Source organism: Phocoena sinus, chromosome 14 (assembly GCF_008692025.1).
Source record: "Phocoena sinus isolate mPhoSin1 chromosome 14, mPhoSin1.pri, whole genome shotgun sequence".
In the NCBI taxonomy this organism is placed as follows: domain Eukaryota; kingdom Metazoa; phylum Chordata; class Mammalia; order Artiodactyla; family Phocoenidae; genus Phocoena; species Phocoena sinus.
In genome coordinates, this window is record NC_045776.1 from 88,494,237 (window position 1) to 88,735,418 (window position 241,182).

Sequence of the window (241,182 nt, forward strand, 5' to 3'; positions counted from 1 at the left end):
TTGGCGGTTCTGATGCTCTGGAGAGGAAGATGGTGGTCCTGCCTGAGTTCCTGGAATCGCGTCTCATAAGCTGTCGATGGTTAAGAGCAATCTCGTTTCAGACCAAATCCTCCACCACCTTCCCTGTCCAGAACCCTCTTCAGGAATCTAAACAGCCACTGCCTCAGGGAGCAGCACACCTCCAGCCCCTCCTGCGGCTTCCTGCCGGCAGTGAGGTGGGGAGGGACTGCCAGTAGCCTGCAGAAAGCCTCAGGGAGTTGGGATGGTTGTGACGTGATCTGAGCCGATTTGGTCATGGACAAGGGTTCGGTTATTTTGATGCGTGACCGCTACTTCCAGGAAGTCTGAGATGATGAGGGTCACGTGCTCTCACACAGCCCTCCTCCCAGGTTATGATGAAGCCAGGCCCAGACCAACCCTGACACGCAGATGGTCGTGTATTACCCACACTTACTCGGGGGCAGACACTGAAGGCCCAGGTCAAGCCCTCTTGAGAGCCCGTGAAAACCCCAGATCTCCTTGCTGGAGACCCAGCCTCCCCTGCAGGCAAGGCCTACCTGACATCCCACAGGCAGGGCCTTTACTTCCTGCTCAGCACCACCCCACAGCATCCTCTGGTCCACAAGATGGACCCAGAACTGCATAGGGACCGTGGGTGCAGACCACCTGTCCTGCTGGTCCCTTTACCTGTACGTGTCAGATTTGGGGGTGGTGTCTCCAAAATATGTTAGCCAGTCCCCTCGTGACCAGTAAGAATGCATTTCTAAGGCCTGGGGTGCTAGTTAATAAGCCAGACTTTTCACCCAAAGAAACCCGCTTCTGGGTTCACTGTGCTGATAAAATCACAGCCACGTCGGGTGCTGACCAGACGTGACGCTGGTAGAAGCTCTTGTAGTAGCTGCCCTGAACTGAGCGATGGGGTAGAAACTCCCCAACCTGGGTGCAAACCCCCGAGGCAGCAGGTGGAGAAAGGCAGCTGGGCGGGGCCCGGCTGAAGGCTTCCCCTGGCCCAGGTCCCCTGGTGACTGCTCAGGCCCCTCACTGTGGCTGACCTTGGACTCCTATGGCCTGGCCCCCGCCCTCGGAGGCTGAGCCACCGTCTGGGGTTGGACGTGCATGAGGACGGCTTCCTGGGGGCAGGAGCTTCAGACGAGATGGACGCAGGGCAGGGGTTGTGCCAGTCCAGGGCGATGGCACAGCAGTTCCGTAAAGGAGACCTCCTCCAGGAAGGACTGTGGTCTCAGGGCGTCCGTCCTTGGCGTTAACCCCGAGCTCTGAGTCCAGGCCCGGGTCCTTCCATCAACTGCTTTCAGCTGCGGGAGGTGGTGCGTTGTCGCGGTGACACGTCCCTGAGCTCTCCCTCCAGGCTGTGCCCTGTCCCAGGGCTGCGTGAGAGCCATCTGCAGTCACTTTCCCACCCGGCCTTTCACAGGGTGACAGAGGCTCCCGTGGGTGACCCCGGGGCGCCCTCCCTTCCGGCCCCTGGGGTCCGGGAGGACCACTCGCCTCGTCACCCAGACGGAGGCTCGGGCTCAGACCCGACTCCAGTCCCCCACCCCCGGTTCAACGCTCCTGGTCAGAGTGCGGGCAGTGGCAGGGGTGGAAGGGGAGTAAGTGAGTGTGGAAGGCCTCGCCCTGCTGTCTCTCTGTGCTGACTTAACCCCCCAGGTCTGCAGGGCCCGGCAGCATCGCCCCCTCCCAGACTCCCCGGCTGAGCTGTTTCCTCTGACTTTGGTCAGTGACGGCGGGGGATCCGAGGCGGCCCTGCCTGGATCCTCCCCTACCACCCACCACAGCGAGGGGTCCAGCAGCAGGGTCCCCGCATCCCATGTCCTCCGGGCTCGCTGGAGCCCTGCTGTCCTTCCAGAGGGGGCGTTACCTCCGCCCCGCCCCACCTGCTCCCAAGGGGTTAACATCCATCACCTGGGACGACAGCCCCTGGGTCCCCTGCAGAGGGGTCAGCGGGGAGATTTCACATTCTGATGGGCTCCCACCTCCAGAGACGGCCGTCTTCCTCACCAGGGGGTCTGGACACTGAGCATGGGGGACCCTCGGTAAACAGTGTATGGACAGATAACAAAAGGCACTCATGTGCCCACCCCTCTGCATTTCACCTCCCCCACCCCTGCAGAGACCCAGGGGCCCGTCCCTCACAGTCTGCAGCCCCAGCCTCGGGGCAGCCGGTACAGTTTCTTCTTTTCACCGTGTGCTTGTGACGGTCTGAACCCCCCAGTGCCTGCGTTAAATGCAATTTTCACGTGTGTGTGTGTTTATGGTTTCATACATGTGTGCATGATATCATATATGTGTGGATTTCATCTTCTTGAGGCTTCCTCTTTGACACGTGGCTTCTTTAGAAATGTGTTGTTCAATTTCCAAATATTCAGGGATTTTCCAGGTATTGATTTCTCGTTTAATTTCATAATGGTTCGAGAATGTCCTTTCACGATTGACAGTCTCTCATTTTCACGGCCCGCATATGGTCTGACTCAGTGAAAGTTCTGTGCGCGCCTGAGAATGACCGTATCCTGCTGTCGCTGTGCCGTGTTCTGGGACGTCCGTTAAGTCGGGTCCCTTGACGACGCTGTTCGGGTCGCCAGTATCCTCACCGCTTTCCTGCCTCCTTGTTTTACGGTGGCTGAGAGTGGAGTGCTGACGTCTCCTACCCTAACTGTGGGTTTGCCACTTTTTCCTTTCAGTTCTATTAGTTTTTACTTCGTGCAATTTGAAGTTGTGTTGTTAGGTACACAGCTGTTTAGGACTGTTACGTCTTCTAGGAGAGCGCACCCTTTTATCATCCTGTAAAATGGCCTGCTCACCCCTGGACGTGTCCTTGTTCTCAAGTCCACTTTGCCTGGAATTGGGATATTCATTCCAGCTTTCTCTTGTTTGCTGTTTGCATGGTATACCTTCCTCCCTCCTTTTACTCCTAACAGATGTTTTTATGTTTAAAGTGGGCTTCTTTTTGATGGTTTATAGTCAGTTCTTGCTTATTTTTATCCAATATGACGACCTCTGGGTGTTAACGGGTGAGTTTTCACCACTCACGTTAAAAATGACGATTGATGGAGTGGGATTCATATCAGCCGTCTTGCTACTTGTTCTCTGTTCCTCTTGTTCTTTCTTTTTTCCCTCTTTTTTTTGCCTTCTCGTTAGTCTAACTGAACATTTGTTATTATCCCATTTTATCTCCTCAATTGACATTATTTATACCTCATTTAAAAATATTTTTCGTGGTTGAACTATGGTTTGTAATTTTTCACTTTTAAATAATCTGAATCCATGTTCAAATAAGAGTATAGGGCTTCCCTTGAAGTGTGAGACGATGTAACATTATACGCCCAGCGCCTCTCCGCCATCCCTGGTGCACTGTTTTTTCGTGCATTTCAACTTTCCCACGCTCAACTCTTAGCAATTTGTTAAACTTTGAGTTTAATCTTCCTACCAGCTTCCTTTGGCACTGTCAATTTCACCAAGTGCTGGCCCCTTTTCTCTCTGCAAGCGTCTGTCTGTCTGTCTCTCTCCATTTCAGGAGAGCTGTCTGCTGTGAAACCTCAGCTCTTTAAGGGAGTCAAGAAAAGCTGTTGATTTGCAATCTGTCCGGCTTTTTTCCATATTGTCTGGGTGGGAGCTACACGCTTGTCTGCTCTCTACCTTTCTGAATGTAAACCATAATTCCGAACACAGTTTTGAAAGCAGCTTTTGATGAGATGAGAAAACAAGACAAAAAAACAAGAATCCTATCTAGTTTAAATAATTGGACAGATAGAAATGCCACGTTTTATCAATGTTCCAGCATCCCAAGGCAGTGGGGTCTTCATCTTCACCTAGAGTTGCAATGCAACCCCTGAATTATTCTTCCAGTGATTTATTCCACATCTGGTATAAGTAGCTTACGGGCAGTTCTAACAGGAAGATGCTGACTTGGTGAAATACCCAAGGTATTCATACAAAAGCCTCACCCGGAGCTTTTCTGATGGGCAGTAGGTCAGGGGGGCACCTCCAGCCAGGATGCCAGGAGCGGGACGCATGAAACAGAGCAGAGCGTCAGGCCGGCTTCTGTTTTGAATTTTCCTAAAACACTAGTTTGGTTTCACTTACAGCCACTGTCCCTCTTAATCACACACTGACGCGGGACTGGAGCCCGGGGGCCGCTGCATCTCCTCTCACAATGTCACAGCTAATGTGATTGTCCCACCACGGTGAGGAGGTATGTGCGCCAGGGGAAACCAGACAGACCCAGGCGAGAGAGGGCGCAACGTAGAGAAATAAAACACGGCAAAATCCCTGGATAGATCGGCATGGTGATGAATTGTAACAGTCGGTAACGCTTAACCATTATTAAAGTGGTTTCTTCTGGGTCTTAGATAGAGAGGCCAGGAAATAACCAAAGACCTGTAAGTCCCTTATTAATCACGGAAGCACACTTTCATGTTTGCAAAATACTTTGCTATAATTTTTCTTTTCAGTGGCTCCATCACAGATGTCTATGTACAGAAATCTGTATAATCCACTGGTTCAACAAGACATCTAGTTCAAGCTGAATGAGAGGTCGGGTAGAGGCAAGTTTTCTGGGCTTCAGGGGCAAAGGCTGTTATGACAAGAACGCTGAGCTCCCCTGCGGAGTTGCCTGTGATGAGGCTTCAGGGGCCACGCAGAGTTATTCGAGTCTGTCTCTCTCCATCTCTCTCTGCCGCTCCCTCTCTCTCCGTCTCTCCCTATGTATATTACACACACACACACACACACACACATATACATTCATAAATATATACACATATATATGTCACGAGTGGCCACCTATTTCCTAGGTCCCAGGCTCCGTGGTTTCTCCATCCCCTTTCCTGAATCACTAGAACTCTCACGGTTAATCTCCTTTCCTCCTGTCCCTGAGGACACTGCTGAGATGTTCACAGGAAACAAGTTAGGTTTTACAAATGACCTCGGATATTTCAGAAACTAAAATTCCCTGAATACAGCACAGCCCCGAATCCAGCTGTGGACCCTGTAGCGGAAGGACATGGCGGGGCCTCACTTCCCTGGCTGTCACCTGCCTGGTCAGGCTCCTGTTCAGGACCCTGGAGAGCTGCCCACGGGAGGGGACACTTTGTGCCAGAGCCTCTGCCAGAGACCCTCACGGCCCCGGCCGGCCCCCAGCCCCCAAAGGGAGCCTCCCAGCCACGAGACCCCCAAGGGGAGCCCCCAGCCCCCAGCCCCCAACAGGAGCCTCCCAGCAGGTTCCCAGCAAGGAGGGACGATTAGGTATAAGATGAAGAGCCCTCTGCTGTGAGAATCCATAGCCTTGGAATGGGCGAGAAAGGAGAAATGGGTACTGCACTAGGCAAAATCATTTTCTTTTTTTTAATCTATTTTTTTATGGAACTATAGTTGATTTACAAAGTTGTGTTAGTTTCAGGTGTACAGCAAAGTGATTCAGTTACACACACACACATATGCACATATATATATATTCTTTTTCAGATTCTGTTCCACTATAGGTTATTACAAGATACTGAGTATAGCTCCCTGTGTTGTACAGTTGGCTCTTGTTGTTTATTTTACATATGAGAGTCTGTATCTGTTAATCCCAACCTCCGAATTTATCCCTCCCCCACTTTCCCCTTTGGTAGCCGTAAGTTTGTTTTCTATGTCTGAGTCTATTTCTGTTTTGTAAATAAGTTCATTTGTATCATTTTTTTTAGAATCCACATATAAACAATATCATATGATATTTGTCTTTCTCTGTCTGGCTTACTTCACTTAGTATGACAATCTCTGTGTCCATCCATGGTCCTGCAAATGGCATTATTTCATTCTTTTTATGGCTGAGTAATATTCCACTGTATATATGTACCACATCTTCTTTATCCATTCATCTGTCGATGGACAGTTAGGTTGTTTCCGTGTCTTGGCTATCCCAAGTAGTGCTGCTAAGAACACTGGGGTGCATGTATCTTTTTGAATTATGGTTTTCTCAGGGTATATGCCCAGTAGAGGGATTGCTGGGTCGTATGGTAGTTCTATTTTTAGTTTTTAAGGAACCTCCATAGTAGCTGCACCAACTTACCCCCCCACCAACAGTGTAGGAGGGTTCCCTTCTCTCCACACCTTCTCCAGCATTTGTCATTTGTAGACTTTTTGATGATGGCCATTCTGACCGGTGTGAGGCGGTACCTCACTGTAGTTTTGATTTGCATTTCTCTGATAATGGGTGCTACTGAGTATCTTCTCATGTTTCTGTTGGCCATTCTTTCTTTCTTTCTTAAAGCCTTTACTTTGAGACATGATGGGAAAACCTTACAAGTGCACATGAAAAAGTGAGACATGATTCCAGCTGAACGTGAAGCCGTGTAACCAAAGAGCTTTAACGCCCGTCAGCGAGCGTGCTGCCCCTGGGGCTGAGTCTGGCAGGCTGCAGGGCCGAAAGGGATGGTGGCCAGGACTCCTGTCCGTCTTCCTCAGCGCTCCTGCACAGAGCCCACGCCGCCTCCTCGGAGCCTTTCCCGTGGGCAGCCGAGTCGTCACCCACGTCCCAGTGAGCAAAGGTCCGCACGGCCGGCGTGAGGTCACACTGGTGGCCCGGGGACCCAGGCCTGCACAGCGGCTGTGGCGTTGCTCAGCACACACGGCTCGCTGCGCTTTGGCCGGGTCTCCAGCAGGTGCCGCCAGGGGAGGCTGGTGATCGACGCCAACTCTGAAGCCAGTAGGGCACCGGCCAACAAACTGGATGCCACACTTGCTCTGGTTGAATATACATATACATATCCCCTTTGCCTGGTGACTCAGGCTGGGCCACATCCCTGAACCAGTCACCGTGGACGGAAGTCACCAGCTAACCTGGACCTGAGTCACAGGGTCCACTCTGGCTCTGAGGGACAGTCAGCACCCCCAAACCACGGTGCCAGAAAGTTGAGGGGGAGCTGGTTCCTCACAGGGAATTTGGGGGCCACTGTGAACATTCAGAGCATCGATGCTGGTGGGCACGACGGGTAAGTGGACGTCACAGCCAGGATGAGGCCTTTCCTTCCAGAACAAGAGGGGGCATGTGGGCAAACCTGCCCTGGAGCCAGGGGACAGAGCACACGGGGGAGCCTCGTCCTGGGGCTGGAGTTGGCGGAGGGGTGGTGACAGGGCGTGACTTCCCAGGACGCTGGCTGCACCGCGTTGAGAGTTTGTCACGAAGGGTCTTTTCCATTTTACAGAACTTAAACTAAAAACATTTTCAATACCGGCACTGGCGCAATTAAATTTACTTTAGTTACGTCGTATCTTTTTGGATCTAAAAGGAAAAACAGTAAACATGTCTGCAGTAAAATCGATAATTATCCTGGAATGAATTCCAAACCCTGGGGAGTAAGGTGACAAGTGGCCTTAGCCCCTCTGGGCTGTTTTCGGCTTCTCAAGACCTTCAAGGGCTGTGGAGGGGCCGGCAGCACACCCACAGGCGCAGCCTTGGGAGAGGAGGCCCGGCATCGGGGAGTCTCTTGCATGTGGACGGCGTCCCCCGCCTGCTTCGTGTTCCTCTCCTGCAGGAACCCCGCTCCTTCTGCCGTTGGCAAGGGACCTGACAGCTCTGGCCCTGTTAACAAGAGTCGTCAGAGGGCTTCGACTAGAGGAATTTTCCCAAAATCTTATCATTCATTGCTTTACTTTGGTTTAAATAAACCATCACTTTAAAAGTTGCACATTTGATATGCATCCCTCAGCGGCTGCTCCTTTCAAATCTGGATTTTCTAGGATCTAAAGACTGAAGCTGAATAATTCATGATATGCTCGTTCCCAGATTCGGGTGTTTTATTTTAAGTGTTAACTTCACGAAAACACTCGGGCTGCAGCTTCCCTGAGAGTTGATGTGTGGGAACAGCCCTCGGGTCTACAGGCACTTGTGTGACCAGCCTCCCCGAGCCTCAGTTTCCTCATCTGCAAACTGTGTCACGGGTTATTGCGAGGCCGAGTATGGTGCACACACCGTGCTTGGTTCCAGCCTCTTTCTCTTGGGGCTCAGACACACGTGCCGTGGGTGCTATTAGCCCAGATGTTCCCCCGTCGTCGGGCTGGGTCCTGTTGGCGCATTTCCATGGTTTCCCGAGCATATCTGCACACGGTTGCTACGTGCCGGGTAGGTGCCCTATATCGTGGTCACTGTACCTAAAACTCACGTCCACCACCATTCGGAGGACACGCGGGCCACAGCACTGAGACCAAGAAGGTTCTGTCAGGACCCGTCCACTTTGGTTTTGCCGAGGACTTGCGTGACATTCTCCTGAAAGCACACCTCTGACTCGGGAACGAGGTCCAATCGTGGCTTTAGAAGCTGGAGAAATCCTTTCGTTCGCCAGGTGGTCACTGAGCGCCTCTATGTGCCAGGGACTGATCCAGCTGTGGGGACAGCAGTAAAGGAAACCAGTGACGATGGCTCTGCCCTCACGGAGCTCCCAGTCCAGCGAAGGGGCTGGAGAAGCCGGAAGAGGAGCCCCACGTGTGACGTGTGAGACAGAGTCGCGGGTCCTGGAGGGAGGGGAGGGATGTGAAGCGTGCGCCTGGGAGGATGAGGGATGTCTGAAGACAATCCAGTTTGCCAGACAAATCCGTCAACTGAGTGCGCAGGAAGTAGCCTCACACCGACATGTGGGGAATGGGTCATGTGATGCTAAATAAAGCTAATGGCAGCTTGGGTCACGTGCTTCAGACAGGTAAGACCCCGAGTCTCGGCCAGCGGAAGGCACAGGGTGGGAGAGGGACGCTGGCCGGGGCGTCTCTGCCCACAGGTTAACCGGGGCCCCGGCTCCCAGGAACGCTTCACGAGCGCCTCAGGCCAGTGAGAGCCCTGCGGGACCTGCTCGTCGGATCTGACCTTTACGAGGAGATCACGGCACTGGGTCCGGTGCCATCTTGGAACGTGCCTCCGCTGGCATCAAAGCCCTTGGTTCTCAGAGTGGGGCCCTGGACCGGCTGTACGAGCATCACCTGGGACCTTGTTAGTGCTCGAAGAAATGTTCACGCATCGACGCGTGGGGAAGTCATTCCGCCTCCTGCACGAGTTAACTTGATTTTATGCTAACAAAACCAGCTCGCTTATGGCCTATCAAACACACGTTGTACATCTGCTTTTTCCACTATTAAAGGAAAGCGCACGCGGGCCAGAAGAATGTCCGTGTTAAAAACAAATGGCTCCCTTCCCGGGATGACAGGACTGGTCCTTCTTCGATGATAAGACTCCCTTCCCAGGTGCCAAGGCCACACTGACGCGCTGTGTATGCGCTGGTCTGTTTTTTTTGAAACCTTGAAGGAATGGACCTTTGACTTGTTTGACGTTCTTATTTTCTGACAAGACGTAAAACTGTGCTGAAACACGTGCTTCTCGGGAGCCATTCCTCAGGATCATCTGAGCAGCTGCTTTTCTGGGCTAGAGTCCTCAGTCTGGCTCAAGTAAAACCCTTCTCTATTCTTATTATAGATCGTCTACTGACTATTTTCATGGACACTGGAGACGTCCTCCGGACCTGCTCGAGCAGAAGCCCTTGCCGTGGGGCCCTGCGACCGGAGTTTCAACAAGCCCCCTCTGGGTGATGGCCGTGCTGACATCTGGGAATCTCTGGAGTAACAACTCCCGGAAGATTTCTTCACATTGAACCGTCCCTATTAGTATCAGTTTATCCTGATGACGTCTTGGCCTCCTCAGAGACAGGGAGCTGAGAGCTCTGAGGTTCTGCTCCGGCCTCTCCTACTGCAGATGGAGCCTCTGGGCTCTCCTCAGAGGGGGCAGCAGGGCAATGGGGTGCCCTTATCTTGGAAACAATTTAGTTCCGATTAAATGGGCCACTAGATGGGCCACTAGAATGAGGTCAGCCTCGTGCTGTAAGTAAATCTCGGCTGTGATACACGGGCTCCACTCTGCTAAAAATGCCTTTATCCTTCGGGTGCACTTCTGAGCCACTTATTTCTTTGATGAGGGATCCCAGCCATCCGCTGACGATCGGGGGAATCTATCCCCCATCCCCCAGCACCAGCAGCCCTATTACCTTCTCCAGCTCGCACAGATGTGGACTCTGTTGACTGAGCGAGGGGCCGTGTAGCGGATCTGACGGCCTGCTTGGTTTGCAAGATCCTGCATCGTGATTCCTTCTTAGCTTAGAAGACCTTGTAGCATCAGAGACTTGCTATGGAGTCTGGGAAGGAGTCGGGTAGAGACGCGGAGATGGAAGTTACTCACCTAGCGCTTGGACCACGGAATCCCAAGGAAGAGTTTATGAAGAGAAGGTGGCTAAAAACAGCCTTGGGGGATGTCTACATGTAGGGGTCACAAGGAGGAGAGACAATGGTGGAGGCAGATAAAGAACCAGGCAGGGAGAAAACTGAGAAGTGCAGTAAAACAATCAGCGACGACTTTTCACAGCGAAGGAACCGGTCAGTCATCTAAAAGGCTTCAGAAAGAATGAAGATGAGACCACGGATGAGCCATGAGTTGGAGGGGCCGCGAGTGGCAACATCGCTGAGGCTGGAGGGCGGGGCTTTGGGACGAAGCCCGCCCGCCCCTGCTCAGGAGGCTGGGGGAGGGCGTGCAGTGGGAGAGGGGCACCACCTTCTGCCCTCCATTCTCCCTGGAAGCCAACGTGTATCTGTTCTCTCCCTCACTGGACAGGTATCCTTCAAGGAGATTTAGTCAAGGAAGACTGGGCCTAATGGAGTCTTTCAAGATAAGTGGCCCCTGTGTGCCGTGTTGCCTGCTCACGTGGTTGGGTCTTCTGCAGACTCTTCTGCTTTGATTAGCTTAACAAGCTGCATTTGTCTCTTAGTTTGCAAATGGCCCTGCCCCTCAGTTCTATTCCTGGTTTTACAGATCTCCTGGGTTTTGAGAGATCTTTTTCCTTCACTGATTGGAGCTAATTTCTTCTGTCCTTGGGTCTACCATTTCGATGGTCTCCACTCTAAATGGCCACCGTGCAGGCTGTTTCCATGTGGCGGTGGAGAGCATAGGGCACAAAGAATGCCCATGCCTGGGCTTACTGGGCCACCCTGCCCTTGGGGCCTCGGGGTGACCCTGTCTCTGCAGGGAAGATCCACTTATAACACATGCGCTACCTTGGAGTTTTAGTGCTGGTTCCGAACACCGTGTCCAGACAGTGAAAAATCACTCTGACTTTCCCAGTGCTCATCCCAAGACATGGGTCCCTTCACAGCTGCCGTGGCTTTGTGTGAATCCGGTCCCCAAGCTTGGAGGAGCTGGAGAGGTTCAGGAGAGTAGAGTCAGATAAGGACAGCGGCCTGCCTGTCTCAGGCAGCTGGAATGTAGATGTGGGGGCTGGAGCTCAAGTAGCCATTTTGGAACATGAGGAAGAATCCAATATCGAGGAGTTCCTAGAAGCAAGAGAGAGGAGCTATCTTCCCTTATGACTGTGAATGATGATGCCAGCCCTGGACCACACTTCTCCACACTTGGGTTTTGTGCGAGAGAGTAGCTTGTCTCACGTGAGCTCCTGTGGACTGAGGTCTGCAGCCGCTCACAGCAGACTTGGCCCACCCGATGCAGCCACAATGGATGCATTTCTGCCCCCTGTGCTGTGCTGGCCGGACAGAGCAGCTGCCCTCTGGCTCCTCGGAGAACAACGTGCTCAGGAGTCCCCTGGGGCTGCTTGCACTGCAGATATGCTGATTCCTGGGCCGGGGCTGGGCCCTGGGATTCTGCATTCCCCACATCTCAGGGGATGCCAGGCTGCAGCTCCCTGACCACGCCTGGGGCCTAGAACTCATCTGCCTCACGGGTCTCGGCCTGGGTGCTCTCACCTGCCCCATGCAGGGCAGCTCCTGTCCAGCTCTGCCCACAACAACAGCTGCTGCAGAAGAGCGGCCAGCAGAGAGGATTTGCATGTGATGGGCCCGGGGGGAGCAGGGCCTCTGCAGTGATGTGGGTTGTAGAGGAAACACGTCACCTCCCCTCCCCTGCAACCTTCCTTCCACAGCAGGAAGCTGGGGCATCGTTGTGATATCAGAGGCCCAGGAAGGGTCCAGAGGACGAGTTAACAGTTTCATGCTTTTCTTAATCCTCGAAGCAGGTTTTCTGAGCCATTTGCTGGGTTTTCAGAGTGGCTCCCCTTCTGTCTTCCGAAGGTTGGTTAGAAATCGGGGGCTGCAGCCCAGGAGCCCCGATGACGTCACTCACACCTGAGGACGCTCATGCCCTTCCCGACCGTGGGTCTGCCTGGACTCACAGGGTCACTCTCCCTCCAGCCCCGCCCGTCCTCCCTGGGATTCCTGCACAGACTCACTGAAAACAATGCTGGGGAAGGTGCGGGTCCTAGACGGGAGGGCAGGGCCGCAGGGACTGTGACCGCAACCTTGCGCTGGGGGCCCACAGCACCCTTTCCTCAGAGGTCCACCACCCTGCAAGGTGGTCAAGAACCTGCGTCCTGCTGTCAGGCGGATTCAAGTTCAAATCCTGGCTCTGCCGTGTATTAGCTACGTGGCCTTAAGAAATGACCATCTCTTCAGCTCCAGGGGGCACTGCAGGTGAGGGGCCGCATGGGGCAGGCACAGTGCTGCAGGAAGAGCCTGTGAGCCTGGGGCAGGGAGTGACAGGAGAATGGCTGAGGGACAGTGAGGTCAGATCGGCAGGGGGCTCTGTATCATGCAGGGCAGAAGGTCACAAGCCCAAGAACCCAACTCAGGTTGCATAGAGGGACAATATGGGAGTACAGGCTCCCCATAGGCTGCAGGTGCAGCTGGATCCAGGGGCTGAGCTGGTTCTGCCTCCCCGCCTCTGGGCTCTGCTGTCCTCTAGGTGCCTCCAGCCTCACGCTCCTGTGTGGCAGCAAGGCAGCTGCCTGCAGCCCAGGTACCCCCTCCTCCCAGCACCCAGATGTTAGTCTCTCACCCCCACAGGTCACTGGGATTCCCTGTGGTTGGGTCGCGGATCAGAGGCACCACCGGGCATGCCTGGGTAAATGCACAGTCCTGGGCCCATGACACCGACACCCACCCTGTGGGCTGAGGGGGTCTGCAGCCTGACTGCTGCCTCAAACCCAGCTTGGTCACTTTCTAGCTGTGGGACCCAGGGCGGGCCACCGCACCTCTTCCTGGGTCTGATGTCCATCTGTAGAATGTGGGCGAGCACAGCACCTGCTCACAGGCTTGAGAGGGGTGCGGTCCGCATCCTAGGAAGAGGCGTCACCCGGGGAGGTAGGCGTCCAGTGAGCGCATTATCCGTCGTTATCAGTCACCTACCGCAGAGCGCAGGTGTGTAAAGTGCCCCTGAGGTACCTGGCTGACACCTCATCAGGTGACCTCTGCTCTTGCAGGTGTTGCGTCTCTAGAACCTCTAACTTACCTGGAAGTCGTGTCGCCAGCAGTGGGTTTCAGGCACCTCCCCGCATCTGGTGATCAGCTGGGCATGGAGATGACCCACCAAACCATTAGAGTTCCTACTGCATACACCCATGAGGTCAGGTCATTATCGAGCACCTACTGTATATACTCACAGTGCCAAGGGCCATTGCCAACGGCTTACTGTGTACATTCACGTTGCTAGGTCATTGCTGAGAACTTACTGGGCACATCTGTCTCAGGCACAGTGCTAATGGACCTGGACCCTCAATGACGCACACCCTGGCTTTGCCTCTCCAGCCACACATAAACCTGCTCAAGGAGAGCCATCTGGTGCTCTCGTTCATCCTGTAGCAGCAGCACGTCTCTGAGAACCGTCCCCCTTCCACCCAAATCTGCGGCTGGTTCAAATTTTGAAAGATGAAAAAAATGAAACATTTTTTGAAACCAGCCTAATCTCTATTTCTTCATCCAAGATGACTGATGGCACAGCATCTGATCTTAGTCAATTCTAAGTAAGCGTGGTCACAGCAAGATCGGACCTGCTCGGTTCGGGATGTGCCTCCCTCCATCCTCTCCTGGGAGGTGTGGGTCTGGATGCACCGGGATCCTGGATCCCTCCTCACAGACGTCTGCAGAGACATCCACCATGAACTGGTCCCTGTGAGTGGGTGGATGATAGAGGTAGCCCTGAACAGCTGTGTACGACGTACTTGGGACTCTCTCCTCTAAGCCCCACTGCAGGGCTGCCGTGGAGGTTGATCCTGTGATTCTCTCTCTCAGTCATTTCCTCTCTGGCCAGCCTTAGAAAGGTGAGGACGCATCTACAGGCTCGCTACCACCAAAAAATTTTTGAGCAAATCAGCACAGCAAAGGGAAAAAGGGACTGTCCGGGTCAGATATTGATTTCTTCCGTTACTCTGAAGAAGCCCCAGGGAGGATGGGGAAAAAAAATCGATAGAAATTTAAGGTGAGTAACGGAACTGACAGTTTTCTTACAAGATAGATTAAATTGAGACGAACTAAAATAGAGTGGGTCCCCAGGTTGTATTTGGGGAATGGAGGCACCACTGGTTCATGCGGGGACTGACTCAGTCTGTGGATCACAGTATCTGCCACAAATAAGAATCACCTGGGGAGATTTAAAAATCCAGATTTCCAAACCGTGCCTCAGACCAATTACACCAGGATCTCTGAAGGTGGCAGTCAGGATCCAGTCTTTCCAAAGCCGCTCCGGTATTTCAGGGGGCGTCTATTTTGGGAACAATTGGCTAGAGCCCCTCCAGCCCTCTTGGGCTCTGGAGGTTTCTGTCCCACCCAAGCCTGGGCGCAGGGTGGAGTGGGGAGTGAGCAGAGCTCGGGGGCATTCTCAAGCTCCCCTGGAGCTGCTGCGTCCTCTAAGCCATCCTCTGTCCTCTCTCCTCATAGCCATGGTCTCTGCTGGCCAGAGATCCCAGAGTACACACCCTCTTCTTTGGCCAAACCCTCCTCCCTGGCCAACATCCTAGATGGGCCTGAAGAATTACACTCATGTGTTGGACATGCAGCCTCTATTTCCCTCTCTCGTAGCCTCCCCTGTGGCCCAGATGTGTCTTTGCTCCTGGTGTCCTGAGGGTGGGTTATTCATCCTGGCTTGAGCCACAGTGATTGGTTCAGGGATGGGCAGGTGACTCAAGCAGGACTCTCTGGCTCAAATAGGGAAGCCCTGAAATTATGGCTGAATAGCCGGGAGGTGGTGGTTGACTTTTCTTGAGACTTCTGTGTCGTGAACTGAGGGGACAGGGGGATGTTAAGGTTGAGCTGTTGAACAAAGGTGCTCTGAGAATAAAGCCAGCACAGAGAAAGTGAGGAGAGAATGAACCCTGGTAATGTCACTTGAGCCCCTGGATCAAGCCAGGCCTGAAACCTATCCTAGTTTCCAGCTAGGTGCACCATAACACCTCTTTTCACTTAAGGTGGTTTGGCGGTGGTTTGCTCTCATTGCTCCCAACGTAGAGGATCCTGACGAACACAGATGGCCCGCGGCTCCCCATTACGTGGTTCTGGTCCTGCTCACCCCCAGTCTCTGGGCACACGACGCTCCATCTCCTCTTGGAGCTCAAGCTACACTGAAAGGTCTTCAAGCAGCTCAGTACAGCGATCCAGACGGCCCAGCTCCAATCCTGGTTCTGCCACTCACGAGCTGTGTAACGTCAGGCAAGTTACGTATCCACGTGTGCTTCGGTATCCTCACCCAAAGTACAGGAATGTTGATGGTACTGTGCTCATTGAGATGTCTGTACTCATAAGGATGGATTCGGGATGCAGTGAGGAGGTGTATTTAAAGCAGAACTGTGTGTGGGCACAGTGAGGCCTGTGTCAGTGTCAGCTCTTGTTATAACAATGGTGTTTGTGTCTGAGGGGCTTCTCATCCTCCCACCTCAGGGCTTTGCACCTGCTGTTCCCTCTGCCTGGAGTGCCATCTACTTTGATCACACCTCCTTCAGATGCCAGCTCCCAGAATGTCCCCGTTTTATGTTCCCAAGGGTCCCTGTAATTTTCTCTCCCAGTATCCATTGAAGTTTGCAATTCTGTGTCTTTAGAGCACTTATTCTTTTTCCGTATCCCTGTCTAGACCGTGAACTTGAAGACATGTGATGAATCCGGTTTGCTACGATCTGTAGCTTCAATACCGAGAACAGAGCCTGGCCCCTCAGAAAATACATTTGGAAGGAAAGAAGGAAGGGACGGAGGGAGGAAAGGAGGGAGGGAGGGAGGAATCGAATGGTCTGGTAACTCAGGGACAGCTTCACAGGGAAAATGTGAGAGACTCGAGGGCTGAGGGCCACCCCGGTGCTCAGGCTTGGAGGAGAAGTCCAAGCCCTCAGAGCTGTGGCAGTGGGGGTTAGAGACACCCTTTGACCCGCTCGAAGCTATAGATGGCCCATATTCTTTTATTACTCTATACAAACTTCGGGTGTACAGCATTATAGCTTATACACTAGATGGTCCACATTCTCGATCACTTGACCAAGAGAGCGCTCATCGCTGGACCCACTCAGCACCTGCAGTGGCAAAGCTCCAGCAAGGTCTGCACTAGGCACGTGGGGTGATTTAAACGCACTGTGAAGAGCGGTAAATGGGCTTCAGAGGGGATCTGTGTCCTTTTTTCCCTCTAAATACATTTCGACATTATTCGCTTTTAATTAAAACTGAGGCAGGTGTCACTCTGCTAAGATCATACCTAAGAAATGAGAGGGTGGAGAGGATGCTAAGAGGGATGGGCGTGGATAATGCAAGGTAATTGCGATGATGTTTCATGAAATGTGTTTTGTTCTTAAAACTGGAATTGGCTTTGATGTCTTTCAAAGCCCCAATTCATTTTTAATCCATGCAGAGATGCTTTTCTTCGTTTTCTAGGCTCTTCCAGGGGCACTGGGGACCAGTGACGTACCGGGAGCTGGACGAAGCATGAGTTTGAACAACAGTCATAATGAGATGGCCCAGTCCCCAAGCCTGTCCCATGATGGGCAGCACTGTGGGCATCTGGAGCCTGGGTGCAGAGGGTGAGGGGTCCCAGTTCTTTCGTGGCTGAGCTGAAAGTCACCCCCACGATGCAGAAGGGTACAGCACCTCCCAAGGAACCCGGGTCCAAGGCTGTGCTGTGTTCATGGGTCACAGTCTCTGCCAGGCATGGGTCAAGGTTCTCTGGGTCCAGGCTACAGACCTGGACTCTGGCCAGCGCCAAGCACCAGAGAACTTGGAGACACTTAGAAATTCAATGGATTTTCATCCTGATCTTAAGAATTTCCTCTTCTTTCCTGCTACCCCGTGCATGCGTACTGCATGAAGGGGGGAGGAGCTTGGCTCAAAGCGGACTTAAAGTGACATCTGTGAAACAGCCCCCTCACCCCACCCTGGGTGGGAGTTCCCCTCAGGACCCGGCAGAAGACACCACCTGCCAGGATTGGCTTCCTCCATCGGCCCCACCTTGGCAAGTTATCCACAGCTTCGTGAATGCCGACCCACAGCAGGGAGAGCGTTCCCGCGTCCCTTTAAAGGTGAAGAATAAAAGTGCTCCCAGGATAGAAAGTCCAAGTGCAGCATCCCTTCGTCAACAACCTCCTCATGAGGGTCCCTGACCTCGTCTTTTCTCTGAGCTGTCAGAGTGGATGCAGTAAACTGAGTGTTCCCCCATCTAACGCTGGCACACCCCGATTCCTGGAGGTGCTCAGGGCCTCCGACGACCTGGGAGCCTGTGAGCAGTCACAAGGTCCTGAAGAAGCCCCACTTCCGATAATGAGAGGGGCTCTTGGGAGAGCCTAGGCGGCAGGACAGAACCAGGGAAGATTTGTGGAGTAAGTCAAGGGTCCTCACAAGTTCTTTGTTATCTAAGAGATAAAGGCCTCTTTGCAAAGTATTCACTGCATCTGTGATGCTGGAAAAGAAATACACACGAGGGTTATTCTACTTAAACATCTTGACGGTTTTCTCTGGGGAAGACTGAAGGCTAATGATTTAGAATCGTGATATATGCTACACAAACAAGTACTCAGACCACCGCTATAGCGCCCCAATCGTTCTCAGAGGCCCGAGCACTACAGCTGCCAGCCCTTCTGAATCCCTTCCCTGGTTTCCAAACATGTTTTGTCTCCAGGCAGATCTGGGTCTCAGGCTACAGGGAAGTATTGGGCCCATGTCTACTCCTTACCGAATCTTCTGACCAAGTATGGGCCTGAGGCAGCTTGTGTACGTGTTGCAGGTGTGCCACCCACGTGGCTAATCTATGGGTGTGCATCTGGGGGTGGTTCTGTTACCTGCAGGGTCTGCCTGAGACTTACCTATCTGGCTCCCACGTCAATCGCCCGAGGGTGTGACTTATGGGCTATAGCGGTGTGTGTCTAACATCTGCGATGCTGTGCGTGTCACGCACGAGCTGTTTTCTTGTGCTCCGTGCGCTTCCTACGTGTGTTCCCAGTGACTGTACCGTCTGCTGCTATCCGATGGCATCCCTGTATGTGTGACCTGTGCTACACTCACGCACCTGTGCTACCTGGATGTGACGGCATCCTGTGCGTGTGCGTGTCACTTGCATGTGTTGGTGCTTATTTGTGTTGCCACGTGAGTCTCCTCCGTATCCTGGTCCGCATCCGCCTCGTGTACAAGCCTCTGCTGTGGGCTTTTACTGTGCACCGCTCCCCGGTGGCCTGTGTACCCTCCTCCCTGTTCCCACGCCCGCTGCTCTGGGTGTTTCGTGCACTCCTATGTGCGCCCTACTCACGTCAGTTGTTTCCGGGCTACTCACCGCAACATTAACCCTCCATCCTCCTTTTACAGACGCGGAGGCCGAGGCCGGAGGGTCCGGGCTCGGACCGCACGACGGCAATCTGCACAATCGCGACCCTAGAATCTGCTCCGTGCCCTCTGCACTAACGAGGCCTCCTCACTGCCGAGTGACGGACCCACCTCACATCTGCTCAAGAAAACAGGGGTGGGGCTGGTGCGCTCCTGACCTGAGGTCTCCGCAGGGCAGGGCCAGCTTCAGGCGCGGCTGGATCCAGGGCCCCAGTGACGTCATCAGAACGCAGTCCTTTCTTCCCTCTCATCCCTTTGCCTTCGTTCAGCCTGGCTTTGTTATCAGGCACCAATCTCTGCCTTCGGGCATCTTCAGGCCCCTCCACGGTGACGAGACGGCAGCGCAGGTCCCGCTCACCTCCTCTCAGAGCCGAGGCTTTCCCGTCAGCCCCGGGCGAGGCCTGGCGCTCACTGTGATTGGATTGCATGAGGTCATGTGACCGTCCCTGACCCAATCACTGCAGCCAGGACACAGCCAGTGGAAAGTGTAAGAGCCTTTCCTGTTGACTTGGGACAAACCCTAAACCTCACTCTGATTGGACATGTTAAGGTGATGTGACCTTCCTGAACCAATCACTGCAGCCAGAACACAGCCCGTGGTAAGAGCCTTTCCTGTCCGCCTGGGGCAAGTCCTGATGCTCACTCTGATTGGACATGCTGGTGTCATGTGACCAGCTCTGGACCAATCACTGCAATCAGGGCAGGCCTTGACTTGACCTGGATCACAGCCCCAACTGGAGCCGAGGGTGCTCTGCCTGGATCACGGGTCTGAGCGGGTGGATTCCCGGATGAAACTTGGGGCGCTCCTAGAAGGAGAGGTGGATGCTGGGAGATGTCCAACATAGAATCTGGGTCAGTGCCCTGGAGGCCCCCAGCTGCCCCCGCATGCCGACCCTGAAGGGAAGAGAGGAGGGTTTCCAGCCTGGTCCTCACTTCTGGTCCTGGACACGAATCTCTGAGACCCGCTGACCTCGGCCAGAGCCTGGGACCCGCTGGGACTATGGCCTCCTGTACGGTTCTGGCCAGAGGTCGGCCACCCCACCCCACGTCCTGCCCTTTCTCTGGCCCTGCAGATTCCCTGCCAGGCTCCCCACAGCCCAGCCATGGGCTAATGCCTCTCTGAGCCCACCTGTAATGTGCTCCTTAGACGGTACTTTCATATTTTGAAGGTTTAGAACCCGAGTGTATCAGTTTGGGGATTTGTGCATTCACCGAATAGGAATTACACTGAGCTCTGGAAGGTCTTGAGGCTCTAATGAAATTTGAAATGTTAACCTGATTCCTGAACTCGGAAGCAGATGACTCATCCACAGGCGTTTCGAGGTGACAGCGAGCTGCCGACTGTGGATGTGTGTGTCGGAGGGCTCGTCCTGGGATTCTCCCCCCCGATTCAGAAACCAGAAATGCCGCCTAATGCGATGCACAGCTCACAAAGCTCTAGAAACAGAACGGGAGATTCTGGCGGGAACGGCTCCCAGAAGTAAGGTCTAAGACGGGGCTACAACAGCCCGTGTGTCCAGATGAGGTGCGCACACTCCCGAGGTGGCGGCCTGTCCTTAGGTGGAGACAGCGCCCAGACGGGCTGCTCTGCGGTCTGCTCTCGGCGCTGCTGGGGAGAATCCACAACCGCAGTTAAAGAACAGGAACCGCCAGAGGCAAAGGCTGAGACCCACACGGCGCTCAGACCCCCACCCGCCTCCAGAAACGTCTGAGGCTCAGCCTTTCACGCCCTCCTCTTCGTGGGCGAGGCTGCCTCTCCTGAGCCCCCTGGGAAGCCCTCCCGGACCCCAGTCTGCCCGTGATGCTCCTTCCTTTGAGCCTCCACAGCACAGGGGTGGAGCCCCATTACAGAGCTCGTCTCACCCACCTGGAGTAATGGGATTGCTGGATGGAGGTCACGCTCACTTCTATCCCAGGGCATCTGACGTCCTTGTGGAGCTCCTCCCCACTCCGACATGGTGACTGACAGCAGCAGCCTGGGTCCTGGGGCAGCTGTGGCGAGCAGAGCACCCCTGTCAGTCCATGATTGGCGTGTGGCACAAGCAAGGAATGGACAGCTGTTTCAAGTCGCTGAGATTTGGGGATTTTCTGTGACTGCTGAAAACTTTTGGGTGTTTTAGTCAAAAGCAGCTCTTGTAATAGAATGGGAGTCTTGGACAGCAGACAGAAGTCCCTACACAACTGCATTTAGCTTCTCTATCGCACAGGCTTAGGTTTCACCCTGGTATCTTGCATTCCAGAACTCAAAGCTGGAACACACATTTCCTGGAACATCCTCTTCTGTAAGGATTAGAGTTTAGTTATTATTTACATCTGATACACCTATTTGTTAGTTCTAATGGGTTTGCTCCTATCATTTCTAATCAGTCTTTCAATTTTTTTATGTATCTGTTTGTGCTTCAGTTTCCTCTCTTGGTTTCAGACACAGACTCTTTACCAGCCACCTCCCCTGTCTAGCCTCATTCACCCCTCTCCTACCAGCATTTCTCAAGCCTTCTCCCAAATACTTGACCTCCAAATAGCTTGACCTTGAATGTTTGCTCCAGATCTGCTTATGGGGAGATGTGAACTGAGATGACATATACTAGAGGTAAACCCTCCAGGACTTAAATTAGTAGTGGGATGTGAGGCAAAGAGAAATCATGGATGAAGCCTGAGTAGTTGACCTGAACATGAAGGCAGCACTGCTATAGAGATGTGGATTATATTAAAAAGAACCATTACATAACTGGGGACATGCCGGTAAAATCTTGGTGGTCACACTATCTGAACTCTTCTTTAGCAGCCACAGGATAAAGGGCTGTGAATATTTCTAGAATTTCAAAAGCCTTAAACTCCTGATGTCCCCAGTGAGTCTTTTCAAGTCTGCCTTAGAACATCAGAGGATTCTTCTTTTTATCATCTATCAGCAATGGATTATTCAAATAGCTTCCAACAAGAACCATTCATTTCTGTGTAAGAAGTTCAGACACTGTCCCAGAAATAATTTCTTTAGCCGTCTCATTTTCAGCCACACATGACTTTATTAAGTTTCCTCTGAGGAATTAAATTTCCATGCTTGGTCTCCACTGGATGGTGACTTCACTGCAGAATTTAGTTAAATTTGTTTCAGTCCTGCGCAAAGTAACAGAATGTGCACTTGTAACTGACAAATGGGTTTTTACGACTTTACGCTTGTGCATACCTGGGAATTGTCCAAAGTATTCTGGTTGGGAACTTTGCCATTTTTTCCCCAAATGTGCAACACCACAAGAAAAAAAAATTAGTAGGTTTGGCGAATCTTCTTCTTTGGGGATCTTGTCCAATAAGCTATTACTCAAAGTACACAGATTATTCATAACATATCCCCCTTGTTCTCAGAGCACTTGCAGGTTAAATAATCGCCTTAAGGCAGCCATTCATCCTATAAGATCTTTGTTTTGTAGACAGAATTTCAAGATATCTTTTTCTTTCGCATGCAAAGGCACAAAACAAGTCTCAACAAATTTAGGAGGATAGAAATTACATTAAACATCCTTTCTGACCACAACAGTATGAAACTAGAAATCAATCGCAGAAAGAAAATTGGGACTAGACACACACATGGATAACAAACAGCATGCTACTAAAAAACCAAATGGTCAATGAAGAAATCTGAGAGGAAATCAGGAAATACCTTGAGGCAAATGAAAATAAAACCACAGCTTTCCAAAATGTATGAGATGCAGCCAAAGCAATTCTAGGAGGGAAGTTTATAGCAATATAGGCCTACCTCAAGAAACAAGAAAAATCTCAAACAGCCTAACCTACCGTCTGAAGAAAGTTAAAAAGAACAAACCAGCCCAAATTCAGCAGAAGGAAGGAAATAACGAAGATCAGAGCAGAAATAAATAAAATACAGTCCAAAAAATAAATAAATAAAAATGATCAATGAAACCAAGAGCTGGTTTTTGAAAAGATAAACAAGATTGATAAGCCTTTAGCCAGGCTCATGAAGAAGAAAAAAAAAAACAGAGGAAGGAACCAAATAAAATAAGAAATGAAAGAGGAGAAATTATAACTGATACCACAGAAATACAATCATAAGAGAATACTATGAATGGTTATATGCCAGGCAATTGGACAACCTAGAAGAAATGGATAAATTCCTAGAAACATACAATCTTCCAAGACTGAATCAGGAAGAAATAGATAATCTAAACAGACCAATTTCTAGCATTGAAATTGAACCAGTGATCAAAAAACTCCCCAAAGGGCTTCCCTGGTGGCACAGTGGTTGAGAGTCCGCCTGCCGACGCAGGGGACATGGGTTCATGCCCCGGTCCGGAAGATCCCACATGCCACGGAGTGGCTAGGCCCGTGAGCCATGGCCGCTGACCCAGTGCGTCCGGAGCCTGTGCTCTGCAACGGGAGAGGCCACAACAGTGAGAGGCCCGTGTACCACAAAAACAAAAACAAATAAAAACAAACCAAAAAAACTCCCCAAAAACAAAAGTCCAGGACTAGATGGCTTCGCAGGAGAATTCTACCATACATATAAAGAAGAGTCAATACCCATCCTTCTCAAACTATTCCCAAAAATCAAAGAGGAAAGAATACTCCCAAACTCATTCTTTGAGGCCACCATTACCCTGATACCAAAACCGGACAAAGATACTACAAAAAAGAAAATTACAGGCCACTATCTCTGATAACTATAAATGCAAAAATCCTCAACAAAATATTAGCAAACTAAATTCAACAATATATGAAAAGGATCAAACATCTTGATCAAGTGGGATTTATTTCAGGATGCAAGGATGGTTCAATACCACAAATCAATCAGTGTGACACAGCACATTACTGAAATGAAGAATAGAAACCACGCAATCACCTCAATATATGCAGAAAAAGCATTTCACAACATTCAGCACACATTCATGATAAAAATTCTCAACAAAGGTGGGTATACAGGGAACATATCTCAACATAATAAAGGATGTTTATGACAAACCCACAGCTAACATCATTCTCAGTGGTGAAAAGCTAAAAGGTTCTCCTCTAAAATCAAGAACAAGACAAGGATGCCCACTCTTGCCACTTCTGTTTAACATAGTATTGGAAGTCCTAGCCACAGCAATCGGACAAGAACAAGAAATAAATTGCATCCAAATTGGAAGGAGGCAGTAAAACTGTCACTATATGCAGATGACTTGATACTATGTATAGAAAACCCTAAAGTCTCCACCAAAAAAAAAAAAAAACTCTTAGAACTAATAAATGAATTCAGTAAAATTGCAGGACACAAGATTAATATACAGAAATCTGTTGCTTTTCTATACACTAATAATGAACCATCGGAAAGAGAAAGCAAGAAAACAATCTCATTTACAATGTTATCAAAATGAATAAAATGCCTAGGAATAAGCATAACCAAGGAGATGAAATACCTATATTCTGAAAACTATAAGACACTGATGAAGGAAACTGAAGATGATACAAAGAAATTGAAAAATATTCCATGTTCATGGATTGGAAGAATTAATATTACTAAAATGTCCATACTACCCAAAGCGCTCTCCAGATTTAGTGCAATTCCTACCAAAATACCCATGACATTTTTCACAGAACTAGAACAAATAATCCTAAAATTTGTATGGAACCAAAAAAAGGAACCTGAATAGCCAAAGCAATATTGAGACAAAATAATAAAGCTGGAGGTAACACATGCCCATGCTTCAGACTATACTACAAAGCTACAGTAATGAAAACAGTATGGTACTGGCAAAAAAAAAAAAAAAAAAAAAAAAACAGACACAAAGATCAATGGAATAGAATAGAGAGCTCAGAAATAAACCCATGCACATAAACTCATCTACAACAAGGAAGGCAAAAATATACAATGGGGGAAAGACATTCCCTTTGATCTCAGGTGGCTGTGGGGTGGCTGCAGCTGTGGCAGCTTGAAGCAGGATCTCAGTTCCCCAACCAGGGATTGAACCGGGGCTGCAGTGCTTCCCTGGCTCTTGTATGCTTTGAAGAAAGAATTTGGCAAAGAGATAAAAAGTAGTGAGGCAAGTAAAGTGTCTATTAGGAGAGAAGATATGTGCAGAGAAAGCATGGGCAGGCTGAGAGAGAGAGAGAGAGAGAGTTGCGTGCTTTGGGGACGGATTAAATCATTTATGTGAGGGCAGTCCAATTGGGTCTTTGTTTTCCTCTGGCAAATCATCTTGCTTCATTTCACACATCTAATCGGACCCAGGGCCCTTCCCAATATGCGCATACATCTTTTAGCCAAGATGGATTTCAGTGTGAGGGTCTCTGGGAGATTGACAGCACCTATTATGGGACACCACCCCCCTCCCTTTTTGACCACTGAGGAGACTTTCTGCACATGTGCAGTCAGGGAGGTCTCCTTGACCTCAAGGATGATAGATGTGGTCATCTTATTTCTTTACTCCAGCAGAGCTCAGCTCCTCACCACTCCTCCATTAACTTTGTCCTTGAACTGTCAGGAGGAGACAAGTTCTAATTTACTCAGCTTGACAAATGCCAGCTACTCAGCCCAAGGGCCCATCTACCTCCTACCTCATCTTCCACAAGTGGTGTTGAGAAAACTGGACAGCTGCATGTAAAATAATGAAATTAGAACATTTTCTAACACCACATACAAAAGTAAACTCAAAATGGATTAAAGACCTAAATGTAAGACTGACCAAAAAGCTCCTAGAAAAAAATATAGGCAGTACAGTCTTTGACATAAGTCTTAGCAATATTTTTGGGGGGTCTGACTTCTCAAGCCAAGGAACCAAAAGCAAAAACAAACAAGTGGGATTTAATCAAACTTAAAAGCTTTTGCACAGAAAAAGAAACAATCAACAAAATTAAATGACAACTTACTGAATGGGAGAAGATATTTGCAATTGATATGTCTGACAAGAGGTTAACAAAGAGCTCATAAAACTCAATATCAGAAAACCCCACAAACAACCCAATTTAAAAATGGACAGAAGACCTGAATAGACAGTTTTCCAAAGAAGATACACAAATAGCCAACCAGCACATGAAAAGATGCTCAACCTCACTAATCAGCAGGGAAATGCAAGTCAAAACCACAATGAACTATCTCCTCACACCAGTGAGAATGGCTATTATCAAAAAGACAAGAAATAACAAATGTTGGCGAGACTGTGAGAAAAGAGAACTCTCATGCACTGTTGATGGGAGTGCAGATTGGTGCAGCCCCTATGGAAAACAGTATGGAATTTCCTCAGAAAATTAAAAATGGAAGTACCATATAATCCAGCAATTCCACTACTGGGTATATATCCAAGGAAAACAAAAATACTAATTCAAAAAGATATATGCACCCCAATGTTCACAGCAGCATTATTTACAATAGCAAAGATATGGGAAACAATCTAAATGTCCATCAACAGATGAGTGGATAAAGAAGGTGTGGAAAAAAAAAAAAAAAAAAAAAAAAAAAGAAGGTGTGGTACGTATATACAGTGGAATACTACTAACCCATAAAAAACAATGAAATATTGCCATTTGCAACAACATGGATGGACCTGGAGGGTATTACACTTAGTGAATTAAGTCAGAGAAAGACAAATATTGTATATTTTCACTTATATGTGGAAACTAAAAAATAAAATGAATGAATATAACAAAACAGACTCACAGATACAGAGAACAAACTAGTGGTTACCAGTGGGGAGAGGGGTGGACACAGAAGCAATACGGGGGAAGGGTATTAAAAGTATGAACTACTAGGTATAACATAAACAAGGTACAAGGATGTAATGTACAGCACAGAGAATATAGCCAATATTTTATAATAACTTTAAGTGGCTTATAATCTATAAAAATCTTTAATCACTATCTTGTAAACCTTAAACTAATATAATGTATATCAACTATACTTCAACTTAAAAAGGTATCCTGGGCTTCCCTGGTAGTGCAGTGGTTAAGAATCCACCCACCAAGGCAGGGGACATGGATTCGACCCCTGGTCCGGGAAGATCCCACATGCCACGGAGCAACTAAGCCCGTGCACCACTACAGAGCCTGCGCTCTAGCACCCACGAGCCACAACTACTGAGCCCACGTGCCACAACTACTGAAGCCTGCGTGCCTAGAGCCCATGCTCCATAATAAGAGAAGCCACCGCAATAAGTCAGCGCACCACAACGAAGGGTAGCCCTTGCTCTCTGCAACTAGAGAAAGCAATGAAGACCCAACACAGCCAAAAATAAATAAAATAAATTTATTTTAAAAACATTTAAAAAATAAAACACTATCCTTTCCTTCACTATCATCTATTCATTCAGTCATCCAAAGTTTACTGAGGAACTATTGTGCATCTGAACTTCTGGAGTGCTACTGATGGAAGGGTAACGACACAGTCACCCCCTTCTTAAATTGCAGCCAGTTGGAAAGACTGATATGTAACCTCTAGTATCCATTCTCCCTCTAATTTTATTTTCATAGTGGAGATCAGAAATTTTATTATATAAGAAATTCTATACAACAGATTGGATCAGTTAGGAAGGTGTTTGGCTGCAAGTAACAGAAAAATTTGACTTATACTGATTTCAATACATGGGATTTTGAGAAATATATATTTTTTAATTGGGGTAAAATTGCTTTATAACGTTGTGTTCGTTTCTGCTCTACAATGAAGTGAATCAGCTATATGTATACATATATCCCCTCCCTCTTGCATCTCCCTCCCACCCACCCCCATCCCACCCATCTAGGTCGTCACAGAGCACCGAGCTGAGCTCCCTGTGCTATACATCAAGTTCCCACTAGCTATCTATTTTACACATGTAGTGTATTTTAACAGAGCCCCTGAATTTAGCTGGATGCATGGCCCCTGAGCTGGAGACTACATTCCCCAGGCCCCCTTGCAGCGAGTTGTGGTCATGTGACTAAATCTTGGCCAATGGGATATCAGCAGGTGTGATGCTCTCACTTCCAGTGACTTCCTTATAAGGAAGATGACTGCCCTCCACTCCCTGTCCCTTTCCCCTCCTGCAGGCTGGGTTGCAGACATGGGGATGGGGGTCCCAGGCTCGGCCTTGTGGACTAGGTGATGCCCCAGGGAAGGCAGAGCAGTGAGCTGGAAGGGCCCCTGGACCCCCTGCCAGCCTCAACTTTCCTACGAGATGGGGCCAACCTCTGATCTTGCTCAGACAAGGCTACGGGGCCCCAGGTGAAGCAGACACACTGACGTGCTAACACAGACCCCTGAACAGACATTGGAATATTGTGATCCTTTCTCTGAGTATGTCAGACGAGAAGTGAGCTCAAGTCAGTGTGCAGTTCAGAAGGTCAGGAACTTGAATCAGCCTACAGACCTTCCCCTCCCTCCACTCCCTTCACTCATGGTCTCTGCACTGTTTCCCACGTGACTGTGCTGGTCCGTTGGGCTAAACACCCTCCACCACTTCCTCTCACTTACTTCCCTCCAGAGCTGGCATCGCCGTCTCTGAGGCTGAGCCTGGTGTGCCCTGCTCATGGCTGTGTCCTCAGGACCGAGAAGGTGGTTGGCATAGTTAGGTGATAGGTAAGCATTTCCTGGTCACTCCACAGGCAGTTACTGTGCACGGTGACACATCTGCTATGGGGAATGCTGGCCCAGATGAGAGTGCTCCAGAATTCCCTGGTGAAGCCAAGGAAGGCTTCCTGGAGGAGGGGCTGCATGAAGGGAGATTCTCCAGGCTGATGAGGAGAGAGGACATCGCAGGTGTGGGAACCACGGGGACCAGGGTTCAGGGTGTGAACACACTGGGTGACTGAGAACTACTCTGCGGAGGGGCTGGGGCAGCAGGTGAGCCTCAGAGGAGGTGGAGAGAGCCTCTGAGGGGTGTGACGTGAATGGCCAACACCAGATCTGATTTTAACAATATTGCCCTGAGGCCTGGGAGGGAGGCTCTGGGCTGACTTGTGAAATAAGAAATTTCCAGAGGGCAGACAGCAGAGGCAAGAAGAACTACAATCCTGCAGCCTGTGGAACAAAAACCACATTCACAGAAAGGGAGACAAGATGAAAAGGCAGAGGGATATGTACCAGATGAAGGAACAAGATAAAACCCCAGAAAAGCAACTAAATGAAGTGGAGATAGGCAACCTTCCAGAAAAAGAATTGAGAATAATGATAGTGAAGATGACCCAGGACCTCGGAAAAAGAATGGAGGCAAAGATCGAGAAGATGCAAGAAATGTTTAACAAAGACCTAGGAGAGTTAAAGAACAAACAAACAGAGATGAACAATACAATAACTGAAATGAAAACTACACTAGAAGGAATCAATAGTAGAATAACTGAGGCAGAAGAATGGATAAGTGACCTGGAAGACAGAATGGTGGAATTCACTGCTGCAGAACAGAATAAAGAAAAAAGAATGAAAAGAAATGAAGACAGCCTAAGAGACCTCTGGGACAACATTAAACGCAACAACATTCGCATTATAGGGGTCCCAGAAGGAGAAGAGAGAGAGAAAGGACTCCAGAAAATATGTGAAGAGATTATAGTTGAAAACTTCCCTAACATGGGAAAGGAAATAGCCACCCAAGTCTAGGAAGCGCAGTGAGTCCCACACAAGATAAACCCAAGGAGAAACATGCCGAGACACACAGTAATCAAACTGGCAACAATTAAAGACAAAGAAAAATTATTAAAAGCAGCAAGGGAAAAACGACAAATAACATACAAGGGAACTCCCACAAGATTAACAGCTGATTTCTCAGCAGAAACTCTACAAGCCAGAAGGGAGTGGCATGATACACTTAAAGTGATGAAAGGGAAGAACCTACAACCAAGATTACTCTACCTGGCAAGGATATCGTTGAGATTCGATGGAGAAATCAAAACCTTTACAGACAAGCAAAAGCAAAGAGAATTCAGCACCACCAAACCAGCTCCACAACAAATGCTAAAGGAACTTCTCTAGGTGGGAAACACAAGAGAAGAAAGGGACCTACAAAAACAAACCCAGAACAATTAAGAAAATGGTCATAGGAACATACATATTAATAATTACCTTAAACGTGAATGGATTAAATTCTCCAACCAAAAGACACAGGCTTGCTGAATGGTTACAAAAACAAGACCCAGGGGCTTCCCTGGTGGCGCAGTGGTTGAGAGTCCGCCTGCCGATGCAGGGGACACCGGTTCGTGCCCCGGTCCGGGAGGATCCCACATGCCGCGGAGCAGCTGGGCCCGTGAGCCATGGCCGCTGAGCCTGCGCGTCCGGAGCCTGTGCTCCGCAGCGGGAGGGGCCACAGCAGTGGGAGGCCCGCATACCGAAAAAAAAAAAAAAACAAGACCCATATATATGCTGTCTACAAGAGAACCACTTCAGACCTAGGAACACATTCAGACTGAAAGTGAGGGGATGGAAAAAGATATTCCATGCAAATGGAAATCAAAAGAAAGCTGGAGTAGCAATACTCATATCAGATAAAATAGACTTTAAAATAAAGAATGTTACAAGAGACAAGGCAGGACACTACATAATGATCAAGGGATCAATGAAAGAAGAAGATATAACAATTATAAACATATATGCCTCCAACATAGGAGCACCTCAATATATAAGGCAACTGCTAACAGCTATAAAAGAGGAAATCCACAGTAAGACAATAATAGTGGGGGACTTTAACACCTCACTTACACCAATGGACAGATCATCCAAAATGAAAATAAATAAGGAAACAGAAACTTTAAATGACACAACAGACCAGATAGATTTAATTGATATTTATAGGACATTCCATCCAAAAACAGCAGATTACACTTTCTTCTCAAGTGCGCACAGAACATTCTCCAGGATAGATCACATCTTTGGTCACAAATCAAGCCTCAGTAAATTTAAGAAAATTGAAATCATATCAAGCATCTTTTCTGAACACAACGCTATGAGATTAGAAATGAATTACAGGGGAAAAAACCATAAAAAACACAAACACATGAAGGCTAAACAATACGTTACTAAATAACCAAGAGATCATTGAAGAAATCAAAGAGGAAGTAAAAAAAATACCTAGAGACAAATGACAGTGAAAACACGACGATCCAAAACCTATGGGATGCAGCAAAAGCAGTTCTAAGAGGGAAGTTTATAGCTATACAAGCCTACCTCAAGAAACAAGAAAAATCTCAAATAAACAATCTAACCTTACACCTAAAGGCACTAGAGAAAGAAGAACAAACAAAACCCAAAGTTAGCAGAAGGAAAGAAATCATAAAGATCAGATCAGAAATAAATGAAATAGAAACAAAGAAAACAATAGCAAAGATCAGTAAAACTAAAAGCTGGTTCTTTGAGAAGATAAACAAAATTGATAAACCATTAGCCAGAGTCATCAAGAAAAAGAGGGAGGGGACTCAAATCAATAAAATTAGAAACGAAAAAGGAGAAGTTACAACAGACACCGCAGAAATACAAAGCACCCTAAGAGACTACTACAAGCAGCTGTATGCCAATAAAATGGACAACCTGGAAGAAATGGACAAATTCCTAGAAAGGTATAACCTTCCAAGACTGAACCAGGAAGAAATAGAAAATATGAACAGACCAATCACAAGTAATGAAATTGAAACTGTGATTAAAAATCTTCCAACAAACCAAAGTCCAGGACCAGATGGCTTCACAGGTGAATTCTATCAAACATTTAGAGAAGAGCTAACACCCATCCATCTCAAACTCTTCTAAAGAACTGCAGAGGAAGGAACACTCCCAAACTCATTCTATGAGGCCACCATCACCCTGATACCAAAACCAGACAAAGATACTACAGAAAAAGAAAATTACAGACCAGTATCACTGATGAATATAGATGCAAAAATCCTCAACAAAATACTAGCAAACAGAATCCAGCAACACATTAAAAGGATTATACACCATGATCAAGTGGGATTTATCCCAGGGATGCAAGGAATCTTCAACATACGCAAATCAATCAATGTGATACACCATATTAACAAATTGAAGGAGAAAAACCATATGATCATCTCAATAGATGCAGAAAAAGCTTTTGACAAAATTCAATGCCCATTTATGATAAAAAAAAAAAAACTCTCCAGAAAGTGGGCATAGAGGGAACCTACCTCAACATAATAAAGGCCATATACGACAAAAAGAAAAGAAAAGAAAAGAAACTTCCCAGAGCAGAGATTGTAAACTGCAGGACACAGGCTGGGCGACCTCCAGGTGTTTGCTTGACCTGGTCAGTGCTGAAACACTCTGAGTTAGGGTCCAACGCTTAAAAATTAAGAAGTTTTGCCTAAAGTGCTCATTTCTGCAAGTTCTTGAGCAGCCAGGGCTCAGGCAGCTCTGAGATCCGTGCCACGTGGCAGCCGTGGCTGGTGCCGAGCGGAGGACACACCCTCGTGGGGCACAGTCTCACCAGCGCCCCAGGCCCTCCTGGTCTGTACTTTCCTGTCACCTCCTGCCCGTGGGTGTCCTGAGGATTCACCTTTGCATCAGTTCATATTCACTGAACGGACCTTTGGAAATCTGAGACCCTTCTTGACCTTGAGAAGGTTTGACCCTCAAGTCAGAGGTCAGGGACAGAGAAGCAGTTCATCAAATCACAGCACAGCATCCCATCAGGGAAACGGAGGGGGAGAGCCTTGATTCAAGTCCGTGATGGCATGGCTGGGAGAATAAAGGCACCAAAGGCGTCCACACCTTGATCCCCAGGACCTGTGACTGTGTTACCTTACCTGGGAGAGGGGGGCTTGCAGATGTGATTAGGGGTCCAGACCTTGAAATACAGAGTGCATTCTGCATTATCCACGCGGGCCCAATCTAATCCATCAGTTGTTAAAATATGACAGCCTTTCACTGGTATTGAGCCCAGAACATCCTCTGTGGCCTGTAATAGGGGACCACTGCCCTCTAAAGACCCACAGCTAGTTCTCAGGATGATGCCGAGCCTGTGTCTGAGGGACGGGCACGACCACAACGTGGACGGTAGACCCCAGACCTTGGCCCCATCCCCAATTTCCCCGACATTCACTCTTTCTGCTGGCATTGCGGACTCTGAATTGTGGGCCAGGTCCTCCCTGGGTGCTGGGGGTGAGTAGCAGTGGAAAGACCAAGTCCTGCAGGTCAGCCCGCGTGTCAGAGATTCCAGGAGAGAGACAGCGAGGGGCAAAGAGGAGGCCCGCACCATGTGGACTCCAGGAGGGCGGTCATCTTGGCTTCACCTCAAACATTATCAGTTGGATTCCCAGAAGACTGGCTGCGTTCTCAATGTCCATGTGACAAACCTCTGCTGTGTCGTGTCGCTGCAGGCCTCATCCTTGGCATCTCCCTGGCTCTGGGAGAGCAGCAGCGCTGTCCTGTGGGCTGGAGGGGGTGGACCTTCCTGAGAGATCTGAGGGCTCAGAGAGCAGGGCGTCCTGGATGGTGGGAGGTGGGAGAGTAAGTGTCAGGTACACCCGGAAACCAGGGAAGGGGAGACGCCCTGCTGTAAGGCTGGAGGAGTCCTAGAGGGACGGCCCACTGCATCTGGGGTCAGCTGAGTGGTCTGCCTTGTATGCGTGACTATGGGAAAGAGAAATGAGAGAAAGAGAGAGACAGGTGACAATGACTGACGGTGATGCCGAGGGAACACTGACAAGGTTGAGGATGTCAGCTCTCCCTCGGGTATAAATTGAAAATCATCTCAAGTGAGTGGACTCAACTCAGGGAGACTCTCGCCTTCCAGATGACAGGTGGGAAATGAAAGGTATGCTCTGACTAAATCTTAATAGCCCACAGGCACGTGTGAAAGGCGAGGTTATAGGGAACCAGAAAATCAATCTTGATCTAAGAGAAAAAAATACAATGGTATTATTTTTACATTATTATTATATCCTGTTCCTGTTGCTCTCCTAAAGTCTAGGCTTAAGCATTAGGACTGAAGGGATAAGAAATATGGGTTGAGGCAGCCAGGCGAGGAAAAAAATACATACGTTAACATGAAAAAATATTTGAGTCCAGGGTCCTAGATATGAGAAAGCATGCGATAAAGGCCTTTGAAATCTAGTACTTCATTCACAAGTGCCCTGAAATATAGCATGACAAATTTCAAAATTATTTCTGCACCGTTTACTGCAAAGTCCATCTTGTGAACGTGAAGTTAATAACCACCACATTTATGCAGTGCCTCCTGGGCGACAGGCCTTGTGCTAAGGGGCTTAGACGGATTATCTCATTCAATCCTCTCCCAGTACGGTAGGTTCTGCTCTCATCCACACTCACCAACGAGGAAGCTGAGGCACAGAGGGGTCACAGAGTTGGCCACACATCCAGGGAGGGGTGGGGCGAGGACCCCACACAAACGTGTTCCCCTCCCAGCTGGTGGGCCCTCAGCGCCCAGGATGGAGCATGGGGTGGGGGGAGCCGCCTAAGACACAGGGGCCACGGAAATAATGACAACATGGGAGAGTCCTACCTTACTCGAGGTTTAGATTTAAATTGAGTTCCCTTAAAAATTACAAGTTAACCGGTATTGGAACAGATCACAGCTGGATTATTTTTTCTCTCTGTTGAACATAAGATGAAATACATACCTGTCTGTAGGCCCATTTTGAATGAAAACATAATTTGAAACACTGGTTCACGTCAGAATGATGAGATACTCACCCCCTGGAGACAGATGAGGGGACAGCAGATGCTCATGCCCCGACTCCTCTGCATTTGGGGTGTGGACTCCTTGACGGGAATGACCCCAACGGTTTACATAGCTCTCCCTCTCCCTCCCCCTCCCCTCTCCCTGTTGTTGAGTGTATATATCTGAATTTAACAGCGAGATGAGTGCGTGCCAGGATCCCGCTGTGTCCACACCACGGCTTTGGAAGAAGGTTCCTTGGTTGACATCCACGCAGTAAGCTCCCCACGTTGACTTCCGGTTCCCTCTGCACACGATGACGGAGGGCTGGGTCAGCCCCTCTGCAGCCCCTGCCACATCTGCTCCTGCTGGGGGAGGTGCTGACTGACCGAGAATCAGTGTGTCTGTCCCCAACCTGCTCACGCCAGTTGCATCTGTTATGGAGTTTAGATACTTTAATAAATCATCGTAAGTGAATAAGATAATAGGGCAAAACAGGGTTGTTCTTTCTATGAAACCTGAACTGAAAGCCTTCGGTTTACCTAATAAAGAGAGATGCTCTAAAAAGTCCTTTCGAATCAAGTTTGGGTGAAGCAACTGTAGAGAACTGGGTAAAAACTTTGAAGGATTTTGTACTGAGATTGTAAGTTTCACCATCTTATTTGAAAAAAAACAAAAGCAAAAGCTATCGTTCTAGGGAGAACTACAGCTCCTAAAAACTATATTATGGCTGTGCCGAGGTAACGGAAAGAAAGCCCAAGTCCAGTTATCAAATCCATACTCAAAATATTAGCAGACAATTGTACCTTCACGTACTTTATGTTAAAAAATATTTTCAAGAAGTATAGATCTTATTTTTATCATGATTCCACATCTTATTCCCCTTTATTCAGATAACCACACGACCATCCCCCGACAGCCCTGCTCTCACCGTCTCTGCCTCCCCCATCGCTGGCTTCCGTCCCCTCCGCTCCCACCCGATTCCAAACTTCCTTTCCCTTCACCTGAGTGAAGCTGTGGCCTCCGCTCACCCCGCCCCCTTCCATCCCCACGACCTGAGATACTGTCCACGTGTTGGCTGAGGGTCGGGCGCTTTAAAAAGGCCATTTAAGTGAAAGTTCAGCGTCGTACCGTCACATGCGATGCTTTTCACGTGCTGGCGTCAAGAACTGCGACCACGCTGTCAGAGAAAGGGCACTTCAGCGAGACCTCGAGAAGAGGCCGCACACGCAGCCCCACACAGCGGCTCACACGCCGTAAGGATATTCAACACGGTGGATCCGTTTTATCCCCGCAGCCGTCCTCCCGGGGGAACCCTGGGTCTGTGTGGAGCGTGGCGAGGTGTGGACGGCGGGGCCTGTGAGTCTCGCGGCCGGGGTCTGGCTGTGGGAGGAGCTGGCGTGGACGTGGTGCAGCCCCTGGCTGGCTGTGAGACCTCCCTTCCCAGGGGACGTTTCCCTCACCAGGAGTCTCACTTCCCAAGGTGGAAACCAGAGGTCCGTTTCCCAGCCTCCCTTGCAGCGGGGCCCAGTCATGTGACCCCGGCCCACCAATCCGAAGCCTCCCGTGAGCCTCTGCTCCGGAAGAGAGAAGGTGGAGCTGGCGGAACCGGTGAAGGCGGTGGCGCTGGCGGGGAGCCAGGCCTCGGTGGGGAGGGCTGGAGAGAAAAGGTCCCCCTCTCGGGGCCAGCGGCCGCGGCGGGGTCTGGCTGAGTGGCCCTGGTGTGGGGCAGGCGTTTGTTCCCCACGAGGGGCCTGAGCGCCTCCTGACATGCGCCCTGGCCGCCCACCTGGCGGCTTCACCTGGGGCGGTTGGAAATGCTCAGGCTCGGACCCCGCCCAGATCTGCGCGCACGTGAACGCTCGGGGGCGGTGAAACGTGCTCCTTTCCCCCTTCACCCAGCTGCAGGGGTTCCTGTCCTTACAGCTACCAACCCTGATGATGCAGCAGCCCTGGGAGGACTTAACCAGGGAGTGAGGGGCTCTGGTTTATCCTTTACATGTCTGTCCTGCTGCTGGGCTCAAGAGGGGCGGAGGGGAGGCCAGGCCAGGGGGCCACGACTTGTCCAGAGAAAACATGTCGTTGTCACAAGGTAGGCAGACATGCACATGCCCTGTGCAAGCACCGAGACACACACCTGCAAACTTAGATGCACACATCACAGATGCTCACACACACAGACTCCCGTGCGCAAATTCAGAAACATCCCTATTTATACCGAGAACACAGACCCACAAAGACACAGGTGAGGGTGCTGGCCCCAGAGCTGCTTTTCTGTCTCGTGCCCCTAGAACCAGAGGAATGAACCAAGCCTGCCTGGCTTTGCTCCCCTCGTGCTGCAGAAAACCTTGCAACTGAATTAAATATCCACGAGCCCCGGGAGCCTGGTTTGGGACATTGGACCTGGTGATGAGAAGTCCCAGCTCCAGGCCAGATGAGATGCCTGTGGTCCTGCCTGTCTCAGGGAGGATCACTGAGCTGAGACCCCATGGCTGCAAATCAATATGGACCAGATGCTAATGGCTTTTTAGCTGGGGGCCAGCATTGAACCGGGGCAGCGTGTGCTGGCAGTGGGTACCTTTGCCTTCCACAGGGCAGAGCGCGTCAGCCACGGGCTGTGACCCCTGGTTGGTGACCAGGTGTGTATCACTTGTGCATCAGCGGGGTGTTCTGACGTTGGGGACATCAGCGTCTGTCCACGATCAGCTGTAAACACTATTCATACCTTGGTGATTCTATCCCACTGATCAATTACAAGGGAAGAAAATCACATTTGAGGGATAGTCAGACATTCTATAGTATATTGCACTTCAAATTATAATTTTATGAAATCTCATTATTTGTGTCTAGACTGAAAGAGATTTAATTCTGATTACTTAACTGCATTTCCTGTTGCTCTTATGAGGAATGCTCTGTTTCTAAAGGTCCTGTGTTTCAGTCCTTGAGAGTGGTTTCTTTCCTGATGTGTCTGGAACTGAGCACCACCATCAGGGGCTTCTAGAAGAGTCTCTGGGAGTCTCAGGGCTTGATTCTGGAAGGACATTATATCCATTCTGGGCCGCTTGCTTTCATCACTGTTACTGTCATCATCACCACCATTATTATCACTGCCATCATTACCGACATCACGGTCGTCATCACCATCATCATCGTCGTCGTCACGATCGCAGCCATCACTGAATGTGGTACAAGTCCTGGCACTGCTCTAAGTGCTTTCAACCTATTACTCCTCTAACGTCATCACACGTCTATAAGATAGTGTCACCATCCCCATTTGAATGATGAAGCAGTTGAGGCACAGAGAGGTTAAGAGACTCACCTAATGTCGAATAGGTAGCTGCAGAGTCTGGCCTCGGACCCACCAGCCTGGTCTGACATCCATGCGCTTACCCACTCTCTGTTTTGCACAACACGCCCTCGATCTCCCTCGACAGTCTTTGCTCTCCATCAATGGGATCGTGTCCTCACCTCAGCTGTCCCCAGAATGTCCCTCCCTACCCCTAAGCTTTTGTCAACGTGCTCTTCCTCCAGACTTCCCTCTGGTCCACCGTCTCATGAAGCCCCTGCTAGCATCTCTCCCCAGCCCCAGACGCTCACACTGCTGCTGCTGTCCCCCCCGGACACGGACCCCCTGCGGCACTGTCCTGAGAACCACAGAGGCAGGTCTCCAGTTGGGTAGACTCTGGTGCCCTAAGCACCTCCCCAGGATGTCCAGGGACAGCCTGTTGTTAGCCCTGGTGATGGCACCGGGTCAGGGAGGAGGTGTTTATCACCTGAAATTCCTGGTCTCTCAATGTCCTCACATCACAGCCCACAGAAACGACATGCCGTGGCATCATTCGGGTTTGACAGGCATCTGCTGCTGCCCCCCTAGCGTGGGGCCCCCGGGTCTGGATGTAAGCGTGTGACGTGGGCAACTGAGAGATACTGAATTTGAATGAAATCAGATTGAAGCAGAGAAGCCTGTCTTCCCCCACAAGGCGACTGTGCTGGCACCTCTTAAACGGAACTCACTCTCCATCTGATCTCCCTGCTGGAGACTCCATTATCTTTTCTTACAGAGAATCTAGCCTCTAAACCTACACAATTTTCCTGCAGTAGCAAGATGCAGACAGGGACTTAGAACAGCATGTGTAATAGACCCAGACTGGGCTTCCCCGCTGACAGCTGACAGGAACAGACCAGCCCCCCTGTGATCACGTCCCCTTCCTGGGCAGCCCAGGAAGGGGTGGCCTCTGCCATTGTCCCCTCTGAGACCCCAGCCCCAGGAAAAGGACCCCCAATCTCCCCTGGCCAATGTGCAGATGAGAAGACCAACGTCAACGATGTTCACTCAGTGCCGGCCATGCTTGAGGAGCTCTGATTACAGGACCAGTTCACTCAGTCCTCACCCTGACGTGGGGGTAGTTTATCCTCAGTTTTCGGATGAGGAAACAGGCACAGAGGGGTCCATTCCGTTGTCCCAGGACACACGCTGGTGAATGACGGGACTAAGCTTGTCGCCACCATTATCGTTATCTTCTCCACGATCATAATCACCCTCATATCAACACCTTCCTCACCGTCGCCATTGTCATCACTGCCCCTCCCTTCTTCCTTTTTACTTAATAAGAGTCTTTCTTTTTCATGTCGTTGATTTCTTTGAGAAAGCAGAGTCGTTTTTGTCCTTTGTGGTTTGGCTTAACTTGTTTCTCTATAAAATAACTTTTTAAAAATTATATACATATTATGCAGATACTTACAAGGTAAATATTCAGACATTATGAAATTAAGACTAAACAATCATTTATAGAATAAGAAGAGAAAAAACTAATAATTCATGCTCACTAGTAATATTTTGATGGTTCTCCTTTGCTTTTATTCGAAGGTGTGCAAAATTTTCTTTCACCAAACATAGGATAATACGGCACGTGGTATTTCATAACCCGCTTCTTCCACCGGACACCGTGTTGTAACATCTCATGCCCACTCTCACCCATCTACCTGCGTCTCGTGATGTGAAGCCCTCACAGGCGACACCAGCCGGCCTCTCCCAGCTGTCCTCCTCGCTGCTCAGTGGGGCGAGCGTCTGCACCCCGGTCCCCCAATTCCCATAGGAACCCCACTTGCTCGTGGTCATCAGTTCCTGACCTGCCTCCTGTGGGAGAGCCCCTCACCCACATGTTCTCTGAGGCCCCCTCCCCACGTGGGTCATAGCTCATAAATCATCCCGCTCGCTGCCTTGTCACATTTCCTGAGAAACTTCTCACTCCAGACCCTAGATGGGTACTGGGGACACAGAGACACCCCCGCTGACCTTTCTTGAGCACTGACAGGCACCAGGCATTTGTCTGGCTTCCATAATCCCATAGCAACCCCATGAGGTACGTTGTGTTATGTCCCCGATTCAGGCATAGAAAAGGGGAGGTAGAGGTTGCACAAGTGAGAAGCCAGGCTTCACTACAGGCCGTCAGAATCCAGAGCTGAGGCCCTAACCGTCCTGCTAGTCCATAGTCCCTGCCTGTGAGGAGGCCACCCTGCAACAGAGGACTCTGCACCTGCCCAGTCCTGTGTCCTGAGAAAGGCCAGGCAGAGCCCTAAGTGCTCTGTGCAGCTAGAAGTTGTTTAGTTGTAAAGGACAGAAAACCCAACTCTAACCGGCTTTAGGCCAAATGGAGGGTGTCAGATTCAAGACCCTCCACAGTCTAGGGCCAGAGCTGGCCTTTCCAAGGCTGGACTCAGACCCAGTGATGCTATCAGGGCTCACTTTCCCTCTCTCCCTCGCACTGTCTGATTTCTTCTTCCGGGTCAGCTTCCTTCTCAGATACACTCTCCCTGACGGATGCAGAATGGCTGCAGCATCTCCGGACCTCACACTCTCTCAGCTTCGAGTCCAGCGGGAGGTCACCTGCCTCTGTCCTGGAATTTGCACCAATGGAATGCGACAGGAGTGACGGGTGTCCCCTCTGATAGAAGCTTTAGGAACCAGTGTGTCACTCGTTTCCCTGCCGCAGTGAACAGCAGCGTTCCAGATAGAAGCTGCCTCAGTAGCCTGGGGCCTGGAGTGACAATGACGCACAGCAGATCCACGGCCAAGACGAGACGGACGTGAAGCACAAGCAAGAATTAGCCTCTGTTCTTGCGAATACTAGACCTGGGGCTGTTCGTTACTGCAGCATACCTAGCACGTCCTGCCTGATCCTCCAGTCCATGAACGCGGTGTGTGTCGGCTGAGGGTCTGTATCTGGCATCTCTGCGTCTTGTTTCCCCCAGAGAGCCGAGTCCACACGAAGACCCAATCGATACCTGGTAGCTGATGGGTGCCAGTCACCTTTCCCGTCGCTCCTGTTTATCTGGGCTGGTTCCCTTTTCCTATAAAGTCTCTCTGGCCACTCGCCCTCCTGGCTTCAGCCGAAAGCTCCCAGCAGGGCTCCAGGCGCCGGTCAGGAGCAGGCGATAAGCTCCGGCTCACCCTCCTGAACCGTGGAAACGAGTCTGGTTTCCGTCAGTTCTCCTTGTGAGGTTGGACACGGTGGGATCTTCCCTGGAGAAGGTAGCCAGGAGCCCACCTTAAACAGTGCATGAAGGAAACAAACGCCCATCACCAGTTTTCAAAGAAATGTTTTTCTGTGCAATTGTGGAAAAACTAGGGCACTGGCTGCCATAACATTCCCTGAAGTCAGAAAGACCCAGGGCTCTAAGTTAGCGTTTGCTCAGCGGCAGACTCCTTGGCGCTCCATCGAGCATAGGCGTCGTCCCTCACAGAACAGCCTGTCCTCACTCCCACAGGACACGGTGCCCACGGAGGAAGGACCGTGTCATCATCAACCACAGCTTCCTACACTCAGCCTGCAGCCTGCCTCCTGATGCAGCCTGGCCCCTTCCCGTCTACCCTCCTCCTCGACGGGGCCTTCGTTTCTGGAAACTAGTTCAGTAAACGTATCAGTGTGTGTGTACGTGCGTACATGTATATGAATAAAACATTCACTGGAGTGTTTACAGACGTTTCAGACCAGCAACCACAGAGGTGTGCGTGGACTGGGGTAGGTTAAATGCCGCGTGTTCATTGTTCACAGGGACCCTGCACGGCTCCTTTTAGACGTGAGGCTCCTCCATGTCTGGCACCCGGGGGTGGGGAGATGCTCCAGGTTTGGGCAATGGGGCGCTTGCTCCAGGACTAGGGGCTCAAGTGAGGGGAGCAGAGCTGGAGCGGTCACGCGGCAGTCAGTGGGGCGCATGGGCAGGGGTGCCTGGGTGTGACCTCTGCAGGACCCCTGCTGCCTGGCCTCCGGAGAAGGGCCTGTTTTTTTCTGGGTCCCCGGCAATTCTGTGAACCCTGAGAGCAGAGCATGATTTCCCTTTGACCTTAAGACAGAGAGGGTGTCTGCTCTGGCACCAAGAACCCTGGACCCCAGAGCCTGCCCGGCATCCTTTACCCTGAAGGGCAAGGTCGCACATGGGTCTCCCTGGCTCTGCACCTGGATCACAGGCTGGCAGACGGCAGGCCCTTCTCACCTGTGCTTGTCCCCGTGTCACCTCCTGCAGGACAGACTGGCTGCAGGGCTGACTGCACGGAATCCCCCATTCACGTTGCTGGTCTCAGGTGGGGTGACAGGGTGGCAGTGACGCAGGGACACACATGGCTGGAGCCCTGGCTGACTCCGGGAGCTGTCAGAGCTGAGCCAGAAGTCACCTCCTGGGAGCACCTGGACCCGCCGCCCCCGTCAGGGAGAAGCTCGGTGACAGCTCTCCCGCTCGACGCCCGTCAAATAAGTCTCCCGATACACTGGGATGAATCTCCCTTCCCCAAGTTCTTCTCCCGAGGGTGGACACTTAGCCAAGATCGCCAGTTTTAACCATAGAATTTGTGACAGATGAGCTGTCCTCGTCCCGCGTCCAGAGACTCAGGCATCAGTGTCCCCCCACCCCGCACTCGGAGTCTCGGCAGAGATCACCCCACTCTGCACGTGCTTCCTAACGGCCACCCGCAAGGGCGGAACTTTCTGTACAGTGAAGACCACCTATGCCGCCTGAGACCAGCACACCCGGGGGGAAGCCAGCGCCGCAGTCTGTCCCCAGACGCTCCCTGGTTTGGCAGTTTCATCCCAAGATCCTCACTTAAAGCCAATGCCCACATTTGACACAGGCTGGGGCGGTTGGCCTTGACTTTTCTGAGGAGTCCCTGAACTTTGCCTTTATTTCCGCTTTTAGCAGCTTCACGGAGTTCCTATTGGCACAAGATGAAAGGCACTTACTGATCATTTTGGACGTGTCTCTCCGTGTGAAGCCATCACCGCAGTCACAGTAATGGGCGTGTCACCACCCCAAATCTCCTCATTCCCTTCTGTCCCCTGCCTCCCGACGGGCACCTAAGCCCTGCCGGCTATCGCTAAAGAATGTCCGCTTTCTCGAATTTTATAGGAATGGAATCCTGCTACTTACACTCATTTTGTCCAGCTTCTTTTATCCAGAACAACTTGAGACGCCGGCGGCGGCACAGAGCTTATCTCGTGCTTCTCACTGCTGCGTCGTTCCCGGTACGCAGGGACCACAAATTGTTCTCCATTCAACTGCTGATGGACATTTGAGTTACATCCGGTAACTCATTACACGTAAAGCTACTGTGAATACTCGTGCACATGTTTTTGCTTAGACACTTGCTTTCATTTCTCGTGGGGAAGAATCTAGGAGCGGATTGACTGGGTCGTACGTATGTGTGTGCTGACTTTTCAAAGAACTGTCATGTTATTTTCTGAAATTCCGCCATTTCACGCTATTGCCAGTCGCGTGTGAGAGCTACGGTTGATTCACATCCTCAACAGCACCCTGTCCCGTCCGTCTTTGAATGTTCGTCCGTTGTAATAAGGTGTGCAGTGGTATTTTAAAATGCCTTTCTGGGGTATGATTTACATGCCAAAACATGGACCTATTTAAATGTACAGCTCAGTGGTTTTCAGTAAACTTAAAGAGTTGCACAGCCATCACCATAGTGAGATTTTAGAACATTCCCATCGCCCCCCAGAGTATTCCACTCAGCTCTCCCCCCAGCTTCTAGCGACCAGGAGTCTACTGTCTGTGTCTGTGGATCTTCTTTCTTGACATTTCACATGAATGGAAGGGCACCTGAGAAGGACTTTCACACCTGCTTCTTTCACTTAGCACCAAGTTTTGGCGATTCACCCAAGTTGTTGCTTGCCTCGGTGCTTTGGTCTTTTATTGCCAATTAGTGTGTCAGTAAACACATATAACACATTGTGTCTCACTACTCACCCTTTGGTTGCCATTTTCATTGTTTTGGGGGTTTGACTATCATGTTATGTCCTGAGCATTTGGGTACAAGTCTGTATGCACGAACGCTTTCGTTCCTCTCGGGTAGACAGACACCTAGGAGTGGAACTGCTGGATCATACTCGAATAAATTTATATTCTTTTTTTTTTAATTGACAGATGGGACTTCCCTGGTGGTGCAGTGGTTAAGAACCTGCATGCCAATGCAGGGGACTCAGGTTCAAGCCCTGGTCTGGGAAGATCCCACATACCACAGAGCAACTAAGCTCGCGTACCACAACTACTGAACCTGTGCTCTAGAGCCCGCGAGCCACAACTACTGAGCCCGCATGCCACAGCTACTGAGACCTCGTGCTGCAACTACTGAAGCCCACGTGCCTAGAGCACGTGCTCCACAACAAAGAGAAGCCACTGCAATGAGAAGCCTGCACACCGCAACGGGGAGTAGCCCTCACTCACTGCGACTAGAGAAAGCCCGCGCGCAGCAGTGAAGACCTAACGCAGCCAAAATTAATTAATTATTAATTAAACTTATTTTTAAAAAATTGACAGACTATGTTGTGGTCTGAATGTGTCCCCCCAAAATTCATATGTTGACACCCTAGTCTCCAAGGTGATGGTACTTTGAGACAAAGCCTGTGGTGGGGGTGATTAGGTCATGAGGGTAGAGCCCTCATGAATGACATTAGTGTCCTTATAAAAGAGGTTCAGAAAAGCTCCCTTCCCCTTCCACCATGCGAGGACACCCTGAGAAGAGGGCTATGAACTAGAACCTGGGCTCTCAACAGACACTGAATCTACCAGCACCTTGATCTTAGACTTCCCAGCCTCCAGAATTGTGATAAATAAATTTCTATTGTTTATAAGCCACCCAGCCAGTCTGTGGTGCTGTTCCAGCAGCCCAAGTGAACCAAGACAGACTACTTTCCAAAGTGGCTGTACCATTTTACATTCCTACTAGCAGTGCATGAGGATTAAAGTTATTTCATGTACTTCTCTCTTTTATTTCCTCCAGTGTTATTGAGATATAGTTGACATATAACTTTGTACTAGTTTCAGGTATACAGCATAATCATTTGATAAATGTATGTCTTGCAAAATGACCACCACAATAAATTTCGTTAACATCCATCACCTCACAAAGTTACAAACTGAGATGTGATAAGAACTTTTAAGATCTACTCTCTTAAAAATTTTTTTTTAAAGATTTACTCTCTTAGGAACTTTCAAACATGCAGTACAGAATTGTTAACTATCACCGCGCTGTGCATTACATCCCCACCACACACTTTCTGAAATTTGTTATTATCTTTTTATTGTCATTCTAGCAGGTGTGGAACTGTATCACACTTGAGCACTTTATTTTTCTGATGATTAATGATATTGGGAATCTTATCCTGAACCTATGTGTGTGTATCATGCATTATATAAGATTTGTACGTACACATATTCGTCAATATTATTGTAGCCTGTTCAAATCTTTTGCCCAAAATTTATTAAATATTTTTAGATTAATTAATTTATTTATTCGTTTTTGGCTGAGTTGGGTCTTCGTTTCTGTGCGAGGGCTTTCTCCAGTTACAGCGAGCGGGGGCCCCTCTTCATCGCGGTGCGCGGGCCTCTCACTGTTGCGGCCTCTCTCGTTGCGGAGCACAGGCTCCAGACGCGCAGGCTCAGTAGTTGTGGCTCACGGGCCTAGTTGCTCCGCGGCATATGGGATCTTCCCAGACCAGGGCTCGAACCCATCCATGTCCCCTGCGTTAGCAGGCAGATTCCCAACCACTGTGCCACCAGGGAAGCCCCAATTTTTTGTTTTTGATGTTGACGTTTGAGAGTTCTTTGAATATTCCGGATACAAATATTTCGTCGCTTGTGTGATTTGTAAATATTTTCTTTCCGTCTGTAGCTTTTCTTTTTATTCCGTTAATTTCATATTTTTCAGCACAAAAGGATTAATTTTGCTGAATTTATCATTATCTTTTAAGGATCATGCTTTTGTTTTTATAGCTAATAATTCTTTGCCTAAGTATGGGCATGAATATTTTCTCCTACATTTTGTTCTAAGAGTTTTATGATTTTCCTTTTTTACAGTTGATCTATGATCAATGCTCGGCTTGTTTCGTATAAGGTACAAGACTTCCTTTGATGATTATTTTATTTTTTATGTTTTGCATATGGATATCGATCTTTCCAACATCATTCGTTGAGAAGACCGTATTTACTCCACTGAATTAGTCTTACAACCTTGTACAAAATAAGTTTCCATATTATTGTGGGTCTATTTCTGGATTGTACATTCTGTTCCCTTGATGTAAGTTTCTACCTTTTCATCAATACTTCACTCTCTTAGTTACTATAACTTCATATGAATTCTTAAAATTGGGGAGGACGTTCCTCCAAATTTTTTCCTTTGTCAAAATTACTCTTACTGTTCTACCTCATTTGCTTTTTCGTATGAATTTTAGAATCACGTTGTCACTGTCTACAAATAAATCCTGCTAGAGTTTTTATTGTATTATGTTATACGTAGAGAATTAATTTGGGGAAGGGTGAGTACCCTAACTCCTGCGTACTCAAAGACATGATCATGGTATGTTTCTCCATTTACTTAGATCCTCTTCTTTGATTTGTTGCCTCAGCATTTCGTCGTGTTGAGATTACAGATTCTGCACATGTTTTACGACCAATTGTAATTATATTTTGTGGTTCAGATTTGCACTTCTTGTACATAAGAACGTGACTCATTTTTGTCAGTTGATCCATATACTATGACCATTCTAGACTCATTTATTAGTTACTCATTTATTAGTTACCTTTTTCTTTTTCTTTTGGTAGATTTATTGAGACATTCTTCATAGAGAATCACGTTGTCTACAAATGGAGACAGTTTTATTTCTTCTCTTAGAATATCCCACCCCCAGGGGCAGGCAGAGCGCCAGAAATCATGGAGAGACCTTATCAGGTGAAATCCCCGTCTCCTCGCCTACGATGGTCTCAGGATCCCCCAGACAGACCCTCACTCACACCTCAGACCCGCAAAGTTCACAATCAGCTACAAACAGCTTCTGCAGAGTGGATTAAATGTCATATTTTAATGACATAATTACCTGTCTTGATTATGTAATTAGTAAAAACACCATAATTATACACTTAGAACCTGAAATCATTTATTTCAGAGGCCCCGTTTTGTCATTGGAACAATAATTTGTCATGGTGAACCTCGTAAAATCCTACACAGTCTGTGGAGAAGGTAGTTTTAAATGGATGGAGATGGATGCCCTCAGCAAACTGGGTACCAACAATTTCTTCAGTCATCAGAAAGAAGTTCAGAGCCCTGGTGAGAGCTGCAAGTTATAAAAGCCAACAAATTAAATAAATAGAAAGTAGCTTTGAAATATAGCTCTACACACTGCTAATTTGTTACTGAGTGTTTCAAAATCACTTAGTCTGTAAGAGAGTGTAAAAGCCTCAGGGTTCTTCAAAGGCAAAAGGGTTGCGACTTTTCTCTAAATATTTAGAAACAGGTGTGAGAGCGTGCACGTGTGTGTATAACTCTTATGGTGAAAGGTACTTTACATGAAGGTCGTGTCCATGACTACATCATTTAATAGTCATCTCTGGGGAGCTTGGGTGTGTATTTGAAAACGTCCCTCTAGAAGGAAGCTCCACATTGGAAACAGGTTTGAAGCCCTTACAGTCCAGCTCCATGAGTTGGGGCGCTGGGGAATCAGAGGTGACGAATAATAAAAGAATGAAAGGTAGATCCCTTGGCTTCCCTGGTGGTGCTGTGGTTAAGAATCCACCTGCCATTGCAGGGGACACCGGTTCGAGCCCTGGTCCAGGAAGATCCCACGTGCCGCGGAGCAACTAAGCCTGTGCGCCGCAACTACTGAGCCTGCACTCTAGAGCCCATGAGCCACAACTGCTGAGCCCACGAGCCACAACTACTGAAGCCCGCAAGCCTAGAGCCCGTGCTCCGCAACAAGAGAAGCCACCGCGATGAGAAGCCCACGCACCACAAAGAAGAGTAGCCCCTGCTTGCCACAACTAGAGAAAGCCCGCGCGCAGCAACAAAGACCCGACGCAGCCAAAAATAAATTAATTAATTATTTAAAAAAGAAAAGAAAGAAAGGTAGATCCCTCTTGTTGAGGAAAGTCTGGAGAGAGGGGGAAGCAGCAGGATGGGGATGGAGTAGGACTCTGCCTGGGAGATCTGATGCCTCTGGGTCAGGGTCTCACAGAACTCGCCATCCTGATCGCACCTTGTTCTGGGGAGGAGGTCTCTCCTCAGCCCCAGCTGGTGGGTCAGTGCCTACTCAGTCCTCCTGCCGACCCCTCCCCACCTAGAGGGTCAACACCTCCCCCACCCTAGACATCTCTATGTGATGGAGGACCTGACTCAAGGCTGTCAAGGGCTCTCCTGCTTGGGGACGCTGGGGACCCCAGCTGCGCTGGGGTGTCACCATGCTCTCACTGTTGCTGTGCATTCCCCAATCTCTGTTTCCAAAAAAGACAGGGACTTCTTGTGCTTGGTGATTGAGATGCCTGCTCCATCCTGTTTTAGAGAAGGTCTGTCTTCATTCCCCAGAGCTGGTTCGCCAGTGGATTCCTGTTCACACACACAGTCACTGTGAAGGAGAGAGAAGATCCTGACTGCAGCACCAGAGTGCCTGGATCCAGCCACACCTGAAGGCAATACCCTGTACTTTTCAGTGAAGTGGGCCAATAACTCCCCCATTTTTTTAAATGTTTTATTTTATTTATTTATTTTTGGCTGTGTTGGGTCTTTGTTGCTGCATGTGGGCTTTCTTCTAGTTGCAGCGAGTGGGGGCTACTCTTCGTTGCGGTGCACAGGCCTCTCATTGTGGTGGCTTTTCTTATTGCAGAGCATGGGCTGTAGGCGCATGGACTTCAGTAGTTGTGGCACACAGGCTTGGTTGCTCCGCGGCATGTGGGATCTTCCCGGACCAAGGACCAAACCCATGTCCCTTGCGCTAGCAGGTAGATTCCCAACCACTGTGCCACCAGGGAAGCCCCTCCCCCCTTTTTAAGCCAATTAGAAATTGGTTCTGTCACTGACAAAGTTATAGTTGATAACCCATCTCTGTCCCTCCCACCCCCACTTCATTCTTCTGAGCCCGAGAGAAATTGGGAGAGAGAAATAAGTGGGCTGTGGAGAGGCAGGCTCTGAGCACCAAAGGCATCATAGCCCTTTCCCACCATATCAATGGACCGATAACTTTGGAAACGCCATTTGCACCAAAACCTTTATAGCATCCTGCTGCCCACTGTGCCCACAACCTGGACACCCTTCTGCAGAACTTCTGCTCCACCCTAAAGAGCCCCCAGCCGTCACCTCACACATCTCTGAGGGCTTTCCTGACTGCACCCTTCCTGAGCTCCCTCCCCAGCCCCCGTCCAGCTACCATCTGTGCTCAGCCCAACTTCACATCTCTCTGATACTGGAACCACCCTCCTCCCCAGCTGCGCTTGGCCCCCTGAGGGAAGGAGCTCCCTTACGTGTTCCTGGTTTCTTGGCTCCTAGCAGAGCCCTGGGGTCCCTGATAAATGCTCATAAGCAATAACCATTCCCCCACTGCCACAAATGCACAAGTAACTGCAGAATTACAGAGGGTGTGTGGGCAAGAGAGAGATTGGGAATCCCTGCTCTCGTCCTTGTGGTTTGGAATGCATTGCTACGGGGTTCTAATTAGGCTTATACTGCAAGCAAAGCCACACTTCAAAAAAAATAATAAGTCTACTACAGGAATAAATAGACAGTTTTTCACGTAAAGTTTCCACCCTGTGCTTTCCAGGCAGGATTCCGAAGGCTTTTAGAGCTTGTTATCCTAACTGGAGAAGCCCCAGAAAGGAGAGCTAGAGGGGAGTGACGGTTTCCTGTATGCCACTCCTGACATTCTGGGTCTCTGAGCATCCCAGCCTGGCTGCAGGGGAAGAGGGCGGGAGGGGACCTGGCTCAGGGAGGCTCCTGGGGGCTGGGGCAGCTGCAGTGACCTGGCGGGAGCAGCGTCGGGCTGGGGAGGGACCTACAGACACTCCTGCCCCCATCCTGAGACACCAGGCAGCAGGACTCCCTCGGGGCAGTGCCACCACCTGCCCTCCCTGCACGGGATGGAAGGCAGACTCGGCCGACCCTGGGCACATGCCAGAACCTTCTAGAATGTTCTGTCCTCAGTGTCTTTAGTCATGACAGTCAGACACACACCAGAAGAAAATCACCAGGGAAAGGCAGCAGCACCAAGGCCCTGTGTGTTCATTTATTCTTTTGATTTGTTTAGCTGCAAACCAGACTTGTTTTTCTGCGGACTGGAATAGAGCTGACAGTATCAATAGTTTATTACATGACCACTAACAGCTGATCATTTATTCCTACTGTGGTTTTTCACTCAGATTTATTTTTACATCTAGCATAAAGCACCTTGTTTATTTTTCTGAGGGACTCTGAGGCTTTACTTAACTGATCACCACAACTGACCTCCGGCCCCCAGATTTGCTAAAAAAAAAAGTGCACACCCTAACTCAGGGCACACAGAGCAACATTTCTTTACCTGAATTTTGATTTTTCATTTTTCTGAACGTTAACAAGTTTTAAGGGGCTTTTGGCCTAAGCTATTCATCTTTTATGACAAATTGTTTGGGAACATAGTATCTGAACTTTAAAGGTTAGCAGGGGGCTTCCCTGGTGGCGCAGTGGTTGAGAGTCCGCCTGCCGACGCAGGGGACACGGGTTCGTGCCCCGATCCGGGAAGATACCACGTGCCGCGGAGCGGCTGGGCCCGTGAGCCATGGCCGCTGAGCCTGTGTGTCCGGAGCCTGTGCTCCGCAGCGGGAGAGGCCACAGCAGTGCGAGGCCCGCGTACCGCAAAAAAAAAAAAAAAATGGTTAGCAGGGATAAAGCTAACGTTCACTTTTCACTTTCACTCACTGGCTGTGTTCCTGGGGCAGGAGCTGAATGTCACGGCATCCTGTCTGTAACAAGACAGCGATAAACCTGCCTCCCGCGGGTCCTGCAGGTCGAGTGGGCCTTGCGTGGAAAGTGCTCAGACGGTGCCCGGCTCACGACAGCCCCAGCGCATGAGGCTTCCCCCGTGGAGCTGCCGGGCCAGGTGACAGCATCACCGGTTCCTGAGCCTGATGTGAGATGTGCACCTGCCGGGCTGTGTCTGCGCTGTGTGAAGTGGAGCCTGTTCTCTGCTGGCCTTTCTGAGATTGAACCACTACCTTCTCACCAAATCCACGTTTAATTCCTAAGAATTCAAATATATGCATTTTGCCAGGAAAAAATAATTCAAATTGAGCTGTAAAATTAAATGTACACATGTACTATTTATGACACGCTGTTCATTTCAGTACGTATTTTGCATTCTGAATACATTTGCATCTATTCTGTACGCGTTTTGCAAAGCTGTTGGGTATTGGGTTTCATGGCTGATCTCAGAGGTTTGTAAAGGCACTTCTGCCCAAGCACGCTCTGTGCCAGGACGCAGCCCACACGGCGCACGAATCCACCACGTAAGGGAGGAGCCATTCGCGTCTCAGTAGGAGCGTATGAGGATACACAGCAAGCCTCCCAGGCAGCCCTCCCTCACCCTCGGGGCAGCGTCCCCACCGGCACCTGCGTCTTGGGTTCTTCCCAAGGGCACGTATCTGAACTCACACAACTTGACGTGGACGTGTGACAGCCTCGACTACACAGCGAGGCCACTGTGGTCGTCCAGGTGGGAAGGGACGGCTGCCTGGACCAGGATGGCAGCAGGGGACCTGGGGAGCGCGGATCAGACCTCCCTAGTGGGATGGGGCTGGAGAGGGGTGAGGGGACGACACCCGTCACTGTTCCCTCCTGTCCAGGGCTGAGGGAGGGTAACCTATGGATGACCCCCTCCATCCTCTGTCCTCTGTGGACCAGACGCTTCCTGCCACCAGCCCCATGCCCCCCACTTCCCTGGCAGCCCCCAGGCACGTTAGGAAGAGCAGGGTCCACTTTCACACTCGTCACGACGGTGCCCACGAGCTACTGGCCGCGGGTGCTGGGCGGGACTCCCCGCAGCAGGAACGCCTCTGCAGTGTTACTCTGGTTCTTGGCTTCCTGAGCAGCGCCGGCCCCTCTGTCTATTCCTTTCCTGTCATAGGCGGCTCTCTGCGTAGCCAGGGCTGGCTCCCCGCAGGGACCACCCAGGGTGGCACCGGGGCTGCTGCAGGTGCCCCAGCCAGACCCAGATCCCTCTCCCAGCTCTAAGACCCCGGTAACCCACTACCCATTCACCCAACAAGTATTTAATGAGCACCTACTGCACGCAAGGCAGCAGGGAAGGGTGGTCCCTGAACACAAGCACTGCGTCTAGAGGGGACAGTATGGACCAGAGGTTACCTTGTCAGCTGTGCTGAGTGGGATGAAGGAGGGGACAGCCCGGGGGACGTGACCTCAGGGACACAGGGCAGGAGCCCTTCCCGGGGGAGGGAGGCTGGAGCAGAGATAGGAGGGCTGGGGAAGGGCCACCAGGACAGCAGGGCAGGCTTGAGGGCAGAGGGGCAGGAGGCCAGGGCCTGAGGGGGAGGGACACGGTGACTGGGGACACACAGGGTCCAGCGAGGCCGGACCACAGCCCATGCTGGGGAGGGGGCGGGGGGCATCCCAGGCCCCTGTCGGCCTCAGTACTTGGAGGTCCTGCTGACACAGCTCCCCAGCCCCCATCCTGCTCTGCTCTGCATCCTGGGCTGGGGGGTCTATGGACGCGCTCCCCTGCGCAGGTCCCTGCCAGCTCCTGACCACAGGGGCTCCGCGGGATCCGAGGTGGGAGGGGCCCCTGAGCAAGGAGGTCTCCCTCCAGCTCCCCCAGCTGCCCTGCAGAGCCCCATCCTCGGGCTCCCATCCCTGCTGGTGCCGTCCGCCGCAGTGCTGGGGTCCCCAGGGGTCCTTCCACGGTGGGCGGTGGTCCCGCGCCCAGGCTGCTCCTGGGCCCCGCCCCCCTGGCCCCCGGCCCCGGGAGCTGCGCGGAGCTGGCCCTGCGGCGGCTCTTCTCTGCCATCACCCACGGTCTCTGCCCCTCCAGCCCGAGCCACCCCCTGCCCTCCCAGCTCTGCCACCGCGGGTGTGACCCAGCCTCCACTTTTCTGCCTAGATCCTGCCTTTACCTCATTTGAGGTTGGCAGCGGAGGGAAACCACTGAAGGGATTTTAAGCGAGGACATGACTTTATTCAGTTCAGTCTTTAAAGATGACTCTGGCCGAGCAGAGAATGGGCTGGGTGTGGGCGGAGGTCAGGACCCTGCAGGTAACCTGACAAAGGTGACAGCGCTTGGGAGGGTAGCAGTGCAGACGGATGAAAGTGGACACATTCCACAGAGCTTAGGACATGACACCCAGAGCCCCGGGAGGTGAACCCTGCCGGACTGGCTGTACAGAAGGAACGCCTGAGGTTCAGAGGCGCCACCACTCCCGCAGCACCGTCCACCCTGGAAACCTGGAGAGGGAGTTGCCTCCAGTCCAGCGCCCACCCCTGCCGACCCCTCGCCTTCTCTCAAGGCCACCTCCGCAGACGGGGCCCCAGTATCCTGACTCTAAACTCTTTGTATGTGAGGCAAAATTGAAACACAATGAGAAATGCAGAAAAACATCGCCGACACCACTGACCTGGCTTCAACCACCATCCGTCATTTTTACAGTCTCCACAGAATGGTCTCTGCACACAGAATGTCGATGTCCTGATGTTTCCCTGCACGAAGGCCTGCGCAGGGCTGGGGGCGTTGGGGAGGGAACTGTGGGACCCCCATCCCTGTAGGCTCCTCCCCAGGAGGGGGACAGGACGACGTTGGTCTTCCCGGGGCTCCCTACAGGTGGACGGGAGGAAGGACAGCGGGGAAGTGGACACAGGGAGCAAATGCCCGGGGTCCTAGAGCTGCACACCCGCCCACCTCCACAGGGTCTGGGTTTGCACCAGTGAAGGGGCCTCGGACCCCCTGTTCAGGCCTGTGCAGACCCAGGGTTGTGAAGGCTCCGGACTGCACCCCGCAAAGGAGAGGCCATCCCACCCATCGCCAGACCATTTGAGCTCATGGCAGGTGTGCTGTGTGCAAGGTGGGGAAGGCCCAGGTGGGGGGATGAGGGCGGGGCCAGGCTGGGGGCGGGGCAGGCCTGAGGGGCGGGGCCAGGGTGGAAGGGCGGGGCAGGCCTGAGGTGGGGGGGCCTCCACTGTTCTCTTGTGCTGATGGGGGATAAAAAGAATGATGTCCACTTTGGAGGGGCCTCCGTTGGTCTCACAGCCCCTCTTTCACTGCTTCCATCTTCACCTTCTTTATCGGACCTCAAGGCAAATGTGGTGAACTAATCCCGCTACACAGATCCCGTGTCATTTTCTGCAGGTGGATTCCGTCTGGTTTGATTGTTTCTTTATTCCCCTTCAATCCATTCCTCTTCTGCTCTTAGGAAATCACAAAATTGTGTTTGCTGGTATTTAGTGTTCATCGAACTTTTATGTTATTGATTTGAGTGTGTTTACTGAGACTCTTTCCTAAGATCTCACTCCTAGGACATCCTTGAACTGTGTTTAATGACTATCTTTTGACTTGAATGTGTTCTTGTAAAACGTCCACTGCTGTTTTGTGGGCATATATTTTCATTCTGTTTATGACACTTTATTTTTACAAATAATTATGTTGTGACCAGATGCTCACGTCACTAAGTGCACAGTGACTGCCTTGTTTTTCGGGCTGCATCCTGCTTGGGGGCAGGCACCCACCATGTTTTCCCTCCACGTTCCCAGGCAGCCTCCGACTCCCGGCCACCACACACACGCTCAGAGAACATCCTCTTACGTGTCGCTCGTGGGCCTGTGTCAGCGTCTCCCCAGACTCATGCTTGGGGGCAGGGGAGGGGGGACCCCTGCTAATAGAGTTTTCCTGTACTTGGTCTGACTAAATAATGCCAGGTTCCTCTCCAGGATGGGTGCTCCCTCTACCCTCCCGCCTGCCGGGCACTGGAGTGCCTGTGTCCCCATCTCCCTGGCAACACTGGCCGTTGCCAGCTTCCTAATTGCTGTCAGTCTGTTAGGTGTAAACGGGTATCACTTTGCAGGGTTCATTTGTATGTCCCTCATGACCAACAATTTGGAGCATCTTGGCATAAGCTTGTGAGTGTTTTGAGGTTTCAGTCGCTGATAAATTATCTGTTAATATCTTCACGTCCATTTGTGGGAATTCTCTCTTTCTCTTGTTGATTTTCACAGTTACATTGTGTATTCTAGTGTTGACTGTTTACCAGTTTCAAGCATTACAAACGTGTTCTCCCACCTGTCAGTGGTCTGTTAATTTCCATGATTTCCTTCATGAACAGACATCCTTACTTAGATGTAAGAAAATTAATCATTTAACGATCTGGCTCATACGTTTTAAATTTGTTTAAAATATACTTGCCAGCTCCACGTTCACCAGCGTCCTATATAACCTGCTGCTTTATTTCCTTTCCTATGTAGGTTTGTAATCCACCTAGATCCCACCTTTGTTAGCGCTGTGGGTGGGGACTTGGTCTTCTTTCTCTGTTTATACAACTGGTTTCCCCCCACCAGTTTCATACCATCCATCCTCTGTACCTGTTTGTGGAGCCAACTTCACCACTGTCTTTACTGCCATCCTGTGAACATGGTATTTAGTTTGTTGGTTTTGCTGCAATATTCTAGCTTTTGTTGACTGTGCCCCCTTAGGGGGAAGCCAACCAGGATCACACAGAACAATGAAAACATCACCATCAATGGCAAAGACGCCTGGCACCCACTCAGCTTCATGCTGGCGGAGGGCATGGCCGTGGGGTCCAGGAGGCCAGCCTGACCTGGACCCCAGAAGCAGATGCTGCGGTGAGGACCCGGGGATGAGCCATGCGGTCAGAGGCTCTCTCGGAGAGCTGGTGAGGGGCCAGGAGCCAGGCTGAGAGGGGACAGAGCCGAGCAAAGTGTGGTGTCCACGTGGCCCTCAGTGCGATGGTACCGGGGCAGGGAGTGTCACCACGTCTCTGAGCGGAAGCTCGGGAGCTGAGTCACACCCCACACCCGACACTGTCGTCGGTTAAAGGCAGAGTCGTGATGCTAAGTGTTTGACAACTGTCCCTGTGGGGTGGGGGAGACGTTCATAGCATTTGTCAGTTTTCTGTGGCACAGATATTTTCCCCCAGGACTCATTTTTAAGCTACCAACTGGCTCATAGAGCTCCTGAAAATTTAAGATGTAAAAATCAGCTCTCACAAGCTGGCATCTGCTGGCCTCAGGCCACTTCACCCCCCTGTGATATGAGCACATCTGGCTCGGCAGCCTGAGGCCGGGCCATGTCCCAAGAGCAGTGCAGGGGCAGCTGGAACAACGGGAGAAGGCAGGGTGCTGGGGATGGAGGGGTCCCAAGGAACTGAGTGGAGCTCCAGCTCTCCCTCTCCCTGGCTGTGTGCCCTCGGCTTTTACCAGGGTGCTGTGACGCTCACACCAGCTGCTTTTTTTAAAAAAAAAAAAAATGCTTTATTGGGTAACACTGGTTTATAACATTCTATAAGTTTCAAACGTACAACACTATACTTCTACTTCTATATACTCTACAGTGTGCTCACCCCCAAAATTTTAGTCTCCATCCCTCACCATACACGTGATCCCCTCTACCCTCCATACCCCCTAACCCCTTTCCCTCTGGTAACCACTACTCTGTTCTCTGTATCTGTGCTTCTGTTTTGGTTTGGTTTGTCTTGTTCATTTATTTTGTTTTGTTTCTTTCTTTGTTTTTTAGATTCCACATATGAGTGAAACCAAGCAGTATTTGTCTTTCTCCATCTGACTTATCTCACTTAGCATGATACCCTGGAGTTCCATCCATGTTAACGCAAATGGCAAGAGTTCATCTTTTTCATGGCTGAATAGTATTTCACTGTGTGTGGTGTATATATATATATATATACCACATTGGTCTTATCTTTTCTGGATGTGTCTGGATCTGTCTCCTTAGGCAAAGGAAACAAAAGCAAAAATAAACAAATGAGTCTACATCAAACTAAAAAGCTTCTGCACAGCAAAGGAAACCATCAACAAAACAAAAAAACAACCTACCAAATGAGAGAAATGTTTGCAAATCATAGATCCAATAAGAGGTTAATATCCAAAATATATAGAGAACTCAACAGCAACAAAATACCCAATCAGAAAACGGGCAAAAAAAAAAAAAAAAAAAAAAGAAAAGAAAACGGGCAGAGATCTGAATGACATGTTTCACGCCAGCCTCTGAGAACAGATTGTTAGCTGTTTGGGGGTTTTGTGAACCAGCTCTTAAACTGCTGAAGTCAGATGTGTTGGGAGTATTTACCCCAGGGAACACAGGAAGCTCTGTGAGTCAGGGTGTTTTACAGGGGAGCTGGTTGCTGTGTATCTCCCAGCACATCACGCTGCCCCCTCTTCCTGAGCCTCAGTTCCCTCTGCTGTGAATGGAGAAGAGGACTGGCCCCTGCCCCAGGGGGACCGAGGGGGTGAATGGGATTGTACAACAAAGCCCCAAGCCCAGTGTCTGAAAGCCGTGTCTAAGACTGTGCACTGCCACGATTGCCCCAACCCATCACGGCAGGAGATGTACCAACCATAGCCCTTTCCTGGGGAGAGGTGGAGGGACAGTCCGTGTTCACAGGGACTGAGCCGGGATCCAACCCAGACCTCTCTGGATTGGAAGCAGCCTTGCAAAACTCCCCAACTTGGGGTCCAGCTGCTGAGACCCAGCTGTGAGATGGGCAGGTGTCCTGCAGTACCTGCACCCCTGCACGGGGGAGGACATCGGGAAGGCAGTTCATGCCCTGTTGAAAGGGCAGCTGCTACTCAGCGCCACCCATGGTGGTGGGTCTGTCTTCACAGAGCTGGCCTCAGGTCACAGGGCTAGGGCAGGAGAGAAGTGAGTGACCGGGTTTTGCCCACACCTTCCAGGGATCGGCCGTGCTCCAGCCCCGAGACCACCTGGTGTCCATGCCCCACCTGCTCTCCCCACAGCCCACAGGGTCCCACACACCTGCCAACCAGAGACCCTGGGCTGGTAGGAGACCCCTGGCTGGGGAGCAATTAAATTTTAATTTCAGATAAATAACAAGTAATTCTACTCTCAGTATGCCCCATGGGGTTTGTTCCTAAACACGGTGGGGGGTGGTCTATTAGGAGGAGGTTGGGAACGTGGATGGGGCACCGCTTGCGATGCTCCCCTGAGCCCCTGGACGCAGCCCACCTGGGCGGGTGGGGTGACCACAGCGACAGGAACACCAGGAGGAGACACACTCTAGATGCTACGTGAAACCCTTCTCCTGCGGCACGCATTTCCCTGGAAGGTCCTCTGTGGGTGGAGAACGAAGTGTAGCCTGTAGCTAAGGGGTGAGTGTGGCAGAGAAATAACGTGTTCAGTGTGGATGGACGTTTCTCAGGCACTGCTGATGAGAAGCCCGTGGAGGGGAGGCAGAGGCCCAGGTCTCTGCAGGGCAGGAGGGACGGGGCGCCAGGGGAGGGTTGGAGCGGCTGGTCCGTGGTCACCTGTGCGAACCTGTCACCTCATCAGACTCACAATGAGCTTTGGGCATTAGACGGAGCCAACAGCCAAACTTCCTAAATTCCCCCAAAAATGAGTGTTTCTGGCTCCCTTTTCTTGGGAATTAGCAAAGCAAACACTGCAGGTTCAGAATGTCTCAAGTCTCCCTTCTTCCAGCTGAGATCAAGACAAGTGAAGGAGGAAGGGCGCCATGGGCTGGAGATGTGACAAGTTTCATCAAAGTCTCAAGTTCAAGCTCAGAGTGATCCATCACCCGAGATCCTGGCTGCCCGGACTTCAAGGAGAAACAGCCCCAAGCCCTGTGGGTCAGAACCATCCTTCAGACGAGAAGGAACCTACACCTGACAGCCTTCACTCACTTGATAGATGCCTTGCCCAAATGCTCCTCTTGGTAACAGAATGGTCTCTATGGAACCTTTTGTGTTCTTGGTGGTGGATTTACCTGGGCTGTTTTCAGTGGTGCTGAAACAACGTGGCAGGTGCATAAACGCCCAAACTGAGCCTATTCCCCCGAGTTCCAAACTGCAGGGGCTTCTCAGCCCCCATGGAGGTTGAGGGGTGCTAGAACCTTGGTGCATCGTGTTCTACAGATGGGCAGGAAGCAGCAGTGAGCGTGCGGAAAACACACAGTTATTTTTGCTGCAGGAACTTGGCAGGAGGGAATGGACGAGGGTCAGACTCCTGAGGTGAGCCACAGGAAGGGTGGGGACCTCAGAGCTCTGCACCCCTCATTCCCGGGCATCAGCCAGGCTGGGTCCCAGCACGACTGCCCACATGCTGCATTCTGCTCTTCCCTGGTTCCTGCCTGCAGAGTCACAAACCTGCCCCCAGGCTGCCGTGAACTCCCATGTTCCCAGGAGTGCAGAGGAGGTGGGCTGAGGCTGGGAGAGGGCTCTGGGGGACGTCTGTTGTTATTTGCTTTCTCTTCATTGGGTATCAACATGGGGTTCTGCTTGGAGCCCACACCTTACTCATTAGATGCATTTTTTTAATTGAAGTATAGTTGATTTACAATGTTGTGTTAGTTCCTGGTGTACAAAAAAATGGTTGCATTATATATATATAGATAGATAGATAGATATATAGATATATATTCTTTTTCAGATTCTTTTCCATTATACGTTATTACAAGCTATTGACTATAGTTCCCTGTGCCATGCAATAGGTCCGTGTTGTTTATTTTATACACAGTAGTTCGTATCTGCTAGTCCCAAACTCCTAATTTATCCCTCCAGCCACCCCTCCCCCTTGGTAACCATAAGTTTGTTTTCTATGTCTGTGAGTCTGTTTCTGTTTTGTAAATAAGTTCATGTGTATCACATTCCAGGTTCCACGTAGAGCTGATATCATATGATACTTGCCTTTCTCTGACTTAGTATGATCATCTCCAGGTCCATCCATGTTGCTGCAAATGGCATTATTTCATTCTTTTCATGGCTCAGTAGTATTCCACTCCGTATATATGTACCACATCTCCTTTATCCATTCATCTGTGATGGACACTTGGGTTGCTTCCATGCCCTGGCTCTTGTAAATAGAGCTGCAGTGAACACTGTGGTCCATGACTCTCTTTGAATCATGGTTTTCTCAGGGTACATGCCCAGTACTGGAGTTGCTGGGTCGTATGGTAGGTCCCCATTTGATATTTTACTGGTTTAAATTTGGGCAAATGTATACCTTGGCTTTGGAGTATTTTCTAAAACACTTGATACTACCCTCCTATTAATCATGTTAATAATATCCCTTCTGTGTTGTATTTTCTCATGTGCCCTCAGTGCTTTTCAGGAGCCATTGACTAATCAAATGATCTCCACGTGAATTGAACAACAAAAACTACATGAGCAAGAATCGTCAGAAGAACCCACTGAGATTCTGGTTCATGATTTTCAGATGCCCACAGGGGAAGTTAAAAAAAAAAAGTGTAGATGTTTTAGAATGTTTTTGAACTTAATTGACTACCAGTTTAAAACAAGTAGGTTTAGGGCAATATATATGACCCACATGGTTACCATAAATCAAAAGCCTACAATAGATATTCAAAAACTAGAGAGAAAGGAACTCAAGCATACAACTACTAAAGAAAATAATCAAATCACAAGGGAAGAAACTAAAAGAAGAAGAATAGGTCATTAAAGCACTACAGAAACAACTAAAACACGAGTAACAAAATTGCAGTAAGTACATACCTAACAGTAATCACTCTAAATGTCAATGGACTAAATATTCCAATCAAAAGACATAGAGTTGCTGATTGGATAAAAATCAAAACCCATCTATAGGCTGCTTACAAGAGGCTCACTTAAGAACTAAAGACACACACAGACTAAAAGTGAGGGGATGGGAAAATTATCTTATTCAAATGGAAACGGCAAGAAAGTGGGGAGAGCAATATTCATATAAGACAGAATAGACTTTAAAACAAAGTCTCTAACAAAACAGAAAGAAGGGCATTATAAAATGATAGAGGGGTCCTTATAAGAAGAGGATATAACACTTATTAACATATTTGCACCTAACATAGGAGCACCTAAACCTAAAGCAAACATTGACAGACATAAAGGGAGAAATTGCCAATAGAACAATAATAGTAGGGGACTTTAACACCCCACTTATGGGACTTCCCTGGTGGCACAGTGGTTAAGAATCCACCTGCCAATGCAGGGGACACAGGTTTGAGCCCTGGTCCAAGAAGATCCCACATGCTGTGGAGCAACAAAGCTGTGCACCACAGCTACTGAGCCTGCGCTCTAGAGCCTGCAAGCCACAACTACTGAGCCCACGTGCCACAACTACTGAAGCCCACATGCCTAGACCCCATGCTCTGCAACAAGAGAAGCCACCTCAATGAGAAGCCCACACACCAACAAATAGTAGCCCCGGCTCGCCACAACTAGAGAAACCCCACGTGCAGCAACGAAGACCCAACACAGACACAAATAAATAAATAAATAATTTTTTTTAAGAAACACCCCACTTACTTCAATGGGCAGATCATCCAGATAGAAAATCGATACAGAAACTGTGGTCTTGAATGACACATTAGACCAATAGGACTTAATAGATATCTACAAATGTTCCACCCAAAGAGAGCAGATACACATTCTTTTCAAGTACATGTGGAATGATCTCCAAGATAGATCACATGCTAGGCCACAAAAGAAGTCTCAACAAATTTAAGAGGATAGAAATTATAACAAGCATTTTTTTCTGACCACAATGGTATGAAACTAGAAATCATTACAGGAAGAAAAATGGGAAAAACACAACATGTGGAGAATAAACAACATCCTACTAAAAAATCAGTGGGTCAATGAAAACAATCAAAGAAATCAGAAAATACCTTGAGACAGTCCCTTCAATAAGCAGTGCAGAGAAAATTGGACAGCTACATGTAAAAGAATGAAATTAGAACATTTTCTACACCATATACAAAAATAAATTCAGAATGGTTGAAGACCTAAATGTAAGATAGAAACCATAAAACTCCTAGAAGAAAACATAGGTGGAACACTCTTTGACATATATCATAGCAATATTTTTGGGTATGTCCCCTAAGGCAAAGGAAACAAAAGTACAAATGGGACCTAATTAAAATTAAAATCTTTTGCACAGGAAAGGAAGCCATTGGCAAAATGAAAGACAGCTTACTGAATGGGAAAAATTATTTGCAAATGATATGACTGATAAGAGGCTAATATCCAAAAATATATAAACAGCTCATACAACTTAATATCAAAACAACAAACAACCCAACTTAAAAATGGGCAGAAGACCTAATAGACATTTTTCCAAAGAAGATATACAGATGGCCAATATTGCTAATCATGAGAGCAAGACACATCAAACCACAGTGGCTACCACCTCACACCCGTCAGAATGGCTGTCATCAAAAAGTCTACAAATCACAAATGCCGGCAAGGATGTGGAGAAAAGGGAAGCCCAGTACACTGTTGGTGTGAATGGAAGTTGGTGCAACCACTATGGAAAACAGTATGTGGGTTTCTCAAAAACTAAAAATAGAACTACCATGTGACCCAGCAATTCCACTCCTGGGTATATATCTGAAGAAAATGAAAACACTAATTTAAAAAGATATATGCACCCCAATGTTCATAGCAGCATTATTTACAATAGCCAAGATATGAAAGCAACCTGAATGTCTATTAACAGATGAATAGATTAAAAAGATGTGATATATATATATATGTCTATGGTATTTATAGTACTTATTATATATATCTAGGGTAGAGTATATATATATATATATATACACGTGTACATAGATGAATAGATAGCATGGAATATTACTCAGCCATAAAAATAGAATGAAATTCTGTCATTTGCAACACGAATGGACCTAGAGGGTATTATGCTTAGTGAAATAAGTCAGAAAGAGAAAGACAAATACTGTATGTTATGACTTATACCTGGAAACTAAAAAATGAACCAAATTAATATAATAAAACAGAAAGAGACTCACAGATACAGAGAACAAGCTAGTGGTTACCAGTGGGGAGAGGGAATGGGGGAGGGGCAAGAGAGGGGTAGGGGATTAAGAGGTACAAACTACTGTGTTAAATAAATAAGCTACAAGGGTATATTGTACAGTGCAGGGAAATATCGCCATTATTTTATAATAACTTTAAATGAACTATAATCTATAAAAATAATGAATCACCACGTTGTACATCGGAAACTAGTACAATATTTAAATCAACTATACTTCCATTTTTAGAAAAGACCCATAGTTATGTAACCAAAATTTAAAACTGTCCTGCTGCCAGAAATTCTGACTCTGATTTTGAACAAAACCCAAGCTTATTCATGTCAGAACGACATTACAGCTTTCAAGCTAATCAGCTACAGTCAAGTAAGCTCATGTAATGAAAAGAGATGTAAGTGTCTGGTAAGCAAAGCACAACAGAAAACAATGAATGTACTTGCAGGTTCGTGCTTTACAAGCTACCTGGAGTTACTGAGAGTCAAGCTTCTTAGCCATTTCAATTTGGATGTTTCCCTGTTTCCAAAAACTTTGCTTCTCTCTCGATAAAATATTCATATAAAGAAAAATTCACTAAATTTACTTTTGACAGTAGACATACCTGGGATTAGAAAGACATCTCAGGTTAGTGTAGACACAGCAGGTGAAAGAGGGAGACACCACAGATCAGGGCAGTTAAACATGCAGAACAAAGGAGACATCCTACAATAAGGTGGACATCCCTGGGGAACCAGGGAGACATCACAGGTGAGAGGTAAGACACAGAGGACATAGAGAGACATCTGAGGTCAAGGTAGACACACCAAGGGAATTAAGGGAACAACTCAGGTCAGAGTAGACATAACTGGGGAATAACGGAGACGTCCCAAGTCAGGGTTGACAAGCTGGGAGAATTAGCAAGACATTAAAGGTAGGGGAGACACACCTGGAAAATTACTGTGACATCCCAGGTCAAGACGGAAACTCATATGGAATAAGGGAGACATCCCACGTCAGTGTAAATGCATCTTGGGAAATAGGGAGATATACCAGTTCAGTGCAGACGTACCTGAGGAATTAGGTGAGACATTATTGATAATACAACTGGGGAATAAAGGAGCCTTCCCAGGCCAGTGGAGACACATCTGGGGATTTAGAGAGACACGTGAGGTTAGAATAGAGGCATACGGGGAAGAAAAAAATGACACATGCCAGGTAAGGGTAGACACACCTGGTGAACTAGAGAGACAATCCAGCTCAGAATAGTTACACTTGGGGAGTTAGGGTGACATCCCTGGTTATGATTGACATTTCAGTGGAACAGAGAAGACATTCCTTGTTGGGGAAGACACACTTGGGGAAAGAAAAAGACATCACAGGTCATAGAAGACAAATCTGTGGAATCAGACATCCTAGATTACTGCTGACACACAAGCATATTTAGGCAGGCATCAAAATTAGGATAGATGCACCTGAAAATTTGGTGAAACATCCCAGTTCTGTGTACACACACCTGAAGAATTAGGGAGCCATTCCAGGCCAGGGTAGAAACACCTGGGGAATTAGAGAGTCTTCCTTGTCGGTGTAGACATATCTAGGGCATTAATGAAACATTCTAGGTCAGACAGATATTAGATATCCCAGGTGAGTATAGACACGCCAGGGTAATTAGAGAGAGGAACCAGAATTGAGGTAAGAGGTAAGTGGGCCCCGGGGCAGAGAAGCTGGTGTCGGTCAAGCAGAGTAAATTGGAGCTTTGTTTCCCCCGGACTCTCCAAGAATAAAGCTAATGGCAGGAGCTGAGCCCTGCTGGAGTAAAGAGATAAGACGACCACATCTACCACTCCTGAGGTCAAGGAAACCTCCCTGACTGTACATGCGTAGGAAGGGTCCTCGGAGGTCAAAAGGAGAGCAAGCGCCATCCCGTAATAGGCGTTGTCAAGCCTCCCACAGGCCTCTATGCTGGGTCCATCTTGGCAAAAATACCCACACGCATATTGGGAGAGCCCTAGGACACGTCAGGTGTGGAAAAGAAACAAGATAACTGGTCAAGGGTACACAAAGACCCAGAAGAAAGAACTGCCCCTGTATGAGTGATTTAGCCACCTCTTTACTGCACTCCTCCTCATTAGGGAGGACGCCCACACCACTTCTCTGCCCTGCTTCTGTCCCAAACAAACTGTTTCTCTGTGTGCTCTCCCACATGTTGTGCTATGTCTCTGATAATAAATTTTGTACCTGTTTTTTTGCAGTTTTTGCCTCTTTGAGAAATGCATTTTTCAAATGGGGCAAGAGCCAGTGCAACTTGGTCTCTAGCCTCTAGTCCCTGGTGGACCAGTGGCTAGGATTCCTGGTTTTAAATCAGGCTATCCAGGTTCAATTCCTGGGCAGGAAACTAAGATCCTGTTTCAAGACCATTCGCTGCTGTCTCTCCCAAAACAGAATCAGGGTTGACACATCTGGGAAAATAGGGAATCATCCCAGGCCAGTGGAGACATACCTGGGGATAAGACATCCCAAGCCAGACTAGACACACCTGTGGTATTAGGGAGATATCCAAGGTTACTACAGAAATACCTGGGTAATCAGGGGTACATCCAAGTTCAAGACAGACACACCTAGTGACTAGAGAAAAATCCCAGGTCAAAGTAGAAACACCTTGTGAATTAGGGAGACAGCCCAAGTCAGTATTCTCAAAACTAGGGTATTGGGGGACACTCCAGGTCAGTGTAGATATACCTGGGGAACTTGAAAGATGTGATACGTTCAAGTAGATGACCCTGGGGGATTAAGGAGAGAGAGAGAGAGAGAGAGAGAGAGAGAGAGAGAGACACACACACACACACACACCCCACCCCACCCCAGGGAATAGGGAGACATGCTCTGTAAGAGTAGACACACCTGGGGAATTAGACATCCCAATTCAGCGTAGACATACCTGGGGGTTGGCAGACATCCAGAATCAGGGTAGACGCACCTGAGGAATTAGAGAAGTATCCAGGGCTAGTACAGATACACCTGAGCAATTATGGAACCATCCCAGGTCAGGAGAGACACACCTGGGGAATTTGGGATATATCCTAAGTCAGGGTAAAGACACTTATTGAATTAGGAGACATCCCAGGTTACAGTAGAGACACATGGTGAATAAGAAAGACATCTCAAATTAGAGTAGGCAAACATGTTAGAAATAGGGAGCTATCAAGATGAGAGTGGAAATTATAGAGACAGTACAGGTCACTGTACACCTTAGAAATTATGGAGACACACCAGGTCAAGGTAGACACTACTGGAAAATTAGATAGTGTACCATGTCATAACAGACACCTGAGAAATTAGGTATACATCCCAGGTCAGTGTAGACACACTAGAGATTTAGGAGGTCATCTAGGGCTCGTGGAGACACACCTGGAAAACTGAGGCACTCCAGATCAATATAGACACACCTGGGTAAGTAAGGAGAGCAACAAATTCAAATAAGTCATACCTGGGGAATACAGAGATCTCCCAGGTAAAAGAAGAAACATTTGGAAAATTAGGGAGACATCACAGTTCAGAGTAGACACACCTAGACAAATAGGGTAAAACCCTAGGTCACAATAGTCACGCCTGGAGAGTTAGGGACACATCTCAAGTCAACTTAGATTCATTAGGGAATTAAGTATATTTATCCCAGGCCAGTAGTTACACAACTGGGGCACTGTTGAGAAGACCAGAGCAGGGAAGACACACCTGGGGGATAAGGGTGTTACCTTAGTTTGAATAGACACACCCAGAGAATTAGAGCAAGATTCCAGCTAAGAGTTGTAAATTAAAACACCTAGAGAGATATCACAGGACAAGTCTGACACACTGGAAAACCAAGGAGACATTCCATTTCAGGGTAGACACATCTTTACAAATAGAGGGGAAAAAACCAGGTTAGAGCAGAAACACCTGGGGACTTATGTAGCCATCCCAGGTCAGAGAGGATACACCAGAGAGACATCCCAGGTCAGCTGTAGACTCACCTGAGGAATTAGGGAACCATCTGAGGTCAGTGTAAACACACCTTTGGATCTATGAAGATACATCATGACACAGTAGACACACCTAGGAAACAAGGGGACATCCCAGGCAGTGTAGCCATATCTCGAAATATGAGATATCCAGATCATAAATGGCACACCTGGAGATTTAAGGGAGATGATAGCCCAGATCAATACAGACACACATCGGGGAGAAGGGTTAACATCCCAGGTTAGGGTAGACACTCTTGGGGAATTAGACATTCTAAATCAGAGTAGACTGGGAGAATTTGAGAAACACCCAGGTCAAAGAAGACACATCTGGGGAAATAGGTAGAATTTCAGACTAGAATGGACATAACTGGGGAGATATGGAGACAAGTCAGTATATACACTCCTGAGGGAATTAAGAGACATTATATGTCACTAGACTCACTGGAGAACTAGGGAGACATCCAAAGTCATAGTTAGATGGGGAATTAGGGTCACAGCAGACATATTTGGGGGAAACGGAGACACCTCATGTCAGCGTAGACACTATTGAGAAATAAGGATACATGCCAGTCAGAGAAGACGCACTTAGTGAATCGGGGAGACAAATAATGTCAGGGTTGACACACCTGGGGAATGAGGAAGACATCTCAAGACAGGGTAAATCGAACCAGGGAACTAGAGAGAGATCCCAGGTCAGGGTAGACACATATGGTTTCTTATGTAGACATACCTGGTCAGGATTGACAACCTAAGATATTAGGCAGACATCAATAAACATCCCAGCTAAATATAGACACTCAAGGAATTCAGGAGTTACCCAAGTTCAGTGTGGGGACAACTGGAGAATTAGGGAAACATCTTTGGTCAGTGTAGATATTACAGAGGTTTTAGGGAGCCATTCCAGGTCAAGTAAACACACTGGGGAACTAGAGACTTACCAGTTCAGAGTAGACACACCTGGGGAATTAAGACGACAGCAAAGGTCAATATAGACACCCTTAAACAATTAAGATACATCCCAGGTCTGGGTAAACACACCTGGGGAATTAGGGAGACATGCAAGGTCAGTGTAGGTAAAACTGGATTATTAGGGAGGCATCCAAGGTCAGAGTAGAAACATCTGGGGAATTAGCAAGACCTCCCAGGTCAGGTAGTCACACTGGGAAGTAAGGAACATCACAGATCTGGGTAAATATGCCTGTAGAATTACACACACATCCCACTTCACTGTAGATGAACCCAGGAAATTAGGGAGACATATCCGGTCAGTGTAGACACAACTAGGAAATTAGAGAAAGAGCCCAGGTTGAAGTAGTCACACCTGGGGAATTATGGAAACACCCTAGGTTGGGTTGACACACCTGGGGAACTAGAGCGGCATCCCAGAAAGAGTAAAGCAGCTGGGGAATTAAGGAGAAATTTCAGGTTAGAGTAGACACTTCTGGGGAAATAGGGAGGCGTCCCAGGTAAGCTTAGACATACTTGGGTGATTTGGGAGAAATCTTATTCAGGGGAGACAAAGGGTGATATTAGGGTGACATCCCAGATCAAAGCAGACACATGTGGGGAATTAGGGCAGAGGCCACAGGTCAGGGTAGACACACATGGGTAATTAGGGAGACATCCCAGGCTAGAGCAGACACCTCAGGAATAAGGGGGAAATCCCAAAGCAGAGTCTTCACACCTAGGAAATAAGGAAGATGTCCCAGGACAGTGTGGACACACTTTTGCTGATTCTTCCTGTGCTGCTCCCTGTGCACATGGGGTTTAAATTCTCCTCAGATAGACTGTCCCTTTTAAGGGTAACATCTGGTCACTCGGGATCTTTGAAACATCTGGAAGTCTGTCATGGCTAGAGAATCTAATCTCAAAACACTGCAGTTGATAAAGCTTCAGGAGACGAACACCATAAGCCGCCTCTTCACCTCCTTTACTCATGAGACCGGCTCATCACAGTACGTGCGGTTGTCATGGTAACAGGCGCCAGACAGGAGGCAAAAATTCCAAAAGGCTTGGAGAAGATAGTTTTAGAAGTCACTCCTGGCTGCCAGTGACTTAAACCTGATTCCTTCTCGCTTAAGCAGCAAACAGGGTTTGGTTTTTTTTTGTTTTTGTTTTTGTTTTGCTCGCATTTTTGAAAAGACTATGTGAGTACCAATTCCAGGCAGAGCTGCAGTCAGGGCTCCGTAGTGTCGTCAGGACCACAGTCTCTAGCACATAGTTCTGCCTTCTTGATTAGAGTCATTGTCAAGCTTCCCATGTCATCACCTGAAAGGTTCAAACTCAGATCGTCATTCATACCAGTAGGCTCAGACTTTAAACAAAAAAATTACCAGTCATTTTATGAAAAATACCACACAAGGTACCGAAACAAGAAATTCAATAACATACTGTTTTCCACAGTGACTGCACCCATTTACATTCCCACCAACAGTGTAGGAGGTTCCCTTTTCCCCACATCCTCACCGTAGTTGGTTAATTTTAATGAACAGGGAGTTAACCCCACAGAGCAATAAAGCCACGACCTCCCCCCCAGACAGAGGCTCCCCTCAGCAGGAACCAGGATTCTCAGCACCTGCCCCAGCCTTGTTGCTGTAAATGAGCTTCGTAAGTGCGCTCGGGCCAAAGAAATGTCATTTTACAATTATGTAATGGAAAGTCGTGATCCTAGTACAAATGTTATATTATTGGAGGATACTGCGGCAGCGTTGGGAGTGACAATAGCAGCCACTTGTATGCGCCTTGCTTCTATAACAGGTAATCCACTGTATGACAGCCTAGGTTCTTCGGGTGTGGGCACCTTATGAGGTGTGGTCTCAGTATTCCTCATCTACACTAACACAGAAGCACTCTTAGGGCGATCCAGCCAGCCAGAACAGGTACAACTTGTTCTTACTTGAACTCCTGGAGAACGACCCATCAGCAAGCGCAATTCATGATGTTAAAGCCACAGATCTAGGATTAGGGAATGTAAGATTTAAGGCAGAAGTAGATTTCGATGGACGAGTTGTTACAAGATCATATTTGGAAAAACAAGATTTTGACTAAATGCTACAAGAAATTCAAGAAGTGAAGACTCCTGAAGAACTAGAGACCTTTACGCTTAAACATGGAGAAAATATTATTGATACTTTAGGAGGTGAAGTAGATAGACTTGAGAAGGAACAGAAAAAAACGAAATCCTGAAGTTCGACGTGTAGATTTGGAGATACTATAGACTTGATGGAATGAATCACCTTGGAGGGAGCCTTGGAAACAAGTTTGTCAAGACTACCTTCCCACACCAAAGGGGTCAATGCCATTCAGAAGCCGTTCTGGTTTGTTTTAAGATAGAGGACATATTTATGTAAAGAGCAATTCAACAGTCCACAGAACTAAAACAACTTCTTACTTCTAAGAGACATATTACAAGTTGAATCAATTTGGAAATCATGTTTTCATGTTTCAACAGGAAATATTTTGGTTACTTATATCGTTCATAATTTCTCGTTTTAGTAATGTAATTAAATTCTCATTTTAATTACATTTAGATTCAATGTAACTTCTAACAAGATTCCAACGGCATTTTTTACAGAAGTAGAAAAAAATCCTAAAATTTATATGGAACCACAAAAGACCCCAAATAGCCAAAGCAATCCTGAAAAAAAGGACAAAGCTGGAGCCAAGAATACTCGATGGAGAAAAGAGAGTCTATTCAATAAATGGTGCTGGGAAATTTGGATATTCACGTGTAAAAGAATGAAACTAGACCCATCTCTTATAATGCTCACAAAAATTAACTCAAAATAAATAACGACTTAATATAAGAACTGAAACCATAAAACTAGAAGAAAACAGGCAAAAACTCCTTGACATGGGTCTTGGCAATGAGCTTTTGAATATGACACCTAAAGCACAAGCAACGTAACCAAAGATAAGTGAGTGGAACTACATCAAACTAAAAAGCTCTGAACAGCGAAACAAGCAGCGAGGTGCAAAGGCAGCCTATGGAATGGGAGAAAACATGTGCAAAACCATCTCCCTGGTTAATCTAACAGTTGGGGTCATAGGGCAAATGTGAGATGAGATACAAGTCTCCTAAGAGCTTAGATGCAACTAAACAGGTAGGTGCCTGCACTCACATGCTTGCGCGCGCGCGCGAGGATAAAGAAGTGAATGATTCCGTGTCAAAATGGATGACCTGGAAAAGCTGTGGTCCTGCAGTGATGGGAAGCAATCTGACAGTCTAGAGCCATGGCTTGTGGGGGAAGGGGGACAGGTGGAGCAGGTGAGGTCACCTGGAACTTGAAGGATGATGGGTATTTGTCAGTGTTGCTGGGTCTGCAGGCACCGTTACAGATCTGCTCCATTGGTCCACTTTCTTTAAGTAACTGAGCCTGTATTTTCCTTGATGAGCCATCATCATTCTTTTTTTTTTTTTTTAAGAAGACTGTATCTCTTTTTATTTTGTTTTGTTTTTCAAAGATTTATTTTTTGTTTATTTTTGGCTGCGTCGGATTTCAGTTGCGGCGCATGGGTGCACCGCTCTTCGATGCGGTGCTCGGGCTTCTCTCTAGCTGCGGCGTGCAGGTTTTCTCTTCTCTAATTGTGGCGCGTGGGTTCCAGGGGTCGTGGGCTCCGTAGTTTGCGGCACGCGGGCTCTCTCATTGAGGCGTGAGAGCTCAGTAGTTGTGGCACGTGGGCTTAGCTGCCCCGCGGCATGTGGGATCTTAGTTCCCTGAGCAGGGATGGAACCCGCGTCCGCATTTTAAGGCGGATTCTTTACCACTGGACCACCAGGGAAGTCCTCAGAGCCATCCTCATTCTATGTGGTCAGGTTATCTGACTCCTGTCATGGGTCTAAGATGGCTATGTTACCCAAACCCAGCTTACTAAATCATTAAATCTCTTGCCAGAGATTGACCCAAAGATGGACGTGTAGCACTGGATGGACCAATGAGACTCAGTCCTGGATTTTTCATTTAAATGATTGAGAAAGAAGCAGCTGAGCTTTCTAAGAAGATGCAAATATTAGTGAGACTCACATCCACGCAGCTATCTTGATACTACATGGGGAGAGCCAAGGCACAAATGGAGGAGTCAGACCTGCAGGATGGAAAAAAGGGAAAAAATCTTGATAATGTCACTTGAGTCCCTAGAGCGGGCGTGCCTGAAGCCATCGCCGTGGTGTTTTTGTTCTATGAGCTACTTTCAGTTGAGTTTCTGCCACTTGACTTTGAATTAAGACAGAATAAATCTGCCTGGTATTTACAATGCCATGTCAGAGTCTGTTTGGGGATTGGGAGTTGGAAGAAAGCTCTCATACCGAGAATAAAGTTTTTAAAACCTACTCTGGATCAGCTGTCAGTCATTCTGCAAAGAAAGGGCCCTATGTTCAAAAACAGCTTTGGGAAACCCGGTCTGACCGTAGGGAACCTTCCTCTTTCTCTTTCTCTTCCAGATGACACTGTGTAGCTTAGAGGCATTTATAAGCTAATGTGTCTATGAACCTCAAACAGGGAGGCGGATACGCAGCATTCCCCACCCCAGTTATCTGGGGAGTTTGCCCTGGAGAGCACACATCGAAAGTAGGACTTTCTCCACTTCCACACACACAGGTGAATTCTGAGGAAATTGACTTGAGAATCGGGCTTTACTTCTGAAAACAACCCACCCTAGTTACTCAGAAAGCAGTGCATCCTCCAAGGTCTATAAATGATGCAGCCACCCTGAGCACAGCAGCCTCTTCCTCTGCTCCCTCTGCCAGTGAAGGGCTCAGGAACCCCCGCCCAGGGTCTAGAGCTGATGCGCACCTGCATTCACGGTCTAGTGTGAAGAGACTGGACCCAGGGGCAGGGCTGGTGCCTGACCAGGTGCAAAGAGCTGAGACCACAGTCTCCTCTGCATGAGGAAGCTGATGTCCCTAAGGCCCTGCTCCTGGGGAACATAACCTAAGGACTCCATCACGTGGATGCTGCTGGATTCCATGGGTGCAGCACAGACCCAGCTACAGGTTCTGGAAATACTGCGACTAACCCCTGAGTGTGCTGAGACCTCCACCCCTGGAGCAAAGCAAAGGAGCCAGGAGGAGCCAGCACCTATTCTTGCTGAGCACTGACGTTGGGCATTCACTGATCCACCTAGTTTGGCTCCTGCAGGGTAGAAACCCTGCGTAGATGAAGCCCAAGGGGTTCCAGGGCATCAGGGCATCGGGACCCGCAGGGGAGCGACAGGACCCCACTCGCACCAACCGCAGCTGCTCTTCGGGCTTCCGCTGGAGCTGCTGGAAACTGAGAACGATTATAGGGCCAGCCTGAGCATCTCACCTGTAGCTTTCTTTTACCTCCACCTGGAATTCAACCCCTCCTGTTCTCTCTGTCTAGAACGCCACCCATCCTTTGCAGTGAGGACAATTTTAGACTCTCACAAGTCTACCTTGATGAAAAATTTGAAATGGCAATGAAAGGGAAACGGAAAACAGAGCTTCCTGGCAAGGTGCCGAATGCCTGGAGCTGATGCCTCACAGACCCTTCTGAGTAACAGCCAGCTTTGTGCCAAGTCCGAGTGTGTCTGCAGCCCAGACACATTTTCCCTAGTTCTGACCACATCCAGATGCAAGACTCTTCCATAGTAGGATTTGATGACCATGAATTTGTCCCACTACCCTCCACTTCTGTGTCTCCAGATACTTGCAAGATAATCTGTGTAAGGATGAGAGGCCAGGTCAGCATGTCGGTGGCCTGTGTGTCTGGGAGGCCATGGGATGGTCCTATCTGATCCCAAATGTGGGACCAGGCTCCCCGGTTGAAACCCAGGTTCTGCTGATCCAGAGCTGGGTGACGTCGGGCAGGTCGGTTTACCTCTCTGAGGCTCAGCTGCCTCATTTGTAAAATGGGGGTGACAACACTCCTTACCACGAAATGCCACTGTAAGAACTAATAAGTCGTTTATCATTCTTGGTAAACAATGAGCGCTCAGTGAATGCTAGCGGGAGGATGATGGAGGGGGAAGAATTATCAGATGTATCGTATTTAAGATATAAGTAAGCCAAGTCTTAAGATCCCTACTGACCATCGGTGAGTTAATGAACTCACTCATTCAACAAGTGATCATGGGGGAAGACTCAATAAGAAAATACACGCAAAGTTCTTAACCCAGCCCAGTACGCACGCAACTAAAGAGCAGTGCCCAACAGATGTTAGCTGTAAACGTGATGACGGTGATGATGAAGGTGATGATGATGGTGATGATGGTGGTGACGTGATGAAGTGACGGATGTGGAGGGTGATGGATGAGAATAAGGAGAAACTAACAGAGCATCTAAAATATGTAACTGCTAATGACACCTGGACCTAGATAAACGTATCAGTGTAATGAATGTTTATCAAGGGCCAAGGACCAGGTATTGTGCTTGAAATTTGTCCTACTTAAGTACAAAGATATTCTCTGCAGCTTTGAGGGTAGCAGCAAAATACTGGCGCAAACGCTCAGTAGAAAGTCGAGACTGGGATGAGTGTTCCTCGAACTCACAGCTGCAGAACAAGCTACAGAGACTAGATGAGCGTGCGTGTGTTACGAAAAAGTTCACAGATGGCAGAATGAGGAACGTGGGAGCAGGATGGAGAAAACAGTGAGTGGGTTTGGAGCCAAGCAACACCTGGCTCCTTTCCCAGCCCCAGACCAGCTGTGCAGCCTTAGGGAACTCATTAAACCCCTCTGAGCCTTCATGTTCTCATTGTGAAAACTGGTAATGAATACCTTCCTCGTTAGGGTACTGTGAGGATCCAATGAGGTGTCTCCATGTGTATGTAAAATAAGTCACTCGAGGCATGAAGCTAATCCCTACAATAATCTACTATTATTAACTACCTCGCGTTCCCATTTCCTTTTTCTCGATTACCAGCTTCTGAACTGTGAGATACCAACAAGACAGTTGATAAAATTTCAGAATCCTGGTCCCATCTTAATGAAATATATTTTGGGGGGTTCAAGCTTTCACCTTTGAAAATAGAAACTTTTCAAAGGGATCAGGCTGTGCTTTCTTCATGGAGATTTTTGCTGTCATAAGTGGAAACTCCTGGGCTTCCCTGGCGGCGCAGCGGTTGAGAGTCCGCCTGCCGATGCAGGGGACGCGGGTTCCTGCCCCGGTCCGGGAGGGTCCCACATGCCGCGGAGCGGCTGGGCCCGTGAGCCATGGCCGCCGAGCCTGCGCTTCCGGAGCCTGTGCTCCACAACGGGAGGGGCCACAACAGTGAGAGGACCGCGTGCCACACACACAAAAAAACAAATAAATAAATAAGTGGAAACTCCTGATTCTCATGAAAGACATGAAGTGTGTGCAAGAAAACAACTGGCTGTTTCAAGCTACTGGGATTTTGTGGGTTATTTGCTACCGCAGAATACAGCCTGGGGCGCGCCTTCGGCTATCTCGGCACTGTGTAAGAAGTCTTCCTGGTAGGATCCAGGATTGGCTGATTCAATTCCACCTTCCAGCTGAACGTGAGCTTCTGAAGGAAATAAGGTAGCATCACAGAAACTACAGCACACACATCTCTTCCGCTCCTGGGTGTGGGGGCTGAGGTTGGCGTACACGATGCTGGTATTGAAACTCTCGTGTGCTCATCACTGCCGTCCTCTCCTGGATTCCTCGTGAACTTTCTAGAAGACAGGGTGTATTTGTCATCCACCTCCACCCACCGCATACTCGCCTGCTCGGGGCCTGGCATCTGCTCGGGGCCTGGCACTCCCGCCAGCTTCAGGTGGTTTGAGGGTCGGGGTAAGAGCAGGGAGGAAATCCGCGGAGAAGCGGCCTCTCCGAGGGGCCCTCCCTGCAGGGTGACCTCCTGGGGCCCTGGGTCGGCCTCCACCTCCTTCCTAATTAATCACTGCAGGTAGAGAGAGGCCAGCCGCCTGCGGATTGTCTGTTCTTAGGCCCAGAGCCAAGTCTAGCCCAATCAGAGCGAAGAACACAGCTCCCAAGCCGCTGATGAAATTCATTAAGGGGAAGCTGGCAGGAAGATGGATGCAGGCTGCTAGAAACCAGCCTAGCGCTCTGTCTGCAGGGAGCTCACATCCAGGCCTGCAGGCTTGGTGTCCTCCAGGGGCTGGGGAGGAGACACGCGCTGTCCGGCTCCAGCCAAATGCCATCAGGAAGGGACAGAGTCCAGGGTGCCAGGTCTTACAACTGCTCAAGTAAAACCAGATGTTAGGCGTCGACATCTAATCCATTTGCTTCTCAAACACCGTGCGGACGAAATCAAACAGGCTGGACTGAGCTGGCAGGTCACTGTCTTGTGACCTTGTCTTACAGGCTGTGAGAAGTGGGTACCCCTCACCGTAGGGACCAGGGCGAGGTGAGCCCCACGAAGGCGCCCAGCTCAGTTTAACTGAGTCTGCTGAGGCTTGTGGTGATTGTGGGGTGAGGGAGGGGATAAGGGAGGAGCACAGATCCCCTGAAAACCCACGTCCCAGAGCGAGGCCTGTGGGGACCACACTGAAGGACCCCTGCAGCGCTGGCCAGCGACTCCCAGATGAGGTGAAAGAGGGAGGAAGTAAACTCAAGTCCGATCCCTTTTATCTCCACGTGTTTCTCTGGGGATCCTAACCCAGATCGAAGCTCTTCATCTTCACAGCCTTCAGCTACTCGCCCTGGGGGTTTCCAGCGTGTCCTGTGATCACCCATTTCCCTCTGAGTTCAGCACCAACACCACGTCGTCCAACGTTCCACCTGCCCAAGCTCCTGAGGCTGCTGCGGCCGCCTCCCCACCAGACCTGTGATAAACGGGCCCGTGGGGATGGCGACGGAGGCGGGGGAGCCGTCGGGAGCCCAAGGAGTGTGGCCACTTTGCTGGAAACGCTGACATTTTCCACAGACCTTGGTTAGAGGGAGAGATTTACAGGGGGGTTTCTGGGGTCTCCACCAAGAAAATAAAATTTTGAATTTATGAAAATAAGAGTTTGTTAGGTCTGTCTTGCCACCTGCGAGTGCTTCAGTTTACGAAACATCTCCTTTTTGCACGTGTATTTGGGTTGTGGAGTTTGCAAACCAGGCTGTCACTGCCCAGAAATGAGGGTGGTCAGCAAACTGCTGGGTCCAGCCCTCTCATCTGCTTTGTGTAGACTCAACAAAGTTTCAGCCTTTTTTTTTTTAATTTGCATGCTCTCAAGCAGGTCTATTCTGCACGCAGCCGTTTCCCTGTCTGGTCTCAGTGGACATGGGGGCTTGCAACCCCTGACTGAGCGTGAGTCGTCAGCTGAACCGACCAGCGGGAGGGTCGTGGAAGGCCCTCGTCTTCATAACTCTGCTCCGTCCTGGCTATCATACAACTGCTAAAAAACACAGTAACCCCTTCCTTGTCAGGAGCACATCTATTGCAAAAGGAAGATTCAAATTTTCAATAAAAGATATAAAAATTCTAAGCAATAAGATAATGCAGAATGAGACAGAGACAGTTTGTCTACCTGCATCCATTCTCCCCTTCTTTCCTCCCAGGAGTTTCCCTCTCTCTCTAGTGGCCCCTCCTCCAGGAACGCCCCCCCCCCCCAACAGTTGCCCTTCAAAGTCCAAATTCTCCCTCTTCTATCCTCACAGGGGAATAATGAAGCTATTCACTCCAGGAAAACCAGTGGGGGTGTGTACGGTCGGATCTTAACAACGGCACCGCGAAACAGAGGAAAGCTTCAAGTGAGATTTTATTAGGGAGCGCTCCCGGGCGAGGTTCATGGTCCGAGAGAAACGGGGCCAGAGAAGTCGCACCCGGGCGAAGGTTGGGCAAGATTTTGTAGGGGAAGAAGGGAAAGGGGTGTGGTGAATCTGGGAGGGCGCAGGGCATTCCTTATTTGGTGGTCTTCTCGGGTATCCTGGGGGACCGTTGGTCCCGCCCCTCGAAAGGCGGGAAGGCTGGGCCGGGTGCAAAGTCCCCAGGTCAGTTCCTGGAACTGGGTGGTCCAGAGAATTTCGGTCTGATGCAACCTGTGAATCTGATTGTGTTCCCCTGCCTCGGGCCCGTTGGCCTTACAGGGTGTGTGTGTATTTTACCTCCAACTCCTCACCAAAGAAATATTTACCAGCTCAAAGCATAAAACAGACCTGTTATCTTCGCATAACGAGGACTGTGAAAATTAAAACTACTTAGAGACAGTAAGAAAGAAATCGCAGGTCTCCAATGGCTGGTACATTCCTTATGGCAAATGCTGGAAGGCCAGGTGTCAATTACATAGCCCAACCCTCCCGCAGGAAACGAGGCCTCAGGGACTCACCAGGACTCCTCGGGATGGACAAGAACAAAGAGAGACAAACAAACCGAGAGGTCTTTGCCATCAATTGTCCAATTGTCCAACTCTCCTTCCTCTCCTGCCCTTCTGGGGGCAGAGAGGTCCGAAGAAGGACCTGAAAATGAAGGTACACCTGCCCTACCCCATCCTATCCCCACCTAACTTGTTCCAGCCCTCCCTACCCCATCCCATCCCACCCTATCCTATCCCATCCCATCCCCACTTACCCCATCCTATCCCATAGTAGTAGCGGTGTTTGCTGTCCTCTGATCCAAAGACCTTGATCACCATGCTGTAGAGATGCAGCCCTTCCACCAGCATCCACGCAAAGACGCTCAGGAAGAGGTAGTGCAGGAGCACGGCCAGCACCTGGCACGGGGCCTAGGATCAAAGCAACGGCAGGGAGTGTAAGCTCTCTCGGGTGTGAGCAGTGGGTGGGTGCTGTTGTCCCAACGTCCCTGCACCCATTTTCTGGGGGACGCCTTCTGGTCAGGTGGCCTCATTTTCTTTCTGGGGAGTCACATGTTGCCTTTCTAGATGGAGTGATGTGGATGGGGCACGTGACTCAGGAAGTTGTCAATCACTGCATGCCCCCCCCTCCCCGACCAAGCACGGTGATTGGTTCAGGAGAGAGCAGGGAATCAGGCCTGGCCAATCAGCATAAACATCCCCATCCCTGAAGCGGGATTGGCTGGGGAGGGTGCACGTGACCCTCCTGGTCCACTGGGGTGGGTTTTGAGGTGGGCAGAGCTGCCAGGGAGCCAGTGAGTGAGGCTGAGGCTTTGGAGACACCTGGGCTGGGCATCCCACCGGCAGAGCCAGAAGCCATCAGTGGGGAAGACACTGCAGGCCCACCAGGACACCAGCCCACAGTAGGTGTGGAGTGCCCCTGTTTGGTTTAGACCTGAGCGAGGGCACTGATGTGAGGAGAGGGGGAGAATGCCCAGGCACCACGCATGTGTCCCCATGGGACCCGGAGAGGGGCGCGGCCTGGGAGAAGAACTGGAGATGGAAGGGGATGGGAAGGTGACGGGAGGGAGGAAGGAGGAGATCTTTTCAAAGGAGAAAAAAATAAAGAAAAGCATTAAAGACAGAAACCTATTACTGTACCAAACTTGGGTCTGCTAGCAAAGCCACTGACACCAGGTTGTGGTGACGGTGGAAAGTACAGCAGTTACTGCAGGGCCAAGCGAGAGACCAGTGGGTCTGCTAATGCTCGAAAGGCTTTCAGGAAGAGTTTTTAAAGGCAAAGTGAGGGAGAGGGTCGCAGGTGTGTGATCAGCTTGTGGACGTCCTTCTGATTGGTTGGTGGTGAGGTAACAGGTGGTATTTTGGGAGTCAACATCATGAACCTTGTGGTTCCAGCTGGTCTGGGGTCTACGTGGTGGTGGTCGGCAGGCATTTAGTTTCTCCACCTGGCGGGGGTTTCAGTATCTGCAAAACAGCTCAAGGACACGGCTCAGCATGGTATCTACAGCCCTGAGGAGGAACAAAAGGTCCTTGACTTTGTTTTATGGCTGAACTATTGTTAACTTGTCTTACCTGACTGTTTTCCTTTGTTTCTGCATTTTCTCACTTCTAGGATTAAATTTGCCCTTTGGAACTTGGGGAAGGCCTAGGAGGCTAAAGTTCTTCTACAAACAAGAGAGAGGGGACACAGGGCAGGGGATCTGTCCCCAGGAAGGCCCCACAGTGTCCTGCTCAGTTTCAAATCCACGGACAGCATGATTTCTGGTGGATACACCAAGTCCTATTCTTACAATATCCAGCAGTCTGCTAATTCTCAGGATAGAAATGTGTACTGATACCTCGGCTTCCTGTTTGGAGTCACAAAACTTCCATCTGGTCACTAAGCACAGATGTCAAATACACACAGTCCTTGTCTCTGAGGTCCCAGCACCGAGTGGCCTTCTAGGACCAGCTGCCCCTTGCCTGTGGCTCAACCCTGCCTCCCTGTTCTCTTTGTTTTCTCCCGCCTCCGTCTGGATTTCCTTTGGGAGGCCTGACCACCCTCTCCCGGACGCAGCCAGGCGGGGTGGGGATAGATGCTGTCATCGTGGTGTCCCCACCCCTCGCCGAGAGGCGGGCATGTGCCCGGGCTGCCACTCGCTCACATGACTCCTCGTGAAATGTTCACTTTTAGCACGGATAGCTTCAATCCATTTTCAGATCAACCTTTCCTGGCAACGAACAGATGTGATTTGCTTCCATGCAGACGCCCACAGACTGTCTAAATCTGGTGTCACCTACATTGAGTGGTGACAGATTTGGAGAAAGAGTTACATTTAATCATAAGTAACTCTGTGCTTTCATTTCTTTAAACTTGTGGATTGAACCACTTTACGTCCTCCCTCTCCCCTACCCTCTCACAAACACGCTTCCTGCTGAACTTTTGCCCCCTTCTGCCCACTCCCACCGCCCAACACACCCACCCACGTCACAGAGGAAGACAGCTTGGTCTTTAGTTCTCAGTGTGTCGTGGATCCAGAGGCAGAAGCTCTGCTCCGAGGTCATCCAGGCTCACGGTCACTGTCACACAAGCACATGACGCCACCTGAGCATAGGAGGTAAATGACATCAGACATGAGGGACCCGGAACATCCTGCAGCCACCAGCACTCCGGGAGCCGGGGGGCAAGAATGTTCTAGAATAATGGCTGCAGAGCCTGAGCTGAGACTCAGTCTGCAGACCCTTTGTCAGTGCTGAGCCCTCACCTGCGCTCAGCGCATCCACCCCGGGCTGGCATTTTAAGATGCTGATGCCCTCATGGGGACATCCACAGAGAGCTTCGGACATTCTTCTTTAGAGCACGGCTCCCCGGGGGTGGGCTTGGTCAGGGCCCGGGTGGGCAGCCCCCCTACGAGACCCTGCCTCAGCCTTCGGGGCCTGTCTCCGCCCATCTGCCCATCAGCCTGGGGAGGCTGTACCGGTCACGGCAACTCATAAACATCTGTCTGGTGGGAGGTTCCACATGAGGCCTGGCCAGCTGCTCCCCTCAGGCTCCCTGGGGAGCTGTGAGCCCGGGAAGGATGTAACCCAGAGGGACAGGTGACCCATGGCTCATCACAGGGACACGGACACAGAGCGTGCATGTGTGGGGAGAGTGAAGCCCAGGGGAAGCCGAGTACCAGACCTGGCCACACACACCCAGGGCCCCATTTCCCTTCTGTGCACTGACCTGCCAGCCAGCGCGGGGGGGAGCCGTGCACAGCCCCAGGGACACCCAGCACGTGTGCGAGACGACACAGTTCTGTGTGACCCCTGACGTGGCCCAGAGCTGTGTCACTGGGTCAGCCTCTCCAAGGCCAGTCGTGGGCAGAGCTTCCTCACAGCACAAGACAGGGTGTCTTCTGAGTATGACTTGGGGGCACATAAATTCCTCCAGTGCCCCTCTGGGGGTCTCCCCCCGTTCCCACCTCTGTGCACAGACAGCAAGACAACGGGAAACAGCAGCTATTAATTTCAGAAACCATGAGTGTGTGTGTGTGTGTGTGTGTGTAACAGGAAGAGTCAGACGTGCACTTCAGAGACAGTTTCCTGCCCCCTCCCATCTCCACCAAGGACCCCCGCCGGCTGGGGGGGGAGGGAGGCGGGGGCACGGAGAGACGATCAGGAGGGGGGCGGGGCGCGGTTTAGACTCTGTGCTCTCACTGCAGGGGCACAGGTTCCATCCCTGCTCAGGGAACTAAGAGTCCGCATGGGAGGTGCAGCCAAAAAAAAAGGGGTGGGGGGCGGGCGGCTTCTTCCACCAAAGTCTACGTGGGGGCTGTGAACGGTGAGGGCTCAGCAGCGTTGAGCCCTGGCACCCTGACAGCGCTCCGGTAGAGAGCGGCCTCCAGCACGACTCCTCCGTGCCCCAACTCACATGTGCCCTTGCACTGAGCACACCCTGGGTGCTCGTCTCAGCCCTCGAGTCCGACGTACCCTGGGTGGACAGTCCCCATTCCAGGACCCAGAACACTCACACCTCACCCAGCGCTGCGTGGGCTCTGGGCATCGGGACAGCAGCCATGGGATGAGAAAGCCCCACACCTCCCCAGCTACATGGAGCAGCGCTTCTCAAAAAGAGGAAGCCAAGATGGAACACACTCACATGAGTAACGATGCTGGGTGGTGGGGAGGTGGACCGTACCCGGGGCACTGGGGACCCTCAGGCGCTGTGCTTGGACCCTCCCGACATCCCTCAGTGTGCGACCAGGTCATCCGAGGACACCCCAAGGCCCTGACCCCTGGCCCGGCACGCGCCCTCCCCTGTCCAAATGCCGCCTGAATCCCCAGCTCCCCCGGCCCTTCCAGGCCCACCAGCGATAGAGGCCCCTTTGGGCTTGAGTCGGTCCGGCCTGTCTGCGGACAGACACGTTGTGACCACACGATGCGCCGACAGCCCGGCAGGTGCTGACGCGCTCGTCATCACCCTCAGCTGGCGGCGGGAACTCAGGCCCTGACCTGCCGATCCCTCCACGTGCAGCTGAGCACGGCCGGGGACGCCGGGAGGGGCTCGTGCGGGACACAGCGGATGGCCACCGGGTCCGGGGCAGAGACGCCCACCGAGGACCCGTCCGGAGCCGGGGAACGCGGGGTCAACACGTGCGGGAAACTCGGGTTTCCCCGCCTTCCCTGTCCCTGCGGGGTGCAGGGCGCAGGGGTGGGTCCGGTGCCAGAAGGGAATTCAATTCTAACTGTGATGGCCCGTGGTTCCCCAGGCCTCTCTCCTCTGTTAAACCCCACGGCTCCAGTTTGAGAGGCTGTTCCTGACAGGCAGATTCCTGACTTGTACGCTCACGGTTTATATTCGGTGTGTAAACCTGCCCGGTGGGTGAGGGAAACACGCAGAGAGGAAATTGCTCCTATGCTTCCACCAAAAAGCAAAGAAAAAACACCTGTGAACTTACATGGGGATCTGGAATTAGAACAGCCGGCCTCAAAACTGAACAGAAAGTGTTTTCAAATCGTCCCCGTGGCCCAGGTAACACGAGTCAGGGAGGTCTCAGTGGAAAATGCGCTGACACGGGCTAGACTGGTCCCCAGGCCCGTTCGTGCGTCTGGCGTTTACAGCTGCAGCGTCTCAGAGCAGGGAGGTGGGTCCCAGGGAAGGCGGAGCGGGGAGCAGAAAACAGAAGCAGAAAGAGGCAGGAATGCGTGAGGACGAGGGCGGCCCTGAGCTCCTGTCAGCCCGCAGGCTGGGGCGGTCGCAGGCTGGGGCAGGACCGCCCCGGGGAGAGCCACATCCCTGGATGTGCCACAGAACCTTTCAGTGTGGCCTCTGCCTGCTCTCCCCTGCCCAGAATAAACTCCCCGACCGTCCGGAGAGGCGAGAGCTGTCATTTCACACACAGGTGGCTGCAGCTGCACTGCCCGTTACACGTCTTGGTGATGCTGACGTCACTGTGATGTGTCCTGAGGACATGAGGAGGTGTCACTGTGATGCAGTGGGGAATATGGGGAGGGGCCACCGTGATGGGGCCAGAGGACACCATGAGGGGACCCGCCAGGAGAGTCCTCAGGAAACTGAGGCCCAGAGAGGTTAAGTGTCCCTCCCGAGGGCACCTGGCGCATGGACAGAGCTGGGATTTGCACACAGGCCAGCTGCTCCAGGGCCCTCACCCTCCCACTCACCATGTGGGAGCTCACAGACTAAGCTGGGCACTCAGAATGGAAGTGGGGGGGACACAGAGCCCAGGGGAGTGTGGGGGATGCTGGGATTCGCAGCAGGAAGGGGGTGGGAAGAAGGCTGGACTGAGCTGCCACTTTGCAGACTATCCGTCCTGTCACCCCGGTGGCTGCACAGCTTCCCTACTTGTGTGTAAGGACATGTCACTCTTCCAGCGTTCCCTGTGAGGATGTGGAAGTAGAACTGCTCCCCCGTTGGTCACGTGGAGACACTGAGGCCCAGAGAGGCACAGTGATGTGTTTGGTGGATAGACGGGTGGGTGGCCAGGAGCAGAGGAAGAGGGAGATGGAGAGGTGGGCAGGGCCTAGATCTTCACTCTACAACATGGAGCACGGGCCACTATGTAAATTTAAATCAGTTACATTACGTAATATGCAAATTGAGTTCCTCAGTCGCACAGCCCCATTTTAATTTCTCAGCAGCACACGTGCCTGTGACTACCATTTTGGACAGCACAGCATAGGTGGAGACCCTGGAGGGTTTGAGCAGAGGGGGACATGGTCTGACATATGGGGGCAAGGGACCCCCAGGCTGCTGCGTGGGGAGCCGACTGCAGGGGTCTCGGTGGAAGCAGAAGCTGGTGGACCTCATGCAGGATCCAGACAAGAGGTGATGGTCCTGTATGAGAATTGCCACGTGGGGCAGGGAGGCGGCTGGGTGGTAAAGCTATTCTAAAGGTAGAACCATGAGGATTTTCTGAAAGATTGCACGCACAGTTCAAGGCTTTGGCTTAACCAGCTGGAAGAGTGGAGATGTCCTTCTCTTGGATGGCAAAGAACGTGGGTGAGCGGACTTCAGATGAAATCACATCGCAACCCATGAGCACCAGGCAGAGCCTTGGCTGTGGATGTCCACAGCTCAGGAGAAGCAGAGCCTATCAGAAGGAAGGGTCGCAGGAGGGGGCTGAGCAGCCAGCTCTCATGGTTTCAGGGTGGACACCCCTGTCCTCGGAAGGGCACAGGAACTTCTGAGCCTCAGGTTATCCATCTGCAAAATGGGCAGAATAATTCCTGACCCTTTTTCTCTAGTTGGAATTTTTTAGGGATATAAGAAGAAATAACACAGAAAGACTTGGAGGCTTAGCCGGGATAAGGCATGAGATAACTCCAAGGTAAGATTATTATTATCTTAATTGGATGTAGTCAAATTTAGATTTTTATTTTAATGATTTAGATTTGAGGATGAAGTATTAATTTATGAATCATCTGTGACAGTAAATAGACCTCCCTGGTGAAGACTTCCCTAATTACCTGTAACCACCTGGGACTGATCAGCCAGCAGCAGGGATGGTAGGGACGTGATGGCAGGAATTATCTAATCACATGTCCCTGTAAATAATTCAGGGACTGGGGCCACTTCTGGGGCTGGAGCAGAGTTACCTTTGCCTCTCGTGGTGCATATTTTCTGTCTCTGCAGGAGCCAGGAGGAGAGGTGCAGGCACCAGGGCTCTGTCTCTGCAGGCTAAGCCATGCCCCTCGGACTGTGGCTGTGGATGTCCACAGCTCAGCAGAAGCAGAGCCTATCAGAAGGAAGGGTCGCAGGAGGGGGCTGAGCAGTCAGCTCTCATGGTTTCAGGGTGGACACCCCTGTCCTCGGAAGGGCACAGGAACTTCTGAGCCTCAGGTTATCCATCTTTCTCCACACCTGGGCCAACAGAGCTGGAAGGCATCCCCTCCGCCTCCTTCTTGCCAAGCTGGGTGGAGGCATTTGAAACATTTCACTGTCTTTGTTATCAAGCAAATCTTGTCAAGCTAATTAGCTACGGGGGATCTTAGGTGGGTTTTTGTTTTCAAAAGTAGTCAAACAAAACAAATGTATATTATGCTTAGCCGGAGGCTAACTTTCTAATTAAAGTAAACTGCAGTTGGATCGCCAAACAAAAGTAAATAAATAATAAATGTGTGTGCACATATGTTCAGAGAGGAAAAGCCGGAGGTAAAATGAGACCCAGCAGAGCAATTGGCAGCCGTGAACTGAGCACAGGGTCCAGGTCCCAGAAGCAATGAGGTTGCAGGAAGGGAAGCTAGGTTCGTATCACTGCCCGAAGCGGGTAATGAAGAGGGGAAATAGGTTCGTTTGTTTGTTTAACAAATTCTTTCTGCCCGGTGTTGGGAGCTAACATTTCTTCTCTGTCCTCTTTCTTTTCCTTCCTGTAATAAGGGTCTGGCGTGCGTCAGAACGCAGACCACACGTCACAATGGCTCAGTCAGTGTACGTTTTGAGTTTAGTGTACGGGACCCTGTAGGGCCTGAGTGTGAGTGAGATGGCCACCAAGGAGCGTAGGTAGTGACAGTGGAGAAAATCTGCCCAAATGTGGATGGATCCCTGACCTCAGGCAAGTTGTCTCCTGGTACTCGAGAACAAGCCATCCAGGGTTGCTCTGACCTGCGTGCTCCTGGTCTCGACAGAGCCGGCAGAGCCGGAGTGTTAGGTTAAGTGTGGGCAGCCGCATGCGCGCCGCCGAACCGATCCGCTGAGCCTGTCGCTGCCGCCGCCCCGCCCCGTGCGCCGGGACCCGCGACCCCAGACCCGGACCTGTTTTCGATCCGCCCGCGCGCCCCAGGCCCGGCCCGCGCGGCGCGGCGGAAGGAGGCGACCTCTCAGCCGCAGCTGGCCAACGGGGCCCTCAAAGTCTCTGTCTGGAGCAAGGTGCTGCGGGGCAACGCGGCCCGGGAGGACACGGATGAAATTTTAGGTGTGATCTACTGGTCCCGACAGATCATTGCTTTGGGCCTAGGTGTCATCCGGGGCGAGTTACCATTGCGAGGTTTCTTGGGACGAGCAGGACTCTGCCTGACCAGCGCCGGTGTCCTGTACCCTCTACTTCAGCAACTACCTACAGATCGATGAGGAAGAGTATGGTAGGGCTTCCCTGGTGGCGCAGCGCTTGAGAGTCCGCCTGCCGATGCAGCGGACGCGGGTTCGTGCCCCGGTCCGGGAAGATCCCACATGCCACGGAGCGGCTGGGCCCGTGAGCCGTGGCCGCTGAGCCTGTGCGTCCGGAGCCTGTGCTCCGCAACGGGAGAGGCCACAACAGTGAGAGGCCCGCGTACCGCAAAAAATACGGCAGCACGTTGGAGCTCACAAAGGAAGGGTTTATGACATCATTCGCCTTGTTCATGGTCATTTGGATCACCTTTTACACTGCCATCCACTATGACTGTTGGTGCACAGTCCCCACCTGCGCCCTGTCCGGTCCAAAGGACCCTCTTAGTTACACCACGGAAGCAGGATTATGAGGGGCACCCAGCCACGTAGAACCTGGAAGGTTTCCTGGACCAAGAATCAGTGTGTTGGGCGTCAGTGTTTTCTGCAAGGGTTGTGACCTGAAACTTTTTAAGGAACCATACACCTTTTGGGGAAGCATTTCTGAATTGTCCATCACCAGTCGATTCTTCTTCGATACGATCATGAAACACCCGTTTGCCGATTGGAGCTGTCCTTTCATTTGTGCACCTCTGGATCCGGATGAAGCATTAAATTGTCTTCCTTCTCCATCAGGTGTACAGTTTTTAAACTATCAATCACTGGCATTTCAAGTCTTCTGAAAACAGTATGGCAGTATGTGCATGGTCCCTAGCACAGTATAAGCAGCATCTAATAGGTTTCATTGTAGAATGTTTTCAGATGCTTGAATAAATCAGATCTTTAATCGAAAAAAAAAAAAAGAACAAGCCATCCAAAGCATGTGTGACACAAGTTTCCCCGGGTGGTGGCCTTTAGACACTCCTCCCCCACAACCCTTTCTGTCCTCCCATCTCTCTCTCATATTCCTGTCCCTCACCTGCCGACTTCATTCCTCTGTTTCCCCCTCACCTCACCAGGTGGAATCTTCCTTAGCAACTCCCTCCAAGACTGAAGAGCTTCCCAAACCAAGTTGGGCATTGGCCCTATCCAAGGTTCTGAAACCTGCTGGGACGCCAGGATGGAGCTGGTGTTTCTGTTCCACGGTGAACACATGTGAGGATTCAGTGGCAGTACTAAATGTTATTTTAATATTTCCTTCATGCCTTAACTCCAACAGGTAACAGCTTAAAAATACATAATTGAAAGATTTTCTGTCTGAAAAGATGCTTCTGGGCTGAAGCCTGGGGAGATGGTGGCTTTATCTTGAATATCCTCAGAAATACAGATTCTGAGACACATATGTCTCTAAATCCATTCAGATGTCTGAAGACTGTAAGACAGATGTCAGTAGAAACAATGCTAAGGGGTTATCAATCAACTCAGCAAATGTTTATCAAACCCCTTCTGATCAACCACTGTGCTGGGCATTTGGGTGCTTATAAAGAGATATAAGGAGTGGTTTTAAATCTGAAGAGTTCTAGATCTATAAGGAGTCAACATTAAATATAATAATATTAAAGATGAGGGACTTCCCTGGTGGTCCAGTGGTTAAGACTCTGTGCTTCCACTGCAGGGGGCATGGGTTCGATCCCCGGTAGGGAAACTAAGATCCCACATGCTGTGTGGCACCGCCAAAAAAAAGAAAAGAATATTAAAGATGAAGTAACATGTATTGTAGAACTGCCACCAACTAGCTGGTACATTTAGGAAATAAATGGTTTGGTCAGAAACCAGCTTTCTGAGAGCTCACTATCATCCCCCTATTGGAGCAGAGTTTGTGATTGAAGAGTGTTAGCAGGAGACCTTCACGTGGGGCATGGTTTCCTATCATGATCCAATATCTCTGTTAAGTTTAATCTAAGATTTACTTTTGTTCCAAGAGTGTACTGGAGCTTTGGGATAGGATCATCCATGAGCAGTATACATCTCAAGGAAATTATAAACCTTTAGCCAGACTCATCAAGAAAAAGAGAGGGGGAAAAAATAGGGGAAATGAAAGAGGAGAAGGTACAACTGACACCACAGAAATACAAAGGATCATAACAGAGTACTATGGACAACTATATGCCAGTAAAATGGACAACCTGGAAGAAATGGACAAATTCCTAGAAATGTATGATCTCCCAAGACTGAATCAGGAAAACAGAAAATACGAACAGACCAATTCTCAGGAATGAAATTGAATCAGTTTGAAAAAAAAAAAAAACTCCCAACAAACAAAAACCTAGGACCACATGGCTTCATGGGTGAATTCTACCAAACACTTAAAGAAGAGTTCACATGCATCCTTCTCAAACTATTCCAAAAAAATATAAGAGGGAGGAATGCTTCTGAACTCCTTCTACCAGGGCAGCATCACCCTGATACCAAAATCAGACAAAGATATCACAAAAAAGGTAAATTAGAGACCAATATCACTGATGAACATAGATGCAAAAATCTTCAACAAAATATTAGCAAACCAAATTCAACAATATAGTAAAAGGCTCATACACCACGATCAAGCTGGATTTATCCTAGGGATGCAAGGGTTGTTCAATATCCACAAATCAATCGATGTGATACAGCACATTAATAGACTGAAAAGTAAACTCATATGATTATCTCAATAGATGCAGGAAGAAAACTTTTGACAAAAGTCAACATCCATTTATGACAAAACTCCTAACAAAGTGGGCGTGGGGGAACATACCTCAACATAATAAAGGTCACATATGACAAACCTACAACCAACATCATACTCAAGGGTGAAAAGCTGAAAACGTTTCCTCTAAGATCAGGAACAAGACAAGGATGCCCACCTTTGCCACTTTTATTCAGCATAGTATTGGAAGCCCTAGCCACGGAAATAAGAAAAGAAAAAGAAATAAAAGGAATCCAAATTTGAAAGAAAGAAGTGAAACTGTCACTGTTTTCAGATGATGATACTATTTAGAGAAAATCCTAAAGATGCCACCAAAAAAAAATCTATTAGAATTAATAAATGAACTCAGTGAAGTTGTAGGATACAAAATCAATATAGAGAAATCTGTTGTGTTTCTATACAGTAATAATGAGCTATCAGAAAGAGAAATTAAGAAAACAACCTCATTTACAATTGCATCAAAAAGAATAAAATACCTAGGAATAAATCTAACCAAAGAGGTAAAAGACCGATACTCAGAAAACTATAAGACATTGATGAAAAAGAATGAAGACAACACAAACAAATGGAAAAATATACCCTGATCGTGGATTGGAAGAATTAATACTGTTAAAATGACTGTACTACTGAAGGCAACCTGCAGATTCAACACAATCATTATCAAAATACCAATAGCATTTTTCACAGAACCACAACAAATAATTCAAAAATTTGAATGGAAACACAAAAGACCCTGAATAGCCAAAACAATCTTGAGAAAGAAGAACAAAGCTGGAGGTATCACGTTCCCTGATTTCAAAGTATACTACAAATGTACAGTAATCAGAACAGTATAGTACTGGCACAAAAGCAGACACATAGATGAATGGAACAGAATAGAAACCCCCCCAGGCACATATGGTCAATTAATCTATGACAAAGGAGGCAAGAATATACAGTAGGGAAAAGACATCCTCTTCAATAAATGGTACTGGGAAAACTGGACAGCTGCATTCAAAAGAATGAAACTGAACTACTTTCTTATACCATATGCAAAAGAGAAAGAAAGCTCTAAATGGATTGAAGATTCAAATATATAACCTGAAACCATAAAACTCCTAGAAGTAAACACACAGTATGCCCTTTGACATTGACCTTAGCAGTAATTTTTTTTTTGGATATGTCTCCTCAGGCAAGAGAAATAAAAGCAAAATAGATGAGACTACATCAAACTAAAAAACGTTTGCAAAGTGAAGGAAACTATCAACAAGACAAAAAGACAGACAACTGAATAGGAGAAGATATTTGCAAATAATACATCAAATAAGGGGTTAATATCCAAAATATACAAAGAACTTGTACAACTCAGCATCATCAAAAAAAAACCCAATTTAAAAATGGGCAAAGGGGCTTCCCTGGTGGCACAGTGGTTGAGAGTCCACCTGCCGATGCAGGGGACGCGGGTTCGGGCCCCGGTCCGGGAAGATCCCACATGCCGTGGAGCGGCTGGGCCCGTGAGCCATGGCCGCTGAGCCTGCGCGTCCGGAGCCAGTAGCAGGAGAGGCCACAACAGTGAGAGGCCCGCGTACCGCAAAAAAAAAAAAAAAAAAAAAAATTGGGCAAAGGACCTGAATAAACATTTTTCCAAATAAGACATATACATGGCCAACAGACCCATGAAAAGATGCTCCACATCAGGCAAATACAAATCAAAACCACAATGAGCTAATATCACCTTTAGGCTTGTCGGAATGGCTATCACCAAAAAGACAACAAATAACAAATGTTGGCAAGGACTTGGAGAAAAGGGAACCCTCATGCACTGTTGGTGGGAATGTAAATTGGTGCTGCCACTATGGAAAACATTATGGAGGTTCCTCAAAAAATTAAAAGTAGAACTGCTATATGATCCACCAATTCCACTTCTGGGTATTTTTTCCAAAGAAACAAAAACTCTAGGTCAAAAGATACATACACCCCAATGTTAATAGCAACACTATTTACAATAGCCAGTATATGGAAGCAACGAAAGTGTCCATCAACTGATGAATGGATAAAGAAGATGTGGTACATATGTGCAGTAGAATATTACTTGGCCATAAAAAAGGAATGAAATCTTGCCATCTGCAACAATATGGGTGGACCTGTAGGGTGTTATGCTAAGTAGATTAAGTCGGACAGAGAAAGAATCATATGATTTTGACTATATGTGAAATCTAAAAAACAAACTAAAAAAAGAACAAATGCAACAAAACAGAAACAGACACACAGACACAGAGAACAAACTTGAGGTTGCCAGAGGGGAGGGTGACGGGGGGATGTGTGAAATAGGTGAGGGAGATTAAGAGGTATAAACTTCCAGTCAGAAAATATCAATAAATGAGTCACAGGGATGTGATGTAGAGCATAGGAATAAAGTCAATAATAATGTAATAACTTGTACGGTGACAGATTATAAATAGAATTTAAAAGGTGAACATTTTGTAGTGTATAAAAGTATCAAATCACTATGTTGTACACCTGAAACTAGTGTAATATTAGAAGTCAATTATACTTCAATAAAAATAAATGAGAAATTAAAAAGAAATCTCAAGAAAATAAGGAAATTGTGTTAGTCAACGCTCAGTTTTACTTTCAAATAGCCACGTCTCTCTCTCTCTCTCTCCATCTTCTGTTTCTGTCTGTGTGCAAACTTTGATCTCCTTGACCTCACACTTTCCCCACAGACCCCACACACTGACTACTACAGAGACTCAATATATAATAGACGAGATCCTTCCCTCCCTGATTATTTGGTCCAGTGGGTGTCAACAGTCCAGCCTTAGACCAGTTACGATGGCTAGGAAAGGGAGTCAATTGAGAAGGTGGAAATTACATGTTTAGTAGAATATAAGTATATTCTACTTATAATTGTCTAAGTAGAAACCCCAAAACGAACAGCACAAATTAAAGGGACAAATTCCAATCAAAAGAAAAACTTTTAATAAAAAACCAAAATTGTCCTAATTATCAGCAATAACTGCTTAGAAGATTCAGTAGAAAAGCAATTTTCCATTTACAACGGCAGCAGGACTTTAACATACGCGAGTGAGCCTGATCGACGTGTGAGATCCGTACAAAGATGACAGTACGACATCCTTGCAAGGCATTGCGACGCCCTGCCAGGGAGCAGAGGTTTGCTACCTTCCTAAACAGGAAGCCTCCGGAGTGCGCGGCTGACTTTCTTCCATTTTACTCTACACGTTCAGTGAGACAACAATCAAAAGCTCAGCATAGATTTTTAGAGATATTGACAAACGGAATCTAAAATTCATCTTGAAGAGAAAGGACAAGACCAGAAAAGATAAGAACGGAAGAAGGAAAGGAGGAAGGGGGGTGGTGATTCTCTCCCCGTGTTGGGCACAAAACACATGGGTATAAAACAGGGGGAGGGCAGCTGACGTGAGCAAATAGATCAATCGAATGTAATGAAAAGTCCAGAAACAGAGACTTTAGCGTATGTGAAATTAATACACAGGAAAGGACGCATTTCGCATCCACAGGGATTGATGGCACTAAACGGTGTTGAGACACTTCTCTACTGTTGTGGAAGAAAAACAGAATTAATCTTTAACCTCAGATCATTTCCCGAAGTCATTTCAGGTGGATTTCAGACATCAGTGTAAAACAGAACTGTAAAAACATTGGACACAAATATAAGAAAATGGAATCTGGAGAGACAGAAGACCTCAAACAAGACACAGGAAATGCAAAAGGCTAAACTAAAGAACACATAGCTTGACTACCTCAAAATTTAAAATTCCTGTACCACTCACAATACAGTTAAGAATTACCCACAGGGCTTCCCAGGTGGCGCAGTGGTTGAGAGTCTGCCTGCCGATGCAGGGGACACGGGTTCGTGCCCCGGTCCAGGAAGATCCCACATGCCGCGGAGCAGCTGGGCCCGTGAGCCATGGCCGCTGAGCCTGCGCATCCGGAGCCTGTGCTCCGCAACGGGAGAGACCACAACGGTGAGAGGCCCGCGTACCGCAAAAAAAAAAAAAAAAAAAAAAGAATTACCCACAGACTTGGAGAAAACATTCACACCATACATAACAAGGGATTCACACATAGAATATGTCATCACCTCCATACAGTAATATGAAAAAGATAAACAACGGTGGAAATTCAGGCAAAGGATATAAACACACGATTCATGGGGGAGAAATTACAAATGCCAGTAAGCGTGGAAATGCTCGATTCGGTAGGAATGAGGGGAAAACTCGTTAAAACAAGACATCGTCTCTCACCTGTTTGATTGGCAAACGCGAGCACGACGGACAATAGCGGGTATCAGCAGAGACGTGCGGAAACAGGATTCCTACGTGCTGTTGGTGAGAATGTACTTTGAAGGGCCTTCTGCGGAGAGGGATCTGGGCGCATCTATTGGCACAAGACCGCACAGGTCCTGGCTTCTCCGCTTCCCAGATCTACCTGGAGAAATGCCCACTCGTGTGCAAAGGAGGCGAGAAAGAGAACATCCACCGCGATGTTCTCTGAAGGCATGAGAGCTCGGAGGGGAAAATGAAACGTTCTGCAATGGAGACTTGGTTCAATGCAGAGGAATCTGGTGCTTCAGTTCTTGGACTTTGGAAGCCTGGGGGAGGGGGTTCCAGGCTGACCCCTCTGCCGTAAAACGGTGCATAGAAGAGTGTGTGGTTGGGAGGAGGGGTGTGCGGCTGCCTCCTCCCCACTGTGATGCAGTGAGGCTGGGTCAAGGGGTCTGTAAGTCCTACAAGGCGGTCACCGCAGGGCGGACGGTGAACCTCAGGGAAGCAGCGCCCATCCTTCCCCGGCTCGGTCAGAGCAGCCCAGTGGGCAGCACTCTGACTTGTCAGGGTTTGCGCCACGCTGATTCCTGTGGAGTTAGGTTTGTGGGACTCTCTCATCTTTCACGGGCATTAGCTGACGCTGGACCTCAGGTATGAGCGAGGCACACGGGCTGGAGGCCTTGGAGACGCGGCTCAGGGTCCCTGATGAGCGTGTGTCCTGCCCACCGGGCGCTGCAGCCCCGCGCACCGTGACCCCTTCCCTCCCACATCTTCTGCACACTGAAGACAAGCCTCCCCGCCCAGGAGGCCGCAGGGGTCCTCTCCCCTTGTCTGGAGTCTCAGGGTCTCCTCACGCCGGTCCAGGGCCGCACATGCCTTCCCCTCTGAAGTTTGAGGCAGCGAGAGACTGGTGAGTATTTTTAGGTTTCCCTCTGTGCACACAGGAGAAATTTTAATGAGCCGTATTGGCGATGCACTGAGTATGTCTGATGTCCACAGGAGAAATTAGCCCTCTGCTAAGCCAGCTCTGTGCTTTCATTACATGCATCGGATCAAGGCTGGGAAAACAAACACAGGCGCCAGGTATCCCGGGGACGCGTTCTGGGGGAGAATCCACCGCAGGAAATGCTGCACTAATTAGCGGAGGAGACCGCGGGGGTCTGTCCTCACGGGTCCATCAGGAGGCACTGCGGGGAGGACCCCGGGGGATGAGGGGTTACAGGGCTGAGTGGGGACCTCTAGGGTCCTGAGCAGGTGCCCCCCACGGGGAAAGACACAGAGGTGTTTGAGCCCCTAAAGCTTTGCTACTCAGACTGGGGTCCCTGGACCTGCAGCAGCAGCATCATTGGATCTCGTTATAAATGCAGATTCCCGGGCTCTTCCCTCCGCATCGGCCCCTCTGGTGCATCAGAACCCCGAGCATCCTCAGGGCACACGGCTGCCCAGGGCACACACTGCATTTCCCGGCCGCCTTTGCAGAATCAGGGATCATCTGACCAGTGGATTTGAGTTCCGCCCAATGCACCGTGAGCAGAGGTGATGGGAGCAGCTTGCGGGGCGTGCCCTGCGGGGATGCAGGGGAGCCCTCCCCTCCCATTTTTCCCATCCACTGGCTGAATGAGGCCCAGTCTGCTTGGGTCAGCTTCTTATCTGGGCCCAGGAGGCCCCAGGGGAAAAGGGGGTCTTGAGAGCTTTGGAGAAATGTAATCTCTTTATCACGTGCCGATCACTGAGCTTCCTGTGGCTGGGCTTCCGCAGCTGCGCAATAGGGATGATGACGGTGATGGCGGTGATGGTGGTGAAGATGGTGCCTTATTTCCAGGGAGAGGAGGAAAGGTGATGCGGCAGTGGCAGGGCTTGGAGCAGGCCCTGTGCCTACTGTTACTAACATCATTATTACTAATACCTCATGTTCTTGGGGAAGTGGACTTTCCCCCTCCTGTCCTGGGCCCCTGGTTAGAAGGCAGGAAGCGAGCTCCCCTTTAGAAAACCTCCTTTCCCAGCTTGTCCTCAGCAGGAGTCCTCTACAGAAGGCATGAATGTCCCGCAGGCAAGCAGGGGACACAGGCCGTCCCCCAACCCTGTACCAAGGGCCCCACTGGGCCTGGTATCCTGGAAGGTGCATTAACATCGCAGACCCTGCTTCCTGCAGTGGCACCGAGATAGCGGCTCCCATTGTGCTTGGCTGAGGGGAATCAGGAATGGACACCAGCGGGCAGGCGCTGGGTCACTTTGTTGACGAGGCTGATGTGCCCACCTCCTGGGGAGTTTCCAGGGGAGGCGTCGGCGCTGCCCCTGCAAAGCGGTGGGGCTGGCGTCCCCGGGCTGGTGTCCGCACTCCAAAGCACGTTAGCCTGGATTGGGAGGGCAGCAACGTCACAGACCTGCTGCATTCAAGGCCTGGTGATTAGTGGGACGGGACATCTTGCCTCGTGGTTTTTTTTGGGGTTTTGGGGTTTTTTTTGCGGTACGCGGGCCTCTCACTGTTGTGGCCTCTCCCGTTGCGTAGCACAGGCTCCGGACGCGCAGGCTCAGCGGCCATGGCTCACGGGCCCAGCCGCTCCGCAGCATGTGGGATCTTCCTGGACCGGGGCACGAACCCGCGTCCCCTGCATCGGCAGGCGGACTCTCAACCACTGCGCCACCAGGGAAGCCCCAGGACTATTTTTTTTTTTTTTTTTTAACATCTTTATTGGGGTATAATTGCTTTACAATAGTGTGTTAGTTTCTGATTTATAACAAAGTGAATCAGCTATACATATACATGTGCTCCCATGTGTCTTCCCTCTTGCGTCTCCCTCCCTCCCACTCTCCCCCTCCAACCCCTCCAGGCTGTCCCAAAGCCCCGAGCTAATATCCCTGTGCCTTGCGGCTGCTTCCCCCTAGCTATCTACCTTACTACGTTTGTTAGTGTGTATATGTCCATGACTCTTTCTCGCCCTGTCAAAACTCACCCTTCCCCCTCCCCATATCCTCAAGTCCGTTCCCAGGACTATTTTTAATGGCTGCTTCGAGAGCTGTGAGAATACTACACAATGGTTTATTTAGTGGATCCCTGTTTTTAAACCTTTTGATTGTCTCCAATTTTTCCACCATTATAAATAGCATTGCTATGAGCATAAATCTTCACACACATCCCTGAATACTTCCTTGGGATGAATTTCTAGAAGGAGCTGCTGGATAAACACATTTTAACCTTGAAGCTGCTTCAAGCCCATTTCCCAAGGCCTGCGTCAGGGCTGCCCCGCCTGGTGGTGCAGGTTGCACACTGCTCAGAGGTCCCAGAAGGGGCAGGAAGGGTCTGAGGAGGAGCCTGTGGTCCACTCCTCAGGTATCCAGGTGCCCCCTGGAGCAGGTAACTTTTTCCAGTCTGCACAGAGGCACAGAAATTGCTAGCAGAGCCCTGGCTGAATTGTCAAAGAGTCTGAGGTCAGAGGAGTCCCCTGACTAAAACCACCCACAAGGGGCCCCAGGCGGTGGGGTCGGGGCCAGTGACTGTCCAGTCTCATCCAGGTGACCCTGAGCATTGCCCAGGGTGAGGTGCAAAGCCCTCTCCCTTTTGCCCACAGCCCCTGGGCCTGTCCGTCAACAGCAGGCACGGATTCCCCCACTGGTCACCAGCTGAGTGATGCCCGTCTGCGTCCTGAGGGTTTGCCTACCCCACAAATCACCCCACGTGGACCAGCCATGCCCCGTGGTCCTGGGAGCCTGTGGATCCCAGAACAGAGGATGGGGCCTGGGCAGCAGCCGGGATGCTGGTGGGGACCGTGAGGAAGTTCCTGCCCCCGACGAGGGGGATCGGATGGACTGAGCTGGGCTCTCCCTCTGAGCCCAGTGCCTGGGGCCCCGGTCACGCCCAGCACAGGGAGGGGTGCTGGCGTCTGGACAGAGAGCTGTGCAAGGGGAGACGTGGCCTGAGGGAGCCGTCCCAGCCGAGGGAGCTCACAGCCCCGTGGGGGCCCTGCGGACAGACGCCGTCCCTGTGAAGACCCCAGTCCCCAGGCTCGGGAGCCAGCTCTGTCCCCAGGGGCCAGCCTGGGGCTGCGCAAAGAGGGTCTCTCCTCCTGGGCCACCCAGCGCCTCTGCTGCGGGGGTGGGTGTCCCAGCTGAAATCTCTCAAGGTTTTCACGATTACACTTTATGGGGAAATCCCGGCAGAGCGCCCGCCTCCGTCCACGCTAGTGGCAGCGGTCACCTCGGAGCGATAGCGCGGATCTCAGTGGGTGAAAACACACTTAGAGGAACCCCTACGGCAACCTTCCAGGCAGAGCTTTGCCCGTCTGAACGGAAACGGCCCCTCGAGGGGACCTGCGATGGGAGAGTCAGGACCATCTTCACTGCAGAGACAGCAGCGGGGGTCTGGGAGCTCCAGCCGCTTTGATTGCGGACTTAATGCACTGACCTTGTGCAACTTCAAGCCCCCGTTTGGGTGCAGTAGTGGCTCTTTTGAGATGATGGGCTTTTAATGATCACCCTTGACCCTGTCAGCTCAGTGACTGAAGCTACAGGAGAGACAGAGACAGGGAGGCAGAGAGATGGAGAGAGAGACAGAGAGAGACAAAGACAGATAGAGAGAGACAGAGAGATGGAGACAGAGACAGGGAGACAAAGAGAGACAGAGACAGACAGAGACAGAGAGACAGAGACAGATAGACAGAGACAGGGAGACAGAGAGATGGAGAGAGAGACAGAGAGAGACAAAGACAGAGATAGAGAGAGACAGAGAGATAGACAGAGACAGGGAGACAAAGAGAGACAGAGACAGACAGACAGCGACAGATAGAGAGACAGCGACAGATAGAGAGACAGACAGGAAATGGCATTAGGAGTGTCTTCTGGGAGGTGCAGGGTGGCCCTGCCGGGACCCTACTCCCCAGTCCTGTGAGGTGGGGTCTGGGCAGGGGGGTGATTTGGGGTTTTCCTCTTTCCTTCCTCTGCAAAGAGATGTGGAACCAGAGCCAGAGGATGGGGGAGAGAGAGGAGGAGAAGCATCACGTGTCTGCTCCAGTGACAGGAAGCACTGACCCCAACGGGCACGTCCGTGGGTCCCCGTGATGGTACTGAGGCAGGAGATGGGCTCCAGGCTAGACATTTAGAACTGGCCTCCTGTTCACACTTCCTGGGGTGAGAAGAAGATGGGCTCCAGGCTGGACATTCATTACCAGCCCCCTGTTTACATTTCCTGAAGCAAGAGACAAACGGGCTCCAGGACTACATATTTATGACCGGACTCCTGTCTATATTTCGAGATCTGCACCTCGATATAAAAACCAGTAAGATAAATAGGGTAAATAATCAGACATTGGACACTTTTGTGGCAGGAACAGAGTGGGACTAAATCCTGTTAAAAGATCAAGAGGTCATACATCTCCCATCCTTGGGGCAAGGGAGACATTGCACATGCGCAGAAAGGCTCCTTGGGGGTCAAAAAGGAGGGGGCAAAAAAAAAAAAAAAGGAGGGGGCACCATCCCATAATAGGTGATGCTAAGGCCATCCCATAGGCCTCTGGGCTGGGATCCATCTTGGAAAGAAGCTGCCCACGTGTGTTAGGGAGGGTCCTAGGGCAGAGCAGATGTGGAGAAAGAAACCAGATAATTGGCCAGAGGTGAACAGAGACCCGGAAGACCTGCCCTATATAAGTGACTTAACTGCCTCTTTACTGGGGTCCTCCTCGTTAGGGGGGACGCCCACACCCTTGCTCTCCGGGTGTGCATATCTGCCCTGCTTCTGTCTTAACTAAACAAGCTGTTTCTCGGTGTGCTCTCCCACTTGTTGTTGTGCTGTGTCCCTAACAATAAACTTTGCACCTGTTTTTACAGTTTTGCCTCGGTGAGAAATGCGTTTTTCACTGGGGGGCAAGAGCCAGGGGGTGTGCTGGCTGGGATTCCTGGTTTTCATCCAGGCTCCCCAGGTTCAACTCCCGGGCAGGGAATAAAGATCTCGCTTCACGCCACCACTCACTGCTGCTCCTCCGAGATCAGTGTTAGACCCACTGAGGGAGCGGCCAGAGCAGCTGGGGAGGCCTGGGACACAGTCAGGACACCACCTCCCCACCGTGTGGCTTTGAGTTCACGGGCCCTAACAATTGTTAGTGTTGAAATATGGGAACGCGTCTCTAACCGTGGTGAACAGGCACTGCCCCAAGCCCCGCAAGCGCCCGGCCCTCTGCCAGCCTCCTCAGGACCTGGTGACTAAGGGGTTAACGCCTGGCAAGGCTGAGTCGGGGAGGGGCAGGGGAGGGACACACTGAGTCCACAGGGACAGCCACTCCCCAGCCCCAGGACAGCATGTACAAGCCAGAATCCCGGAATCTCGGCCCAGAGTTGCAGACATTCCAGTTCTTCAAGAGAAGTTTCCAAATACATAAATATTGCTTCAGATTTTTAAGAAAACCCTCTGTGGACCAAACTTGACCCATTCCAGACAGAATGCAGACCGCAGGCGGCAGGGAGACCTTTCTAGTCCAAAACCCACCTATGTCCACATATCCCAAATTCTGCAAATCTTCAGGTCCCCTAAATCCACCAATTTTCATTTATTTACACGGGGAATTCAGACCTGGAAGCTGAGTGGAGCTGGGGTATTTGGGGGCATTGCCCAGGGAGAGCTCAGCTGGGTTTTGTCCCTGTGAACCCGCCCTCCCCCGGCCCACTCGCTCAGACGACCCTGACTCGGCCTCCCGGGGCCATGGGCAGGGCTGTGAGAGCCCAGACAGGTTTATCTGGCACTTCGACAGTGAATGCGATCCCTGAGATTTAACTCTCTGGGAACAAAACCGTTCCCACCCCACCCCCGCACAGGAAACAGCCTTTGCCACCATCATCATTTCTAGCTGTTCACTCACCAGCCATCGTCTGTATGCTAATCAGCCCGCCCAGCCCAGTAGACTCCCGAGCACCAGTCCCAGCACTGAAGTCGCGCCTCTGGGCCTCCTAAATCCAACCTGCCGGGGTCAGCCCACACCCCGCTGCTCTTTCCCACCTTCAGGTCGGCCAGGCTGGATGCCCTGCCGCACGCCTGGCTGCCAGCCTCGTAGGCAGGAGGTAGGTGGTTCCCACTGACCCCAGGCTCTGGGAAGCAGGAGGCAGAGGCCAGCTCTCTGTGGACTGGGCCCAGGTTGTGGAGGCTGCCCGTGCCTGTGGTGGCCCGTGGCCTTCTCTGCGTGCGTGCCTCCCTACCGGGTTCTCCTAATGACAAAATGACACAGCTCTGGCAGGTGAGCAGAGGAAGGATGGTGCCCACAGTGAGTCTCAGTGGGAGCTAAATTTAGAGAGAGCCGTGCATTCAAATGTGGACACACCCCAGGGGATGCATCACCCAGCGAGCACGGCGGGAGGACATCTCACTTCCCGGAGCCCCTGGCGGAGGCGGGCTCAGTAGCTGGAGCAGTCCCAGTTCCTGAGGAAGTGGATCCCTGTGGGGCATGCCCGAGGGACTGGTTATAGGGCAGACACTTGGGCTTTTCCAGGGGTCTGAGAAGTGCTGACCTCCACAAGGTCCCCCCTCGGAGCCCCTTCGTTAAAGTATGATTTTGCTGGTTCAAATCACATGTAAAATCATGTAGGGATTTCCCTGGAGGTCCAGTGGTTAAGACGCCGTGCTTCCAATGCAGGGGGCGCGGGTTCCACCCCTGGTTGGGGAGTTAAGATCCCACATGCCGCGGGCCGAGGCCAAAAAATAAGTAAATAAATAAAAGCATGTAAAGCAGAGATTGAAAGATGTTTTATTGGGGCCTGCTTCTTCCCACTTTAAAAAGGGGGGAAAGACGTTCACATAAAAACCCAGACTTTCACCTGCACCTCGGTGGCCCTGGGCTGAGGTCCGAGCAGGGCGTGGCCAGTGTCCCTTTCCCCTGGGCTGGGGTGCGCTTCCCTGCTGGGGCGTCCTCATCGGTGTTACATGCCTGAGCCCTTTCACGTTCCCGGTGTAGAGGAAAAGACTATTTGGAGACTCGTAAAGAACCAGGCTGTTTTTTAGAGGGATGTAAGAATTTTGAGGCTTAGAAAAGGGAGATTTAATACAGGGTAAATCAGCAACTCCATAGACCACCTGCTCCTTGTGGAAGGCAATCCACCAAGAATTGGTCTCAGCGGAAAGAAAATGCTTTCCAACTTTGTTTCTGCCGCTGATTTGGAGAAGAGTCTTGGGTGAAGGACAGGGTCGTTCTCAGATGCCCCTGGATGACGGCAGTTTGACGTCACCATTTCTGTTCTTTCTGGGCTCATTTGACAGATGGCAAAGGATGTAACTTGGCAACAGCAGAAAATACTAAATGCTCTCGCACCTGTTTCACATATCACCAGTATACCCGCACACACTTAAATCATACATGCCCCTAAGTTAAATCCCCCAACATGAGGGGCTGGATGCTTTCCGCAGTGGTGCTGGGCTCAGAGTAGGCACTAAATAGACCTTTACTAACTCATCTCTACACCAACCTTGGTCTCTCCCCAGCCCAGTCCTAGTTTCCAATCTCTACACTCACCTGTGCTTCCACAGCTCAGAGATGACAGTGCAGGCCACACTGATCAACAACAGTGTCACCTGGGTGTGGTCCCCACAGAGAAAATGTCCAACGACAAAAGCAACCTGGTCTGGATCTGTACACCCCAGTGGGAAAGCTTGGTGGCATCTTCTCAAGCTGAGTGCTGTAACACATCAATTCCACCCCCAGGTATATACCTGTCGATTTCAGCGCAAAAGTGTGTAACCCTGGGCCCTAAAAGGCACACACAAGCATGGTCATAGCAGCACTGACCCAAACTGAAACTGCTCAAATGCCATAAACAGTAGAATGGATAGATTACTGGTGGCTTTTCACAATGGGAAATTATTCAGCACTAAGAATGAAAAATCTAGAAATCACACACACATGGATGACTTGCAAACATGACGAGTGAGACACTGAATATAGAAGAGCACGTGCAACGCCATCCATTCACCTAAAACGTAAAAATAGGCAAAACTGATCCACCATGATAAAGGTCAGGGAACAGCTACCTTTAAGAAGGAAACAAATCAGTGTATCATGATATATGGAAAAGATCGTGATTTTTTTTAATAAATTTATTTATTTATTTTTGGCTATGTTGGATCTTCGTTGCTGTGCATGGGGTTTCTCTAGTTGTAGTGAGTGAGGGCTACTCTTTATTGCGGTGCACAGGCTTCTCATTGCGGTGGCTTCTCTTGTTGCGGAGCATGGGCTCTAGGCACACGGGCTTCAGTAGTTGTGGCACGCGGGCTCAGTAGTTGTGGCTCACGGGCTCTAGAGCGCAGGCTCAGTAGTTGTGGTGCACTGGCTTAGTTGCTCCGTGGCATGTGGGATCCTCCCGGACCAGGGCTCGAACCCATGTCCCCTGCATTGGCAGGAGTATTCTTAACCACTGCACCACCAGGGAAATCCCAAGACCATGATTTTTGTGGGCAAAAGATTTTAATAGACACGTCACCAGAGAATATATCTGAATGGCTAATAAGCACATGAAAAGACACTCATCATTAGGGAAAAGCAAACTAAAGCCACAGTGAGGTACGCACCCCCCTAGAATGGCTAAGATCAAAGGGATGGACCATGCCAAGTACTGGTGGGAATGGAAAATGGTGCAGCCATCTGGCAAACAGTGTGGCAGTTCCCCAAAAGTTAAATACAGAGTTACCATATGTATGAATTTCCTACTGCTGCTGTAACAAACGGCCACAAATTTAGTGGCTTGAAGCAACACATTTATTTTCTTTCACTCTGGAGGTCAGGAGTCTCAAAGGGGCTAAAACCAAGGTGTCGGCAGGGCTGGTTCCACCTGGAGGCTCCAGGGGAGAGTCTGTTTCTCACCTCTTTCAGCTTCTAGAGGCGCCTGCGTCCCTCCAATGTGCTACTGTATTCAAGGCCGGCTCCCCAAACTCCCACCTCCGTCTTACAAGGATCCTTGTGACCACGTTGAGCCCACGCAGATGATCCGGGATAATCTCCCAACTCCAGACCCTTAACTTAATCCCATCTGCAAAGTCCCTCTGGCCATACGAGGCCATGTCGACAGTGAACGTGTGGGTACTGACACCCAGACACGTCTATACGGAAAGATGAAGCTCCTTGGTGGGCAGGAGTACAGGCCCGGGGGACAGGCAGCCAGGGATCTGTGACCTCGGACAAGTTAACAAACATCTCCAGGTAAGACTGAGATCACAGAGCACCTTCATGAAGGGGCCATTAAAGAAGAAAATTCAACTGAGCAAACCTGAAAGATCTTAGCTTGGGCTTCCCTGGTGGCGCAGTGGTTGAGAGTCCGCCTGCCGATGCAGGGGACACGGGTTCGTGCCCTGGTCCGGGAAGATCCCACATGCCGCGGAGCAGCTGGGCCCGTGAGCTATGGCCGCTGGGCCTGCGTGCCCAGAGCCTGTGCTCTGCAACGGGAGAGGCCACACAGTGAGAGGCCTGTGTACCGCAAAAAAAAAAGATCTTACTGGCTTTATGCAGTGGTTCATGAATCAGGCAGCATCCAATCTAACAGATAGAAAGAAGCACCAAGAACCTGTACAAAATGAAAGACTTTTATAGACAGAAGGGAAGAGGAACAAGGAAGTCATACTAGACCAAAACTGGGCTGGTTATTGCAAGGTTACTTTCCTGCAGGAGGTGACAGGCGTCTAAGAGGCAGGTGACCTAACTGGTGCTGATCTAGTGATTCCTGGTTCACAGGTTTAAGGTCCCATTTCTGGAGAGCCAAAACCGTTATTAAATTAGGTCTTAGTTTGGTGATGTGGGGCTTAGCATAATCAACTCCATTTGGGGACTGTCGTCTTGTTTTTAGCCAGGCCTCGTGAGGACCAATTGGATAATACACGTGCTCAGGAGGGCACCTATCTGCCCTCATGTCCACTATGGTCCTTCTGCCCAGTGTCACGAGGGGCTTGGCCTGCAGGCGGAGCCTCCAGGCTCCCTTGCCCACTGGCGTCACCTCCGTCCAGCAAATGCTGAGTTTGGGTATTGGAGGGTGGGAGGGGAGAAGCCTGTGTAATTCTCTGCTTCTCTGTTTTGAAAGGCATCTCCTGTTCTATCTGTATCTTTTTCCTGATTCCAGGGCTCTGCACAGCACCTCCTTCACAACCCCAGGTCTGACGGGGCCACCTTCCCCCTGCTCAGCCAGCATCCATGATGGTTGGGGTGCCAGCTCTTGTTTGTCTCAGGGTTGCCCCACCTACTCCTGATTCAGCTCTTCCTACACCTTTGTTACCAGTCCAGGGTACTAACTTCCCTCTGTAGAACCACCTTTGTTTTCCTAAGAGAACTCTAATTGAAAAATGCTCGATAATATAAGCTATTATTTTTAAATTAAGCATGCTCAGATTCATAGAAATTGTATGCCCCTTTACAGTATTTATGTGTTTACATGTCTTCCCCCTGCCTTTTATGAGTAGGGATAATGTAAAATGTAACAGACATTGCTTATTTGCCCACCCAATACCCATTCTTCCCTTCTTTGTTAGCAAAGAATCTTTATTCAAGGAGACAATGCATCTCACCTAGGGGCCACGATGTTATCGGCCACTGAATGAAATTTCCAAACGATAGACAAGGCATTGTCATTAATTTTTGTCCAACTGGGGATACAAATACGTTTCCTATCATCCAGGAGTTCACAGTCCTGTGAGGTGCACTCAAGTGCCTGACACATGGTAAGTGCTCAGGTGAGATGGGTTGACTGATATGCTCTTTCATAAATCTGAACGCAAGCTGAGACCCATGACCTGACATAGGACTTATAATCCTGATTTACTGCATTATTCACAGAAACTCTTGCAAATGTATAAAAACTAAATCACATTTGGTTGAAAAGGACAAAATTGCACGAAGATGGACCTAGAAATCTAGACCATATAGACCCATTTTCTATGACTATTTACTTCCAAAAATGTATCACCCCTTCACAGCCTGTGCCTGCCAGTGTGGGGTGATCTTAGGAGAGGCATTTCCTCTATGGCCTCACCCAACTAGGCTGTGACTAGTTACCATTCACGTGGCCAGTTAGCATTCATGGCAGGGACCTGGCTAGGTTCTTAGCCTCATTGGATGGATGAAGTAACTGGAGATCAAAGAGCTCCAGTTTGAGTGGACTGAGCTAACGTCCACAGCAATGGACAGGGCTGGCCATCCTACCCATCACGACTGCCCAAAACCCACCCACACTTTAAGATTCTGGTTGTGTTAAAAAGCAGGCATTCCTGTGTGGGAAGAATGTTAATGGAAGTTATCGGCCATTTCAAATTACAGAATAGGAAGGAATCTTCCAGATAATATAAGCAAACTTTTTTTTTTTTTTTTTGCGGTACGCGGGCCTCTCACTGTTGTGGCCTCTCCCGCTGGGGAGCACAGGCTCCGGACACGCAGCTCAGCGGCCATGGCTGACAGGCCCAGCCGCTCTGTGGCATGTGGGATCTTCCCAGACCGGGGCACGAACCCGTGTCCCCTGCATCGGCAGGCAGACTCTCAACCACTGCGCCACCAGGGAAGCCCTAAGCAAACTTCTTTACTGTGGTCCACAATAAGAACTACATCTTATGACCACATGTGTGTGTGGCTGAAATAAAAATATCAAAAAATAATAACAGCTTACTCCCGAGATGCCCTTTATTCTTATTAAACAAAAATGCACTTGTCAGGACTCCCCTCGTGGCGCAGTGGTTAAGAATCCGCCTGCCAACACAGGGGACACTGGTTCGATCCCTGGTCCAGGAAGATCCCACATGCCGCAGAGCAACTAATCCCGTGTGCCACAACTACTGAGCCTGCATGCCTAGAGCCCGTGCTCCACAACAAGAGAAGCCACCGCAATGAGAAGCCCACGCACAGCAATGAAGAGTAGCCCCTGGTTGCCATAACTAGAGAAAGCCTGTGCACAGCAACAAAGACCCAACGCAGCCAAATATAATAAATAAAATTATTTTTTAAAAATGCACTCCACAGAGTTGTCAACACTCTTGTAACTATCACTCAGCTCAACAAATAGAATGTTTGCAGCATCCCATCAGCCTTTCCTGATCATAACACTCTGCTTCCCCCACGTCCCTCATGTAATCATCTCTTTTAACATTGCTTTACTTTGCTTTAACCTTTTTTTTCTTTTTAAAAGCAACTTCAATTTTATTTATTTATTTTTAAATTTTATTTTTTGGCTGTGTTGGTTCTTCATTGCTGCACGTGGGTTTTCTCTAGTTGCAGCAAGCGAGGGCTACCCTTCGTTGCAGTGCGCGGGCTTCTCATTGTGGTGGCTTCTCTTGTTGCGGAGCACGGGCTCTAGGCATGCAGGCTTCAGTAGTTGTGGCTCGCAGGCTCTAGAGCGCAGGCTCAGTGGTTGTGATGCACGGACTTAGCTGCTCCGCGGCACGTGGGATCTTCCCGGACCGGGGCTCGAACCCGTGTCCCCTGCACTGGCAGGTGAATTCTTAACCACTGTGCCACCAGGGAAGTCCCCTTTGCTTTAATCTTTTACCACCTAAACACTATAGCTTAGTTTTGCCTGTTTGAATTTTAGGATTGAAATCACAAAAGTACTATTTGTACTCATCCGTCTTGCTTCCTTTGCTCAAAATTGTTTCTGATTCATCCAGGCTCTTGCTTGTAACTGCAGCTCATTCGGTTTCATTGTATATTCCACTGTGTATATTACTATACTACAATTTATTTAAGCATTCTGTTGTTGATGGACACTTGGGCTGTTTCCAGTTTGGGGTCATTCAATAATGATGCTATAATAGTGGGAAGCAGCCGCATAGCACAGGGAGATTAGCTCGGTGCTTTGTGACCACCTGGAGGGGTGGGATAGGGAGGGATGGAGGGAGACGCAAGAGGGAGGGGATACGGGGATATATGTATACGTGTAGCGGATTCACTTTGTTATACAGCAGAAACTAACACACCATTGTAAAGCAATTCTACTCCAATAAAGATGTTAAAAAAAGAAACAAAAAGTTGCTATAAACACTTGAGTCCAAGTCTCCTGCAGGTCTTGGGGTATCAGGTAAGACAAGTGGAACTGCTGGGTACTGGTAAGTATGTTGACCTTCACTAGATAGCGACGGTTTTAAAAAGGGGTTGTACCAATAAACTAAATAAATAGAATAAGAAACAAAAAAAAAACAAGCAAAGTCACCCCGCATCCAAGTGACAGGTCTCCGCAAACGGGGTCGCCACCAGCGCCCCCAACCACTTTTCTCCCACATGGGTCCCAGGACCCCCAAGTCCGTCACCGCGAGGGGCTTCCCGGTTTACTAAGCTCTTTGACACCCGCTAAGGAAACCTTCCGTGGTACGCGAGACGAGGTTCGTGACCCCCAGGACCGAAAACAAACCAGGGCACCAGAAGGCCATGCGACCCATCCCAGGGCACAGCCTGTCACCCACCCCCCGGGCCTCAGAGTCCCGGCCCCAGGGCACCCGACCCCACGGCCCCCCACCTCCGGGGCACCCGACCCCACGGCCCCCCACCTCCGAAGCACCCGACCCCACGACCCCCCGGCCCAGACGGCGGCCAACAGGAAACCTCGCCCAGAAAAGGAACATCCGCCCCCACCGAGCCGCGCACTCGGCTCACGAAGCACCCGTCCTCCTTCCGCCCAAAGCCGGGAAGGGTCAGGGTGTGGGTAGCGCGCGATCCAAAGCTGCGCTTTCGCCACTGCCCTGGAAGGCCGCCGGAGAAAAATAAAAACGAAACACACGCTCCCCTCTGATAACTGCAGCCCCTAACGTGGCGGCGCCTCCGAATGCGAAACGCTAAAGCCAAGTCTTTTCTAGCGGCTCAAACTGCCCCGGGAGTAGCGAATCTGCAGAACCTGCTCGCCGGAAGTAGGGCCGCCCCTCGCCGGAAGTTGCGCTTCCTCCATTTTGTTGCCCGCTATGGCGGCGGTGTAGAGGTTGGGGCCGGGATGCGGCGCGTTTGACTGAGGGGGTAGGCCAGGCGGAGACATCGGGGACATCGTCGCGGCGCAGAAGAGAACCAGCCTGGACGCCGGGGACGCTGTCATGTACGGCGCGACCGGAGGCCGCGCCAAAACCGAGAGGAAAAGCGGCGCGAAGGAGGAGGCCGGGCCGGGCGGTGCCGGCGGTGGGGGGAACCGAGTGGAGCTGCTGGTCTTCGGCTATGCCTGCAAGCTGTTCCGAGACGACGAGCGGGCCTTGGCCCAGGAGCAGGGACAGCACCTCATCCCCTGGATGGGGGACCACAAGATCCTCATCGACAGGTCGGTTCCTCCCCCCACCCGCCGGTCCTCCCCTTCCCTCGCCCGCTTGATTTCGTCTGATGTTGACTTGATGGCCAGGACTGGAAAGGGGTTTTCCGGAGCCATCAGGGATCCGGGGGGACACCCACTCCCCTGTCCCCACATCCCCCTGGTTTTCGGGGGGAGGGGGACGGTGAAACCGGCCCTAAGGCCCTGGCTGGAGCTGCGTGTCGCGTCTGTCGCCGGAGGGATCGTCTCTGCCCCCGCAGCCCCCTCGCGATCTCTCACTCTTATCGCTGGGTTGCAGTTGCCACTCCGGGCGGTGGAAGCTGCCCGGGCCCTGGGCCTCTCCTGACCGGCGCTCTGGAGCCCTCCGCGCTCCCGTAGCTCGGTGTGGGTGGGAGGGCAGCCCGAAACGCCGCAAGCTTGATGCCGCAATTAGATACCTCTTGGGTCCCCTGAGTTGGCTTTGAACCTGTCGTACCCGCAGCGCTCTCTGTGGAGCGCGCGTATTTTGCCGGCTTGACATTTGACTCCCCCCGACTCCTCCCCCATCCTGTGTTAATCCCACGAGTTTGACAGATTCAGGCCGAGGGTGAAGTTGCCAAGCAATTGGAGGCCAGTTGACTTCGTGCAGACACTGGCCTTGCTCTTAGACGTAGCGTTCTTAGGGCTGGTTTCACTGTCTCTTAAAACTGAAGGGTGGGGCCGGGATACAGATGTGTTCTTTTCAAATCAAAGGTGCTTTAGGTAATCACCCTGGAGGGTGTTTAGCCACTTTGGGCAGAGGGCTCCCGGGATTGGATTTCTAAAGATGTTTGATTTGAAAAGGATGACCTTACGTGATGTAGGTTGTTTGCTCTCTTCCCCTCCCATGTTTTCAGTCCCTCTTTCCTTCTCCTTGGGATTTTTGTTTGTCGGTTTGGTTTTTGCCAATCTGGCAACTCTGCTTCTGGGGCCCGGACTGAAAAGTAACCGTGACCAACCATTAGACTGTGGAATAGTCTCCGAGTGAAGGAAGCCCATCGTTTGAGACAATTAAAACTGGATTCTGCAGAGCCCTGGAACGTGACTGTAGGGATGACCTCTGAGCTGGCCAGAATGGACACGTTAATGACCAGACGGCTTTTTCCATCCCCGACGTTTCCATTTGGAGTTAGATCTAGACAAGAAAGACTCATGGACGGAGGGTGGCCAGCTCAGGTCTGGACCTGAGGGCCCCCATGCTCTGCTCAAGCATGCTGTGCCTTTAAACCGTGGTTCCTATTGAATCATGCTGCCTGAGCTGTCAGGCAGCTTCCTTCTCCAAAGTGTTACTTGCGGTATTTATTATTAAAGTTTGATAAGCGAGAAAATCTGAGCTTTTTATACAGTTTTCCGTATCATTCTGTATACGATGGGAGTTAGGTCTTCCAAAACCAGTGGGGAGCAAACACCACACATGTACATGTGTAATATTTTAAAATAATGATCTACATTTGTAAGTTAAGGAGGTTTACAGCATAGTAAACATAATTTTGAAATTTAATAAAATGCAATAACTTGGCTACCCTGAAATTTTTGGCCTTTTCTTCTTGTAAATGTCTTTTTTTACCTGTAGTATTTTCTGGTCCTCATTACAAAAGTCAGCATTAAAAACTTAAGCAGACTTTTGTTTGTCTTTCTACATTTGTTTTTGCAACCCTAAATCTGAGCGTTTAAGTGAAATTTACTAATTCACTCATTACCTGAGAGGTGCACATTGACAGCATCTTCACTGAGTCTTCTGTGTTGAAAGCATGGCAGGAAGTGCTCTTCTTCTTAATTTGGCTAAAGTATCTATCGGTCCATGCAAGTACACGTGGATGCGTCTTCACGTATGTTATATTTTGGGGGCATAAAGTCTGGAAGAAAATAATGATCCTGCATCTCCTAATAGTTTTGCTCTGTTTCGAGTGAACCTCCTTAAACTGCACGTATATGTCACTGTTCCTATGTATGTGTGTCTCTCTATCACATAACCCAGCACTTATTTCCTCAGCCAAGTGGCTAGGGGGCGAGCCTAGCCAAGATTTTACCTCCAATGGACGCAAGTTTCTTTGGTGAAGATCTCTCCTGAGAGTTCGGGACTAGCAGAAGGAAGCGAGGAAATTTCGACCGTTTGGTTCTTACGGATAGGTATTTATGTATCCGGTTTGTGTGAATGTAAGCTATGATATTTGACTTTTCAGAAAAAAAAATTTTTTTAATTTTTTTTGCAAATGACATTGAATGGTTAACCAAACCATACATGGTAAGAACTGCCACTGAAGTGGATACCATTTTAAGCTATTAAAGGATTGTTTACCTTTGATTATAAGTTTTATCATATTGCAGAAAGGAGTTTAGACTTTGTTAAGATAACTTGAGCTTAAAAGTAGGTGAGCTATGACTAGCCAAATTAAATATAAATCTGAGAAGAGTTTATATGTTTGTTTTCCTATTTTTATTTCTTTATCTTAATCGGTAAGTATATGTATAAAACATCCCACACAAACCAACCCAGACGTTAATTTCTTTCCGTTGACCAGCATGTTCATATTACAGATATGATGGGCGCGGTCACCTGCATGACCTTTCTGAGTGCGATGCTGAGTATTCCACATGGAACAGAGATTACCAGCTCTCTGAAGAGGAGGCACGAATAGAGGCCCTGTGTGATGAAGAGAGGTATTTAGCCTTGCATACGGACTTGCTTGAGGAAGAGGCAAGGCAAGGTACTGCTCAAGAAAAACTTATTTAAGCAACAAACTCTTTAAAATTTTTTAAGTATTTAAAAATTTACTCCCATTCATTTTTTTATACTCACTCTTTCTGATATTATCTTGACAGTACCCAGTGGATTGGAAAAACAGGAGTCTTTGCGTTCTGAGAGGACCTCAGGATAGTTTATATATAGAGCCACAAAGAATTTTCCCAGCTTTTGAGGGCAGACTGGGATTTGAAAAAACAAAAACCAAACTCTTTAACTGTTCTTCTTTAACAGTATCGTATAAATTAAAATTGATGTTCTTGTCTTTGCCTTAACAATCTTTAATACAGTTCTTAATCCCCAAATTTCTCAGCAGGAAGAAATTTTCCACAAAAGACACGTATTCTGCTGTCTGTGGTAAACATGTACTGGCAAAAGTACATATTGATAGATATGAAGTGTGAATTTTTAGAAACATTTTTGCCTCAAAAAGAGGTTGGAAAAAGTGTGCTGTATGCTTTACTGATAGCTACAACTTTAGAAATATATAAAATTTTTCTCAGTAAATTTCTATTTTTGTTAACATAATTCTTATTTTTATTCAAGAGGAAGAATACAAGCGGTTGAGTGAAGCGCTGGCGGAGGACGGGAGCTATAATGCGGTGGGATTCACTTACGGCAGTGATTACTATGACCCGTCCGAACCAACAGAGGAAGAGGAGCCTTCTAAACAGAGAGGTGGGGGGCTGCCCGGGGTGATGACGTTGGGCAGGTACTACGTGCAGCGGTAGCGTCTCCCAAACACGACACGGGCACTAAGTAATTACAGCATCACTGGGACAGAAAGAGAACATTATTGGTATTAGGGTAAAACACAGCTAAAAACCAGAAGATGGATTGTTAATGGAGATGGAGAGTGAATTCAGACTTTAGTTACTGTCTAGGATCTGGGTGCCTTTCCTTTATTTCTTTTGGATTCAGGGAATAGGAAGTTACTCACCCTGGATTCTTTGTTTCTAGATAGACAGTATATGTGTTGAAATCTGCAGTGACTTGCTCTTGGGCCGTTGACAGGACAGGCGTTAACCACCCTCCTGCTAGCCTGCTCCTTCACATCCCCCCACGACTGAAACAGTGGCCGATGCCCAGTGGAGGGACGCCTGTGGAGTCAGTTATTACCAGACAGAAAACAGCACAGTATGTCCTGCTGAGGCTCAGTAGGCCCTAGGGTATAGGCTTACCATATGGTATTTCAAAATAATGTTTACATAGAATTAAAGATTTTAAATGTATGCCTTTCTGGATTAACTCGGAATATTTATTTTTTAAAAAAATAGTGCTCTTAAAAAATCCAGGTCCATATGCAGTTCAGGAACAGGTGTCCGCAGTCACTTTGGTAAGACCTGCAAGCACCTTTGTTATAGCCCTGCATGCTGATCAGTCGTGAATTGTCAGTGATGATAGTCATTAAGGGTGGATCACTCTAGTCATGGTGTTCTGTTTAAAGAGAAGGAGAACTTCAGAAACCTAGTCAAACGTTCAGAATAATGAACAGGAATCACATCATAGAGGGATTTAACTTTCGAGCTAACCGAACCTGTGATGTGGGACTTGATTGTTTTCTCCTTAAGTCACAAACCTCCTGACAAGTATGAAGTAATTATAGCAGTTTAATATTAACGTGCTGTCTGCCCTGCACGGTGCAGCTGCACTGGGGTTCTCCCGACCCCTCGCCGGGGGCGTGATCCTGGGAGAGCAGTGCAGACACTTGCCTTGTTGCCCTTCCTTTCCTTCTGCTCATTACTTGACGGACATAAGAATGACTGTTGCACAGCTCTGTTCTGCGAACTTCTAAAGAGTTTTTCCAGGTGTAGTTTTAACCATACTGAGTTAAAGCGTGGTTAAGGTATTAAACACCTTTTTCCGTTGACCTTTGGATCTGACCATACCTCAGAAGTTAGGGTGCGGTAGACATGTTCTTGCAGGTTTAAGAAGTATACGCTCGTTCCTTTATCCAAAATAATTCATCCACTTCGGGCTTCTGAATAGTTTCTGTTTTATTGTTGTGTCTGAACCATATACGTTATGTCTGCTTTAAATATCTAGTGTTTGATCAGAAGGAAGGAATGCATACTGTCACCATTTCACAAGTGAAGAATTGAGATTTATAGAGCCCAGATGTCCTTTGCAAGGTCCATCGACTACCTTTGGAAAAATGTATAATAATCATTCCTTAACATTTCAGATTAGGGATCAGCAAACTATGACCGAGGCCCAGCTGGCACGTTTCTGTGAGGTTTTATTGGAACAGCTGTGCTCATTTGTTCACGTTTTATCTGTGTGGCTTTTGCACTCCAATGGCAGAGCTGAGTAGAGGAGACAGAGACCACGTGGCCCGAAGAGCCAGAAATATTTACTGTCTGGCATTTTACAGAAAGCGGTTGCCAGCCCCTGTTCTAGGTGATGGGCACTTGTCTTGGTGTAATTATCGGGCTGGCTGGTGCTGAACTTTGCTATGATTATTGCATTTTAAGAACTTCCATGTGACTTGGTTTCTCTTCCAAGTTTTAGTATGTTTTCTCTTTAACGTAACGTTCTCTGTATTGAAAATGTTGTTTCTTTCTGTAATCACATCCTCAGAACTTTGCTTGGTATGCTGATTAACTTTTTAGTGGAAGTTGGGCCCATGTAAACCTTACAGCTTGACACTTTATGTTTAATTTACACTAATATAAATAAAATGCCACATCTATGAATAACATGTACACATGCACACAAACATATACGCACACAAAGTACCTATACATTCACGCACTTTGTAGATGGAATTCAAACATTGGGTGTTCGGTGCCCAGCACCACTAACAGCCGAACTTTACTGCTGCGTTATCTTAAAATTTGAAAATTTAATTTTTGTTTGTTTTCCTGAGTCACCAACATGTCTAAATATTCCTTGATTTCCAGAATTACTATGTGGTTGACCCTTGAACACCACAGGTGTGAACTGTGCAGGTCTACTCATTCTCAGATTTTTTTTTTTTCCAATCAAACGGTACTGCACTGTTGGTTGAATCCACAGATGTGGAACCGCAGGTACAGAGGGCCAACTGTGGGACTTAAGTATCCACGGATTTTGGTTTCCCCTGCAGATACTGAGGGATGACCGCATTGTCTGGGCATCTTTAGCACCTTAAAACCTTGTGACATTAAACAGAAGCATTTGATGGAACCTTTATTTCTGTGCAGCTTAACTTCTGTCTTCCCTTTTTGCAGCTTACTGTTTTCATCCCAGTTCCATCCTTTAAATTTTCCGTTTTTCATCATTATTACATATCCATTTTTTTAAAAAAGAAAAAGTTATTTAAATTTATCTGAATCTGAGTTAGTATTGCAATGGTTGGGTTTTATTTTGTGCTGCTAAAGCCATTTTTCTGTAAAGAAAGGTATGTATAAGAATAGAGCAAAGCTGTGTAACCCACCTGTTCCAAACAGCTCTTTTGATTCCAGTGGCTTTATTTTTGAGAACAACTTAGCACTAAGGAAAGGCTATTTCCTTAGTTTCCATCACTTTGTCATTTTAGGGAGGTACGGTAAAAGTTGTACTTTTATAGAGACACCTTTGGCTTCATTCCCAAAGGAAATTGAGGATTTGGAGCTGTTACTTGGCATGTCGCAAACCAGTGTTTTCTAATGTCTACCAGTTCAGTGTGTCATTTGGTTACTGAAGCTAAATGGGGGTATTGTTGACTACAGGGAGCTTTCAGGCCACAGTAAGTCTTTAGTCTTTGGGTGAGAGTAAGGCTACATGAACTTGTGGAACAGTATTAAATACTCTTATTTAATAGGAACTTATAATCAATCTGTATCTCATCAGACTACAGTCCCCAGGTCTTTGTGTACTGTGAAGCCTGTTTAAAATGCCCTCTTGGCTTCACAGAGAATTAGGTTTGATAGGAGACTTTTGAAATTGTTCATCTCTTCAAGAGACTCTATTATGTATGATGGAAACGTTTGTTTTGATGAAGATTTAATATTTATTTCATGTCATCTTTTTTGAAAGAAAAACTTAAGTAGATGTTGAGATCCTTAAAACTGTTAGCTTTTACAGGGTTTCTACTATTTTTTGTACATTTCACTATATTCTTTTAAAATTGATCATCTGAGTGATTGAATTGTATATAGGTACCTTAGAATTCAGAAAGCTATAATGTGTAGTGCCTTGTCTAATATACAGTAGACAAATGTTTATTAAATGAACCATTAAGGAAGAAATGGAGGGACTTCCCTGGTGGTCCAGTGGTAAAGAATTGCCTTACAATGCAGGGCGCGGGTTCAACCCCTGGTTGGGGAACTAAGATCCCACATGCCACAGGGCAACTAAGCCCCCATGCCACAACTGCTGAGCCTGTGTGCCACAATGAGAGAGCCCACATGCTGCAAACTACAGAGCCCACACGCTCTGGACCCCGTGCGCCACAGCTACAGAGCCCACACGCCCTGGAACCCGCACACCACAACTAGAGAAGAGAAAACCCGCACACTGCAACTAGAGAGAAGCCCGCTCGCCGCAAAGAAAGATCCCGCATGCCTCAACAAAGATCCTGCGTGCCTCAACTAAGACCCGATGCAGCCCCAATAAATAAATAAGCAAACAAACAGATAAATAAATAATAAATACGTCTTTAAAAAAAAAGAAGAAGAAGAATTGGAAATACATCTGATTATTTGTGAAAAGAGAGGTGGTTTGCTTGGGGGGAGAAGTCTTGGCAGTTACGTGCTGGGGTTTTACGGTTCAGCGGTGAAAGCGGTTGTCTTGGAATTGAGCACCTGTGCCTGACGCCCTGGGGGACCCACAGCGATAGTTTGAAGGGCGGTCCTAGCAGGTCAGAGGGGCTGGGAAGGAGGAGAGCCTAGCGTGTGTCGAGTGCCTGCCGAGTGCGGAGCCTTGTCGGGGAAATGCTCACGTGCCTTGTCTTGCGGCACCCTCCCCACGGCCGGGGAGTCCACGCTGCCGCTGTGTCTGTACCCCCAGCGCCTCGGGGGTTTGGTAAAGTGATTCTGCCCACACGTGGTGGAGCGAGCAGAGAACGGAAGTGCTCCTGGGAGGGATGGTGTGCGACAGAACCGGGAAGGGCCCGTCATGCCCGCGCCCCCCGGCCCCGTAGTGGCTTACAGCTGGTGGGTGTGCCTCCTCTGCAGGTCATGGTTCTGAAGTTCTATGTCTTCTTTTTATACAGAAAAACACGAGGCTGAAAGTTTGGAGGAAAACGAGGAGCCTTTCATTGCCCCTTTAGGATTGAACGTGCCGTCTGATGTGGAGCTGGTAGGTGTCTTTCTCGTTCACAATACTGTTACCCTTTGTTACTACTTATCGGGAAGTACTGGTGAGAGCACCCCGCCATGATCACAGTCGCTTTCTAGTTTGGGTGTGTAATGCTTTAAAATTATTTGTGAGTTAATGGAGAAAAAAATCGCACACCACCTCTTTCCCCCCCTAAAGAAAAAGGGAGAAATTATAGCAGAATCACCAGACCAGAGCATCAGGGGCCTGAGGAGCTGGCTCACTCTCGGAGACCATATGGTTGAATCCCCAGATTTTACCAACATGGAAAAACCCAGTCAGAATTACTGGTGAGACTGTTAGCCACGTTTAGATGCAAAAACCCTCCTTCTCAAGGCACGTGGCTTTCAGTACAGTTGCTGTGTCCTGTCTTTTGCTGGTGTGGTTTTGTGGGCACTCAAGATGGGGACCTTTACTGTAACATTCTCTTGGCACCCTTCCACCCGGTTCTCCTCTCCGTTATGACTAGGGCCCTGTGGCATCTCCAGGCGGCCCCTGCCCTCGGGAGGGACACCTGGGTCGCATCCTCTTGACCTAAGCGCTCTGCAGCTGGGTCTCTAGTTCCCACTGATCTCACTTCGCTGTTTCAGCTACGTTCAGTCAAGGTTACATTGTGACAGGCCCCACTGAGGATTTTCTAAGTATTACTTAATGCTAGTAACCCCGTAAGGTAGCTTCCTGTTCCCCTTTCACAGATGCACAAAAGTGAAGAAGTTGGGTCGTGCATGCCAGGCAGGACCTCTAACCCATGGTCTTAGCTGTTGTGCCATCGTGAGTCGCTGTGCTTTGTGGGATTCTTACATGTTCATTAGGGACGTTTAAATATTTGTGTTGCGTGTACATGCTTGGAAAAGGGATATTCGTGCTCAGAGTAAAGGTTTTTCTCTGGCATCTTCCTAACTGGATTGCAAGCACCACGGACGTGGGTATTCCAGCTCCTTCATTGTGTCCTGCTACAGCATCATTGAATAAACAGTGGATGCTGAAAATTCCCCATAGAAGGAGCCTCTTGTGTTCCCCACACTAGCACGTGATACTTCCCTTATTTAGCGCAGCATGAATCTGGTTCTTGCCCTTCGGTTTTATGTGACGATGGGAGATAACAGAATTTAATTCCTGCCTCCGCCCATTCCTTCCTCCACGTACTCATTTATAAATCCTCTCCTTCTCTTTCTCTTTTCTTGCAAATATGGGTAAAAATTTCTTTGGATTTTGCCAAGTAGAATCACTATTTGTGTTTGATTCCCATTTCTACCGTTGATAGAACGGTACAGTTTGCTCCAGTTAAAACTGAAAATGTTTTCTGAAGATTTGATATCCTGAGACTTGTATTGATATATTTTTATGTATTGTATTTCTCTTTTTTCTGGAATATGCTATTCTACGTGAGAGACGCATTAAAAACAGTTGCTCTCTTACCCACACGTAATGCTAAAAGCTTTTATTTAAGGTTGACTCTCTAGATTCTTAGGAAGTTTTGGTATGAAGATCATTTTTAAGCTTTTATGCGAACATAAACATAGAGGTGTAGTAGATTTTGTTGCCTTAATTCCTACTGAAGTATTTCATGGCTGTATGTTCCCAGAGTCGGCACCACTAGGCTGCGTGGTGGCCTGCCGGGACCCAAAGCGTCTGCTCCCCGTGGAGAGCACAGCAAGCCTGGCATATAGGGGTCTGCTCTCTCCCGATGTTCGTATAAAATGGTCACCCGGGTAGGAAGTCTCGCGATTGTGGAGAAACCGTGTGTGAGTGCTCACCAGGTCGCCTGTGGACAGCTGGCCTTTCCTGTACGGTGGCGTCAGTATGTCATTCTTCAGAATTGCTGTGAATCGGGGCAGTGGTTTGCTGTATACGTCACACACTGTCGTGTCCACGTGAGTGGGGAGACTGCCTAGGAGACAGGTGTCTGCGTCGTACGTTCCCTCTTGGTGACCAGGCATGAGACTCCCGGCTCGTGTCTAGGTGACGCTTGCTGCCTCGGTGGGCAGGGGCTGCTCTGGCAGCGGCGGAGGCGGGGGTGGTAAAGAGGGTGGGTGCTTGAAGGGTTCTCAGGTTTTAAACTAGGCTTTTGCAGTAGAACCCCATGGCTGCAGGGTCTCTGGGCGTCCGTGCGAAGGGTCAGGAGCAGTGAGAGGTCACGGCGTCCTGGAAGCCGCATGCCGGCGCCTGCTCGAGGCTGGCCGCCTGGTCCCACTGGGCCTCTAGACGCCAGCTCCTCAGGTGACCTCACAGCTTTATTTTAGCTTTTCGTAGTGACTCTGTTTGTCCATTTGTATGTTTCTTGGGAAGTAAGGAACTGTTTTCTCCCGGAATATGTAGCCCCGCATCACTTGTCCCGACATTGTGTTTTCAGTTACCTGTCCCTTTCCCAGGGACCTGAAGGCCTGTCTCTGTCACCTCCCGAGTTCTACACGTGCCCAGGTCCGTCTCTGGCTATGTTATGTTGTCTTGCACTGCGGGGAAGGTGGAGGGCGCGTCTCAGCCGAGTCTCTCACCCACCCGAGACGCCACAGATCCGGGTTCTGAGCCCAAGCGAGGTTTCCACAAGCACTGCCCAGAGGCGCGCGAGGTCTCGTGAGCCCCCCGCCTGTTGTGTGACACCTCACGTTCCCCTCGGATCTGCCAAGGGGGTCGGAAGTGCTGCTTGTTCAGCACGCCCGTTTGAGTGTATTTACAAGGGAAATGTGCTTGTTTAACATATTTTATGGACAGAAGGAAAAGAGGGGAGGATACAATGTACAATTCCCGTCCTGGTCCTGCGCGCTGGTACCAGTAGGTTAATAACAACATCAGATAGTGAGCATTCATTGAGCATGTGCTGTGTGCCAGGCGCTGTGTTAGCTCGGATCTTCTGTCCTCACGACACCAGTGCCTCTGACGGGGACACGGGGCAGAGCCGTCGAGAGCAGCCGCCCCAGGTCATCCTGTAAGGGTCAGGCCTGCACTTCCAGCCCAGAGCCCCTGCGGTTACGCTTTACCGAGCGTTGTTCTGATTAGAGCGCCAGTCTCACCGTACCTTCAGGTGCCGTGTTGCCATGGGATGGGGGTGGGGAGACAAAAGAGGCACGATTTACCCCTGTGTTCCTGTGGAGTCCTGCCCTTCCTTGGGGGTTTGTGAGGACTTTTCACGTATGATGAGCGCTAAGCCCTGGTCTGGTAAGTGTCATGCACTCTTGTTCTCCTGGCATTTTGTCTTTTACCTGTTTGTTCCTCTCTCCATGCAGAATTTAAAGGTATTTGTGAAGTCATATATGTCACCATATATGTCACTGTATTCCTTTCTGGCTTCAGGATTTTGAATCTTGTCTTAGAAGACCTTTCCACCCCTGACAATTTTTAAGTATTTTCCTATACTTCCTGCTGTTACTTCCATAGTTTTGTTTTGACAGTTGAGTCCGTGCCTCAGTCTGATATTATTTGGGGCTCTGATCACAGAGGAGGAGAGAGGGCCAGCCCAGCTGCTCGTGGGGCTCTTCGCTTATTCACCCCACCTGCCGCCCAGCCTGGCCCCCAGCCCCACCCTGCTGCAGGGATCAGAGCTCCAGCATTTTCCAAAGCTCTTTGGAAAGCTCTTTGGAAAATGGGTGCAGGTTTTCTGACCTCACATACTGTTGTCCCATTTCCCAATGCCTATTCGAGTTTCTAGAGCCACGTTAATTTTGAAGATGCTGGGAGGTGTTAGTCCCCCTTCCTGGGCTCAGTTGCTTTCTTAAAAGGCTTCCATAAATTAGAAAAGCATTTTCCCCTGGACCAGTCAGTCTTTGTAACACATACGTATTTATGTGTTGGCTACATCCTTAAAATCCCATCTTGTGGTAGGAATAATCGTATTCTCAAATAGAAGAGGGTTTTTCTGAAACCTGCACAGTAAGGAGAGCAGAAGGGACTCTCTCCAGACCAGACGTTTATCTATATCCACTTGCTTCAGGAGCACATCTTGAAGGGTGCTCATAAGCTGCTTTGTTTCTCTGTAATCGTCGTCACCTTGTAAAATGACCCACACACTCTCTGTGACTGCTGTAGCCATAATGTGACATCATAAGAGGGCCTGCTTTTAAGAAGTTTTAGAGCAGCATTTTGGTTTGGTCAATGGAGAACATCTCTACTTGGGCGGCGGGAGGGCTTGTATTTTCCTGTAATGATCATTATTCTGAAGCGATCATTAACAATTGTCATATATACGGAATACACTAATGCAAAAATTAATCTTCCTGTTGAGCCAGAGCCACTGAAAATGTGCATCAGGATCTGCACCTCGGTGCAGCAGTGGGCCTTTAACATGGGCTCCAGTGTATCTGGGGACCGGTAAATAACTTTACTCATAGACATTTCTCCAGTGTAAGTGTGAGGGACATCATTAGTTCAGGAATCACATTTGAGAATTAAGGCGTTCGTATTTTGTGAAGGATTCAGCCCTGAAATTCCAGTAAGCATCTTGAGTTTTGAACCGCCCATTATCAATGGGAAGAATTTCCCACTTTATTTGCATGTAATTTTCTAGTGTTGATCTCTTCGTTAATATTAAAAGTATTTCAGATGTGTGGCTTCCAGCTTCCGGTCCAAGGGGCTCCTTGTGTGGGTAGGAATTGCTCAGCTCATGAGGTGGCGGAGGTAACTTAGCAGCACGTGCAGGAGAGAGGTGGGGTCTGGTTCCAGGTAGTGAACGCACTTCAAGGCAACCAGATGACTCGCCCAGTAAATGTGGGTGAAACCGTCTCTGCTCTGGCCAGACCACAGGTAGCTGGGCCTCAGTTTGGAGCTCTGTACTTTTTTTTTTTTTTTTTTGGCTGCGTTGGGTCTTCGTTCCTGCATGTGGGCTTTCCCTAATTGTGGCGAGCCAGGGCTACTCTTAATTGTGATACACACGCTTCTCATTGCAGTGGCTTCTCTTGTTGTGGAGCACGGGCTCTAGGTCTGCGGACTTCAGTAGTTGTGGCACGCTTGCTCAGTAGTTGTGGCTTGCGGGCTGTAGCGCGCAGGCTCAGTAGTTGTGGCGCACGGGCTCAGTTGCTCCACGGCATGTGGGATCTTCCCCGGACCAGGGATCAAACCTGTGTCCCCTGCACTGGCAGGTGGTTTCTTAACCACTGCGCTACCAAGGAAGTCCCTGGAGCTCTGTACTTTTAAGTGGGAGCGTTGATGAACGGGCGCCACGGGGCAGTCTTACAGGGAGTAAGAAGGAGGAACGGGGTGAGGAGAGGTCAGGTGCAGAAGGAAAGGCTGGGCGTGAGCCTGCGGCTTTCCTTGGATGTACAAAAGTAGTGTTTTCGAAGCTCTAACACTTAGTCCCTGCTGAGAAAAAGGGAAGAGAAATGATTCTTAGATCCTTGAGAAACTTATTGAAACAAGCACCCCTCTCCCTAGAAAATTGCATGTGTATGTGCAAAATTTGCATACAACTCCCCAGAGGATTGATTCACAACCCCCTGAACCCTATCACGGAACCCTGGTTAAGGGCCCCCAATATAGGAAACACATTGATTGGTGCGGAAAAGCTTGCCTCCTGTGGGTTCAGTACAAAGCTAGAATGGCCTGCCTCAGCAGGTGAGTTTTCTTCCCACAAAATACTGCAAAATTCAGAAACTGACTGAGTGTCGTGTAACGGGGCCAGTGCCACAGTCTGTTCAAACTGGACTCTTCCCATTGAAATGTCTCTAGTCAGTAGTAAAACCAGGGTTATTCCTGTGTTTTAAGTCACACGCTCAGTGGAAAAGAGGACGGACTGATAACGTGAATGCATGTGTTCTCTTGTAGCCACCAACAGCCAAAATGCATGCCATCATTGAGCGCACGGCCAACTTCGTGTGCAAACAGGGTGCACAGTTTGAAATAATGCTGAAGGCCAAACAGGCCCGAAACTCTCAATTCGACTTTCTACGCTTTGATCACTACCTCAATCCCTACTACAAATTCATCCAGAAAGCTATGAAAGAAGGACGGTATACGGTACTGGCAGAAAACAAAAGTGAAGAGAAAAAGAGTATGTGAAACTGTTTCTGTCCTGTGTTGGGCTGGGGGAGGGGTTGAGATCTGCACGGTAGGACTTCCTGAACGTTTGTGAAATCCTGCCACTAAGGCATGAGGATTAAACCTGCTGTGCAATAAGTCTGAACATATTATTAGATTCTGTTTTTTTTTTTGTTTTTCTGTTTTTTTGTTTTTTTTTGCAGTACACGGGCCTCTCACTGTTGTGGCCTCTCCTGTTGCGGAGCGCAGGCTCAGTGGCCACGGCTCACGGGCCCAGCCGCTCCGTGGCAGGTGGGATCTTCCCGGACTGGGGCACGAACCCATGTCCCCTGCATCGGCAGGCGGACTCTCAACCACTGCGCCACCAGGGAAGCCCTAGATTCTTTTTTTCTCAGTTTTTTTTTTTTTTTTTGTGGTACGCGGGCCTCTCACTGTTGTGGCCTCTCCCGTTGTGGAGCACAGGCTCCGGACGCGCAGGCTCAGCGGCCATGGCTCACGGGCACAGCCGCTCCGCGGCATGTGGGATCTTCCCGGACCGGGGCACAAACCCGTGTCCCCTGCATCGGCAGGCGGACTCTCAACCACTGCGCCACCAGGGAAGCCCCCTAGATTCTTAATTAACGTTTTCATAGATGGGTGACATAGAATTAAATGTTGATGCCATCAGAGCATAACCATCTAGGTTGGAAACGTTTCCCCTCATTCTGGTTGTTGAACATGTCACAGACAAAACAGCGAGCCTCGTGCTCTGTGGATCGTTCTAGCGTGCACCCCGTGTTAGGGCCTGAGGCTAAATTACGCAAGTCCACAGAATGAAGTGGCTAATCTTACTCTTTTCTTTACTCTGCCTTAAGCTGTTGTTTTTATAAGTGTCTAAATTTGGAATTCTTACTACAAAGACTAATTAAGTATTTTGAATAACATTTTGAGACAGCAGTACATGTGTCCGCCATTGAATTTTTCTTCCAGCTGAAACACGATTTTCAAAATCAGTTGTATGCATCTTGCCCCAGACCTCATCTCCTCCACGGTTGTTCGTTTGCTGTAGTTCAGTAAAAAATCTGTTGCTGTCATTTTACCTTCAAAATCAGTACGATTTTTGCCTTTTTTCCAAAACATTTAAATATTCAGTGGCTCCGGACTAGTAAATGCCAGAGGGAAGGTGCCAGCAGGGCCGAGGTCAGGCTCCTTTCTCGCTGCCTTTGTTTCTTATGATCCCACTTGATAAAGTCACAAGCACACGTCATTCTGCTGAACGACTTGGGTGGCGGCAAGCTAGGGAACATTTTCCGAAGGTGGTTTTTGGACAGATAACCAAGAAATGGCTGCGTATGGTTCTGCCTTTGTGTGCGTCTGAGGTCTTACGGAATTTATTTGTACCTTGACGTCTTGACGTGTGTTTTGCTTTCAGAGTCGGGGGTCAGCTCTGACAACGAAGATGACGATGACGAAGAGGGCGGGAGTTACCTGCACCCGTCCCTGTTCGCTTCCAAGAAGTGCAGCCGCCTGGAGGAGCTCATGAAGGTTCTCATCTCGTTACTGAGCTGTAGCTTTATGCCATAGCAAAACTGCTCATTTAACTTTGGAAAATTGTTAAGCAGGCATTTCTTTGTATAATAGCTTTTTAAAATTTTGTTAGCATTGACGTATATCTCGCCTTTTTTTGGCTTGGTGGCAAAGGATTTGCTCCCTTTATTTCTTATATATCCCATTTTACAAAATCACAAGCAATTTATTTTCATTTTGTTATAGTTTTACTATTTGGGATATTTAGAATAAGTAAAATGTTGGTTAAGACTTGGAAAATTACTTTCTCATGCAGGTTTTATTAAAACAGGATTAGATTTCATAGGTGTCCAGGGTACGTGCCGCTTGGAATAGCCTGTTACCGTCACGGATAACATAATGTACTAGTGAGAAACATAAATTAAAGAAAAATTTTCTTTTCATTCTTATCATAAGGAGTTAATCCACACCATTCATTGTGCCATTTGTGATGTGAAAAAACAGGGGTCCGTCAGACCTAAGCATGTCATTTCAGCAGTCACGCAGTGTGGCCGATTGATTGGGCTTTAAAAGCTGTTGGTGATTAAAAATCAGAAATTGCTTTAAGGATGGACAGAGTTTGAGGTTTTGAGTGAATTTGGAGGCTCACACTTTTCTCAGCAACAATCTGGTCTCGGTCATCCCTCCTTTTCCTTCATGTCATTAGGAAGATTGAGGTGATTTGTTTATTCAATTCCTCTGGAACTCACACCCAGCTAGAGCTCTCGTCGGCCACGGTCAGGGCCTCCCTCTGTGCGCCTGCCCACGTGTGTGGGTGTGGTGTGCATGCGTGTGCTGCGTGCATGCGTGTGCTGAGGTTTTTCTGAAGCGTAGACACCGTCCTAGAGCCTTCTTGCCACAGAAGGGTTCTGCGTGACGCAGAATGCAGGATGTGGTGTGACCCTGCACCCTCTCTCTCTGCAGCCTTTGAAGGTGGTGGACCCAGATCACCCCCTTGCGGCACTGGTCCGTAAAGCCCAGGCCGACAGTCCTGCCCCCACTGCACCCACAGCAGATGGCACGGCCGTGCAGCCCTCCCAGGTGGAGTACACCACTGACTGTGAGTACCTCACTGTGCGCCTCCGGGCAGGGTGTCAGGTGCGGGGGCAGGTATGCAGGTCCGGTAGAGGTGCCGTGAGGAGCGTTCGTGTTAAGCATCCTTAGCATGTGGCCTCATCCTTTTGCCTGTCACTTCACGTTGGCAAGATGGCTGCCCTATCACCAGCATCAGCCCTGCATTCCAGGAAGGATGAAGAGGAAGGGCAAGAGCAGAAAGCAGTTTCTCGTGGTCTTGCCGTCCTGCAGCACAGGCTGGGAAGTGGGCTTTCAGTTGGCTACATCGCTGCCCTAAACAAAAGCAGAGTTCTGTTAAGAAGAACGGGGCAAGTGGGCGTCGGGGGACATGCGTTGTGCCGCTGTTTGCCGGGGTTGCTTTCCTAAAGGACACAGGGGTCTCATGTGCACCTCGGGATTGGTTACAGTTCCTACTTGTTCTTGCTGGTTGCTACTCTTTTCTCTTTTTAATTACTTAAAGGTTATTAATAGAAGGTAAATCTTGAAGTTCTATTCAAGAAATCATTTGAAAGTATTTAACCTTGGTCTCATTATCAGGTCTTTTTAAAATTATTTTATTCAGAGGTTAAATACTGAATGAGAAGAACCTTTAGCAAAGCCACGGGAATTCATCTGTTCAGCCTACTTCACAGGGACACCTGATACAATGAATTTATAAAGCTTGTCACTCTCAGTTAGAGATTGGAGGGTCAGCCTGAGGTTAATTCCCTTTTAAAACGTAAGCTGCTTGTCACTTTAGGAAGAAGCTTTTGTTAAAAATGATAACTGTGTCCTTTTGCAATTCCCGTCTGGCACTGGCATGCAATGTGTAATTTTGATGTGCTAAATTAACATTTTTAGACTTCAAAAATCAATTACTTGAGTGAACTTAATGTATGTGTCTTTAAAAAAATCTCTCAGAGAACTCAGATAATTTCTTTAATGCATAAATCAAGTTAAATACAGTTTCTTTAAATGTTCAAATCAAAGAGCGGATCTGGTGCGGTCTCATCTTACCTGCCTGTTGGTTCCGGGCTGGGGGTGCAGTGGGCGTCAGAGTGGGCGGTAATCCCTGCAACACTTTGTTTTTTTTGTTTTTTTTGCTGTACGCGGGCCTCTCACTGTTGTGGCCTCTCCTGTTGCGGAGCACAGTCTCCAGACGCGCAGGCTCAGCAGCCATGGTTCACGGGCCCAGCCGCTCCGCGGCACGTGGGATCTTCCCGGACCGGGACATGAACCCGTGTCCCCTGCATCGGCAGGCGGACTCTCAAACCACTGCGCCACCAGGGAAGCGCTTTGTAAATCACTCCTCATGCCTCCCGGCGGGGCTCTCAGTACTGACAGCCCGCTCACCCGGGGGAAGCCCGTGAATCGGGAGTTGGACGTGACCGGGAGCTTCTGCCCCCATCTTTACCTCAGTCCAGGGTATAAGCTCACTGAGTGGTACGTCTCTGGCTTCCTTTTTCCTTGCTTTCTCTTTTCAGACCTGTCTTTGAATTTGCACAAGTTGAATGCAGTGTCCCTTCGCCTCCTCTAGATTTCTAGAGCTATTAAACTTCTTGCATCGGAAAGGAATAAAAATTCAGGGTTGAGTGGCCGTTATCCGGTTATTCGCGCTGCTAATCACTAGTGTGCGTGCAGTTAACTACGAGGTCGGTAATGGCTCTGTGTTTCTACACAGCCTGTAGGACTGGGCAGGGGAGCCGAGGGAGGCCACTCCGTGACTCGGGGTTTTACTGCGAGGTCCTACGCTCTGATTGTTGACCACGGCCTGGGCCGAGTCACGGCCGGCCGGAGGATGAGAGGGGTGGGCAGGACCCAGGGAGCCTGGAGCCCCATGACTTCAGTCCCTCCTGCCACTCATCAGGGGCCCCAGAGGCCAGGGTGACCCTTGACAGCCTCTCGCCCGGGGGAAATCCCACCCTTGCTTTATGCAAACCCTGCAGGCCAGTCCATGGGCGGGGTGTCCTGGTCCCCTCCCTGACCCCTGACCCCAGCCGGAGGTGCTCCAGCAGTGGGGCACCCGTTAGTGACCACCTCTTCCCCTCAGTGAAATAGTTGTTTTGACAGTCATCTTCTTCACACATGCAAAAGTGACAGACACGAGTAGGAGAGGCGGTATAGGGGTTATGCCTGGTGATGGACACACACGCTGCGTTGAGGGCCAGCCTCACGTGTGCCCAGGCCAGTGGAGGGGAAGGAGGGAGTCGGTGCTGACAGAGTGTGTTCTGCTGAGACGTGGGTTTCAGCCATGCCAGAGGGCTGGGACCAGGTTCTGGGTTTTCCAGAGAAGCAAGGAACCTAGCGTGTTTAGGTGAAACATCTCAACTTACAAATGTCAGCAGTGAATTCATATTTTGTAAAAATACAAGGCGTATTTTGTAAAAACATAAGGCAAGTCAGATGCTACACATAGGTGCCCGTGTCCAGCCTCTGCTGTGGGTGCAGGAGGGTCCCTGGGCAGCAGGACAGAGGGAGGTGGCAGAGCTTCTCTGTGGAGACCGTGCTCAGCAGTAGTCAGCTCTGCCCAGAAGCTGGGGAGGGGCTGTCAAGGGGCCTTCAGATTTCACACAGATTTAAACGCATCGTGCTGGGAAGTGAGAGCATTTTCGTTAAAATGGGGAGGACAAAAGCCAGACTCCACCCGGGTGGGAAGTGAATGGGTGGTGTAGAAGTGGAGACCTGAGCACGGGCCGCTTTGTGAAGAGGGGAGGGGCAGTGCCTAGTGGAGAAAATGTTCCCTGAGAGCCCTGCCTCCAGGATCGGCCCCTTGGGTTGCCATGACAACAGCCCATCTAGCATCTGGGAGTCATAGGATGGGAGAGGCGGCCTTAGAATTTGGATCTAGATCAGAAAAATGCCTAGAAGAAATGAACACAGACACCTGTACTTGGGTTCTCAAAGATGTTTTTATTTGTAATTGGAGTCCATGGTTATCTTAAAAAGTAGCAAGCAACAATATGAAAAATTTGAAAAAGAGGCAAATAAAGGCAACATGGCTCATCAGATAATAAAATGAGATGTTACAATAGAAGTCCTTGGGAGGCCTAAGTAATTGGTGGTTTACACAAAATGTGTGATTAAAACAGGTCTGAAAATGCTACATACGTACGTGCCTGACACGTGCTGCTGTTGACCCACTTCTGACGTGGGCCACGGCCTTGCCTCTGACGGACGTCCTCAGCACAGCCAGCCTGAGTTCTGTGAGGTGAGGTGCACGCCAGGCGCCCAAGAGCAGAACCGCAAGCTTGCAGTGTCTTACTTCAAGGCTTTCACAGTTCTTTCTCCCTCCTTGGGTTCCACAACAGTTTTTTGTTTTTGTTTTTTAAGCAATTGGTGTTTTTATCTGATCTTTTCAAAGGATTCAGTTTCATTTTCACAGAATCAGTAATTCTCTTTTCTCACTCAGATTTCATCTGTTTGCATAAATTTTAATTTAATACGTAATTACAGTACGTTTAACCAGAAAAAGTTTAAGTGAAAAACGCTGCTGGTAAAAAGCAGAAAGGTTCAGCGTTCTAAAGAGGAGTGCCCTGGCCCGGTGTGTTAGTGCCTCCGGGGCCTCCCCGGCCCCAAACCCAGGAGGCCCTTCAGAGGGGAGGGGTGAGTGAGCCCCCCAGAGACAGGTGCAAACAAGGAAGGACTGGCTTATGAAAAGCATGGTATCGGGGAAAAGCTATTCGGAAAACAGATCCCATTAGAGCCTCACCTTTTATCCAACAGCAAAACTACTTCGAGGTGTAAGTGCCAGATGTGAGAGTTCTCAGGAAAGTAACGACTTTTTTTTTTTTAATTTATTTCATTTACTTAGTCTTGGCCGCGTTGGGTCTTCATTGCTGCACGCGGGCTTTCTGTAGTTGCAGCGAGCAGGGGCTGCTCTTCGTTGCGGTGCACAGGCTTCTCATTGCGGTGGCTTCTCCTGTTGTGGAGCGAGGGCTCTAGGCTCGCGGGCTTCAGTAGTTGTGGCTCGCAGGCTCTAGAGCACAGGCTCAGTAGTTGTGGCGCACGGGCTTCGTTGCTCCGCGGTATGTGGGATCTTCCCGGACCAGGGCTCGAACCCGTGTCCCCTGCATTGGCAGGCGGATCCTTAACCAGTGCGCCACCAGGGAAGCCCGAAAATAACAGAACAAGAATCATCTATTTTAAGCCAACAGACATTATATTCAAGTAATGGAAAAAAACAAAACCGTTGAGAAGGCAGAAAAAAACTAACAGAAACAGCTTTTACAGTCAAATAGGAAACAACTTATAGCCCAGTAGAAAAATGAACTGCAGGGCTTCCCTGGTGGCGCAGTGGTTGAGAGTCCGCCTGCCGATGCAGGGGACACGGGTTCGTGCCCCGGTCCGGGAAGATCCCACGTGCCGCGGAGCGGCTGGGCCCGTGAGGCATGGCCGCTGAGCCTGCGCGTCCGGAGCCTGTGCTCCGCAACGGGAGGGGCCACAGCGGTGAGAGGCCTGCGTACCGCAAAAAAAAAAAAAAAAAAAAAAAAAATGAGCTGCAGCATGAGTAACTCACAAAGGTGAGATGAGCGTAAAGTTTTAAAGGTTCCCTGCTGCTCGCTCAGACGGCGTGTATCTGCTGACCTCAGAACCTAACCTCCGTGGAAACAAAACCCACCATTTCATCTAAATCAGGCGACAGCAAACACATGAAGAGTCTGAGACTTTGTTATGGTGGAAAATACCCATTCGCAGGCACACAAGAACACTTTGAAATTATGTCTTCAGATAAAATCGAGGTTTCTGGGCTGTGGGAAATGTTGTTTCATGGATACCTGTTTGAATTTCTTAGTAATCATAGAGATTAAATAAAAGAGAGACACGCCATTTTTCAGCTGTCACGTAAGCAAAGAAGGAAAAGAGGTCGACATCATGTTGCTGGTGGGAGTGTTAGACTTGTGGAGGGCAAGCTGGCAGTGTAGACCAGAACCTAAAATGCGCGCCTCTGACCCAGGACTGAGCTTATGTGTGTAAAGACTGAGCTTACAAGAATGTTCACTGTAAGAACGATTTTTATTAGCAGCAAAAGACTGAGATGCCCTGTGTGTCCCTCAGGGAGGACGAATGGAGTAGGGTTAGGGCACAGCGGCAGCTGGAGGCTCTGCCTGGGGCTCCTGGTGGGCGAGGGTGGGGCCGAAGGGGGCGTTTGGTGTGAGACTAGAGGGGCAGGTAAGAGACTGGTACCAGCGGTGCGCTTAGAAGAGGGTTCAGGGTGAGGGGGTGACTCCTTCCCTGGCCATTTGTACCACTTTGAACCTTCTCAGAAAAATTGCAGGGGTGTGTGATGCTCACTTGAAACACTCGTATCCTGAGTTAATTCTTTGCCGTTTTGAGATTTTAATGGCAAGACTGCTTTGTCAGCTCTCGCTGTACCCTGTTGAGGCTGAAGCAGTCCTTGTGACAGCTTGTGTCCCGAACAGAGGCGAGGGAGCCCACCGGCTGGGGCCCGTCCAGGCAGCTGAAGTCACTGAGCTTTTCCGTCTTTTTACATTACTTGGTGTTTAATAATCACCTTAGAAGGGACTCAGTCGTCCCTTGTTATTTACTTTCTGCTGATCAGAGGTTTTCCTAGATTTGGCAGTCTAGGAAGATTTTTTTTTTTTTTTTGCGATACGCGGGCCTCTCACCGCTGTGGCCTCTCCCGTTGCGGAGCACAGGCTCCGGACGCGCAGGCTCAGCGGCCATGGCTCACGGGCCCAGCCGCTCCGCGGCCACGGCATGTGGGATCTTCCCGGACCGGGGCACGAACCCGTGTCCCCTGCATCGGCAGGCAGACTCCCAACCACTGTGCCACCAGGGAAGCCCCTATTTTTATTTTAAAAGAATTTTTTTCTAGAAGCTCCTAAAATATAGATATGCGAAACTTAATCTCTTTCATTTATTAGCCTGACAGTGAACTGTCTTTCATGCTGTTTTCTGTTATTATTTAGTTGTCTTCTGCTATTTATCTATAAATCCTTGCAAAAAAGCATAATAAAAATAAATTATGCGGGAAGCAGTAATGCTGAAATACCACCCACTATTACAGCGTGCGGTTTTTTAAATAAAATGCCAGCTTGGTTTTTTTGATGTTTCGGTCTATAAATAGCTTAAGTGAAATTAAACCACATCACGTGGCTGCAGTAGATATTTTCATGCTTCTTCCCAGTTTTTAAAATGTGGTTTTGCTATTGTTTTTAGCATTTTTTTCTGCAAAGTCGTGACCTTGAAATGCTTTACTTACCTTGCAAACTCTTTTTTAGAAATAGCTGTACTATAATCCAAGAGAAGTAAAAGGGAAAAAGTAAAAATATTACCCAAGATGCCACCATCCAGAACTAGCCATTTTTAACATTAAGTGAGCATCATTGACACAGTGAAAAAGACTGAGGTATTGTGGGAAAAGGGGGAAAAAAAGAAAGCTCATATCTTTAGAATACAAAGATAATTTTTATGCAAAGGTAGATTGAAAAGTTAATGTGTAGATAGAAATATTTGTGTTAAAGTAGAAATAAGCTTTATAATTTTAGTTGGATTTAGCTGAAGAGCTGTAATGGAAACGAAGTAATTCCTGAGCTTCAGTTAAAAGTCTCTACCGTACCTCAAGGATTCCGTTCTAAAAGGAGAACGTCAGAGAGCTTGGAATTGTAGGGGTTTTTTCAGGCTGTATGTTTTTTATCTTAGATGTTATTAATCAACTAAGAAAGTAGAGAAAATTCAGCACTATTGAAATGCCTTCCCTTCACCCCTCCCCTAACTGCTGGGGTCTGTTTTAAGAAGTACTGTGTTTAGATTGTGAGCGTTTGAAGTAGTATTTACATTCTGTTCTTTTCCCTGGTTGGTTAGTCTGAGTTCTACGGATTAGTTTTTTTTTTTTGTCAGAGCATCTCTCTTTGCGTTCTTTATCTGATTCGTTTCTTGGTTGTTTGAATTTCATAAACAAGTAAGTTTTTACGAGGGTTCCATTTCATACATTCTTGAAAAGTGCCTGCCATTGACCCTGGTGTAGAAAGGAAAACTTGCCTGGGTATAAAATACTTGGGTTGTATTTTCTTTCTCTGAGCTCTTGTAAACTAGAATCTCACATGGTTCTTCCTATCAGAGAAACCTGGGTTGGCTGACTTTTGCCACCGACGAGTTGAGTGAGTTAGTTGGTTGGTTTTCATTAGTTGCTCCTGGGTGCTGTTCTCTGAGATCTTATGTTTGAAAATGTCTGCTGCCCTTTGACATAAATAGCAACTAGGCAGAGAATAGTACACTTAGTCACACTTGCCTGGAACTTGGGAGCGTTGCTGCATGTTGCTGTGGAAGGGGCGAGGCCAGCTCCATCTTCCCCTCCCTCACCCGTCAAGAGCTTGCTTTTTCTGACTGGATACCTAAAGAATTCTCTTTGCCCTTAAATTTTAATAACTTAATCAGCATAAAGCCCCCCGTTTTCCTGGAATTTATCACATACCCCTTCAGTCAAAGATGCAGTTCTCATCTCAGGGAAATTATTTTCTGTTACACCTCTGAACGTCTTTTAAAAGACACCAGCTTCCTTATTTTGGATCATCTTTTTCTTCAATATCTGTCATTTTCTTTTGTTTTTTTTTTAATCTGTTTCTCTTTGACATTCAGCATGATTACATTCACTTCCTATCCATCTTCTCCTTGGTTGGTGACTTGATTTTTTTCAGCTGTGACTGTTCTGTTCCTTATGGTCGATAATGGTGGTATTTGGGCCTCGGTTTGTTTTCTAAACTCTCCAGCAGGTTTGCAGACATTTTGTGTAAAGGATGTGAGCATTGCCAGTGTGGCAGCCGAGCAGCCTCTGTGGTGGCTGCTGGTGCCGGTGGAGCATGAAAGCCACGCTGACCGTCGGGAGCAAGGACGTGTGGCTGAGCCCTGATAGAGCTTGGTTTATGGGCACCGAACCTTGAATTTCGTAGAATGTTTACATCATGGAATGTTGTTTTGTTGGTTTGTTTTGGGTTTGTTTCTGAACCGTTTGAAAATGTAAGAGCACCCTGAGCTCTCCCGAGCTGGGCTGAAGCAGGCGCAAGGGCCCAGTTCCTGGCCCTGTTCAGCAGGATCCCTTCCATCGCATTACTAGTCTTACTTCCTTTTCTTTGTGCTCAGTTGAATTCCTGTCTCTCCAGATTCATCCGTGGCCCAGAGAACTCAGGTTGCCTGGGTTCTTTCTCCTTCCAGACTCAGTTCTTTGCTGTTTGCACGGCATGTTCCTCCCTGGGCTCCTTTTGCTGGGCCTTGTCCTTCTCGCCTTCCCCCACTCAGGTCAGCAGCTCCATCCAGACCTTTCATCCCAGCACTGGCCACCCCTGCTAGACACCGTTCTCACCTGCCCTTAGATGCTTTGTCGTCCCTCCCAAGTGCAGCTCCTCTGGAGACTCCATTCTCTGCTCTCACGAGATCCCCAAAATGCCCTGGAGCACATGTTCTTCCCCCAGTCGGGGGCCCAGGGGAGACTTCTGACAGCACGGAGCCTGGGCCGCAGGCTCCCACCTCCCATACCCCTGAGGCTCTGCCTCACCCTGAGCTCCTGGTCTCCCGCTTGAGCTGCCTGATGGTTCCACCCGGACTCCCCAGGACGTGTTCTTAGGTAGCTTGCCTCCAAAACTTCCATACGGTATGAAAAATTCAGGGCATTTTGCTTGAGGGTCACTGATGAAGATTTTAAGTAATAGTTGGAGACAAGGCATCTTGAGAAGCAAAAAAAAAAGAGCAATTGCTTTTCAACACTGGCCTTAAAGTTCCTGAGTCACACATTCATGTATCTAAAACGGATCCATTTGGGTGGTTTCCAGTGAGTTTACAAGTGAGAAATTCTCCATGTCACTACAGAAGTCTTCAGATTTTCGTCTTCCAGTTTGGTGACAGCAAAACAAGTCTCCTTTTGTTTGGGGATTCTTTCTCCTTAAACACAGGGCTGTCTGGATGTCACAGTGAAGGAAATTAAGCAGGGTGGCTACTGTGAGCCCACGTTGAGCTTCCATCTTCTCTAGCATCTGGCTTCTGAGCCCTTAACAGCCGTCGGCCACCGTCATTCACTGTGGTGAGGGGAGCCCCAGGGTTTTTAGACACGGTATGTGCTGATCCAGATGGTGAAAGCTTTTAAGTATTTGGGGGATGGGGAGAGTCATAATATATTATTTTTTAAATAAATGTATTTATTTATTTTTGGCCGCGTTGGGTCTTCGTTGCTGCGCGCAGGCTTTCTCTAGTTGCGGCGAGCGGGGGCTACTCCTCGTTGCGGTGCGCGGGCTTCTCATTGCGGTGGCTTCTCTTGTTGTGGAGCATGGGCTCTAGGCGCTCGGCTTCAGTAGTTGTGGCTCGCGGGCTCTAGAGCGCAGCAGGCTCAGTAGTTGTGGCGCACGGGCTTAGTTGCTCCGCGACGTGTGGGATCTTCCCGGACCAGGGCTTGAACCTGTGTCCCCTGCATTGGCAGGCGGATTCTTAACCACTGTGCCACCAGGGAAGTCCCAGGGTCATAATATTTTTTTACTTAAAAACTGTGGATGTAGAATTTGAGGGAGTTTTTGTTTTGACTGTAATTTTCCCTTGCACTTGTGTATGATACACCATTGTATCATCAGTTGTATATGATAGAGAGCTAGTAGATAAGTGCTCTGCCTAGAGCTAACGGTGGCCAGGAGGGGTTTTTAAGGAAGTCCTGAAAATTATCCCAGTCCAGGAGGTGAAGCCAGAAGGTTTGAGAACAGACATCAAGAGACAGTTGCGTGGATAAGAGAGTCTTAAGAAAAGGGATAGAGAGGGAGGTTTCAGCTTTGATTTCTCTCATTCTACTTCTGAAGCACCTTGAACGTTTTTAACATTCCCTGGGATTATTGGGCACTTTCCTCCCCCTTGAAAATGCAGAATTCAGTGATAATGTTGCTTACCATTGAATTGTGTTGTTGATGCTTAATATTTAAACTCCTGTAGTTTAACCTCTCCTCAGGTAAAGGTTTTCAGTGTGAGAAAGCTAACTCTTATCTGTAGGCAGAAAAAGATTCTCCAGTCAAGTAGACTGGTTTTTTGGGGGTTTTTTTAGTAAATTTATTTATTTATTTGTTTTTAGTTTTGGCTGTGTTGGGTCTTCATTGCTATGCACGGGCTTTCTCTAGTTGTGGTGAGCAGGGGCTACTCTTTGTTGTGGTGCATGGGCTTCTTATTGTCGTGGCTTCTCTTGTTGTGGAGCATGGGCTCTAGGCCCACGGGCTTCAGTAGTTGTGGCATGTAGGCTCAGTAGTTGTGGCTCGCGGGCTCTAGAGCACAGGCTCAGTAGTTGTGGTGCACGGGCTTAGTTGCTCCACAGCACATGGGATCTTCCAGGGCCTGTGTCCCGCGTTGGCAGGCGGATTCTTAACCTCTGCGCCACCAGGGAAGTCCGACAGCTTGTTTCTTGAGCTGTTGGCCGCTGGCACCAATCTGGACAGGCCGTGCTCCCAACCTGTAACCCGGGGTGTTCCGCTGACTTCCATTCATTGCTTTCCTGTGTTGTTAGTGCTGTTCTCTCCTTGTTTGTTTGTTTACTCCTGTATTTTGCTAGAGCACGTCCTCCAGTAGTTTGCGAAGAAAGGGTACACAGGAAGACCGTTTTTTTTTGATTCTTGAATGTCTGAAAATGCCCTAATTCTGCTCTCACTCATGGTAGGTCATTTGGATGGGCCCAGAATTGTGGTTTGAATATTGCCCTTCAGAGTTTGGAAGGTTCCAGGCCACCATCTCCTAGAAGCCTTTGCCCTGTGCCATTCCAGTTCCTGTTCTTCCACACGTGACTTGTACATTCCTTGAACAAACTGGCATCGCGGGCAAGCCATGCTGGGAAGAGCAGAATCAGTGACACCCCTGGGGGAGTCCGCAGTGCTGGCGGACGGAACCAGGGAGGCCCTCGAGCCCAGGCTTCCGGGGCCCAGAGGCCTGAGGAAGCCTGGGTGAGGCCCGATTTGGGTAGTGGGGGGGAGGGGCCATGGGACCTGAGGCAGGTGCCTCACAGAAAGGGAACGTGGCTGGGGCCTCGATGGGGAGTGACGCGGCTGGGTGGGCAGTATGGGGGCTCTGGCTGGTCTAGGAAGGGGTCCCTGGAGCCTCTAGGGCAGCGGCCGGAAGGGCTCTGGTTCCCAGGAGGCGGGTATGGGTCCGAGAGAAACCACGGAGCCCGGGCTGACTCAGCGGGAGGAGGCGCGGCCACAGGAAGCAGGAGCGGCAGTTTGTGGGGACGGCTGTGTTCTGGACGCGGTCCCTTTGAGAGGTTTATGAGATGTCCCAGTGCACGTGTTGAGCAGACACTTAACATACCAGTTCAGCTCAGAGCTAGAGATAGCAGTTCTGGAATCAGCAAGTGTAAGTAGGATTTAAAGCCGTTGAAGTTATTAGGGAAGTCCCAAGGATGCAGGTGGATGGAGACTGGTTGGCCATCCAGTGACGGAGGCCAGGGGGCCAGGCGCTGCCGGGGGTGGGCAGGGGCGCTGCGGGCGGGCGGGCGGTCTTGCTGCTGCTGCTGCCCAGGCCCGCTCAGCTCGTAGCACAGCGCTTCTTTTTCACGATCTTGTGTGGATAAAGTAGATCGGTCTTTTAAGAGTATACTTATTTTTCTCCACGGAATTCAGGAAAGCTATTTTCTTTCATTCTTAATACAGACACACGTTTATATTTCTGAACTGACAGCAGGGATTGCTGACCAGCCTGCTGATCTCCAAGAACCCTTCCAAGGCTTACATTCTCTTCTGAGAGTTAGATTTGTACGAGATTAAGATCACATACAAGAATCAGTAAATTGGCTCTGATTTTTGCAAGAAGCCCGTTGGATAGAAGGGCTTTGGAAGGTAATTAGGCAGGTCTGTCTGACCCTGGGTTCCGCAGCTCTGTACGTTTCTAAGCGCACAGAGTGTCAGGGAGGACGTGCTGAAGAATGTGCCGGTGGTTTTAAGCGGCTTGATCTTTCCACACAGCTATGCCTGCCCTTGGGAAGTGGAGGCACCCGTTGACATCTCTGTCTTAGATTTATTTGGAGTAGGCATGTTTTAGTAAACATTATCATGATGTTTATTAAAATCACATCGGCATTTAACTTTGTGTGAAACCCAATCCCCTCTTTAAAAATTCAACAGAGAGCCCTGAGAACAGCAAGAGCCCTAGTAAGGAGTGTTATGCCTTGGAAGCCCGGTGAGAAGTGGGACTGCGGGTGCCCTTTGGAACCCTGCACACCACACCATCCCGTGTCTAGGATGGGACGGTGAGCTCCAGGGAGCCAGACCTCTGTCTGTCCTTAGCTCTGTCTGGTCCAGCGATTCTCAAAACTTAGCATTCATGAGAATTTCTGAGTTGGGAGCTGTACACAAAAACACATGTTCTCTAGTTGGTAGTCATTTTAAAGGATTTCCAATTCAAGGATTTCAGGAGCTGTGAGGCCCCACTGCAGCGACGAGCGCACATCTGCAGTGTCTGCCACGGGGTGGTGCCGGCGGCTGGCTCCTGCTCTCGCGGAATACCTCAGCACGCACCTTGCTGTCAGCGGGCTTTGCTTGTCACACGCTTCTCTAGTGCCTGCTCTAACCTGGGAGCTGTGCAGCCTCCCTCTCACTGCTTTTAAGATGCTTTGCCTTCTGGGACCATAGCCCTGATCGCAGAGAACTGCCCCAGGGATGTGTGTGCAGGAGGGCAGAGCAGGGGCCTCCTGGGGTGGGAGATGGTTCTGGAGGTAAAAACTTCGGTTTAATTGAGGTACAGTTGATGTGCAATATTATGTAAGTTACGGGGGTGCAACGTAGTGAATCACACCTTTAAAGGTTATAGTCCATTTATAGTAATTGTAAAATAATTGCCTGTGTTCCTGTGCTGTACAGTATATCCTTGTAGCTTATTTATTTTATATGTAGTTTATGCCTCTTAATCTCCTACCCCTGTCTTGCCCCTCCCCATTTCCCTTTCCCCACTGGTAACCACCAGTTTGTTTTCTGTATCTGTGAGTCTGCTTCTTTTTTCTTACGTTTACTCATTTTCGTTTTTAGATTCCACATATGTCATGTCATACAGTATTTGTCTTTTTCTGTCTGACTTAATTCACTAAGTGTAATACCCTCCAGGTCCATCCATGTTGTTGCAAATGGCATTAATTCATTCTTTTCTATGGCTCAGCAATATTCCACCGTGTGTGTGTGTGTGTGTGTGTGTGTGTGTGTACACCACATCTGCTTTATCAGCTCATGTGCCGATGGACACTTAGGTTGCTTCCATATCTTGGATATCGTAAATAATGCTGCTTTGAAAGTTAGGGTGCATTGTATCTTTTCAAATTAGTGTTTTCATTTTTTTATATATATATTTATTTGATTTTAAGGGGTTTTTTTGTTTGTTTTTAATATTTATTTACTTGGTTGCGCCAGGTCTTAGTTGCGGCAGGCGGGTTCCTTAGTTGTGGCTCACTGGCTCCATAGTTGAGGCATGTGGCCTTAGTTGTGGCATGCGAACTCTTAGTTGCGGCGTGCATGTGGGATCTAGTTCCCTGATCAGGGATTGAACCCCAGGCCCCCTGCATTGGGAGCGCGGAATCTTAACCACTGCGCCACCAGGGAAGTCCCTGATTTTTAGTTTTTTGAGAAACCTCCGTACTGTTTTCCACAGTAACTGAACCAATTTACATTCCCACCAGCAGCATATGAGGGGTCCCTTTTCTCCACATCCTCGCCAACCTTTGTTATTTGTTGGAGGTAAAAGTTAGGAGGGGCTTCACAGCAGGCAGAAGACACTGTTTGGAGGTGCCCCTGGCACCTGCAAATGAAATGAGGGGCATGATACTGTTCACCATAGATTGGGGGGCAGGCCAGGCCAGACGTGGCTCCGGGCTGAGGTTGGCCTATCACTGTCACGTCAGCCCCGGGCCTCAGTGTCTGTGGGGAAAAGGACAGAAACAACCTTCTCCCTAAAATCTTCATCTATGACATCCTGCACATGAAATGGGAATCTGGGGGAAACAGTGCACAGTTGGCTGCACTGTTGGGCCCTCAGCTGTGGCGTTGCCCCAGCAGGCACCATGCAGCAGCAAAGTCTGCGTTCTCAGCTCGCCAAGCCTCAGGTGTTCCATTGGCATCAGGGTTATGTTTGGATACAGAGGGATTTTCAAATTCCTGTTCACCTTTGCAAGGTGTAATTAGAATTTGTTGGAAAGGACTCACAGAGTGCGTGGGTAAGAAGTGAGAGGGCATCCTGCGTGCATCGTCTTTAGGTTTCTGCTTCTAGTCTGTCCTCCTCTGCAAGATCCCCAGGGCACGTGCCCTGGGCTGGCCTTCTAGTGTGGGAATCCCTGCATCCGGAGTAAGACTTGGCTCAAGGCTTAGGCGATGCCTTCAGGCTTGGAGGCTTTGTTTGATTTTCACACATGGAAACGGAACCTTTTTCTCTTTGTGAGCTCAGCTATGCATTTAAATTTTCCCCTTATATTTTACAAGCGTTTTTAGGTATTTGTAATGGGTGAGTTCCTGAGTTAATCTGCCGTCTTTCTGGCAGGGTTATTTTTAGACTTTGTTTTAATTTAATTTGATGGGTGACTCAGGTACAGACTGATGGTTAATCTGCATGGTCATTCTTTCAAAGGGAGGATCCTTAGTTTTGAAAATAATTTATTCATTTCTGTTACGTAAGGAACACATTAAATTGCAATTGCGTAATATATAGTTGACACTTAACTGTAAACTGTTCTGTTCTAATCCATACGCCTCATTGGTTGTAGCTACGACTTTGAGATGCATTTTGGCCTGTTTTCAGGCCAGAGGCTGGCCACCTGGCATAGGAAGGACATGGAGTGTCTGTCCTGTCCTTGAGATGTGACCCTTTGGGCAGTAGCGGCTCTTGCTGCCCCTCCCAAGACAGGGGGTGCTCTGTGGGCGGGGCTACGCTCTGGTCTTGCCGCTGCTGCCTCACCCCTCCTCCGTGGCGGTGTCTGTGCCCAGGGGTGAGAAGAAGGGCCCCCGTCACTCGACCGAGTGCAGGGTGAGCGGGGAAGTCGTTCCATCGTTTCAAGGAGGATGATACAGCTCACAGAAGCCGCTGTTCATATTTGAATACCTAATCGGGTTAGGAAAAGCTTATATTTGAAGCATCGAATCCATCTGTCCACCCAACAGATTCTGTGTGCTGAGCGCTGGGGTTACAGAGCAAACGTGTCTTTCCTGCCCTCTGCCCCCGCCTTCCTTCAGAGATATGGTTTGAATGTCTCTGTGCTAAAGATCACACACAGAGGATGTTGAGGCCACACATCTTTTTTTGAAAATGTGGAATATTGTGGTGAACGCGAACAGTGGTTGGTGCACAGCATCGAGCCGGCGATTCACAGCTTGGGAGTTCAGACGTGTATAATTCATAGGAAGGAAGTCGCTACCAGCCGCGGATATGCCTGCAGCACGTGCGGGTGATGCAGTCGTTCCAGCCGAGGCGGAAAGGCTGGGGTGTAGCTGTCGAGGACAGGCTGTGAGCTGCCGCACCACGGACACCTTCCCCACGGAGCTTCCAGTGCGGGGAAACTGTAGTCAGTGTAAAAGCTCTCACTATTTGCAGATGTTTTTGTTTTAAAGTAGATTAACTGAAGATCAAAATAAAATTCCTTAATGAGAAAAATCTTTCACCGTGCTCTAATGGTGAATTAAATCTCTGTGTCGTCAGGACCAGTTGCTTACCTACAACAGGATGAGAAATTTAAATTCTTAACTAGTTCATTGGATCTTCTGTGATTTCACTGGTTTTGAATATTTTCCCCCCAAATAAAAAATGAATAAATTTACAGGAATTTTGATTGTTTTAAAAAATGGGCTCTATCTTACAGATACTTGCATGGGTGGGCAAAATATATAGGAAGTGATTGTACTTCACTGTTTATAATAATAAAGCCCCAAATGATCTCAGTGTCCGTCAGGACTTCTTAAATCAATTGCAGTACGACTCTGTGCTGGGGTGAAGGCATGCAGGGGTTACAGAGCAGCACAGCTTTGTAGGCAAGATGACTTCCAAGACAAGTGTTTGTTGCTTATTATTGAAGTATAGTTAATTTACAGTGTTGTGATAGTTTCTGGTATACAGCAAAGTGATTCAGTTACATATATATAAGGAATACGTACCAGATTCATTTATATGAATGTTGTATATAATATATATTCTTTTTCAGGTTCTTTTCCATTATCGTTCGTTACAAAATATTGAATATAGTTCCCTGTGCTATACAGTAGGACCTTGTTGTTTATCTGTTTTGTATATAGTAGTTTGTATCTGCTAACCCCAAACTGCTAATTCATCCCTTCCCTCCCTCTTCCCCCTTTGGTATTGTTCTCTATGACTGTGAGTCTGTTTTTATTTTGTAAATAAGTTCGTTTGTATCGTATTTTAGATTCCACATATTAGTGATATCATATGATATTTGTGTTTCTTTTTGTCTTAGTTCACTTAGTATGATAATCTCAAGTTCCATCCATGTTGCTGCAAGTGGCATTATTTCATTCTTTTTTATGGCTGAGTAATATTCCATAGTATATATATGTGCCACATCTTCTTTATCCATTCCTCTGTGGATGGACATTTAGGTTGCTTCCATGTCCTGGCTATTGTAAATAATGCTGCTATGAACACTGGGGTGCATGTGTCTTTACCAGTTAGAGTTTTCTCAGGGTATATGCCCAGGAGTGGGATTGCTGGATCATACGGTAGTTCTATTTTTAGTTTTTAAAGGAACCTCCATACTCTTTTCCATAGTGGCTGTACCAATTTACATTCCCTCCTACACTGTTGGTGGGTTCCCTTTTCTCCACACTCTCTCCGGCGTTTGTTATTTGTAGACTTTTTAATGGTGGCCATTCTGACTGGTGTGAGGTGGTACTTTGTAGTTTTGATTTGCATTTCCCTAATAATTAGCCATGTCCAGCATCTTTTCATGTGCTTATTGGCCATCTGTATGTCTTCTTTGGAGAAATGTCTATTTGAGTCTTCTGCCTGTTTTTTGATTGGGTTGTTTGTTTTTTTTGTTACTGAGCTACATGAGCTGTTTGTATATTTCTGAAATTAAGCCCTTGTCGTTCACATCATTTGCAGATGTTCTCTCCCATCCTGTGGGTTGCCTTTTCATTTTGTTTGTGGTTTCCTTTGTTGTGTAAATGCTTATTAAGTTTGATTAGGTCCCGTTTGTTTATTTTTGCTTTTGTGTCTTGCCTTGGGAGACTGACCTAAGAAAACATGGCTGTGATTTATGCCCAGACAAATGTTTAAACGAGAAAAGTAAGGAGAGGAGAGAGTGGAGAGCTGGTGTCAAACGGGGAAGCCAGCGAAGGGTGTTTAGTCCTCAGACAGATCACCTCACGGGCCACACAGGAAGGGAGCTAGTGCTGCTGGACAGTGGACTTTGTCCTAATCTGCCCGCTCTGCAGTTAGGGAGGACATCAGTTGTGTAGTAGGAAGGTCCACGTTGGGCTGCCTTGAATGTCCCCGTGCGTGTTCACTTTCCATCGTCCCTGGGTGTGTGTCTGGGCATTGCCTGATTCTTGCAAGCTGTGTGTCACCTGGGCAGCCTTTCTTATATCAGAAAAACAAAACGATGTGGTTGACATTGGACAGAAGTGATATTGCATTTGGAAAAGTGTCCCTTTTTTACTGCATTGTGGACACTTACCGACTAGCCTGTCTTTTGCCACTCTCACGCCCCCAAAATGTGTCTTTCCACAGCAACAGTGGCAGCCATGTACTACAGCTACTACATGCTGCCCGACGGCACCTACTGCCTGGCACCTCCCCCTCCAGGGGTTGACGTAGCCACTTACTACAGCACCCTGCCTGCCGGCGTGGCCGTGTCCGGCTCCGCTGGAGTGACAGCCACGGCCCCGCCCCCTCCAGGGACCACGCCACCGCCCCCCCCAAGCACAGCAGAGACGACTAGTGGGGTGACCTCCACCACCATCACCACAAGGTATGCTCTCACTTCTGCTGGTCACCTGGAGCACCTGTGTTCTTGGTTTGGGCGTCTTTATAGTGTGAGTCACATAGAGGGTCTCCGTTATCTGAGTACTTATTATCCAAATCCCCGAGTTACGGGGTTGATTGGGCAACAGAAACTGTCATAACATAAGCACTTGTAGCAGTGAGGTCTAACCACTGAGAAAATGAACTCCCAGATAGCATTCCACGCCACTCCCCTGAATCCAGCATCTGTTCTTTCCCGTGTGCCACCATCTCGGTGGGGCAGTACCAGGCACAGGCAGTGTGAAGTGAAGCCCAGTTTTTGCCCAAAATGCAGGATTTCATAAAAGCTGCTGCAAGTGAATGGCTCACGAGCTGTTAGGAAATGCGGATCTGCTGTTAGTCCAGCTAACCGTTGACTAACAGAGCCAGCAAGGCAGGGACTGGACCCCGGCGCCTGTCCTGGGGAGCGTGGAGGGGGCTCTGAAGAGCGTCTGTGGGTGAGCGAGCACTTCATAAGAGGCACTGGCATGTCTCAGGCTGACAAGACAGACGCTCAGGAGCCTTGACGGAGCACTTGGATGGTTCCCACTTCCTGATCATGCTAAGACAGTAAACATGAAACGAAGGACGATGAGTCACGCTAGCCAGCATACTTTCATATAAATATACAAAAATTCACACTTGATTTGTTCTTGGTTGTTTCTAAGAATTAGCAATTGGGGGGAAATGTGAGGAGAGAAAAGATGAACGTGTGTTCATGACCCTAAGTGTCACTTTGAGTAAAACCCCTGTTTTCATCATTGGCAATGATATTTTGGTCCCTGTTTCAAATGGATTGACTTTGATTAGTTTTCTGTAGTCCCAGTCATCTCAGATAAGGGCCTCCCTGTCTGTGTGTAACTTACCTGCCGGTGTGAACTGAGACAGTGCAAGTCCCCCAGCAGCCTTGCTGGCCGCCCCCCTGCCGCTGATCTGGAGGAGGGCCTGGCACTGTGTGTGAGACCCAGCTCTCCTCTGCAGTGCACTTGCTTCCGTGGCCGCCATCATCCCCCCGCCCCCCGACATTCAGCCCGTGATTGACAAGCTGGCAGAGTACGTGGCCAGGAACGGCCTTAAGTTTGAGACCAGCGTTCGTGCCAAGAATGATCAAAGGTGAGTGCAGGAGTTTATGTGGTAGATGAATGGTGTTTGGGGTTTAGTGTAGCTTCTTTTTTTAATCTAGCTACATAATTGTTTATATATATATATATATATATATATATATATATATACGCATATATATATATTTTTTCCTTATGTGTTTAGATAAATATATCTTGTTAAATTACTTAGCGTTGGGGTGGTTGTCTTTTTTATTGTTATAATTTTTTTGTTTAACTTGTTTTGCTTTGTTTTTTTAAAAACGTTGAACCTCCCTAAAATAAAAAGCTGGAATTCATGCTTTTCAAGAATCTGCTGTGGAAATTCAGACACACACTGCACTTTGTTTTTTTCATCAAATAATGTTCCGTGCTCGGGTCGTAACATAACAACGGGAGGCTGTGGTCGCAACATGATCTGTGTGATCGCCAGGGTCAGTCACTGCGAAGCCTTAGAGCAGCAGGTGTGGTCCGTCGGAGCCGAGGGGCGTCACAGCGAGCGAGCGTGTCTTGTTGAATGACTCGTCCCCTTCTCTCTTCCTAGGTTTGAGTTCCTGCAGCCGTGGCACCAGTATAATGCCTATTATGAGTTTAAGAAGCAGTTCTTCCTCCAGAAAGAAGGGGCTGAAAGCGCACAGGTATGTGTCTGGGAAGAAGTAATCCTCGGGATGTGCACTAATAGGGTTGGTTGGTTTTACACTCACTTTTAGGTGTAACGTATGCCTTGCATTTGCCGAATTTAACTTTTCCCACTCTCTTGTTTTACATCTGTTGAAATCTTTGACCCGTATTAATAGTTCATTGATGATCATTTGTCCAGAATGTTGTAAACGAAGTAATCCTGTCTCTTCAGGCATTTGGTGTTTTGGTTGGCTGTTGTTTTTAACTACTTTGGATGGAAGCTGTGTATTATACTTCTGTTGTGTTAACATGTACTTAAATGCCTAAGTGTAACCACAGGTGCTGCAGCTGACAGGCTGGAGCCACACAGGTGCCACCCACCCAGTGGCCTCGAGCGCCACCTGCCAGCAGCTCGCCTCACGACTCCCATCCCTGCAGACGTCCCCACACTCGGTTCTCAGGCACCTGTTAGAAGCATTTCCTCCTGTCCTTGTAATCCTTTATTCTGCCTCTCCTCTCCTCTCCTCAGTTACATGGGCACCCTAATGTCTTTCTAAAACCTGTTTTGGTAGAGAGATGACGTAGGCTTTGCGTATCAGTGGATTTCTACAGGCTTTTATCTCTGACTGCTCAAACTGAAGAAAATGGACTCATCTGTAGTGCTGGGCATAATTTGGTGTTCTAAACGTGTTCTCAGTGGTCATTCTCCAAAGAAGAGCTAGTGGGCATTGGTTCCCAAAACAGCATTACAGGGAAAATACCTCCTTCCGCTCCTCTTTTCATTCTGTTGTATCAGAAAGTAGTAAATCTGAGTTAGAAAATGTATTCCGTGGTCTTACTTAGGCAGTAACGTAGCCGTGCTTTTGTCCCATGAAATGTATGTGCTGCATATCTTTTCTGACAAATCCTGTGTCATTTCCAATGGAGCAGTTCAGAGTCATGTTTAACCTCTGCAGGCTGTGTCAGCACTGGAAGAGGCTCCTGCAGAGTCTGCTCCTGAAAAGCCGAGTGACGTTGGGGACGATAGTGTGTCTGAAGATGTGGCCGACGCAGGGGGCAGAGGTGGCTCCTCGGGGAAGAAGGAGGTGTCGTGCAGCAAAGCCGTCCCCGACGGGAAGCTGGTGAAAGGTACGCTGCCCTCACTACCAAGGGTTCTAGTTTTGACCTTGTACCTCACAGGTGTCACTTCAAATTAGCAAGGAAGAACGCTGGACCGCTTAAGGTCAGGTGCCTTTAGCCACAGGACAGGAGGAAATGGCTGCCCCTTTTAAGTTGCTGTTATTAATAAAACTTGCTTATTTCATAGTACTTCCCTGATTTCGGGTTTGGGGTCATTTGGATATAAGCTCATCTTAGGTATGCGTTCTACAGGCTGTTGCTAACAGCCTGTTCCACCAATTTAATGGAAATGTTTAGAATTTTTCAAATGATGTTTTGTACCCCCCTCCTTGGACTTCTGAAACTATATGCAAACTATTGTGCCAATGGAATTCGTTTTCTTTATTTGTTAAGGCAAGTCCCTTGAGGGTCTCTACCAGGCGGTATTCCACTTGCTCCGTTTCAGTTACCTTTTTTTTTTTTTTTTTTTTTTTTTGCGGTACGCGGGCCTCTCACTGTTGTGGCCTCTCCCGTTGCGGAGCACAGGCTCCGGACGCGCAGGCTCAGCAGCCACGGCTTACGGGTCCAGCCGCTCCGCGGCATGTGGGATCTTCCCGGACCGGGGCACGAACCCATGTCCCCTGCATCGGCAGGCGGACTCTCAACCATTGCGCCACCAGGGAAGCCCCTCAGTTACCTTTTATGTTCTTGGGAGGAGTTTTTCATCTACCAGGACAGACATACATGAAAAGAGCAAATATAAATAAATAGAAAGAAAAAAAAGCGGACACAGGCACAGTAGCAGAGAACTCTGTGGTTGGACGTGTGAAGAAGCAGTGAGTTGCACCAGGTGGGAATGAGAAGGGCTGTGCAGAGGGAAGAGGGTTCAGAGCCAGAGGAGCTCCCAGGCGGGACGGCGTGGTCTGAGCCGTGTGGCCTGTTCAGAGACGGGAAGTAGTCTGAGGGAGCCGGGTGTCAAGGGGGGCACACCTGCCCAGGTAACCATGGCCAGCACGTGGGGCTCTGCCTTCCTGGCGGCTCCCGGGGCTTCCAACAGGGACAGCACACCTTGCAGCTTAGATCAGAGGAATCACTTCATGCAGTATGGTGAGTGTGTGAAGATCGAGGCAGAGAAGCCATGTGGGGGCTCAGGGTGGAGCTGGTGGCCTGAAGTGGAGGAGGGGGCGTGGCCGGGCAGTGCAGGAGCCAGTGCCCGGGTTCAAAGGAAAGGCAGAGGAGACACGGGACGGGCAGACGGGCCAGGATTGCAGGAAGGCCTTTTCTGTGCGTACAGATGCCTTTTCTGATACAAAGATGGCGATCAGGAGTAACCCAAATGACCCAGATGGGTAACTGGGAAACTTATGGAAGTGCCTGTGAGCCTCTCAGTCCAGGAGGTCACCTGAGCACACGTGTTTAATCTCTCACCCTTCCCAGCCGCCTTCAGCTCTCATTGGAATAACCAGAGGAATGTATTAGTAAGGAGAGTAAAAACAGTTACTGCTCCAGAAGCAGGGGGAGGTACTGTTCATGTTTAAGAAGGACAGGCCAGGCCACCTGGACTTCAGTTCATAGGAAAGAGCAGGACATTTGGGGACTCAGTGGCAGTGACCCTGGGGGAACCACTGTCAACCAAAGAAGGGGGCGGGCAGAAGGCCAGAAGCGTCCTTCTGCTCCACCAGGAGCGTCCAGGGGACAGCGGGGCCCCAACAGGGTGTGGTCGGGGCGCAGTGGGCCAGCCCCCGCGTGGAGCGCCCTCCCCGCTCCCGGGAGCAAGCGCCTTGGGATTCGGCAGACGAAATGGTGCTCACTCGCCGCTTCCCTCGTCGTACCCTCTGAGCCTGAGGCACCCGAGAGCTGCGGGTGTCCGAAAGCACGCACCCCACCCTCAGCTCCGTCAGGGTGAGGACTAGGAGACAGAGAGTCTCGGCTCCGCAAAGAGGCAGGAGCTCAGGAGAACACGATCCGGGCCTCGGGGCACGTGGGCACCTTGGAAACAGTTACTAAGTGACAGGAAAATTCTTTTAGTCTCCGATGGTATTCTCACAGAATTAAAGGTACTATAGAATTAGTGCAACCGATAATCTGACATCTGGAGAAGATTGTTTAGAAAAAGATTGCCAAATTTTAAAATATAAAAACACTAAAAATCAGACTGGGTGAGAAAACAAGTTCAAAATTTTTCTCAAATTTCCAAGGGAAAGGATAGAGATGTAAGGAAAAGCATCCAGATGGGAAAATAGACAGGTTGTCCTTCACGGGGGAGAAAAAGCAGAGGCTGGCGCGTCGGACGTGTATCTACAGCATTAAATGCCAGGGAGTTCAGATCTATCTGAACTTCTGAATGAAAAGTGTTCTGAATGCTGGAGGACAAAGGTTCTTACAGACATGTCAGCGCCCTGAAATTGATCAGTCAGAGAAGGTGGGGGCAGTGAGCATATTATCCAGACGTATCAGATGCAGTGAAAACTTAAAGAAAACCTACAACCTCATGTGCTTATGTTGGTGAAGAGAAAGTGAAAACAAAGCAAGCATTCAGCTCAAGGACCTAGGAAGAAACTTTCTATAAAATGCACGTAAGAGGGCTTACCTGGTGGCGCAGTGGTTGGGAGTCCGCCTGCCGACGCAGGGGACGTGGGTTCGTGCCCCGGTCTGGGAGGATCCCACGTGCCGCGGGCGGCTGGGCCCGTAAGCCATGGCCGCTGAGCCTGCGCGTCCGGCCGCAACGGGAGAGGCCACAACAGTGAGAGGCCCGCGTACCGCAAAAAAACAAAAACAAACAAAAAAATGCATGTAAGAAAAGAAAAGGAGAATCAATAAAAATCAAAGCAGAAGTGGGTGAGGATATAATAAAAGACCAGTAAAACTTATCATCATCGTACAAGTTTAATACAGAAAAAAGAGCAAATGCACAGCATAATGAGAGAGAAGACACGGTATGTTTTAAGTACACGAGAACAATATATTTAACTAGATTTGAATACATTTGAAAACAACTGAAAAAAATTGTCTAAGAAAATATATTGATCAATTGCTAAAATGTCTCGAGAGAGGCAGTAAGACGACAGATCTGTAGGCCTGAAAGAATTTAGGGAACTGGTCAGCGGGATGCTCTAAAAGCAGCAGGCCGGGACAAAGTTACGGTCACGGCAACTTCCCTCAAGAAAGAGAAAGCCTGTCTGATTAAAGCTACTCCACAGCCCGAAGATGGAAAGTTAGGACGCTCTCCAGCCCTAGCACCTTAACCCCATAAAGCTTAGCAGTCTGCAGGCCAGGACCCCTGGGAAACCCAGATGTTAGCACCGCAGCTGGAAGCAAGCTTGGAACAACAGTGAGAGCAGGTATGAGCAGGTGCGGTTCCTTGCAGCCATCCCAGTGCGGCATCCCGCCAGAAAAACCTCCAAGGACAGCCTTACCTTGCTAACAGATGCTGGAAAAGCACCAACATTTCCTGAGATTTTTTTGATAAAGCTTCCCTAGTATGACAATAACTGACGTTGCAAAAACAGGCTCTCCATTGTGAAAAAAATAAGACTCTCACATTACCTCTGACAATTATAGTGATTCCAGATAGATTTAAGTGTTTAAACATAAAAAATAAAATCATGAAGTAGAAGAAAATAAAGGTAATTTTTTTCTAGTCAGAGTGGAAAGGATTTTCTAAGAATTGAAGCCATGAATGATAGAGAAAGATAGGTCTGATGGGAACTGGGCCTGTATAAAGTTGAAAGACAAATGTCAGGATGCCAGTGATGGCTAATATAACAGAAGAGAAAGGTCAAAGTCCTTGCTATAGAAAGAGCTCTTGTAAATCAGTAAGGAAAGTCACTGCAGTAGGAAAACAAAGGACATGAAAAGGTAGTTCACAAAAGAAGGAAAACAGTTGGTCAGTTAATAAACTTTTTTTTTTTTTTGTCTGCATCAGGTCTTTGTTGCCGCACACGGGCTCTCTCTAGTTGCGGCGAGCGGGGGCTACTCTTCATTGTGGTGCGCAGGCTTCTCATTGTGGTGGCTTTCGTTGCGGAGCACAGGCTTCAGTAGCTGCGGCACACAGGCTCAGTAGCTGTGGCTCGTGGGCTCTAGAGTGCAGGCTCAGTAGTTGTGTCACGTGGGCTTAGTTGCTCTGCAGCATGTGGGATCTTCCTGGACCAGGGCTCTAACCCGTGTCCCCTGCACTGGCAGGCGGATTCTTAACCACTGCACCACCAGGGAAGTCCTAAACTTTTAAAATATATCCTCACTAACAAGATACTGTTCTTTGCCTCCAATTTGGTAAAGTTAGAAAGTAACAGAGAGCGTGCAAGTGGCAGGACCCTCACTCGTGCGTTGTCCTTGGAGTGTTGTCAGTAAGGCCTCTCCAGGGGAGAGCCCAATGATGGGGACCAAACCCTAAATGCGGATGCCCTCCCACTCCTAGAAACGTCTGGCTCACCAGGACGTTTCGACCAGGTGTTCCTCCCAAGGCTCGTGGGCTTTTAAAAATAAAAAATTGGGAACCATCATGGGAGACTGAAATCAGTTGGCATGTCCATACTAAGAAATATTATTGCCATTTATTAAAATGATGTATGTTGACATGGAAAGATGTCTGAACTTTTTGTATGGAAAGGTGTCGCTCACTAAGTGAAAACAGCAGGCTATAAAGCATGGTCCCATTTTTCGTGTGTTTGTACACATGTACACGTACGTGCCTCGGAACCATTGTGTTCAGATCATTTCTTTCCCGTATCTGAATAGCAGTTGGTCTTTCATTTTGTTCACTTGTGTTTTCAAAATTTCCTATAGAGAATGTGTATTACCTTAGAAGTTAAAAGTTAGTAATGAAACTTGATACCTTAAGAAAGGAAGCATATTCGATGTGGAAGGTGGAGGGCCGGGCGCCGTCGGCTCACTCACGCGTGTTTCCTGAGCACAGGCTACTCTGCATCAGTGCACACCGGGGCCACGTTAGTCCTGCGGTCCTGCCCGCTCCAGGCTCCGGGGTAACCAGACCGCACACACAACACAGAACGTCAAGAGTGGCGTGAAGGAGAGAGGCCGGGCAGGGCCTGTCTGAGGAGAGGCTTCATTTGAGATGAGAAGAGCAAGAAAGCCAGGCGTGAGAAAAGGATGAGGGCTCCGGGCAGAAGGCAGGGCGGGGCTGGAGCGCAGTGCGGGAGCGGGGAGTGGGAGAGGGGCCCCTCCACAGCCGCTGCTCATGCCTAACACAACAGGAGACGCTGAAGGCTGCAGGAGGTGCTTTTCACGTGTTGTGAGGCGACTTGCAAATAAGGCTCCAGGTAGAAGCAGTAGTTGTGTAATTGAGTACTTCTCCAAAGAGAATAGTCCCTCATCCCCTGCTTTCTGGCTGACCTTTTGAGCCTCAGTTTCCTTATCTGTAAATGGGGAGGCCCGACAGTATCTGCCTCCTCCGGGGGTTGCAGATGTTAAGTGAGGTGAGGCGTGGAGACTCTGCACACTAGTCAGTTCTTTTATTACGTCACTATTTTTTTTAATATAAATTTATTTATTTTGGGGGCTGCGTTGGGTCTTCGTTGCTGCACGCGGGCTTTCTCTAGTTGTGGCGAGCAGGGGCTACTCCTCATTGCAGTGCGCAGGCTTCTTGTTGTGGAGCATGGGCTTTAGGGCTCACGGGCTTCAGTAGTTGTGGCAGGTGGGCTCAGTGGTTGCAGCTCGCAGGCTGTAGAGCGCAGGCTCAGTAGCTGTGGCGCACGGGCTTAGTTGTTCCGCGGCATGTGGGACCTTCCCAGACCAGGGCTCGAACCCGTGTTCCCCTGCATTGGCAGGCGGATTCTTAACCACTGCACCACCAGGGAAGTCCCTAAATCACTTTAAAGTATGTATCAAACAGTGGTGCTGTTTGGCACTGTATTCGACATGCATTAAACTGTGTTCCAGAAGTTTTCATTTTAATATATTTGTTGATTGCATATTTTTTAATTTGGAGGAAGAGATTGGGAGTAATTGTTTTAAAATTATTTTGTGATATAATACTTTAGCCCAAGTTAACTTGAGTAATTTTGATTAACATTTAACTGAAGTTTTCTTTTCTCTGTTTCTTTGACTCTGTTCTTAAAGAGACCATATTACTAGAGGCTATAAACGGTTAATATTATGAAAGTATTTTCTTACGGAGAATTTCAAACAAGTACAGAAACAGAGCCTGGTGTAATAGTCACACACGCAGTGCTAGCGTCCAGCGCCCGTGGCCGACGCAGGACACATCTTAGAATTCTCAGTCCAGCCCACCCCCAGGATATTCTGAAGCAGATCCCAACGTCATGGCATTTTATCCATCAGTGTGATCGCATTTATCTCCAAAAGATAAGGGCCGTTCTTAACATAACCACGGTAAAATGGTTAATATTGACTCTCCCGGCAAAGTGTGCTTTCCACCCCGTGCTATACTTTGTTTGGGGGTTGTTAGGAAGGTAGACCTCAGCGCACCACGCCCAGGGCAAGTGCATGGCGTTGCGTAATCAACACAGAGACTGATTTTGCCCCCTTTTCATTCTGACTTATAAAATATCACTTTGCTAACATTTAACATCTTGGGGTGTGCTGTGTAGCTTGAGACATTATTGACGAGAGATGATTATATGTCAAAGATCTGGGTTATTTACCAGCTTCAAGTCACACTTGGGTTTGGAACCGTAAAATGCTGAAAGCAGAGAAGCCCAGGGCGGGGGCAGCTGGGTGAGCTCACCTCCACAGTTATAGCCACATCAGAACCTGCCTTCGGTAATCTAGATCCACCTCCCTCTCAGAGTCAGCCCGTTTGCACTGCACTTGACATTGCCCTTCGCTGTGGTTTACTTGAATAGCTTTCATCAGTAATAACACATGGTTTTTAAAAATAAAGTATCTCATTACAACCAGTTAGGTGTTGTTAGGAGCCATCTGCCATAGTCTGAGGACGCAGGGACCCGGTGAGTGCTGAGTAGATGGGGGAAGGGGAAGAAGATTGTTTCCTTTGGGGCCTTTGTATTTCTCTTCAATTAAAATTTCCAGATATTCTAGGAGAGAAAAATTGAACCACCTAAATTTTTGTTACACTAGGTTTAAGATTTTCTTAAAGGTGCAGAGAATAGTCTGACGTGACGCCTAGCACAAAGTAGGCACCCAGTCAAACGTTTGCTGAATAAAGGAACAGTTTCTGCAGCTTGCTTTTGTAAGAAAAGGTTACCTTATATGGTTGGGATTTTTTAGAAGTACCTGTTAATAGTGGAGTCCCATCATATGCTTACTTCTGCAGACTCAGTGATGCGCTGAGCCCAGAAAACAAAGGAAAACACCGACAAAGATTGACCATCTGCCCATAGAGTGACCCAGCTGGCACTCAGTGTGTGCGTCCCGATGTGGCCCGAGATGGAGCCGGTGCTCCGCCCTCCCCTCCATCGGGCTCAGCGCGTGTGATGTCCTCTTAAATGCCCTCTGACGTCACAGGCACTGCCTGCGGCCCCTAGAACCTCCCTCTGCGTAAGATGTGGCTCCACTCAAGACATTGCTGCGCCAGCTGGTGCTCGTGTGGATGGTGGGGCCCGTGTAGATTTCTGCTCTGTGCTTCCAGTTACTTAAAAATGTATTACCATTTTCACCTTTTCTCAATAGCTTCATTTGCTCCAATAAGCTTTGCAATCAAGGCCAAAGAAAATGATCTACTTCCCCTGGAAAAAAATCGTGTTAAGCTAGATGATGACAGTGATGATGATGAAGAAAGCAAAGAAGGCCAAGAAAGTTCTAGTAGTGCTACAATCACTAACCCGGCAGTTGCCCCACCCTGTGTAGTTGTTGAGGAGAAGCGGCCTCAACTTACCCAGGAGGAGCTAGAAGCAAAGCAAGGTTTGTCAATATGTTTTAAACTTCTTAAAAGAAAAGTACATAAATACAAGATTAACCTACTAAGCCAAAACTTCGAGGCTGCCAGCTAGAGTCTCCAGCCTTTGGAAATCAGAACCACTGGGGAGCCGTGGGCTGCTTTGGCTCACCTGAGAAGTTCTCTGTGGAGTGAGGAGCACTGCTGTTCCTTAAGCTCAGATGCGGTGCCCTCGGCGATTTGTTTTCAGAGGATCAGCTGAGGGTGGCCAAGAAGGCTTTAATGGCAGCCTTGGGGCAAATGCTCAGCCTGTGCGCCCAGCTCGGGGTAGTGTTCCGAGCTGGGAGACGCCTCTTTGCGAGGCCATCTCCCTGCAGAACCATCGGACCCTTGAAGGTGCTGGGGCCCAAGCTGGTTTTCAGGCTGTGGCTCGTCTTCAGGGGTCACGGTGTGGCCACCGCTTGCCTCTGACGCATGGCTAGCAGTGTTTGTGGGGAACGTCTTGTCGCGTTCTGCCCCTCCTCCAAAATAAGTTCTGTTCTGCTCTCGCTAAAGTAGTGAATTAACAGTTGCGTTTGCAGTATTTATGTGTTCTAACTGGTTTTGTGAATGAAGTTTTCTTTGTATACACAAACAGATCACACAACCTTGATGGAAGGTAATTCTTTAACCACAGGATGCCCTGCTCTCGGGAACTAGCGCTGTGCTGCTCCCCGCGAGCACACTTGTGCTCATGCATGTGTACCTAAATCTGCATTTATTGCGTGTGGACTGAACCGTGTGTCAGATCATTTGGAATAAAACACTTTTCACGGTGTTCCTTACCTGGTAATTTGGGCGCATGTTTATGAGAACCATTCCGAGGTTTTCATCATTTCAGGTTTCACTGCTGTGGAATCCCAGCCACTCTCTGACTTCGATTTTGAATGCAAAATGTGAGAAGCACCAATAGTAAAAGCATCGTAAACTAATTCTCTGAGAATTGTTTGCCCGATTTGTTGGCCTTCCCTGAAACCTGTATCGTATTCACGTTTTAAAATAACTGCATTATGTTTCATGACCCTTTTACTGCCCGTGGAAATTAAGATAGCAAGAGGTGTATACGGTACTGCTTGCTCTAAACGTCTTGTTTTCTGTTTATTCCTTAAGCAAAGCAAAAGTTGGAGGACCGACTGGCAGCCGCTGCCAGGGAAAAGCTCGCCCAGGCGTCTAAGGAATCGAAGGAGAAGCAGCTTCAAGCGGAACGTAAAAGGAAAGCAGCTTTATTTTTACAAACCTTAAAAAATCCCCTGCCAGAAGCAGAAGTCGGGAAAGTGGAAGAAAATCCTTTCAGCGTCGAGGTGAGTTAAAACAAGAGTCCACGCCTGTGTTCTGGGCAAAGCGTGGTTGGTAAAAGCACCTGAGTGTGGGTTCCTCCGGCCACTCAGCGCTCGAGCCTGCATGAAGGCTGTGAGCAGACCCCGCCCTTCTGCCACGTGGGATCGCGTGCTTTTCCGGGCAGACCTCGGAGATACCGTGGTTTCAGTTCCAGACCATAGCAGCGAAGCAAATCACATGCACTTCTTGGTTTCCCAGTGTGTAAAAGAGTTACGTTTACATTCTCCTGTAGTCTATTAAGTGTGCAATAACATTATGTCTGAAAAATATATACATACCTCAATTTAAAAACCCTTCATTGCTAAAAAATGCCAGCCATCATCTGAGCCTTCAGCGAGTCGTAATCTTTTTGCAATAGTAACGTCACTGATCACAGATCTAATAATGAAAAAGTTTGAAACATTACGAGAATTACCAACATGTGACACAGAGACATGAAATCAGCAAGTGCTCTTGGGAAGGTGGCCCTGATAGACTCGATGGACGCAGAGTTGCCACAAACCTTCGATTTGTAAAAAAACAAACAACAGCAACAAAACAAAGCGCGGTATCTGTGAAGTACAACAAAATGAGGTCTGTCTGTACTGTATCGCTGGGGTCAGTAAGAACCTGATGAAAACTCCCTGGGTGCACATGCACAGCAAGTACTGGGTGCAGTGTCGCAGACACGGACCTTTGGGCCCAGGCTGGGAGCCTGTGCTTCGTGGTGAGCCTCCCAGGAGCTGCAGGACAGCTTCGGCTGTGAGGGCCGCCTCGGGCCTGGACAGACTCACCAGAGCAGTGAGGCTCCTGCCACAGCAGTGGCCCTTGAGCTCACACTGACGGCCAAGAACCTTACTCAGGGGTCTGTGTTAATAGCAGCACTTTAATTAAAAAGAAAAGTAAGATACGGCTACCATCGTCTTCTCTTAAAGGGGTCAGATCCTCACAACTCTTTCCTAAGCTGTAGAACCACAGCTTAGTCCCCGGCCCATTTCCTCCCTTCACATAGCAGTGGGGCGTGGGGCGTCGGACTGCTCAGAACACGGCCTGCTCCGCTTCTCCAGGGGTCCCCAAACGTCTTTCGCAGCTGCCTTTTTCCTATAACGTAGAACGGGCGCTGTGCGTTTTTTACTTTAATTATGTTGACATTTCTGAGCATCTAAGGCCGTTACTAAAAACTGATTTTTGCTGCATGTAGCCACTGGTTTTTGTTTCTCCATGGAAAGCAGCATTCTAAGTTCAGATTTTCAGCATTCTGTTGAAGGTCGAATCAGCTTTCTCACCTCAGGAGTCGGTCTGAAATTCAAATCTGGCAGGAGACCTCAAAAATGGTAGCTGGATCAAGCTGGGGAGCACGAATGCCAGCTTCCGTGAGAGCCTGTGGACTGTGGGCTGCGCCCTGGCGGGCTGGGCGCACTTGCCATCTTCCTGGGCACCGGGCCACCTGCTGGAGCACCGGCCTGGCCGCCTCTGTGCTTCCCTGTGCTGCTTCCGGAGGCGGCCGCCTGGGGAGGCCAAAGGCAGGCGGGCCCAGAAAAGCACCTGCAGTCATGCCCTGGCTTTGGGAGCACCTCTGCGCCAGGGCAGTGATGAAAACATGCAGCTGCTATAACCGCCACAGATAGAAAAGGGGGGAGAGGCAGAGTACAGAACAGCTCTATGTTTATGGCTACAGCTGTAAAAACGCGCATATAGTGGGGGGGGGGGGGGGGGGGCGGGGGGGCGGGCAGGGAACTTAAGGTGAGCGAGCTGCCACATGGGAGGGGCGTGAGTAGACTACTTTAATTTCCTTTATTGTTTTGATGTCATTTGCGCAGGGAATATAGGGCTTAATTAAAAGGTATCTGCATACAATAGATACTGTAACCCATTATGTTACATGGTTGCATCTATATTTTCTAATAAAACTTGGGCTTTTTGTTTGTTTGGGGTTTTTTTAAATATCTATATTGGAGTATAATTGTTTTACAATGCTGTGTTAGTTTCTACTGTATAACAAAGTGAATCAGCTATACATATATCCCCATATCTCCTCCCTCTTGTGTCTCCCTCCCACCCTCCCTATCCCACCCCTCTAGGTGGTCACAAAGCACCGAGCTGATCTCCCTGTGCTATGCAGCTGTTTCCCACTAGCTATCTATTTTACGTTTGGTAGTGTATGTATGTCCATGCCACTCTCTCACTTCATCCTTGCTTATACCCTTCCCCCTCCCCGTGTCCTCAAGTCCATTCTCTACATCTGCGTCTTTATTCCTGTCCTGCCCCTAGGTTCTTCAGAACCCTTTTTTTTTTTTTAGATTCCATATATATGTGTTAGCATATGGTATTTCTTTTTCTCTTTGTGACTTACTTCATTCTGTATGACAGACTAGGTCCATCCACCTCACTACAAATAACAGTTTTGTTTCTTTTTATGGCTGAGTAATATTCCATTGTATATATGTACCACATCTTCTTTATCCGTTTGTCTGTTGGTGGGCATCTAGGTTGTTTCCATATTCTGGCTTTTGTAAATAGAGCTGCAGTGAACATTTTGGTACATGACTCTTTTTGAATTATGGTTTTCTCAGGGTTTATGCCCAGGAGTGGGATTGCTGGGTCGTATGGTAGTTCTATTTTTAGTTTTTTAAGGAACCTCCATACTGTTCTCCATAGTGGCTGTATCAGTTTATATTCCCCCCAAGAGTATAAGCGGGTTCCCTTTTCTCCACACCCTCTCCAGCATTTATTGTCTGTAGATTTTTTGATGATGGCCATTCTGACCAGTGTGAGGTGACACCTCATTGTAGTTTTGATTTGCATTTCTCTGATGATTAGTGATGTTGAGCATCCTTTCATGTGTTTGTTGGCAGTCTGTATGTCTTCTTTGGAGAAATGTCTATGTAGGTCTTCTGCCCATTTTTGGATTGGGTTGTTTGTTTTTTGGATATTGAGCTGCATGAGCTGCTTGTATATTTTGGAGATTAATCCTTTGTCAGTTGCTTCGCTTGCAAATATTTTCTCCCATTCTGAGGGCTGTCTTTTCATCTTTTTTATGGTTTCCTTTGCTGTGCAAAAAGCTTTTAAGTTTCATTAGGTCCCATTTGTTTATTTTTGGTTTTATTTCCGTTACTCTAGGAGGTGGGTCAAAAAGGATCTTACTGTGATGTATGTCATAGAGTGTTCTGCCTATGTTTTCAGTTTTATAGTGTCTGGCATTACATTTAGGTCTTTAATCCATTTTGAGTTTATTTTTGTGTATGGTGTCAGGAAGTGTTCTAATTTCATTCTTTTACATGTAGCTGTCCAGTTTTCCCAGCACCACTTACTGAAGAGGCTGTCTCTTCTCCACTGTATATTCTTGCCTCCTTTATCAAAGATAAGGTGACCATATGTGTGTGGGTTTATGTCTGGGCTTTCTATCCTGTTCCATTGATCTATATTTCTGTGTTTGTGCCAGTACCATACTGTCTTGATTACTGTAGCTTTGTAGTATAGTCTGAAGTCAAGTAGCCTGATTCCTCCAGCTCCATTTTTCTTTCTCAAGATTGCTTTGGCTATTCGGAGTCTTTTGTGTTTCCATACAAATTGTGAGATTTTTTGTTCTAGTTCTGTGAAAAATGCCATTGGTAGTTTGCTAGCGATTGCATTGAATCTGTAAATTGCTTTGGGTAGTAGAGTCATTTTCACAATGTTGATTCTTCCAATCCAAGAACATGGTATATCTCTCCATCTGTTTGTATCATCTTTAATTTCTTTCATCAGTGTCTTATGATTTTCTGCATACAGGTCTTTTGTCTCCTTAGGTAGGTTTATTCCTAGATATTTTATTCGTTTTGCTGCAGTGGTAAATGGGAGTGTTTTCTTGATTTCACTTTCAGGTTTTTCATCATTAGTGTATAGGAATGCCAGAGATTTCTGTGCATTAATTTTGTATCCTGCTACTTTACCAAATTCATTGATTAGCTCTAGTAGTTTTCTGGTAGCATCTTTAGGATTCTCTATGTATAGTATCATGTCATCTGCAAATACTGACAGCTTTACTTCTTCTTTTCCGATTTGGATTCCTTTTATTTCCTTTTCTTCCCTGATTGCTGTGGCTAAAACTTCCAAAACTCTGTTGAATAAGAGTGGTGAGAGTGGGCAACCTTGTCTTGTTCCTGATCTTAGCGGAAATGCTTTCAGTTTTTCACCATTGAGGACGATGTTGGCTGTGGGTTTGTCATATATGGCCTTTATTATATTGAGGAAAGTTCCCTCTCTGCCTACTTTCTGGAGGGTTTTTATCATAAATGGGTGTTGAATTTTGTCGAAAGCTTTCTCTGCATGTATTGCGATGACCAAATGGTTTTTCTCCTTCAGTTTGTTAATATGGTGTATCACATTGATTGATTTGCGTATATTGAAGAATCCTTGCATTCCTGGAATAAACCCCACCTGATCATGGTGTATGATCCTCTTAATGTGCTGTTGGATTCTGTTTGCTAGTATTTTGTTGAGGATTTTTGCATCTGTGTTGTGATATTGGCCTGTAGTTTTCTTTCTCTGTGACATCCTTGTCTGGTTTTGGTATCAGGGTGATGGTGCCTTGTATAATGAGTTTGGGAGTGTTCCTCCCTCTGCTACATTTTGGAAGAGTTTGAGAAGGGTAAGTGTTAGCTCTTCTCTAAATATTTGATAGAATTCTCCTGTGAAGCCATCTGGTCCTGGGCTTATGTTTGTTGGAAGATTTTTAATCACAGTTTCAATTTCAGTGCTTATGATTGGTCTGTTCATATTTTCTATTTCTTCCTGATTCAGTCTTGCCAGGTTGTGCATTGCTAAGAATTTGTCAATTTCTTCCAGGTTGTCCATTTTATTGGCATAGAGTTCCTTGTAGTAATCTCTCATGATCTTTTGTATTTCTGCAGTGTCAGTTATTACTTCTTCTTTTTCATTTCTAATTCTATTGATTTGAGTCTTCTCTCTTTTTTTCTTGATGAGTCTGGCAAATGGTTTATCAATTTTGTTTATCTTCTCAAAGAACCAGCTTTTAGTTTTATTGATCTTTACTATCGTTTCCTTCATTTCTTTTTCATTTATTTCTGATCTGATCTTTATGATTTCTTTCCTTCTGCTAACTTTGGGGTTCTTTGGCTCTTCTTTTGCTAATTGCTTTAGGTGCAAGGTTAGGTTGTTTATTCGAGATGTTTCATGTTTCTTAAGGTAGGATTGTATTGCTATAAACTTCCCTCTTAGAACTGCTTTTGCTGCATCCCATAGGTTTTGGGTCGTCGTGTCTCCATTGTCATTTGTTTCTAGGTATTTTTTTATTTCCTCTTTGATTTCTTCAGGGATCACTTCGTTTTTAAGTAGTGTATTGTTTAGCCTCCATGTGTTTGTATTTTTTACAGATCTTTTCCTGTAATTGATATCTAGTCTCATAGCATTGTGGTTGGAAAGATACTTGATGCAATTTCAATTTTCTTAAATTTACCAAGGCTTGATTTGTGACCCACGATATGATCCATCCTGGAGAATGTTCCATGAGCACTTGAGAAAAATGTGTATTCTGTTGTTTTTGGATGGAGTGTCCTATACATATCAATTAAGTCCATCTTGTTTAATGTGTCATTTAAAGCTTGTGTTTCCTTATTTATTTCCATTTTGGATGATCTGTCCATGGGTGAAAGTAGGGTGTTAAAGTCCCCTACTATGAATGTGTTACTGTTGATTTCCCCTTTTATGGCTGTTAGTATTTGCCTTATGTATTGAGATGCTCCTATGTTGGGTGCATACATATTTACAATTGTTATATCTTCTTCTTGGATTGATCCCTTGATCATTATGTAGTGTCCTTCTTTGTCTCTTGTAATATTCTTTATTTTAAAGTCTATTTTGTCTGATGTGAGAATTGCTACTCCAGCTTTCTTTTGGTTTCCATTTGCATGGAATATCTTTTTCCATCCCCTCGCTTTCAGTCTGTATGTGTCTCTAGGTCTGAAGTGGGTCTCTTGTAGACAGCATATATATGGGTCTTGTTTTTGTATCCATTCAGCCAGTCTGTGTCTTTTGGTGGGAGTATTTAATCCATTTACATTTAAGGTAATTATCAATATGTATGTTCCTATTCCCATTTTCTTAATTGTTTTGGGTTTGTTATTGTAGGTCTTTTCCTTCTCTTGTGTTTCTTGCCTGGAGAAGGTCCTTTAGCATTTGTTGTAAAGCTGATTTGGTGGTGCTGAACTCGCTCAGCTTTTGCTTGTCTGTAAAGGTTTTAATTTCTCCATCAAATCTGAATGAGATCCTTGCTGGGTAGAGTAATCTTGCTTGTAGGTTTTTCTCCTTCATCACTTTACATATGTCCTGCCAGTCCCTTCTGGCTTGCACAGTTTCTGCTGAAAGATCAGCTGTTAACCTTATGGGGATTCCCTTGTGTGTTATTTGTTGTTTTTCCCTTGCTGCTTTTAATATGTTTTCTTTGTATTTAATTTTTGACAGTTTGATTAATATGTGTCTTGGTGTGTTTCTCCTTGGATTTACCCTGTATGGGACTCTCGGTGTTTCCTGACTTGGTTAACTATTTCCTTTCCCATATTAGGGAAGTTTTCAACTGTAATCTCCAAATATTTTCTCTTCTTCTTCTGGGAGCCCTATAATTCGAATGTTGGTGCATTTAATGTTGTCCCAGAGGTCTCTGAGACTGTCCTCAATTCTTCTCATTCTTTTTTCTTTATTCTGCTCTGCAGTAGTTATTTCCACTATTTTATCTTCCAGGTCACTTATCCGTTCTTCTGCCTTAGTTATTCTGCTATTGATCCCTTCTAGAGTATTTTTTTTTTTTTAACATCTTTATTGGGGTATAATTGCTTTACAATGGTGTGTTAGTTTCTGCTTTATAACAAAGTGAATCAGCTATACATATACATATGCTCCCATGTGTCTTCCCTCTTGCGTCTCCCTCCCTCCCACTCCCCCCTCGCACCCCTCCAGGCTGTCCCAAAGCCCCGAGCTAATATCCCTGTGCCTTGCGGCTGCTTCCCCCTAGCTATCTACCTTACTACGTTTGTTAGTGTGTATATGTCCATGACTCTCTCTCTCCCTGTCAAAACTCACCCTTCCCCCTCCCCATATCCTCAAGTCCGTTCTCCAGTAGGTCTGCGCCTCTATTCCTGTCTTATCCCTAGGTTCTTCATGACATTTTTTTCCTTTAAATTCCATATATATGTGTTAGCATACGGTATTTGTCTTTTTCTTTCTGACTTACTTCACTCTGTATGACAGACTCTAGGTCTATCCATCTCATTACAAATAACTCAATTTCATTTCTTTTTAAGGCTGAGTAATATTCCATTGTGTATATGTGCCACATCTTCTTTATCCATTCGTCCGATGATGGGCGCTTAGGTTCTTTCCATCTCCGGGCTATTGTAAATAGAGCTGCAATGAACATTTTGGTACATGACTCTTTTTGAATTTTGGTTTTCTCAGGGTATATGCCCAGTAGTGGGATTGCTGGGTCATATGGTAAATCTATTTGTAGTTTTTTAAGGAACCTCCATACTGTTCTCCATAGTGGCTGAACCAATTCACATTCCCACCAGCAGTGCAAGAGTGTCCCCTTTTCTCCACACCCTCTCCAGCATTTATTGTTTCTAGATTTTTTGATGATGGCCATTCTGACTGGCGTGAGATGATATCTCATTGTAGTTTTGATTTGCATTTCTCTAATGATTAATAATGTTGAGCATTCTTTCATGTGTTTGTTGGCATTCTTTATATCTTCTTTGGAGAAATGTCTGTTTAGGTCTTCTGCCCATTTTTGGATGGGGTTGTTTGTTTTTTTGTTATTGAGCTGCATGAGCTGCTTGTAAATTTTGGAGATTAATCCTTTGTCAGTTGCTTCATTTGCAAATGTTTTCTCCCATTCTGAGGGTTGTCTTTTGGTCTTGATTATGGTTTCCTTTGCTGTGCAAAAGCTTTGAAGTTTCATTAGGTCCCATTTGTTTATTTTTGTTTTTATTTCCATTACTCTAGGAGGTGGGTCAGAAAGGATCTTGCTGTGATTTATATCATAGAGTGTTCTTCCTATGTTTTCCTCTAAGAGTTTGATAGTTTCTGGCCTTACATTTAGGCCTTTAATCCATTTTGAGCTTATTTTTGTGTATGGTGTTAGGGAGTGATCTAATCTCATACTTTTACATGTACCTGTCCAGTTTTCCCAGCACCATTTATTGAAGAGGCTGTCCTTTCTCCACTGTACATTCCTGCCTCCTTTATCAAAGATAAGGTGTCCATATGTGCGTGGGTTTATCTCTGGGCTTTCTATCCTGTTCCACTGATCTATCTTTCTGTTTTTGTGCCAGTACCATACTGTCTTGATTACTGTTGCTTTGTAGTATAGTCTGAAGTCAGGGAGCCTGATTCCTCCAGCTCCTTTTTTCGTTCTCAAGATTGCTTTGGCTATTCGGGGTCTTTTGTGTTTCCATACAAATTGCGAAATTTTTTGTTCTAGTTCTGTGAAAAATGCCAGTGGTAGTTTGATAGGGATTGCATTGAATCTGTAGATTGCTTTGGGTAGTAGAGTCATTTTCACAATGTTGATTCTTCCCATCCAAGAACATGGTATATCTCTCCATCTATTTGTATCATCTTTAATTTCTTTCATCAGTGTCTTATAATTTTCTGCATACAGGTCTTTCGTATCCTTAGGTAGGTTTGTTCCTAGATATTTTATTCTTTTTGTTGCAATGGTAAATGGGAGTGTTTTCTTGATTTCACTTTCAGATTTTTCATCATTAGTATATAGGAATGCCAGAGATTTCTGTGCATTAATTTTGTATCCTGCTACTTTACCAAATTCATTGATTAGCTCTAGTAGTTTTCTGGTAGCATCTTTAGGATTCTCTATGTATAGTATCATGTCATCTGCAAACAGTGACAGCTTTACTTCTTCTTTTCCGATTTGGATTCCTTTTATTTCCTTTTCTTCTCTGATTGCTGTGGCTAAGACTTCCAAAACTATGTTGAATAAGAGTGGTGAGAGTGGGCAACCTTGTCTTGTTCCTGATCTTAGTGGAAATGCTTTCAGTTTTTCACCATTGAGGATGATGTTGGCTGTGGGCTTGTCATATATGGCCTTTATTATGTTGAGGAAAGTTCCCTCTCTGCCTACTTTCTGGAGGGTTTTTATCATAAATGGGTGTTGAATTTTGTCGAAAGCTTTCTCTGCATCTATTGAGATGATCATATGGTTTTTCTCCTTCAATTTGTTAATATGGTTTATCACATTGATAGATTTGCGTATATTGAAGAATCCTTGCATTCCTGGAATAAACCCCACCTGATCATGGTGTATGATCCTTTTAATGTGCTGTTGGATTCTGTTTGCTAGTATTTTGTTGAGGATTTTTGCATCTATGTTCATCAGTGATATTGGCCTGTAGTTTTCTTTCTCTGTGACATCCTTGTCTGGTTTTGGTATCAAGGTGATGGTGGCCTCGTAGAAGGAATTTGGGAGTGTTCCTCCCTCTGCTATATTTTGGAAGAGTTCGAGAAGGATAGGTGTTAGCTCTTCTCTAAACGTTTGATAGAATTCACCTGTGAAGCCATCTGGTCCTGGGCTTTTGTTTGTTGGAAGGTTTTTAATCACAGTTTCAATTTCAGTGCTTGTGATTGGTCTGTTCATATTTTCTATTTCTTCCTGATTCAGTCTTGGCAGGTTGTGCATTTCTAAGAATTTGTCCATTTCTTCCAGATTGTCCATTTTATTGGCATAGAGTTGCTTGTAGTAATCTCTCATGATTTTTTTTATTTCTGCAGTGTCAGTTGTTACTTCTCCTTTTTCATTTCTAATTCTATTGATTTGAGTCTTCTCCTTTTTTTTCTTGATGAGTCTGGCTAGTGGTTTATCTATTTTGTTTATCTTCTCAAAGAACCAGCTTTTAGTTTTATTGATCTTTGCTATCGTTTCCTTCATTTATTTTTCATTTATTTCTGATCTGATTTTTATGATTTCTTTCCTTCTGCTAGCTTTGGGGCTTTTTTGTTCTTCTTTCTCTAATTGCTTGAGGTGCAAGGTTAGGTTGTTTATTCGAGATGTTTCCTGCTTCTTAAGGTGGGCTTGTATTGCTATAAACTTCCCCCTTAGAACTGCTTTTGCTGCATCCCATAGGTTTTGGGTCGTTGTGTCTCCATTGTCATTTGTTTCTAGGTATTTTTTTATTTCCTCTTTGATTTCTTCAGGGATCACTTCATTATTAAGTAGTGTATTGTTTAGCCTCCATGTGTTTGTATATTTTACAGATCTTTTCCTGTAATTGATATCTAGTCTCATGGCATTGTGGTCAGAAAAGATACTTGATACAATTTCAATTTTCTTAAATTTACCAAGGCTTGATTTGTGACCCACGATATGATCTATCCTGGAGAATGTTCCATGAGCACTTGAGAAAAATGTGTATTCTGTTGTTTTTGGATGGAGTGTCCTATAAATATCAATTAAGGCCATCTTGTTTAATGTATCATTTAAAGCTTGTGTTTCCTTATTTATTTTCATTTTGGATGATCTGTCCATGGGTGAAAGTGGGGTGTTAAAGTCCCCTACTATGAATGTGTTACTGTCAGTTTCCCCTTTTATGGCTGTTAGTATTTGCCTTATGTATTGAGGTACTCCTATGTTGGGTGCATAAATATTTACAATTGTTATATCTTCTTCTTGGATCGATCCCTTGATCATTATGTAGTGTCCTTCTTTATCCCTTTTAATAGTCCTTATTTTAAAGTCTATTTTGTCTGATATGAGAATTGCTACTCCAGCTTTCTTTTGGTTTCCATTTGCATGGAATATCTTTTTCCATCCCCTTACTTTCAGTCTGTATGTGTCTCTAGGTCTGAGGTGGGTCTCTTGTAGACAGCATATATAAGGGTCTTGTTTTTGTATCCATTCAGCCAGTCTGTGTCTTTTGGTGGGAGCATTTAGTCCATTTACATTTAAGGTAATTATCGATATGTATGTTCCTATTCCCATTTTCTATATTGTTTTGGGTTCGTTATTATAGGTCGTTTCCTTCTCTTGCATTTCTTATCTAGAGAAGTTCCTTTAGCATTTGTTGTAAAGCTGGTTTGGTGGTGCTGAACTCTCTCAGCTTTTGCTTGTCTGTAAAGGTTTTAATTTCTCCATCAAATCTGAATGAGATCCTTGCTGGGTAGAGTAGTCTTGGTTGCAGGTTTTTCTCCTTCATCACTTTCAGTATGTCCTGCCACTCCCTTCTGGCTTGTAGGGTTTCTGCTGAGAGATCAGCTGTTAACCTTATGGGGATTCCCTTGTGTGTTATTTGTTGTTTTTCCCTTGCTGCTTTTAATATGCTTTCTTTGTATTTAATTTTTGATAGTTTGATTAATATGTGTCTTGGCTATTTCTCCTTGTATTTATCCTGTATGGGACTCTCTGTGCTTCCTGGACTTGATTAACTATTTCCTTTCCCATATTAGGGAAGTTTTCAACTATAATCTCTTCAAATATTTTCTCAGTCCCTTTCTTTTTTTCTTCTTCTTCTGGAACCCCTATAATTCGAATGTTGGTGCGTTTAATGTTGTCCCAGAGGTCTCTGAGACTGTCCTCAGTTCTTTTCATTCTTTTTTCTTTATTCTGCTCTGCAGTAGTTATTTCCACTACTTTATCTTCCAGGTCACTTATCCGTTCTTCTGCCTTAGTTATTCTGCTATTGATCCTATCTAGAGTACTTTTAATTTCATTTATTGCGTTGTTCATCATTGCTTGTTTCATCTTTAGTTCTTCTAGGTCCTTGTTACAGTTTCTTGCATTTTGTCTATTCTATTTCCAAGATTTTGGATCATCTTTACTATCATTATTCTGAATTCCTTTTCAGGTAGACTGCCTATTTCCTCTTCATTTGTTAGGTCTGGTGGGTTTTTATCTTGCTTCTCCATCTGCTGTGTGTTTCTCTTGTCTTCCCATTTTGCTTAACTTACTGTGTTTGGGGTCTCCTTTTTGCAGGCTGCAGGTTCGTAGTTCCCGTTGTTTTTGGTGTCTGTCCCCAGTGGCTAAAGTTGGTTCAGTGGGTTGTGTAGGCTTCCTGGTGGAGGGGACTGGTGCCTGTGTTCTGGTGGATGAGGCTGGATCTTGTCTTTCTGGTGTGCAGCTCCACGTCTGGTGGTGTGTTTTGGGGTGTCTGTGGACTTATTATGATTTTAGGCAGCCTCTCTGCTAATGGGTGGGGTTGTGTTCCTGTCTTGCTAGCTGTTTGGCATACGGCGTCCAGCACTGTAGCTTGCTGGTTGTTGAGTGAAGCTGGGTGCTGGTGTTGAGATGGAGATCTCTGGGAGATTTTCGCCATTTGATATTACGTGGAGCTGGGAGGTCTCTTGTGGACCAGTGTCCTGAAGTTGGCTCTGCCACCTCAGAGGCACAGCACTGACTCCTGGCTGCAGCACCAAGAGCCTTTCATCCACACGGCTCAGAATAAAAGGGAGAAAAAGTAGAAAGAAAGAATTAGTAGAAGTAGAAAGAAAGAAAGGAGGGAGGGAAGGAAGAAAGAAAGGATAAAATAAAATAAAATAAAGTAAGATAAAACAAAGTTATTAAAATAAAAAATATTAAGAAAAAAATTTTTAAGTAAAAAAAACGGACAGATAGAACCCTAGGACAAATGGTGAAATCAAAGCTATACAGACAAAATCTCACACAGAAGCATACACATACACACTCACAAAAAGAGGAAAAGGGGAAAAAATCATAAATCTTGCTCTCAAAGTCCACCTCCTGAATTTGGGATGATTCGTTGTCTATTCAGGTATTCCACAGATGCAGGGTACATCAGGTTGGTTGTGGCACTTTAATCCGCTGCTCCTGAGGCTGCTGGGAGAGATTTCCCTCCCTTTCTCTTCTTTGTTCGCACAGCTGGGGGGCTCAGCTTTGGATTTGGCCCCGCCTCTGTGCGTAGGTCGCAGGAGGGCGTGTGTTCTTCACTCACATAGGACGGGGTTAAAGGAGCCGCTGAGAGTAAGGATATGTACTTGGAATACTGCAATATGCTTTTAAAAAGGAGGACATCGCCTTTAATCCTGACTCATTTTTAAATATAATTATCTTGATGCTTTTACTTTGGTCTGCACATTCATCTATACGTACTTCAGTTGAAAGGTTTAGAGATGTTTTCAGGTGCTAGAAAATAAATGAAAGTTTTATTGTTTATTAATCACTCAAATGGTGGTAGAATTTGCTAGGATATTATTTTAAAATAATATATAAAAAAAAAAAAACGGAGCCGCTGATTTGGGGGCTCCGGCTCACTCAGGCCGGGGGGAGAGGGAGGGGCACGATGCGGGGCGAGCCTGCGGCGGCAGAGGCGGGCGTGACGTTGCACCAGCCTGAGGCGCGCCGTGCGTTCTCCCGGGGGAGTTGTCCCTGGATCCCGGGACCCTGGCGGTGGCGGGCTGCACGGGCTCCCCGGAAGGGTTTGTGGATAGTGACCTGTGCTTGCACACAGGCTTCTTGGTGGCGGCGGCAGCAGCCTTAGCTTCTCCCCCCCCGTCTCTGGGGTCCGCGCTGATAGCCACGGCTCGCGCCCATCTCTGGAGCTCCTTTAAGCAGCGCTCTTAATCCCCTCTCCTCGCGCACCAGGAAACAAAGAGGCAAGAAAAAGTCTCTTGCCTCTTCGGCAGGTCCAGACTTTTCCCCGGACTCCCTCCCGGCCAGCCGTGGTGCACTAACCCCCTGCAGGCTGTGTTCACGCCGCCAACCCCAGTCCTCTCCCTGCACTCCGACCGAAGCCCGAGCCTCAGCTCCCAGCCCCACCAGCCCCGGGGGGTGAGCAGATAAGCCTCTCGGGCTGGTGAGTGCCGGTCGGCACCGACCCTCTGTGCAGGAATCTCCCCGCTTTGCCCTCCGCACCCCTGTTGCTCTCCTCCACGTTTCCGAAGCTTTCCCCCTCCGCCATGCGCAGTCTCCGCCCTGCTCCTCCCTGCACCTCCGTGGTGCCGGTCCTGTCCCTAATCTTTTGTCTCTGTTTATTCTTTTTTCTTTTGCCCTACCCAGGTACGTGGGGAGTTTCTTGCCTTTTGGGAGGTCTGAGGTCTTCTGCCAGCGTTCAGTAGGTGTTCTGTAGGAGTTGTTCCACGTGTAGATGTATTTCTGATGTATCTGTGGGGAGAAAGGTGATCTCCGTGTCTCACTCTTCCGCCATCTTCCCCGCCGTCTCCAAAGTATCCGTTTTTAATTCATTTTTTATTGCGTAAAATATACATGCAGTTTATCATTTTAACGCTTTTTAAGCATATAGTTCAGGGGCATTCATGTTGTCGTGCAGCCATCCCCACCATCCACCTCCAGAACATCTCCATCTTCCCAAACTGAAGCTGTGCGCATTAAACACCAGCTCCCCGCTCCCCTCTCCAAGCCCCTGGCACCCGTCATCCTGTTTATTTAGGAATAGATTTTGAATATTACAATAATAGGACTGTGCCCTGTCCATTATTCTGGTATCTAGATTCTTTTCACTTCTGCTAGCGATCTTTCCGTATCAGTGCCAGAGTAGTGTCTCGTGTGTAATAGACACTTGGTAACTGTTTACAGGATGAGTGACTATCAGTCCTTTCATACATCAGTCCTGAAATCAAGCACCACCTGCATGTGCCGTACTTGGTGCACCCCTCCCTGCTGGTGGAAATGCAAGCCGCTCCTGGGGTTTTACTGTTACAGCAGTGCTGCTTTAAGCCTTCTGTACTCACTGAGGTGAGTATATCCACAGGATAAATCCCTGACCGTGGAATTGAGTTTTAAATTTCAGATTTAAAATTTTTTAAATTTATTTTATTGCTAAATTAGTGCCTAGAACAATTATAGCAGTTTTGGGGGGGGGGGGGTTGTTTTCATTTTGTTTGTCTCTGTGGTGTGTGAATGTAACTGTCTTCACGCCCTGCCGTCACTGGCTGTCATCCACCTTAATTCTGTGAGTCTGATAGATAGGAAAAGATGGTATCTGTTTGGTTTAACCTACATATTTTAATTATAGGTGTTAACTGAGTAACTTTTCACGGGTTTTGTGGCCTTTTATTCCCCTGCTGTGAACCCCTTCCATAACCTTTACTTTTCTCCTGGCTGGCTGGCTTTTCTCTCCTGTTTTGTGTTAGCTCTGTATCACCAGTGTTACCAACAGTTTCCTTTTTGTCTTTTAATCTGCCCCACTGGGAATTTATTTCATTCTGGGGAGCGTATAGCTAGACACAACACAACCCACTAAATCACACATCTTTTTGCACTGGTTCAAGGGCCCTTTTATTATACACTCAGTCCCAGCTGTACATGCTCTGTTAGTGCATGGTTGTCTGTTCGGTTCCATCGATCTCTTAGGAGAGGTGATTTTTACGTACTCAGGTATAACTTTTAATGATGCCTTGGAGTGTGTTTATTGATGTGGACAGATACTAGTATGTTAAATTTTTAAGCAGTATATAAAATATTTAAAACGCTATTCATAAGTAGTACTTAGAAATCTGTGTATATACCATCCCATTTTTGGTGTGTGTTTGTTTGTGCTCTTAATTCAAAACAAAGAGAAATCAGAAGTCTTGAATTGGATCCCTGTTGAATCATGCCGTCATTTACGTGGTGACAACAGACTTCAAGACATTGTTTAGATAACAGCAATTTTTTCAAGTTAATGATCCTGCCAAGTTTACAGGTCCAACAAGAGTTTGAAAAGGAAAGGGGAACAAAAATCAACCCATGTTTGTTGAGCCTCTGTTATATTCAGGGCGCTTTGGGATGTGAATTAGAAGCCTGTCTCTTATTCCATGACCAGTCGCATTCGTGTGGTTGGCATCTGCCCATGGACATTTCCACCAGGTCAGCCCTGCGGGGCACAGAGCAGCTCTGAGCAAGAGGGTGAGGGCCCCGGGCCCCCAGGACAGCAGAGGTGGCACAGGGCAGGGTCCGTAGAGTGCTTGGGGACTGAGCAGGGTCTTGGGGAACCATGGTCATTTGGAGAGGTGACGGGGGCGAGGGCACTCTGGGGCCAAAGACCCACAAGCTGCGGAGACGGGTGAAGCCTGCGCAGGCAGCAGTGATTGGCCCAACCCTGCACTGAATGAAGGGTCTGTGGAGGAAGGGGCAGAACCAGCACGGCGATGGGGACAGGTCTGGGAGAGGCTGAACCGCTGCAGTACGTTTCCACGGAAGAATGTGGATACGGCAGCAACAGCACTCTGAGCGGGCACAGCTGATTGGAGGGCAGGAGAGGGTCATCTGGAAAGAGGCCTCAGCAGTCAGACCTGGGCGATTGCCCTGCCTGCGAGGTCGACTGGGGAGACTCTGGCTTGATGTGCACTGGTAGACATTTGCAAATGCGGTTTTAGAGGATGCGTTTCAAAGTCTGATTTCAAACGTATAATATATCTTGAGTCCTTTATATAATTATCCCATTTAGTGGTTAATGTAGTGTTACTTCAGAAATAAGATTTTATTTTAAAATGTATGTTAGTCTGCTTTTGAGCAGTTTATTTTCCCACAGCAGGAAATAATAGTTGCTAGTTTGTGTGCTGATTTGTTGACAAATACTTTATTGTGGTCAAAGACTGATCAGTATTGTTTCCCACTGTTACCAAAATAAGGGGCACAAGTTTTTAAATACTCTTTTTTTTTTAATTTACTTATTTTATTTATTTTTGGCTGCGTTGGGTCTTCGTTGCTGCGCGCGGGCTTTCTCTAGTTGCGGCGAGCGGGGGCTGCTCTTCATTGTGGTGCGTGGGCTTCTCTTGTTACGGAACACGGGCTCTAGGCACGTGGGATTCAGTAGCTGTGGCTCGTGGGCTCAGTAGTTGTGGCTCAGGGGCTCTAGAGTGCAGGCTCAGTAGTTGTGGCTCAGGGGCTCTAGAGCGCAGGCTCAGTAGTTGTGGCTCAGGGGCTCTAGAGCGCAGGCTCAGTAGTTGTGGCGCACCGGCTTAGTTGCTCCGCAGCACGTGGGATCTTCCCGGACCAGGGCTCAAACCCGTGTCCCCTGCATTGGCAGGAGGATTCCTAACCACTGTGCCACCAGGGAAGCCCTTAAATACTCTTATAAATGACTAATCTTTCTCATGTTCCTTCCTGATTTTGCCAGTCACGACTCAGACCAACCTATGTGTTCTTCTACCCCATGATGATCTGTGCTCTGATCACTTTTGCTGGAGTATTAACACTCCATCCCCAAAGGCCGCTTTGCTTGTTGGACACTGGTTGCCGCACGGCTCTGTTGCTGTGTCCCCCGCGGGCATCACAGGCAGCTCCTCACGGGTCACCCTGTGCAGAGCCTCAGCCAGGCGCCTTCAGAAACTAGACAAGGGAGGTGTGGGGCTGCAGGGAGGGTGTTGACTCAGCAGTGACTTGGTCTTGGGGTTTTCATATAATTTATAGTACAAATTAGCAGGGCCATTGACTCCTTCCGGATGTGCACTGTGCAGTATGGCCACCAGCCACACGTGGCAATTTCAGCTTAACTCAGTTAGAATTCAGGATTCAGGTCCTTGATCACACTGGCCACATCTCAAGCGCTCAGTAGCCGCACATGGCTCGTAGCTAACTGCAGTGGGGGGCAGTGCAGAAAGAGTATGTTTCCATCACTGCAGCCAGGTCTAGATTACAGAGCTAGCTGGGCATTTAAATCTCTTTTCCAGTAGTTTGAAAGCCTGGCTTGCTGCATCAGTCAGGGCCCTGATTACACGTGCTAGAAAAGCACCCGACGGCCCCCAGATGACTTAAGCAAGTCCAGTAACTAGCTGGGTTCACTTTCCGAGTTGTGAGGGTGGCGCAGCATGCTTGGGGCTCACGATGTCTCGAGGGTTCCTCTGCAGGCTCAGCCTCCTGGGTGGGCTGAACTCCGCAGCTCTGCTCCCTCCGGCCCCGGTCTCAGTGCCTCACTCCGCAGCCCCGCCCCGCTCAGTCTGGTCTTGAATCTGTTGACCTGGGCCAGACTCGGGTCACGTGCTTCTCCCTCATCGTAGCACGGTGGCCGGGGAGAGCAGAATGTTCTGATCTGTCTTCTGCTTCAGCTGGAGATCTTCATCCGGAATTCATGCACTGAGAGGGCAGGAAGGGCCAATGTCCACATCAACGGTGTTCTTGCAAGTAGGGGAGAGGGTGCCGGGCTGCAGAGAGAGCAGGGGGCCACCGCGCTTTTCTGAACAGCCCGAGTGATGTTTTCCTGAAATAGTTCTGTGGCTCATGTCGTTAATATCCACGAACCACCCCTCTGTGTTGTTGAGTCCGTGCCCCCTGCGCCAGCTGTGCACCCAGGAACGCCTTGGGTGTAGTTGAAGAGGCCAGAACACACGCCTGTCCTGACGTGTCCCAGGTGCTGGCCGCTCCCTGAACCTGGACGTAACGGAAGCCCTGCCTCTGAGCAGCCCTGGAGGCCCGGGCAGGCCAGGCCCTTCGGCTTGTGTTTGGGTAGAGCTCCTGCATCCAGCCGTCCTGTCTGGCAGTGCGGGCGGCCTGGAAGTCTCTTCAGCCTCACCCTGAATAAGGGCGTGACCCGCGCCTGCTTCCCCCTGGTGCGGTCGGTCACGAGAGCCACCGCCCTGCACGGTGGGACGCGTCATGAGGTTGCTTGGTTTCAGAAGTGGAGCCATGTTGGGGAGAGCGTACATCTCAGGACCCCGAGACGTGCTGGCACAGACAGCCTGCCCCTGGGGTCACCATTGTTGGGGGGCTGCCCCTGGGCGTGTGGGCTTGGTTATCCTTTTTTTTTTTCTTATTCTTAAGTCTAACTGCCGGGTTTTTAAAAAATATCCTCTTAGTACTTTTAGGCGGAAAAAAACAGTGAGGTCGTCACAATGCATCATCTTAATTCAGCCCAGCCAAGGCCCCCACCTCAGTTGCTGATTTTCACTTTAATGGTGAAGGGGGATCAGTCACTTTATTGGAATAAATAGACCCCATGACCTAATTACGAGTTATATTTTGAATATATTGATTCACTTATTCCCTCGCCTCAAAATGAAGTACTAAACTATAACCACAGTGCTGAAATAAGTATTCCTAATGACGGGCGTTAGTTAGGATAAAGGCAAAAGAAGCAGTAATAAAGTTCAGAGGTACAAATTACCAGGTTGGCAATAACGTATAAATAGGAATTCATCTGATAAGCTGCCACTCACCCTCGCCTGGTGTCCTGGACCGGCCGCCTGCAGGGTGCCTCGTCCACCTGGTCCTTATCCTTTGCAGACGTCCATCGTGGGGGCGTGTTTTCCCATCTCTCCCCCGTTTAGTGCAGCACTAATCATCACTAATTAGTACCGTGGTTCTGTCCTCATGTGCAGGAAAGGAGAACCCTGAGGGAGAAAGACAGCCATTCTGTGTCTCGCCTCACTCAACAAGCCACTTAGATAAAGGATGGAAACCATGTCTCAGTTCTTCTAAAATAGACTCTCTCTGCTTCTCCAGGGAAAATCTCCGCAGCAGCCCTGACTGCCCTGTGGCCCCTGGGGCCGTGACCACTAACTCCCCGTTGCTGGAGGCCTCGTGCATCCGGCGTGGAAGTGCTCATTGGCGCCTCTTAGCCCTACTTCCATCTCCTTGTTCGTGCCGTGTATATATTCCTAATTTAGAGTCCACAGTTACTGGGATTTTTTTTTTTTTTTGGCTGTGTTGGGTCTTCGTTTCTATGCGAGGGCTTTCTCTAGTTGCGGCGAGCAGGGCCCACTCTTCATCGCGGTGCGCGGGCCTCTCACTGTCGCGGCCTCTCGTTGCAGAGCACAGGCTCCAGACGTGCAGGCTCAGTAGTTGTGGCTCACGGGCCCAGTTGCCCCGCGGCATGTGTGATCTTCCCGGACCAGGGCTCGGACCCGTGTCCCCTGCATCGGCAGGCGGATTCTTAACCACTGCGCCACCAGGGAAGCCCTGGGATTTTTTAAATGCACTAAAAGCTGGTTCTTGCAGCCGAGCGGCAACAGGGTTCTCTACTAGGCAGCACGGCTGGCGGCACAGCCAGCACTTCCCTTCCGCCAGCCTTTAAAGTTAGAAAGCTCACTACATTTTATTTATTTTAGTCTTAACATATCATTTTGTATATAAGTTTATGGAGTGCCAGAGTGGGAGTTAGGTGTTCTTAGAAGTAAAGGTTCATTTCTACATGGTAGAATTGTTTAACAACAGCCAATTATTTTTAAATGTAACCCCAAAAATATTATTGCACTAAAAGATTTTGAAGTGAGAAAGACCTCTTTGATACGAAGAACTGTCTCACGATGAAATGGGTGCCCTGGAGACAATTTAGGCAGAGCCTTAAAAATGAACTGGGAAAAAAAAAAAAAAAAAACTGGGCAGCGCTGACATGGAGGAGATGAGCGAAGCCCAGCCAGGAACGGCAGGCGGCCCGTGCGCCCCCCGTTCTGCGGTGGCCCCGGCTACAAAGAGCAAACTGCTTTGGGAACAGAGCGTACTGTTCTTGAGCGATTCTCGGCCCTGCTGCCTCTCAGCTCACAAGGAAGGGAAGGTGTGAGAGACGGTGTTGTGAGTGTAAACAGTAGGCAGGCAGAGCACTGCCCTCGGGTCGCAGCCCTGACCCCTAACCCAGGGTGGCATCCTCTTCCGGCCGCAGGAGCACCGCCAGGGCAAAAAGCGCAACTTTAGAAGAACCATTTGCACAAAGTGTTGTTTTCCCTCATCCAGTTGGCCTTATCCAAATGGACCTGCGGAGAATAGAGGGGAGGCCGGTCCTGCTAGAGCCCAGCACCCGGCAGCAGCCAGCACCCACGCGGCCCACGAGACGGCCCCCGGGCTGCAGCCCCTCCCTGGGATTGTTTTCCGTAAACCTTACAGCTGAATCCTCCGAGGCACAAAATGACACATTGCAGACTTCTCGATATATCTCTGCTGGCTGTAGTTAAAATTCGTGTAAATGAATTGAGGAAATGACCTTTCTCAGGACGAGGGGAAGGGCTGCAGGTGGGTGGCCACAGCTGCAAATGTAAAATACCGGTGGTGGGTTTTTGGAGTTCTGGGTTTGTTGGGGTTTTTCACTTATTCATCTTACAACGTGATGTGGACAAATGTTAACGTCAATAAACATAGGATGTCACCACATCGTTCTTTCAAGCTGGTTTGTACTGACTCACTGCTGGGATGGGCCACAGTGAGCCAGGAGTGCACCCTTCTGACGGCCATGCAGGCAGCTTATCGTTCCTGCCATCGGAGAGTGCGATGTGGTCCTCAGGTGTGCGTCTCCAGCACTTTACAGTAAAGTCCCAGCGATGGGCGTGCTCTGGATGCCACAGCGCTGAGGGTGGTGGCTCCTTGATGTGTGTGCTGGTGTCCCACCGTGAGAGTTGAGGAGGCAGCGTCCTGAAGGTCTGTGCACTCCTCTGTGTGTCTGTCGTGCTTGGGTAAAGAGGTTTTTAAGGATGACTGATAACTTACTAAGTGCGGTACCGTGGTGTGGTGCATTCACATGGGTGGAGCACGGCAGACTTGCACTGATGGGATTATCTTGTTTGTGATTCCCATTAGTGGCTTTATTTTTTTCTTTCAGTTTTACTGAGATATAATTGTGTCAACGGACAAAAAGTGCACAACGTGAGAGTTGTGAGTTAAGTTTTATTTGGGGCAACATGAGGATGATAGCCCAGGAGACAGCCTCTCAGGAGCGCCGAGGAACTGCTCCGCAGAGGTTGGGGGCCCGGGGGTCAGTAGATAAGTGACTCTGGTGAGGGGGTGCATGCAGTCGAGCACACATCTTGGCAGAAGGTGGCTGCTCGTCACGAGGAGCAGATGTCACCATTAATGATGTTAGTGCTTTTCTAGGCATGAGGAGATGCAAGAAATTAGGCCCATAAAATCTTCTGAAACTCTATCTGAAGGCCTGTTCTGCCAGGTTTTCCCAGAGCACCGAGGGCCTCCTTCCTGATCTCCACCCAGAGCTCCTTTCAGGGGGTGTCAGAGGTCAGCGACAGCAGTGGCCAGTGTCTTCATCCTTGTAGAGCAGATGGCGAGTGACAGTTTTCTGGTTAGCAGTTGACACACAGCATTGTGTGTTCAAGGTACACAGCATGATCTCACTTACATATAGAACAAAATAACTACCACAGTAAGTTAGTAGGAGTTAGGAGTTAACATCCATCCCCTCACACAGGTACAAAGAAAGAAGGAGAGAAATGTATTTTCCTTGTGACAGAGAGTTTTTTAAAAATCAAAGAGGAACCTCTTCTGGTTCAGGCAGAGCAGAGGTTCATCAAAACGCGATACTAGAGGAATCTCCTTTTCGGTGGAAAGTCACAATTATTTACGAAAGAGCAAGCGGGGCTCTTTTCCTAACACAGTGCCCTTCGTGCCACGTTCCTTTCGTCAAATCCAGCTGCCACAGCGCAGCAGGCTTGGGAGGGAACCCTGCACGGGAAGGCTCGGCCGGGAGAGGTGGGCATTCAGCTCTTGACTTCGAAGGAGCCATCATTCTCCCTAAGATGCCAGGGCAGGAATTTTAGCACCACAGAGGGAGGCATGGTCCGCTCTAAGAGGTGTTGGTTTGTTATTGGTGAGAGGGCCCCAAAGTCGGAAGCTTATAAACACACATTTTTAAATGTCGCATTTTCCCTGTTAACATCCAGACGTTTGCTTCTGTTCCCAGGAAGCCAGTACTGTGTCCTGCCCTCTACTGGCCGGAGGCAGACCTCTGCCCACTTTAGACATTAAGCCTCCGGAAGGGCGCTCAAGCAAAAGCAAAGACCCGCCGAGAGAAGAAGAGAGAGAGAGGAAAAAGAAAAAGCACAAAAAACGGTCTCGAACAAGATCACGCTCTCCCAAGTACCATTCGTCATCCAAGTCCAGGTCTAGATCCCACTCGAAAGCAAAGCATTGTCTTCCCAGTGCCTATCGGACAGCACGGCGCTCGAGGTGGGTGTGCAGGGCGCCCTCGCGGCCGTGCATCTGGTGTGGGTGCAGACCCCCGCACCTGCTCACCAGCAGAGCTGGATGGAGCCTCCCTAGCCCAGCTCCCCGTAAGCACAGACCCACACACCTGCGTGTGTTGATGAGAGATGCGCCCTGCCAACCCAAATAAGATCTTTTCAAAATATTTTTTTAACCTGACTTTCTAAGGTTCATCAGCTACTGCCAGGTTTTTTAAAAAATAGAGGTATTTACATTTTAACAGGGCTTAGAAGCAGGCCTAGCATATCGGCTGAAATGTGTGGAAGATCCACAGGGTTGGGGGTCTTGGCTTGGTGTGAACGAGCAGGCTTTCCCAGCCTAACTCCTTGTGAATGTGCAGGTGGCGAAGCAGGAGGATTTGTGCTTTGGCTGTGTTCAGCTTCCCTGGCACAGCACCTACAAGTGCACATAAAGGAGGGAGCACAGTGGCACACATCTGTTTTCTCGATTAATTTGCTTCTCCAAACCTCTCACCCACAGTCACTGTTCAACCCAAAACCACCTTTACAAGGAGCCAGCTTTTGAGGAAGCAGCTTAACATTTCAGGCAACAGAAGTAATAAACATGAAAACCTGTAAGCATCACAGAATTTGCTGCTTAGTAAAGCAGGTATTTTTCTTTTTTTTAAAGCACCTGGCTTGCAGGAGGGTCAGGAAAGCAAATTTTTAATTTTAAAACTTACCTCATGCCTTCTGATTTATTACTGAACGTTGATTGGACTTCTCTCAGTTTCTCTTTAGCACAGCACTTGTACTGATCTAGTTCTTCTTCTACAGCTGCTGTTAGTTCTTTCCTTTCCGTGGGAAAAATGCAGGTGCCCTATACTTTTTATTTTTTAATGTTTAAAAAAAAGTGTACTTGTATACACATCTGCCTGTCTTAAATATATCCTAGAACAACATGCTTTCTCTATTTTCACCCAGACCAGACCTTAAAGGCTTGACAAGTATTTACACTTGTCTACAATGAAATTAGAATAAATTTGATCTTTGGCTCTCTGCATTTCTTTTTAATAAATTTATTTATTTTTGGCTGCATTGGTCTTTGTTGCTGCACGCGGGCTTTCTCTAGTTGTGGTGAGCGGGGGCTACTCTTGGTTGAGGTGTGCGGGCTTCTCATTGCTGTGGCTTCTCTTGCTGTGGAGCACGGGCTCTAGGTGCACGGGCTTCAGCAGTTGTGGCGTGCAGGCTTCAGTAATTGTGGCTCACAGGCTCTAGAGCACAGGCTCAGTAGTTGTGGCGCACGGGCTTAGTTGCTCCACGGCATGTGGGATCTTCCCGGACCGGGTCTCAAACCCGTGTCCCCTGCATTGGCAGGTGAATTCTTAACCACTGCGCCACCAGGGAAGTCCCGCTCTCTGCGTTTTTGCTAGTTCTTTAGACGTTCCATCACTCCTCCCTCCCTCTCCCTCTCCCTCTCTCTCTCTCCCTCTCTCTCTCTCTCTCTCTCTCTCTCTCTCTCTCTCTCACACACACACACACACACACACACACAGACACACACAGAGCTTGTTGTTTAACTAAATGAACAACTTTGCTGACATATTTTCAATTTTTGAAAGTCCCCAGAAACTTGTATGTATATATCAAAACTTTTTAAAGTTTCTTATTTGAAAAAATTTCTTATAACATTATATAGTGGAAATAAATAAATAGGCCTGTACAAGCCCTCTGAGTAATAACATACCCAGTAAAATTCTTCCTAGTTATCCTTTATTCCAGCGCTCAAAGAGAAGAGAGTATAATGCATTCATAAACCCCCATCTAGGGGGTTGGTAACTCTCAGGATTCCTTAGATTGTTTCCTAGTGTAAGAAATGAGTAGTTTTTCATGGTGAGTGCTCAGCACATATAGTAGGTGCCGTGTCTAGTACTGAAGTGAGCCTGTCTGGTCAGATGTGATGGCCACAGACCTTTCCCCCAGGTTGGTCTGTTCAGAACTGGAGGTGTTCGTGAAACACTTGGAATTTTAACTTTCTGGGATTTGTGTGATATTTATTGACTATCTATATATAATAGTAAGTCATTTTGTATGTTATTTTAATACATTTAAAATATTTTTTATTTTAGAATAGATTTACAGATTTTATATACAAGTATATTTTATATTGTTCTCATATATTCAGTGCTGACAACTGCAGGAAGCAAAATCCTAATCCTTAGTTTGTAATTTTCAGTTAAAAGAAAAAGTTAAGTTCAAAAAATTTTTAGTGTGAGTTCTGTGATGGCAAACCACCAGTTTTACCTTAATTTGACCTATAGTTAAAATGTTTGTAAAAAGAGCTGAGTTTTTTCATAACTCCCAGACATTTTCTTAATCTCAATAGTATCTGTGTGATACTTTTAGTTAATTTGAGTTAAATCAGCTGACTGAAGTTCACTAAATAAGTCAGATGTTTGATTTTGCAGTTTAGATAAAATGTCAAGGCAGAGTGCAACTTTATTATAAAATATTTTTAAAATAATATTATAAAACCAAACCTTCAAAGTATTTGTCCAGGAGTATTTGCCTTGACAGCTTATATGTGGCAGTGACGCTCCTTGAAATCAGACCACCTCTGAGCTCAGGGCCCAGAGGCGTGTTGTAGGTCTCTGATCAGAGGTACGGAGGAGAGACCAGCTGTCTCGTGGTGGGTCTCTGGGCCCTGGGGACATAAGTCAGATAAGTCACCTTCACCAGGTAGAACCCTGCTTCAGCTCTTATTTCTGAGAAGAGTGAGTTTTATTTGATAATACTGCCTTTTTTCTTAAGCTGGTTACAGACCTGCCTTCTTAATCCAGGCTCACACTAATAATTTCTAGGGATCCAACTGGATTTATAAAATGAAAGAGGTTGGTATTCTTGGTGATACGAATTGTTTGAAGTATAAAAAAAAGAAATTTAATTTTTAACCAAAATATTGAAGTTGCTAATGATACTGTCATAATTTTCTCTTTAACTATCTGTCTTTCCAGATAGACTAACCCATGACAGACATAATGTCTGCATAGGATATATAAGACTTGTTTCTTGGGCCTGACACAACTTAATTGTTTTAAAAAGACTACCGCCAGCTCCAAGTAAAATGACTTTTGTTAATACTTCTTTCTACTTGTTGTAGGATATTACAGTTGAAATATATTTTCTCTTGTATATTAACTTACTGAAATCCTGTATAAAATGTAGAAAGTTAAGATTAAAAAGCTTTTATGTCATAAGTAATTTTTATGTTAATATGTTAATGCTCTTATGGTTGAAGTCCCATTTATCAAATTTGTCTAAATTATAGATGACTCTGGCTCTCCAAAGGTGAATTTGTCATAGAAAAATTTTTAGTTTTGGAAATCAGTCTTTTGCTTCTCAGAAAGCACAGTGATTACCGAAAGACAGTATTTGGTGTCTTTTGAATCAACATTGATTAAAGTATAAGACTTCTTTCTCTGTTGTTTTCTACTTTTATATCACATTAGGTTTTATACCTTAATGGGATGAAGATGTACTCATGCAGTTCACTGCCTAAAATTAAAATCCGCTTGTAACAGTGTAGGTATTTTAAACCAAAGCTCCATGAGACCGAAGCTTGAAGTGCAGCGCATTTGTAAGGCTTTTGATGAGATCGCATGCGGCCTCGTGTAGTTGGTTAGTTGGTGGGGGGTTGGTTTCGCTTGTTCGGAGGTTGGGGGGATTCTGGGTGGAACTCTGCAGCCCCGCGGCGTGAGGTGCTCTGTGTGGAGGAGGGCCAGGGGCCCCCCGTGTGGCTTCCAGAGGTCAGGCTCCCTCAGGGCTTTCACTCGGGGAGGGGCCTGGGAGCTGGGGGTTAATGTGGCTTTTGCAAGTGCTCTATTTAATGTTCAAAAAGAACTCAGGCGGGCAAAATTGGGGTCGTATTTTAGTTTGAAATTTGTAATTCCTTACGTTTTCCCCCTGATAAACTGCGTAGCAAACGGGTGAGGGTGGTTGGTTTAATCTCCTGATCCAGGCCCTTAAAGGAGGATGGGGTGCTTGACGTTCCCCCAGACGCCGGCTCACGTGCTGGTGTCCAGGAAGTGGGTCGTAACCCCAGGCAGAGCCGTGGCCGCCGTGTTGGTAACGGCGCTGCGGGGAGACGCTGTCCCCGCAGGAGGGGAGGAAGGGTGTGCGGATGAAGTCGGGTCCACAGTTCAAGCTTGAGAAGAACTAAAACCTGGGAGCCTCTTGCTTGTTCAGCGTGGTTGGTACCAGATCCTTGCTGCCAGGTCCCCAGCCTGGTTGGTGCCAGATCCTTGGTACCAGATCGTTGCTGCTTGTTCAGTTCCGTGAGGACCTGTGAGTAGTAAAGTAACAGGAATGGAGGAAGTGGGTTCCTGAAATGGTTAAACACTGGTGCAGAGAAGCTATTTATAAATATCGCTGTCATTCAGATGAGAAGTCTCCTTATGACTCCTTTTGAAAGCAAACCATTATGATCATTTAAGAAAAAAAACCTGAGTTGCATCATGCTTGAAAATTTTTAAATTCAGACTATTTCATTTTCTTTATGAGGAGGCCTCCGGTCACGTTATACAGATGATTTACTTACAAAATGGACTTTCTGTTTCTTGCACTGTGCCATGGTAGCAATATTCAGACCCTACTTAACAGAATAAAAGCATTGGAGCTTCTTTAATTCAAATAAAACCTAAGAATCATCTGGTGTAGCTCATGGCCCTTCGTTCTGAGATGGGCTTTTTCCCAGGTAACTTGGAATCTACTGGTAACAGGCACTTCACTTCAAAGAAAGCACCAGTGGCCACTGCAGAGTGGTATTGTATGTCAAAGTTAGGGATTTGCAGACAGTAAAAACTAGTTTATTTTCCTGATTATTGAGTTTATTGTAGAAGTCTGTGTTTAAGCGTTCCGTAGGTGCTATGGCTTTGATTGAGCAGAGCTTTTTCCGGGGCTCTAGCACCGCGCAGCCCAGCACATGTCATTCTGAATGTTAAGTGTGTACCACAGACCCACGGCCTCCCAGGGGTGCTGAGCTCGGAGCCTTGTCAGGGCAGCTCGGCAGTGGCGGCAGCACAGCAAGGCATTTATTGGGCAGCCTCAGCCACGAACAGATTTGACTCCTGGAGCTCTTTTGAGGGCAAGCCTGGTAAAGTGTCAAGGTGTCTGACTGACCTCACCTTTGTAATCGTTACTTAAATCTTAGGAAAGCTGTGGAAACAAAAATCACAACCATTGTATAAGCTGAAAAGCAGTTGTGTCAGAGGAGCCCCAGAGCCGAGGCGCGCGCGTTTCTCCCGGAGCAGGTCATTCCGTGGCTGCGGTGTTTTTCAGGAGTGACTCAGCGTTCCCCCTGTGACACAGAGGGTGGAATGTGATTACGAGCTGATCTTTGCAACAACGGTGTGCGTTGTTGGGGGTTTTACTGTGACTTAAAATGATTCAGTGTAGAACTTCTTTAGATGACAAAATCAAAACCTCTTCTGTATGTCGTTTTTTGAGTGGGTTGTCATAGAAACAGTAACGGAAAGAAAATCCCCCCCCCCCCAGATTTCTGCTTATTTCAGGTCTCCCCAAAACAGTAATTTCACTGAATGGACAAAAAACTAAAATAAGAGTCCTAAACGCACTGTTAAAGGGCCGTCCGTTAGGACCGTGGCCCCGTGGGTGAGGGTCTCGAGTTGGAGTTCTGCGTGCTGGTGTCTAGGGCACGGTTGCCGTGTGTGGGTCACGGCACTGCACAAATAGAATAGTCCTCTTCCAGGCACAGGAAAGGGAAGAAAAAATATTAGACATCTCATAAACAAATGATTTAGCCAGAACTTTCATGGGAACGGCATGGTCTGAATTGGATTGAAGGTTCAGGCTTCCTGCCAGTGGGCCTGCAGCCCGTTCCTCATGCTGAGAGGCCATAAGATGAGTGCAAACGAGAGATTTCCAGGGGGTCCTCGAACTTCATCACGTTTCAGTTTCCTCCTCTTGCCAGTGTTCAGAACAAGTGGAAACGGCTCACTTGGACCTTGTTGCCTTTGCTTACCTAATTTTGACAGCAATACCAGTGAGCTGAACGTGTTTTAGGGAGACCAGATGGGCAAAGGCAAGAGAAAGGAAGAGCAGCAGCGGGCCTGCGTCCGCCAGGAACTGCAGGGACCCAGTGGGCGGGAGCTGGCTCCTGCTGAGTGTCCGCACCAGCAGCCCATGGCTCCAGCCTCAGCATGAGTTGTGCCCCACTTAGAAGCTTAGCATTGGTGTCGAGAGCGTTCTGCCTCTGAGCCTGGATCCAGTTCCGGGTCAGCAGAGTAGGGAGGCTGGGGGCGGGCCTTGCAAGGACAGGCAGGGACCCATCACGCCCCATGGGCTCAGGCCAGGGCTGGCCTCCGTCTCAGCAGTGGAGGTGCTCCCCTGCCCACCCCACACAGGACTGAAATGCCTGCTTTCCTCTGCCAGGTCCCGGTCCCGGTCCCCTCGGAGACGAGCGCACTCCCCCGAGAGACGGCGGGAGGACAGGAGTGTCCCCACTGCCTACCGAATGAGTAACAGCCCTGGAGTCAGCAGGAAGCGGACCCGGTCCAGGTAGGCGGCGGAGCTTTCGCAGACACGGGACCTGCGCTGGAAGGTGGGGCTCCCACGTCTCCGGCACAGAGCTGTCCGGAACCGGGGAGCAGCTGCTTTGGCCGATCCCGAGTCATCCTGGCAGCGTTCTCACTGCTCTGGAGCTCAGAAGCAGAGGGCGCTTGCCTGTGCTGGAACACGTCTGTCTTTGCACGTGGTTGGCCCTGCTGGGAGCTCTTGGGGTCACATTTCCCACAAGCCTAGCTGCCCCTAGACCCCCACACGCGGCTCCTTACCCTTCACGTGTTGAGAAGGGGAAGGAGTGGAGGGGCGACTGACAAGGAGAATCCGAAGTTCAGATTTCAGGTGGATCCCTCCTGCCGCCCAGGTGGCCACGCCTCGGCTGCAGCTCCCAGGAGACTGCCACAGGGTCCTCGTGGGGTCTGAGAGCAGGGAGAGGGCCCATCCTCTGGCCCCTTGACCGCTAGGAGAGACCTGTCTAGTTGAGGAGAGTGAGGGAGGCTGGTTCCCATGTCGCCGTCACCCCCAGTCTGGGCCTTGGACGCTCAGCAAGCCAGGGCCCCTGCCCCCGCTCCCAGGAAGAGAGCTCCGGGGCTGACCTCTGCCACCAGAGGCCCTGGCACCACCACTGACTTGAGGAGACACAGGACCCAAGCCAGGAGCATGGCCGGTGGACCAGTGGGCGTTTCCCTCTCGGCTGAGGGGTGCCATCTGGGGATCGTCCCGTCCAGCGTGGGTGATGCCACCTGAATGCTTTTTGTCACTTGGCTTCTGTATTTCCATTCTCCTTGAAAATGAGGGCTTCCCATTTTTTGTGTCCCTGCACTGGAGTTAAGGCAGGCCCCGGCTCTGGTAGGTAGACAAGGAGCATTGCTGGCCCGGTGACCAAGGCACCCAGAAAAGGGCAAGACGCCATTGTTGCCCATCGTAGTCTCAGACTTCATGATGCCATGCTGCTGAGTGTCAGGACACCCGGGGTTCCAGAACCTTCCAGGGTCTTCCAGAGGACAAATCTGCATTTCAGGTGTCCACCGTTCTTGGCCAAATGAACCCAGCCATCACCCAAACCTGCCTCAGAGACGCCCCTCCATCAGCAAACATGCTCAACAGGAGCAGTTGTTTTTTTTTTTTTAACATCTTTATTGGAGTGTAGTTGCTTTACAATGATGTGTTAGTTTCTGCTGTACAGCAGAGTGACTCAGCTACATGTGTACATGCAGGAGCAGCTCTGAAAGGCATTTCTAACTGAAAAATGTTCCTGCAGTCCGGCTAGTTATGCAGTAGTTCCATTAAATGATAAAATGTCATCTCTTTTTCTTAAAACAGAAAAATCAGGAAAGGAGCTGTAAAACTGATATATTTCAGTGAAGGCTTCGTGTACAGACTCACTCCGTCTGTTTATAAATTTCATTTTGTGCCTTGGAACTCCCACGCTAAGCATACGTGACTGTTACAGGATGAAATGATGAAAATTGAGTCCATTTTAAACTTTATTCCTTATGCAAGTAATTGACATTTGAAATTTATCATCACCCTTGGTACATGTAAAGGGCATGGTCTAAAATTAACTCCTTGGAGCCGAAGATCTCTCCTAACAGAAGAGTTCTTGCTTTGCCCTCAAATTAACCTTTGCATTAAAAGAGCTATCACTAGAGAAGATGGTGATTATATTAAGATTCATCAGAGCTTGTGCTATCATCAGAACTTTAATAAGTCAGATAAAAGAAGTTAAGATTCAACTTACTGCAGGGCCTAGCTACCCTGCCCTGATAGATGGGATCAAGCCTGTGACCTGACTCAGAGGTCGTGGACAGTGCTGGACTCAGGGGGAACCCGGTAGAGGTGAACATGTGCATGATTTCCTGGGCTTGATTATAAACCCAGAGTTTCTGTAGGCCAAGAATATGTTCTGTTAGCAGGCGAGTTTTGTTAACCCAGCAGTCAGGCTGTCCCCTCCGTCCTTCTACCCGGAGTAGCTTCGGGGTCTCTGCTTCAGTGCGGCAGCAGGTGACTAATTCGTCCACCAAGTCAGGGTCACTTTAATCCCGTCAGGTCACCCCAACTGAGGGGAAAGTGCCTCCTGCCAGATTTGAAGGATTATTTCTACAAGCTGATCACCGAGTGCTTCTTTCACTGAGTTTTTTTTTCTATTTTATTTTTTTTTAACTTAACATTTTGTTTAAATTAGTTTATTTATTATTTTTGACTGCGTTGGTTCTTCATTGCTGCGCACGGGCTTTCTCTAGTTGCGGCGAGCGGGGGCTGCTCTTCGTTGCGGTGTGTGGGCTTCTCACTGCGGTGGCCTCTCTTTTTGCGGAGCACGGACTCTAGAGTGCAGGCTCAGTAGCTGTGGCTCGCAGGCTCAGTAGTTGGGGCACACAGGCTTAGTTGCTCCACAGCGTGTGGGACCTTCCTGGACCAGGGCTCAAACCCACGTCCGCTGCATTGACAGGCGGATTCTTAACCACTGCGCCACCAGGCAGATCCCTGACTTCTATTTTTGAAAAACTTTTAACTTACTAGGAAGTTTTTAACTTACTACTTAAAAACACCCATCTGCATGTAACTTGTAGCGTGACTCAGTGTTAACGTTTTGCCACATTTGCTTTCCTTTCTCTCTCCTCCTCTTCCTCCCTCCCTCATGCCCTCCTGTGAGTGTCTATTTCATGACTTGGACAAGCCCAGGTCACCTGTATCATTGAAGGTCCCACACTCTGGATTTGTCTTACTGTGTCCTTTTGGCTGTGTTCATGTTAAGTATTTCTAGCAAGACTACTGTATAGTGATGTTGTGTAACTTCCCATTGCATCACACCAGGAGGCACACAAGTGTCCCTTTGTCCCATTGGTTAAGGTTGTGTCTGCTGTGTCATCATACCTTTTCCTCTTTGAACTAACAAGTCATCTGTGGGGTGGCACCGGAACAACGTGAGTGTCCTGTGGCCAGCAGCTTTCTCCTCATTTCTTCTCTAAACACCCCCCTTTGTTTTAGTATCACTGTGGACTTTGGGGATTTGTTTTTTATCTGTTGTGCAACAATCCGTTGCCATTATATTCTATTTGATGGTAACATTGTCTCACATTTGGCCCCATTGTTCTTTGAGTACTTTGTCACTTTTGGCCCAAGATATTCCAGGCTTAGCTTGTGCTTTCCCTGCCCCAGACCTGGGGTCACCTGTTTCTCCTAGGAATCCTGGTTCCTTTTAGTGTTTGGAGATCCAGATCTGGGCAGAGTGAATGTTTTTAAAAGTAAAATTCACGAAAATGTTTAGCCAAATCATATTACAGTACACTCCAACAGGAAGTCCCGGTTGCTTTATGACAGTAAATGGTATGTGACTGGTTAGGGTGGGGGGCAGGGTTTAGCACTGAATCCCTACAGCTCAGCATTCACCGAGCACATCAGCAAACGCCTGTTGAGTGAGTGAATGGGAATATGCTGCTGTTCTATGGTTCTTGCATCATACATGAAGTGTTATTAATTCATTGTAGATTATGACAATTGAAAGATGCGTATCATAATTCTCTAGAGCAACCACTAAAAATAAAAAGGTTAAAAATCCAATAGAGACTGTTAAAGAGAACCATAAAAATGCTTTATTAATGCAAAAGAAAGCAGAAAAGTGGGGAAGAGGAGGAAAAAGAGCAAATGGACAGCCAGAAAACAAGAAGATTGTTAACACCATCCCTACAAATAATTACATTAAATGTAAGCAGACTAAAAACTCTAGTTAAAAGGCAGAGATTTCAGACTGCATTAAAAAGCAAAACTTAATACTAAGCTGCTTATAAGAGATACTTTAAATATACAGATAGGTTAAGATCTAAAAGATACACCGTACAGTGCTAATAAGAAGAAAGGTGGTGTGGCCATATTAGCAGGAGACCATGCAGACTTGAAAAAGTGGTGCTAGAGATAAAGAAGGCAGTTTCATAATGATGAAGGGGCCAGCTCTTCATGAGGACATAATGTTTTAAATGCATGCATTGAATAAAAGAGCTTTAAAGTCCTTGAAACAAAACTGACAGAACTAAAGGGAAAGGCAGGCAGTAGAACACTACAGATGCAGCGAATATGAACAGCACTGTTGACCAGCTAAACACTACCACCTGCAGTGAAGCGTGCACACTCTCGTGACATGCACGTGGGTCAGTCACCAGGCTAAATCGTTCCCTGTAACACTGAATTAGTCCCAGCACATTCCAAAAGACTCAGATGATACAGAGTATGTCTTCTTACCACATAAAAATCTGTAGAAAGGCATCTGGAAAGTCCCCAAATACTTGGAAGTTAACACATTTTAAATTACCCATAGGTCAAAGAAGAAATCACAAGAGAAAGTAGAAAATATTTTGAAATGAATGATAATGAAAATGTATCATACTCCTTCTGCAGCTGTACTCAGAAGGAAGTTAGCAGCTTTAAGTGTTTATATTAGAAAAAAAAAAAGGTCTAAAAACCAATCTTCTGTCTTAAGCTAGAAAAAGAAGAACAAATTAATCTCAAAGTAAATAGAGGCAAGGAAATAATAAAAGTAAGATCAGAAATCAACAAAATAGAAAACAGACTCACAGAGGAAAACAGTAAAACCAAATGATGGTTCTTTGAAAATGATTTTAAAAATGATAAATCTTTTTTTAGATTGATCAAGAATGAAAGACCCTATAGACATTAAAAGGATAATAAGGAAATAAATCTCATTTCCGTTAATTTAACAGCATAGGTGAAATGGACAAATTCCTTGAAAGAAACAAACTACCAAATGGACAGCAGAAGAAATGGAAAATCTAAGTAGCTCCACATCTGCTAAATAAACTGAATTTATAAATTAAAACTTTTCCACAAAACTCCAGGCCCAGATGACTTTTATCAGTAGAGTCTAACAAACATTCAAGAAAAAGAGGATAACCAATTTTATAGACACTTCAAAGGAAATAGAAGAGAGAACGCTTCCCAGTTCACCTCATGAGACCATCCTAAAGCAGGTGGATAGTGTGTGCACATCTGTGTGGTGTGGAGTGTGGTGTGTTTTGTTGGGGGGGGGATGTGTGTGCACACGCATGTGTTTATTCATAAACTAATACTCTCAGGAAAATAAGAAGTGCAAAAATCCTTAACAAAGTGTTAGCTGATTTGAGTCTAGCAATTAACTAAAAGGATAAAATACATCAGGACCAAATGGGGTTTGTCTCAGAAATGCGAGGTTCTTTAACATTCAAAAACCAGTCGTTGTAATTCACACTATTGACAGAGTAAGTGAAGAAAATCCTGTGACATCTCAGTAGATGCAGAAAAAATATTTGACATGATTCATCACCTGTTCATTAAAAAGAGAAAAGGGGGGAAAAAAAAACTTGGCAAAGCAGGAATAGAAGGAAATTTTCTCCATTTGGTAAAGGGCATCTCTATTTTTTTTTCTGGCCACACCCTGTGACTTGTGGGATCTTAGTTCCCCAAGCAGGGATTGAACCCGGGCCCTCAGCAGTGGAAGTGTGGAGTCCTAATCACTGGACCACCAGAGAATTCCCAAAGGACATCTTTGCAAAACCTACAGCTAGCATCACACCTGCTGGTGCCTTCCCCCTGAGATCAGAGACAAGGCCAAGGTGTCTGCTCTGTAATAGAATTCATAACCTCGACAGTAAGGCAAGAAAAAAGAAATAGAAGGCCTAAAGATTGCAAAGGAGAGTGTAAAACTGTGTCTTCTTATTAAGGAACCTCTAAGTTTATTTCTGTATACTAGCCTAGAACAACCGGAAAATGAAGTTAACACTAATTGGAACAGTATCAAAAAAACAAACTACTTATGGATAAATGTAAGGAAGCATGTATAAGATCTCTCTACACTGAAAATCACAAAACATTTCAGAGAAAATGTTTAGGAGAAACCTAAATAAATGGAGAGAAAGTCCATGTTCATGGACTGGAAGGCTCAGTGTTGTTCAGATGGCTCTTCTCCACAGAAGGATCTGTAGGTCCAACGCAGTCCCAGTCAGAACTGCCCTAGGCTTCTTGTAGATGCTGGCGCACGGACTAGCAGTGAGAACAACCTTGAAAACTAAGTTGGAGACTCTTACCACCAATCCAGGACTTTACTAGAGAGCCACAGGAGTCAGACGGCGCGCGCGGCACACCTTAGAAAGGTGGAGAGCCGAAACAGTGCAGGGAGGAAAAGTCGTTTTTCAGCAAAACTTGATGGAACAACTGGACATCAGAATGGAAGAAAAGTGACCTGTACCCCAAATATCAAGCTTAACTCAAGATGGATCACAGACCTAAACATGAAAACTGGAACCATTCTGTTTTTGAAGAAACAAGGAGAGTACATTTATGAGGTGGGGCAGAGATTCCTGAGGATGTAGAAAATGCCACCATAAGAGAAAAAAATTATAAATTTGACTTCATTGAAATTAAACACTTCATTCAAAAGGGACAGTTAAGAAAATGCATCGGCAGGCCCCAGACGGGGAGAGAGATTTGCAATGTGTATCTTCCTATGTCAGTCCCAAAAAGGCAACCCAGTTAGAAAAGGGGCAGAGGGCTTGAAAGACATTTCATAAGAGAATGTATTTCAGGTCCATTTCTCCATCGGCCTGGAAGGCTGTTGTCACTGAGCTGTGAAAGAGAGGAGCTTCGCATCCCGTAAGGAGGCCTCAGCGGGGCGGCCTCCTGGCCAAGCACCTGCACTTTCCTACTGCTGGAGCGTTCGTTGTGTCCCCGGGTGTCGCAGCTGTCTGTAAGCTTGCTGTGGTTGAACCAAGAAAGAAGGCACGTGCAGATGTCTACAGAAGTTACGCTTCCATAAGAGATTTTGAGGAGATGCGGAAGGCCGGTATCTCTTAGAGTGCAAAGTTATTTTGGAATGGAAGGAATTTCTTTGGGTTGAGGTCCACAGGAGTTTGTTACATGCTTGTGTTTCGAAACTATGAACTATGCATATCTGGGCTAAGGAATACTTTTGATAAATAAGCCACAAATACCTTGGTGGAAAAACAGAATATATTTAAATAGCCAGTGAAGGTAGCATATGAAAATGTGCTCAGCTTCCTTAGTCACCTGTCAGGGAAAACGCAGATTAAAACCACAGTGAGGTGCTCTTTACACTGACCAGAATGGCTGGAAACGAGCAGACGGACATTACCAAGTGTTGAAACGCTTGGGAAACAGTTTGGTGGTTTCCTACAGAGTTAAACATGCACTGCTCCATGGCCTGACCGTGCCAGTCAGGATTGCTCACCTACCTTTAATTAATTCATGTAGGCAGCCATAGGAACTTAGCCAGATTTGGGGCTGAAATCATTTGGGACGTATGTCACGTGCTACTAAATATTTATCGTTTTATTTGCTGCTTCCTTTGAAATCCTAGCCATGTGACAACAAGTCACAAAACGTCTGCAGTGTAGGAGGTAGGCCTGTGGTGTGCGCTTCCCGCTTCTGTGTACCCAGCACCGGGAACAGCCTCTTCTTTGTGGACCACTTCCCTTGCTCCTGTCCTGCACGTAGGCCAGCGCACCAGGGACACTTCCCACGGTCAGGGACCCACCCTCTAGTGCTTTGCAGCAAGTCGCAGCCCGGGAGGAAGCAGGGAGCGACAAACTGAGACGGGGGCTGATGAAACCAGCGGTGACCTGCGCCTGCAGAGGCCTTCCAGGAGACGGTCCCAGCAGGAGGGCGGCCTGCAGCCCAGGCGCCCGGCGGGTTCTGAAGGGCGGCAACCGTGCTCTCAGGAGAAGCGGGCAGGGGCCTGCACCGCAGCGCTTCCACCACCTACACATACCCTCTTTCTTGCTGTGTTTCAGGGCCGTGGGGAGGGGGGGGTCACAGGGCAGGGCGTGGAGTGGAGTGAGAGCTGCCTCTGGGCGGGGGGGCGCTGGGCCCAGGCAGAGTGCGGGCTGCGGGGCTGGAGCGGGGAGGGGCTGGGGGTCGTTTCTGACGTGGAGTCACGGGCCTTGGCGACTCAGAGGACGCGGGCAGCGAGGCGCAGTCGCGAGGGCGGTGGGAGAGCGGGTGGCCCCGGGGGCCGTCAGCCTCAGGCCACAAGGACAGGCCGAGCGCTGGGTTTTGATGATTTTCCACTTCTGGTTGGAAATTCCCATTAAGTCAGCGTAAATGAACAAGCAGTACAAACAGCGCTTGGTTACTTATCTTGGGCTATTTTAAACGCCGATAAAGTGCTGATGGTGTTTTAAACCCACAGGCATCTGACTGCAGGACTTCTGGCGAGAAGGTGGTCCACGTTTTACTTCTGCACGACTTTTACTTTGTTATATCCATCGGTTTCAAGTTAATTAAATGTGTATGGTTTTGAAAAGGAGTCAATGTGTATAGAAGGGTGGGTGAAATTGCTGAATTGTCCCATGGAGAGCACCCAGAGCTCCTTCGGACCCCGCGCTGTGCCTTTGTCTAAAACCGCTTTCCTTCCAGAAGCCCCCACGAGAAGAAGAAGAAGCGGCGCTCGCGCTCGCGGACCAAGTCCAAGGCCGGCTCACAGCCCGCCTCCCCGAGCAAGCAGGCCGCGCGCCGGCACTCGGCCAGCATCTCTCCTGTGGAGAGTCGGGGCTCCAGCCAGGAGCGCTCCAGGTAACCCCGCCCTGACCTCTGGGCCACGGGGGCGGGGGGGGGGGGGGAGGGCACCGAGAAGGGGCGGGCAGGCAGACCCCCGGCCCCGGGCCCTGCCCCCCACCCCCTCCGGGTGTCACTCGGGCTCCAGGTGAGCAGAGGGCGCACACGGAGGGGTGGGTCCAGAGGCCGCCCCGGGCCGCCCGCCCCGCGCTCGGGCAGGGGGAACCCTGCGAGTGGGTGTGGGGCGGCCATGTAGTGTGCCAGCGGCCGGTCCCCAAACCAGGGTCTCTCCAGGCTCCCTGCCGGTAGTGCCTTGTGCTCACGTGGGCCGTATGGGGTGGGAGCTGGGGAGCCCGGTGTGACCAAAGGAGGGGGTTGGGCACTGGACTCCACGGTGACAGGGGCCCAGGACCCCCACCCACCCATCGCTCCCTCTCAGCCCGAGCGGGCAGGGGTGAACCCATCACTTCCTGACCGCGCAGGCTGTGGGGATGTCGGCGTCCACGCTGATCGTCCTCCGGTCTCCCCGTGCCAGCACAGGTGACCCCCGTTGCCTGGCTGCCCGTGGTTGTCGGGGGACATTTGCCAGACCTAGTCCTGTTTTGAAAAGCCGCCCGCCCACACCCACCCACCCAGAGCCTGGGCCGGGGTCGGGGGCAGGGGATCAGGTCCTCCATCGCTCCCGTAGACCCCCTGCTTCCACAAGTGTGCGTTACGGCGCTCCGATGCTGGTGGGTGAGTAGCAGAGGCCACAGCTCACTTGAGGTGGGTCAGAATCTAAGGTGCGGCTTCTTCAAAGGTAAAACGTGACTCAGTACAGGCCCCGACCACCACTTGTGTGTCGTGTGCATGGCCCCGAAAGTCCTTACGGTGCACCCGAGGCGCCCACTCGGGTTGTGGTCAGGCTCTGGGAGTGTGGCGCCAGCTTTCTGTGCTTTTGTCCTTTTCTTCATCTCTCTCTTTTTTTTTTTTTTTTTTTTTTTTTTTGCGGTACGCGGGCCTCTCACTGCTGTGGCCTCTCCCGTTGCGGAGCACAGGCTCCGGACGCGCAGGCTCAGCGGCCATGGCTCACGGGCCCAGCCGCTCCGCGGCACGTGGGATCTTCCCGGACCGGGGCACCAACCCGCGTCCCCTGCGTCGGCAGGCAGACTCTCAACCACTGCGCCACCAGGGAAGCCCTATATCTTTGAGTAATGTTGCATTTTATGAAATATTTCAAACGTGTTACATAAAATATAAAAGTGAAATACATATATTTATAATGTTAATTTCTTTTTTAAGGATACTGGAAACAAGTAAACCAAAATGGCTTCTTAAAGTATTTTTTAAGCCTCTGACCTCTCTGTTTACTTGCGTTAGGGGAGTTTCTCAGGAAAAAGACGGTCAGATCTCCTCGGCAATTGTTTCTTCCGTGCAGAGCAAAATCACTCAGGTAAGGCGGGAGGGTCTCTTTCTTCCCATCTTCTTCTAAGGGGGCTGGTTTCCACTCCCTGTCCCCTCATCTTGTGGGTCCTGACGGGGTTCCCGGCTGGTCCCCTGGAGGCGGTGGTGTCGGCGTTGCCCAGGGCAGCTGGTCCCTGAGCCCCCCTTTCCGGTCAGCCCCGTCTCCTTCCCGGCCAGGCCTGAGCGTCTCCTCCTGGGCCCTGAGCCTGCCTGGGTGTGTCCCCAGCCACCCAGCACGTTGCCCCCAGTTTCCTCGGTCTTCACCCGTTAACACGTTCACGAGCTATTTCCCTGTGTGGAGCATCCCCTTCCTAAGACTTAACAGGAGCCCTCAGGGATGCCCTCTGTCTCTCCTCGCACAGGACCTCATGGCCAAAGTAAGAGCGATGCTCGCAGCTTCCAAAAACATGCAGACCAGTGCCTCCTGAGATTCGGCCGTGGGCGACTGGGCCTGGGGCCCCAGGAGCTGGCGGAACAGAGAGCCCCATCCTGCACAGACCATCCCGCTGGGGCTCCTGGACGGTTGGCGGGTTTTGTAAATTAATTTTTGATGACATTTTAGGTTTAAGATTTTTGACCAGCAGTCTCTTACCTGTATATTTGTAAATAGTACCCTGTTTCTGTGAAAATGTATCATCAGATAAAATGGGAGGAAAACACCTTTTCTAGCTAGTCACCATGGGCAGTTCCTTCCTTGTCTGGCTTGTGAGTTCATTACTGTGTGTCATCTGTCACTGGCCTCTAACACTTGCTGCGTGGGTGTCCTGCGGCATGGGGACAGCTGTAGGGGTCGCCTGTCCCGCTCCCCCAGCCCTGCACCGGGGCGCGAGGCCACAGCCATTTCAGCCCCCGCAAAGCAGGAGAGGCAGGTGGCAGGTTAAGAATCTGCCTTACGAGGCAGGGGACGAGGGTTCGATCCCTGGTCGGGGAACTAAGATCCCACATGCCGCGGGGCAGCTAAACCCGTGCGGGACAACTGAGCCCGTGCGCCGCAACGAAGACAGGACGCAGCCAAAAATAAATAAATATTTTTTTAAAAACCACATTCCCACCAGCTTTCAGTGAGGTTTTGCCTGGATGTCCCCGCTCGCCCGGGTGAGACCTGCGTCCAGATCAGCTTGCTGTCCGTGACCCAGATTCCCGGAGAGATGAGAAGACGGGCAGCGGGAGCGAGCCACCCAGAGCGCGCGGGGGGCCAGGCTGCTGCCAGGAGGGGCTGGAAGCTCAATCCGACGGCCGCACCGACAGGCGGCTTTCAGCAGTTTGGGGTTCCATTTGTGTTGAATAAGTGATTCCTCCACCTGGTTAAATATGACTTCCTCATGTGTCCTTCCAAGTTGCTTTTTACAACTACAAAGAAGTGGGAAATTATGGTCTCCTCCGCCCGGCCCACATCTGCATCCGCGTCTCCTACACACAGAAAAGCAAACCCCGTGCCTGCTTCCCCTGCGCTTGCAGTTACTCTACGTCTTGGAGCTACTTCTGTACCTGTACAGAAAGCTCCTTTATCTTCTCTGTAATAAGCTTTAGAACACGTTTAGATTTATTGAAAAAGTATGAAGAGAAAGTTCTCACAGGCCGGCCAGCAGCCTCACCCTGCGCTGTCCGCTGCACCGTCAGGAGGGACATCTGTCGCTCTCCGGGGCCGATGTTGATACATTTCCGTCACCTGCTGCCCACACGCTTCAGATCGTCCTGCCTTTGACCGGCGCCCCTCCCTCCAGCTGCCTTCAGCTCCTCGGGGGACCCTCACCGCCCGTCCCTGACGACGGTCGGGGGTCGGCGGGGGAGCGGCAGAGAGCCTCTCCACTGACCTGGCCGAGGGTGGAGTCGGGCAGGGCAGTAGGAGCGGCCCTTCCACCTCCCAGCAAGGGAGCAGGCAAGCGGCTGCCCCGCTCGGTCTTCCTCCAGCTCTGACCAGGCTCAGCGCCGGCAGGGGCTTCGGTGGGCACGGGATGGCCATAGGTCCCCGGGCGAGAGAGGGACGCAGGCCAAGCCCCAGGGAAATCGGGCGCCGCTGCCCACAGAAGGTGCGAAGGACGCCGGGCCCTCCGAGAGCCAGCCGTCCACCCCGCTCCGTGCCCGCGGGTCAGGGGCTGCCCACCTGGCGTCTGGGGCCGGTGCTGAGTCCCCCTGACAGGCCAGGCCACCCGCCGTCCACGCAGCCAGCTCACGGGGCCTCCCATCTCTCAACTCGGCGCGCAAAACCCACTCCAGGGGCCAGCGCCCTCCAGCCCAGCGTGGGTCCGGGCTCAGCACACAAGCCAGGCGATGACAAAGCCCTGGAGGCGGGAGGCCCGACAACACAGTCTGGTCCACGGCAGCGGTCGGTGGGCCTGGGGGAGAGGGGACGCCGAGCAGAGGGCGTGAATGGGGGCAGGGCCAGGCGTTCCGGGCTCATGGGACGATGAGGGAGACAGAGACAAAGAGAAAGAGAGGAGCCCCAAGTGACTCCCAGGGTCCCAGGTCGGCAAGGGGAGGGGCCGGGTGATCCCTGTGGTGACGGACTAGATGCGAGGACCACAGCGGGAGCGCACGTTTAGCTGAACGTAGCTCCGGAAGGTTGCATGTAGAAGCAACCTGCATATGTGCGCGCGCACAGGTTACTACACGCGCGGGTTACTACACGCACGTACTTCTTTCAGCACCGGCGCTGGGGACGCACGGGTTTGCCTGGCGTGGCTCATCCATGGGACTGTCCAGGGAGGAGGCTGTTGGCCAAAGGTCTCAAACAGGCCAGAGCTCAGGTGGCAGGGGCCTCGTGCCCGCAGCACGTGGCTGGTAACCGGAGCCTCCAGAGTCAGCAGGACGGGCATCAGAGCAGGGAGAGAGCAACCCGGGACCAGTCTCTGGGGAGCCCCGCACCAAAGGGCTGGGCGGGGGGAGCTGAGGGCCCAGGAGACCCGGGGACATCAGGCCTCTGGAGCCCCGGCAGGGTCTGGTCCCCTCAGTCCCTCGCCGCCTTGGCAGTGGGCTGGGGCAGCCTCCCCTCAAAGGTGGAGGATCCCTCCTGAGGCCCTCGTGCTGCTGCTGAGAGCCACTGAGGGCAGGACAGCAAAGCCCCCTGGCCTTGAGGGGGGCCCGGAATGAACAGACGAGAAGGTACCAGACGGCGGGTGGTGGAGACCGCACAGCGGGGAGTGGGGCGAGGGCAGAGGCTGCTTTGCAGAGGCTTCAGCAAGGAGGCATCTCTCAGGAAGAGGCGCGGGCGAGACCTGCAGGAGGTAATGAGGGTTGGGGGAGCTCTGGGGCTGGGGGGCCACGAAGAGCGTGAGCAAAGGCCCTGAGGCAGGAGCAGGCCTGGGGGGGGGCGGGGCGGGCTGGGCCCACGGGCTGGGAGACGAGCTGGGACTTGCCCCCCGAGCACAGCGGAAGCCCCTGACGTTGAGGCAGGTGGCACCATCCCTCCACATGTGGGGAAGGTCGCCCTGGGCCTAGTTTAGGGAACAGCAGGAAGGCAAGGTGGGCACAGAGGACAGCTGGGAGGTGTGTCAGGGTCCTGGGCAGCCGCCCAAACCACCACTAAGCAGGGTTTGAAAACTCAGGAGTTTGTCCGCTCAGTTCTGGGGGCCAGAAGCCCGAGGCCCGGCTGCCGCAGGGCTGGGGCTCTGAGGGCAGATGTGCTGCTGCCCGTCCGCTCCTGGTGCTGCCGGCGTCCTGGGCGCTGCCGTGTCCTCGGCTCGTGGCCACACGGCTTCCGGCTCTGCCGCCACCTGCCCGTGTGTTTCCCCGCTTCTCACCTCCTCTCCAAGGACTCTGTCACTGGGTTCGGGCCCCACCCGGACTATCCAGGATGGGCTCATCTCCAGCCTCAGCTTTGATTCCATCTGCAGCAACCTCTTTCCAAATAAGCTCATATTCTCAAGTTCTGGGTGGACGTGAATTTGCGGAGACAGCACTTGCCCTGATACAGGGCCGTGGAAGGAAACCCCAGCTGCTGTGCAGGAGCAGGCCTGAGCTCCGAGGAGCACATGGCTATAGGCTGAGGGCAGTGGGAGCGTCAGACCCTCTTCGTGCGTTCCCAGCCGGCTAGGCTCCTCCCCGCGCTATTTAAGAAGCAGCATCCCTCCCCCTCCCTTCCTCTCCCCCTCCCTCCCCGCCCCCTCCCTCCGCCCACCCCTCCCCCCCACACGGACAGAGCACAGACCTGACAGCGCCTCCAACACCTCACCAGCCTGCTTAACTTTCCTCGCTCTAATGTGTGTTTAATAGGGATGCACGGTGAAGGGCTGTGTCTTGCTGAGTCTAGAAACCTCTTCCTATAAGTCGGGAACCAACTGCACGTGACAAAGCATCCCGTCACCGTGTGCGTGGCGGCCCTTCCCCTTCTTCGCGCTCTGAGATCACGGTACCGCTGATTCAGTGATGCACAGTAACTTGGCTTCTTCTCAGTTTCACAACCTGCTGACCCCTGCGAGCAGCTGTCCCCTGTGCAGCCGGGGCTGGAAGAGCAGCGGCCACACAGCACAGACGGGGCAGGCGGGTCCGACCTGCCGACCCTTCACCAGCGCGCCTGGAGCAGAGCCCCCAACCCGTCATCCCCGCGTTTCCTTCTCTCCTTTTAAGCAGAGACTCACACACCATGCCATTCACCCCTTTAAAGTGGCTTTTGGTATACTCATAGCACCGCACAAACATCAACCACTATCCAATTCCAGAACATTACCACCTCCCCAAAATAAACCAACCACCTACTCACCACCAGTCGCCCCCTTCCCCTCCGCCAGCCCCTGGCAGCCACCGCTTTGCTTCCCGTGTCTCTGGATTTGCTGGTTCTGGACATTTCCTATAAATGGAATCGTACAGCTCGTGGCCTTGTCTTCCCGTGTCTTTCCACTTACAGTGTTTTCCAGGCTCTTCCACGCTGCAACATGCCTCACAACTGCATAGCTTTTCAGGGCCGAATAATACTCCATTGTGTGGGTACACCACATTTGTGTGTCCCTTCTTCACGGGTCAACAACTGCATAGCTTTTCAGGGCCGAATAACACTCCATTGTGTGGGTACCACATTTGTGTGTCCATTCTTCACGGGTCAATGGCTATTGGGCAGCTTCCATTTTGGGGCCATTATGAGTAATGCTGCAACGGACACTCATGCACAAGTTTGTCTGTGGACATAGGTTTTCAGCTTCAGTTCTTTTTAAATTGGGAGTAGCTACATCGCCTCCAAGTAGGGCAGCCGGAATCCACTGAGTTGGGTCTGTACGTCCTTAGATCAGCTCCCAGAGCACAGCGACCGGACGACAAGCCTGGAAAGGGTGCGGGAACGTGCACTGCCGGCCTCTTTCCTGCCAACACCCCTTTCTGGCACCTGCACCCCAATTTTCCTCCGGAAAGCCGCCCCTCCCCGACTTGGCCCACGTGGTAAGGGTGGGGCTGACAGGCCCTCAGCCCAAGACCCAGGCCAGCCAATCAGAACTCACGTCTGCTTGGCCCAGTGATGGGCTCAGGGAAGAGCACAAGACCCAAGTGAGACACTCCAGGACCTTCCCTGAAACGTCAGGAAGGGCCTCCTCGGGACTTCCCTGGCAGTCCAGTGGTCAAGGCTCCCAGCTGCCAGCACAGGGTGTACAGGTTTGAGCCCTGTTTGGGGAGCCGAGATCCTGCGTGCCGCATGGCGTGGCCCAGAAAAAGGGGGGCCTCCTCTTCTGGGCAGGGTGGGGGTGCGCGTGAGGTCAGCCAAAGGGAGGAAGCAGAGTCTGGGCCCAGAGCCCCTGGAACCAGCCATGCCTGAAACTAACTCTCTAATTTTCCCTCTTAAGCTGGGTTTCTCGGAGGCGCCTGAAATTGTTCCTCCTGCACAGGGACCAATGGGGCCAAGGGGGCAGAGGCTCGTCCTGGATGGAAGACAACAGGGTACGAGACAGCCTGAGTGCCGGAAAGCACGTCCCACAGACAATCCCAGCAGTTAGAGCATCTTCTCTTCAAATACCAAGAGGTGAATACAAGTATTCTGAACCGGAACTGATTTGTCTTGTAACACCCTCTCTGGAGGCCGTGGCATGGGGACCCGCCTCCCTCTCAGGCAGGTGCCCCAGAGAGGGAGGGGCTGGGGTGCTCCCCGGGGGCACGGGCTGGGCAGAGGGTCCGGCTCCAGGACCAAGAGTAGCACTTGGCAGCTGAGTGGGGTGGGGCCCAGGGACACCAGCGACACCCCACCCCAGCCCCCATGGCCACTCGGCCCGCACAACCCCCTGCGCACGCGGTCCCCGCCCTGACAACCTCTCACCTCTGGCTATGACCCCCTCTCCCTCCATCTGGGCGTCTGCTCTGGGCTGAACTGTGTTCCTCCAAAATCTGGGTGTTGCGGTTCTCAAGATGTGACTGTACTTGGTGATGGGGTCTTAAAGGTGATTAAGGTAAAATGAGTCCATAGGGTGAGCCCCGATCCAGCGTGACTGGTGTCCTTATAGGAGGAGGAGATCAGGGCACAGACACACGCAGGGACAGCCACGGGAGGACACGGGAGGACACGGCCAGGAGAGAGGCCTCGGGGGGACCAGCCCTGCGACACCTCCATCTTGGACTTCCCACCTCCAGGACACAGGACCATAAATGTCTGGGTGCTTGTTACGGCGGCCCTAGCAGACTCACACGGCATCTAGATACCAGCAAAAACATCCCAAATGTGGCAGTACTAAACACCTCTCAGCCATCCTGACTATCTCCCACAGCTGCGGCTGTCCGGGCTCGGCCGGGCAGCGCTCCTCAAGGCCTCCCTGCAGCCACCCCCAGACCGTCGGAAGCCACAAGCTGGCCCCTGAGCTGGGAAGACGCAAAGCGCCGGCTAGAGCCGCTGGGGCTTCTGTGCATCCTCTCTCTCTCTCACCCCCTCTCCGCCCCCACTGAGATGGCAAGTGTCTTGCACTGAGTGCCGGGGGGTCCAGGGAAGCCCGTGGCCTTTTCTAAGGCACCTCAGAAGTGAGCCTGCAGGCCCATCTGTCGATGGAGGTGGACACGAAGGCCAAGGGTGTAGCCCCCGCTGGGAAGCATAGCCAAGAGCTCAAGGACAAGTTTTTTGTTGTTGTTTTTGGCCATGTTGGGTTTTTGTTGCTGCACACAGGCTTTCTCTAGTTGTGGCAAGCAGGGGCTTCTCCTGTTGCGGAGCACAGGCTCTAGGCACGCAGGCTTCAGTAGTTGCAGCACGCGGGCTCAGTAGTTGCGGCACGCAGGCGCTAGAGCACGCGGGCTTCAGTAATTGCGGCACATAGGCTCAGTAGTTGCGGCACACGGGCTCTAAAGCACAGGCTCAGTAGTTGCGGCACGCATGCTTAGTTGCTCCGCAGCATGTGGGAACTTCCCGGAGCAGGGCTGGAACCCGTGTCCCCTGCATTGGCAGGCGGATTCTCAACCACTGTGACACCAGGGAAGTCCCAAGGACAAGTTTTAAAACCACCTCCCCCTCTTGGCACTGCAGGCCCATGGCTGAACCTCCAACACACAGAGGCTGCCCCAGGGCCTTTGCACGGGCTGGCCCCCTGGCTGACTGCTCTTCCCTCAGGCCTTTGCGAAGCTGACATCTCATCCTCCTGAGCCCGCCCGTAAGAGGCACAGGAGTTTCCTGTGGCTGCAGTTAACTGTGACCACAAACCTAGTGGTGCAAAGTGAGGCACATTTGTTCTCCCACAGTTCTGGAGTCCGGAGGTCTAGAGACAGTTTTGTTGGGCTGAAAGCAAGGTGTGAGCAGGGCTGGCTCCTTCTGGGGCTCCCGGGGAGGCTCTGCTCCTTGCCTCGTCCAGCTTCTAGAAGCACCTGCATCCCTCGGCTCCCGGCCGCATCACTCCGACCTCTGCTTTCATCCCCACGTGGCCTCCTCCCCTGACTCTGAGCCTCCCCCACCTCCCTCTTTCAAGGGCCCTTGTGAGGACACTGCGACCACCCCCATCTCAAGATCTCTAACTTAATCACATCTGCAAGGCTCCCTTTACCACATAAGGGGACACATCCGTGGATTCCAGGGATGGGACCTGGAACCTCTGGGAGCCACTGTTCCACTTTGCACCCGATTCATCTATGCCCACCCCGCCGGGTGTCAGCCCCACAAGGGCAGGGATTCAGGCATGCGGCCGGTGCCCCATCGCTCTGCTGGACTGAAGGCCTGGGGCCTGGTCTAAGGGCACCACATCCCCTTGGGGCCCCATCTTGGAGCAGGGACCTCCTTGAGCAAGTTGACCTTTCCCATCCAACACACACATGTACCCTCTGCTCTTCCCACTGACCTTGAGTTACACAAGCAAACCAGGAATAGCTGCTCCTGGTAAGAATGTAAAACTGTGCTGAGACCCTGAAGGCCTTGGTCCCTTCACATCCTGGTATCTACCTGTTGGTCCTCATCTGGTCCCCTGAGCAGACCAAGCTCAGAAGAGATGACACGTGTGTTTGTACATGGTACACATGGTAAATGTAACTATGTAGTTGTTTTGTGGGGTTTTTCTGCTCTCTGCCTCTTTTCCCGTAATTTTTTTTCACTCAACAATAGGTCTGAGTAGTGTCGCTGGCACACCTGGATCTAGTTCACCCTTTCTCACCCAATGCAGTGTTCCATCTTTGGGGTACGTCCAGCGCGGTCATCCCAGGGTGGCCACCAGCTTACACAGCACCTGCGGGTCTTAGAAAAGGTGCCCATTTCTGCAGTGGGACGTGACCCCCCCGCAGCAAACACAGGCCGGCAAACGGGCGCAGCGGGACTCTGGCCGTCACCCTCGTCCTTGACCACAGCCAGCACCAGAGCACACAGCTAGGCAGTTTCTGGGTTTTTTGGGGTTTTTTTGGTTAACTATTACATCTCGCATCAGCCGTCTTGTACAAAGATGGGCGTGTTTTTCTAGCGCAGACACCAAGAATGCTGGGCCATAGAAAATGTACATTTCAAATTTTAATAGCTGCTCCTTGATGGCCTCCCAGCGAGGCTGTACCAGCTGGCACCCCCTCCAGGAGCACCAAAGTCCCCACTTCCCTCCTGGGTGAGTGATGATAGATGACTTTCTCAACGTCGCCCATCTGATGGGTGAAAAGTGGCCTCTCGTCAGCACTTGTATTTGGGCCACATTCAAATGCCAGAATTCAGTGGCAGGCTCGAGGAGAAAACAGCAGCCGTGGTGCCACACAGCCCCCACCGTGAAGTGACATGTCACTCGACACCAAGCATCCTTGGTTCCCGCACCGTTCACCAGGCACCATCTGGACCTACCTAGCGAGAACCATGTCTGTCTGTCCGCCGCTTCTTATGCTTGTGGCCCTGCCACTGCCACTGCCATGGCTTTTCACTGCCACTGCCATGGCTCTTCACTGCCTTCAGGGCCTCCTACAGCTCCTCAGCCAGCATCCCCTCTCAAGTGCAGGAGGAACTGTTACACCATGGGGTCGACTGCTCCGGTATCTCTTCCGAGCCCCTTGCGCCAGCCCTGGCTGCCACCCACCCTCCTTCACTCTGACGTCAGCATCTCAAAGTTCCTTTAGAAAACACCTTCCTTCCCATCGTCAGCGCAGCTGGTCCCGCTCGTCCCCCAGCCACATGCTTGGTTAGGGATGGGCACACGGCCCACAGCGTCCAATGAGAGATGGCCCTGGGACTGTGGCCTGAGAGTCGGTCGGCCGGGTTTGCTAATCTGGAAGAATGTCGGGGGCGGCTGCCCGCTCCGTCTTTGCTGCCATTTGGAGAGATCTCGCCTGAGGATGAAGCCAACACAGAGATGGAGAGAGAAACCGTATTCTGATCATGTCCCGGTGCAACTTGATCCAGCCTTGCCTGACGTCAGCCTGCTCTGAGATGGCCTAGTTTAATGAGCCCATAAATTTCTTTTCCCTGACCAGAGCCAGTCTGAGCTAGGCTTTTGCCAGTAGCTCTTGAGCAAAGTTGGGGGATGTGCCTGTGAACGGCCATCGTATGCAGGGTCTTCACTGCAAGGGATCTCAGTGGGTCAATATAACGGTCTTCTGAGCAGGCTTGGAGAGTAACAGCAGGGTAGGATGCGCAAGACCCCAGCCACGGGAGGACAGTGGAGAGGAGGCTCTGCCCGAAAACCCAGCCCTCACCTGGGTGGAGGGGCCACCACTCCCCTCAGACGGGGGGGAAATGTGGGTCAAGCAGAAGCACCTGGGCCTCAGTTTCCCTGTCCGTAGAATGGGACCTCAATCTTTTTTTTTTTTTTTTTTTTTGCGGTACGCGGGCCTCTCACCGCTGTGGCCTCTCCCGTTGCGGAGCACAGGCTCCGGACGCGCAGGCTCGGCGGCCATGGCTCACGGGCCCAGCCGCTCCGCGGCACGTGGGATCTTCCCGGACCGGGGCACGAACCCGCGTCCCCTGCATCGGCAGGCGGACTCCCAACCACTGCGCCACCAGGGAAGCCCAAAGAAATTGCTGTTGCTGGTTTAGGTTTTTTTTTGGACCTCAATCTTGATAGCACCAGCTGTGATGGGGGGGAGGGGAGGCATGAAGGGGTGGGAGAGGGGAGCAGTTGTAGAAACAGAACTAAGGTGTAGGGGTATTTGCATCTAAATGCCCTGCCCAGGATCCTCTGGCTCTGTGACCTCCCACAAGTTATTTAATTTTTCTGGGCCTCAGTTTCCTCATTTGAAAAATGGGAATGATAGTTTCTATCACGAAAGATGTTGTGAGAAGTGAACGATTATACATGGCAGGCTCTGAGCTTGTGCCGGGCACGCACTGACCTCCCAACAGACGTCACCTATTAACATTCTCCTCCCCAAACCCACAGCGACCACAGACCCACGGCCCTCGCTGACTCCCAGCTGCGCCCAGACCCCACCAGAGTCAGGGCCGCCGCCCGCGCCCCTCCTAGTCTTTCACCCCACCCCGTCCCGCAGTCCCTCCCGAGCTCCGACCCCCAGCCCCGCTGCAGCCCGGCTCCTTCCACGCCCCCAGCCCCTGCCTGCTCCCACCCCTACCCCGACCCCTCCCACTCTCCCTCCTCAACCGCCATCCGACCCCACCTCCCTTCTACCACGGTGCAAAGGCTCCCCCAGGCGTCCGCTGGGCGCGCTGCGGCTGCCGCTCCGGGTCCCCAGCCCTGACCGTGAAACAGTGCTTGGCGCGGGGAGCGGGGCGGGGGGGGGGTCCATGTACGCGCGGTCGGGCGGGAGGCGGGGTCCGTTCCCCGGGGGCCGGCACAGAGCCCCGGACTGTGCTCCCCTCTGCATGCCTCCGCCGCCCCGGGGCCGTCTGGGGACACTCAGGAAGTGTCTTCCTTCGGGCCGCCGCAGCCAAGGTCCCCGTGTGGACTCGCCGGGCGGGGCGTGGGTGAGCTCTGAGCAGCCTCCAGGGGGCGCGGGCCCTTTAAGGCGGAGGGAGGGAGCGCCGGCGGCGTTCATTAACATATATTAGCATGCCCCGCCCCGCCGCTGGGAGGCGGCGCAGGGCTCGGTCGGGCAGGCAGCCTGGCGCGGGCTCGGGGCGCGCGGGCGCGGGGCGCACGGGCGCGGGGACTGCCACCGCCGCGCCGTCCGCCCTGTGAGCGCGATGCGGCGCCGCGCCACCTGGGGGCCCGGCCCGCCACCTCCCTGGGCCCGGGTCCCGCCGCTGCCGCTGCTTCTGCTCGCGCTGGCCGCCCGTGGGGGCTGCGCCGCACCCGCGCCCCGAGCCGAGGACCTCAGCCTGGGAGTGGTGAGTGCGCGGCCGGGATGCAGGGCTCCCGCGGGCCGCGGGGACCCCATCGGGGCGCCTCGGTGCCTGCGGGAACTCGGACGCCCTGCACCCATTTCCTGGGCAGGAAGGCTGAGGCTGGGTCACAGTCTGAGTGTCTTACGCGCGCGCACCCGGGTCTAGGAAAGAGGCGGCGGGTCCCTCCCGGGCTCTGTGCGCTCAGAGCCCGCCGCAGTCGCCGGAGCCCGCGGAGGTTGGGGGCTCACTGGCCCCAGCCCCGTTACCGGCTCCGTGTAGCCCCAAAGGGGCCCCTGAGGCGGGTGGGACGGCAGTCGCAGCCACCCAGAGCAGGGCGGTCCCGAGTGCGTTCCCCGTGGGAGTGGCGGGGGGGAGGGGTGCGCGCCCACAACCGAGAAAAGACAGGGCTGCTGAGTGTGGGCGCCCCGGAAAGTCGGCGGTTTCGAGTTTGCTCCGTTGAGGATGTTGAAGACGTTGGGGAGCAAGGGAGCCGGCCTCCCAGCCCCACGCTGGGCATGGATCTTGGCCCAAGTCCCTGTCTGCTTCCACCCCCAGGGTGGCCAGCCCTGCCTTGCCACCCTTGTCCCTGTCCTGAGCCTGCTGGAGTCCCCCTACCATTCCCAGGCTCGGATGTAGCCGTCCCGCCTTCTCCTGCGCCCCTCCCTCAGTATCAGCTGTCCCGCTGGCTTGGAAACCATACTGGGGGACTGCGCAGTGTCTTCTTCCCACAACCCCTCCCCCTTTCAGCCCGACAGGCTTGGAGCCTCCTCTTCGGGACCTGGAAGATTTAGATCAGACTTTATGGGTCTCACCACCCCCAGGCCCCGGGAGGCCAGGCGAGGTCGAGAGCAGGGCGGTGGATTAAGCAGATATCTTCTGAGGCTTCCGCCCCTGCAGCTGCCCTCACTCGCATAGATGAAGGAACAGGGCCGGGGACCTTGCTCCCTGCCTCCGCCCCCGGCCCGCGGCGGTCTCCTAAAGGGGTGCTGATAAGGTTCCTCTCCCAGGCCAGTGGCGTTCTCGAGCTCCGGGTGGCTTTCAGGCCAGTGCAGGCGTTTGGGCGGCATCCGCAGCCCCGTGGTTGGCAGGACTCGGCCACCCCCGCCCAGCTGCCGCAACCCCTGCAGCCGCCTGGGGGGGAACAACCACAGTCCCTGCTGTCTGCATCCAGACGCCAGAGGGTCCCCAGCGCCACTTCCTCCCAGACAAACTGCTCTGAAATCGGGGTGCCTTTGCCCACCTCCTCCGGGCCCTGGGGTGTCTGAGGGCATCAGGTCTCTAGGTCTGGGCTGGGTGGTAGTACAACCCGGCTCCCACCTTCCAGCTGTGAGGGGCGCCACGGGAGGGTTCCTGGGGGTCGAGCCCGCACACTCAGGGCGTGGAGCTCCTGGCCCAGCCAAGTGCGTGTGTCTCGCCCAGGGCTGTTCTGAAGTTTCTCGCCGCCCACCCAGAGGAAGCGGGTCAGGTGCACACTCCGGCTCTGGCTTGCACGGCCATGCCTCCGCCTCTCCCTGCTCCTCTGGGTTCCCCGGCAACGGGGCACTGGGCAGCGGACGTGGCTCCCCAGCCTGGAGCCCCAGAGACAGCAGGGCCCTGGTATCCGACCCGGCGCGTAAAGAGCAGAGGATGCTGCCCCTGCCCTGAGAGACCCCCCAACCCAGGAAAGGCCAGGACGCCTCCAGCCTGAGTGAGAGAAACCTTCCTGCCTCCTGCCCCCGACTTGCGGGCCGAGGGCGGTCTCTGGTGGCCTTCGGGGGAATGACACCTCAGTGCATCAGACCCGGAGGTGCAGGAAGGCTGGGAGACCAGCAGGGATTTGCGGGGAGGAGGGAGGACTCCCCTCCACCCCGCTCTGCACGCTGCCCCCAGGGGCCCACTGACTGGATATTCAGATCTAGGGCTGCCAGTGAGGAGAAGGGCCCCTTTGTAAGTGTGACCCAGCTTCTGCCAGACAGAGCTGTGCCCAGCGGGTCTCTTGTGCGCTGGCTGTCCCCGGGAGGGGGCTCCCCAGCCCAGCCCGCCCGAGCCTCAGAGGAGAACAAAGCACCGGATTGAGGCCTGCCGCGCCGGTCCAACGGTGGGCTTTCAGGCCTCGGCGAGCGGGACAAAAGAGCCCCGTGCCCTCCTGGGGCTGTCGACTGAGCCGCAAGTCCTTCTGGGCCCGTTTTCATTATTTTATTTCTGAGTAGGTAATACCCACAGCAGAATATTCAGGCCATGCAGAAGGGTCTGCAGGGGCCGTTGTCTCCCTCATTTCCTGAGGATCCTTCCAGAGGTTGTCTGGGCATGTAAAAGGGCATGGGGACCTCGGTCCCTTATTTCTGCGGATGACAACCTGCTGCCCACTGCCGCGCGTCCTGCGGTTTTTACTTCCCAGTCTATCCTGGAGAACGGTCCGTGTTGGAACGTCTCGGTCCTCCTGGTTCTTTCTTTCCACCCGTCGCATTTCACTGCATGGATGTCACGTCCGTTAGCCAGACCCCCGCACGGACGGCAGGCTGTTCCTCATAGTTCGCCATAGCCAGGAGCTGCCAGGACGCCCAGTTACTGCGACGTGAGTATGTGAGGGACCCACACTGGGCAGCCCAGGTGGCAGGTGTGCACGTAACATATCATATGTTGGCAGATTTGCCACCGTCCTCTAAAGTTTGTTCTCAGGTTTCTATCCCAGCAACAAAGTCTGTGAGCTCTTGTGCCTTGTACCACGCGTGTTGGCAGGTCTTTTGATCTCTGACACCCAGGCGGTGAGAGTGGCTTGTGGCTGAGAGTATGTGAGGGTGGCAGGGAATAGCGGCCCAGGGGGCTGGGCAGGGGCTGGAGCTCCTGTGAGCACGTATCCCCCTCCAGGGGGTAGGGAGGGGGGTGGCGGGGGTGACCGTCACCCTGGCCTCAGCCAGTCGCCTCTGGGTCCCCGCTGCTCAGTGCCAGCACCCCAGCAAGCCTCTGGCACGTCGGTGCACTCAGGACCCGTATCAGACCTGGCTTGGGGCCGGGAACACCCTCTCGGCTGCAGTCAGGGAACCCAACCGAGGGGACCAGGGACGGTGTCACTGAGCCGCCCAGAGGGGAGCCTCGCCTCCAGGTTCCCCTCCCAGAGCTTAGGACCCAGCTGGGCCCCTCCCCGACCCTGGAGGCACGTTGTCAACAAGTGAGTCGTTTCCCAGACACTCATGGCCTTGGGCGTCTGGATGACTGAGAAGTCTTTGTGGTGCTTTCGTGGGGGCCTGTGGCGTGGGCGGGACCGCACTGGCCGCCTGTGGTCTGAGCCCCGGGACTGTGGATGCTGACTAAACAGGCTGGCGAGCAGCCTGGCAGCTGAGGAAATGTCGTTGCTCTTTCAAGGGGCTCTGGAACCAGCCTCTGGGTGTGGATCCCAGGCTGCTGCTCACAGCCTGCGATCTGAGTGTTGGGCCTCAGTCTCCTCGTCTGTAAAGTGGGGCCATGAGAACGGGGCAGTGGGGACGTTCCCTGGGTGATGCCCCTGAATCTCTCACCACAGCGTCTGCAGGAAGTAAGCTGCCGTCGTGTTCTGAGGAGGGGATGTGGGAACAGGGACAAGGGCTTGAGGGCTCACCAGGGTCCTCCCTGATGCAGTGCCTTCCTGGGGGTTTTCGAGGGTGCTTTGCGTGCATGTGGTTTTTGCCTCTCGGTTAATGGTGGCTCGGAGCTTCCAGTGAGATGCTCTGGGTGCAGGGCCTATGCTGAGCACGGGAGGGGTGACGGGTGTGTCTGTCACACGCTAGCCGACAGCCTGCTGTGTCCCTCCCAGGCACTGTCCAGCTCTCAGGAGGGATGGATAGTGGCCTGGGCAGGATGCGGGACCCACTTCCCCCCTTTCCCTGGCCCGCCTGCCCACTCCTCCAGCCCCTCTTCCCTCTGTACCCCAGTCCTACCAGCTCGTTTCTGCTCCCTGAACTTCCGAGGCTGGTTCCTGCCACAGGGCCTTTGCACGAGCTGTTCCCACTGCCGTGAATTCTCACCTCGGCTCATCGTCTGGCCAGCTCCTTCTCATGCTTCAGGTGCCACCCCCCGAGCACCCATTTAAGGAGCCCCTCCACCCTGTCTCACTTCCCCTCATAGCACAGCAGTCCTGGGAATAGGCCCTGAAGCCAGATAGCCTGTGTTCCCCTCCCAGCTCTGCACTGTCTGGCTGTGTGACCGTGGGCAAGTGTCCTGACCTCTCTGCACCTCAGTTTCCTCGTCTGTAAAATGGTCACAATAATAGCGCCCACCTATAAGATCATTTCAGTAGTTCTCTACTGAGAGCCTACTGTGTGCCAAGCGTGAACTGAACCCCACAGACTCCTGTTCTCACAGCTTTCCCCTGTGGGTGCTGTGAGTAATTGAGCAGCGCTCCATAATCGTTGGCCATTAGGATCACTAATCATTTATCATCTGTGATACTTATCACGTGTTTATCTTTGGCTTTCCGCGCTAGACTGTCTCTCCTGGGTAGACAGCAGGACGGTGTCTCCCCAGACCTTCCCTGTCCCCCCGGCACCTGGCACAGGGATCCCTCGGTGAGGGTGTTGGATGGATGGATGGGTGGACCGTCAGAGGGGGTTCTGGGAGCATCCCCCTGGGGAAGATGCTGGGGCAAGGGGTCATCCCAACCGCCAGCCGCCCCTGGAGGAAGACGCACCCTGCCGGGGGGCCACCAACTCCCTTATCTCTGGGTCTTTAGACACAGACTTGAGCCAGAGCTGCGCCCTGTGACCGCGAGCCATTTCCGCAGCGGCACGTGGAGGTGCTGGTGACACCGCCCCCGTGGGTGCTGAGGAGTGAGTGGGTGAAGGTGCAGAGCCGGTGGCACGCAGTGGGTGCCGAAGGGTCTGTTACTGTTTGGGTGCGGGGGTGGGTGCTCTAAAGCCACCGCCCACCCGCCTCCGCTCCCCCAGTGCTGTGACGGCGTCTGCACTGCCCTGGGCCTCCGTTTCCTCAACTGTGCCGTGGGGCTAATGACACCCGCTCTCCACACCCGCTCCAGACGAGGCTGGCGGAATCCAGTTAGAGACGGAGGGCGAAGGGGGGCGCCGACGGTTCAGCCGCCGTCCCCACCGTCCCGGCCAGACACGGGCCCCTCACGGGGCATCGGCGAGCCGACAGGCGTCCCGGGGTCCCGGTGGCTTCGCTCCGGTCCTGCCCCCACTGCCAGCACGTGCGGCGAGCCCTCATTCCCCACCCCCCCGTAAGTGGGGACAGCAGTGGCCAGGCCTGGGGCTATGGGAAGGACCTGCGGGGGCACCGCACACAGTAAGCACTTCTCGTTTACCGGCGCCGGTGCCGTAAAGCACGTCACAGCGCGGCCTTCCCTCGCGCCCGCTGGTCCGCCCGTCCGTGGAAGGTTGGTTTGCTGCGCCCCCTGGGAGCAGCACGGAGGCCGCAGGTGCCTGCACTTGACGGCTGACCTGCTGGGCCGAGGGCCGCTCAAGACGTGAACGCGGGGCCGCTCCGGGGCGGCGATGGCCCACTTGCCTGTGACTGCCGAGGTCAGGAGGGAGTTCTGTGGTGTGTGCGTTAAACATCGTGAACGCTGTGAAGGACTGCACGTCGTGTCAACCAGCGATAAACGATATAGAGAAAAACAGGACCAGGCGGGGGCTGGGCAGGGGGAATGGGAAAGCCACGGGAGGGACGGTAGGTGACTGCGTTTGCGGGAGGGGCCGGCGCCCCACTTCCTGCCAGTGCCTTGGGCAGGACACCCACCTCTCTGGGCCTCAGTTTCCCCATCTGCAGTAATGGCTCAGCTCACGGGGGTCCTTGCGGGGAGGAGGGTGAGAGCATGTCCTTGGCTGTTAGCGATTCTCCAAGGCGGGGAAGCCCCTGCGGGTTTGGGGCTCCCCTCGCTCCCACCCCTCCCCCCCTCCCCTCAGCCTTCTGGAAAGTTCACCCTCTGCCCACACAGCCTCGTTGCCCTGGAGACACGGTAGCCGTGGTGACAGTGAAGGGAGGACCAGTGGATAAGCACAGGAGGGGGCTGGCCCAGGCGACCCGCAGGCTCTGTAGGGTATTGGGGGGCAAGAGATCTGGGCCCCCACCCCAGGGGCCATCCTGATGCAGGCACCACTGCGGTGGGTGCAGGGATCGGGGCTGTGCGGGCTCCAGGGGCAGCCGAGGCGGGGCTTTTGTCAGCCTTTGCCCCATGCAAGGACCCGGCCCTGAGGACGGGTTCTCAGCCTGGTTCCTCTGTGATGTTCCAGCGTGTACGTACTACCAGGAAAAAAAGTGAAACCCCGGCCCTTCGGGAATTTGCTTGTCTCCCCTGAAGAGGGGAACGAGCTGGCAGGGCGAGAGGGGGAGAGAAAGAGAGAGAGAAAGGGGCTGTCCGAGACGCCCCCTCCCTCCCAGGGCTCTAGGGTGACTGTTCCTTCCCAGCAGGGATGGGGGCTTCTTGTCGGGGACACTTGTGTTTCCACCGAAGGCAGGAGAACAGGATGGCTCAGGCTGGGCTAGGGTCCCCACGGGTTCTTCAGGCCCCCCGATCCATGCATCACCTGAGGGCCGCTGGCTGCCAGGGGCTCGTCCCGTTGTCAGACACCTCCTGAGGATTTCCCCCAGCGAGCTGTCCAGGAATCGACACAGAAGCCCACCGCCACTGGTGGGGCCACGGGGAGGAGGTGGGCCTGGGGTGTGAAGAGAAGGGACGGGCTTTGCGATGGGGGAGGGGGCTGCGCTGGGGGCAGGTGGGATGTCTGATCCCAAGCCTGCGGGGGGGGGGGGGGGGGGCGGGGAGGGGGGAGGGAGCCCCTCCCTCCCGCCAGCCCCTCAGATCTGGTCCCATTCTTGTGCTTTTGCACGCAGCAGGGGCTGCAAGCTGCAGTGCCCGGGGCCCGGGCAGAGCAGAGCTTGTCCCAGGCTGGCACAGGCCCTCAGCTCTGCCCTTGTTCTGCAAGTTGACTCAGACCTGTAGCTCAAACCTCCTGCTTTTCAATGTTAGCAGACGTTTCCAAACCACCTGAGGTGCTCTTGAGGCCTGAAGCCCAAACATGCGCTTGGCCTTGGGGCCAGGCTGCCCAGCACCAGAGGGCGCAGCTCCTCTGTGAGCCCCATGGAGCCCCGCGAGGGCTCGGAGCAGGGGTCTGCTACGATCGGACACCCAGCTGTTATCCCAGCCTAGAAGGGGACAGCCGGGAGACGGGTGGTCCCCCCAGGCTGTCTCAGCCCCTGCCCACCCAAAGCAACTGGCCTGGGTGGGGAAAGGCGCTTGCCTGGGTGGACCATTACCTGGTAAGGGGAGTGGGGACAGCATCCTCACCCCGCATCGTGTACGGTCCGAGGACACTCCAGAGGGCTTCCTCGTGGTGCTGGGCGCCTCCAGGCTCTGTAGCTCCGTCCTGCAAGCTTAACAAAGGGCTGCAGAACGTGCGTGTGTGCCTTCTGACTTTCAGAAAGGAAACGGCAGCCTCAAAACCTTAAAGCATATGTAAAACGTTCCCCCAAGATGTGTAGCCACAAGTACGCATTTTTTAAGAGAATTTTTATTGGAGTATAGGTGACTTACAATGTCGCGTTAGCTTCTGTTAGTACAGCAAAGTGGATACAAATACACATCTGTAACCTGGAATGCTCTCTTGGGCATTTCCAGGGCCCAGACGGTGATTAGCCAGGGGACTCAGTAAATCCTGTTGACGGCTGACAGGATGCATTTAAATGTGTTTGAAGTGATGTGAAAGGTGGTCCTCCCAAAAGAAGGGTGCTCGGAGTGGCAGAGGCCTCAGTAGCACAGAGGGCAGAGCCCGGGTCGGGGTGAGCCTGCCCGGCCCTCGTGCTCCCCTCGTCTGGGCACAGGATGTCACTCGGGTGTCCACCGGGGGCGCCCCTTGGTTGCTGTGCGCTGTGCTGCCTAGGTCTAAGAGGGACCCCCAGACCTGAAGGGGGTCCCCAGGTCCCCCAGTTCTGTGCATTCTGGGGGTTCCTTCAGGAGTGGGGGGGAGGTAAAGGAACAGAGAGAACCCCAGCAAGGACTCAGTGTTTCCTGGAAAGGAGGGAATCCAGCTAGTCTGCTGCAGGTGTATGCAAATTATATGCAAATCATCGAGGACCCTCCTGGTCAGTTGCATTCCCTGGGAATTCCAGGAGGATAGACCCCCTCCCACTGAGCACCCTCTGGGCCCGCTGTGGGGACAGATCCCCGGGGCGGGGAGTCCTCAGGCAAGGGCTGCAAACTCGCAAGCTTCTGGGGCCCTGCAGGTAGCATAAATGAATCGAGGATTTTTTAAATGTCCACCAAAAACAAAAAATAATAGACCTGCAAGTCGGTGCATTTCTTGAAGCCTGGTCTGGGAGGGGGTGGAGCTCAGAGAATCTCCCAAACCCTGCCTTCCACCCACCTGTGGGTCATCTGAAGCTGGCTGACAAGCCCACCCCTGGCATCGCGTCCATATGGCTGAGTGCTTTTTTTTTTTTATCCTTTAGGACACTTATTTATTTATTTTGGCTGCGATGGGTCTTTGTTGCTGCACGCGGGCTTTCTCTAGTTGTAGCGAGGCGGGCTACTCTTCGCTGCAGTGCGCGGGCCTCTCACTGCAGTGGCCTCTCGTTGCAGAGCACGGACGGGCTCTAGGCGTGCGGGCTTCAGTAGTTGTGGCACGTGGGCTCAGTAGTTGTGGCTCGCAGGCTGTAGAGCGCAGGCTCAGTAGTTGTGGCGCACGGGCTTAGTTGCTCCGCGGCATTTGGGATCTTCCCGGACCAGGGCTTGAACCCGTGTCCCCTGCGTCAGCAGGTGGATTCTCAACCACTGCCACCAGGGAAGCCCGGCTTGAATGCTTTTTATGGGATTGTCACACGGCTTGGGAAGTGGGCATGAGCGCCGTATGGCAGCTGAAGAAACAGAAGCCCCCCAGGAGGTCCCCACGGATGGCATTGGTGCCTCCCTGTCCCCCCACAGATGGTAAAGGGGTTCTATGTGTGTCCGTGGTATAAAGGGTTGCCCCCTATTCCTGCTCAGAGGACCCCCACTGGGGCACTTTGCATCAGAGCTGTCCGCTGACCACACACACCTTATATGGAGGGTACCTGTGTCAGGGCTGATGTGAGCATTTCCACGTTCTACCTCTTTATATCCTCACATCCACAGGCGAGGAAACAGCCCAGAGTGGGTGTGACTTGCCGCAGTTGCACAGTGAGGAGGGGGCTGGGTGGGATTTGCACCCAGGCAGCCTCGCTCCAGAGTCTGGGCTCTTAACTACTGTGCACATGCCACTCATAACCAGATGATTCTGAGCCCGTTGCCCTTCTCAGCATGGGTTTCAGACCTTGGGTCCTAAACTAATGCCTCACAAGCGAGCTCCGGGCCTGAATTGGGCGCTCACGATGTTAAATAACCTTTTAAAAATCTCACTTCTTTAAGTGTCCCCTGGGCATTTTGCTGCCTCAGGAGGAGTGAGGTGGGGCAGGCTGCCATGAGCGGTCGCACAGGTTGTGCACTGCTCAAGCCCACCCATCTAAGGGGCATCAAGTTTATTAAGACACTTAGGCAAGGAAGGAGCATGAGACGCCCTGTGGGCTACTGGGCAGGGGCTGGAGTGTGGATCAGGGCTAGGAGAGGCCTGCCCCTCCCCGCAGTGATGGCCCCAGGCAGGTGGCTCTTCTGTGGGGCTGAGCTCCCCCTCCACCCCTCACTGTACTCTCTGCCCGCAGGAGTGGCTGAGCAGGTTCGGCTACCTGCCCCCAGCAGACCCCGACACGGGGCAGCTGCAGACGCCAGAGGAGCTGTCCAAGGCCATCGTGGCCATGCAGCGGTTCGGAGGCCTGGAGGCCACTGGCGTCCTGGGTCAGTTCTCAAGGTGCAGTGGGAGATGGGTGAGCTGAGCCCAGTTCCTCCTAACTGCCCCCTCCAGCCTGCCCTGCTGTCCTGGGATAGAGGGAGGATTCCCACCGCACGGGATCCCTCCGTCATCCCCTCCCCATCCCCCGGCCGTGGGCACAGCAGGGGGTGAGTGTGTACCAGCCGCACCCAGACCCCCTTTCCACACTTTCAATGGGGTCTCAAACTCCATGCCACGGGCCAGGCAGGCCAACTGTCGGAGTGGGGTCTGGCCACCATGCCCCAGTTGAGTCGCCCCATTGGGGTGCTAGGCCTGTGCTGTTGAAACTGCCCGCTTTCCAAGAGAAACCAGAAATCTGGGGGGTTTATGTGAACACCCCACTTTTTACATTTTGGCCACAAATTCCAATTTTGTAAGGACTCTTCGAAGGGCCAGCTGATCAAAACATGTCTGTCCCCAGGCCTCTCGGGAGTAGACACGTGTGTCACACACAGAACCGGTCGGGTGTGTGTCCCGTGAGATGCAGGGACCGTTGGCCGACGGTCCGCGTTGGGGCCGTGCCCCCTCCGACTGCTCAGATCCCTGCCGTACGTCAGTGAATGCTTTGAAAGCCCCCCATCCTGGTCTGTGGACGCACCCCTGGCAGGGGGGCCCGACATAGCTGGAGGCCTGGGCCTCGTCCCCCCAGACCTGGTGCAGAGCGAGGGGCCGGGACTGGAGCTTGGTGCCAGCTCTCGGGGAGCTGCTGGGAATCCCCGGTTGGGGGTGCGCGTGCGCTGGGCCTGGCTCCTGACCCCCGCCCGCCCGTCCGCCCTGCAGATGAGGCCACCCTGGCGCTGATGAGAACCCCGCGCTGTTCCCTCCCTGACCTCCCAGCCGCAGCCCCGGCTCGAAGGAGGCGCCAGGCTCCGGCCCCGACCAAGTGGAGGAAGAGGAACCTGTCATGGAGGTGGGCAGGCGGGGCTCCACCGGGCCTGGCCTTTCTGGGGGTCTGGGTGTCGGCCAAAATGAGCACCCACAGACCGGGGCTTAAGAGACAGGAATTGATCCTCTCAGTTCTGGAGACCAGAAATCCGAGGTCCGGGGGCCACAGGTCCCTTGGAGGCTGTGAGGGAGAATCCGGCCCAGCCCCTGTCCAGGTGGTCGCAGCAGCCCTGGGCCCGTGGCTCTGATCCTTGCTTCCATCTTCACGTGTCCTCCTTCCGTGTCTGTGTCCCCTTCTGTCTGTTGTGAGGACACTCACTGGATTTAGGGGCCACCCTATTCCAGGATGAGCTCATCTCCATCCCCGCTCCAGTTACGTCTGCAAACCCCATTTCCAAATAAGGGCCCCGGTGCCCCCCACGCCCCGGGGCAAGTCGTTCCAGGGAGCACACTCCAGCCTGGGGCGGGGGCACCGGGCCTGTCCCTGTGACCGACCCGGCTCTGACCCCGCCTGCCCCAGGGTCCGCACGTTCCCGCGGGACTCGCCCCTGGGCCGCGACACGGTGCGCGCGCTCATGCACTACGCGCTCAAAGTCTGGAGCGACCTCACGCCCCTGAACTTCCACGAGGTGGCCGGCAGTGCCGCCGACATCCAGATCGACTTCTCCACAGCTGACCACAACGACCGCTACCCCTTCGACGGCCCCGGCGGCGCGGTGGCCCACGCCTTCTTCCCGGGCGACCACCACACCGCAGGGGACACCCACTTTGACGACGACGAGGCCTGGACGTTCCGCTCCTCAGGTGCGTCCGGGTTGGGGTGGCCCCGGGGACCCCGCGTAACCCCCAGCCCCTGACAGAGCCCACGATGGCGTAGGGAGCCACACCAGCCCCCCAGGAAGAGGAAACCGCCACGGGTCCCCTGCCTAAGGCCGTGGGCCCCTGTCCAGCTCAGGAGGACAGCTCTGCATCCAGCCGTCTCTGCACCGGCAACCCGCCTGGCGGACCCGGGCTGGGCTCGCAGGCCTGGGACGTGACTCCGTGAGCCGGGCTTGTCCTCACCCTGGTCCGGCTCCCAAGCGGGAGTGCAAGCTTGTAAGGCCTCTGAGGCCTCGGCACGCCATCACTTCTGCTAAGTCCCATTGGCCAGAGGAGTCGCAGGCCCCTAGCTTCAAGGCGGGACGAGGGGCAGAGCCGCGTGGCACAGGCTGTAGGTACGGGCGGGGGAGACGGGGGCCTCGTGGGGTGAGTCTGTATCCCAGGCTGGGGAGCCCATCCCCGCTGGAGGAGACAGAAGTGGCCCCGTAGAACCTGTGGGTTTTATGCCCTGATGGGAGCCCAGGCCCGTCCTGTGGGGCCTGGAGCATCTATTCAGGGCTGTGGGGTTGAGGGAGCGTACAGTGACCCCTGTCACTTGGGATCCTGACGGCCAGCAAGGCCTGAAATATTTACCACGTGGCCTGTACAGGATAGTTTGCCAACTTTACTGTGAGGGGCACGTGGGAGGTGAGGGGGCCCGAGAGGCCCCTGTGAACTCCACAGGGCCTCCTAGGAAGCAGACAAGCCCTGAGTGACTCCATAGGACCCGTCTGTCAGGGCCGGGGCCTCCTCTGTAACCAGCTTGGCGGACTCATCTCACCTCACCCCACGGGTCCCGTCCCCGTGGCCCAGCAGAAGCTGGCAGTGCCTCCCTGGGCTCACTGGCTCCTGTGTCCCCAGATGCCCACGGCATGGACCTGTTCGCGGTGGCTGTCCACGAGTTTGGCCACGCCATCGGGCTGAGCCACGTGGCGGCCACACGCTCCATCATGCAGCCGTACTACCAGGGCCCAGTGGGTGACCCGCTGCGCTACGGGCTCCCCTATGAGGACAGGGTGCGCGTCTGGCAGCTGTACGGTGAGTCCCCCCCAGACCCGTCACGGGTCGCCCGGGGATGGGGACAGCAATGCTGGGGACCCCCAGAGCACAGAGCCCCACGGAAGAGGGCTGGTTCCGTCTTGTCTGCTGCGTGCTCGGCATCTGGGACCGCCTGGCACACGCTGGCTGCCCCACGGTGTGTGTGGAATGAATAAGCAGGTGAGTTGTGTCGCCAGGGGTCCGTAGGACATGGGGCCCCGCTGCCCTCTCCACGGAGCTCATCTCAGAGCCCCAGGCAAGATCCCACGTCCAATCCCCAGACGGTTTCAGGTTGTGACAGCTGACATCGATGGTGACGAGGGCCCACACAAAGCACTTACATGTATCCGGTCATCCAGTCTTTGCAAACTGTGTAAAGTAGGTACCGCATCCCCACTGAGAGACGGGAGGGCTGAGCCAGGACTGACCCAGGGCCAGCTCCGGGCCCCCTTGTGCTGGGGACACGTCAGGCAAGGGGGCAGACGGAGGTCTGTCCTGGGAGCTGCGAGAGCAAGGTGGGGGTGATGAACCTCCCCCAGTCACCCCGCTTCTCCGTGCTGGTCTCCCTAACCCCACGCCAGCCTGCCCCTACCCACAGCGGCCAGAGCCATCCTCTTAAAGCCTGGGATCGGGGGACTCACCTCGGAGGCCAGCCTCCCCTCATTCCACATCTCAGCCTCTGCCCTCCGCCTGGACCGCCCCCACCCCCGCTTCACTGTTGCCCCAGCGCTCACCACCTTCTGACATCTGTGGACGTCCTTTATTGAAGTACAAGTTACGATTTTTACCTTTTAAAGCAAACTATTCAATGGCATTTGGTACATTCACAGTGTTGTCCAACCGCCGTCCCTCTCCACTTCCAGAACGTTCTCATCCCGCCCCCCGTCCCCCCGCCGTCCCACCTCACCCATTAGCAGTCCCGTCCCATCCACTCCCCAGCCCCCGGCAAACACTCGTCCCTTTTCTGTGTCTGGACTTGCCTCTTCTGGACGTCTCACATAAATGGAACCGTACAACGTGCGGCCTTTTGTGTCCGGCTGCTTTCACGCAGCACGTTTCCCAGGGTCCTCCCCATCGTGGCATGCATCAGTAATTCATTCCTTTTGACAGCCGAATCATTTTATTTATCCGTTCTTCCGTTGGTGGACGTTTGGGTTGTTTCCACCTTTTGGCCATCGTGAATAATGCGGCTGTGTGCCTTCACGCACAGCTTTTTGTTTGAACACCGGTTTGCTGTTATTTGGGGTCTGTGCCCGGGAGTGGAGCTGGGGGGCGGGGGGGGCGGGTGTAAACCCTCCTTTAAGTCAGTGGGGCACCTGCGCCTTCCGCTCACACATCACAGTGCTCCGGCTCCAGGGTCGGAGTCTCCCCCGCCCCGCTCACCGCCGCAGCCCGGCGCTCGGCTCAGTCAAGACGCAGTGCCACCCACCCGATGGCCCCGGCTCCGTCCTGGCGGCTCCAGGAAGGGTGGTGGGGTCTGCAGGGAGGCGGGTGTGCTGGGCCCGATGCAGCCTCCTTGTCTCCACAGGCGTGCGGGAGTCCGTGTCCCCAACGGCACAGCCGGACACCCCAGAGCCCGAGGAGCCGCCCCTCCTGCCGGAGGCCCCTGATCGCTCCAGCACCCCGTAAGCCGTGGGCCCCTTGTCTCCACTCTGCGGCCAGGACGGCCCCCAGCAGCGGCTCCGAGTCCTGAGCTCGTGGCTCTTCTGGGCCAGCTGAGCCCTGAGTGACAGTTAGTTTCTTTTCTTATGGACAGACAGTGGAGGGGACCCCCCGCTCACCCCAGCCCAGAACCGTGCAGAGGCCCTGACTTTCGAATGTGCGATTTCCTCTCACCCTTCATCCCAGTCAGTCATCGACGGCTGCATAACAAGCAGCCCTGCCTCGTGGCATGAAACCACCACTGTATCGTTAGGCTCGTGGGTTCTGTGGGTCAGGAACTTGGACAGGGCACAGTCGGGGGTCAGGGGTCGGCTCCATGGTGTTGGGAACACCTGCTGGGGGCTGGGATCGTCTGGGGGCATCTTGACTCAGGTCTGGTGCCTGGGCTGGGCTGACTCGAAGGCTGGGCTCAGCTGGGCACCATCTGTGTCCCGTGCCGGAGGCTGGATTCCTGGAGTGGCTGTCCCAAGGGAGCATCTGGAGGGCTGGCAGTGCTGGAGGCCGCGGCAGCTGTCCGCCTTTTAAAGCCCAGCTTGGGTTCGTCTAGCCCTGTGGTGAAAGCAGTCAGAGCCTGCCTACTCTCACCCCCGCATCCCCCAGTGGAACAAGAGCCACAGAATCTGCAGGGAAGCATCCCCGTCCACCCCTCCCACCTTTGCCCTCACAGCCTGGCATGCCTCCGTGCCACCTTCACGCTCACACAAAACACTAAACACAAAAATACAAACAGAAATCTATGTATTTAGGCTTCCGTGGTTTGTTTTGTTTCGAGGTTTGGTTTTCCAGACGTGGGATGTTTTCATGCTTTTCTCACTCCGCTGTATGTGGTAAATTTCCACTGAGGTCACAGATGTTGCTGTAACTTGTGTTACTATTGGTCTTCATTGCACTTATTTATTGAATAAGTAACACCCGCCAGCAGTGCGCGATTCCAGGGGCACAAAAAGCAACTCACGGCGAGAAGTCGGTCCTCGCCGCTGACCTACCAGCCCCTCCCTGGGGCAGACATCTGTGCGTGTGCGTGTCCTTCCAGAGAGATTCCACACGTGTGTAGAAAGCCCAGCGTGTAGGTGTACATGCGTGAGCCCAGTGGGATGTCTCCTGTGCTGCTCTGTACCTCAGCTCTGGCCCCAGGGCCCGTGGAGGCCTCCGTGTCTGTGAAGACGCCTGGGTCTCGGGGCCGAGCTGCACTGCGGTACGCGTGTGCCCTGCCCTGTTTCTAAGTCCTGGATCGGTGGGCATTTAAGTTCCTGACCTTTTGTCGTCACACATGATGTAGCTGTGAGTACTGTCCGTGGACAGAGCTCCAGACTCAGAATCGGGGTCCCGGCACGCACGCTCCGCGTTTCTGTAGAAAGTGCCCGGCTGGCTTCTCGATGCTTCGCTGGCAGCGTAGAGAGCGCCTGCTCGTCCAGTGCGTTCGCTCAGCGATCCATCTCGCATCCTGCACGGCGAGCACAGGGCTGTTTCACCTGCTTTTCTCTCTTGACTAAACTGCTGTGGTCGCTGGGCCTGCAGGCGGTGATGCGGGTGTGCAGGGTCCTTCGGGGATGCTTGTCCCCATGGCCTTGCCCAGCCCAGCTCCCCGGGGCGGCTCGGAGTGGGGCTGCCTCCCAGCCCGGCCCTCTCTCTGCCCCCAGGCCCAGGAAGGATGTGCCACACAGATGCAGCGGCCACTTTGACGCGGTGGCCCAGATCCGAGGCGAGGCCTTCTTCTTCAAAGGTAACCCCCTCGGGGTCCAGCGGCCGGCGGACAGAGGAGCAGAGCCCACCCTGGGCCCCAGGCCGGCCACCTGCAGCCCCACCCCCTGTGTCCCCCCAGGCAAGTACTTCTGGCGGCTGACCCGGGACCGGCACCTGGTGTCGCTGCAGCCGGCACAGGTGCACCGCTTCTGGCGGGGCCTGCCGCCGCACCTGGACAGCGTGGATGCCGTGTACGAGCGCACCAGTGACCACAAGATCGTCTTCTTCAAAGGTGGGTGCCCCCCCATCTGGGTGCCTGCCGGGCATCGCTGACGGGGGGCCGCAGCCCGCGCTCCCCAGGACCCCCAGAGCTCGCGTCCACGCAGGAGGCCAGTCCTGTGCTTTGCTCTGTGGGTCCAGAGCTCAGAGCAGAGAGTCTCACGTTCATGTGTGCACTCAACCAATTTGTAGTTATTGAGCACCTGCTGTGTGCTCTGCACTGTGGCAGGCCTTGCAGGCACACAGTGGGCAAGACACGAAAACCCCTGCCCTCATTCTGGGCCGGGGGACACACGATAAGCGCCTGCAGGTAATGAGGGAGTTAACTTCAGGTAGACCTGAGCGACCAGCATGCCAGGCCGAGGGAGCTGCCAGTGCAAAGGCCCAGGGGCAGGAACAGTCTTGCTGATTGAAAGAACCTGGAAGAGGGTGATGAGGCTGGATCGGAGTGAAGGGCGAGGAGGCGGGGGTGGGAAGTGCAGGTCTTCGCCAGGGGCCGCGGGAAGGAGCTGGATTTAGCCAAAGAGCAGGGGGAGACTGCTCTCCCATCTCAGTCCAGGGTGACAGGTCCACTGGAGGAGGGGTGTCACTTCACCCTCAACAGCCCCGCTCCCGGGCGGGGCTGGGGTGGTGGTTCCTGCCCTTGGGGAGCATGCTGTCTCTTTGGGGAGAAGGCAAGGTGCCCCGCCTACAGCAGGAGACTGAGCCCTGCCAGTTCTGTGGGCGCCTCGGGGGCTGTGAGCCTTCCTCAGGCTCACGCACTGCTGTATGTACGTGCAGCTGTGTTTTGGGGGTGCAGGGTCTGTAGCTCCCCAGAGTGAAGCCACCCTCCTGCCCTGACCCAGGCTCTCCAACCTGGCCTCCCTTGTGTGGTGCCTGGGCTCAACCCCTCCACACTCACCCTGACGCGCCCCCTGACAGTGGAATCACCGTCTCCCAGGCTGGATGTCAAGGGCCGGCCACAGTCATGGTGGGGGGACCTGTCTGGCATCTTCTAAGTAACTTGGATTATTTCTTAACATTTAAAAATCGGGAGATCCCCACGAGAAACCACAGATCCAGACTTGAAATGTGAGACAGTGTGGGCACTTAGGGCCTCTGCACTCGCCTGGCAGCGTCCGCTGGAGCAGGTCGGGCTGCCCTGTCGACGTCACCCCACGTGTGCCCACTCAGAGGAAGTCCTCACGGCCCTTCTCGTTGTGATTGACGGAGCCCTGTCTGCAGCTGTGCCGTCGTTTCCTTCGGTTGTTGCCAGTCTCTGACAGATGATCTTTTAGAAATTATTGTTGATTGTGGTAAAACACACACACACACAATGTAAAAGTTACCGTCTTAACCATTTTTAAGTGCAGAGTTCAGGGGCATTAAGTACTTTCACACTGTGTGCAACCATCACCACCGTCCATCTCTAAAGCTTTTTCATCTTGTAAAGTTGAAACTGTCCCCATGAAACACTAACTCCCCATCCCCCCGCTCCAGCCCCCGGCACCCACCAGCCTGCTCTCTGTCTCCATGGACTTGTCTGCTCTGGGGACCTCATATTGTGGAAGCACACAGGACTTGTCCTTTTGCGACTGGCTTGCTTCACTGAGCATCACGTCCTCAAGGTCATCCTCGGCGTAGCAGGTGTCAGAATTGCCTTCCTTTTTCAAGGCTGAGTCGTGTTCCAGTGTGTGGATGGAGCACATTTTATCATCTGCCGATGGACACTTGGCTTGCTTCCACGTCTTAGCTGTTGTGAATAAGGCTGCCGTAGACATGGGTGTACAGATAGCTCTTTGAGAACTTGCTTTCAGTTCCTTTGTGTATATACCCAGGGGTGGGGTTACTGGGTCCTGGACTATTTCTTTCTCCCACAGCAGCCGCTCCCAGTTTGCATTCCCACCAGCGGTGCCCGATTCCCCCCATCCTCACCTACGCTTGCTGTTTCCGGGGGGCGGGTCTGATCGTACCCATCCTCCTGGGTGTGAGGTGGTGTCTCGTTAGGGTTTCGACGTGCATTTCCCTGATGATCAGTGACGAGCATCTTCTCGTGTGCTTACTGACCACTTGAATATCTTCCTTGGAGAAATGTCTATTCCATTCCTTTGTCCAGCCAAAGATCTTTTTAATGTTTTGCTTCTTTTTCATTTGTATCTTCTGTTTTCATTTGTTTCTTTTTTCGTTTGTTGTTTTGTTTTGTTTCTTTGGCCGCACCTTGCAGCTTGCAGGGTGAAAGCACAGAGTCCTAACCGCTGGACCGCCAGGGAAGTCCCTCATTTGTTTTCGAAATAACAGGGTCGATTTGTTGCTAAACCGGGCGGGAGTGGGGGACATGACAACACATACCCAAATTTGATTCCCACCCTCCTGCGACAGAAAGTCAAGGACACCCAACAAGGGTCTTAATCACACCATTTCCAAAAGCTTTATGTGCGGATTTGAAGTTCTTGGTGATTTCTAAAGCTCTGCTTCTGTGTAGTCTGACAAGGCTGCACACATGCAGGTCCGGTGGGCCTTCACCCAGCGCCCTTCCTGCTTTGCCCGTGGACGTGCTCAGCCCGCCTCACAGCAGAAGTGAACAAGGCCCCGCTGACCGAAGTGGCTTCTCGGGGTGGGAGCGGGTAGTCTTGCCCCCGGCTCTGATGCGGCCGCCTCGTCTGGCCCCGCCTCCCCAGGCTGCTGGCACGTGTGGGACCCCTGCCGGGAGCACAGCAGGCGCTCAGTGAACCCTCCTGGGACTTACGCCATGGGCACTGCGCATCGGGGTGCCCGTCTGTGGGAGGAGCAAGGGCTGGGGCCCTCGCCCGGCGGGCTGGGCGAACCCCGGCCCATGGCTCTTTCTCTCGCCCCCAGGAGACAGATACTGGGTGTTTAAGGACAATAACGTAGAGGAAGGATACCCGCGGCCCATCTCGGACTTCGGCCTCCCGCCGGGCGGCGTCGATGCTGCCTTCTCCTGGGCCCACAATGACAAGACTTATTTCTTTAAGGACCAGCTGTACTGGCGCTACGATGAGCACACACGGCGCATGGACCCTGGCCACCCCGCCCAGAGTCCCCCGTGGAGGGGCATCCCCAGCACGCTCGACGATGCCATGCGCTGGTCCGATGGTGAGCCGGGCACGGGGGGAAGGGCGACTCCGGGGCAGCCTCAGCCCCCACACCTGGGGAGCTGGGATCCGGCGGCAGATGCGTGCGTCTGCTCCGCCCCCCCCGCTCCACTGCAGACACCACCCGCCCCCAGAGGGGCTCCTGGGTCGCCCCTTCTGGCCCTTGTTCACCTCTCGGGGTCCTTTCCTCGCCCCCGTCACCCCTCCAGCCATAGCAGCCTTGCCTCCTGCTCTCACACACACACACCCCTCAGGGCCTTTGCACCTGCCGTGCGTCCCCCCCCAACACTTTCCCCACCGGCTTCAGGCCTCCGCACAAACGTCATTGCAGCGCCCCCTGGCTGCAGTGAGAAGTACAGCACCCTCCCACAGGGGCAGCTCCACCCTTACGGGAAGTTTCATTTGTTCTATTTGCAAAGCCATGTCCCCAGTACCTAGAACAGCCTGGCACATAGTAGGCCCTCACTAAATAAATAGTAGGGGGAAAGCAGAGGTCATCTCATCCATCCCCCTGCCTCCAGGCGGCTCCTTGAGCTTTCCCAGGCCTGTAATGCTCTGAGTGCCCACAGATGGGCTCCCCGTAGGCTGAGACCAAGACTCTGACTCTCACCTGAGACATTCTACGTCCGTCCTTCCTACCGGCCCCGCAGCTCTCTGTATCCCGTCCTCCTGCCGTCTACACCGAATCCCGCGTGCTGCAGCGGCCGGAGCTCAGCTGCCTGCCCTCTTCTCCCCCAGGTGCCGCCTACTTCTTCCGCGGCAAGGAGTACTGGAAGGTGCTGGATGGCGAGCTGGAGGTGGCGCCCGGGTACCCGCAGTCCACGGCCCGGGACTGGCTGGTCTGCAGAGACCCGCCCGCTGACCCCGAGGGCGCAGACGGAGAGGCCGGGGCCCACGCCCGGCCGGGGCAGCGCGACCACAGCCGCTCAGAGGACGCCTACGAGGTCTGTTCCTGCACCTCCATCGCCGCCGCAGCACCGCGGGCCGCGGGCCCACTGCTGGCCGCGCTGCTGAGCCTCCTGTGGACAGCGGCCCGGGCCCTGGCGCTGTGACATTCGGCGCTGGCCTGCGACAGGACAGAAGGGGCCGCGGTCCAGAGACACAAAGTGCAAGGACTGATGCCCGCCCCTCCGGCGCCTGAGCCAAGGGTCCCTGCAGAGCGGACCCCGCCTTGCAGATGGGGACGGCGCCGCCAGCCCCCCAGGCCGAGGCCACCGGGTGCAGCCCCCCCGACTCGGCAGAGGCCAGCAGAGGGCGCTGCTCCCCGGGCGCGGATGCAGGGGGAGCTCCCGCCTGGGCTGCCTGCCCTCTGCCAGCTGGGGAGATTGCGTCACGTCCCGGCCGGGTCGGGGCCGGAAGCCGTCCTTTCAGCGAGCGAGTGACTGAATCTCGCGGAGATTGACCGAGGAGCCAGGGGTAGGCGGGGCTGGGGGCGTTCCATCAGGTCCGCAGACCCTGGCAAGAGCAGCCTGGAGGCCCACGGGCACCCCCTCCCCTGCCGCAGAGCCGCCCCTGGTGCTTCCGCCCGCCGGTGGGGCTTCCTCTCCTGGTCCCAGTGGGCCTGCCGGCTGCCTTGACCAGGGCAGCCGCCTCCACGGGCGAGCCCCCAAGCTGGGGCCGTGGTGGGCTTCCCTTGTGACGCGTTTCAGACAAACACGATCTCTTCCTGCTTTGTAACGGCTCAGGCTCGGCTCCCTGACGCGCTCAGGCGGTCCGAGCGTGGGCGTCCTCCGGGGCCTCTGCAGCCCTGGCCCCAGACCACCTGCACTCTGGGGTGGGGGGCCTCCCGGGAGGCCTGTGCGGTGGTCACCAACACGTCCCTGCCCAGCGCTTACTTGACGACTCCATGACCCCTGGGTCATTACACCCATTTCACAGATGGACAAGCTGAGGCCCAGCTCAGGGAGACGAGCCTCCTGCCCGCAGGCAGGGGTCGGGCCGGGTCAGGTCTCAGGACCTGGGGTTCTGGCACGTTCGCCCAACCCTCCCTGATGGACGGAGTGCCTACCTGCACGTGCAGGTACTGCTCTCAGTGCGGGACGTGCAGAACGAGACAAGGTTTTGGGTGAGGCACCTGGGACGCTGTCTGCCACCCCGAATGCCCCTGAGGGCCTCCCAACAGGAAGTGCAGGGAGGTGGCTCCGTCCCATTGCTCCTTCTGCTTCTGGCTCCAAGGCCAGGATGGCAGCCACCACTCTCCCACCCGGAGGGGCAAAGAGTGGGAGCTGTACCCCCTTCACCCGGGAGGGCGACCTTTCCCAGAAGCCCTGGCTGCCTGCCCGCTCTCACTGGCAGGGAGCGATTCATCAGTGCTTCTGGGGGTGCGTGGACGTGGGGGGGGGGGGGGACAGTCCTTGCCCATCCCTGTCGCAGCCATAGGTAACCCCAAAGGTAGGGTCACCTGGGTTGAGAACCTCTGGTCTAGAGGAATCACCACCCCTCCCTGGGGCTGGGGCAGGTGAACACCTGCAGCAAAAATGGTGTCGGTTAGGAAGAGGAGAGTAGGTGATGTGAGCATCAGGCCATAAGGGGGTGCGAAGAGCCCCTGCAGGGGCCGCTTTAGAGCAGGGGTTCTCCAGGCGGGGTGCCCAGGCCAGCAGCATCGACGTCACCCAGAGCCGGTAGAAATGCAGATTCTCGGGCCTGGCCCTACCTGCTGATCCGAAGGCTGGGGGTGGGGCCGGCCATGTGTTACCCTCCCCCCTTTCTGTGAGTGTGATACACGGGGAAGTTTGTGAACAGCTGCTTTCCAGGGGGCTCCGGAAAGGCTGCCTGAGCCGGGGAATGAGCTGAAACAGAGAGGAGGAGTTGGTTGCACAGCGATCTGAGGGAAGAGGCCGGCCGGGGGCGCGGGGGGGGGGGGGGGGGGGGGGGGGGGGCGGGGCAGGGCAGGCGCACACGTCCTGGGGTGCAATGGGCCCGCCCAGCAGAAGCCCCTGCATCCTGGAGGTTTTCCAGGAGGAGAGCGGGAAGCGCGAGGCCAGCCCACGTGGGGCATGGGAGGCTGCTCGAAGGCACTGGCACTCATTCCCTGCATCGTGGGAGTTATCACCGCCCCGCTCTAGGGTGAGGCACAAACGTTCGCATATTCAGGAGAGAGCTCAGGCTCCCGCAGCTGCACACCTCCACCCCTACCTGATGCCCGGGCAGCAGAGGCAGGCTCAGGGCCCATCCTGGGATGCGTGGATGCCATGGCCAGGCAGGCATTCTCCAGGCCAGGCCACATCCCACATCCGTCTGTCCGCCATCTGGTCCCTGGGCCCAGGAAGGGTCTCCGCCCGTCCTACCACACCAGACGGACTAAAGGTCCCTCCTGGGGGAACAGGCTACCTCTGCTCATCAAGGACGCCCCCCCCCCCGGGGTCCCACTTCATTCTCCAGCAGCCTGCGGGGGGGCGGGGGGCCAATCCTAGGCCCTCGTGTATTTGGGGAAACAGCTCAGATAGGGTCCCCAGGTCCCCTGGGCACACAGCCCATGGGTCAGAGCCGGCAGTGGACCGGGCCTACAAGAGCCCAGCCTCTCTCATAGTGGGTGGTGGTCTTACTCTTGTGTTAAAGCCAAAGACCATTTTATAAAACGTTCCCACTAATTCTGTCTCACATGAAGTAAACAGTAGCCACAGTGGTGCATCTCTGTGTTCAGTCCTAAAGGACAAATTAGCAGTAAAAGTAGCAGGAAGAGCTGCTCCCACCAGGGGCTGCAAGCCAGGGGTCTGGGCACTGAACAAACCCGTGGAAATACTCGGCTTGAGCCCATCTTTTTTTTTTTTGCGGTACGCGGGCCTCTCACTGCTGTGGTCTCTCCCGTTGCGGAGCACAGGCTCCAGCCACGGAGGCTCAGCGGCCATGGCTCACGGGCCCAGCCACTCCACAGCATGTGGGATTTTCCCAGACCGGGGCACGAACCCGTGTCCCCTGCATCGGCAGGCTGACTCTCAACCACTGCACCACCAGGGAAGCCCGAGCCCATCTTTTTATAAATACACGTGCTTTTACATTTTGAAATAGTCTCATATATACAGAGAAGATGCAGGTCGAGTACAAGACTTTTTTTTTTTTCTTACCTAAATTATTTGGGAGCACACCAATGACCCCGGACACTCTTCTATATATTTCCTGCAAACTAGGACTTTCTCTCAAGTCTCTGTAAAATCAAGAAATAATAGGACACATCAGACCCCACTTGGTTTCTGCATTTGTCCCAGCAACATCGTTTATTGACAGGACCCAACCCACGTCACACTCAGCTGTCCTGAGGCTTTATGCTCCCTGAGCCTTGCATTTCCCTTGACCTCCATGACCTTGGGCCTCGTGAAGGTCACAGGCTGGCTGTCCTGTAGACTGTCCCTCAATGCCAGCGGCCTCAAATGTCCCCATGGTTCCGGTTCTGCATCTCTGGTAGTAATGTCGCAGAATGATATTATGCTCACATAAAATTTTCAATTCTAGGTGAGTATTTAAACACCTGGAGCTTTCATGTAAAATTTTGGGTTTTCAGTCAAAAGTCTCTATTTTCACCCCAAGCTGTGCTGGCTCTACTTGGAGAAGCTGTGGATCCCCCAGGGAGCCTGCAGCCATGGCGACAGACCCAGAGAGATCCCTCAGGAGGAGATCAGAGGGTTCACACCACACCGGTGAGGGTACAGACCCCGGGCGAGGTCAGCCGTGGAGGCCCAGGTGCTGGCTGACCTCAGCATGACTGGGCCTTGCCGGCAAACACTCATGCCTGTGTGCGTGGGTGTCAGGTATACAAAACGCATCTACACGGGGGACCCCGGGACCAGAAGGTCTCTGTTCTAGCTCCCATTTTACAGGTGGGGAAACTGAGGCTCTGGTCCTGGCTCAGGCTGTCATGACAAAAGCCACAGTGCGGGCTTGAACAGCAGTTATTTATTTCTCACAGTCCTGGAGGCGGGACGTCCAAGACCACGGTGACGGCAGATTGGGTTCCTGGTGAGAGCCTGCTCCGGCCTTGCAGACGGCACCTTCTGGCCGTGTGTTCACATGGCAGAGAGGGCAAGTCTGGTCTCTTCTTCTTATAGGGACACTAAGCCCACCATGAGGGCCCCGTCCTCATGACCTCCTCTCAGCTTATCACCACCCAAGGTCTCATTTCCAAGTACCATCACGTTGGGGGTTAGAGCTTCAACATACGACCTTTGGGGGGACACAGACATTCAGCCCGTAACACACAGGGAGAGGGGCCCCCAGCACCGCAGCTGCCCCTCGCATGGGACCGAGGCCAGACCCAGATTCCAGCCACACCTCGTCCCCTCCTGCCACCTTTCCTAGGAGCAAATTATGGGAGGTTAGGAGGCTCTGGGTGACTCACCCTAAAGAATAATCATATGGTACAGTTACTGGTACTGTCCTGCACTTCACAGGCACGAGGGAGGGAATGTGCTTAGTTTCATTTTCCAGGTGAGGAAACCGCGGCTCGGAGAGGAGCAGTGATTTGCTGAAGCTCGGGCACTTGGTGGGCGGGGGAGCTGGGAGTGAACCCGTGACGGTCCTGCTCTGGGGGTCCTCCTCACAGGCTGCCGTGGCCCTCCCTGGGTGGGGAGGGGGTGTGATTATGGGACAGCAGCGCGGGTGCCCCTCGTTGGAATCCCAAGGACGGTGAGCGGGTTTTCCTCCAGGGCTCTGGGGCCGGGCCAGCGCTGGGCCGGTGTCCCTCGCGACTGTGTGCCCGTGGGCCTCCCACCCCAGCTGGGCATTGGGCCCCTGCTGGCTCTGCAGCCCCTGCCCTCTCTGAGTGGACAAAGGGTGACAGGACCCCAGTGCGTCCAGAGAAACGAGAGGAAACCAGAGCAGACGGGCCCCGGCACAGCTGCCTGCTCCCCTGCCTCCGCAGGCGCTGGGCAGCTCGAGGCTGCAGCAAGCATTCCCACCTGCCCTCCCCCATTTCTGGGTTCTCGCCCGGGGCCGTCGTGGGCTTGCGTCTTCCTCACCCGCATGGCGGTGACGCTGGCTGTCTCGGGAGCCCCCGCCTGGCCTGGGCTTCCTTACCCGGCGGCCAGTGCCAAGGGCAGGAGTCCCAGGAGGCTGAGCGGAAGCCACAGGTCACTTCTGCTGGCCTCACGCCCGCCGGCCCCCAGGGAAGGGGACAGACCCCACCTCTCAGTGGGTGCCAGGTGTCAGTCCACAGTCTGAGAAACCATGTGAGATCCAAGGATTTTGCCCCTCTTGGAGAACTCAGCTGGCCACGCTGCTCCCGTTCGCATGGGAGAACCAAGGGCCTGAGCCCCCCAGACCTGCTCCTCCTCAGGCGGGCAGCAGGCCACCGCGTGGCTCAGGCAGAGACCTCATCACCCTGCTGGCACCTCCAGCCCGGCTCATCAGCCCCTCTGACCCCCAGGCAAGCCACCATCCGCTCTGCCTCTTTACTGTCCTCGGCATCCACACTGGCCACTCTCCCGTCTGTTCTCCACACGGCAGCCACGGGACCCGTGAAAAGCTTCATCAGACCAGATCCCTCTGGTCTCCAAACCCTCCCGTGGATCCCCTGGCCTTGGGAGTGAGTGTGAGGGCACAAACCCAGGCCTTACCACGGCCTAGATCTGGGCCCTCGTCCCTGTCCTCCATCTCCCCTCCCGCCTTCGCTCCAGCCACCCTGACCCAGCCCCTCCCAGACCACAGCTCCTGCCTCAGGGCCTTTGCACACACAGGTGCCTCCAGTGTCACCTTTGCAGTAGTGCCTCTCTGACCACCTCCCTGGAACCGCAAGCAGCCCTCCTTCCCCATAAACGCACCCACACCCCTTCCCTCCTTTATTTTCTCCATGACACCCACTACCATCTGACCCACTCTATAGTCAGTTTAGATACTCAGCTTGTATTTTGTCGGCTGTCTTCCCTCTCCACTAGAGTGTAAAGATTTGGCCTATTTTGTTCAACGCCGTGGTTCTGGCTTACTATATGTTTGCCGAGTGAACAAACGAATGACAGAAATGGGGCAGGTGGACCCAGGCCCCATGCTGGCGGCTGGGCCAGGCCTTCTTCTCCCTGAGCCATCTCAGGACTCCCCTCTTCCTCCTGGCCCAGGAAGCGGCCTTTGGGAGGGCGGCCGCTCAATTTGGATGAAAACCAGGACTGTCCTGGATGGACCTGGACGACTGGCCCCTCGTTCTAGGCCAGACCAGGAGTGTAGCACCTGACTCGGGGGTAGACTCCCTGGGACTGAAACAAGCTCCATTCCCAGAGCCCTTCTCAATCATGACTCCCTCCTGGGGTCCGTGGTGTTTGAACCTCTCTCCGTCCAGTGTTGGTTTCAGAGGGGAGAGGTAAGCCTCTTGCGGTCAGCTATCGGGAGGCCCAGGGCTGGTTCAGCAGAGGCCGCCTGGCCGACTGCGGAGAGCAACCGCCTGAGGACCTCAAGTCGGCGCCAGGTGAAGACGCGAGAAGCAGCGTGAGGTACAGCTGGCTCAGCAGACAGACGCCGCCCAGCAGCCTTGAGGTCTCCCGGCCCTTTGTTTAGTGATAACACGTGAGACATGAACGAGTGATTCCTAAACAATGCGGCCACTCCCTGCCCGGCAGAGCCCTTGTCACAGAGACACAGGGGCACAGGACGCAAAGTGCTGACCGAGCCCACAGAGGACACGGGCGGGCCCCCGAGACAGACCGCACTGCGGCATTTACTGTCAGACCCATTTCACAGTCGCGCCCAGGACCCAACGGGTAAATGTAAGTCGGGTGCTCTGCAGGGGCGGGAGTCCAGGCGGGTGCAGGTTGTGGGGAAAGTGAGTAAATAGCAAGGAAAATGGGTGGTGACCGCACGCCGTGAACGAGGGGCGAGAGTTCTGTCAAGGACGGAAGCCCCAGGGGTCTGCGCGGAGCAGCCTGGGCTGAGAGCTGTCTGGGGACCGTCAGAGGGTCATGGACTGTGGAGCTCCCAGGGCCCGCCCTCATCACTGTCACCGCCCAGGGAGGTGGCCACTGGCCAGGGTTGCATCACCCCAGCCAGGCCCCAGGCAGCCCCGGGCCGCAGCAGCGTGGACCCGATGCAGTCTTCTGCCTGGACTCGTGTGGCCTCGCTGGCCTGCCGGCCTGGGCTCTGCCCTTCCGGGAGCCCTGGACTCGTGTGGCCTCGCTGGCCCTGTCGGCCTGGACTCTGCCCTCCCGGGGGCCTGGCCCCCAGCGCAGCCTCCAGCTGCCCCCTGCTCCCAGGCTCCATCTAGAAGCACTTGGGGTTATTGCCTTGCAGTGCCAAGCAAGTCACTAGCGGCCTCCGAGGCTTCCTTTCCCACCTCCCAAGCGGCCCGGGGGCTGGGGAGCCAGGTGCGCGCCTGTCGGGAGCGTGGGTCCCCCAGCCAGGCCCCCGTTCACGCCTGCTCTTCTCCTTGACGGTGTGACTCTAATTACTCAGCTGCTTCGTATGTGAATTGGGGATAAGCGCACCTGCCCGGTGGGCCGGATTAAACAAACAACCACACCGGGAGGAGAGGAACCGGCGGGGGCACAGGTGCAATGCCAGAGCCTGCTAGTGTTATGACCGAATTTCACTGAGTCCCCGATGAACAGTTTTTCACGTGAAATCAGGATGTGTCTTAAAACTGATGGAGGGTCAAAGTACAGCACAGGGACTTCCCTGGCGGTGCAGTGGTTAAGACTCTGCACTTCCACTGCAGGGGCACGAGTTCGATCCCTGGTCAGGGAACTAAGAGCCCAGGTGCCGCGCGGCGCAGCCAAAAAAAACAAAGGTACAACCCACAACATTGTGTTCTTTCTAGCAGCTCGTAAATGAACGGGGGTCTTACTATCAGTGGCATTTAGATTTGACTGAACACAGAAGTATTACTGAGCCGGAGAGCCCAGGGGGTCACAGACTCCACGGAGGGGAAGCGGAGGAAGAGATCTGTGAACCAGGAGTGGGGTTAACAGTGCCTGGGCTCGGGGACCCCAGGAAGGTCCCACGCTGCACCACGGGCACCGTAGCCCCTGGACACCTGGCCCCTTTCCTGGGGTCTCAGGGACCCCAAGATGCCAGCAGACGTCATGAGCTCTCATTCCAGAGGCAGAAGAGAGAAGTCAGCGCCGCCATCAATAAAAGGAGGGTTGTAAGTGGGGATCACAGCGGCCGGAGTGAAGGTGGGCCTGGGGTGCTTTAGACCAGGCGGTCCCGGAGGGCCTCTTGGAGTAGGCGACATTTGAGTGAGACCTCCGTGATGGGAGGGCATGGGGGCAGTGTTCCAGGCAGAGGGAACAGCCAAAGGCCTCAGGCGGGAGCCAACTTGAGAGGCAGGGGAGACAGAAAGAGGCCAAAGGTCAGGATAGCTGACCCAGGTCACCCAGCTCCAATAGGTGGATTTGAAGCCAGGGCCCAGGCACGTCCAGCTGCGCTTACCATGTTATTGGTTATAATGAAGGACAAAGAGGAGGAGAGGGGGCAGCTCTGGGCGTGGGCATTTGGCAGGCAGGGGGCGGCAGGTGGCCGGCAGAGGCGCATGTTACGTTCAGTACCTGCACCTCTGACCGTCCCTGAGGAAGGCAACGCTCAGAGCCAGGGGTCCCAAGGCCAGGTGGCCCTCCAGGCGGAAACAGGCAGCCGGGCATTGGGGGAGGAGCTGGGCGGAAATTCAAGGGTCTGTTTCTTTCTGAGCCCAGGTGCCTCCCTGTAGGATGAGATGCCCAACTGCGGGGGCGCTGGCCACACCGCAGCTCACACCTCAGGTTATTGCGCCTCCCCACTGAAACTGTTGCGTCGTTTCTGACAATGTAGATTTGGCGTTCTTTTTCACTTACCCATACTTTATTTCAGCTCATACCTTTTTCAACACGCTAAAATACACATGACACAAAATTTACCATTAGTGACACTGAGTGCACTGCCGGTGCCCACCCTGCCCTGCAGCCAGCCCCCGACCATTTTTATCCGCCAGAGGGAATCTCCGTGCCCCCCAGCGGTCACCCCCAGCCCCTCACCAGCCCTCAGCCAACACGAATCTGCTTTAAGTCTCTGCATTTGCTTATTCCGGAAACCTCATCTGGGAGGAGATCATACACTAGTCGTCATTTTGCGGCTGGCTTCTTTAATGTAACATGTTTTCAAGGTTCGTTCGTGTTGTAGCGTGGATCAGAGCTTCGTTCCTCTTTACGGCTGAATCATGTTCTCTTGTACGGACGACCCACATTGGTTTATTCATCCATCCGTGGGTGGCCATCAGGGTTGGCAACTGTGAATAAGGCTGCTATGAAGGCGGGTGTGTGTGTTTGCCGAGCCCCGGTTTTAGTCCTCCGGGGAGTAGACACGGAAGTCTAACGCAGGCTTTCCTGGGGAACCCGAGTGGGCGTCTGAGAACACAGCAGGATGCGGACGCTGTGTCACCCAGCCTGGGTCCGGTCTGGAAGGGTAAAGCTCCCCATCCTTTCCCACGCCCCTCCACCCAGCTGTTAGGAAACCACTGACCGAAACCGCGCCCCCCTGCCCCCGCCCTGGCCAGACCCAATAGTAACCACTTGCATGAGGTACCTTACAACGGGAGGTCCTGGTAAGGAACGTGGAACTAACAAGCTACCACCAACCAGAAGAATTCGGGAAAGTCCCAAAGGAGAGAGGAAACGCCAATCCGTGTGTCCTACCAACCTCCCAGAATCCTTCTCGCTGGAATCCATCCAGGCTGAGCGATGCGTGCACCACCAGCAAGGACCCTGAGTCAGAGTGATTGGCCAGAGACAACCCGGAAACTAACCCCATCACCATAAAACCCGAGACTGCGAGCCATGTGGCAGAGCCATTCTCCTGGGGTCCCTTACCCTGCTGCTCTCCACCCGGGCGCCCCTTCCCAACAAAGTCTCTTGCTTTGTCAGCACGAGTGTCTCCTCGGACAATTCACGTTCGCGTGTTCGACAAGAGCCCACTCTCGGGCCCTGGAAGGGGTCCCCCTTCCTGCAACACAACCGCGACCCAGAAGCTGTGCCCGGGGAAGGGGTGCTGACTGGGTCTGAGCTCTAGGCTGGATCTCAGGAGTTCCAATCCACCAGCTTCCCAGACAGTCCGCTGCTCAAGAGCATAAATGCCTGTGATGGCTTTGCCCGGGGCGTGCGCAAATGTCCTGCACCCTCCATCTCCTGCAGAGGCTCTGCCGTGTCCCTGAGGGCATATGGATTTGAGACCCGGGGCCTGTCTTGGTCTGGGGAGGGGAAAGGGGTTCCTGCAGAAGCCCATCAGGTAGGTCCTGGAGGCTGAGTACCACCTGTTCCAGGTGAGTCCAGGGATGCCCAGGTGTGGACTCTGCAGTGTGGCTGGGCTGGACTGTTTCCTTGGGGTCACCAGCTGTGGCGGCTAGGGGTTGAGGAGTGGGAGAGTCGCCAGGAGCACAGAGCCAAGCGGATACCTGCGGGGACCCTGAGCTAATTACCTACAAAAGTCACGGAGTAGGCAAATTGATTTGGAGCCTATACCAAAGTTTATCACTTATCAAGAAGGGAACTAGCAGGAGATAAGAGAGTGCCCTTCTGAGAGGGTTTGGGGAACCTGGTTTAGGTATTTGGTACACATGCCTGTTTGATTTCTTGCGGTCCTAAAACCCCCATCAGTCTGCGGACAGTCTGCACCCCCATCAGTCTGCGGACAAAGAATGTCGCCTGCCTTTTCAGTAAACAAGGATGTTGCGGCCACAAAGCCAACAGCCGCTGCAGCTGCACCTATGGTGCACCCTGAGGGGAATTCAGGATGCAGAAAAACAAGATACTGGCCCTAGACAGTTAAGATGCACAGCAAAAAAAAAAAAAAGAGAGAGAGAGAGTGCTTGTGAGAAGGCGAGAAGGAAAAAAAAAGAGGCACATCAAAGGAATGCTAAACAGGAGACGTGATTTCCAACTCCTAACCCAAAGCACACACGAAGGGGCCATTGAGCAGCTGTGGGCTCTCGCCCTGGGCAAGCAGAAGAATGGGGAGGGGGTAGGACTGACTTCCGCCCCTACCCCAAGCTAGAGATGCCTGGTGGCCCAGACCCCTCAGCTTTGCTCTCCTACCTGGGCAGCGCAGGGCAGAGGTGCCTGAGGTCTCGGGAAGCGTTGCCTGCACGCATATGCATTCAGTAGGCGCTCACCCCCGCGTTCGTTCACCGCAGAGCTATTTGTGGAGCACCTACTCCGTTCCACGTTCTGTTCCAGGCACAGGGGATGGCAGAGAACTTGAGCCCCAGGGGCAGCGCCTCCTCCCCCCTGGGCCGACCTGCTGGGATATGCACAGCCACTTCACAAAAGAGGCTGGAAGAGCTTCAATTTGAGGCAGCAAAGAGATGCTCTCTGAACTGGACACTGTCCAGTAGTGAGTGCTGTCACAGGCTGGTGTTAGCAGGGAGGACCCATGGGTCAGGGGACTCTGGTGGGTGTGTAGCCCTCTGCAACCCCTCTGGAGCATAAATGGGCATATGATTTTGTCAAGTGGAAGCTCTGCATACTTTGTTACTCTGCAATTCCACCCCTAGGTATGTCCCCCAGAGAAACTCTGGCAGGGGACAGTAGGAGACATGAATGAAAGTGTAGCAGCCTGTTCCTAACAGCAAAGATCTGGAAACAACAGAACGGATCATGGTTCTGGGACAGATCTTACAGGGCAGTGTCAGGCGGCCGTGAGGAGAATGGGCTGTTGCGGAGCAACACAGAACGGGTCTCAGTGACAAAATGTTTAGTGGGAACAGCAAGGTGCAGAGGACTACAAATGCTATTGTTAAAGATGATCTCATGATTCAGAGCTATAAAAAAGAAGAGGTGTTAAAGATTTTGCTCAAGGAGGGACCCAGGCAGATGTTAGAAACTTCAGAAGAAGATAAGGAGGGGCTTCCCTGGAGTCCAGTGGTTAAGACACCTCGAGCTTCCACTGCAGGGGGCGCGGGTTCCGTCTGCCCCTGGTGGCGGGGTGGGGTGGGGGGGTGGGGAGCCAAGATCCCGCAGGCCCAAAGTTGCGGCCAAAAAGAAAAGAAAGAAAAGAAAAAGACACCTTTATAGGTAAGGAGTATTGAAGTGCATATGTAAATGGAGGAAAATCTGTATTTTTCCCCCTGGGGTGGAGGGAAGATAACTGGACCTCTGTGGATAAGAAAGAATTCCCACGTCTGTCAGTTGCCTGCAATTTACGATGAGTTGTAAAACAGGTCGGAGACAAGGGAAGCCCAAATCCCCACAGCCCTGAAGCACCTGAAGCAACACGGGGTGTGGCTGACCCTTGGAATGTTTTCCATTCCTTTACTTTCAGCCTGCCTGTGTCCTTAAACCTAAAGAGAGCAGCATACAGCAGGCAGCACACAGCTGGGTCTGGGTTTTTTATCCACTCAGCCATTCCATGACTTTCAGTTAGGCAGTTCAATGCATTTGCATTTATGGATTTACATTTATCCATTTACATAATTACTGATAGGGAAGGACTTGCTCTTGGCATTTTGTCCATGGCTTTCAGTTCATCTTGTAATCTCTTTTCCTTTATTGGGTTTGTTGATTTTTAAAATACTGATATGCGTTGATTCCTTTCTCTTTCTCTTTTGTATAACTTTACAGGTAATTTTTTGTGTGTGGTTACTTTGGGACTTACATAAAATATCATAGTTATAAAAGCCAATTTTAAGCTGATAGCAACTTATATTCAGTTGCATACAAAAGCCCTGTAGTTACCTCCCCCCTACACATTTCTTTTTAATTGAAGTGTAGTTGATTTACAATATTATATTAGTTTCAGGTGTACAACATAGCGATTCAATATTTTTATAGATTGACTATATTCCCTGTGCTGTACAGTATATCCATGTAGTGTCTTTATTTCATTTGTAGTAGTTTGTACTGCTCAATCCCCCATCCCAACCTTGCCCCTCCCTACTTCCCTCTCCTCACTGGTAGCCATTAGTCTGTTCTCTGTATCTGTGTTCCTGTTTTGTTATATTCACTGGTTGGTTTTATCTTTTCGATTCCACATATAAATGATAACATACAGTATTTGTCTTTATCTATTTCACTAAGTATAATACCTTCCAGGTCCATCCATGTATTGCAAATAGCAAAATTCATTCTTTTTTATGGCTGAGTAATATTGCATTTTATATGTGTATACCACATCTTCTTTATCCATTTATTTTAGATAAGCATTTAGGTGGCTTCTATATCTTGGCTACTGTAGGTAATGCTGCTATGAACATTGGGGTGCACGTATCTTTTCCAATTTATGTTTACGTTTCCTTTGGGTATACATCTGGGAGTGGAATTGCTGGATCATACAGGAGTTTTATTTTTAGTTTTTTAAGGAACCACCATAACGTTTTCGGTAGTGGCTGCACTAATTTGCATTCCCACCACACACACGCACTTTATGGTATTGTCACAATTCATATCTATTCATACTGTGTACTTTTAGCACATTTATTAGTTATAGTTTAACACTTTTGTCTTGCAACTTTTAAACTAGAATTGAAAGTGATTACCACCACCATTACAGTGATATTCTGTATTTGTCTATATATTTACCTTCACCAACAGTTTTCTTATGCTATTGTGTTGTGTGTTTTGTACACTAAGATGTCAGTTTTATAAAGCTTAACAACAAGCAAAACACAATGTCTACATATATGAATATAGAAATACATACATACACGTATTATATATATATGCTAAGATTGTTTTGCAAAAGCAAGGGAAGGATGTGACCTCATAGGCGAATCTTATGGACGTACCTCTTCCTGAATGAAGCCAGACACAGAGACTGAGCGCTGTATGATCCTTTTTTTTTTTTTTTCCGGCCACACCATGCGGCACCCAGGATCTTAATCCCCCGACCAGGGATTGAACCCGCGCCCCCTGCAGTGGAAGCTCAGGGGCTCAACCACTGGACCGCCAGGGAAGTACCTGTATGGTCCATTTTTATAATGTTCAAGGACAGGCAACACCAATCTATGGAGAAAGAGGCCAGGGTAGTGGTTCTATTGTCAGGAGTGAAGAAGAGTGCCTGAGAGCTTTCTGGGGCTGGGCGAGAGCTGAGCAGTGGTTACACAAGTGCAGACATTTGTAAAATGAATCCACATCCTTAGGGTTAGTCCACTAACTGCGTGTAAGTTACACCTCAATTAAAAGTTAAAGCAAAGGAACAGTAAACACGCAACTCAGGCGCCGGCAACCTCTGACTGAGGGGTTGAGTGGACAGGATGGGAAGGAACACGGACAGAAATGGAAATTATCAGGAATGTCGCCCCTCTTTGGCACGGTTTTCAAGGTTGTTCATTCTCTGGTTATGCCTTCCATGTGTGCTACAGATATTATTTTGTATGTATTGAATGGTAACAAAGAAGATTTTCAAAGTAAACATATAGGGATGTCCAATAACAATAACTACTTTTTTATATCTCTTATGCAGTATTTCTTTCCATTTGTCGTGAAAAAATTCAAGCTTAGAAAAGAAAATAGTTCAATGAGCAGCACATACACAGCACCTAAGTTTAATTGTTAGTATTTTGCCATATTGCTTCACTTATTTTTGGTCTTGCTGAAGTAATTTTAGAGTAAAATAGACCTCCTTGTTTCATCCCTACTGCATTTTATAAGAAAGTAGACTTGCTTTTTCTGGATCAATTAAGGTATTACATTTCTTGGAAAACATAATTTGGTTTATCAGGAGCCTTCATTGTCTTAATGCAAAAAAGTTCCAAGTGCAGTGATTTCCAAGGAGCTAAGTTTTGACGTTTGTTCAATAAATGTTTCCAGAGTATCTGGTAAGAGCAAGATACTGTGTATTAGGTGCTGTGAAAGAAATCCAGTTGAGAAAACCATAACCCGAAAAGATACATGCACCCCAATGTTCACTGCAGCACTATTTACAATAGCCAAGACATGGAAGCAACCTAAATGTCCATCGACAGAGGAAT

General features: G+C 50.5%; 2 protein-coding genes and 1 pseudogene across 6 annotated transcripts; all 3 read left to right on the forward strand.

The window, feature by feature from the left end:
• The first annotated feature begins 85,719 nt into the window (after positions 1–85,719).
• LOC116765042 lies at positions 85,720–86,695 on the forward strand (annotated as a pseudogene).
• Positions 86,696–108,097: 21,402 nt separating this feature from the next.
• SFSWAP (splicing factor SWAP) lies at positions 108,098–195,742 on the forward strand. 4 transcript variants are annotated; one of them, XM_032654489.1, is made up of 19 exons: positions 108,098–108,467; positions 111,012–111,181; positions 111,763–111,894; positions 116,393–116,478; positions 122,251–122,476; positions 123,875–123,987; positions 124,933–125,068; positions 142,744–142,984; positions 143,998–144,129; positions 144,661–144,754; positions 145,694–145,865; positions 153,447–153,677; positions 154,801–154,991; positions 177,588–177,857; positions 182,842–182,993; positions 184,279–184,404; positions 192,829–192,984; positions 194,326–194,398; positions 194,772–195,742. In XM_032654489.1, exons 1-19 carry the CDS (start codon positions 108,250–108,252, stop codon positions 194,835–194,837), a joined length of 2,985 nt encoding a protein of 994 aa, XP_032510380.1. In that variant the 5' UTR covers positions 108,098–108,249; the 3' UTR covers positions 194,838–195,742. The 4 variants fall into 4 exon arrangements, with proteins under 4 accessions (XP_032510380.1, XP_032510377.1, XP_032510378.1 ...); XM_032654486.1 differs by lacking the exon at positions 182,842–182,993 and having other exon boundaries at positions 177,588–177,853; XM_032654487.1 differs by lacking the exon at positions 182,842–182,993 and having other exon boundaries at positions 177,588–177,853; positions 192,832–192,984.
• Positions 195,743–205,794: 10,052 nt separating this feature from the next.
• MMP17 (matrix metallopeptidase 17) lies at positions 205,795–227,028 on the forward strand. Of its 2 annotated transcripts, XM_032603540.1 has the most exons (10): positions 205,795–206,035; positions 215,672–215,804; positions 216,619–216,748; positions 217,244–217,527; positions 218,443–218,619; positions 220,148–220,244; positions 221,922–222,004; positions 222,104–222,256; positions 225,079–225,336; positions 226,074–227,028. In XM_032603540.1, the coding sequence occupies exons 1-10, from the start codon at positions 205,892–205,894 to the stop codon at positions 226,385–226,387; spliced, it is 1,773 nt and encodes a 590-aa protein (XP_032459431.1). In that variant the 5' UTR covers positions 205,795–205,891; the 3' UTR covers positions 226,388–227,028. The 2 variants fall into 2 exon arrangements, with proteins under 2 accessions (XP_032459431.1, XP_032459432.1); XM_032603541.1 differs by lacking the exon at positions 205,795–206,035 and having other exon boundaries at positions 215,791–215,833.
• Positions 227,029–241,182: the final 14,154 nt, after the last annotated feature.

What these genes read in the sequence shown, in the direction of transcription:
- MMP17 (XM_032603540.1), top strand. Translation starts at nt 205,892, where the DNA reads ATGCGGCGCCGCGCCACCTGGGGGCCCGGCCCGCCACCTCCCTGGGCC. An exon ending in AGGACCTCAGCCTGGGAGTG is followed by an intron (nt 206,036 to 215,671) that starts GTGAGTGCGCGG and finishes CTCTGCCCGCAG; the next exon opens with GAGTGGCTGAGCAGGTTCGG. An exon ending in CCTGATCGCTCCAGCACCCC is followed by an intron (nt 220,245 to 221,921) that starts GTAAGCCGTGGG and finishes CTCTGCCCCCAG; the next exon opens with GCCCAGGAAGGATGTGCCAC.
- SFSWAP (XM_032654489.1), top strand. Translation starts at nt 108,250, where the DNA reads ATGTACGGCGCGACCGGAGGCCGCGCCAAAACCGAGAGGAAAAGCGGC. An exon ending in GGTGGAGTACACCACTGACT is followed by an intron (nt 125,069 to 142,743) that starts GTGAGTACCTCA and finishes GTCTTTCCACAG; the next exon opens with CAACAGTGGCAGCCATGTAC. An exon ending in GGAGCTAGAAGCAAAGCAAG is followed by an intron (nt 153,678 to 154,800) that starts GTTTGTCAATAT and finishes TTATTCCTTAAG; the next exon opens with CAAAGCAAAAGTTGGAGGAC.